Source organism: Daphnia pulex, chromosome 12, assembly GCF_021134715.1.
Source record: "Daphnia pulex isolate KAP4 chromosome 12, ASM2113471v1".
Taxonomy (NCBI): domain Eukaryota; kingdom Metazoa; phylum Arthropoda; class Branchiopoda; order Diplostraca; family Daphniidae; genus Daphnia; species Daphnia pulex.
The window spans coordinates 489,828-735,863 of NC_060028.1; the positions used below are offsets into that span (position 1 = coordinate 489,828).

Here is a 246,036-nt window from a genome sequence, read left to right on the forward strand (position 1 = left end):
CTCGACACATTCCTTACGTGATCCCTGTCAACGACTGTATAAAACACTTTTCCCTAAGAGAGTGATGACGTTAACAACAACATGTGCAACAGTTCATTCGTGACTAATATCGTAGAAATAGGGATCTAAAATCCTGAAAAATAACAAACCTATTTCATTTCTTATTTGAACTTTGGATGTCAAAAATTGCCAGCAAAAGCTTTCCCCCTCTAGCGCGCAAACTCGTAATAAAGGGAGAAGGTGTACACTGGGAACGCAACAAAGCGAGATCCGCAGCAAAGTTTCCACTTCAACAGACACGGGATCACATCCTTTGAGATGACAGCCCAACACCTACAGTCGCAATCAGCACATACCAATTCTCATATCTCATTGGAAACCTGTCAAACAAAAAGGTAAAACTGCTATTTATTGTAATTGGACGGCTAAATGCCTCAACTCCAACGTGTTGAAATGTTTTAGGATCATTTAACTGACAGCAATTAGACCGTGGGGAATTATGAACAGCAGCCATCAAGGGGAAGTTGTCCTCGCTGCAAACGGAGAAACACAACACCCCATCAACGTGGACACCGTCTCAGTAATACTCAAGTGCCTCTGCTGTTCCATCGGAATCCCCCTCAACTCGTTTATCGCTGTCACAATCACTCGATTTGGCCGTCTTCGCTGCCGACCGCGAAACTTATTTCTTATGGCCATCATCTTTTCCTACTTGTCGTTCTTCATCCCGCCCGCAATCGAATTGATCTACTGGGCCCTGTACCCGGAAGAATCGGTTTGTCGCGCATACGTCGCCGCTGTAGTTGCACCGCAAGGACTCTTACTAACCAACATGCTGTTGGCTCTGATTGACAGATATTTAGCCATTAATCACCCACTACTGCATCGAGCAAAAATGACGACCCAATCAGCCGCTTTCTTAATTATCACCTGTTCAACGTTGACGGTATTTCTCATAAAATTTGTCTACATCGTTCAACTGGGCACCATACGCTGCGAAGTTTGGCTAGCTCACGTCAAAATGATCGTGTCTGTTATAATTTCTCTATTTGCCTCATGTGTCGTGCTCAATATCATCATCTATCGACAAACAAAGACTCTGCTACGTGAGTCCCGAACCCTTAAGGCGACTGGGGACGAAAGGGAACCTTCAATTGCAAATGCCAATGCTAACAATCAGTCCACTGCCGTCAGCCCGATGCGCATTCACGCCGACAGAGATAAACTAAGTCAAATGGAAATGGAAGCCACCCGTACACTGGTGATTGCTATGGCGTCCCTATGCGTTATGCCTTGCCTGGCCCTCATTTTTAACGCATCTTACTTTGGTTGTCGACTCATTTCCGGCTCATTTGCATGCAGCAGCTTGGTTAAAATAGTGCCCCTTGTCAAAGAATTGAGTCTGACTCCAGCGATTTACGGCCCTATCATATTTATCGTAAGAAACAAAGAGCTAAGAGCATCATCATGAACACGCAAAAATTGATTGATATAATGTTGAATAATTCGTCGTTTAGTTTCCCTGCCCAAAGTGCTGTTCACCGTTTCATTCTCGCATATAAAATATTTGGCGAGTCACAATATTCGCGCTAATTTGCCTTGCCCACTGCCTGCCTGTTTGTTCACCGTCATTCTAGCCTACCACCAACAGTACTTAACTATCGACGTAAAAATGATTTACCTTTCATGAGCTGAGGTGTCGCAGTGTCGCTGCTGCTGTAATTTCCACGTAGAAATTCTACTATTTAAATGTGCCAGTTGTTCCATTTCAAATCGGACAGTATACTGGTATCTGGGCAGCCCGCCCACAGTTTTGAGCCTTCCTTAGACACCTGTCAATATGCAATGAAAACACGTGTCTTTTATTACATAATCAGAAATGTAGCACGTAATATTGGGAGTAGCATATAACGTTGTTTCCACATGAATTTGGTTTTTTCTTGGGACGGTGAAGGTCTTAGTTACACAATGTTTAACGCTCGTTATTATTCAGTGCAACCCGTTGGGCGAGAGCAAAGCTCAAACTTGTCCATCAAGCAGATCAGTCGATGTCTCAACCCAGCACTTTGAATTGAAATGACAGACAAAATAACACATGCAATTATGGGAGATTCGTCAAAAGCCTCCCAGCAATGGCCAAAGTTTTGATTATCGCAAGTGAAGAGCAAAAAGAACTAACAAGCAGTAGAGCACCGTAGACCAATTCAACTCCAGTAAAACTTTAATACAAACATTAGGGAGGAGAGAATTTTTCTCGTTTTGAAAAACGATACAGACACAAAAGATGTCATGAAAAACAGAACGCCAAATGAAAGGGGTTGCGCAACAGGTTGCCGCTGCAGTGTTTAGTTTCACGCAAATGATTTCACAACCAAGAAATTCTCAATCAATTTTTGCCTCTACGGAAAAGAGAAACACTCGGAGAAATAATGTTTTAAATGGTAATGAATTCCTCTATTAGTTTCCCTATTCCAATTAGTATGTTATCTATTTAAACCGTTTCCCCATCCACAATAAAGAACAAATATTTAGGAAGTCTTTATTTGCCACTGGCCTTAAACAACAACTAAACGACGCTATCGTGAAAGCTGTTTGTCTTTACAGTCACATTCAAATAACCACCAACGTCCTTTTCTATCCAACGTCATACTAAGAAAACAAAAACATTTACCTTGTTTTGAGCTGATGTATCGCTGTACAAGCACAAACGGGCCTAGATTTGATTTCTCCATTTGGAATCCGACACTGCTGCAGGTACCTGGACAACAAGCGAGGATTCACACGGCAACAGGTGAGCCATCTCGAGGTCACACCTGCCAATATACAAACCAAACATGAAAACATTAGTCTTTTTATTACATAACAAGAAAAATGTTGCCAGCGAAACATCGTGAATGACCTTATCCTTACTGTCTACTCTACATCCCAACTACAACTTTTCCCAAGAAAAATAGAGCACTTAGCCATACACTCTTCTACAATTCGTAGGTTTGTTCCTTATTCGTTAGAACCCATTGAGTGCTCAAATTTTCCATAAAGAAAACTTGCAAGTGGTATCTCTGCTAGGCGCTCGGAATTGAAATTAAAGAAAGAAATAACGTTCAACTGATAAATAATGGAGACGAGACTCTACTAGACAAGCAAATGCAAATGCGAGATTGGTCAAAAACCTCCCAGCAAAAGTTTTGATTGCCGAGCGCAGAGCAATAAATACTTAACAGCATCAGATATCCCATGATGCTATACAATCAAAAATCAAAGTCAAAATTTTGAATACCTAGAACGACAATTTTTCGCATTCGACACGTACACAAGGACCCCACACAAATCGTACGCCCCAATGAGACGGATTGCGTAACGTCTGCTGCTGCAGTCACCTTGTAATTCTAATCAGGAACAAAGATTTGAGAACTGCACTACTAGGCTAACACAAATTTATCTTTTAAAATTAAACTGTTCAAAAATATGATCTATATACCCACAACTGGCTGCCATTTACATTTACTTTAATATGTTGTCGTTTTCCTCTGATGTATCGCACAATGTTTAAGGTTCGAATTTGAAATAAAAACTTTTAAATCCAAATCCCAAAAGTGGCCAAATATTATAATAGTAAATAATAAGGCGAAAAAAGGAAGGTACCATTCCAAAGCTGCTTGTGGTTATTGCTGCTACCTACGCAATATGGAACATATTGCCCTACTTTCGACTGGGGTGCAGATGAAATGCATCGCACATTTCTAACTAACCTACCTCAACAATACTTAGACTTATTGATCACCACCAAAGTGACGTCATAGGAAAAACCTACCGCAAGGAAACGTTTCCTGGTAAGGGGACTTTCAATAAGTTATGTGGTTATTTTTACGATGAGGCTTATTCACCATTCATGCAACGGGATTAGATAGCGGGACGGGGAAGCGAAATCGGCTTTACTAAACGCTTGATATGAAATGGAGATATGATCGATTAAATCCCATTGTAAAGACCCCAACGTTACTGGTCAAACGGCTGGGAAAAGTCTTAAAAGACCCGGAATCCAATACTTTTGTTATCCCCTAAATTGCGCATAGATTTGTCCTGAAGGTATTGATTTAGCTGCAAGTGGAAACGGTATGCAATTAAACATTGAGAATAATTTCCAAAGAAAATTTCAAGTGAAAAGACACTCAAGGTTTAGATTGTCTTAGACAGAACTTTCCCATTTCGATCGATTGATTAGCCTATTTCTTTTTCGGGGTACTGTCGACTAGAAGTTGGCGCTTTACGGGGAATGCATTTTAGCACCCGGAAAATTAATCTCACTTCTGAGTTCCGCACAAACAAATGAGATTAAACACAGCCAGCACTCAAAACTCCCTTTTCAATAAAATTCCCAGAATAAGGAGATAATGACACGGTATTATTGAGTGGGGGTTTCGTTAAAGAACTGGAAACTGGCTCGCAACTTGGTAAACTTAAAAACTTCGGTTGAAATAACTGAACTGTTTCGGTGATGACTGATGACAATTGGTTTAGAATTTAAAGCAACGGAAGGCGACGGAAGGCTTTTATCTTACGGAAGTCGGCAAACGAAATAGAAAATACTCGGCACATCTTGGCTGCACTCCATTTGTCATTTGGATGTCTCTATGCTAGCTCAAAAAGTCTTAACGTTCTTAACGAACCAAGTTGCTTTCAAAATATCACGTGGGATTTCTAGCTCTGTTAATTCCACACCTATAAATGCGGGTACTTATTTACTTATTTATAGAGTTTCCGAGAGTTTCAACCGGCAAAAGGGAGTGCGCATAATCAAATATCGGAGGTTATAAAATGGAGGAAAGCAACACTCACCGACACATCATTCCGCGAGACGATTCGGGAGGAGGTCGTTCAGTTCAGCAGTAAAATCCTGAAAAATATCAACATCGAAAATCATTAGAAAGGTAATAAATTGTTTGCGTAATTTTATCGACACATTTTCATAACAAATTTGGACTTAGGATAAAACTTGAAAATGAACAATAGCAGTATCAACAATCAAAATATGCCTCTCATACTCAACAGGAAACTATACAACCCAATAGCTGTTGACGACATTTTCCTTGTCATTCCAAAATACGTTTGCAGTTGTATCGGAATACCTGTCAACGTGTCGCTAGCATTGACTCTCATTTGCCATTGTTATCTCTACAGAAAACCGCGCAATGTGTTTCTATTTGCGATAGTTTCCTCCAATTTGACGTGTTTCATCCCATCCGTTATGGAACTGATTTACTGGGGATGGTTGCCAGTCGAATCAGTTTGTCACGCATACGTCGCTGTTGTGCCAATACCACACGCCCTCCTACTGTTAAACATGTTCCTAGCACTTGTCGACCGATATTTAGCCCTCGCCCATCCTATAATTTATCAAGAAAAGATGACGGTTCGTCTAGCGTCTGCCATTGTTATCTTCAGCTCAATTTTACTCGTGTTCTTTCTAAAATTTGTCTACATTTTTGGGCTTTCTCCGCTTCGCTGTGAGGTTTACCTCGTCCAAGTTAAAATCAGTGTCATAATTCTAATCGTACTCTTGGTATGCTGCACTGTGTTCAATTACGTCGTTTATCGACAGACAAAAATTAATTCATTACGTTCCCAAAGGCTGAGTAGTTTAACTAATAGTGGTGGCTATCAAATTTCCACCATTGATGGTCATATCGATTGGATTGAACTAGAAGTTTTCGAAAATCTAAACAGCATCTCCTTAAATGGTCGCTGCGATATCGGCACGTCCATGTCTGTTACGGTGGATAACAAAATCCTCGGTGAAATAGAAATGGAATCAACCCGTACTTTACTCATCGGAGTCACCTCCCTCCTCATCGTTGCTTACATTGATATTATCTACCTCTCAACTTTGTTTGGGTGTCAATTTATTTTTAAAGGTACTAAACAATGTGGCGATTCGAAATGGATGGAGCACTTTATAAAAGAACTGGGTTTGATTCCAGCGTTCGACGGCTCGATAATCTTTCACATGCTATTCAATAAACTGAGCAGGGCACTTGCATGCTAAAAAATTGCTTCTAGTTTTTGCACTACTACAGATTTTAATTTGCCAATTTAAAATGTGTTTTCTGTATAACTGAAATCGTTTTGTACGTTAAATTATCTATCAATGTTTAATTCCTCGCAACTGACAATTATTTTCTCGCGTATTTGCTCATATAATGGACTTGGAAAATTGATTTGTATTTACTGTCTTTGCTGGTTAAAAACGCAATTTAACTGATTCTAGTGCTGCTCCTCTTTTAAATTATGTAAACATCTTTAATCGATTTTCAAACGGATAAAATGTACGTTTGAAAGCTGTTTACCTCCCCCCATTTTCACACGTCATTCATCCTTCTTTAATACGTCTACTTTGTACAAATAAAAAAAATGCTTACCTTATGAGAGTTCAAGGTTTTCCTACGAATTTGAAAACAGCTGTCGTTCGACCTTCAATTGAATTTCTTTGTTTTTATGACAACTTCATTGTCATAGTCATAATCATAGTGGTTCACCTATAATTGATATAATAATGGTTAAACTAGATTGGTGATGAATAAATAATAAATTGTACTTCACCTGACCACTGGGCCACAAGAATAGAGATTTATCGATCCAGTGTTGAACATCAAGTGTTGTTATTGTTAACCTGTTAAATAAAAATAGACACAAGTTTTTTTATTACTTATTGTAAGTGAATATGAACTAAAGTAGCCTAAATAACTAGGACAAAGTGTAACAGAACACAGAAATTTTCCCCTTTTTTCGACTAACAATGAAACAGCATTATGATGTCTAGCACGTCTAGTCTCAATAATGCAAGCCAAAGTAAGATGACTCTTCTTCACAATGAAATAAAATGTTCACACATCATCATCTTTGGTACATACCTGATAGATAATTCAAAGTTGAGCCATGGTTGAGCTCTTCACTTCCCCTAGCAAGTTCAAGACGCCCGATACATGTTCAGGTCGAAAAGTACAAAAACGTCGATACAATCAGTTTTTGCACGGTTTTTACATGGCAACCAACACCAACAGCCACGAGGCATCAGCGAAAATTGGTCTCACTCTCAGAATCTCAGCACGTTTGTCAGTCAGCATGATAGCTGGTAGCAGTAATTAACGAATATTGTTTTGAAAGCAGTTGAAAAGAGAATTGTGCACAATATTTCGTTCAACAATGAATACATTTCACTCTCCTTTTGAATTCAATAATCAAACATACGAGGACTGGAAGCCTATAGAAATCACAACCTCGCGCCACAACGAGAATATTCAAATGAGTTTGATAGAGGCTCTTAACTTCGTCTGCTAGACAGCCTAAACAGAATCCAGGGATTTTATTAGTTGTGCTTGTGCTTGTGCAGTTTTGGCAGCACCAATTAGCCTATGAATCTTTATTCTTTAATTATTAAAATATATGAATTTAATAAATTCACAAATCACAAATAACTCCAAATAACTTAAAGAATAAAACGTAAAGAAATATAAAACGACGAGTTGGTCCTTCAGATAATGTATTTTTCCAAAATGAAAGAGAAAATCAAATTAAACTCACACGAATTATGTACTTGACAAACAACGTTTCTAGTAGAGTGAGAATGAGAATAAAAATACATCTGGATAGTTTCACCCCATAATTTGTATAAATCTCGTAAGAAAACGCAAAGAATAATAGATTATTTGTATGGCATTAAAATAAAACACCCTTTTCCTCAAAACATTAATAAACAATAAATTGTTACGATTTGTTGTAAAATTCGATTAATTTTTTAGCTGGAAACAGTATAACACTTAATGTTCTTTTGTTATTTTAAAAGCCGCATGATCCTATAGTGACACTAAATCAGAATCTTCCCATCATGCTCTTGCTGTTGCTGCTCTGCATAATTATCCGACCAGTTGCTGCCCCAAAATTGGCCCAAAATTAAATCCTCTTGTACACCAAATCTTTTGCTTCCAACAGAGAGGCCACCCTATTCAGCCCATCCGTCATCCTTTACCACCAGCCAGTGGGGGTTGGCAAGGCCTGCAACCTCCACCTCAAGGTTTGATTGATGAAATAATAGAAGAAAAATGATGCATGACTTGAACTTATCCGCAACTTAATAATATCCGTCGGATATTTATTAATCAGAAATGGGAAATTGGGATCATCGTTCCAGCACATTTCGAACCACAACAGCAAAACGCCAAAACCAGATCGCTTTCCTCTGCGACCACCTCATAGCCAGGGTCCATTGGTCCAATGAATATATAGACTCTACTTTCAGCCATCGCACCATTAGGACCGATTTAATCAATCAAAGTGGACCTCCACTTCCACCTCCAGGACATTTCTACTAATATGTTGATTATAGGCCTATACAGTACAGCATGTCTGACTTTTAATTTATTAGTATTAAAAAGTTCTTTTTATTTTCAGTAGTGAAACAAACCTCAAGTGAGACAACAGAAACCCTTATCGATATAGTGGTACCAGCATTATACATAAAGATTTTTGCATTGCTCGACAAATTTTCTTATATTAAAGATTTAAATCACAGAATCGACTTCTAGAGATTTCATTATATAATTATAGCCTAATTGCAAGGTGGCGTGATGCACCCAAGGCCCAAGCTGCTCTTGCTTCTATGATGTAATATAACTAAATAGTTTAAAAAAGAGAGAGAGAGGAAATTTGTAATTTTGTTAACGGAAAGTTCAACTGTGTCAAGAACGATAGTAGGGCCTATTTTGGAAGGCGGCGTGGGGGTAGAGTACACCTAAGCCGCCCTTGCTACTGATATATAACTAACTATAGTTTAAAATAGAGAGGAAAATTGATTTTCATTAACAGAAAGTGACAACTGTCAAGAAAGATAGGCATGGGGTAGCGGGGGCGCAGCCCCCTTTGCACCTTGGCCGCTCTTGCTACTGATGTAACTAACTAGTTTGAAATAGAGAGGGGAAATATTAAAATTTAAAATACCTATAAATAAGTATGAGTATAAATTTATTTCAAAAAATGATGTAAAAAGAAATTCAAAAGAGGTCGGACCGGGTCGGACCTAGAGGGAAACTCGCGAGCGAAGCGAGGTGCGGATTGCTAATACAGCGGGGCCCTAAAGCTTCTTCCTTTCGTTTGACAAATGTAGAGAAAAAGTGTTGATTTCAAAGTTTACTATATCCTCACGATTCTACGGTGGACGGTGGACCCTCTGCTACAAAAAACTCGCCAGCACCAGCAAGTTATAGGCGCCAGCTAAATTTTCCGACTCCTTTTCCGACTAATAAAGCTGCTAGCGATATAACCAAAAGGTGTCAGGCACGGCCGTCTGCTGCCGACATCAAAAGATGATCAAGTCCGGAATGAATCTCGTTGTCTTGGAAATCTGACATTCCCCACTGATGGGTATTTGGAAATGAAGAAAACAAACGTGAGTAAGCACTACGCACTTTACGCACGCAATTTCACAGCCATTCGGGCCGCTACCAGCGTAAAAATAAAAAATTAAATTAAACTAAAACTCTTTCATTGTCATATATAGTTGAATTGAATTGAATTGAAAGTTCTTTTTTCAACCTATATGCAACTTCTCGCGCACACCAGACAGCGCATGCCCATAACAGGACAACGAATATAGCTTCACAGACCCTGTACCGGAGATGCGGTGCATTTACTAGCTGCATGCAGCAACAGTGGGCAATCGTGAAAAGCGGAACGATTGCGGAGAACCGGCATCAGTAACACCCTCGTGTCCAACCCTAGGAGATCGCGTGCTGAATAGCTCTGCATCGCCTGAAACACAATAGAAAAAAAACATCGTCAAAGGTTAGCATTACAGAATAACTTATAACCGACAAAGACAATTCTATTACCCTTTTCGTTTGTTTTTTAAATCGTTAAGTTTGCGTTAATTTGTACGACAATAATATTTTTCTTTTATACGCATATTTTGCAAAGAAAATTGTAATTAAAAAGACTCTTCTATATTGTAAGTTAAGAATACTCTCTATCGCATGCGTGATCTAATATAACTGGATTTCGAATGCAATGCAAAGTGATTTTTTTACACGCAAGTAATTGTGTGAATAAGCTTTCAATGTGAAGGTGCGTATATAGGCTATAAATTTATAAAAAATGCGTCACACTTAAAATATAAACAGATTTCTTATATATCGCTTATAATATCGCTTATAATATAAGCTTATTTATAAGCTTGACATTCAAAGTTGACGTTATATATCTAACAAGGAAACGATTTCACGCTATACCGGTGCAAATTTCACTAGATAGAGCTAGTCATTAAATCTAAAATGTAAATCAGACACAACTTCCGCTTCCTCTAATATAATGCAAAGAATAAAGAAGAGCGCCGGCCTCGATCAAAACGGAGCGTACGCAATTCCGCACAGCCGCGGACCGGCACGCGAGAAAAGACATAAATGTGTTGGCATCGCCCACGTTTCCCCGCTTCAGTAAATATTACACAATCCAATCGACTTTTCGAGGAGGAAGCAATTCAAAGCTACAATTACTATAGACGGCTAAAGCTGATGATGCAAATAATTTAGCGCAGGTCTAAATCTATTAGAATACGCATTATTCTTATTCTTGTATAAGGAAGGAAACGCCTTTTTACTTGTTTCGCAGCAGACGAACATCGGCCGGATGAATTTCAGCAACGACGACCTAATTCATGGTGCTGACGACGACGATATTGCGATGGAGATCGATTGTAACGATTCACTGGTGCTTTCGACTGTTAATGAGGATCCGTTCTGGACCAAAGAACAGCTGCTGCTCTTGAAGCATTTCCCTCCAAACGCTTTCCTAATTATGGGATTGATTGTCTCCACTATTGTCATCTTTGGACTAGCTGCTAATGGAACAGTCCTCTTCATTTTCTCCAGGTATAACAGATTCCTGTTATATACTTGAAATGACAGCAGTTAATTCTCATCAAACACACACAATATGGATTTGCTTTTACCCACAGATTCAAACGACTCCGATCATCACCGGCCAATACGTTCATCATCAACTTGGCGTTGAGCGACTTGTTGGCGTCGATCCTTCACTCCATGGCCGCCTATTCCAATTTCAACGGCCGCTGGGCATTCGGTCGTCTGGGCTGCAAACTCTACGCCATGGGAATCACTTGTTTCGGACTCGTCTCCATTTTTACGTTCAGCGCCATCGCCTGCGAACGATGTCTCGTCATCGGACTGGTGGATAGCCGCTGGAAAGTCAGTCGAATTCAGGCCAAAAAAGCTTGCGGCTTCATTTGGTTGCACTGCGCCATTCTGGTGAGTTTGCCACTGTTCGGATGGTCGTCCTACGTGCCGGAAGGACTGCTGACGACCTGTTCATTGGATTACAAGACAAGGACAATGTCTAACAGGGCGTATTACGTTCTCCTCCTTTGCGCTGGCTTCTTCCTTCCCGTCTTACTCATCTTCGTCAGCTACGGTCGAATTTTGTTCTCGCTCGTGTCTCAAACTCGTCAGTCGATCTGCGCCGACTCAGAGAAAAGCGTCTTGCTCAAATTACGGCGACAGACGGAGATCAGGACGGCCAAAATTGTTGTGTCGCTCATCTTCGTTTATTTGGCGGCTTGGACTCCTTACGCCATCGTGACGCTCATCGGACAATTTGGACCGGAAGATTTCGAGATGTCACCGGTGGCTACTGCTATTCTGGCCTATTTCACCAAAACGGCCGTCGTCATCGATCCGCTGGTCTTTGTATTTTCTCATCGGCATTTCCGTAACTCGCTCAAAAATTACATGTTGCATTTGTGCACCTTTGGCAACGTAGAAATCGGCCCCAACATCCAGTCGAATAACTACAGTGCTGGCGGCATGTCGAAATGCAGCAGCAACAGTTGGCCGGGCGGATTGCCATCCAGTTACCAGTCGCGCGGAATGACCAGCATCTATCCGACAAACGCTTGTTGCGCTTTGCGCATCTGCGAGCCTCGCACATGCACTCGATTTGCTTCTTCGCAGAGCATCACTCCTTCTAATGTCGGCCACACCATCGGCAAACGCCGCAATGGCCGGATGCTGAGGACCTTCCGCGAGATGTCTCTCAACGACGTGTTGAATGAAACGAGTTTCTCGACGTATTACATGGCAGCAGTAGTAGGCAGATCTATTGTTGACACGGCTGGATCGAGTCGGGGGTCTCGGCGACGAGCGCATTCCTATTCCATTTTCTTGTACCAAATTCGTAACGCCGAGTTCTACAGCGAATTCATCGTCCCCACCATTTCAGCAGAGACCGTCGACGAAGCTCAGCAACACGTCTGAAAGTCATAAATGTTGGAAAGAAACAAATTGAATCGTTACACATCAATTTAATAACGATATTTTTCCTTGTCTATATTATATTAGCCTACTACTTCATTATTTTAAACATTTTTAAATCATATAGACTATCCGTTTTTACAAGTTTACGTAATCTTATTTATTGATGTTTGGAACTAAGGGTGTAATTTTGACGAATGGTTTAAAAATACACGATGTAGTCGTCAGCAACTAGAGTCAGCATCAGTCTTAAGAACAAGCCAATTAGAAGAGTTAATTATATTTCATTTCAAAACACCTTGCTCCACCCAGCATTCATTATATTTTTAACCTCTTAGAAATGTGAAGATATGGCGAGGTGCTCAACTTTACCACTCGACAACCCCTCGCTCATGGCATAATGAAGCCGACAATTAAATCCTTCAGAGACGAAAAATCACAAAGAATAGACACAACAAATTTAACCAAAAAAAGGATTCAATAAAAAATTTTGGGGAAAAGGCAGAAAGCTTCTAACTATATAGAATAGATCTTTTTTTTATGATTTGGATTTCAAATGTTCACTAAACGAAACATTTGACAGTTCTACTTTCCCTTACTTATATAGTGCATCCTTCCTGTTGAGTTTCCAGAAATGATTAAACTTGGAATTAACTATAGCCAGCAACAGGGTCACCAACGATCAACCCATTCTTTTGAAGTTTAGTTGCATCATTAGGCCTACTTTAAATTCATCAGCTAATTACTCATTAAAACGGATTCGTGTTCTTCTCCAGCATTGGCAGGGTGATATTTTAAAGCTTGCGCAACAGCGGTAATGGAACGTACGAAAATGAAAATGATACCTACCGTAAAAAATGTCCCATATTTTCGTTACACAAATTTTCGTTCCATCATTAGAGAAACGTATTGCTTAAGAAAGTATGAAAAACAAATTATTAATCATGAAAGATCAAAATTTACGTAGGAAAAAAGCGTAAACTGTTACACAGCACTGTTTACTGTTTACACAAATTAATTAGATAAATATTAAAATGGTATTGGATGGTCCACATACTTTTGGGTGGCTGAGCTTCACTTAGTGGACATTCGGAACAGGGAATTGGCCAGATGACCTCACCTTGTATCATCTCAATCTTCAGTCCTCCCTGCATCAAGTAAATAAGGAATGAAACAAAAATTGCACACCGTGACACCAATACCTGCTACGCTATCAACTTTAACACACAATTTCCAACCAAATATAAAAGAAAAATTTATATTGAATAAATGATTAGAGTTAGTGTATGTTGAACATCAAAGATTGAAAAGAGGCGAGCTTCCACGAAAATAGAAAAGCCTGGATAATAAAAAAAAAATTGATAAGCCCGAAACAGAAATTGATATCTTATTATGGTGCATTAATGCAAGATGTATTAGGATTTCACATTTTAGAGCAGATTTGATATCGCCTCTAGTTCTAATCGAATAAAAAAGAATGCAGAAATATATTCATTCCCTACACGATCTGTCATCGGCTGCCGTGCACTCCTTTTCTCAGATTTATGATTTAAAATAGCACGCACAGTTCTATAGTGACTAGGCCTATACCATCCTAGAAAACGAGATCAAATTACGCGCAAGTAGAGACCCAAGTTCACTTTCACCTATTTCCAATGCAGAATCCTCAAAAAAGTAGATAATAACTCAAAACGGAATATTTTTTTTTCGTCTCATCTAGTGCGCAAACTCCTGTAGGAACCAGGTGCCTGAGCTCTCAGAAAGAAATAAAGCAGGAATCGGGAAGTTGTCGCTTCACTCACAACGAAGCACATCCTTAGAGACGACTGCCCGATAGACATCTTCACATCCACAGAACATTTCCGAAAAAGTCTAGAAATTCAGACATCAAAAAGGTCAACCTAAACAAACGAAAAGGTATAGATACTATGTCACATTTAGTGGTGTTAGGCTAGTCTCATTAACTTTTAACTGCAACGTTTTTAAATTAATTAGGACCAACCGTATAACTGCGAACGAGCAGCAATTAGACGAATAAATAGCAGCCAACCAAAAGGAAGTTGTCCTCGCTTCAAACGGAGAAACACACCACCCTATCAACGTGGACATCGTCTCAGCGATTATTAAGAGTCTCTGCTGTTCCATCGGAATCCCTCTCAACTTGTTTGTCGCCTTCACCATTTTTCGCATTCACCAGTTTGTCACGAATATATGTGGCCGTTGTAACTGTACCGCAAGATCTCTTGTTGACCAACGTACTGTCGGCTCTGACTGACAGATATTTAGCCATTAATCACCCAATGTTACATCGAGCGAAAATGACGACCCGATTATCGAGTTGTTATTTAATTATTACCTATTCAACGTTTGCGGTTTTTCTAATGAAATTTCTCTACATCGTCCAACTGGGCACCATACGCTGCGAATGGCTAGTTGACATCAAAATAATCACGATTATTATAATATCTCTATTTGCGTCATGTATCTTGTTGAATATCATCATCTGTCGACAAACAAAGACTCTCCTACGTCAATCACGGATCCTTCAGGCGGCACAGGACGAAAGAGATCTAACAAATAGAAGCACAAATGTCCAGCACAATGACGTCACTGTAGTCACCCCGATTCGCCCCGATGTGCATTCACCCGTACACTAGTAATTGGGGTGACATTCCTCTGCGTTACGCCCTGTCTGACCATGATTTTTAACGGATCTTTCTTAGCTAGTCGACTAATTTGCGGCCAATCTTCATGCAATACCTTTCTTAGTAAATATAGCGCCATTTGTCAAAGAATTGAGTCTGACTCCCGCGATTTACGGTCCTATCATTTTTCTTGTAAGAAACAATAAAGAGCTAAGAGTAGGAGGTGCGTGCAAATCAGTTTGATAATTTGACAATTGAATCGTTTTACTCCCTGTCTAAGCTGTGCAACCAGACAACCATTCACGCAAAACAAATATTTGGAAATATAATTGTTAGGCCTACTCGCTTGAACGATGCCCGTGAAAGTTGTTTAGTATTTAATATCATAATATCACCAATTTTCTATCTCGCACAAATAGACGTGTTGCAAAATAAAATGTACGTACCTTGTTCTGATTTTTGATGTCGCTGATGTGATTCCCGCAAGATGAATTGCCAGTCAGTCATTCCGTTTTGAATCCGCCACTAGTACGGCACTTTTGCCAATAATGGGTCAGCAACCACGAATTCAAACTGCAACAGGTGAGCCATCACTAGGTCGCATCACCTGCCAATATACAATCAAAACATGAAAACATGGTCCTTTTTATTGCATAACAAGAAATGTCGCACACGAAACATTGAAAAAGACTTGAGGCAGCAATTTTTGTACGTAATTCTTTGGCACACCACTGGGTTGAAAACTTGAAATCTAATACACCACAATTTAAAAACATTTTTTTTTTCTCGGAAAGATAAGTAGGCCTAGTAAGCGCTCGTTATTATTCGGCTCGTTATTATTCGGTGCAACCAACTGCGAGCGTTCTCAAACTTGCTTGTATAAGATTACGCGATGTCTCAACCCGGCACTTGGAATTCTCATTCAACTGATGAATGGGACATTTGTCAAGAGCCTTTCAGTAAAGGCACAGCCGCACAGTTTTTGATTGCCAAGTACCGAACAATAAAGCCCGAACAGCAGCGGAGCACCATATTATAAAATTATTGAATTAGAGGAAAATGCGAATATTTGGGAGACAGTTTCTCGAATTGAAAACGATCAATGAAATTGCAGCATAGACATGGCAGGTTGATGCTGCAACGAAAGAGTTTTCGCAAAAGGCTAGGAGATAAAGTTTCGTAAAATATTTTAGAAAATTACTTGGCACTCAATTTCCGCCCGTCCAATCCACAGACGGAAAATAATGCAAGGAAGGCCAACAATTGATAACGATAATCAAATAAATGAAATATAAGTCTCATGTAGTCAGAGCTATACAATAGAAATTCTCAGCGCAATTTTAGTTCTATCGAGTTGACGTGACTATCAGAATCGGACAAATGATCTTCACTGAAAACCAAATCGAATTTGATAACGTCATAGATCCATTGGAGTGAGATAAATATTAAAATGCTGGTATTGGATGGTCAACATACTTATGGGTGGCTGGATGCGGCTGCACTTAGTTGAATCCTTCGGAAGTGAAAGTTAAGTCAGTTGACTTGGCCTTCTACATTCTTTTCATCTTCCCGGTCCTACCTGCATCAAGTAAATAAAAAATGAAACAATATTTTTTTTGTTTTTACACTGATGGGAAAATGTCGTCCTGCAGCATAAAAGAAAGTTCAACCCAATATATATGAACAGGAAATTTGAAATGAATAAATGAAGAGAGCCCGAGAGAGCCAGTGCAGCATCGAAGATATTGAATGGAGGCGAGTCAATACCGTAAAGAGAAATGGTTGGAGAATCAAAGAAGCTCCATTCTAACATATGATAATGCATTAATACAAATATGTTTCTCATTTTCTGTGTTGGGTATTAGATATTATGTTTCCTCTTCTCTTCCTAAACATTGCAAAGAATAGTAGACGTGTTGAGAAATGACGTGGGCGTCTGGACGTATTCCGCAAAGAACCTGACAACGTTCGCCCTATTATAAAGCACTCTCCTCATCATCAGAGATGGTGTTCACAAAATGTTCATTCGTGACTAATTTCCTAGAAATCGGAATAAAATTTCCTGCATAGATATACGTATATTCATGCAGAGATACTAATAATAGATCTCACGATGGAAAATAACTCATTTCTCTTTTCACTCAATAACTCAAAAATAACTCTTTTTCTTGCTTTTGGTTTCTACCGCGCAAACTCTCATAGGAACTTTTAGGAATGAAATACAGCGGGATCCAGACAGTTATTACTCCGCCACCCATCGTAACACACCCACTGCATGAATTGACAGTTTGATAGACATCATCATCCACATATAACAAATAAAAAGGAGGTTTCAGACATCGAACAGGTCATCCTATTAAACAAAAAGGTAGCGCTGCTAATTACTGAAACTGTACGGATAATTGTCTTAATTGTAACGTGTGAAAACGATTTAGAATCACCTAAATTGATTGACAGACCGCAAGGAATGATGAACAGCAGCCAACCAAAAGGAAGTTGTCCTCACTGAAAACGGAGAAATACACCACCCTATCAACGTCGACACCGTCTCAGTAATTATCAAGTGCCTCTGCTGTTCTATTGGAATTCCTCTCAACGCGTCCATCGCCATCACAATCACTCGGTATCGCCGTCTTCGCTGCCGACCGCGCAACTTTTTCCTTCTGGCCATCATTTTGTCCTACTTATGTTTTCACTGTGCCCGTTATCGAATTGATCTACTGGGCACTGTATTCAGACGATTCTGTCTGTCGCGCATATATAGCAGTGATGATTGTACCGCAAGGTCTCTTGCTGACCAACATGTTGTTGGCTCTGGTTGACAGATATTTAGCCACCAATCACCCACTGTTACATCGAGCGAAAATGACGAAACGATTAGCGGGTTGCTTAATCATCACCTGTTCAACGTTAACGGTTTTTCTAATGAAATTTGTCTACATCGCACGACTGGGCACCCTACGCTGCGAAGTATGGCTAGTTCACGTCAAAGTGCATGTGGTTGTTATAATTATTTTATTTACATCATGTCTCGTGCTGAATGTCATCATCCACCGGCAAACAAAGACTCTCCTACGTCTATCACGAACCCTTCAGGCGACTCAGGATGAAAGAGATCTAACAAATAGAAGCACAAATGGTAACAATCAGTCCATTGTCGTCACCCCAATGTCCATTCACGCCGACAAGAAAAAACTTGGCGAGCTGGAAATGGAAGCCACCCGCACACTGGTGATTGGGGTGGCATCTCTCTGCGTTATGCCCTGTGTAGCCCTCATTTTTATCTCATCTTACTTTGGTTGTCGACTTGTTTTCGGCCAATTTGAATGCAGTCACTTTGTTAGAATGGTGCCCATTATCAAAGAATCCGCAAAGAGTTGAGTTTGACGCCTGCGGTTTATGGTCCTATTATATTTCTAGTAAGAAACAAAGAGCTAAGAGGAGCACGAACACGCGAAATTATTAGATAATACGATCTATTTCCCTGTCCAACCTAATACGTAATCTGTTAACAGTTTCCCCCGGTGCAGCACGCAAAGCAAATATATAGTAGACAATATTCGCTACTTTCCCACTGAATGAAAGAAGACATTGTGAAAACTGTTTTTAGATTACCGTCACATAAAGATAACCACTAAAGTACTGTACTTTTCTATAGCTACGCAAATACGGTACTTAAAAAGCAAATATAAAAAAATATGTTTTACCTTGTTTGAGCTGAGGTGTCACTGATGTAATTCCTACGGAAATATAATAGGCGTAGATTTGTTCACCTTCCCACCAAAGTGCGCCACTCGTTTCATTTCAAATCTGGCACGAATGCTATTTGGTCAGCGGATTCAAATAGGAACAAGACAACAAGTGACCGTGAGTCTATAGCTCTATGTCGCACCTGCCAATAAAGTTTTTTTTTTAAACGAAAACATTTGTCTATCATTATATAACCAAAAATGTAGCATGATATATTGGAAAAGACTTGGGGCCACTATTTACATAATCCTGAAGCATTACGTTGTTTTCTTGGAAAGCTTAAGTATTACTTAGTTATATACAATGTTAACGCTCGTTGTTATTATTCGGTACGACCCATTACAAGGGCAAACTCAAACTTGCCCATTTAAAGAAGATAAGGCGACGTCTCAATCTGGCACTTGGGAATTGAAATTAGAAGCGAAAATTGTCTTTCAATAGAACAATAATTGAAGCAAAACAAACAACATGCAAAATGGAAATTAGTCAAATTCCGTCAAGCAAAGGCCAAAGTTTTGATTGCCAAGTGCAGAGCAAAAAGGACTAAATAGCAGCAGAGCACCACATCATAGAGCCATTCAATTCCAGGAAACTACGAATAGTACTTAGAGAATTTCTTGTTTGGAAAAAGACGTGGACACAACGACCCCACGAAAACCGTGCGCCCAATGAAACGGGTTTCACAACATCAGGTTATTGCTACAGTGAAAAGATTTCAAAAAATTTAAGGGCAATAAGGTTACATGCGGGACTGCGGGTTGCATGAAACCTTTTATAAAATTACCGGATTTAATTTTATGAATTGCTTCATTTGCTGAATAAATGACGCCTACGGAAAACGGCCCGAGGTACGATAACGAGTACAATAAAAAAAACAATGCAATCTCTCGTGTAGCCATGTTTATAAAAGAAATTCTCAGCGCAATTCTAGTCAGTTGCAGTCAAAGAGGACCGACGAAATGGTCAAATGCAACATCTATCTGGCCCTAAAAGAACAAGGCCACTTAATTTGGAAACCCTTAACAATAAGCGTTACGACACTTGCTACATATTTGCTTTCAAGTAGCTGAATTAAAAAAAAAAAAAAAAATCGAGTTGCCGCGACCATCACAATCCGGATGATTGATCGTCACTTAAATGGTCGAATAGAGCAGCTTCGAATTACAACAAACGTTAGCCCTATCATCTCTCATTGCCATCAAACTGATGAAAGTTAGTATAGCTATAGGATTCCCAACGGCAGCAAATAAAACTTATCGAAAAAACCAAAACACTTATCTTTGTTCCGTTTTCTCCCTTGACAATCCCAACCCAATTATTCATCGACCTTTTTTACGTCATAGATCCATTAGTATTAGATCAATAATAAAAATAATATTGGAGGGTCCACATACTTTTGTCTGGCCACTGGCTGGATGCAGCTTCACTCAATGGAATCATTCGGAACCAGACATTCGCCAGGTGACCTCGCCTTTCTATCGTCTCCATCTTCAATCCTCCCTGCATCAAGTAAATAAGGAATGAAACAAAAATTGCACATCATGACACCAATACCTGCTACGCTATCAACTTTAACACACAATTTGAAATGAATAACTGATTAGAGCTAGTGCATATTGAACATTAAAGATTTAAGAGAGGCGAGCTTCTACTAAAAATAGAAAAGCCTAGAGAACCCAATTAGCCGCTTTCTTAATTCTCACCTGTTCAACGTTAACGGTTTTTCTCCTAAAAATTGCCTACATCCTCCAACTGAGCACCATACGCTGCGTATGGCTAGTTGACATCAAAATAATCACGATTATTATAATATCTCTATTTTCGTCATGTATCGTGTTAAATCGTTTAAAAAAGACGACACATGACGAAAGAGATCCCTCAAATGGAAGTACGGTATTGTGAACTTTGATACTTGGAAGCACCGAAGTTCACAATGACGCCATCAGTGCCGTCACCTCGATGTGCATTCACCCGTACACTATAGTAATTGGGGCATTCCTCTGCGTAATGTCCTGCCTGGCCCTGATTTTTAATGCATCCCACTTTTGCTTGTCGACTTATTTTTGGCCAATCTTCATGCAGCAACTTTCTTAGAATAGTGCCCCTTGTCAAAGAATTGAGTCTGACTCCCGCGATTTATACAGCCCTATCATATTTCTTGTCAGAAACAATAAAGAGCTAAGAGTAGCATGTGCGTGCAAAAATATTTGATAATATGACAATTGAATCGTTTTACTCCCCGTCTAGGCTGTGTGACCAGACAACCATTTCCCCATTCACGCAAAACCGCGCAAAACAAATATTTGGAAATAAAATTGTTGCTCGCTTGAACGATGCACGTGAAAGTTGTTTAGTGTTTACTATCATAATATAATATCACTCATTTTCTATCGCACGCAAATAATGTTTCAAAATAAAATGTACCTTTTGTTCTGAGTAGTGATGTCACTGTGATTCCTTTATTGAAGAAGAATTGCGTCAGTCATTCCGTTTTGAATCCGCCACGACTGCCAATGAGTCAGCAAACGAGGATTCAAACTGCAACAGGTGACCCATCTCTACGTCGCACCTGCCAATAAAATCAAAACATGAAAACATTTTCTTTTTATTGCATATATGCAATGTTATAACAAGAAATGTCGGCACAAGAAACATTGAAAAAGACTTGAGGCAACTATTTTTTGACGTAATTCTTTGGCACACCACTGTGTTGAAATTTACACCACAATTTTTATGCATATGCTATATCTCTTATCGCCATCAAATGATAGAAAGTAGAATTTCACAACAGCAGGTAAAACTAATCGAAAAACAATAACAATTTTCATTCTTTGTTGGGCCGTTTTGTCCCTTGACAATCGTGCCTACGTTATTTCATCGAATTTGTTAACGTCATAGATCCATTAGTATTAGATCAATAATAAAAATGGTATTGAATGGCCACCGTACTTTTGGGTGGCTGGACGCAGCTTCACTTATAGTTGTCGGAACAGGGGAATTGGATAGATGACCTCGCCTTTCTATTGTCTCCATCTTATCGCGGTCCTCCCTAAATCAAGTAAATAAAGAATGAAACAAAAAATAGTATTGGGAGAAAATGTACCGTTAACTCACACAAAATTCAACCCAATATGAAAGCGAAATTGAAAAGGAAAAAATGGTCAGAGCCAGCGCAACATCAAAGATTGAACAGAGGCGAACCGATACGGGAAACAGAAATGACTGGAGAAATAAAACTCAGTACGGTATGAGATAATAATACCTACAAACATGTTCCCACATTTTTTTTTGTTGCGTATCATTTTTCATTTTGCCTCTTCTCTTCATCCAATCGCAAAGGATAGTAAACGTGTTGGGAAATGACGTACGTATGTCTTGACGTACGTATGTCTTGACGTACTACTCCGCAAAGAACCTGACAACGTTCGCCCTATTACAAGTATTACAAAGCACTCCCCTCATCAGAGAGACGGTGTTCACAAAATGTGCAGTTCATTCATGACTAATTTCCTAGAAATCAGATTATCGGAATATATTTCCGCGAATGAATCATGTCGAGTTCAAATGAAAAGTAGATCTCACAATTGAAAATGAAAGCTTTTTTTCGAACCTACCGCGCGCAAACTCTTAAAGGAACAAGGCGTGCGATCTATTAGGATTCTGACAGTTATTACTCCCCCACATATCGCAACATAGTCACTGAGGTAACACTGTTACAGTATACGATAGCCATCGGGGTCAATATTTACTGTTCGTCGTTCCCATTGGAGAAGCTTTGCAATCAGATAACAATTTCCCCAGTCACGTAAAACAAATATTTGGAAATCACATAAGAGTTGCAACTCGATTATCCCACTGAATGAACGACGAACGTGATGTTCGTGTAACCTTTAAAGTGTTTCCCACTTTCACCCAAATAATGTTGCAAAATAAAATTTACGTACCTTGTTCTGAGTTGTGATGTCGCTGTGATTCCCAAGAAGAATTGCGCCAGTCATATTCCGTTTTTAATTCGCCACTAAGCCGCACTACTGCTAGATTGGTCAGCAAACGAGGATTCAAACTGCAACTGTTGAGTTTTCTCTAGGATGCACCTGCCAATATACAATCAAAACATGAAAACATGGCATGCAACACTGCAAAACATAGTCTTTCATTAACAAAAAAAAAAAGTAGAACATGATACAATATGGGAAAACCCCCCGTGGCTATTTTGTTTGTTTTACCTAACCCTTCAGCACCTTATTATATCTCCATCCCAACAATACAATTTTCACATGAAAGACATACGGTAGCACCTAGCAATACAATGTTCTACATGTCGTACTGTTGTAGGTTAGTTCCATTCGTTGGTGGGTATCCAATGGATACTACTATAGAACTGAGTGCTCAAATTTTCCCATAGAGGAAGACAAGAAGACCGACAAAACAAAGCCATGCAAACGAGAGAACCGACGAAACGGCTAAATGGAACATGTGTCTAGTGCAAAAAATATTTTCCATTTTCCACGCAAAAGGATGGTTGAAAAAAGGGTGATTTTTTTATCTCTTCTTTGTAGGATAGTGGCGTTAACAAAATGTGCAAGTTCATTCGTGACTAATATCCTTCAAATCGGGATCAAATTCTCTGCCAAGAGAATGACATGTTCTAGCCACCCTTTCACGTCTCAATTGTGTCTATCAATGCCCCCCCCCCCCCACCTCTCTCAAGCGCGCAAACTCGTAAAGAGTAACAGGTGTATAGCCGACGTCAAAGAGTGCAACATATATGGTGAACATCAAAGTTTCCACTTCACTACACATCGGGACACATCATTTGAGACGACAGCTCAATAGAGATCATCACATTCACAGGGCAATGCAGACGAAGACTATAGACATTCAGACTTCTAATAGGTTAACCTATTAAACAAAAAGGTAGGACTGCTATTACTTTTTGTACGGTACTATTACAATGTGTTCAAACTTTTTAGGATAACTTGATCTGATTGACGGTGCTCAATTAAATCGTAGAGAATTATGAACATCAGCAGCCATCAAGGGGAAGTTGTTCTCAATGGAAACGGAGAAATACACAACCCAATCAACGTGGACACCGTCTCAGCAATTATCAAGTGCATCTGTTGTTCCATCGGAATTCCTCTCAACTTGTTTATCGCTTTTACCATTATTAAATTTCGCCGTATACGCAGAAAATCGCGCAACATTTTCCTGTTAGGAATTACTTTGTCCTACTTGTCGTTTTTCATCCCGACTGCAATCGAATTAATCTACTGGGGTCTGTACCCCATCGAATCGGTTTGTCATGCATACATCGCCGTTGTAGCTGTACCGCAAGGACTCTTGTTAGCCAACATGCTCTTGGCCCTGACTGAAAGATATTTAGCTATTAATTACCCTATATTACATCGAGCAAAAATGACGAACCGATTAGCAGGTTGTTTAATCATGACGATTTCAATAGTTACGATATTTCTCATAAAATTTGTCTACATCGCCCGACTGGGCACCCTACGCTGCGAAGTGTGGCTAGTTCACGTCAAAGTGCATGCGAGTCTTTTAATTATTTTATTTACATCATGTCTCGTGCTGAATGTCATCATCTACCGGCAAACAAAAACGCTCCTACGTGATTCCCGGACCCTTCAGACGCCACAAGGCGAAAGAGATCTTTCAAGTGCAAGTGCCATTGTTAACAATCAATCCACTGCCGCCACCCCAATGTGTATTCACGCCGACAGAGATAAACTAAACGAAATGGAAATGGAAGCCAGCCGTACACTGGTGATTGGGGTGGCATCCCTTTGCGTTATGCCCTGCCTTGCTTTGATTTTTATCGCATCTTTCTTTGCTTGTCGACTTGTTTGTGGCCAATTGGAATGCAGTTATTTTGTTAGAATAATGCCCATTATAAAAGAATTGAGTTTGAGTCCCGCTGTGTACGGCCCTATCATATTTATCGTAAGAAACAAAGAGCTCAGGGCAACATGGACATGTCCAATTGATTGATCGCATTAATTTTTCCTGTCAACCTGTTAACCGTTTCCCCGTTCTGATAACACAAATATTGAGGAATCGATTATTAATGTTACTTGTTTTTCCCACTGATTGCACGATAATATCGTGACAGCTGTTTAAATGACTATGGTGTTTACTGCCGTACTACTGTTTTTACATATATATAATTAAATACAAAAAATACACATAGTCTACCTTGTTCTCATCTGAGGTGTCGCTGTAAATTTCCACGCAGAAATGGTCGAGTTCAATTCCACAAAGTGTGCCAGTCGTTTCCATTTCCACACTACTGCTATCTGCTCAGAAATAAAGAAAAAAAAGCAAATAAATAAAAATATGAAAACACTCGTCTCTTTAACATAACAAAGTAGAACTCGAAATTTAAAAAAAAAAAAAAAAACTTTGGCAACTATGGTTTTAACGAAATCCTTTAACACACCACCCACGTCTGAATTCACACCACTCGGAAAAGTATGTTCTTGGTTATACAAAGTTTAACGCTCGTTATTATTCGGGGCAACCCACTGTGAGAATGCTCAAACGTCCCCATATATAAAGAAGATAAGGCGATGTAGATGACATGATACAAAGAAACGGTATTCAGCGCATTGAAAGTACAAACATCAATTAATAATTAAAATTAACTATCGATAACAACACGTATTCCAATCAAATATAAAAGAATTAAAATTTTCCCAACGTCTTAGGAGACTAGCTGAAAAACAAATTTTCTTTTCCACTTTGTCCCTTGAACCTTGACAAACGCCACCAAACTCTTTATCAATTTTTTAAGACATAAAACTCACACGAGAAGAATATTCAGATATTGAATGGTCAACATACTTCTGACGGAGATGGAATGAAGCTGCATCTATTCCAAGTTATCGCGGTCCTCCCTGTATCAAGCAAATAAAAATAAAACAAACATTGTAGATTCCATCGGAATTTATGTACTGTGACATTATCAACTGTCACACAAAAATCCATCCAAATATATGAGTATGCATTTGTAGATGAATGAAAAACTAGAGCTAGTACATGCTCGCCATTACAGATTGAAGAGAAGAAAGCCTCTGGGGGGAAAGAGAAAAGCTTGAAGGCAGGAAGATCAATAGATGTCCTATGATTATGCATTATGCAAATAAGATACCGCATTTTCTATTGTTACGTATCAGATCCACCTATTTGAAAATAAGAAAAATCGGGATACAAATTGCCAAAGGCTTTTCCGCGCAAACTCGTATACAGGGAGAAGGTATGAAAACCTGCTGGGAATAAAATAAAGCGGGATCCTTCAACACACATCGCAACGTACCCCTTGAGTTGAAAAAACGATACATATCATCATACTCACGTCATAGTAATTCCCACATCAAATTATTGGACAACCAATTAAACAAAAAGGTAGGACTGCTATATACTGTAATTCCGTGGCTAATTGCCTTAATTGCAACGTGCTAAAATGATTTAGGATCACCTAAATTTCATTGAGAGCAAACACAGGGAATTATGAACAGCAGCCATCACAGCGGGAAGTTGTCATAGCTGAAAACGGAGAAATACACAACCCTATCAATGTCAGCTTCGACCCAAAACAAATGAAAATCAAATCAAATCAAATGAACTGGGTTGTCTCGGGTTGTCTTAGTTATTCTGTTCACATCATGTGTCGTCTTGAATGTCATCATCTTCCGGTAAACAAAAACGCTCCTACGTGATTCCCCAACTCTTCAGACGAAATAGATCTAACAAGTGGACTTGTCAATGCTAACAATCAGTCCACTGCCGTCATCCCGATGCGCATTCACGCCGATAGAGAAAAACTAAGCGAATGGAAATGGAAGCCAGCCGTACACTGGTGATTGGGGTGGCATCCCTTTGCGTTATGCCCTTTGATTTTTATCGCATTTTTTTTGCTTTTCGACTTGTTTGCAGCCAACTGGAATTGCAGTAACTTTGTTGGAATAATGCTCCTTATAAAAGAATAAAAGAATTGAGTTTGACTCCCGCTGTTTACGGCCCTATCATTTTTCTGGTAAGAAACAAAGAGCTAAGAGCAGCATAAACACGCAAAATTGTTGAATGATGTGATCATTCATCTAGTTTCCCTGTCCTAGTTTGTTATATACACACCGTTTCCCCGTTCTGCTAAAACAAATATTTAGGGGGTCGATATTTGCTATTTGTCTTTGCCACTGAATGAACGACACTATCACGAAAGCTGTTTAGTGTTTACTGTCATATTCAAACAACCAACAACTGCCTATAACATAATATTTAAAAAAAAATTACCTTGTTCTGAGCTGAGGTATCGTTGTAATCGCCACGCAAAAATGAGCACAGATTTGTTCTCCGTCCGACCTAAATGCGCCAGTTTTGCCATTTAGAATCCGACACTACGTCTACCTGGGCAGCTAACGAGGATTCAAACTGCTACAGGTGACCCATCTCTACGTCGCACCTGCCAATAAAGTAAAAACATGAAAACATTAGTCTTTTATTATACGAAACAAAATATGTAGAAAGCAAGACATTGTGAAAGACTTAAGCCGCTATTTACGTTATCTTTCAGCACCTTATTGTCTTATTTACATCCTTCCCAATGAAAGATAAAGCACTTTGCCATACAATGTTCGACATGTCGTAGGTTAGTTCCATTCGTTAGATCCCATTGCGAGAGTACCCAAACTTCCCGAAAAGAAAACTACAAATCAATATCTCGGCCAGACACTCAACATTAAAATTAAACAACCAATCAGCGAAGAATTAGCGTTCAACTGACAAATAATGCAGACGGGAAACGACAAGACAAACAAATTCAAATGAGAGATTTGTCCAAAGCCTTTTAGCAAATGCTAAAGTTTTGATTGCCAAGTGCAAAGCAATAAGGACTAATACAGCACCCATAATAATGCTACACAATCAAAGATCAAAGAGGAAACTTTAAATACATAGGGGGGACAATTTTCCGTATAGAAAAGGACCTGGTAACAACAACCTCAAAAAGTCGTACGCTCAATAAAATGGGTTGCACAACAGGTTGCAGCAACCTGGAGAGCAATCATTTTTCTAAAAGTTTAAATCCCAGAGACACATGTGACAGCCCTGAGGACGTGAACGTATTGGAATAAAAACAAATAAACAAATCTACTCGCCCGCCATGAAGATATCATTGGCCTATTAGAGAAATCACAGAGTCGCATTTCTTTTCAAAAGAAGAAATGATCAAAGAAATTGTAGACAAGAACCACAGAATAAAAAAAAACCTGTCAACAACTTCCGACGAAAACGACATTACCAAAATGGAAATTTTCACGCAAGTTGGAGGCCACGTAACATAATGAAAATCACACTTGTTAGTGCCACACAGGTGCGTAACGACGTCTCTGTTGCTGCAGTCACCAGCGACTGCCAGTTGCAACCAGTTACTACCCGAAAGTAAACTATGGGGCGTTGTTCACGTGCCGCAATTGTCATTTGGGGTTGGGCGATTAAACGGCGTAGCAGCTTTTGAGGTTTGGGAAGGAAAGAGACTGAAACCAAAAAGTCGAAAGGTAGTCCACTCCCTTGAATAGTATATAATCTTTACCCTCTAACCTTCACATCAAAATCAATTTGTTTCCATTGGCATTAAGTCAGGCGTATTTGAGTCTACGAGAATCATACGAACGACCTGGCCACCTCATATCGCGCAAACTCGTAAATCTAGAGTGAAGATGGCTGCATCTTAATAGAATATCTATAGAGGCCTTCAAAATTGAACTGATGGCCCATTCTCATCAGACGACTCGTCCCAAGAAGAAGATTCTTTGCCCAGACGTCTAAACGCAAAACAAACGGGCGATCCTTTCATTTTTCAATCCCTAAAGGTAATAGGCACTCTCGCCATTCATTCATTTATCCGCATACAAAATTAACATAGATTTGCACTATAAGGGCTTTTAATCAAAAGAATTGGCAACATTTCCAGGGAATTTTAAACGTTTTTGCACTCTGCACCAGAGTCCAGCTGTCAACAAAATGAACGGGAGCTGCAATCAAGGAGAAACTGTCCTGACTCAGACCGGGGACGTTTTCAATCCAGTCAATCTGGATGACACTAAATATGCGATCGCACAATTCGCATGCTGCCTCATTGGAATCCCGCTCAACATTTCAATCGCAATTACCCTGATTCGCCATCGCCGCCTTCGCAAAAAACCGCGCAACATTTTCCTACTGGGAATCATCTTGTCCAATTTGTCCTTTTTCATTCCTGTCATCATCAAACTCATTTACTGGGGATTCTACCCCGTCGAATCCCTTTGCCAGGTCTACGTTGCCTTGGTCGGTGTACCGCAAGGATTACTTTCGCTCAACATGTTGTTAGCCGTGGCCGACAGATATTTAGCCATCAATCACCCCTTGTTGCATCGTGAAAAGATGACGGTCCGTTTCGCTTCTATCGTCATTCTCCTCAGCTCAATATCCACCGTGTTCTGTCTAAAATTTGTCTACATCGTCGGTTTGGCTCCACTCCGTTGCGAGGTGTGGCTCGTTCACGCCAAAATCATTTTGATGATCCTGACTATTCTGTTCCTATCATGCGCAACATTACATCTCGTCGTTTACCGGCAAACCAAAATCCTACTCGGGACGATTTTCCCTTCGACCAACGACGCTGCTGGCCAAAGGAATGGCAATCAAATGGAATGCATTGAACTCGCCGTTATCGGGAATGAATCTGTGAACGAAAGGATGTCGACTACCATCACGAACGACGACTGTTCCAGCATCAGAACCAGCATGTCCATTCACGTCAACAAGAGGAAACTCAGTCAAATAGATTTGGAGACGACTCGCACTTTGATCAGCGGGATGACGTCACTCGTCGTCACGACTTTACCACCCTTGATATTTGTGTCTAGTTTTCTAGCGTGTCGACTCATTAGCCAATCTGAATGCAGTCATTTCAACTGGTTAGCCCCATACATGATCGAACTCGGTCTGATTAACGTCGTTTGTAGCCCACTGATAATTCTAATCAGGAACAAAGATTTGAGAACTGCGCTACTAGGCTAACACAAATTTATCTTTTAAAATTAAACTGTTCAAAAATATGATCAATACCCACAACTGGCTGCCATCTACATTTACTTTAATATGTTGTCGTTTTCCTCTGATGTATCGCACAATGTTTAAGGTTCGATTAATTTGAAATAAAAACTTTTAAATCCAAGTCCCAAAAGTGGCCAAATATTATAATGCTAAACAATAAGGCGAAAAAAGGGAGGTACCATTCCAAAGCTGCTTGTGGTTATTGTTGCTACCTACGCAATATGGAACATATTGCCCTACTTTCGACTGGGGTGCAGATGAAATGCATCGCACATTTCTAACTAACCTACCTCAACAATACTTAGACTTATTGATCACCACCAAAGTAACGTCATAGGAAAAACCTACCGCAAGGAAACGTTTCCTGGTAAGGGGGGACTTTCAATAAGTTCTGTGGTTCTTTTTACGATGAGGCTTATTCACCATTCATGCAACGGGATTAGATAGCGGGACGGGGAAGCGAAATCGGCTTTACTAAACGCTTGATATGAAATGGAGATATGATCGATTAAATCCCATTGTAAAGACCCCAACGTTACTGGTCAAACGGCTGGGAAAAGTCTTAAAAGACCCGGAATCCAATACTTTTGTTATCCCCTAAATTGCGCAAAGATTTGTCCTGAAGGTATTGATTTAGCTGAGTGGAAACGATATTCAATTAAACATGATTTCCAAAGAAAATTTCAAGTGAAAAGACACTCAAGGTTTAGATTGTCTTAGACAGAACTTTCCCATTTCGATCGATTGATTAGCCTATTTCTTTTTCGGGGTACTGTCGACTAGAAGTTGGCGCTTTACGGGGAATGCATTTTAGCACCCGGAAAATTAATCTCACTTCTGAGTTCCGCACAAACAAATGAGATTAAACACAGCCAGCACTCAACACTCCCTTTTCAATAAAATTCCCAGAATAAGGAGATAATGACACGGTATTATTGAGTGGGGGCGAGTGGGGGTTTCGTTAAAGAACTGGAAACTGGCTCGCAACTTGGTAAACTTAAAAACTTCGGTTGAAATAACTGAACTGCTTCGGTGATGACAATTGGTTTAGAATTTAAAGCGACGGAAGGCTTCAAAACTAAAAAAGCTGGCTGGCTAACAAAATAGAAAATACTCGGCACATCTTGGCTGCACTCTATTTGTCATTTGGATGTCTCTATGCTCGCTTAAAAAGTCTTAACGTTCATTAACGAACCAAGTTGCTTTCAAAATATCACGTGGGATTTCTAGCTCTGTTAATTCCACACCTATAAATGCGGGTGGGCTTTTTACTCATTTATAGAGTTTCCGAGAGTTTCAACAGGCGAAAGGGAGTGCGCATAATCAAATATCGGAGGTTATAAAATGGAGAAAAGCAACACTTACCGACACATCATTCCGCGAGACGATTCGGGAGGAGGTCGTTCAGTTCAGCAGTAAAATCCTGAAAAATATCAACATCGAAAATCATTAGAAAGGTAATAAACTGTTTGCGTAATTTTATCGACACATTTTCATAACAAATTTGGACTTAGGATAAAACTTTAAAATGAAAAATAGCAGTATCAACAATCGTTATATGCCTCTCACAGTCAACGGGAAACTGTACAACCCAATAGCTGTTGACGGCATTTTCCTTGTCATTCCAAAATATGTTTGCAGTTGTATCGGAATACCTGTCAACGTGTCGCTAGCATTGACTCTCATTTGCCATTGTTATCTCTACAGAAAACCGCGCAATGTGTTTCTATTTGCGATAGTTCTCTCCAATTTGACGTGTTTCATCCCATCCGTTATGGAACTGATTTACTGGGGATGGTTGCCAGTCGAATCAGTTTGTCACGCATACGTCGCTGTTGTGCCAATACCACACGCCCTCCTACTGTTAAACATGTTCCTAGCACTTGTCGACCGATACTTAGCCCTCGCCCACCCTATAATTTATCAAGAAAAGATGACGGTTCGTCTAGCATTTGTCATTGTTATCTTCAGCTCAATTTTACTCGTGTTCCTTCTCAAATTTGTCTACATTTTTGGGCTTTCTCCGCTTCGCTGTGAGGTATACCTCGTCCAAGTTAAAATCAGTGTGATAATTCTAGTCGTACTCTTGTTATGTTGCACTGTGTTCAATTACGTCGTTTATCGACAGACAAAAATTAATTTATCAAGTTCCCCAAGGCTCAGCAGTTTAACTAATAGTAGTGGCTATCAGATTTCCACCATTGATGGTCATATCGATTGGATTGAACTAGAAGTTTTCGAAAATCTAAACAGCATCTCCTCAAATGGTCGCTGCGATATCGGCACGTCCATGTCTGTTACGGTGGATAACAAAATCCTCGGTGAAATAGAAATGGAATCAACCCGTACTTTACTCATCGGAGTCACCTCCCTCCTCATCGTTGCTTACATTGATATTATCTACCTCTCAACTTTCTTTGGGTGTCAATTTATTTTTAAAGGTACTCAACAATGTGGCGATTCGAAATGGATGGAGCACTTTATAAAAGAACTGGGTTTGATTCCAGCGTTCGACGGCTCGATAATCTTTCACATGCTATTCAATAAACTGAGCAGGGCACTTGCATGCTAAAAAATTGCTTCTAGTTTTCGCACTACTACAGATTTTAATTTGCCAATTTAAAATGTGTTTTCTGTATAACTGAAATCGTTTTGTACGTTAAATTTTCTATCAATATTTTACTCATCGCAACTGACAATTATTTTCTCGCGTACGTATTGACATAATGAACCTAGATAACGGTTTGTCTTTAATCTCTGTGTAACGCTGGTTAAAAATATAATTTAACTTATTCTAGTACTGCTTCTCTTTTGAAATTATTTACACATCTTTAGTCAAATTTCCAAACGGATGAAATGTACGTTTAAAAGCTGTTTACACCCTATTTTGACACGCCATTCATCCTTCTTTAATACGTCTCCTTTGTACAAATAAAAAGATGCTTACCATATGAGAGTTCTAGGTTTTCCTACGTATTTGAAAGCTCCAGTTGTCATTCGACTTGCAGAGTTGGATTTCACTGTACAACAACTTCATTGTCATAGTCATAATGGTAGTGGTTCACCTATAATAGATTTTTTAATGGTCAGTCTAGAATGGTGATGAATAAATAATGAATTCTACTTCACCTCACAGAAAAAGTTATTTCACAGCGGATCATGGTGGGCCACAAGAAGAGATTTATCGATCCAGTGTTGAACACATTACATCAAGTGTTGTTATTGTTAACCTGTTAAATAAAAATAAATACAACTTTTTATATTACTTATAGTAAGTGAATATGAACTAAAGCAGTAACTAAATAACTATGACAAAGTATAACAGAACACAAGAAATTTTCTCCATTTCTTCGACTTACAATGAAAGAGCATCATGATGTCTAGCATGTCTAGTCTCAATAAGGCCAGCCAAAGTTCTGCACATCGAAATAAAATGTTCACACATCATCATTAGTTATACCTCATGGATAATTCAAAGTTGAGCTCTCTGCACTTTTCCCAGCAAGTTCAAGACGTCCGATATATATGTTTAGGTTGAAAAGTACAAAACCGTCGATACAATCAGTTTTTAACACGGTTTTTAGGTGGCAACCAACACCAACAGCCACGAGGCATCAGCGAAAATTGGTCTCACTAGCTTGGTCTCACTCTCAGAGTCTCAGCACGTTTGTCAATCAGCATGATAGCTGGTAGCAGGTAACGAATCTTGTTTTGAAAGCAGTTGAAAAGAGAATTGTGCACAATATTTCGTTCAACAATGAATACATTTCACCCTCCTTTTGAATTCAATAATCAAACATACGAGGGCTGGACAAGGCTGGAACTGGCTGGAAAAACACAACCGCGCGCTACTGCGAGAATATTCAAATGAGTTCGATAGAGGCTCTTAACTTCGTCTGCTAGGCAGCCTAAACAGGATCCACGCCACGTGATTGATTCTATTGGTTATGTCACTTTGGCGCCAAATTATGAATTTAAATAGAGGGATTCAACAATCACTTTACACTATAGAACGAATTTGGCCTTTAGATACTGTATTATGCCAACACGAATGAGAGAATTATTCAAAATTCAATAGCACTGATTGCGAAAATGACAAACTGATAGTAAAGTAGCTAAAATTGAAATTTTTAAAAATAAACCATGATTATTGCACCCACGTCAATTTCGTAAGAAAACGTAAAGAATTAAAGATTATATGTCATTTAAAAACGTAAAAAACTTCTATAAAAATGTGAGAATCTTCGTCTTCCGGTACAACAAAGAGAGAGCACAAATTGTACTCAAATCTTTTGTTATAACTCCTTAATTTTTAACAATGGGTTTTCGAGGTTCAACGCTTTGGGTGCTGCGGCCAGGGATGAATCCACAGACTTCATTGCGAGAAAAGCTTTCAGTCCACCCATTCGTATTCCTTTTTAGAGAACAGGTAGTTCGACTGGCGGTGAAATGAGTACAACCCCAGTTGTCCAGGCAAATTTTTCCACACTGGTCGTTGGCTGCAAAAATTTGCAGGTAGTCGCTGCCAAGGAAATTACAATTTGTCGACCACCGAACCTGGTTATTGTCGGAATATTCCCACAAGCGAGCGGACACAGTTGTCATGGAAATGGCACCGATCAGAGAAATGAGAAACAATTTCATCCTAAAAAACATTAAAAAACTAAAATTGTTATAATTTGCTATGATGTTATTAAGAAACTATAAATACTTAAGTACATTTTTAATTCTCGGGTTGACGGTACTGGAACACGACTTGATAGTTCAGTTGAAATGGAAGAACTGCTGTGAATCGAAATCGAGGATCTCCTTTTCATAGTCCCCGACGAGATTCCGCAATGATGGTGAAACTTAAACTTCAGCAAATTGGAAGTCATCCAACAGGTGAGAGCTGAGATGACCGGTACTAATAAACAGGTCATTTGGCGTACAACCGAGGTTGGTAAAGAAAAAGAAATGGTTATCAGTAATAACGTGTAAATTTTTCGCCCTCGTTTCTTCTGTTGTGAAATCCGAAAGTCGTATGGTTTCTATTCAAACCCGTATTGATCGAGTATCGCTTTAATACCGTTACTTTAGTCATAGCCATTAGTTTGGGCAGCTAAACAGACGAATTGGTTGTTGTGAAAAATTACAGCCCAGCTCTAATAATTCTCTATCAACAATCATCCCAATCAACCTGATTTTGGGTTTGAATAAGAAGGCAACATCCCCCTTCTTCCAGTGATTTTACAATCCTCAATTCCTAAACTTGATCGAAAATAATTTAATCAAAAGTCATGTTGTAAATCTATTGGTACTCTTCATGATGTCACCAGCACACAGTTTTTCCCTTCATCTTCGAGTCACAGATCACAACATCTACACGAACAAGGCAAAATAGGAAAAGTTATTCTGTTTTAGCACAACAAATTATTGATCATCATTGCCTTATGAATAATTCAAGGCAGTTTTCACGCCCAATATTGGGCACTACAAAAAGTCAAGTGGTGTTCAGTTTGCAAGCACCTACGAGGGGAGTTTAATCGACCATTACCAACCTGTTAGCAGTGAATAAACTTTATGAGAAAGAACAAGTAGGAGTTTTTGAACAATTTCAATTTAAAACTACCTACTACACCACTCTCTACTTTTCAAGAATGAAATGAACTTGAGGTCTGCTGGATCATTATTTTGGAACACAGTTATGTCACGGTTCACGGAGGTGGTTATGTTTTTATTAAAATTAACTTCGTCTGCTAAAAATCACGTGATTGATATTATTGGCTGTCCCATTTGGCGCTAATTATGTATTATTAAAAACGAACAGATTCGCAACGAAAATATCTAAATTGAATTGCACATTTGACATTTGCACCTTCAGATTTATTGATTTTTATAATTTCAAAATGAAAGAGTAAATAGAAATTCACGAATAATTTTGAAACCTCACAAAGACAACAAAGATAAAAAATAACAAAAATAAACAATAATGATTTCTCCCCATAATTTGAATAAAACTCGTAAGTAAATATTTTAAAAATCAAAAATTAGTACATGATATTAAAAAAAAACTTAATGAAGCGCACCTTCAACAACAAAGAGAGAGCACAAATTGTGCTCTAGTTTCCCTTTATTAATCCCTAATTTTTAACTAGAGTTTTTTGAGGTTCAGTGCTCTGGTTGCTGCGGCCAGAGAGGAATCCGCAGATTTCGTTACGAGAAAAGACTTCAGTCATCCCGGTCAAATTTCTCTTTAGAACGCATACAGTTCGACTGGCAGTGAAGTGAGTGCAAGCCCAGTTGTCGATGCACTCTCTTCCACACTGGTTGTTTGGTACAAAAACTGTCTGGATGTCACTGCCATTGAAGTTACAATTGGCCGACCACCGAACTTGGCCAGCTTCGGAATAGTCCCACACGCGAGCAAACACAGTCGTCACGAAAATGGCCGAGGCGATCAGAGAAATGAGAGACGAAAACTTCATCCTAGAAAATATTCATCAACAATCAATTTTACAATTTGTTAATAATGTTAAGAAAATGCTAATATTTACTTATTCATTTTGAATGGTTTTAGGCTGCCGGCACTGCAATAAGAGAGTTGATAGTTCAGCTGAAGTGGAGGAACTGCTGTGAATTCAAAATATCGAGGATCCCATGTTTTATAGTACCTGAAGAGATTCCGCTATGTTATGGCGAAACTTTAGCAACTGGAAGTCATCCAAAACAGGTGAGAGCTGAGATGGCCGGTAAACAGGTCACTGGGCGTATGGATGATTTTGTTAAAGTACAAATAGGAAATGGTGGGATCTGCAACGACTAACGAGTACATTGTTCGTCCTTGTTTCTTAATTGTGTTATGAAATCCAAACGTCGTTTGGTGTCTAAAAACCCGTACTGTTGAACAATTGCTTTGCCGTTACTTAGCCTTGGACCCTTGGCCATTAGTCTGGACACAGCTATTACCGGCGGATCGCATTAATTCGTTGTGAAAATTTACCTTGTAGCTCAATCTCTGATAATACTCTTCCAAGTCCCAACAATGACCACAAGCAATCTTCAGGTTACGTTTGAAGGGGGAAACAAATAGCATACCCAAGGGTCACATTATAAATCTGTCGGTCTACTTTTCATCAGCTTGCAGTTTGTTTCTTCATCTTCAAGACACAGCAGATAACATCTCAATCTATTATAGTGTACAAGCGAGACAAAATAAGAAAAACTCTCAGCTTTTGCACAACAAAATGTTTGCCGTAGGCTATGTCATCAATTCCTGTACTGTCTGTCCCAGTCCAAGACTGTTTTTGTTTGAATATGCTTAGAGATAGGTGGGGCTTTAGTGATGATCAACTCTAGCGGTTAATTATGTCAAATCGAACAATGTTCCGTCATCTGGGCGCTAGATGACAGCCACATTCAAAACACAAGTTATGGAAGCAAAATAAACAATGGCGCAAGAATTTAACATTACATTTAGGCCCGCTAGCTTTTCACGACACGATGATTAGTAAATATGAAGTCAACTGCCCAAGTTAAAACTTCAAATGAAATATAAAAACCGGCGTAATTTCTTCTTTTGAAAATTTCGCGAGTATATTACAACTGTTTCTACGTGGCTTGTGGCTTCAAAATGGTACGAAGAGAACATCAATTTTCAGAAAACGTTTCAAATGGAACCCTCAATAATCAAATTCCCTTTTATCCCCCACCCTTTACGCTGCTCATAAGTTAGGAAAAAATCTCGTGTGCAACCTTTACTATTATATACAGTGAGGCTATAAAAATTATGAAATACGTATCCTATATAATAGACCGGCATGACAGACGACAAACCCAAACTAAACAATCGCGTGAATAAAGAATACCATTACAGCTCATTTCGCTGTACAACTACCGACGAAATGTACTTGACGAATAAATCCTCATATTGCGTTGGGGGTTATTACCATAATTTACTTACCGTCGATTTCAGACTTAACTATCGATGATTCACGAATGCCTTGACTGACATCACCACCAACGTAACGGACAATATTCAAACGTGTTGAGAACGACCCGCATAATTCCCTGCACACGGAGCTAGATGTGGCTTGGATAACACCACATGGCAACTGTAGTATATAATAAACGGTTAACCAAAACCAGTAGTTATAGTAAACAATGCAATCCTCCATTGCAATCATCGAGTGGCAACGTAAACCCGAAATTGTTGGTGATTTGTCCTTTCGCAAATCGCAACCGAGTGCGCCTCTTGACCACAAACGCTTCAGCATTATTTTGATACCATGGCGTAAACTTGCAAAAATGAACGCGACGCGTTGACAGGCTAACTAAACACATTAAACGCAATGCAAATCTGCTGCTGAGGCTAATGTTGAGAAACAAATAATATCAAGAGATTCTGCAATGTCTTGTTGAAGCTCTCCTTCTCCGATAATATGTGGTTGTCCTTGGGGTCTCGTTGTTCACTCAACTCTCCGTTGCAAGCTCAACTGGAATCCAAAATAAAAATTTTTTAAAATAATTATTTATAAGAGAATCTTACGTTGGATTAGGTCCCGTGCTCTATTTACAAAAGCATGAAATAGTCTGGAAAAACGCTATATCCTTGACGATCCATTACGTGCCATTTTCGATTCGAATAGCTCCCAACAAGCATCAAGCATAATCTTGAATAGAAACAATAGAAACCAGTTAATAACATCCACTTTACGCCACAGAAACATTCAATGTTGAAATAGAAAAGTTGTTTTGCCTTCCAAAAGAAGCCAGCAGAAAATCAAAAATTTGTTTGAAAATATATGTGATGAATTTCCTATTGTTCTTTTGCATATAAGAAAGAATTTATATTATTATTATTTTTAAGAATAGGCAATTTATACCAAGCCAACAACCACTTCTTCGCAGGTACAAGTTAATACTCACACATTAGACAATAGCGCTGAGTTGTGGCTCCCTTTCTCCAAGGAGAAGTTAAGATTCACTAGACTCCAAATTAGGTACACATTAGATGGCACGGAGAAGTATTAAATTATATTGGAATAGATAAAAAAAAAACAGTTACACATTAAAATGTCAGTTTCCTCTTACGGAACAAAATTAATGTTTCTTGGATGATTAAAAATCAAGAATTAAATCATAGATTAAAAGAGAATGTTAAAAAGATAAATATTCAAAATTTTAATTTTGTTTTGATTTAGAAATATTTAAAAAAAAATACTAATAGTGAAAATCATCGGGTTAAATTTTTTCGCCAACTTTCAAATTTTCGGAAAACCCAGTCTTGTAATGATTTCTGAGGAATAATAAAAAAGCTCCGGACAGCCCCTTGCTTTTATTTTATTTCTTTTAATTACATCTATTTTGGTTCACATTAATATATTTTAAAAAGGAGAGAGAATTACAGTTTATAAGTTATTCCCAAATTCTTTATCCCCTTTTCTTCAAACAAATTGTTAGTTTACAACCAACCTGTTAAGCATACTGAATGTCTCCTAGCACCCAGGAGCTTGGCAGACAGCCCAGTCACACACGGCAGGAGTCCAGGGCGGGGGGACCTTAACAGATCCCCACCCACGGTCATCACACTGCCTCAAGAGCCATACGCCACCGTTTATAGGTGTGGGCCCTTGATGTGCAACTGTGCAGGAGGGCTGATTGCTGAGCCCGCTCCGTAACAACGGTCTACCGGCCCACAATCAGCTCCTCTCCTCTACAGCCAACGCCACCGTTTATAGGTGTGAGCTTGAGGAACTGTAAGTCCAACTGCTAGTATGACTAAAGACAGCAAACAGGATATTGAAAACCAACAACAAATTTGGAGAAAGAGAGATAAATATTGAACAATAGCTTTAAACTGTAATTCCCACCCCATTGAAAAATAAATTAATGCTTAATAAAAAAGGTGTAAATATTAAAAAAAAATAAGACCAAGTGAGTGTCTGGATGCTAGTTCAAATGAATAGGAATCATTAAAAATTTTAACATTTAAAAGTTGGCGGAAAAAAATTGATGTTGACCCCTGATGTTCCCATTTTAGAAAAACAAAGTTACATGATTAAATCAGATTGGACTACTAACATAACATTTTCTTTTAACCTACATGTTTAATTTAAAAATTTGTATGAGCAACACCGTGGTAATGACAGAATAAAGTAGAGTACTGCCGTGAAAACTAGAAAAGGAATGAAGACAAATAATCAACAGTAATAAAAGTTAGGATGCGAGCAGGAATCTAGACTATGGCAAACCTATGCTGATTTTGATGATAAAAATTTAAAAAAGTAACACATTACATTGATTAGATCCTTTCTAGAGAGAAAATGAATGACTCTTAACTTAATTATTAATAAGGTTTACTCTTACTGGTCTATCATTGGGACATTGGCAAACACTCGTGCAGTATTCTTCCTGGCCTGTTTGGATTACTTTCTACAAAAAAGTAAATACACGACAAAACAAGAAAACTCTGCCAAAAAAGGGCTATTGTCGTTGGAACCTATTAAACCTGATTAAACCATGCTAGAAACTATCATACACTCGATTCAAGTATCACTTGCTACCTCATTTGACAAATATCGTGTTTGTTTTAACACTTCCACTTTTTTGGACCTTATGTGAAATTACTAAGATTATATACTTAACTTCTATACAACTCGTAGGCTACTTTCCTGGAAATTAATGCAGCAGATTTTTCTTTTTATGGCTACCCCAGACTCCGAAAGAAATACTTTTAGCTCTCGGGTAGTCGGATAGTCGTGGTTGAAGGCGGCGGCAGCCATTCTTGTTTGTTGTTTGGATGGTGCAGTGTTGCCAAAGTTCAAAGCTCCAAAAGTTACCCGCGCAATTCGAAATTTGGAATTGGATGAAGCATTGAAACCCATAAAACAGACTCCGAAGAGCCCTACTATTGCATTTTTAGGCTTATTTATTTTTATAATTCCAAAATGAAAGCGGAATTCAAAATTCACGTAGAACATGGACTCCAAACCAATAGCTACATCTTCGTTAGTAAAGAAAATAGATTAGCAAAAATAAAACATGATTATTTCAGCCACATGTTGTATGATTTTCGCAAGTAAACATACAGAATTAAAGATAAGGAAACATGAAAAAACTTAAAATTCTTCTGGGAAAAATGTGTAGTGATGTCCACTTCATCTTCCAATAAAACATAGAGGGAACGTAAAAATTGTTAATAAGTCCCATAACTTTCAATAGTAGTTTTTTGAGGATCAGTGCTTTGGTTGCTGCGGCCAGGGATGAATCCGCAGTCTTCGTAACGGGAAAATTGTTCAGTCCATCCGGCCGTATTCCTCTTTAGAAAACAGGTATTACAAGTGTTGCTGAAGTGAGTACAGGCCCAGTGGTCGAGACAAGCTCTTCCGCACTTGTCGTTTGACACGTGAACTTGCTGGAAGTCGTAGCCACTGAAATTGCAATTTCCCGACCAACGAACATGGTTACCCTCGGCGTAATTCCAGACACGAGCAGATACGGTCCCCGTGAACATGACGATTAGAAAAATGGATGGCAAAAGCTTCCTCCTAAAAACATTGATTAACCACAAATTATTACATGCTGTAAGAAAATGTAAATAGGAATACCTAGACTATACATTTTTTCATTTACAGGTTGCCGGCACTGCAATACAGGTTGATACTTCAGTTGAAATGGAGAAACTGCTGTGAATTTTAAATCGAGGGTACGTCACGTTTTATGGTTCCAGAAGAGATTCCGTTATGGTGGCGAAACTTCCATAGTTGGAAGTCATCCAACAGTTGAGAGCTGAGATGACCAGTAAACAGGTCACTTGGCGTATAATCGATGCTGTTAATATAGAAATGGTGCATCAGTAAAGAGTAAATTGTTCGCCCTTATTTCTTGGGTTATGAAATCCCGAAATCCATGAAATTGGTGTCAATTGATTGTTCAACTATTGCTTATGCCGTTACTTAGCCTTGGCCATTAGATAGGACAGTTATCACATAAATTTGTTGTGAAAATTAGAGTCCAATCTCTTAAATCCTCTCTAAACAATGACCACAAGCAACATTAGCTTTAGTTTGAATTGATAAACGAATAACATACCCTAGGGTCACATTTATAAACCTATTGGTACTTTTTATCACCTTGCAGTTTGTTTGTTTCTTCATCTTCAAGTCACAGGGACAGGGACACCATCACAGTCCATCACGATCTAGAAATACAGTCTCAAACAAAAAAGACAAAATCAGAAAAACTCTCTGCTTCTGCACAACAAAATAACAGCTGAATAACATCATATTCTCTCAATTAAACCAATGACTATGTCGACACATCTATAAATTTGAGTCAAACAGCAGTACAAAAACGTTGTGCAATCAGTTATCAGTTAGCCTACCCCCGACTGTACGAGGGGAGTTCGATCGATAGTAATAGCAAGTTGTTAACAGTGCACAAACCTTGTTTGGGAAAAGATGAACAGGTAGTTTTTGATAGATTCTAATTTAAAACTACACTATCCTCCTCTACTTTGAAGAATAAATGGAAATGATCAAGAGCTTGAACGCTTGAACTACTGGCTAGAAAAGAACACATATTTCAAATGAACAAACTTCGTCTGCTAGACAAGAAACCACGTGATTGCTACTATTGGCCGCATTACTTGGCGCCATATTTTGAATTTTCTTCGTGTTTGAAATGATTGTCAGATTCGCCACCTTTGATATGTAAAATGAATTGCGTTTTTAGACTTATTAATGAATTTAATTCCAAAATGAAGTAAGAAATAAAATTTCACGCGGAACATTGCATAAAAAAATAAGAATTTACAGCGTTGTCAGTAAAGAAAAGAATAAGAAATTTTTTTTTCATCACCCCATAAATTGTATAAATCTCGCAAGTAAACATAAAGAACTAAATACTACATGGTATTAAAAAAGATAAAATCTTAAGCTATAAAAATGTGTGCAGCGCACCTTCATCTTCCCATACAACAAAGTGGGAGCGCTAATTGTTCGAGATTGTTATTAATAACTCTTTTTAAATTAGCAGCAATAGTGTCTCGAGGTTCAGTGGATTGCTTGGTTCGGGCAGGGATGAATCCGCAGTCTTCGTAACGGGAAAATTGTTCTCTCCACCCGTCCAAATTTCTCTTTAGATAACAGGTAGTACGAGTGTTGGTGAAGTGAGTGCAGAAACTGTTGTCGAGACACGCCCTTCCACACCTATCGTTTGGTACAAAAACTCTCTGGAAGTCGTAGCCCCTGAAATTACAATTTCCCGACCAGCGAACTTGGTTACCCTCGGCGTAATTCCACACGCGAGCAGACGCGGTCGCCAGCATGAACACGACAATCAGAAAAATGGATGGCAGAGCATTGAACCTAAAACATTCAGAAATAATATATTAAAATTTGCAAAAGAAACTGTTAATACTTTAGACTGTACATTTTGTTGAATTCTCAGGTTTCCGGCGCTGCAATACGAGTTGATAGTTCAACTGAAATGGATAAACTGCTGTGAATTCAAAAATCGAGTAACCATCGTTTTATAGTACCTGAAGAGATTTCGCCATGATTGGCGAAGTTGGGAGACGTCCAGCAGGGTGAGAACTCAGATAGCAATTAAAAATTTAAAACAGGTTAATTGGCTTAAATCGATGGGTAATTTTAAATACAAAAAGGAAATGATGGAGAGTATAAGGAACAAGTTGTTCTCCTAGTTTCTTTGTGTTATGAAATTTTAGTCTCATTTGTCTATACTTAAATGCAATATTTCAACATTGCTCAATTAACGCTGATGTGCTGCGACTTAAACTTAGCCATTAGTTTTGATATATCAGATTAATTTGTCGTTGTGAAATAACAGCTCAACAAAGACCACGGGCAACCTCGTCAGGTTTTTACTTGATAGACACAACATTCTACCTGGGTTTCCTAATAAAAAGAAAAAAACAAAACTAGGGGTTCTGATAATTTTCCAAAGTCAAGGCAGAAAGTTGGAGACATGTGTCAATAGCCCCGGAACACGCCGTTGTTTAGGCAATCAATAATAAGAAACTTGTTGCTGGGAGAAGAAATGAAACCGAATTGAATGGTGACCTATAAAAATATAAAATGAGAAACTGGCAGACGGTATGAAATAGAGAACTAAATAATACAAAGTGGTTAATTCGGATGAAATGCTGGCTCTTGTGCTATTTTCGATCATGTTGAGGTAACCACATTTACAGCACGTAGCTGGACATTTTGCAATGAAAAAAAAAATGAATTTTCATTTTGTCATTTTCTGGTGAAGCGAGCTGCATTGCTGTGACGACAACTGCGACATCAACGGACAGAGAAATTTTCCAAAGGCAAAGCGCTCAGAATTGCGGAAGCGAGTCTTTTATGTGAGCAGTTTGTTATTTTTAGCTAAGGGCATATCAGGGGAAATATTTCGTTACAAAGGGTTTGTTTCAGCTACTTTACTATTTTTTTAAATATTTAAATACATATTACTTTAAGGTGGTTTAATTTCAAATTGAAATACATTTTCCGTCTACTATATTTTCTATAATTTTCTCCGTTATCAATGTTGCGCAAAGAAGCCGACAAAGTCCACTCATATTTTTGCTGCCGTCTATCGGAGACCGCTTTGAAGAGGCGCGCGAGTAAATAAATGGACGTGAAAACATCTGGTTTTCGTAATTAACACAAATAACTGTCAAAAACGTAATGTCAGCACTTGAGAATAAAATAAAAGTAATTAGAAACTTCCGACGTGGATGAGATTCGAACTCATGCGTGCAGAGCACAACAGATTAGCAGTCTGTCGCCTTAACCACTCGGCCACCACGTCTGTTTTCTATGCAGTGGGCTATCACAACAGTATCGATTGGCTTGCCTGAGGGGCATTGAATTTACATTTCTTAAAAATGTTTTTAGAATAATTTCACAGATCCTCATTAAACTACTAAATAACAAAAGAAAGGAAAAATTTGATACGACAAATCTAAACAGCAAATGAGCATTGATTGCCACGGCCGGGGATGATAATGACGCTATCGTGAGATCGCCCGTCTCGTAAGATAAGATAACAGGTAGTGTTGGTAATGAAGTATATGCTCTTTCATGCGAGTGATGCAATCGAATTTGCTCGATGTCGCAGGCAGTTTTGTGCTGGACCGTCAGTTGTCGAAGCAACCATCGACAAATCTGAAAGGAAACAGATTTCCCGCCACCGTCAATGTGTTACTCGTGTTCATTTCGTATTCGTTAGAGGCTGCTAAAGTGAAACCGGGCATCAGCGTGACGAGTGTGTCCTGGGATTTTATTTCCACGGCCTTGCTGCTATAAACAGCTCACCATTCGGCAACTTCACGTTTTACAACTGTCGCTGCTGCCCCACCCACTTGTAGAGGCCTTTCCTCCATCTCACGCTCTGGACTGTACAAGAAAAGTTAAAGTGATAATTAAAACGAATTAAAACGGAAATTTTCCCCCAAATCGCCTATAGTTTGTCACCGACATTTCTGCTATTCCGTTAACAGTTTTTCCAGATAAGGTAAGGCAAAGTCAAGATGTGATTTATGTAGATTTAGGTGGGATTACACGTCGAGTGGCACCATTTATTTATTATTATTATTATTTATTTTTTTTATTTAGGGTCTAAAAAATGTCCATCACGGATGCCAGTACCAAAATTTTGGAAATTCCTGCACTTGAAAGGGACTTCCGCGAGGGAGCTCTCTACGATGCCAGAAGTGAACGGATGGTTTTAGGTATGTACCATTGAATTTAGAAAAAAAAGTAGATGGATTATACAATGCCTGAACTTATTTTGTCTTAGCATATTATATATTAGTTACGTAATTGCGTTGAAACATATTGTTTTTCCCCAGGCTACAGCTTGTGGAACGCAGATGATTTAAAGAAAATCGAGATCCGCCGTAATGACGGCACAAATTACTTGATAAATGCATCGGATACATTGAGCGTTAAATTCATGGGACTTGACATGAGCGCTTCGGTTAAGTTCGGCATCATGTCAGGATTGATTGAACTCGGAGGATCAGTTTCCTACCTGACGAAGCAGAAAAATACTCGAGGTGAATGCAGCGTTCAAGTCCGATGTTTCTTCAAAACGGGATACAAAGAAATGGGCATGGACCAGTTGACAAATATTCGCTATCCCGATGTTGCCAGGACTGGACACAACAACACGGCCACTCACTTTGTCATGAAAATTCAATACGGCGCCGGTGCCATTTTCACTTTCACCAAACAATTTCAAAGTAGCAAAAAAGAGGAGCAAGTCAACGCTAAGGCGGAGCTTAATATTTGTGGCCAAAAAATCCTAAGTGTGCTGGATGGTAGTGTCGAAGGAAACTATCGAAATTACTCAAGTAATAGTCAGATCAAATGCGAATTTAAAAGTTTCGGTCTGTCCCTGAGAGAAGCATTACCGACCACGTACGACGAGGCTGTCAGGTTTGCTGGCAATTTTGGACGAATGGCCCACCAATCGATGGCCAGACATAGAGGCGAGGCACTCGGTATACCTTGTATCGTTTGGCTAAAGCCACTCGTGGCAATGCCAGGCTGCGCTAACGCACCGAAACTTCATTGCGACTTTACTCCTGATCAGGCGTGTAAATTGATCAAGTTTTTTGAAGATTGCGACAAACTTAAAAGAGATCTCGAAATGAAACTTGTGTCCATTCCAATAGAGGCTAGACGGTTTGGTATAGAGCGGGAAGAGGCACCTATTTTTAGTTTTTTAGTACCAAGTTTTAGTTTTCCTTTCCGATTGGTCGATTTAACTGATCACGCTGAAATCGAAGCTCAAGTTAATAAATGTAAACGAGAAATAGAGTCCGTTACTGGATTCCGCTCCAAAAGCAAACAAAAATTAAGAGAAGTGTTGGTCAAAATTCGCAGCGGCACTATAGCCTCTCCTCTTATTTATCTTGAACAAGTGACCCAATCCTTGGCAAATCATCTTGACGCCAAAATCCAACAAATGAATCCAACAAATGTCAAGAAATAACCGAGTTGGTTATTCCACTCCGCTCCGACGGTCTAACAAAATTAAGAGAAATGATTGTCAAAAATCCGCAGCGGCCTTATCACTTTTGATCATTTCAACCAAATGACAAGTTCAATCACTAAACGTCTCGACTCTGTCAGTGGGTGGATCGCGGACGAAGTCGAATTTTTCCGTTTCATAATGCATTTGCGCTATTTGGGTGCATAACACTATCTAATCCCAACATCGATTACATTTATTTGATGAGCACCGACAAGCCGCACAACCACTTTCCCGCACAATATTAATTAATTACATCAAACTTAACTCCAGTTCGCTTAAATCCCTGTCTTACTGTGTACGTCAGTGCCTAATCGTCTTTGATTCATAATACAATCGTGTGACATGACATGTAATTTTAAATCAAGTTATAGTCCACGAGTGCCCTACTAATTCTAGAATGCAAATCTTCCTCAAGGGGTTGACACTTAGCAGTTCTTTGGCTTATCAATAAAATTGTTTATAAAATTAAAGTATTTTACCGTGTCCAAAAAATCAGTGGAAGATCGCCCGAAAGAAGTTTAGGAGAAATTCGGGCACGAGTCCAGCGTTCAAGTCCGATATTTTTACAAGGTATACGATGATTCGATGAACCGCTGGGCTGGAAATAACGACACGGCAACTCTGGTTTCCAATTTAAAAACAAAAATACAAGATGAGATCAAGCTAAATAAAATCAATTTAAGAAAAATACGAGATGTTGCTGCAGACAAGGACAATTTTGTCAGTATTTAAAAACTTGATTTACCTAATACATGAACGACGGAACACTCCGGTGACAGAACCCATTCCCCGGACTGGTTAACCTCGTGAGGCGATCAGCCACCGTCAATGAAACTGAAATCAGATGAGAAATATCAGTCTTAAACTCACTATCAAACCCCAGACATCCGCACTTACTCAACCCGCACCGACAAAACACATCATCGCTAACCACTTCCCGCGGTGCACATGTAAACCTATGGTTAAAATATTATATAAAGGTCTTTTTGTTATTTCAAACTCAGCCAGTGTAAAATCAGTGCATTCACTATAGTTTTTAGCAGTCAGGTGACGTTAAGTCTACTGTTATTTAGAGTTGATTTGCTCTACAAGTATCTCCGGTCGATTCTGAGTTGGAAATGTTCCTCAAGGGATTGACTTTTGTCTTGCTGCTGGTCGTCCATTCGGATGCGGAGTCGCTACAGATGATTCCGGCTGGGACGGAACAGGTGGTCAAATCAAATTCCAATCTAACACTGATTTGCACCTACGAATACAACACAACAATTGAAAATACATCTGTTAATATTACGTGGAAACTACCGGAATTTTTAACCACTTACCCTGAAGTAAAATAATTACAACATTTCATTCCAAATTCGTTCAGTACCTGCAACATTTGAATTTAATTACAGGAAACCTATGTTGACAAACGCTTTCGCGTCTCGGTGGATAGGAACGACACGCACCTGAGATCGACGATGAATTTACTCAAGGCCATTCCGTCGGACTCGGGCGCTTTTAGTTGCGCCACTCAACAAGGAACTAAAATCGAACAATACGTCTACGTTTACAGTTTGTTACATTACATGTCGTCCTATTAATTAAAACATTATATAAAATATTCTATTTACCTGTGTGGTCAGATGTTAGAAAACTCGTAATCATCCAGACGGAAATCGAAACGGAATTTGTTTCGGTGCAAGGAATTCCGCTGGATATTCCGTGCAAGGCCACCCATCCCAACGTCACCGTGTCTCTCCTCCGCGGAGAGCCCAACGCAAACGGACAATTCGATTGGAGTTTTAAGGTATAAATGAACAAATAATCAACTAGTTAAACAACATTATAGATATATTACTTACAAGGTTTTGTCGTCGGATCCAAACAATTCCACCGATTGGTTGTTCATACCCAAACTCGGACTGAGGTTATTAAATCCAAAGGTCAGTGACATTGGCCAATACATGTGCCTTGGCTCCATAGACACAGAAACTGCCATCCGGCACACTAGTGAAGAATTCACTGTCTACGTTAGAGGTCTAATAAAATTTAAAAAGGAATTTTATGTCGACATTTGTCATATCCCGATGAGTACACAGGAATGGAGCTCGTTAGAGATGGCGAAGAAGATCCGGTAGAAGGGACCAATGTCACTTTGATTTGTCGTACAGTCATCCAAAACAAAATTAAAAAGGCCATTTGGCAACCGGAATGGGCGTATTATACGACCAATGACACCGACCGAATGCAAATGATAAACCAGACTAATCCACCGACAGGTAACTTACGAAAGAACCATAAATAACCGCACCCGTTTGATCGTTAAATTGCCTTGCACAGGTATTCAAATTATAAAGGAAGTGATAGGGAAAACCTTGGGAGATTACTGGTACGACATTCACGAAAGTCGACTGATTTTGCTCAGCGTGACTGTCAATACTTACACCCATTTCCAATGCAAAGCAAACATCAATGGCGAAAAAGTGTCTCAAACAATTTCATTTAACGTTAAAGGTGTAAACTAAATATATGCCAAACTCAGAACTTTTACTTATTTTAAGAAATTTTACATTTTCAGAAATAAATAACGATCCAGCGGATGTCAAACTGGGCAGAGGAATCGGCCAGAATTTAACTTGTAACAGACCCTCTGATCAAGTCCGCATTCAATGGCTCAAGGTGAGCAATAAAATGACTTTATCGCTTCTCTAAATTATACCTTAACGTTTTAGGACGACATGGAATATTCCGGATTGATTTACTACACGGACAACCAGTCAATTTTGCCACTACGAGGCTCTGCTAGTGAAATAGGAACTTACGTTTGTTCGTGGAACAACAGCCGAGGTGAGGCTAGACGCAGGATTTTCACCTTTGCAGAGGAAACCAAAACAGCCAACATTACCATCGCCATTTGTACATTTGTGCTGTTTGTCCTTACACTTGGACTGGGCATCAGTTGGTATCTGGACAAGGTGAGCCAAATTTTTAAAAGATTCGTGCCATCTGTGATCCTAGAAATAATTTGGTTTAAAAACAGAAAAATCGGAAAGAAGAACTTGAAAGAATACTACTCAACAGCAATCCTGATGGAATCGATCCAAACTTGCCAATCGACTACCAAACGGAATTTCTACCCTACGACAAACGATGCGAATTCCCAAGAAATCGTCTGAAACTCGTTGGCAAACTGGGGGAAGGATGTTTTGGCGAAGTTTTCAAAGCGGAAGCTGTGGAGATCATCAAAGGTGAAAGTGTCACGACAGTAGCCGTCAAAACTGTCCGATCGCAGTCGAAATTTCAAACTAAAAAACCAAACGAAACGGCCGCAATGGATGCTCTGATAAGTGAACTGAAAATTCTGAATTACCTGGGATCTCACCTTAACGTCGTCAACTTACTGGGCGCCTGCACAAAGGACTTAATCAAAGGTACATTTTAAAAATTGTTATTCAACTATTATTAGTTTACTTACTATTTATCTGTTGAGTTATTTGCAGGCGAACTTTTGGTTATTATCGATTACTGTCGCTACGGTAATTTGAGATGTTATTTAATTAAACATCGACTCAAGTTTGTCAACCTGTTGGATAACTGGGGCAACATGACATGCGGTAACGAGTTGCAAGACATCTACAAGTCTGCCAGGTACGACCAGGCTTTCCATTTTAATTAATGTAAAAATTAATTTCAATTTCAATCTAGCAAAGCCTCGATCGATGAAGAAAATGAACCTTCCCACTCACATCCAGCGGATGCAATCTCAGATTTCCCACGTAAGTTCTAAACGAATCGACATCCCAATCAAATTTTTAATTGAAATTTGCAATCAGAGAAAGCGATAGACTTTCAAGAGCCGGAAACCATCTGGAAATACGGAGAAGATGCGGATGTGGAGGACAATAAATCCGTTTCAACGTGGGATTTGATCCGCTGGATTCTACAAATAGCTAGAGGGATGGAATACTTGACTAGTAAAAAGGTACGTCCAATCAAATTAGTTACTCCCGCAATTATAACTGAGAGCTGCCCAGGTCCTTCATGGCGATTTGGCCGCCCGCAATGTCCTTTTGGCCGATTACGGAATCGTCAAAATCGCAGATTTTGGAATGTCCAGAAAACTGTACGATTACAATTGCGAGATAAAAGGACAGGTAAAAATAAACGTAAATTAATTCAACGTAATTAGAAATCACTACGTTTGATTCGCAGGAATTGTTGCCGATTAAATGGATGGCCGTAGAATCGCTTACCGACCACATTTTTTCGAGTCAATCGGACGTTTGGTCTTACGGAATTCTCCTCTGGGAACTCTTTTCCCTCGGCAGAATTCCATATCCAGGTAAGAGAAAAATGACTGGCCAATCTACTTCCTAATTCTAGCTGATGGTGGATTTGGGAATTTTAGGAAGGAATGGCCCGATACTTGTGAAAGATATTCAAAATGGGCACCGAATGGAGAAGCCGGAATTTTCACCCAACTTCTTCGGGGAGGTAATGAAAAACTGCTGGGAAGCTGATCCTAAGGAGAGGCCAACCTTCTGCGACCTGGAGGAGAAAATAACAGACTACATTAAGCTGCTAGTTGGCCACGATTATTTAGATACGAATTTAATGGAAGTTGATCCAAGCAAAAATGTAGTCAACCATTCGTCAACGAGCTCTCTGGTGCCACCTGTAACCAAAACTGTCCTGAACAAATCGCCAGGAGGCAAACGACGCCTCCAATTCCGAAACGATTCTCAAGAGATGAACTTGATCGAAATGATTTAGCACTTGATGAAGATTACTAGCTTACGAGAGAAACAGATGAGAATCGGACTTGAATCTAAGGAATAAGAATAAAATGATTAAAAGTTAAAAATATTTGCTGAAAAATCTTGTTACCCCTTACTATTTGTTTTCGAGTTTTATTAGACTCTAGTGACATTAAACATCTGTAAACGGTTACTGACTCGGATACAAGACAAGTTTACTTCATTTTGCATATTTAAAAAAACTTAACGACTCAGACCATCTACAAAAGCGATGGCCAAAATCTACTGCAATGTATAATTTATCACAGTTTCAATTTCGTTGAATGAAACACCACATCAGTCACAATAATCTGAAATGTTGGTTTCAGTGGGTCATTAATACAATAAGGTTAAAGTTCCGTGCGATACTTTTTACTTGAACGTTTAGTGTATCGTTCGTCGGCTATATACAGACTCACTTTTTGGGCCACTCTTTTACAGCCCGTCGTCGAGTAGATTTCTTTACCTTCGGGGTAGTAATGAAGTCCGTCCACAATTTTCCTGGTAAACATCAACATGGTATCTATTAATCTGATTAAAGACAACATAAATGGCAGGATACTCACTGTAAAGCTGCTTCTTTATTTTTAGGAACATAATTTTGTTTTTTAAACTCGTTTTCCGCGCAGAGGCGGACGTGTGATTTTTCCATGGGTAAGAATGGAACATAGACGTCAATCAGACTCTTTTGAATCAGGTGGCTTTGATGAAATCCGCCTACAAAATAGAAATGTATGTTTGGATTAATTATACAATACTGAAAGGGAATCAAATTACCTTGTTCATTGAAAGCTCCCATCTCTACGAGTCTCTCAAAGTCTTTGACTGTCAATTCTTCCCGTTTCACATTTCCAGTCAACCAGACGTCGTGGACTCTTTTGGTGATTTCTTTACCTCCAGTATTGCTCAGGAAAATGAAAATGGATTTCCTAAAATGAAAATACATAACTATGATTCCAAAAGAAGACTAAACACACAATCTGTGTACCTGTAGTCAACACCATCTACAATATCAATATAATCCAAATAAGCTCTGATGCCATCCAGCACTCCTGAAGGCATCTTGTCAACTTCATCAAAAACGAAAAGCGAATGAGGGCAATGACTAACATTTCCCTTCACCCATGATCTGATTTGATCCTGATATAATTGTGCATGTTCCTGTAAATAATAAATGGTAATGATTTTGTTTTCAAATATCATCGGCAGTATTACCTGATGAGGAAAGTGTACTGTGGCCATGAAATGGTGATAGAACTGGCTCTTAGTTCCCTTCTTGTAACGGCTATTTGCTATCAAATAAGCAATGTGATTCTTGCCATTCCCTGTCCATCCATGGAAGCTCATCACTAGAGGCTTTGAAGGATTGGGGTTTTCCAAGTGAGCACTGATCTGTCTTGCTACAATCTCTGTAGCAATATGCTGGCCAAAGACTTCATTTGTTATCATTAATTGTAGTTCTGTGGTCAATACAAGGTCAATCAGTAAAAATAAGTCCTAAAAAATGATTATTTGAACGCATACTTGTGATGTTGTTGGGTATCCAGTGATCATTGCAGCAATCAGTTAAAGGACATCTCAACATTTCATAACTGGAGGAAAGAAAATCTGCAAGAACAGAGAGCACAGAAGAGCCTGCACTTAATTGACACGAGTGCAATAAAAAGGACAATAATATCATTGAACATAATTTCATTTTGGAAAAACTATGACACACGATCTAAAATTGCATTCAAGAAATATCTGAAATTGATAACAGTTTATACTTTTAAAAGTTCGTCTGCCTGCGTTGCCAAACCTCAAATAAAATTCAACCGATATTTCGTACGACTTGGCAACTTGGCATCTTTGTTCTTGAAGACGCTCAGGCTCAGTCGCTCACAGACTTCCCTTACCTCCATCAAAGTTAACATCAATGAGAAGCTGCGGTTTTTATGTATTTGTCAAGAATCCATCATCGCGAATATTTTGCCATCTCCGAACTTCCAATGGAAAGGTAAACAAAAAGTTTAAAGAAAATTGCACATTTTGAGGTTTCTGGGTTGATACAATTGGTGAATGTACCCAACGGTAAAAGTACGAGTTCCACACGTGGGAATGTCGTGAAAGGCTCACCATTCTTCTTGCGTACCCTAGAAAACTGTTTTAATTACCCATCCAAATCATTTCTAATTAAGCGACTATTGTGTTACTAAATGTTCTCTTGATGCAATTTGCAGGCATTGATAAACATGGATTTCATTGTTCAAATATTCCCAGCCATTGTGAGATTTTCCTGACTGGACATCATTAAAAGGACTTGAGGGAAAATGTCTACTGCTGTGTCACCTCTCAAACGGATCTTTCAACATGGTAAGAAAATTTCTATTTCTTTGTCATTTTGTGATCAATGATTTCAAATACTGTTCACATTCAGAGTGTTTGTGCTGACAAAATTACCTAACTATGAGATGTTTCTTTTTTGAATTTGTTAAATATTTTAAAACATTGGTTCTTATAAAGATTTTTATTTTTACAGGATTTCCCACCTGTCTAGTGTCCTGAAAGAAGATGGGTGAGTACAATTTTAAAAGTTTTAATAGTCTAGCTTGTATTTATTTGAATTTAAAATACAAAATTTAAATTGTTTCTGGAAATTTTTGTCAATTCTTTTTAATCAATCGTTAATTTATCAGAACGTAAGAATTTGCTTGTTAGTAAAGTGCTGACGTGCGCCGATGTAAATTACACGCGCCTCTTCTCGGAATTCCCCATTTTATGTCAATTTTGTCAAGTTAGGGTTCTTGGAAACGAGTATAAGAAAAAGCTAGTACCGTGTCATCAGAATTTTTATTACCAGTACGTCTCCTGGTTAACATATTATTATTTAAAGAAGAAAATAACACGACGGGTCAAAACATACAAAAAGAAACGCAGGCAAATTTGGTAAAAGTTATTCGAAACGAGCCATCAAAAGTACACAGGGGGAAAGAAATATGCATAGGGAAGATGCACACTGTGATGCAGCATTTCGCCAAAGGAAATGCGCCATAAAGAAAACACGAGGAACTCATTTGTACTCGCATGCATACACACACTGTGTGTGTAGTATATCTGGCTGAAAGCCGGAATGGTAATTGGGAAGATGGGCTAAAAGGCAACGGTCGTAACATGAGCCCAACCACTGCGTTATGGGCTGTTGCACTCGGCCCCTACATTCCCGTTGAAACGGTCGTAGATCTCAGCAGGGGAGTTTGGTAGTACTGCATCTTCTTTGATCGAGTCTCGCTGCTGTTCTTATCTCATCTGCTGCTGCTGCTGCTGCCGTTCCTGCTTGATCGAATGTTTGACATTCCAAAAATGATTAACATAAAAGTAGTTTCCCGGCTGCTGCTGCTAGATTTGCCACACACAACAGAGTTTATGTATGTGGGGCTTTTTGATAATATTTTAAAAGGGATTTTTGACTACGTACCGAAATGGAATTCGCCTTTAACAGCGAAGTAGCCTTTTTCGTCCTTGGGATCTGTCATCGACAGCAACTGAACGCTCTCAACCACCTGCCACCAAAATAAAATGTTTAACCTTGGGAATATCAGCTGATTTGGCACTGCGTGAATATTTTGTTGTTACCTGTCGACCGAAGACGCAATCAACGTGTTTTTCGTACAAATGGGAGGCCACAGCCTTGATCCCCTGAGAAAAAACCGAAAAAAGAAGAAAAACAAAATTTAATTAATGACAATTTCCCATAATTTGTAAATTGTTCGAGCGAGCTTTAGCTCGCGATGAGCAATTTGGATTGTTGGGGGAATGGAGTGAAGACATTGACTGTGTGCGACCTCTATATTTCAGCTGCTTCTCAGCAAACAAAAGAACAACAAAAACGGGGGATAGGTGAGAGATGGCGCTCAGGTGGGCGGACCTTTCCCTTAGACACATCAGAATTGGAAGCAAAAACAAACTGTGGATCTGGCTTAACGGAAAATGTGTAAGGTGATCCATGGTTCAAATGGCCTATTTGTTGTTGTTGTTCTGATCGCCTTTATTGGCGGGATTGGGTGAGCCACGGTCGAAATTGGATCTGCGGCTATCATTGTTGTATCTAGCAAAAAGATAGAAGGAAAGAGGAATTAGTGGGCCGTCAATAATCAGATGCTGCACCTAATTCAAGTTAAATAATATAATGATAACGGGAATGAAGTGGGCGGGATGGGTGGTTAGAAGACAGTCAATGTCTTCACTCCATTCCCCCAACAATCCAAATTGCTCATCGCGAGCTAAAGCTCGCTCGAACAATTTACAAATTGTCGGTAAATTCGTTCGACATTGACTGTGTCTTTAAAGCAAGATATAATCAGATATAATAAGATATAAGATAAGACCCCCTGATGGTCGACAGTTACCAACGCCTGATTGAAAATTGGAGCTCGTGGGAGCCCTGCTGGACTGTGTAACATGGATGCGCCACCAAATCGGCATTTCGTCTAAAAAGGCGTCAATACTCTTTCATACGAATAGTTGTCGGAGGGTTCCTTCCCACCGTGCTGCAGCTCTTGCTGGAATGAAAATTAACAAGGAAAAGCTAATACCTCCTTGACGCCAGACAACAGAGAGTTGTGGTTCCGTTGCTTACACCAACTGCTCCAAGCGACCTCAGCGGACTGGTATGCAGGGTGCGTATTCGATCGAATTGCTCCCAGTATGAGCTCGATAATTTCCTTCGGAAAGGTTCGTTCTTCCAGACAACTCCGGAGAACCACCGAGCGATAAAACAGATGGATTCGTTCCTGTCAATGGATGACCCTCCCCCAACGGGGAGATCAGCCTACTTGGATGGGAAGAGAAGGAGCGGAATTTCCGTTGCTAGCTCTATCAGGGACGGGAGGTCAGTGGTGTTGCTAGGGCAATCTCGGCTAGTTTCCTAGTCCTTATTCGTTTCATACTGCCCCCCTCCCTTCTTTAAAAAGGATGCATCCGACGCCCTGGACAAATCCGTCGTCGGGAAAACTGAGCGGACGGCCAGATGTAAAATCTGCCTTTGAAACCACCCAAGAAGGATTTCTAAGAGCCTCTTGTAAACGTGCCGAAAGCGTAAATTGCTCTCTTGACCTGATCAGATGATCATCCGGTTTGGAATCTAAGGGGATCCGAAGAGCACGGAAGTGTGCTGGGGCAATTCTATACCCGTGCGCCGAGATTAAAATCTCATCCCAATAAAGTTCGAGGCGAAGGTCGTTCTTCCGCAGGAAGGTTACCACTCCCCTTGCTAGTCTGGTGAACGCCCATCACATTGAGTTTAAAACGAAGGAGGGGGGGGGCACGAATTCGAAGAAAACGCCCCCATTTAAACTGAAGGAATTTCAAAAGGCCTTCAAAAATAGGAAAAAAAATTGAGACCGACAAGTATGAGTCAATCAAGTTCAACTTGGTGAGCCAACCCGCTCCCGAATAATTGGACGGGATCACAAATAGAATTTAGTTGTAGATATGGGGCCACCGTTGATAAATTCCACCGATCGAAAGCCGGTCTTGACAATTTAACATAAAAACGCGCTATGCGTCCAAGAGAAAAAACCCATAAAAGGAAAGGAGAATAGATTGGACATACCGAGATCCTTTAAAATTGGAATAGCGACCGCCTGAAGATGAAGGGGGGTGGCTGAAATCGCGACTCGATTGGCGTTGATCATGACCACCTTTAGATCCGGGCGCGCGAGGGGCTCCCGCGTTTTCGAGAGCGTTCAGAGTTTTCACTTGCTCGACCAGGGCCTGGGTGAACTTCGGACCGAAGAGGTGTTCTCCACCCGTTGGCAGGACAGCTTTGTCGTCTAGCAGTCCAATATTCTGCGGGTAGATTTGGGCCAGAATGTTGCGGCGTCGCGCGTTCGTGATGTCGTGGTACACCACCGCCCAGAGCTTCAGAGCTGTTTTGACCGCCTTGGCGTCGGCTCGGGATTTCTTCTTTTTCTTGAGCCGACTTGCTAGAAACATGATGGGCTTGACTAAGTCAAGGATCTTGAAGGTTTGATTTCTGTAGATTTTCTCGATTGGGTCGATGTTGACCTTGGCTGCCGAAGATGACTTAACTGCCTTCAGCCGGATGTAGAATGCATCATCTAGATTGGGGTTGATCAGCAGGTCGGCGTTCTTCTTTAGCTTGGGTCTAAAGGCCTCTCTAGCACTTTTCGCTCGAGTGTCATCTAAACCCGATACGACCCAGTCGGCCAAACTAGCTGACTTTTCACTTGAGAGACGAAATTTCTTTACGCCTCCTCTTCTTGATGAGTCGGAGCCTGAACTACTAGAATTTGAGCTAGAATCGCTTGACTGTTCGGGATCCGACATGATGTTTGCACAACGAGAGCGAAAAGAGATCTGATGTGTCTAAGGGAAAGGTCCGCCCACCTGAGCGCCATCTCTCACCTATCCCCCGTTTTTGTTGTTCTTTTGTTTGCTGAGAAGCAGCTGAAATATAGAGGTCGCACACAGTCAATGTCGAACGAATTTACCGACAATTCACGTATACCGCCAAAGGCGATTTTGTTTTTTTTACTTTTCGATTAAGGCTGGGATCTTTGGACAATTTGAGGAGAGTTACGTGCGGCGTGAATCTGTCCCCGTCTATTAGCGTGAGGCCGGCCGTTTGGCAACGTTCACGTAACGATTTGGAAAGATGAATCAGGTGCTCTGTGCCTTCACTTTCTTCTTTCACACTGGCGTAGATGACTTTGTTGTTAAAGTGGCCAACCTGTGCCAAGTGGAGGTCCAGCTGTTGAGTTTGTGGCCTGGAAGTCGAGAAGACTCTCACCGTTTCCTCCAGAACCTGATTGGCCCTTGTCAAAGACAAATGGACAGTTGTTGATTGCTCCCCCCTGCTGTGTAACACACACGTAAATCACCTGACCAAATCCTCTGGGCTCGACAGGTGTGCAACTGCCAGCGTGATGTGGAGAGTTGATGGAGACACCAGGGCGCTGCTCAACTCGGGTTCCTGCTCCAATATGGTCCTGTGAACGTTGTGGACTGCTTCCACGATCTGCCAAGAATTGAAATGTTACCTCCACAGACAAACTGGACATATGCTTTTGAATTTTGATTGATACCTGACAATCTGAAATTTGGACAGCAAAGAAGTGATTGGCCCTGGGCGTTTTATTTTTAGACTCGTGCCCTTTCTTCCATTTGGAATTCCGTAGTACCGGGCCGCCGCTCATCTTCCTGATGAAGTGTAATATTTTAAGGTGGAAAAAAGTCGTTAAAAAGTGCATATGCAACAGCAGGTGGCGCGTATAGTCGAGACAAAGCCAAACCCCACAGCAGCAATTGTCGCATTACGTACGGTTTTTATCTTTTTCTTTCTCTTCTCTCTGGTAAAAAAGCGTATCGGCAACGTTTTCACCTGACAACCAGCAAAGAGAAAGTGATCAGTTGTTGATGGGTATTTATTTATAAATGTTGTTGTTGTTGCTGTCAATTCGGAAAATTACAGACGAAGAAGAAAAAAGAAAGCGTTGTCGCCAGATTGCTGGGTAATTGAACTCGTCGATGACTGACAATGACTCATGCACTCATGTGTGTTGTGTTTGAATAAATGTAGGTCAAACAAGAAGTCGGAAGAAAAGACGGTCACGTCAGTCACACAAAGAATTTTCGATTGTATTCACGCTGGACGCTCATTCTTCACCAACAATGGCCGTCAAGAGAGAACGAAAACATTCGTGAGAAAATCTCTCCAGTCGGAATCGTCAACACACAAAATCGGAAGGAAATAATAAAGAGACTGGTGATATATTCACAAACCGAAAAAATAAAAATTCAAGCCCGTTATTATGACCGGGGGTAATATCGGTAAGAAAGCTAGAAAAACCGTTGTTAAAAAAAAGTTTCTTAACTAATAAAATCACGAAAGTTTAACTATTTCTCACACAAGAAATTAAACTTTTTGCAGTTGGTGGGAATGATTAAAAATAAATGCCAAGGTTCTGTAATAATAAAGAACAACGGAATTTCTTGTCGCCAAAATGGCGCACGTTTTATAATAAGTATATATTGTGTGTTGTTTCAGCTTAGCTTGTGCCTTATTGAGTCTCTGCGCCTTAAATGGAGTGAAAGTCTATGATGTAAAAATCACACAGGGGTCCCATTTAGAAATACTTGGATGCTGGGCAGCATAGAATATTATTATAGTGAATGCGCCCTGACTCTGCAACATATTAAAAACCATCAAAATGATACTGCCAATGTATAGCTTAGAACTCTCTCTACTTATACTATCAAGGCCTCAGGGTACCCACCCAAAAATTAAACTCAAAATTGTTCAAAAAAAGATGCAAACAATGACGAGGTGTAATAATAACACGACCACTAGAGTAAATGAGACAAACTAGTTCCAGGGGATTTGCGTATTAGCCTTGTTATAATTCAATTGGTGATGATGGTGAAGAACAAGCACGAGCTCCCCCGAGAATATAAGGAGAGAGTTAGACACTCTGTGACATGGCGCTAGCTCGGGGTTCAGTTCAAAGAGGTTAGAAGAAGAAGAACAACTCCTTTCTATTTTATATGGGTGTGTGTAACAATAGAGAACTCTCTCTCTCTCCTGGAACATCTAGTAGCTGCTAGAGTCTAACTAATTACGACGTCTTCTCCTAATAAGGAGCCGCTGTATATACCCACCTTCATTGTGTACTAGTGTCTGATTTTTACATGTCTTTTCTCACTGGTTAGATTGTGTAATATTTGACCTTGTTTTCTCTATACTAGCTGTATGCTAATGAGACAAAAAAAATTTAATTTTTCAATCAACTTTTTTTTTTAAATTTTTCAATCAGAGACGGGGAAATTATTATTCCAATTTTATTATGTATGCGGGTCAATTTTTTCGATCGAAACAAAATGAGCGAAATTTTGATGTTGTGAACTTTCACACACAATGGCCACCACCACCACCAGTTCAGCCGAATATGATGAATATCAAAAGGAGTCATTCGTCATTTTGAAACCTTCCGGCTCTCTGGCTGGATATAGTTTATTTATAACGAGGTTTCACCGCTCCCAGCCCGACTTTATGCATATATTATTAATGGTGTAACGTATAGCTTTTACACGTGCCCATTTATACCCACAGTATACTACGACGACTACTATAGACTATAGTATCTACTATGTGTGTTATTATTCTCCATACAAGTGTCCAATATCATCACCTTTTCTTTTTGGTAAAATTTTCCAGTCCCGCCCAATTGATGGATTGTTATATGCGGTGCTGTGTGTGTGTATTATTTTTACAAAAAATAAAATAAAATAGAACAAACTTTTTATTTTAAATAAGGACAAAATGTTGGCGATCAAATAAAACGATCTAAATACCTTAGCAAAGCGAATTCTTATTTTATTATGTAAATAAATAAACTGACACACTTATTGCGGAATAAACCGAATACAGTTATATAAATAAATGGAATTGTCTAATTCTCGTTTTTCCTGGGTGAAATTGTAGAAACACGATGGAAAACTATTCCAGGTATTTATTATTTCTTTTCAGTTGGCAAAATATGCATAAATTTATTACATAGCAGCAGCTAGAGGCCCCGCTATTACATGAACGTGAAAAATTCTTTTGGCGCAGCAGCGGTGAAAGGGATAGAGGGTCATTGATTTTTCCTTTTTTTCTTTTTTTATTCTCTAATAATTTAAGCGCAAATTTGTAATATTTATTTCGATGCGACGCGGCTGCTGCCGTGAGTTTCACCACGTCAATTTATTTTTTTCTGGCCGCCCATTATAACCGATAATATACAAAGTATATGCAAATCTTTTCTCGGCGGGTCTTCTATTCTATTTGTTCACAGAAAACCCCCTCAAAAGTCTGAAATATAAATTTCATTGCCGAGAGAAGAAGAAGCTAAGTTTGTGTGGCAATTAAAATGTATACACTATACCATAGTCTCTCCTCCGCATATATTTTTTCCGTTTGGGAATTTATTTATTTTATTCATCGGCCCGGAGAATAACAAGTATTTGCCCCAGGGGCAGGAATAATTTCATATAGAAGAAAGACATGTGAAATAACTTTACCGCGATGATCTTATGACATCAATTTGCATACGAGCATATACACAGGGGGTGGGTGGGTCATCGTAAATAAGTTAAGAAAAAAGACAATAAAAAATCCAAATTATTTGTTTTCTCTAAATTTCAATTTATATGAAATTATTTATAATTCCGACACGATGAATAATTAAAATTAAAAAAAATCGCTGGCGGGTCAATAATAATTTTTAAATTTGTTCGACTATTCCTTTCACTTTTTATATACTAAAACGACACTTTGAGTCGAGCTGTGTGTGACTTTTATATCTTTAAAATATTCATGGGACGACATCACATCATAATAGAACCGTCCGCACACATGACGTAATTCGAGTCCATAAATGTGTAAACGTCTTGAATTTCCCCCCTTCCATCCCCATCAGTATATAGTGGGGTAAAAGTCCGTTCTGTTTTTCTTTCTTTCTTTCGTGTGAGAAATTTTTCGGTTTTCTTACATGTCCATAAATTATTGCGGGACCGTAAAAAAAGACCCTCGACTTCCGGCGAGTGTGTGTCTGCGCTAGCTCCTCCGGATTTGAACCCACCAGTCGAAATACGACACTATATGGTTGTATAAGGTAACAAACGAACAAAACAACAACCCAGTCAGTGAGTTGTTTTTGTGGGGCATGGATAAAATGCCGGAGGCTATTGGCCGCAGGCGATGTATAAAAGATCGATCGACGATGATGATTGAAACCGTGATTTCGTTTCTTCATCATCGTATTATAGGCTAGTACTCTTATTGTTGCGTGAAATATTATTCATTTTGTGATGTGTGCGGGGTGTGTTTGATGAATGGCATTTCACATTTATTCAGACGCTGTAGAACGATTGAGACCGTATAGTCGTATACTCGGCCTATATTTACAGACGATATTATAGCGGAGAAAATAATAATTGAATGCCAGCAGAGACGGGTTTTCTTCTTATTTTACCTTTAATAGAAATATAGAAATGGATACAGCGGATGGAAGAGAAAAACGGGCTGATGGATCGACGTTCTGATGCACATTGTGCCATTGTTTGCCTGGCCAATCGTCTCTACTGCAGTCATATTGAATGGCACGCATGTTTATTATTATTATAAGAAGAAGAAGAAAAAATCTTCTTCACAATAAACAAACAAGTCGTGACGCAATGATGGAATAATAGCTCGGGAAAAAAGAATAAGAAAAATGTTTTGTGTGTTATTTTCTCCGGCGATTCCTATCGCGACTGTGCTGCGCGCAGCGATTAGGGTTACATGTAGCACACACACCTGTGTGTCACGAAACGTATCTATTCAAGCTCATAGATAAGGGGGGAAGCCAAAATCAAAGATTTTACAATATTTTCCCATCAAGAATAGAGAAAAAATGAACATGGAAAATGGCCATTTTGGCTGATTGAATATTATATACGACGAGGCCTATACACCTCCCAAATAGGTTAAACGTGATGTCCAGCAACTTGTTCCACTCACACCGAAAATGTGTACATGTGGGAAAAGGAACAAAACAGGACGAGGCGTGACTGGCAGCACACAAGGTGCAAGCTTATAGTATAAGTAGCATCTTTTTAGATATAGTACTACAGGGGCGGCTATATCACTGTGGGAAATGTATATCACAGCAAATCCGGGCGGTAAAAACTATGGACACAGAAGCGGACACGAGATCAAAAGATGCCCCTGAGAATTTAGATTTTCTTTCGGGGAATTTTTCTAGTCGAGAGAGAAAGTGATGGCGGCTTTAGATGTTGCAAAAGGATATTACAAATAAATTTTAACAAATGTCCAAATATGTATTCCGTGTGTAGATACTACTCCCGGCAGCATCCGAAAGATTATGACATCATAGGCAAACATTTTTATTTTTTTATTTTATACGAGCGCCAATGAAAAACGTTTTAAAATTCCTTATAAAGAACATTTGTGAATATGACGTCTTATTTCTGGGCTGAACAAAAATTACGTCGCAACATTTTTCTTCCATATAGTATAATTACATATGCAAATTATCCCTTTTTTCCTTGTTACCTATATTCCTATATCCATCGATATGTAACAACCGCGCACAACAATTGATAATTAGATTCAATAGCCTATTATAGCTTCCGGGGCTATTCGATCTATTTTGTTATTAACGAGGTGAGCTGAAGAAAATGGATATCTCTCTCTATTCAGATTACATAGGTTGATACCATATCATTCCCGAATATAATTTTTGTTTTTTTCTCACGTCATCGATTCCCGAACGAACGTGCCATAATTCACCTGGAAGGCATCACATTCACTGGCGATATATAATACAACAACCGCATCTGATATGGAGAGAGAGTGCTGTGCTGTGGACTGGTTTTCTATATCCACATATGATGCGGATTGATACGTGAGCTGTGTCGATTCGTCGACACCTTTTTCCTTTTCCCGACAAAATGCATGCGTTTATACCATACGTGTGTGTGTGTAGGCTATATATGCTTTCCTTTTTTCGTGTCTATTATTTTAGCTGCGGGGAGGATATAACTCTTTCTTGTTATCTCTTTTTCTCTCTATAAAAAGAAATATGTTATTTTAGGCTACTACTTATTATTATTATTATTTTGTCCCGCCCGAATTGCGTCAAGTCACTATGGCCGCCATTTTGAAATTTTTGACAGTCGTTCGCGTGTCCTCAATCCCCCCATCGCTGTGCATGGATGATTCTATAATACGATGATGGAGCTCATTTTCAATTGTGTGGATGAAGAATATAAAAGGATTGAGGACATCCCTAGAAAATGTCGACGACAATTATACCCAGAGTCACATGTCGTCAAAGTTACAAAAACTGATGGATGATCGTGGAATCAATGGGGAGGAAACAAAAATGGCCGACCGGAACAGAAGCTATACAGAAAAACAAGATTTTGATGGATGGAAACTTTTGTAAAACGATTCCTATCGGTTGAAATTGATCACGTGCTGGTTTGATACAAAAGGAGCCACTGGTTTTTCCAGATTTATCGACGATCGAATATCTGAAAAATATAATCCGAGTAGAGTGAAAGTTTCGATACCAAACTCTTGTCATTTAGTACACGTCAACTTAAACACGTTTGATGGCGAATACGTGATCAAAATGATATTGCACAGCTCATGTTTAATTGGTATAAAACAATGCAGATGTATTCGATTTTGATTAGTAGCTAATCAGCAACGCAACCTGGTACATCTCTGAAAAGGTAACCTCTGTACAAGAGAAAATGGCATCATTTCATTTAATTACGTTAATTATCGTTGTAATGGCTTATTCGTCGTCTGCATTGATCGACATCAATCAATGTATTTCGTATCGTTATTTGCCCTGTATCAACGGTAAGAATCAAGATCCTACCCTCATATCCAAGGATGAAACTATCATCAAATACAACGAGTCCACGTGCATTGTCTACCAATACGTCCCGTGCCGGGACGGTTTGAAGAGTTTGTCCCTGATGTACAACAATGCCAGCAAAGGTGTTGACCAGTCGACCAGCTGCCAAAGCAAAACGGCCCTGGCCACCGCCTTGCTGACCAAAAGTTACTGCGAATCGAATTTAACCAGCTGCCTGGGTCAGAAAGATGACATCACCATCGAATTGAAGAACAAAGCAAACGATTGGGAGATTCGATACCACAAGTCCGTCAACGAGAAGAAATTCCTGTCCGATTACATGGTGTCCGTTTGGGACACTAGGATCATCGATGAAGAAGCGGAAAAAGCCAAGCCCATCAAGGATCGAATGCGGGACTACATTCGTTATTCGGTACACAATTATTATAATTATTATTTTATTAATTAATTAATTATTATTATTATTATTTAAGGTGGCCCGTTTGGGTCTACGCGAATTGGTCAACGTGCCACCACTCATACCAGATTTCGGCGTCGTTTACAACGACATTTTATCGATCAAGTATCCCATCAACGTCCCTGGGTGTTACAAAAACGGGGCGGCAACGTCCCTTTATCCCAGTTTGTTTGTGGCCGTCTCGGGAGTGGCATCAACCGACATCAACAACCAGAAAAGACGCGACGAAATTCGAACCATTTTCAACAAGGAAATCCCAGACCTGAAGAAAAATCTCTTCAGTTCAATCAATTTCGCATTCTTCCTGGGCCAACCGGTAGATGTTGCCAACCAAAATCTCGTCGACCAGGAGAGCGCCAAGAACAAAGATGTCATCCAGGTGGACATGATCGACAATGGCAAGAACGACTCGATGAAAATGGCCGCCATCTTTAATTGGGTTCGGCAATTTTGCGGTGATGTCGACGTCGTTTTCAAGATCGACGAGAATTTCCAAATATCCACGTTGAGGAAACTCGGTTCGGCGTTGACGGATAAACTTATTCCCGACACTTTTGTCTACGGCGTCAAGGGAGACATGCGCCCACAACGAGAAGGTAATATTTAAATTTCAACTTTATTTTAACAAGAATTTTATTTGACCTGATGATTTTATTAATAGTTGGAAAACGGATGATTACAATGGAGGAATTTCCCTGGAAAACTTTACCTGCGTATTTCAACGGATTGGCTTATTTCATCACCGGCAATATGATCGAACCTTTAATGGCGGCCTTCCAGACTGTTCCCATGCTTCCATTGGAAGACGTTTATTTGGGCATTTGCATCATCAAATCCGACATGAAGCTATATACTTATTGCGGAAGGGACATTGGCACCAGTAAATGTTTTTAAAAGTTGCAAATTTTCGCAAATTTTACATCCTTCCCCTGACGACACTGGCATTTCTAATGGATTGTGATTGATTATTTAAGCTAAAAAATGTTGTAAAATAATTAAAATCCATTGGAAATGTCAGTTTCGTCAGGTTGGATAATGTTGGATATCATATATTTCTTAATCTACTGATGGACTAAAACTACATGTAGTTTTAAACTAAAATTTTATGTAACTAAAATTTAACTAAAACTACATGGAGTCTAGTCCATCAGTAGATTTACAAAATATGATATATCCGACATTACTTTCTTTTTCTATTCTTTTATTTCTTATTACATTCCTTTTTATTGTAGTCTATTAGTAGATTTAGAAATACATTTAGATTGAGTGCATGCATACCAATGTGATATTCATTTCTCTGATGCATGATCTTCCGTCTGCTATGGCTGATGCTTACGTGTAAACGTTAAATAACAAATCCAAACATTTTCTATCTGAAATATCTTGTGTGTGAGTGGCTCCACCCTTTCAAACGGAAATCCTCCACATTTGTGTCGTCAGGCTCCGTCGAGTTCATTTTTTCAAAATCTCATATCTTCTTATTTTCGTCTTAAAAGATGAAAATGTCTCCAGTGTGGAACAATTTTTCCGAGATCTTGAGCTCAGCAAGCTCCGCCCACCATTTTCTAACCGCTCCCCCTACCACCACCTTGTCAGCTGTGCTGTGCGGGTACCAGCAGCTTTTCAGTGTCCGCCTGTCGGTTGCCCCAGAAGGACGTGTCTGCGCGTGTCGGTTTTTGGAAAAAAACTTTGTTACTATTTTTTAATTCAGTGAACATTTACCAACAACCAAATTTTTAAATCATGAAACGTCCCACGGATTACACGAGAAATTTTTTGTGAATTTTTTATTCAACATTTTCCGAGAAATAAAAAATTTTTAACTTTTACAAAGAAAATTCGATTTTTCTGGAGAAAATGGTGGTCGTGAAATTAATTGTGATTGTTTTAGTGTTGTTGTTGCGGTTGTCTGTCGTCGATTCGGATGCTTCTTCTTCGACAGTGATTCAGCGATTAATTGTCCGGCTAGAAGATCCGTCATCTCATCCGTCATCCGACAATTGCACACTCTTTTTAAAATTGGAAAACGTTTGAAATTTACCTGAAAGAGAAGTTCCAGACGGTCGTTTGCAAAGTATAGGGCATGAGTGTCAGTTAAAGTCCCGCTTAGCAAAAGGTAAGAGCGACAAGTCGACTTGTTTGGCTGAGGCGCTTGGACGATCAAAATATGGTTGGGCTGATTGTATGTCAACAAGAGGTTACGTTAATCTTCGCAACGCAGGAAAGGTTTATACAAAGTCCTAAACTACTAGAAACTCGTCAACTCGGTTTGCACTTCATCCAGAAGTTTGCCGTCTTCTCCAGTTTTGGTTTCGGGGACAATTTCTTTTAAAGTGAGATGTTAGTGATAAAGTCCAAAAGAAATCCACGTCCGTCCGTGCAGCGAAATTTTTCAAACAGTGCACATAACATTTTTGTTGCCGTTTTTTGGGGTGTTTAAAACTAGAATGCCAAAACATCATTTTAAAATTTTTAGCTAATTTTCCCGTAATTCTTACAAGGTTGCTCGGTGACTTAGCCGAAGGCCAACGCTTGCAACGCGAGGTCTAGTACTTTTAAAAAGTTCGTCTGCCTGCGTTGCCAAATCTCAAATAAATTGAACCGATATTTCTTCTGACTTGGCAACTTTGTATCTTTGAGTTCGAAGGACGGAACGGAAGGACGAAGTCGAATGATCGGAATGAAGCTTACAAACTTCCCTTACATTCATCAAAGTTAACATCAATGGAATGGAAGCTGCAATTTCAAATATCAGTTTTCGAGAATCCATCATCGCAAATTTATGGTCATCTCTAAATTTCCAAAGGAAAGGTAAGCAAAATGAGAAAAGAAATTTGCACAATTTGAGGTTTCTGGGTTGATACAATTGGTGAATGTAGCCAACGGTAAAAGTACGAGTTCCACACGTGGGAATGTCGTGAAATGCCCACCATTCTTCTTGCGTACCCTAGAAAACTGTTTTTATTACCCATCCAAATCATTTCTAATTAAGCGACTATTGTGTTACTAAATGTTTCTCTTGATGCAATTTGCAGGCATTGATAAACATGGATTTCATTGTTCAAATATTCCCAGCCATTGTGAGATTTTTTTGACTGGACATGACTAAAAGGACTTGAGGGAAAATGTCTGCTGCTGTGTCACCTCTCAAACGGATCTTTCAACATGGTAAGAACATTTCTATTTCTTTGTCATTTTGTGATCAATGATTTCAAATACTGTTCACATTCAGAGTGTTTGTGCTGACAAAATTACCCAATTATGAGATGTTTCTTTTTTGAAATTGTTAAATACTTTAAAAACAATGTTTCTTATAAAGATTTTTATTCTTACAGGACTCTACTGGATGTGTCCTGAAAGAAGATGGGTGAGTACAATTTTAAAAGTTTTAATAATCTAGTATGTATTTGTTTTTTTAAATACAAAATTTAAATTGTATATGGTTTTTTTGTTGTCAATTCTCTTTAATCAGTCGTTAATTTATCGGAATGTAAGAATTTGCTTGTTAGTAAAGTGCTGACGTGCGCCAATGTAAATTACACGCGCCTCTTCTCGGAATTCCCCATTTTATGTCAATTTTGTCAAGTTAGGGTTCTTGGAAACGAGTATAAGAAAAAGCTAGTACCGTGTCATCAGAATTTTTATTACCAGTACGTCTCCTGGTTAACATATTATTATTTAAAGAAGAAAATAACACGACGGGTCAAAACATACAAAAAGAAACGCAGGCAAATTTGGTAAAAGTTATTCGAAACGAGCCATCAAAAGTACACAGGGGGAAAGAAATATGCATAGGGAAGATGCACACTGTGATGCAGCATTTCGCCAAAGGAAATGCGCCATAAAGAAAACACGAGGAACTCATTTGTACTCGCATGCATACACACACTGTGTGTGTAGTATATCTGGCTGAAAGCCGGAATGGTAATTGGGAAGATGGGCTAAAAGGCAACGGTCGTAACATGAGCCCAACCACTGCGTTATGGGCTGTTGCACTCGGCCCCTACATTCCCGTTGAAACGGTCGTAGCTCTCAGCAGGGGAGTTTGGTAGTACTGCATCTTCTTTGATCGAGTCTCGCTGCTGTTCTTATCTCATCTGCTGCTGCTGCCGTTCCTGCTTGATCGAATGTTTGACATTCCAAAAATGATTAACATAAAAGTAGTTTCCCGGCTGCTGCTGCTAGATTTGCCACACACAACAGAGTTTATGTATGTGGGGCTTTTTGATAATATTTTAAAAGGGATTTTTGACTATGTACCGAAATGGAATTCGCCTTTAAGAGCGTAGTAGCCTTTTTCGTCCTTGGGATCTGTCATCGACAGCAACTGAACGCTCTCAACCACCTGCCACCAAAATAAAATGTTTAACCTTGGGAATATCAGCTGATTTGGCACTGCGTGAATATTTTGTTGTTACCTGTCGACCGAAGACGCAATCAACGTGTTTTTCGTACAAATGGGAGGCCACAGCCTTGATCCCCTGAGAAAAACCGAAAAAAGAAGAAAAACAAAATTTAATTAATGACAATTCCCCATAATTCACGTATACCGCCAAAGGCGATTTTGTTTTTTTTACTTTTCGATTAAGGCTGGGATCTTTGGACAATTTGAGGAGAGTTACGTGCGGCGTGAATCTGTCCCCGTCTATTAGCGTGAGGCCGGCCGTTTGGCAACGTTCACGTAACGATTTGGAAAGATGAATCAGGTGCTCTGTGCCTTCACTTTCTTCTTTCACATTGGCGTAGATGACTTTGTTGTCAAAGTGGCCAACCTGTGCCAAGTGGAGGTCCAGCTGTTGAGTTTGTAGCCTGGAAGTCGAGAAGACTCTCACCGTTTCCTCCAGAACCTGATTGGCCCTTGTCAAAGACAAATGGACAGTTGCTGATTGCTACCCCCTGCTGTGCAACACACTCGTTAATCACCTGACCAAATCCTCTGGGCTGGACAGGTGTGCAACTGCCAGCGTGATGTGGAGAGTTGATGGAGACACCAGGGCGCTGCTCAACTCGGGTTCCTGCTCCAATATGGTCCTGTGAACGTTGTGGACTGCTTCCACGATCTGCCAAGAATTGAAATGTTACCTCCACAGACAAACTGGACATATGCTTTTGAATTTTGATTAATACCTGACAATCTGAAATTTGGACAGCAAAGAAGTGATTGGCCCTGGGCGTTTTATTTTTAGACTCGTGCCCTTTCTTCCATTTGGAATTCCGTAGTACCGGGCCGCCGCTCATCTTCCTGATGAAGTGTAATATTTTAAGGTGGAAAAAAGTCGTTAAAAAGTGCATATGCAACAGCAGGTGGCGCGTATAGTCGAGACAAAGCCAAACCCCACAGCAGCAATTGTCGCATTACGTACGGTTTTTATCTTTTTCTTTCTCTTCTCTCTGGTAAAAAAGCGTATCGGCAACGTTTTCACCTGACAACCAGCAAAGAGAAAGTGATCAGTTGTTGATGGGTATTTATTTATAAATGTTGTTGTTGTTGCTGTCAATTCGGAAAATTACAGACGAAGAAGAAAAAAGAAAGCGTTGTCGCCAGATTGCTGGGTAATTGAACTCGTCGATGACTGACAATGACTCATGCACTCATGTGTGTTGTGTTTGAATAAATGTAGGTCAAACAAGAAGTCGGAAGAAAAGACGGTCACGTCAGTCACACAAAGAATTTTCGATTGTATTCACGCTGGACGCTCATTCTTCACCAACAATGGCCGTCAAGAGAGAACGAAAACATTCGTGAGAAAATCTCTCCAGTCGGAATCGTCAACACACAAAATCGGAAGGAAATAATAAAGAGACTGGTGATATATTCACAAACCGAAAAAATAAAAATTCAAGCCCGTTATTATGACCGGGGGTAATATCGGTAAGAAAGCTAGAAAAACCGTTGTTAAAAAAAAGTTTCTTAACTAATAAAATCACGAAAGTTTAACTATTTCTCACACAAGAAATTAAACTTTTTGCAGTTGGTGGGAATGATTAAAAATAAATGCCAAGGTTCTGTAATAATAAAGAACAACGGAATTTCTTGTCGCCAAAATGGCGCACGTTTTATAATAAGTATATATTGTGTGTTGTTTCAGCTTAGCTTGTGCCTTATTGAGTCTCTGCGCCTTAAATGGAGTGAAAGTCTATGATGTAAAAATCACACAGGGGTCCCATTTAGAAATACTTGGATGCTGGGCAGCATAGAATATTATTATAGTGAATGCGCCCTGACTCTGCAACATATTAAAAACCATCAAAATGATACTGCCAATGTATAGCTTAGAACTCTCTCTACTTATACGATCAAGGCCTCAGGGTACCCACCCAAAAATTAAACTCAAAATTGTTCCAAAAAATATGCACAAAGATGCAAACAATGACGAGGTGTAATAATAACACGACCACTAGAGTAAATGAGACAAACTAGTTCCAGGGGATTTGCGTAGGCCTATTAGCCTTGTTATAATTCAATTGGTGATGATGATGAAGAACAAGCACGAGCTCCCCCGAGAATATAAGGAGAGAGTTAGACACTCTGTGACATGGCGCTAGCTCGGGGTTCAGTTCAAAGAGGTTAGAAGAAGAAGAAGAACTCCTTTCTATTTTATATGGGTGTGTGTAACAATAGAGAACTCTCTCTCTCTCCTGGAACATCTAGTAGCTGCTAGAGTCTAACTAATTACGACGTCTTCTCCTAATAAGGAGCCGCTGTATATACCCACCTTCATTGTGTACTAGTGTCTGATTTTTACATGTCTTTTCTCACTGGTTAGATTGTGTAATATTTGACCTTGTTTTCTCTATACTAGCTGTATGCTAATGAGACAAAAAAAATTTAATTTTTCAATCAACTTTTTTTTTTAAATTTTTCAATCAGAGACGGGGAAATTATTATTCCAATTTTATTATGTATGCGGGTCAATTTTTTCGATCGAAACAAAATGAGCGAAATTTTGATGTTGTGAACTTTCACACACAATGGCCACCACCACCACCAGTTCAGCCGAATATGATGAATATCAAAAGGAGTCATTCGTCATTTTGAAACCTTCCGGCTCTCTGGCTGGATATAGTTTGTTTATAACGAGGTTTCACCGCTCCCAGCCCGACTTTGTGCATATATTATTAATGGTGTAACGTATAACTTTTACACGTGCCCATTTATACCCACAGTATACTACGACGACTACTATAGACTATAGTATCTACTATGTGTGTTATTATTCTCCATACAAGTGTCCAATATCATCACCTTTTCTTTTTGGTAAAATTTTCCAGTCCCGCCCAATTGATGGATTGTTATATGCGGTGCTGTGTGTGTGTATTATTTTTACAAAAAATTTAAAAAATAGAACAGACTTTTTATTTTAAATAAGGACAAAATGTTGACGATCAAATAAAACGATCTAAATACCTTAGCAAAGCAAATTCTTATTTTATTATGTAAATAAATAAACTGACACACTTATTGCGGAATAAACTGAATGCAGTTATATAAATAAATGGAATTGTCTAATTCTCGTTTTTCCTGGGTGAAATTGTAGAAACACGATGGAAAACTATTCCAGGTATTTATTATTTCTTTTCAGTTGGCAAAATATGCATAAATTTATTACAGCAGCAGCTAGAGGCCCCGCTATTACATGAACGTGAAAAATTCTTTTGGCACAGCAACGGTGAAAGGGATAGAGGGTCATTGATTTTTCTTTTTTTCTTTTTTTATTCCGTAATAATTTAAGCGCAAATTTGTAATATTTATTTCGATGCGACGCGGCTGCTGCCGTGAGTTTCACCACGTCAATTTATTTTTTTCTGCCGCCCATTATAACCGATAATATACAAAGTATATGCAAATCTTTTCTATCGGCGGGTCTTCTATTCTATTTGTTCACATAGAATAAAACCCCCAAAAAAGTCTGAAATATAAATTTCATTGCCGAGAGAAGAAGCTAAGCTTGTGTGGCAATTAAAATGTATATATTACCATCATCTCTCCTGCGCATATTTTTTCCGTTTGAGAATTTATTTATTTTATTCATCGGCCTGGAGAATAACAAGTATTTGGCCCCAGGGGCCGGAATAATTTCATCTAGAAGAAAGACATGTGGAATAACTTTACCGCGATGATCTTATGACATCAATTTGCATACGAGCATATATACATACACAGGGGGGTGGGTGGGTCATCGTAAATAAGTTAAGAAAAAAGTCAATTAAAAATTCAAATTAATTTTTTCTTAAATTTCAATTTATATGAAATTATTTATAATTCCGACACGATGAATAATTACATTTTTAAAATCGCTAGTGGGCCAATTATGATTTTAAATATTAAAATTTGTTCGACTATTCCTTTCACTTTTTATATACTAAAACGACACTTTGAGTCGAGCTGTGTGTGACTTTTATACCTTTTAAAATATTCGTGGGACGGCATCACATAGAATAATAGAACCGTCCGCACACATGACGTAATTCGAGTCCATAAATGTGTAAACGTCTTGAATTTCCCCCCTTCCATCCCCAGTCTATATAGTGGGGTAAAAGTCCGTTCTGTTTTTCTTTCTTTCTTTCGTGTGAGAAATTTTTCGGTTTTCTTGTCCATAAATGATTGCGGGACCGTAAAAAAAGACCCCCGACTTCCGGCGAGTGTGTGTCTGCGCTAGCTCCTCCGGATTTGAACCCACCAGTCGAAATACGACACTATATGGTTGTATATAAGGTAACAAACGAACAACAACCCAGCAGTGAGTTTTTTGGGGGCATAAAATGCCGGAGGCTATAAGCCGCAGGCGATGTATAAAAGATCGATCGACGATGATGATTGAAACCGTGATTTCGTTTCTTCATCATCGTATTATAGGCTAGTACTCTTATTGTTGCGTGAAATATTATTCATTTTGTGATGTGTGCGGGGTGTGTTTGATGAATGGCATTTCACATTTATTCAGACGCTGTAAATAACGATTGAGACCGTAGTAGTATATAGTCGGCCTATATTTACAGACGATATTATAGCGGAGAAAATAATAATTGAATGCCAGCAGAGACGGGTTTTCTTTTATAGAAATGGATACAGCGGATGGAAGAGAAAAACGGGCTGATGGATCGACGTGCTGCACATTGTGCCATTGTTTGCCTGGCCAATCGTCTCTACTGCAGTCATATTGAATGGCACGCATGTTTATTATTATTATAAGAAAAAGAAGAAAAAATCTTCTTCACAATAAACAAACAAGTCGTGACGCAATGATGGAATAATAGCTCGGGAAAAAAGAATAAGAAAAAATGTTTTGTGTGTGTTATTTTCTCCGGCGATTCCTATCGCGACTGTGCTGCGCGCAGCGATTAGGGTTACATGTAGCACACACACCTGTGTGTCACGAAACGTATCTATTCAAGCTCTTAGATAGGGGGGAGAAGCCAAAATCAAAATTTTTACAATATTTTTCCCATAGAGAAAAAAGAGAAAAAATGAACATGGAAAATGGCCATTTTGGCTGATTGAATATTATATACGACGAGACCTATACACCTCCCAAATAGGTTAAACGTGATGTCCAGCAACTTGTTCCACTCACACCGAAAATGTGTACATGTGGGAAAAGGAACAAAACAGGACGAGGCGTGACTGGCACACAAGGTGCAAGCTTATAGTAAGTAGCATCTTTTTAGATATAGTACTATAGGGGCGGCTATATCACTGTGGGAAATGTATATCACAAATCCGGGCGGTAAAAACTATGGACACAGAAGCGGACACGAGATCAAAAGATGCCCCTGAGAATTTAGATTTTCTTTCGGGGAATTTTCTATTTAGTCGAGAGAGAGAGAAAGTGATGGCGGCTTTAGATGTTGCAAAAGGATATTACATATATAAATTTTAACAAATGTCCAAATATGTATTTCGTGTGTAGATACTACTCCCGGCAGCATCCGAAAGATTATGACATCATAGGCAAACATTTTTATTTTTTTATTTTATACGAGCGCCAATGAAAAACGTTTTAAAATTCCTTATAAAGAACATTTGTGAATATGACGTCTTATTTCTGGGCTGAACAAAAATTACGTCGCAACATTTTTCTTCCATATAGTATAATTACATATGCAAATTATCCCTTTTTTCCTTGTTACCTATATTCCTATATCCATCGATATGTAACAACCGCGCACAACAATTGATAATTAGATTCAATAGCCTATTATAGCTTCCGGGGCTATTCGATCTATTTTGTTATTAACGAGGTGAGCTGAAGAAAATGGATATCTCTCTCTATTCAGATTACATAGGTTGATACCATATCATTCCCGAATATAATTTTTGTTTTTTTCTCACGTCATCGATTCCCGAACGAACGTGCCATAATTCACCTGGAAGGCATCACATTCACTGGCGATATATAATACAACAACCGCATCTGATATGGAGAGAGAGTGCTGTGCTGTGGACTGGTTTTCTATATCCACATATGATGCGGATTGATACGTGAGCTGTGTCGATTCGTCGACACCTTTTTTCTCTCTCTCCCGAAAAAATGCATGTGTGTGTGTAGGCTATATATGCTTTCCTTTTTTCGTGTCTATTATTTTAGCTGCGGGGAGGATATAACTCTTTCTTGTTATCTCTTTTTCTCTCTATAAAAAGAAATATGTTATTTTAGGCTACTACTTATTATTATTATTATTTTGTCCCGCCCGAATTGCGTCAAGTCACTATGGCCGCCATTTTGAAATTTTTGACAGTCGTTCGCGTGTCCTCAATCCCCCCATCGCTGTGCATGGATGATTCTATAATACGATGATGGAGCTCATTTTCAATTGTGTGGATGAAGAATATAAAAGGATTGAGGACATCCCTAGAAAATGTCGACGACAATTATACCCAGAGTCACATGTCGTCAAAGTTACAAAAATTGATGGATGATCGTGGAATCAATGGGGAGGAAACAAAAATGGCCGACCGGAACAGAAGCTATACAGAAAAACAAGATTTTGATGGATGGAAACTTTTGTAAAACGATTCCTATCGGTTGAAATTGATCACGTGCTGGTTTGATACAAAAGGAGCCACTGGTTTTTCCAGATTTATCGACGATCGAATATCTGAAAAATATAATCCGAGTAGAGTGAAAGTTTCGATACCAAACTCTTGTCATTTAGTACACGTCAACTTAAACACGTTTGATGGCGAATACGTGATCAAAATGATATTGCACAGCTCATGTTTAATTGGTATAAAACAATGCAGATGTATTCGATTTTGATTAGTAGCTAATCAGCAACGCAACCTGGTACATCTCTGAAAAGGTAACCTCTGTACAAGAGAAAATGGCATCATTTCATTTAATTACGTTAATTATCGTTGTAATGGCTTATTCGTCGTCTGCATTGATCGACATCAATCAATGTATTTCGTATCGTTATTTGCCCTGTATCAACGGTAAGAATCAAGATCCTACCCTCATATCCAAGGATGAAACTATCATCAAATACAACGAGTCCACGTGCATTGTCTACCAATACGTCCCGTGCCGGGACGGTTTGAAGAGTTTGTCCCTGATGTACAACAATGCCAGCAAAGGTGTTGACCAGTCGACCAGCTGCCAAAGCAAAACGGCCCTGGCCACCGCCTTGCTGACCAAAAGTTACTGCGAATCGAATTTAACCAGCTGCCTGGGTCAGAAAGATGACATCACCATCGAATTGAAGAACACAGCAAACGATTGGGAGATTCGATACCACAAGTCCGTCAACGAGAAGAAATTCCTGTCCGATTACATGGTGTCCGTTTGGGACACTAGGATCATCGATGAAGAAGCGGAAAAAGCCAAGCCCATCAAGGATCGAATGCGGGACTACATTCGTTATTCGGTACAAAATTATTAGGCCTATAATTATTATTTTATTAATTAATTAATTATTATTATTATTATTTAAGGTGGCCCGTTTGGGTCTACGCGAATTGGTCAACGTGCAACCACTCATACCAGATTTCGGCGTCGTTTACAACGACATTCTATCGTTCAAGTATCCCATCAACGTCCCTGGGTGTTACAAAAACGGGGCGGCAACGTCCCTTTATCCCAGTTTGTTTGTGGCCGTCTCGGGAGTGGCATCAACCGACATCAACAACCAGAAAAGACGCGACGAAATTCGAACCATTTTCAACAAGGAAATCCCAGACCTGAAGAAAAATCTCTTCAGTTCAATCAATTTCGCATTCTTCCTGGGCCAACCGGTAGATGTTGCCAACCAAAATCTCGTCGACCAGGAGAGCGCCAAGAACAAAGATGTCATCCAGGTGGACATGATCGACAATGGCAAGAACGACTCGATGAAAATGGCCGCCATCTTTAATTGGGTTCGGCAATTTTGCGGTGATGTCGACGTCGTTTTCAAGATCGACGAGAATTTCCAAATATCCACGTTGAGGAAACTCGGTTCGGCGTTGACGGATAAACTTATTCCCGACACTTTTGTCTACGGCGTCAAGGGAGACATGCGCCCACAACGAGAAGGTAATATTTAAATTTCAACTTTATTTTAACAAGAATTTTATTTGACCTGATGATTTTATTAATAGTTGGAAAACGGATGATTACAATGGAGGAATTTCCCTGGAAAACTTTACCTGCGTATTTCAACGGATTGGCTTATTTCATCACCGGCAATATGATCGAACCTTTAATGGCGGCCTTCCAGACTGTTCCCATGCTTCCATTGGAAGACGTTTATTTGGGCATTTGCATCATCAAATCCGACATGAAGCTATATACTTATTGCGGAAGGGACATTGGCACCAGTAAATGTTTTTAAAAGTTGCAAATTTTCGCAAATTTTACATCCTTCCCCTGACGACACTGGCATTTCTAATGGATTGTGATTGATTATTTAAGCTAAAAAATGTTGTAAAATAATTAAAATCCATTGGAAATGCCAGTTTCGTCAGGTTGGATAATGTTGGATATCATATATTTCTTAATCTACTGATGGACTAAAACTACATGTAGTTTTAAACTAAAATTTTATGTAACTAAAATTTAACTAAAACTACATGTAGTTTAGTCCATCAGTAGATTTATAAAATAGGATATATCCGACATTAATTTCTTTTTCTATTCTTTTATTTCTTATTACATTCCTTTTTATTGTAGTCTATTAGTAGATTTGAAATACATTTAGATTGAGTGCATGCATACCAATGTGATATTCATTTCTCTGATGCATGATCTTCCGTCTGCTATGGCTGATGCTTACGTGTAAACGTTAAATAACAAATCCAAACATTTTCTATCTGAAATATCTTGTGTGTGAGTGGCTCCACCCTTGCAAACGGAAATCCTCCACATTTGTGTCGTCAGGCTCCGTCGAGTTCATTTTTAAAAAATCTCCTATCTTCTTATTTTCGTCTTAAAAGATGAAAATGTCTCCAGTGTGGAACAATTTTTCCGAGATCTTGAGCTCAGCAAGCTCCGCCCACCATTTTCTAACCGCTCCCCCTACCACCACCTTGTCAGCTGTGCTGTGCGGGTACCAGCAGCTTTTCAGTGTCTGCCTGTCGGTTGCCCCAGAAGGACGTGTCTGTGCGTGTCGGTTTTTTTGAAAAAAACTTTGTTACTATTTTTTAATTCAGTGAACATTTACCAACAACCAAATTTTTAAATCATGAAACGTCCCACGGATTAGACGAGAAAATTTTTTTGAATTTTTTTTTCAAAATTTTCCGAGAAATAAAAAATTTTAACTTTGAAAAAGAAAATTCGATTTTTCTGGAGAAAATGGTGGTCGTGAAATTAATTGTGATTGTTTTAATGTTGTTGTTCCGGTTGTCTGTCGTCGATTCGGATGCTTCTTCTTCGTCAGTGATTCAGCGATTAATTGTCCGGCTAGAAGATCCGTCATCTCATGCGTCATCCGACAATTGCACACTCTTTTTAAAATTGGAAAACGTTTGAAATTTACCTGAAAGAGAAGTTCCAGACGGTCGTTTGCAAAGTATAGGGCATGAGTGTCAGTTAAAGTCCCGCTTAGCGACAGGTAAGAGCGACAAGTCGACTTGTTTGGCTGAGGCGCTTGGACGATCAAAATATGGTTGGGCTGGTTGTATGTCAAGAAGAGGTTACGTTAATCTTCGCAAAAACGCAGGAAAGCGTAGGGTTTATACAAAGTCCTAAACTACTAGAAACTCGTCAACTCGGTTTGCACTTCATCCAGAAGTTTGCCGTCTTCTCCAGTTTTGGTTTCGGGGACAATTTCTTTTAAAGTGAGATGTTAGTGATAAAGTCCAAAAGAAATCCACGTCCGTCCGTGCAGCGAAATTTTTCAAACAGTGCACATAACATTTTTGTTGCCGTTTTTTGGGGTGTTTAAAAACTAGAATGTCAAAACATCATTTTAAAATTTTTAGCTAATTTTCCCGTAATTCTTACAAGGTTGCTCGGTGACTTAGCCGAAGGCCAACGCTTGCAACGCGAGGTCGAGAGCCCTAGTACTTTTAAAAAGTTCGTCTGCCTGCGTTGCCAAATCTCAAATAAATTGAACTGATATTTCTTCTGACTTGGCAACTTTGTATTTTTGTTCTTAAACTTCCCTTACCTTCATCAAAGTTAACATCAATGAGAAGCTGCGAATTTTATGTATCAGTTGTCAAGAATCCATCATCGCGAATATTTGGCCATCTCCAAACTTCCAATGGAACGGTAAGCAAAATGTTTAAAGAAAATTGCACATTTTGAGGTTTCTGGGTTGATACAATTTGTGAATGTAGCCAACGGTAAAAGTACGAGTTCCACACGTGGGAATGTCGTGAAATGCCCACCATTCTTCTTGCGTACCCGAGAAAACTATTACCTATCCAAATCATTTCTAATTAAGCGACTATTGTGTTACTAAATGTTCCTCTTGATGCAATTTGCAGGCATTGATAAACATGGATTTCATTGTTCAAATATTCCCAGCCATTGTGAGATTTTCTTGACTGGACATCATTAAAAGGACTTGAGGGAAAATGTCTACTGCTACGTCACCTCTCAAACGGATCTTTCAACATGGTAAGACAATTTCTATTTCTTTGTCATTTTGTGATCAATGATTTCAAATACTGTTCACATTCAGAGTGTTTGTGCTGACAATATTACCTAACTATGAGATGTTTCTTTTGTGAAATTGTTAAATATTTTAAAACATTGGTTCTTAAAAAGATTTTTATTTTTACAGGATTTCCCACCTGTCTTAAAGTGTCCTGAACGAAGATGGGTGAGTACAATTTTAAAAGTTTTAATAGTCAAGCTTGTATTTATTGATTTTAAAATACAAAATTTAAATTGCATACGGCATTTTTTTTTGTCAATTCTCTTTAATCAATCGTTAATTTATCGAAATGTAAGAATTTGCTTGTTAGTAAAGTGCTGACGTGCGCCAATGTAAATTACACGCGCCTCTTCTCGGAATTCCCCATTTTATGTCAATTTTGTCAAGTTAGGGTTCTTGGAAACGAGTATAAGAAAAAGCTAGTACCGTGTCATCAGAATTTTTATTACCAGTACGTCTCCTGGTTAACATATTGTTATTTAAAGAAGAAAATAACACGACGGGTCAAAACATACAAAAAGAAACGCAGGCAAATTTGGTAAAAGTTATTCGAAACGAGCCATCAAAAGTACACAGGGGGAAAGAAATATGCATAGGGAAGATGCACACTGTGATGCAGCATTTCGCCAAAGGAAATGCGCCATAAAGAAAACACGTGGAACTCATTTGTACTCGCATGCATACACACACTGTAGTATATCTGGCTGAAAGCCGGAATGGTAATTGGGAAGATGGGCAAAAAGGCAACGGTCGTAACATGAGCCCAACCACTGCGTTATGGGCTGTTGCACTCGGCCCCTACATTCCCGTTGAAACGGTCGTAGATCTCAGCAGGGGAGTTTGGTAGTACTGCATCTTCTTTGATCGAGTCTCGCTGCTGTTCTTATCTCATCTGCTGCTGCTGCCGTTCCTGCTTGATCGAATGTTTGACATTCCAAAAATGATTAACATAAAAGTAGTTTCCCGGCTGCTGCTGCTAGATTTGCCACACACAACAGAGTTTATGTATGTGGGGCTTTTTGATAATATTTTAAAAGGGATTTTTGACTATGTACCGAAATGGAATTCGCCTTTAAGAGCGTAGTAGCCTTTTTCGTCCTTGGGATCTGTCATCGACAGCAACTGAACGCTCTCAACCACCTGCCACCACCAAAATACAATTTTTAACCTTGGGAATATCAGCTGATTTGGCACTGCGTGAATATTTTGTTGTTACCTGTCGACCGAAGACGCAATCAACGTGTTTTTCGTACAAATGGGAGGCCACAGCCTTGATCCCCTGAGAAAAACCGAAAAAAGAAGAAAAACAAAATTTAATTAATGACAATTCCCCATAATTCACGTATACCGCCAAAGGCGATTTTGTTTTTTTTTACTTTTCGATTAAGGCTGGGATCTTTGGACAATTTGAGGAGAGTTACGTGCGGCGTGAATCTGTCCCCGTCTATTAGCGTGAGGCCGGCCGTTTGGCAACGTTCACGTAACGATTTGGAAAGATGATTCAGGTGCTCTGTGCCTTCACTTTCTTCTTTCACACTGGCGTAGATGACTTTGTTGTCAAAGTGGCCAACCTGTTCCAAGTGGAGGTCCAGCTGTTGAGTTTGTAGTCTGGAAGTCGAGAAGACTCTCACCGTTTCCTCCAGAACCTGATTGGCCCTTGTCAAAGACAAATGGACAGTTGCTGATTGCCGGCCTCTCCCCCTGCTGTGCAACACACACGTTAATCACCTGACCAAATCCTCTGGGCTGGACAGGTGTGCAACTGCCAGTGTGATGTGGAGAGTTGATGGAGACACCAGGGCGCTGCTCAACTCGGGTTCCTGCTCCAATATGGTCCTGTGAACGTTGTGGACTGCTTCCACGATCTGCCCAAAATTGAAATGTTACCACCACAGACAAACTGGACACATGCTTTTGAATTTTGATTGATACCTGACAATCCGAAATTTGGACAGCAAAGAAGTGATTGGCCCTGGGCGTTTTATTTTTAGACTCGTGCCCTTTCTTCCATTTGGAATTCCGTAGTACCGGGCCGCCGCTCATCTTCCTGATGAAGTGTAATATTTTAAGGTGGAAAAAAGTCGTTAAAAAGTGCATATGCAACAGCAGGTGGGGCGTATAGTCGAGACAAAGCCAAACCCCACAGCAGCAATTGTCGCGTTACGTACGGTTTTTATCTTTTTCTTTCTCTTCTCTCTGGTAAAAAAGCGTATCGGCAACGTTTTCACCTGTGTTATATAATGACAACCAGCAAAGAGAAAGTGATCAGTTGATGATGGGTATTTATTTATAAATGTTGTTGTTGTTGTTGCTGTCAATTTCTTTCGGAAAATTACAGACGAAGAAGAAAAAAGAAAGCGTTGTCGCCAGATTGCTGGGTAATTGAACTCGTCGATGACTGGCAATGACTCATGTGTGTTGTTGATGTTTGAATAAATGTAGGTCAAACAAGAAGTCGGAAGAAAAGACGGTCACGTCAGTCACACAAAGAATTTTTCGATTGTATTCACGCTGGACGCTCATTCTTCACCAACAATGGCCGTCAAGAGAGAACGAAAACATTCGTGAGAAAATCTCTCCAGTCGGAATCGTCAACACACACAAAATCGGAAGGAAATAATAAAGAGACCGGTGATATATTCACAAACCGAAAGAAAAAGAAAAATTCAAGCCCGTTATTATGACCGGGGGTAATACCTATCGGTAAGAAAGCTATAGAAGAAAAACCGTTGTTTAAAAAAAAAGGTTTCTTAACTAATAAAATCACGAAAGTTTAACTATTTCTCACACAAGAAATTAAACTTTTTGCAGTTGGTGGGAATGATTAAAAATAAATTCCAAGGTTTTGTAGTCTAATAAAGAACAACGGAATTTCTTGTCGCCAAAATGGCGCACGTTTTATAATAAGTATATATTGTGTGTTGTTTCAGCTTTTAGCTTGTGCCTTATTGAGTCTCTGCCTTAAATGGAGTGAAAGTCTATGATGTAAAAATCACACAGGGGTCCCATTTAGAAATACTTGGATGCTGGGCAGCATAGAATATTATTATAGTGAATGCGCCCTGACTCTGCAACATATTAAAAACCATCAAAATGATACTGCCAATGTATAGCTTAGAACTCTCTCTACTTATACTATCAAGGCCTCAGGGTACCCACCCAAAAATTAAACTCAAAATTGTTCCAAAAAAAAGATGCAAACAATGACGAGGTGTAATAATAACACGACCACTAGAGTAAATGAGACAAACTAGTTCCAGGGGATTTGCGTATTAGCCTTGTTATAATTCAATTGGTGATGATGATGAAGAACAAGCACGAGCTCTCCCGAGAATATAAGGAGAGAGTTAGACACTCTGTGACATGGCGCTAGCTCGGGGTTCAGTTCAAAGAGGTTAGAAGAAGAAGAAGAACTCCTTTCTTTTTTATATGGGTGTGTGTAACAATAGAGAACTCTCTCTCTCTCCTGGAACATCTAGTAGCTGCTAGAGTCTAACTAATTACGACGTCTTCTCCTAATAAGGAGCCGCTGTATACCCACCTTCATTGTGTACTAGTGTCTGATTTTTACATGTCTTTTCTCACTGGTTAGATTGTGTAATATTTGACCTTGTTTTCTCTATACTAGCTATATGCTAATGAGACAAAAAAAAATTAATTTTTCAATCAACTTTTTTTTTTAATTTTTCAATCAGACGGGGAAATTATTATTCCAATTTTATTATGTATGCGGGTCGATTTTTTCGATCGAAACAAAATGAGCGAAATTTTGATGTTGTGAACTTTCACACACAATGGCCACCAGCCACCACCACCAGTTCAGCCGAATATGATGAATATCAAAAGGAGTCATTCGTCATTTTGAAACCTTCCGGCTCTCTGGCTGGATATAGTAGTTTATTTATAACGAGGTTTCACCGCTCCCAGCCCGACTTTGTGCATATATTATTAATGGTGTAACGTGTAACTTTTACACGTGCCCATTTATACCCACAGTATACTACGACGACTACTATAGACTATAGTATCTACTATGTGTGTTATTATTCTCCATACAAGTGTCCAATATCATCACCTTTTTCTTTTTGGTAAAATTTTCCAGTCCCGCCCAATTGATGGATTGTTATATGCGGTGCTGCTGTGTGTGTATTATTTTTACAAAAAAATAAATAAAATAGAACAAACTTTTTATTTTAAATAAGGACAAAATGTTGGCGATCAAATAAAACGATCTAAATACCTTAGCAAAGCAAATTCTTATTTTATTATGTAAATAAATAAACTGACACACTTATTGCGGGATAAACTGAATACAGTTATATAAATAAATGGAATTGTCTAATTCTCGTTTTTCCTGGGTGAAATTGTAGAAACAGTACGGTGGAAAACTATTCCAGGTATTTATTATTTCTTTTCAGTTGGCAAAATATGCATAAATTTATTACAGCAGCAGCTAGAGGCCCCGCTATTACATGAACGTGAAAAATTCTTTTGGCGCAGCAGCGGTGAAAGGGATAGAGGGTCATTGATTTTTCTTTTTTTTCTTTTTTTATTCTATAATAATTTAAGCGCAAATTTGTAATATTTATTTCGATGCGACGTGGCTGCTGCCGTGAGTTTCACCACGTCAATTTATTTTTTTCTGGCCGCCCATTATATAACCGATAATATACAAAGTATATGCAAATCTTTTCTATCGGCGGGTCTTCTTCTATTTGTTCACAGAAAACCCCCTCAAAAGTCAGAAATATAAATTTCATTGCCGAGAGAAGAAGAAGCTGAGCTTGTGTGGCAATTAAAATGTATATACTACCATCATCTCTCCTGCGCATATATTTTTTTCCGTTTGGGAATTTATTTATTTTATTCAGCGGCCTGGAGAATAACAAGTATTTGGCCGCGGGGGCCGGAATAATTCATATAGAAGAAAGACATGTGGAATAACTCTACCGCGATGATCTTATGACATCAATTTGCATACGAGCATATATACATACACAGGGGGTGGGTGGGTCGTCGTAAATAAGTTAAGAAAAAAGTCAATTAAAAATCCAAATTAATTTTTTTAATTTCAATTTATACGAAATTATTTATAATTCCAACACGACGAAAATTTAAAAAAATCGCTGGCGGTTCAATAATAATTTTTAAATTGTTCGACTATTCCTTTCACTTTTTATATACTAAAACGACACTTTAGAGTCGAGCTGTGTGTGACTTTTATATCTTCTAAAATATTCGTGGGACGACATCACATCATAATAGAACCGTCCGCACACATGACGTAATTCGAGTCCATAAATGTGTAAACGTCTTGAATTTCCCCCCTTCCATCCCCAGTCTATATAGTGGGGTAAAAGTCCGTTCTGTCTTTCTTTCTTTTCTTTCGTGTGAGAAATTTTTCGGTTTTCTTACATGTCCATAAATGATTGCGGGACCGTAAAAAAAGACCCACGACTTCCGGCGAGTGTGTGTCTGCGCTAGCTCCTCCGGATTTGAACCCACCAGTCGAAATACGACACTATATGGTTGTATATAAGGTAACAAACGAACAACAACCCAGCAGTGAGTTTTTTGGGGGCATAAAATGCCGGAGGCTATAGGCCGCAGGCGATGTATAAAAGATCGATCGACGATGATGATTGAAACCGTGATTTCGTTTCTTCATCATCGTATTATAGGCTAGTACTCTTATTGTAGCGTGAAATATTATTCATTTTTTGTGATGTGTTTGATGAATGGCATTTCACATTTATTCAGACGCTGTAGGTAACGATTGAGACCGTATAGTATATAGTCGGCCTATATTTACAGACGATATTATAGCGGAGAAAATAATAATTGAATGCCAGCAGAGACGGGTTTTCTTTTATAGAAATGGATACAGCGGATGGAAGAGAAAAAATGGGCTGATGGATCGACGTTCTGATGCACATTGTGCCATTGTTTGCCTGGCCAATCGTCTCTACTGCAGTCATATTGAATGGCACGCATGTTTATTATTATTATAAGAAGAAGAAAAAATCTTCTTCACAATAAACAAACAAGTCGTGACGCAATGATGGAATAATAGCTCGGGAAAAAAGAATAAGAAAAAAATGTTTTGTGTGTGTTATTTTCTCCGGCGATTCCTATCGCGACTGTGCTGTGCGCAGCGATTAGGGTTACATGTAGCACACACACCTGTGTGTCACGAAACGTATCTATTCAAGCTCATAGATAAGGGGGGAAGCCAAAATCAAAATTTTTACAATATTTTTCCCATCAAGAATAGAGAAAAAATGAACATGGAAAATGGCCATTTTGGCTGATTGAATATTATATACGACGGCCTATACCTCCCAAATAGGTTAAACGTGATGTCCAGCAACTTGTTCCACTCACACCAAAAATGTGTACATGTGGGAAAAGGAACAAAACAGGACGAGGCGTGACTGGCACACAAGGTGCAAGCTTAGTAGCGGGCTTAGTAGTATAGCATCTTTTAAAAGATATAGGGGGCTACATCACTGTGGGAAATGTAGGCTATATCACAAATCCGGGCGGTATAAAACTGGACACAGAAGCGGACACAAGATCAAAAGATGCCCCTGAGAATTTAGATTTTCTTTCGGGGAATTTTCTATTTAGTCGAGAGAGAGAGAAAGTGATGGCGGCTTTAGATGCCCTTACGGAAAAATCTCATTAAAACTCATAAAGAAATACATGAGAATAACCTTAATTCTCATTCATTTTGTCGTGATATTTTGGTGAGATTAACAGCAAAATATCATTTATTTAATGACTTTTGATGAGAATTTGGGACATTTTCAAGTTTAAAATCAGCCGTTTATCATTAATTTCATGTGAACAAAGTGAGAATTATGTTATTTCTCATCTAAATATAAATGATTAGTCGCGTAAATATAATGATTTCTGACTGATGTTTAACTGTAATCTCGCTTAATTTCTCTTTTCACCACTGAAATGTTAATGATTTTCTCACTAAAATTAGTATGAGAATTTGAGCGCTTTTAAATGAGATTTTAATTATATAAATTGAAAAAAGAATTGCCCTGACCAGGAATCGAACCTCGACTTCCAGGGTGGCTTGCCAACCTGCTAACCACTACACCACCAATTGATATTAAACTTAAAGCTTTTTAACGTAGAAATGAATAAATTCGTTAGTTTAGTTAGATAACAACAGGGTTGTGGGACTTAGAATAATTTACACAAAAAACACATACCAGAGTCAAATAGAAATTTCACTCAAATTTACTTAGCGCGTGAAAAAAACTTAGTAAAAATTTCTATGATGCGTTTTGACATACCATATAATCAATTGGTTTGTTTAGTTAGATAAAAGCCAGATTTCGGGACTTAGAATAATTCACACACAAAAAAACACACCAGAGTAAAATAGAACTTTCACTCAAATTTACTTAGCGCGTTAAAAAAAATAGTTATCCCAGCCTATCTTGTGATTATAAAAACATCGTGTAATTTTTGTGAGAATTAGATAGCTACCATATATTTACGAAAGGTAAAAAATAAAAAATGTAAAAGTCCAAAAAGAATTTAAAGTCAGAATATTTCATTCCAGGTAGGCCTATATACTTATTTGCTGATTTTAACTGATATTTTTAGGATTGTATTAAAAGAATACAAGAAAATATTTTGATGTCATATATGTAGAAATAACTTTCCCTTGATTTTTCACACAAACATCATTACAAAACATAAGAAAATATTGACGATTAAATAGTTATAATTTCACATCTGATCTGTTGAATTGTAGCTGATTATTACTGACTTTTTGTTATGAATTTGAAGATTTTAAAGCCCAAAATTGGGTAAAAATAATACCAAAAAATCTTTTGATTCCTTAGTGGGAACTGATTTTCACATGATTTTAATGAAAAATCTCACTATAAAGCATTAGAGAAATGATTGATAAAAAGCTCTTAATAAATGATAATATGCAAAATTATTATAATTAAATATCATGATCTCACACCTAAATCTACCTGATTTCTGATAGACATTTAATAATAAATTTCGTGATTTTTAAGCCAAAAAACTGTATAAAAGAAAACCAAAAAAAATCTTATAATGTCATAGGTAAAATTGATTTTCACATGATTTTATACAAGTATCTCAACACAAAACATCAATAGAAATTAATGATTGATAACTCAGAATATATGATAAAATATTTATTTATTATAAGAATATATCATGATATTCCCGCTTAATAATCACTGTTTTTTTGCAGATTTTTCATGCGAAAAAACTGCGGAAAAATCATGAGATTTTATTGATTTTCACATGAATTTATACAAGAATCTCTTGACAAAACATCAATAGAAATTAATGATTAAAAACTCAGAATTTATGACAAATTACTTATTGATTATAAGAATATATCATGATATTCCCGCTTAATAATCACTGATTTTTTGCAGATTTTTCATGCGAAAAAACTGCAGGAAAATCATGACATTTTATTGATTTCCACATGATTTTATACAAGTATCTCATTACAAAATACCAATAGAAATTAATGATTAAAAACTGAGAATACATGATATATTACCGATTTATTTTAAGAAAATGTCATGATATTTATGGTTAATTATCACCAGTTTCTTGCATATTTCTCATGCGAAATGTCTGTGGTAAAATCATGAAATTTATATGATTTCTTTCTGATTTCTTACTACGGATTGGGTTATATCTCATATAAAATGAGACAAAAATATTTTAAACACTTTTAATGATAAATATGAGGGTGAAAATTCTCATCAATTTAATGAGAAATATATGAGATCATCAAAAATTATTAAAAAATCATTGATGTCATTAATAAACATATGATTTCTCATATAGTTTGATGAGATTTTTCCGTAAGGGTGTTGCAAAAGGATATTACATATATAAATTTGAACAAATGTCCAAATATTTATTCCGAGTGTAGATACTACTCCCGGCAGCATCCGAAAGATTATGACATCATAGGCAAACATTTTTATTTTTTATTTTACGAGCGCCAATGAAAAACGTTTTAAAATTCCTTATAAAGAACATTTGTGAATATGACGTCTTATTTCTGGGCTAAACAAAAATTACGTCGCAACATTTTTCTTCCATAATAATTACATATGCAAATTATGGTTTTTTTTCTTGTTATATTATATCCATCGATATGTAACAACCGCGCACAACAATTGATAATTAGATTCAATATTATATAGCTTCCGGGGCTGTTCGATCTATTTTGTTTTTAACGAGGTGAAGGAAAGAAAATGGATATCTCTCTCTATTCAGATTACATAGGTTTGCCATATCATTCCCGAATTGTTTTTTCTCACGTCATCGATTCCCGAACGAACGTGCCATAATTCACCTGGAAGGCATCACATTCACTGGCGATATATAATACAACAACCGCATCTGATATGGAGAGAGAGTGCTGTGCTGTGGACTGGTTTTCTATATCCACATATGATGCGGATTGATACGTGAGCTGTGTCGATTCGTCGACACCTTTTTCCTTTTCCCGAAAAAATGCATGTTTATACCATACGTGTGTGTTTGTGTAGGCTATATGCTTTCCTTTTTTCGTGTCTATTATTTTAGCTGCGGGGAGGATATAACTCTCTCTTGTTATCTCTTTTTCTCTCTATAAAAAGAAATATATGTTATTTTAGGCTACTACTTATTATTATTATTATTTTGTCCCGCCCGAATAGCGTCAAGTCACTATGGCCGCCATTTTGAAATGTTTGACAGTCGTTCGTGTGTCCTCAATCCCCCCATCGCTGTGCATGGATGATTCTATAATACGATGATGGAGCTCATTTTCAATTGTGTGGATGAAGAATATAAAAGGATTGAGGACATCCCTGGAAAAATGTCGACGACAATTATACCCAGAGTCACATGTCGTCAAAGTTACAAAAGTTGATGGATGATCGTGGAAATATCAATGGGGAGGAAACAAAAATGGCCGACCGGAACAGAAGCTATATACAGAAAAACAAGATTTTGATGGATGGAAAGTTTTGTAAAACGATTCCTATCGGTTGAAATCGATCACGTGCTGGTTTGATACAATAGGAGCCACTGGTTTTTCCAGATTTATCGACGATCGAATATCTGAAAAATAGAATCCGAGAGTGAAAGTTTCGATACCAAACTCTTGTCGTTTAGTACACGTCAAGTTAGACACGTTTGATGGCGAATACGTGATCAAAATGATATTGCACAGCTCATGTTTAATTGGTATAAAACAATGCAGATGTATTCGATTTTGATTAGTAGCTAATCAGCAACGCAACCTGGTTCATCTCTGAAAAAGGTAACCTCTGTACAAGAGAAAATGGCATCATTTCATTTAATTACGTTAATTATCGTTGTAATGGCTTATTCGTCGTCTGCATTGATCGACATCAATAAATGTATTTCGTATCGTTACTTGCCCTGTATCGACGGTAAGAGTCAAGATCCTACCCCCATATCCAAGGATGAAACTATCATCAAATACAACAAGACCACGTGCATTGTCTACCAATTCCTCCCGTGTCAAAACGGTTCGGAGAGTTTGTCCCTGATGTACAACAACGGCAGCAGCAAAGACCCATCGACCAGTTGCCAGGACCAAACGGCCCTGGCCAGCACCGTTTGCCAGACCAAAAGTTTCTGCGAACTCGAATTGAAGAAAATGTCCGATTACATGGTGTCCGTTTTGAACAACAGGACCATCGATGAAGAAGCGGAAAAATCCAAGCCCTTATTCAAGGATCGAATGCAAGACTACATTCGTTATTCGGTACAAAATTACTATTATTATTATTTAATTAATTAATTAATTATTATTATTATTATTTAAGGTGGTCCGTTTGGGTCTACGCGAATTGGTCAACGTGCAACCACTCATACCAGATTTCGGCGCCGTTTACAACGACATTCTATCGTTCACGTATCCCATCATCAATGTCCGGGCGTGTAAAAAAAACGGGGCGGCAACGTCCAATCTGCCCAGTTTATTCGTGGCCGTGACCGGAGTGGCGACCGACGACAACCAGAAAAGACGCGACGAAATTCGAACCATTTTCAACAAGGAAATCCCAGACCTGAAGAAAAATCTCTTCAGTTCAATCAATTTCGCATTCTTCCTGGGCCAACCGGTAGATGTTGCCAACCAAAATCTCGTCGACCAGGAGAGCGCCAAGAACAAAGATGTCATCCAGGTGGACATGATCGACAATGGCAAGAACGACTCGATGAAAATGGCCGCCATCTTTAATTGGGTTCGGCAATTTTGCGGTAATGTCAGTGTCGTTTTCAAGATGGACGAGAATTTCCAAATATCCACGTTGAAGAAACTCGGTTCGGCGTTGACGGATAAACTTATTCCCGACATTTTTGTCTACGGCGTCAAGGGAGACATTCGCCCACAACGAGAAGGTAATATTTAAATTTCAACTTTATTTTAACAAAAATTTTATTTGACCTGACGATTTTATTAATAGTGGGAAAAAGGATGATTACAATGGAGGAATTTCCCTGGACAACTTTCCCTGCGTATTTCAACGGATCGGCTTATTTCATCACCGGCAATATGATCGAACCTTTAATGGCGGCCTTCCAGACTGTCCCCATGCTTCCATTGGAAGACGTTTATTTGGGCATTTGCATCATCAAATCCGGCATGAAGAGATCCACTATTTGCGGAAAGGACTTTGACTCCAGTTCATGTTTTTAAAAGTTGCAAATTTTCACAAATTTTACATCCTTCCCCTGACGACACTGGCATTTCTAATGGATTGTGATTGATTATTTAAGCTAAAAAATGTTGTAAAATAATTAAAATCCATTGGAAATGCCAGTTTCGTCAGGTTGGATAATGTTGGATATCATATATTTCTTAATCTACTGATGGACTAAAACTACATGTAGTTTTAAACTAAAATTTTATGTAACTAAAAAGTAAAATTTAACTAAAACTACATGTAGTTTAGTCCATCAGTAGATTTATAAAATATGATATATCCGACATTAATTTCTTTTTCTATTCTTTTATTTCTTATTACATTCCTTTTTATTGTAGTCTATTAGTAGATTTAGAAATACATTTAGATTTAGTGCATGCATACCAATGTGATATTCATTTCTCTCGATTCAATTATTGTGACTCGAATATCAAATCGGCCATTTTGAAAAATGTGAAGGACATTGGGTTGGGAGGAAGGGTCAGCAAAAAAGGGGGCGTGTTATTATCAGGTTGACGAACTAGAATGGCCTTGGATTTTTGTCGTCTGCTCTTACGGAAGGAATGAATAATCAATTCGCAAGGTCAGTCCAATTTGCATTAAATTAATTGTATTTCTTACTGAATGATTTGTATTAACTTGATACGACATTAATTGGACGTGGCAATTCCATACAAATACCATAAAATGGCCGTCAGCGATCGATCACGTTTCCAAACAAGAGCCACTGGTTTGTCACTTTCTCAATTGGAAACGACAATTATTCGACATGTCATCGCAGTTTCTTTTTTTTTTAAATAATAGCACCTTAAAAGTTGATTGATTGAATAAAAAACGGTATATAGGAAAAATACGACCGGAAATATAATGCCATATGCCCCAAAGGAACCAAATAAAAAGATTTGACGGATGGCCAAGTTTTGTACTACAGCGATGCCAATCTGCTGCTGCCGAGGTTGAAATCGATCACACTCCCAACACAAAAGGAAACAAAAGAGTTTGCCACTGGTTTTTCCGTGTTGTCACTCGTGGACACAAATGCCACACTGGTCAACCCAATCCCCCCCAACCAGACGTCCCGCTGTGTTTGGTTCATCCGCGAGCTGGATATACAAATAAAACGCCTCGGGTGAACCACAGCAATCAGTTGGCAGACATCTAAATACCCGACCAAACAAACAACTATATCCATTCCATATCCAATTCATTCCGCAGATATCAACACCATCCGGACAAACAAATTCCGCGTGATCTTGCGATAAATTCGGATGCTGAGCAGAGATGGAAATCATCCGCTCATCCAGCAAACAAATAAAAATTCTACACCAAAACCGCATCCGATCAAAACAAATAAAATCCGGTGAACTGTATAAAGGTCCTGTCGTGTTGTTGTTGTTGTTGTCTCAGGCCGCCAAAAAAGAACTTTCTCATCCAGCACAACTTCCGGTGCGGATGTTGTCACGTGCTCTATGTCTCTCTTTATTTTACCTTTAAGGTAAGAAACAATGAAAATGCATCTCCTACTTGGCACTCCCTTTTCTTTTCGGTCGGGAGATTTTTTGGCGGCGTCCATTTTGGTTTTTCCTTCACGATGTGAGAGAGACCCGCGTTCGTGATTCCAGCAGAGGAGAGGAGGGGGTATACCTGGTGATGATGACGGACGATGATGATGGCCATCACGATATGCAACGGACCCACATTTATTATTATATAGCCGACGCGCAGACCGACACCCACACACACGCCGAACGGTCCCGACACTTTTCCTTATCTTTAACCCAAATAAATGGCGCCCAACTTGATGAGATTATTTCAATCAGAAAACAACCAAACGAATTAATTTCCCATAAAGTTTGAGCGCCAAAAAAATAACATTTTACCGTTACACTCACTTGATGATTAAAGATGGGCAACACGCAAAGAACATTAACCAAAGTTTTAAAAATGGCTGATATGATTATTATTATTTTCTGTCGGGTGTTTTATGTAGCGCATCGGTTGGTAGAAGAAGAAGAGAAAAACCATTTGACATTTTCGCGTGTGAGAGAATGAGGAAAAGGCATCACAGTCGGCTGATCATCCAGGCCAATCTCTGTTATTATTCGTCTGCTATAGCTGATGCTTTACGTGTAAACGTTAAATAACAATTCCAAACATTTTCTATCTGAAATATCTTGTGTGTGAGTGGCTCCACCCTTGCAAACGGAAATCCTCCACATTTGTGTCGTCAGGCTCCGTCGAGTTCATTTTTTTAAAATCTCCTATCTTCTTATTTTCGTCTTAAAAGATGAAAATGTCTCCAGTGTGGAACAATTTTTCCGAGATCTTGAGCTCAGCAAGCTCCGCCCACCATTTTCTAACCGCTCCCCCTACCACCACCTTGTCAGCTGTGCCTGTGCGGGTACCAGCAGCTTTTCAGTGTCTGCCTGTCGGTTGCCCCAGAAGGACGTGTCTGTGCGTGTCCGTTTTTTTAAAAAAAACTTTGTTACTATTTTTTAATTCAGTGAACATTTACCAACAACCAAATGTTTAAATCATGAAACGTCCCACGGATTACACGAGAAAATTTTTGTGAATTTTTTATTCAACATTTTCCGAGAAATAAAAAATTTTAACTTTTACAAAGAAAATTCGATTTTTCTGGAGAAAATGGTGGTCGTGAAATTATTTGTGATTGTTTTAGTGTTGTTGTTCCGGTTGTCTGTCGTCGATTCGGATGCTTCTTCTTCGTCAGTGATTCAGCGATTAATTGTCCGGCTAGAAGATCCGTCATCTCATCCGTCATCCGACAATTGCACATTATTCAAACAAATTGAGGTCAGATTTTTTAAAAATTTTGATGAGATATTCGCCGGAATTTCCGGTGTGTTTTGGTTCAAACAATAAGAGAAAAAGAAAAAAAAAATGTTTCGGGTTATTTTATTTTTTTTAAAAAGCCAAGCGCTTTATATGGGCGAGCGCGCTAATGAGGCGATTTGCATATTCATGTTCTCTCTAACAGCCATATCCCCCATCCCACATCTCTAAATACTTCTTTCTCTGGCCCATCCACGAGCGCACAAATCGTTTAACTCTGGAGAAAAGAAGAGATAAATTGTCTTTCCTTCTTACCAGTCCCGGTGCAAGTTATTCCTCCTCCCGACTTGGTTAAGTCTATTCCTTCCCGTCTTATCTAATATTCACTGAGACAATGGGCCTTGTGTTGAATCAGAAAAATGCTAATTTCTATTCGTTAAGATTCGACGATATTCTCATATCGTAGACGGGAAATGCGGGAATTTTGAAAAAAAAAAACTTATTTTTATTCCCTACCGGTTGGATGGGATGTGTGTAATCATCGGGGATGTTGTTCCATCACCAGTTGCAAGAGGAGGGGGAAATATATTTTGATATCGAAAGATGATGGATGGATAGGAGAACGCTATGCTCGTATTTAGCTCGAGGGAATTGACTAGATGACGACGTTATAAAGGTTAAATCGATTTTTTCGTTTATTTTTATCTCGCGGTCCCGCCGAAACATTTTTAAAAAATTTTTTGATTTGTCACGACACGCGGCAGAGGACACGCGCCATTTTGTTTTGTTTTTCCCGCACGCACAATTCTCCTTCCATCATCTGAGATGAATATGAAAATGTTGAATTTCATATTTTTATTCCGGCTTAGATTTTTGTGTCTTTGGGGGCCATTTTTTAAATATTATGCTAATGAGGAAATGGGCATCCAAACACGCGGATGAATCATCCGTCATATCCGGATGATATTCATCTCGGGAATCGAACCCTACCTCTTTTCTGTCGAATTTTCCGGGGAGGGAGAAGAAGAAATAATCAAAATTTTCAAAAAATTAAATGGCGGTAAAATTTAAAAATAACCAAAATTCAAATAAATATTTTCACACAAAAGAAAGAAGCCCCAGAAAAGAAAAACAAAAGAACAATAAGAACTCGGTAATTTAAAAAAAGGTAAATGGGAGGAGACTAACGGAAGGAGGAAAGTCAAAGATATACAACATCTCTCTCTCTCACCGAGGTTGTTGTTGTTGCATTTAATCATCGGTAATTTCAGGGGGGGCATATACAGCAGCTGGGCCAACTTTAGCCATCCATGTATGTGTGTAAACAGCCAAAATCATAGAGCACAAACAGAACCAACGGTAAATATTTTTTCGGGATAAAAATTTTACAAACATTTCGGGATTTTTGTTTTGTTCCCATCCGGCAACTAAATATATAAAAGTTGGATAAGATTCTCATCACAACAATAAAGTGTGTGTGGGGGGGGGAAGTTCACCACCTTCAATTTTCTTGACGCCGGGGGGTTTTGATAAAAAAGATTTTTGTGTCAGAAAACTATTGAATTAAATTTGTTGTACAACTTTTTTGATCACATATTATATTCAGCCGGAAGGGAATTTTCTATCCCCAAAAAAGAAGAAGAAGAATCTTTCTTATTAGACGTTTGTATATTCATTGGATATTTTCTTTCTTATACCTAAAAGTAAAAGAAGAAAAAGTCTGTTGTTGTTCAATTGCGGAATGTTGTTGAAGGGAGAGGAGAGAGAAAAATGGAAATAACTCGACGTCATAAACGGATGGATGGATGGAAACATCCAGGCTCGAAAAAAATTTCCATTTTTCCTATTTTCTTCTTCTTTTTTAGACATTTTGATTTTTTAGTTTTTTATTCTGTACGGGGTGTAACCACACACAAGTGACGATATCTTTTTATTTGATTTCAAATTCAATTAAATTTATTTTTTCTTCTTTTTTTTAAATATTTTTTTCTTGTGAATTTACGACGCGAAGAGTTTCGCCCCCGCTGGAGACTCCTCCTCTTTTTATCTTTTTTCTTTCCACCCACGCCGGTCCATAGGATAAAATAAAAATATCTAAAAAATATAAATCTTTTCAGCATGTCTTTTGTTCAACTTGTTGGCGAAGAAGCCGGGCGATATCCATCACCAAGGGAAATATTATTCAACGCTCAACAGAGGAGAGTTTTGTTATTGTGTGAGCTAGCCCCCCCCCTTTAGGGGTTCTTCTGCCATGACCTAAAGGGGATCACAAATAAATTCCCATCCAAAAAATAAGAAAAGAAAAAAAAAGTTATTGCAGACGAAAAGGAAAAAGAGAAAATCTCCGGCGCCTTTTCAGACGGACTATGCAAATCAGTTCCCCCCTCCCCATTTCCCGCGTGAAATAAAAAAAAAAAAAGAGAAAATTCGGTAATATCGACCTTTCACTTTACAACCAAAATAAGAAAAAACGAAATAAAATAAAATAAAATTTGAACTAAAATTTTTTTCCAATAATTGATGTTATTAAAAAATATAAGGTGTCGTCACTTGTCGGGTCTAAAAAATGTGTACAGTTTCTTTTGTTTGCCTTTTGGCGTGTGTGTGTCTCTCACGGTCGGTTGACTGCTGTTATTGTCATCTTTTGAAAAAATCATTTTATCACGAAAGATAATTATCGTGCGTGTTTTGTTTTTTCTCCTGAACTCTTTTTATTGCATTTCGCGACTACAGAGACAAGAAAAAATAATATTCAAATTTTTTACAATTTCCGGTTTGAAGTCGAAAAATTCCTCACGCCCGTGGCGCCACCGCCATATAGTTCTCCTCCTCCTCCTCTTTGACATTTACACACTGAGAAAAATAAAGATGAGGGCAAAGTGTTTATCTCTTTTTTCTTTCTTTCTTTTCTTACATTTACAAAGTTGAAGAAGAAAAAAAGATGATGATGATGGGGGTAAACACTAAACAACAAGTCAGCAAACCCATCCTTTTCTCTTGTGTGTCTAAATCACGATCCGCTCAGTCCCTTGTTTCTTCGTGCGGCCGTGAACCGTACGGAACTCTGTACGACCTTCCATCTCTCGCGTGAAAAATATCGAAAGAAAGTTTTTTCTAGTCGAGTCGAAAAAATTTGAAAATTTGAAAATTTGAAAATTTCGGCGTGATATCAGTTGAATAGACGCTGGCGAGGGGAAATGGTCGGGAAGGAAAAAAAAGTCCCGTTGATTGAACAATCAAGGGCCGTTTTGTGTAGATGCCGTTTGACGTTGGAGCGTTGATGCTGGCCAGCACAGATGGGAGATGTGCGGCCCAAAGTCCAAACAGTAAAAACGTAACAAGTCAAAAGAGTTAAGAAGAGGCCGCGCGCTCGGGATCGTCGGCCGTGTAAACATGTCATCACGGCGGCCCAACAACAGACCTGTTCCCCATCTGTCGTCTATACACACAAAATCTTGTCTAGTATTTTTTCAATTCAATTCCATTTGAGTGAAATGAGAAAATAATAAAAGAGATTGAATTTCGTGATTCGCTCTGATGATTCCGGACGTGGTCGACGTTCAAATTCAACATCAAAAGAAAACATACACACGAGATATGTTCTATTCTATAGAAATGGTGTGGGTTTTTATTCTAAAGATGTTTAGGTTTCATCTTTCGCTATAGTCTAACCGGTTTTTCCTACTTTTTTCACCTGAGATATTAGCGTGAATTTACATATAACCAAATGTGGGAGATTAGAGTTAGGTCCATTTTCGGTTTTGGGGAGTTTCGTGACTTTGGGAAATATCCGACCGACGTTTTTAGCGATAGTCATCAAGAAATAGAAAGAATGAATCGGTTAATTAGAGCCGCAAATGATTTTTCGAGTCTCTCGTTACGGGCCGTCCGTCTTATATAACAATAATCGATCGCAGCGAATCCGGCCGTAAAATAAAATCAGAGAAGAAAATATAACCTTCCATCGTGAATAAGAAACGAACGGGGGGGAATTTGTTGTTATGGATACGGCACGAGATATCGTGTGGAACGGCCGCAGCAAACGTTAAACAAACACGAGAGAGAGTTAACTTTCTTTATATATTGTTAGAAAGACCCCGCGTGTATGTGTGTGCACAGCTCCAATTTCTACAACATTGTTGCCCAGCTCTCTCTCTCCCTGCGTGAGTTCTTTTCATATAGTTTATATTCCCGATCTATAAATCCACCGAGTTTGGGGGGAATATTATTATTATTAGATGGCGTCAGTCAATCTCGGCAGATAGACACACACACCCAACCCACCACCACCACCGCACCGGTGGGTGGTCCCGCCGTCAGATTTCAAAATAAACCGCAAAAGAACACGACACATTTTTTTTATTAACTTTATATCTCTGGAAATCGAAAAGATTTTTGTTTCATTTGATTCTATTACGTAAAAAGAATTGAATTGACTTCGTGTCGATGGGAGGGGCGTGAAAAAAATTTAAAAAAAAACCAACACGAAAATGATTTTAAAATAAAAAGTTTCCAATAATAATAATAATAGAAAAACGTGAATGAATGTGTAATGCAACACCCGGTAGCACCGAAACAAAAATCACGCTAGAGAGAAAATGACGTGTCATTTTCTTTTGTGTCAACTCCTTGGGAAAAATTTTGTACAACAATTTTTCTTCACTCCCGCGTTCGACGTTGAGAAAAGACAACAACTTAACACACTACTCCACACCTTCGACATGTAGATTTTGTCACGCCCATTTCCGTCCGTTTTATTCTTTTCATGAAGAAATACTCCGCCCAAGGCAATCGTTAATGACGCGCCAATTGTGATCCGATTTGAAATTTTTTGGCGGCAACTTCAAATGACGAAATTCCGTCCAAATAAAAAGTTGTGTGTGTGGCCATTGTCGGGCTCTTCGGCGTGACAATTTCGTGACTGTGGATTTTTATTATAATAGAAAAGAAAAAAAATGTTTGTTGTTGAGATTGTTGTCGAATAGAAAAAGAGGAGAACGATCTGTTGCCATTGATAAAATAATACAAGAACGTGACAACAACAAACTCATCTTTTAAAAAAATAAGAAGAATAGTAAATCCTCTCTTTTGTTCGTCTGCTTTTATTTTCACTCCCAAAACCGTGAGAGACCCTGTGTGATGCTGGCGCTCGATAAACATTCCAAACTGTCAAAAGTTATTGGACTCTGCCCGTGTTTTTCTTTCTTTCTCTATAGACCATATGTGTCCGTCTGTTTTTTGAAAAACAGATGGCCGTCTACCACCGGGAGGGTATTACCCTCCTCAAAACTCTTTTATTTTTCCCAGGTGGACTATTATTACGTCGGGAAAATAAAAACTTGAAAAATGTTCAAATCGATTATTCTTCCCAACTTTGTTTTGCGTGTTAATTCGATCTGATTATTTTTACCGAGTTAAATGACTGAATCGTGTCGAATGGCCATCAACTTTTGTACAAAAGAAATTTCTGACTCTTTTAAACTCTTCTTCTTTTCAAAGTTGCTCATCCTGCCGGAGAGTGTATAGCTCTATTATCCGGTCATTATATAATATCTTATATGTGCCAGGAGCACAGCAGCAGCAGCAGGTCAGCCTATATAGTAGGTAAAGGGCGATGTGTATATCATCGACCATATAATGATAATTACACACATCTTTTTCTTTTCTTTTATCTTCCTGAGGCCGGCAGCAACAGCAGCAGGGCTCCCCCCCCCCCCCCCGGCCCCTTCTGGTCTTTACAGCTGGTCTGCCATCTTCAATTAAATTCAAACTTTTTCTTTTTTAAAAAAATAAACATTATATTCACTTGTTGACGCCGAAGTAAAACATTTTCTATTCGTCATATTTTTCTACCAACTGAATTCGACACAAAAGAATAAAAGGAAACTTTTATATGCTGTTATGTGTATAACGGTTTTTAGACTTTTTACCGTCTTTTGTCGATATCGTCTAAGAATTATACCTGCGGTCAATCCGTTTTTCTTCTATTGAATTTCGGTGTTTCTTTTTATCGGCTGGCCAAAAGAGGAGGCGGCCCGGAAGTGTACAGCTCTTCTTTTGTGTAACTTGTTCATATAATCTGAGCCATTTTTATTTATTGATGTTGAATAACAGAACGTGCTGACGGCGACGTCTGAGCAGCTGCACAATGTGACGAGGGGCCGGTTGCAGTGGGACAAGGTGACGATTTTGGTGTCCAAGTCGCTGGCCCAGGATTGCTTCCGGCTCACCAGGCACCAGCAGAGGCTGCAGGTCATCAAGAATAAAAGGATGAACGCCCAGATGGACGCCGCTCAAACGGCCGACGTTCTCATCCACTCGAAATCTCATCCGCTCATCGCCGATCTGCCCCATGCCAAACAATTTGGCGGATGCGGACAGCAAGGGCTCGGCGTCCACCTCAGCCGCCAATTCATCCGCACCTTTAACCCAGAAAATTCTTTCATTTCCGGTAAAATTTAAAAAATTTAATAATAAAAAAATTCAAAATTTAATTCAAAATTTTAATTTAAAATTTAAAATGAATGATTTTATGTAAAGATCATTTTAATTAATTTTTTCGGTAAAAATTTAAATTAAAAAAAAAAAATAATTTCTCAAAATACAAATTTGAAATTTAAAATTTAAAATTTAAATTTAAAAAATGTTAATAACAGGCCGCCAAGTGTTGCGAGAGTGGGTGAAACATCGTTACGGCGTGTTTGACGAAACCGGTTTCGAATCGGACCGCCAGTATCCGCTGTGGACATCGGAATACGGTTCGCATCCGCCCAACTTTTCTTCTTCTTCCACCACTTCGTCGGCATCGGCATCTTCGTCTCAGTTACAGGAGAATTCTTGCACGACGTTTGGCAACAACAATAGCAGCACCACCACCACCAGGTATATAATACTATTATTTTATGACCTTTCTTTAGCTATATACGTGTCTCGAACCCGCTCAAGAAGATTTATAGACACCTTTAGACCGCGCCGAGTACCTTTAGCCAGGAGTACCTGGTGATGGCGCGCTAAAGGGAAATAGAAGACCGAAGACCCCCATTACTTAAAGACATTAGAATTTCCCCCCTCCTCCTCCAACCCAATCCAGGGGGAAACACTATGTGTGTGTGTGTGTGTCTTGACTTGGTCGTAAAAAATTAAAGAACCCCCTCCAGGGTGTAGGAATGTACCGGATTTTCTTTTTTACTTTTGACTTGAAAACAACCTTATGGGACCGTGTGTGTAATTCTCTCAGGGCTGTTTTTCTCACGCGCGCCCAGGCGGAGAAGTTTCAAAACCGATAGAGAACCCCGCCGAACGCCAGGTGGTCACACACACACAAAGTCACATGGAAGGAAAAAATTACCATCGTCGGCGAAAAAAAAAAAAATTTTTATATAAACGAAGAAATAATATCGGGACCGACCCCCCCTCGGGGCGAAATATAAATTAAATAAAAGGTCAAAGTGTAGACAGGAAGAAAACGATACGTTTTTATTTTTAGTTTTTTTCCCGACTGTTTAGTAACACTTTTTTCCAATATGGCGTCTGATAATTTTCCCATGGATTTTTTGGACTAAACAAAAACCGGTAGCTAAGAAAAAAGAATTTTTAAAAATGTTTATTAAAATGAAAATTTCTTTTTAAAAAATCTTCCTCTCCCAATAAAAAAACAAATCGAAAATTTAAAAGGAATTTGGTAAAAGTGTTTTCTAGTGATTTGTCTCGCCCCTCGAAAATGCCTTTTTGATACCCAAGTCGCCGTCTAGTCGCCTCTCCTCCTCCACGTTTGATGTTGTGTGACAGTTGACATCGGCCCAAGAGATTCTAAACCCCCCACTGGCCATTTTTATACCTGAAATTCGTTCCAGTCTTTTCTAACCTTTTCTTGTGTGTGTCTATACTCCCAGACCGTGACAATTTTCTCTTCTCATGGGCAACACACACTCTACGATTCTTCTGGGCCTATTATATTATTCACATGTTTTCATCTTTTATATCATCTACGATTCTTCTTTTATTCCATTCTCATGTTTTTCTTTTATTCGCTCACAGTTCATCCAACGAAACAGGAGAGTCTGTTTGGCCAACACTGGGAATAGAAGAAGAAGGAGAAGATGGACAATCACAGCGGAACGGGACTGGCCTTTTAGACACGGCGTCGTCCAATTCGACTCGACAGTCGATCGAATCGAAGATGGTGAAAGCGTCGCCGACAACTTCGATCATGGCGTCTCTCGACGTAAGTTGTTGTTGCTGTTGTTGCTGAGATGACTTGGTCATTTTCACACGAATGAGACTGGCGTGTCGATGGCGTCGCCTAAAACATTCGTGACGCACTTTCTAAAAAAAGATAACTTGTGTCTGCTGCTGCAATATGAAGATGTTTCATGTTGGTCGGCCATTTTTCTCTGAAAATCACGAGCTTTCGTTTAAGTTGCCAGTTCAATTGTTCAATTTTTGTTCAAGAAAGAAAAAGGTGAAAGTTGTGGAACGTCAATCTCTGATCAGAGACGGGCATTCCGGGCCGACTCTCTCTCGGTTGGTGGTTGGGTTGAGGTGTCGCGCCCATGAAACAACAATTTTTTTCCACAAATCTTGTCCATAAAATCTCTTACTTACTAACTCCCTGACTATGTTTTTCTTCTTTATCTTTTAGGCGGATGATTGGTGCGATGGATCGAACCATATCCGCTGGATGCCCACCAAGCAGAACGTGCTGTGCGAGGAGCAAAGTCTCTGGCAGGTTATGGAGACCCACCCAGACTTCAGACGGGTACCTCTTCCGGCGACCACTACGACGGAATCTTCATCGACGGATGTGCTGGAAGAAGAAGAGAAATCTTCTCCTGTCAACTGGATGCCTTCCACTAAAGCGACGCCTTTTTTCCCGCCGGAATTTGAATACGTTTTGCCGTCAAACGGCCACCGTTACGTCTTGGTTCTCGATCGAACTCTCTCGGTAAGTTGTTGCCGGGGCGGAACTGATGAATAGCCGGATGTTTGATGGATGGATCTCTTTTTGTCTATTCTGACAGGGTCGACGATGGAGTTTGATCCGTCGTGCGCTGTACCGTTGGATTCACGCCCTGCCATCGACCGACGACCGTGAAACTCACCTGAGCGTCATCGCTTCATCTCCATCCGTCGGCGGAAGCGTCGATTCATCCGCCAGCAACAAGAAGAATCTGGTCGTCCTTGGATGGACCAAGGTGACGGCGGATAATCGTGACGGCCTGGTCGGCCGCATCCCGCGACGATCTCATCTCTCATCATCATCTCAACAACAACAACAGCAACAACAGCAACAACATCATCTCGTGTCGGCCATCCAGCTGGCTCATCAGGTACACAAACTTTTTTTGACGACGACGACGCCCGTTGGTGTGTGACATAATCTCCAACGTGTCGCCCAGCTGAGCTGAGAACTTCATCTCTTCACGTCCCATTAAAAATTGTTAAATTATTACCATCATCATCTCGGCCTTTTTCTTTTGGTTGTTGCTGCAAGAGCCCGAGGGCATTTCTACCTGGGCTTATTTCTCTTAGATTTCGGTGCGTTACGTGGACGGATGAGGTTTTGTTTGGAAGGAGGTGGGAGGGAGGATGGGAATCATCATTTTCTTGAGCAGCTTCTCCGCCTCATCATCATCATCTTCTTTTCTTCTTGCCTTTTTGATGGATCGACTGATGTGTGCAGCGTCTGTCTGTCTGATGACCTGGGCGCACTGAACACAACCAAAATCTTGTGCGCCCATATTTTTTCCGATAAGCCACGCGGATGGATGGACCAACTCTCGGCGAGTGGAAGAGAAGAAAACAAGTCTGGAACAACAACCAAAAGAATTTATGAATAAATCAACCAGGCTTGAACAATTTTTACAAGGAAAAAGGTTTTTTTTTATTCTTTTTGTTGTTGACCCAACAGAGCCGAAGAATCGTGAGTGGATTCTTTAGTAGAAAAACCCATCACGATAGGTTCTTCTTCTTCCGTTGTGTGTTGGGATAGTGAAAGTATCGAACGGTATAGACTCCCCCCGTCGGTCGTGAGAGAAGTTTGCTTTTGTGACATTCAAACCGCCATTTTGTTATTTTTTCTTCGTGACTTTCACTGGGAATTTTATTTTGAAATTTTTTTATTTTTCCGCAGATGTTGGCGGATGAAAAGGAAGCGACTTGTTGCGGGGGCCAGCTGATCCTCTTGACTGGCACTCGAGTCGAAATGGACCTGATGATGGACGAGGACCGATCGCAGGACGTGACGGTCCACACGATCGCCTTCCCCAGCCGGCGGACGACGTTGATCGATTTGGGCAGCCGAGTCGTTAACGGACTCCAATTAGCCGTCGATGATGATGACGACGAAGAAGAAATCGATCAAGATGAACCCAAAGGACATGGGGGTCTCTCCCAATCGCTGACACAGGCCCGTCTGGCCGCCGCTTTCCTACAAATTCTTCGCTACGACCAGGCAGATACGCCGACCCAGGTATGTAAAAAAACCCACCAATTTGTTGTTTGATTCCGATTTATAGACACGAAAAACACATTTGACAATGGACTTGAGCGACCGCCAGTGCCATTAAGATTGAGTCTACCGACAGACATGACAACTATCCGATGATTGGATAAGAGATAAGAGACACTTTTTTTTAAAAAGCCCGGATGCACTTTTTTGAGTGATGAATCGATAAGGTCGTATACCTTCAAAGTGCTGCACTTAAAAAAGGTTTTTTCAAATCGATCGGCTTTTGTTTTCAGAGTCAATCACGTTCTACATAGACAGAGAGAGTGGTGGGGGATTTATCCAAGGACGACCAGAGTGTAAAATCATTAGCTACATATATACAGCCTGGGCCACCACTAGATTCCCAGCTATATACCCTTGAGTCTCTATAAGATTTTCTATCCCCCCACCATTTTGGGAAAAAATAAAAGATGGGGCCTTGGCTTGGATGGGGGCGCGCTAGAACTTTACCAGTCACCAGCCACCACATATTGGGGTTTTTTTTTATTTTTTTCCCATCATTATGTATCACGAGGCATAAGGGATGGAGAAAAAAAAAGGGCGGGTGGCTCCCGCACTTGTTCCCACGCTGTCCCGCGGTTTAGCGCAAACACCCAAAAGATTTTTTTTGTAACTTTTTGGTTGGTTAAAATTTACGAAGAAGAAGACCTTCCCAGGGTCCCTGATGACGAATGTCGAAATATAAAATAAAACACACGTGTACGTGTGTAATGTATGGCGCAATTTGGTGTTTTTTGACTGGGTGATTCAATTGTGTGTGAAAATCTTCAAGGTTGGAATTTTAAACAAAACTTTTAAAATTTCTGATTTTAATTATTTTAACTTTTTTTTTAAAGGTTTACGAAGAAACGGTGACGTCGAGTAGCCAAGTCCAGGCTGTCCAGGGAACTTTCACGCTGGACGCTCCCCTGGGCTCCAACGTCCGCGTGGTGGCCCACTGCGCCGACGAGGCCGACCTGGACACGGTCGAAGTTGTCAGCCCCAACGGACGCGTCTACGATCTCCCGCTCGTCTCTGACGGGATGCTCCACATCCGCATTCCGCAAACCGACGAGGTACGTTCATTCGATCAAAAACGATTAGCCCAGGCAGGAAGGTTCATCGGCCGCCGTTGAACCTGAAATGAAAAATGTTCCTTTTTGATTTGTTGCCAAAATGATGAATAATCGATCAGGATTTATTCTACTATAGGGGATACTGTGACCTTAATTGGCGATAAATCTATGCCGAGGTTGAATGTAATCGCTTATCTACATAGTGGGTCGTCGTATAATATCTTGGTCGACTAAACAGCCAGGAAATTTGTTTCTTTTTTCTTTTTTCTTTTCTTACCTGTAAAATCCAATTAGCCCATCCCAAATTTGGAATCTATATGCGCAGAAAGAGTCGAGTCTAGCTATTCTTTCACGGCAATCGAATGATTATGAAGTTCTCTCTCTCCCCCTTTTTTTTTAAGGAGGGCCCTACCCATTAGTCATGCGCATTTTCACCATTTTGGCCGGGGTTCACCAAAATGATCATCAATCGAGCATTAGTGCTGAGCTCTTATCCCTTTTTTTCTTTTTCTTTTTTTTGGGTTGATGTACACATACATATAAAACGCGCTAATCATCCGTCATTTGAGCCCGGGCAACCTTTTAAGCTCTTTTAATGATATACCAGTCCACAAGTTAATTGCCCAGGGCCCTGCCCAGGTTTATTTCTTTTTTTGGGGGTTTATTACATAATAATCGACGTCTTATGTCTTTTTTGTTTTCCTGTGTGTGTGTGTGTGAATCAATTTGATTTATTTATTTATTTTGGCGCTTGGAATTTATTCAAAAGTTTGGCGAGTGGAGTTACCGGTTGAAATTTGCCCAGCCGGTGACGTCATCATCCAAGCCCCACCAAGTGGCGGCTACTGTTGAAGTGACGGCCCAGCCGGCGACGACGACGCCGACGCAAATTCACGATGAGGCCATCACGGTCCAGGCCTGGACCAACGTTGGCCGCCAACCCGTCAACGCCTCGCAGACGCCCATTTTGCTGTACGCCGAAGTCAAGCGAGGACTCAGTCCCGTCCTAGACGCCAAAGTCACGGCCCTCGTCTACCCGCCCAGGGGCCAGGACAACAATGGAACCACCACCAGCCATCATCCACCAGCTGGACCCTTTGTTGTCCAGCTCTTTGACAAGGGAACTGGAGGTAGTAACAACCCCACGCCATCTAGCGCTCGAAGCGGGAAATTAAAAATTTCTTTTATCTTTTTAAAAAATTTCTAGATCCGGATATTACCAGGGCGGATGGAATTTACTCGGCCTACTTTACACGGGCCGTCGGTGAACCTGGACACTACGCCGTGACCATTCAAGTGACGGACAACTCGAGAAGGGCTTCCATTCCCGTTAGGAAACTTAATCCGCTCCAGGAAACGACGTCTTCCGCCGGAGTAGCAGCTTGTTGCGGAAGTTCCATGCCCTACGAGCAAACCATTCCGGTACAACCCTTCCGGCGGATCATCAGCGGCCCCAGCTTCGTCACGGTCGACGGCCCCAGTGAGGATGACGATGTTTATCCGCCCGGAAGGATTTCGGATTTGCGAGTGGAGCGCATCGTCAACGCCACCAACGAAGTCGAACTCGGATGGACGGCCCCCGGAACGGATTACGATTCCGGATCGGCCGCTTTCTACCAGATCCGCTGCTACACGGATCGCTCGGCCCTCAACGATTCCAGTTCGGCCATTTTGGTCCACTCTTCTTTGACTCCGCAACCGCTTCCAGCCGGAACGTGGCAAAAGGCCATGGTGGCCGTTCCGTGGCCCAATCAAATCTTTTACTACGCCATCGTAGCCGTGGATTTCGCCGGATTGAGAGGCAAAGTGTCCAACATTGTTCCGGTTTACATCGAGGAACCTCCTCCGCCGCCGACGACCACCACGACCAATCCGACGCCGATCCTTACGGCTGGCGAGCACGACAGCAACAACATGACCCGCCCGGAAGCGGCTTCTCAGGCTCTGACGGAGCAGCAACTCTACGCCATCGCCGGCGGAGTGGCTGGATTCATTCTGCTCCTGGTCATTTTGTCCATCGCCGCTTGCCTATCCAGGCGGAAGCGGAGCGACGATCGCCGCCAGGAGAAGCCCAGCAAACCTTCGTCTTCCACGTTGAAGATCCAGGTGGAGCCGCTCAAGATCAGCCCGACGGATGCCCAGACTCTGCACAGTCACCACAAGGAGCAGGAAGCTGCGGCTGCCGCCATGAAATCCAGCGAGGAATCCCGCCCAGTCTACAAGATTTACGTCAACAACGCCTACATCCAGGAGGAGGACGGCGAGCTGAAAATCGTCACTCCGGACGGCCGGATCATCCAGCGGGGCTCCCCTTGGTTCTCCTCGGCCAACACTCTGCCCCGCGGGCGGAGTTTGACCAACCTGGAAGGGCTGGAAGCCGGAACAAGCGCCACGGATCTGAACCACTGGTCGCTGCCGCGGGCCAAAACGTCTCCGCACCGGCACAAGGTCCTGACCAACGGATCCATCATGCCCAACAGCGGCAGCCAGAGCGTCATCAACATCAACAATCCATCGTCGTCGGCCAATTCCGGCGTGGGCGGTGGCGGCGGCGGCGGATGCGGCGGAGGGGTGGCCATCGCCGACGGGACTTCCATCTCGTCGAAACCTTCCGTCTCGTCGGACGACACGGGCATCGAAGTCTCTGACCACCAAACGGATTCCAGGGACAGCGCCGACTTGCAGATGATCCTGCCTCCGCCCGGATTCGGTCCCATCCAGAACCACAACGGATACCTTCCCATGTACTCGAACCAACATCTTCTTCCGCCGCTGCCTCCGTCGCCCGGCATGTCGTCCCAGCATCCGGACGGCCGGGTCATGAGAGTTCCGAGCTTCCTGGACAACAACAATTCCGGCGATCACCACCACCACCATCACGACATGAGCGGCGGATCGTTGGGCTGGCTGGGCGAATTCCACGATTCCAATTTCTGCAGCCAACCGTCTAGCCGCCGGCCTTTGATGATCGGAGGATCTTCTTACGGCGGCGCCGGAAGTGGAAGCGAAGACCGGACGCCTCAAATCAGTCCGCCTCCGCCATCGACTCCGACGTCTCAATCTTCCGTCGTCCACCAGCCCAGGAGGAAGACGAGACACATTTCGTTCGTTTAAGTTGTCAAAAAATCAAATCATTTTAAAATTAAATAAGTTTTTTATTTTAAAAATTTTTTTCGCGTGACTGGATGATGAAAGGATGTAGGAAATGTGTACATAGGATGCATCAATTGTGATATACGTATATGACATAATCTGTGACTTTTGATAAAATAAATTTCTACCTTTGAACAAATGATTTCAACTTGAATTTCTTTTCCTTTTTTTAATTGGGGGGTAAAAGTTAATTATGGTAGTCGATGGTCAATTGAACCCTGAAAGAGGTCAATGTCCTAGGTGGTCGAGTATTCCGGCGAAACGTACGGAATTATTTCTAAGCATTGATTTTGTGAGAACGTGTTTCATACGTCTGGAATCGGTCGAGTATAAAAGAGGTGACAATTGAATACATTTGCATTGCAGCATCCATCTCTTTGCTGGATACACTTCCACCTGCTTCCGCACTCTACAAGAAATGTGAGTAGTTGAATTATTCTTGGTGTTTCGGTTGCAAATTTAATTGAATTGACTGGTATTTGGAATTTTGATCAGGATCATGTCAACTCGTCCGTCCGTTTTATTCCTCCTGTTGGTTGTCATGTCATCGGCCGTGACTGCTCGCGTGTGGAATTCGGCCGGATTCGTTCGCTGGGCGCCGAAATGCAATTTCGTCGGCTACGACATTGGGCGAGTGCAAGTGCCGGCGATCGAATGCGGGAAAGAATGTCTCAACAATCGGCTGTGCACTCACTTCACCAACACGTTGCACACTTGCTACCTGAAGAGAAACGTCAACGGATGGACGGAATGGAGCTCGTCCAACACGGATTGCGGATTCGTTCTCGGCCGCAGCCTCCAATCCACCAGCATCGTCAGGGAAATGATTGGTGAAAGGGTCGCAGCTGTTTAATCATGTGAAAACTTGATTATCCTCTCACCTTTATGTAATAGGATATAGCACATGTTTATTTAATTTGACAAATAATAAAAATCTATTTCTGATGAACAGAGACTACGTTTGAAATATCAAAATGTCAATCACTCCGCACCTTATTATTTATTTGCGGATTTACCTTTTATTTTTTTTATTTTTTTTTTAAATATTGATGTGCCTTTAATCATGGTCCATTTCTTTAATTAATTCGTGATTTTTTAAAAACATAAAAGAAAAAAGAATAGACCTCTTGCACAAAGCGGATAGCAGGATTCTTGTAGTCCGACAATGCTGCAATCCGCCATATTGAGAAAACCACACCCTTTTTTAACATTGTCTCTTATGGAAGTATTTTTCAAAGTGTTTTTTCTCTTAACTGGATAACAACTTCGACCAAAGAAAAATATTAAAAAATACTACATCATTCAGGTAATCCGTAGCGTGTAAGTTTTCCACTATTGAAGTAGTGGAAGTCGTATTAATTAAATGTTTTGTACTGGGCATATGGGCATTGTTTACATATGTAGGACCCAAAGATGTACAGTTTACTTATAATTTTTAACATTTTCAAACTGAAACACTTGGTAATTCATTTTTCCAAACTATTTAGATTGTCATGAGTGACGAGGTATTGGTGGAAAATGCTGTAATCCAATTATTCGACCTCTCCAACTGCCAACCGAGGCAAAAGAACGCTATCTTTCGAAGTTGGTAATTTAAAACGTAATTTATACTTTGTGTAAAATTTTCCCCTATCTTATGTGATGTATTTTTATGTTTTACAGACAAGCATCTTATGCCAGAATGATCAATCAAATTTCCCAATGTGAATTTGCTGCCACAAAATCCTTGAGGTACTGTGAAATGAACACTGCAGAGCGTTAACACCATGATGACCTTTACAACCACATTGAAGAAGGAATTTTGTCAGCTCAAAAAGACATTGAAGCAATCAAGAAGGAGTTGCATGAAGCAAGACAGATTCGTAGGAATAAAATGGAATATGATGCTTTGGCTGCCATTATTCAAACACAGCCTGATCGAAAGAGCAACCAAGAGAAATTATCTCTATTGTGACAGGTACTGGAAGCCTCAGAATGTAAATGTCAGAAATTGGAAGCTAAATTAAAACAAAGATGCAAACAATTTCACTTACTCATTTCAACGGGCAACTATCCAAGGATTACAGCAACTCCTCAACGATGATGAAGCATCATAATTGTTTATTTTGTATGCATCCATATTCTCTATTTTTGAATAACAATGCTAACAAATACAAATCATTTTAAACAAAAAAAAATCTATGTATGAATAAACTATCCAAACGATACGTATACGACAATGAAGAATGCTTTAAAAAACACAAAACACAGTTCTTCTTGAGGGGTCGAATAATTAGATTACAGCATTTTCCACCAATACCTCGTCACACATGACAATCTAAATAGTTTGGAAAAATGAATTACCAAGTGTTTCAGTTTGAAAATGTTAAAAATTATAAGTAAACTGTACATCTTTGGGTCCTACATATGTAAACAATGCCCATATGCCCAGTACAAAACATTTAATTAATACGACTTCCACTACTTCAATAGTGGAAAACTTACACGCTACGGATTACCTGAATGATGTAGTATTTTTTAATATTTTTCTTTGGTCGAAGTTGTTATCCAGTTAAGAGAAAAAACACTTTGAAAAATACTTCCATAAGAGACAATGTTAAAAAAGGGTGTGGTTTTCTCAATATGGCGGATTGCAGCATTGTCGGACTACAAGAATCCTGCTATCCGCTTTGTGCAAGAGGTCTATTGCTGATTTTTTGTTTTTTTAAACTGCGTATTTGGTATGACTACTAGATGGCAACCATGTAGTGTATTCATGTATAGCTACTAGATGGCGCTGTCCCTAGCAAAGCAGACGACGATTCGGAAGGAAAAGTAAAAATTATAATGGTGAAGAACACAACAGAATTGGTCAAGTAGTGCTGTAATCCTTTTAACTGTAAAATGTAAGTATGAAAAAAGGTGAATCTGTAATCTATCGTTGTGAACGTTTTTTGATAATTTCTGATGTTGAATTGACTGGCAATTGCTTACTTCTAGTGACTAAAAGCAACACGAGAAGAGGAATGGAATCGGTTTGAAACAACGTGAGTGTCTACGCCATCGATCCAATGGAATTAGGAGGAGTCTGCTCTACCCACGTTTTAATGGCGGAGGAAGGAGGGGACTTACTACATCACCAAGTAAATCGACGACGCTGTTCGGCTGTAGTTTCTGCTTTCCTGTAAGGTAAGTCGCATTTATTTTTGGTTTCTTTTAGTCTGAATGGGGCCACAATGGCAACATTTCCTTTTTGGAAATAACAGACGGGGTTATTCAAAATCCTTTTTGCGTAACATGCTGAGTTCTCTGTCAATACTCAGCAGATTAATTTCAAATTATTTTGTTTTAAATGCATCAAATATCGAGGAACAACAAAACGAGTCTGAGCTGTTTCTTCGTAAATTCTCCTATTTGGTCGTAGGACAGGAATTCCGTTTTAATCAGAATATTCGGGTCGATTTCACCCGGATTCAGGATTTTTTCAACTTGGTTTTCCGCTTTTGTCTTTAAAATATTGTGGTGGTCAATTGCACAATTTTCTAGTTTAAATTGATTGATTTCTTACTTTGTCAAAGTAAAGTTTGATTCCAACTCCCACTCCGACTGCAAGTAATCCGATGAAAGTTACCGACAGAATCATGGCATTTGTTTCTTCTTCAACGAAAGTGACAGTGACGTTGAAGTTTCTGTTTCTGGCCTCTCCTCTGCCGTTTTTCCATTGGCATTTGTAGATTCCAGCTTCCTTTGATTTTCCTTTTAGTGGCAGAGTTGACCAGGTTTCTGTCTCGTCAACTGTGCCAGAGAATTGGTTGCCGTCCTAGATGTTAGACCACTTGAATTAATAATTTGAAGATGCCAAAGCCAATTTTTAAAAAATCACCTTGAGCCAATGAATAGGAACATGTTGCGATAATCGGTTGCAGGACAAAATTTGGGTGATTCCTTTTTCTAGTGTGATTGAATTAGACACTGGGTCGTTGTCGATTTCTATGAAATGAAAACAGTATTGTTTAATGCCAGGCAGTTGTAAAGAAACTCGTGTTGAATACCTTTAATGGCGAAGGAGATTTCTTTTATGGTCGAATTTTCAGTATCGTACCCGCATTTCAATGTTGTGTAGGGGCTTTTTAGGGTGACGTTAGTAAGGTACAGTTGGCTCTTGTAGAAAATTAAATCTTTCCATTCTCTTTCCGTTTTTATTTGAACATCTGCATCGATTGATTCAATTTGTATGCTAAGTAGAATGCAACGTAAAGTCCAACTTGTGTCAAAATAATTTCAAACCTGTTTTAATTGTCACTTGGTGATGATGGCCGTTGTCGTAATAGAACCACGAAGGTGGAACATTGTGAAAATACGCGGAAGTTGTGCAAATCAATGTGACGTTTGATCCTTCCACTGGATCGTCAGGTGCTCCCTCTACTTCCATTCCTAATTTTGTAAACGTTAATTATTAGAAAAAGTTCTTGAGGGATAACATCACAATTGTATTGCCTTCTACAATCAAAGAAAATTGCATTACTGAAGAATAATTGAGTTCATCCGGTGGGATGATCCAGCTCAGAAATTCGTCTGTAGTTTTTTCGTGTTTAATGTCGACTCGTTTACCGTTAACGAAGCGCAAGTAACTAACGACATAATAAATGGACGAGTCAGAAACGGTTGCATTCTTTATCGTCAGTCCATTTCTGGGATGGAATGACCATCTCGAATTTTCAGTTGGAGATGAGGAATCAAATATCTTTGAAGGAAAACAATTGTGCAATTGTTTTTTTTTTTTTTTTTTTTTAATATTTTTATAATCCAAATCCAGTCTTTTCTCTTATGTAACTTTTGTTAAATACCTTGCGGAATGCCTTTTGTGGTTCGACGCCTATTTCTCTCGTTTGCTGGTGGAGATGGTGATGGTGACGTTGGGATGGGTTGTAATGAAATGGATAAAAATCGAATTTCTTGTTGTGGCGGTTAAATTGAAACGCGGGAAAATGTAATTTTGGTTTCTCATCAATGAAAGATTTTCGGTACCTTAATGCGAATCGAAAGTGTTAACGTTATGTCTGAATGTTAATAGTTTCTTTGAAAATATTATCCGACTAGAAACGTAAACGTATCGATCTTGTTCCCAGTTTCCGCTGCAATTGTAAAAGCCCGTGTCGTCGTTAGTGGTGTTGGTCAAAGTCATTGTCGAGATGAGGTGCGTTTCATTCCTAAAAGTAATTTTTTCGAGTCGTCCGTGTCGAAATATCTTAAAAAGTTATAGGTGGAAAAACATTAAGTTATCTTCGTTGCAAATTATTGGATTATTGTCTTGTTAATTTTACCGCAGGAAGAGAGGTTTGGAATTTGGGAAGGGTCCATCTCAGCTCGATTAAATTATCCGACAATTCTTTGATGCAAGTGAGTGATAGGGTTGAGCCTTGTTCAATCACTTGTTCGTCTTTTTCTACTTTGGGGAATATTTCGAGTTTATCAGTTTGAATTATCTGATTTGTCAAAATGGAAAACAGCAGTCCCAGTAACGCCATTCTCTTTGAAACATTTTCACAAGTTGGAGTTTTGCGCACAAATCATTTGAACATTTGGCTCATTTGTATGGTATCACTCGTCTGATTACCAGCTGTGCACTAGAAATTTCTTCTCGCTTTTGCTACGTCTCTTGCCATTTCTTCACTTCCTGTTGTTTCAACTTTAAATAAATTCTCGCAGCGTTTCTTGATTAAGTTGGTTTATCATCAAATTGTATCCATGGCGACTAGCAGAGAACGGATGGCTGTGGTTTGATATCCCGCTTAAAGATTCGGTATCAGTAGAGAAATACATTTTTCTTTGGTTTGACATTGTAGAAAAGAAAAGCCAAAATGTTCCGTGCAATCAAGCAGTTTTACGGTAGCAAAGCAGGTTGTATGTTGTATTTCATTGGGATTAGGGATTGCACAGGTTAATTCGCATTATTTTATTTGTTTACACGTGAAAAGTCGAATACACCAACATTGGTATTAATCGACTCTGTCAAAAATTAGAATCACCAACGATGCAAAGGTTGTCTATTTGTCTAACACTCTCCACCCCCCGCTCTTGATTGTGAATACCTTGACTCAACAACTTAACGTTGGTTCAACCATTTTCCCCACATGGACCCGTTGAATTGCAATAATCGAGACTGGAATTTAATTTCATATTTTTCTCGATCTCCTCGGTCAGTTGAAGGAATGTCGGCCTCTGTTTCGGATCTTTTTGCCAATAGGTTTTCAATCGTCCATTTTATTTCAAAGGATTTCGTGGATACCTTTTCGATGCAACTGAGTTTTAGGGTTGAGCCTTGTTTAATCATTCATTCGTCGTTCTCTGCTTTGGGTAATATTTGAAAAATGTGATGATTATCAGTCGAAATCACAAACCGTTTTATTTCTATTTCTTACTTAGCGTTTTTTTTCGATTTCCGTCGTTTCTTTCTCAGACCGTGTTAAAATACCAAAAGCGTCCAAATGATTCATGAATTTACCTCGATGTTTTATCAAATGTGATTTTATATTGCCAAATCGACAAAATACAACACACTACACTACACAAAATACACTACACTACACGGTGGCTGGTGTAGAAGCATACCCTATACAGGTAGTTACACATACGCTCACTAGGTGGCGCCACGGTATTTCAAAGTTGCCAGGGGTCGGGTTTGTAAGCGCCCAACATACCATTTACATCGTTGATCAAATTGAAAACAGTTGCGTTTGTGTCTGTAACAAAAAATTTGTATAAAATACGTGAAACATTCGCCCTTTCACTTAAGTACCGGATTTTGTTAAATAATCTAATTCTTTTTATTTAGCCACATTTTTTAAAAGGTTACCGTTTAGCTGCTTTTCCGATTTTTGGATACGTTCCAAAGCGTCTGATAAACGATTTTGTGTTTCTGTGGAAAATTGAAACCGTTTTTAATCAATTATGGCAATTAATCGAATCTTACACAGAAATATTCATAGAAATACCTTTTAATTCGTCTTTCAACTCTTGCCATTCATCCGTGGCTGTCAGCTCAGAGTTTTCTATGAAATGGATGGGAGTTGACAGGACGGCGGTCAAGTAGCGGACGCTCACTTTGCGATCCTGGAAGGATTGCGTGTCCCGCAGTTTTGCTAAATTGACTCTGCTGAGGGCCAGCGGTTTGGGAACAAATTTTTCCCCGTCCCATTCGCCGTGATTTTTACTTTCCTGGAAAAGTTTGTTGATGTCTTCCTTTGTTGTCGAACCGTGGCGGGAAAGTTCATTTTTGAATTTTGTTTCGAACGAGCCAATGCCCACGACACTAGCCTCTGCGCCAAAATCAAATGTGTTGGTATTTTGAAACGTGTCAATCAACTTTTTCTGGTCTTCCTTGTCCAATTTCTTGTAAATGTCGTTCATCGTCTTGGTGGTCTTGTCCGGTCGGTAGTTGTCGTCGTTCCAAAAAACCGAGTCCCACATTTTGTCGCTTTGCTCTTTGATGGTCGTCCTGGACGAGACGAGAAAATTCTTCAACATGTTGTAGATTTGCGACTCTGAATTTTGGGAAACGACGTCCGAGTCGTCAAACGTGTCGACCAACACGTTGGTCATCGATTCCGTTAGCAGTTTCTTCTCATCACTGGCCGTTAGCAGAGCTTCTTTGGTGTTTTCGTTGAATTTCTGCAACATTTGCGCCATCATTTGTCCGGAGACGATGTTGTCGATGCGGATGACCGTCTGTTTGGTTTGCGACGTCTGCGAAGACAAACTGAAAAGGAGTTTAAAGTCGTTGAATTGCTCAGGTTTGGTCCGCATGGCGGCTGCCAGTTGGTTGCAATCTCGTTGGTGGAAACAGGAAAGTGTCAACTGGAGCGACTTGTCCAGTTGATACGGGAGCCAATTTGATTTCAGTGAGAAGCTGGTGGACGGTGACGTGCTGGCCAGGATCACTTTATCGAATGGGATGACTTGAACCTGATTGGATTTGATCGGCTGACTGAGAAATTCGGTCAAGTATTTGACGACTTCGCTCTCGACTTTTGGGTTCCACATTTCAACGCGGAAATGGACCTCGGGCTGTTTTGTGACGTTGTTGTAGTAATTTGTGGCGCTTTGGTGGTCCAGCAGGGCGATGGGCGCATAAAAATATTTTTTGGCACTTGATTTTGTCGTTGTTGCCTTGTTATTGTTTGCGTGTTCGTAAATGTTGACTCTGAAACTTCCGTGGGGCATAGAACAGAGTTCGCTGGGTGAAATTTGGAGTTTGGCCCATGAAGATGTCGACTCGTCTGATTGGCAGAAAACTCCAACACAAAGTAGAAGTAACGCAATGAGGGATTTTATCATCCATTTCGGCGACAAAGAATGTTTCATTTTTTGATACGTGAATCTCCTGCTCTGAAAATATATTCCCATAGAGAAAGAAATGTATCAAATTAATTGTTATAATCTGATTAAATCCTTTCGTTCAAAGATAAATGTATACTGGAAAATGACTTAGGCTACTTGGCAATTTTTTCGTCAGGATTTAAGTAGCGAAGGTTCTTGGTCGGGTTCTACAGTTAACCAACTAATGCAGCTAGCGTCAAGTAGCTATCAGCCTTTAAATACTTCTGTAAACGGAAACAACCTGGATGGCAACAGAGACAAGTGCTGATAATAATAGCCGAGTTGAAATGGTCAAAGTCTCGTTGCCGGATCAAAATACTGCGCTACTGTTTACTTAATAGAATGATTTTATTCGATGTCATGAGTTTTATCACACGCAAAATGTACTGTACACCTTAGTTGAGTGATCAACAATTTTCTCGACTGAAAGGTTAATCTCCTTTTGACGCTTTTCTGACAGGCCGATAACTTAGTCCCTTCATGTTTTAAGACTTTGATAATCGTGTAAAGGTTCTCGAAAAGAACCCTACACTCAATAATAACGAACGTAAAAATGCTGGAGGCGATTTCCCCAAAAATGTAAATGGTGCATTGGTGTTAAAAAAGGAGTGAGTACATACCAAATATAGGAAGAGAAAAGTGAAGAACACTGGATTGATATTGGCTATTCTCAACTGACAGTTCTAACTAACTCAGGTCTGGTCTCGGAATAGCAATGCCAATACTAACTTCAAAACATCAGCTTTTATGCCCAAACATTTCTATTGCCACGTAGTTGACGTCTAACTACGCAGTTCTAGAAATGATTAGGTTACATTTAATGACACGTGTACGGAAATGCAATTATAATAAAGTCACGCACTATGAACTCATGGATCCTCCATACGAGTCCCACAAGACGCCAAACGTTCAATCAGCACGTTTGGAACACCTGCAGAGCTCAGATATACGAACAACATGACATCATTAATCAATATAAATAATCTGGTGCAACATGATCCGTTACAATAGAATGGCACTTTCGCCCAGTTTCAACGCACAGGCCGGGGCAATTTTAAGTTTCATCCAATATTCCATTTTTAGATCTTTATTGCATTTCTAATCTTGTCCGTTTCTATTTACTACTTGATTAGCGTCGGTTTCGAGCCGTGTCCATGGCAATGCAGTCGAGTGATTCTGTACGTCGCAATCCCGCCTATGGTGTAGGCAACCGGAAGCGCCATTCTTGCGGCCAACAATCAACGGGATGGTCAACAACATCATTTTTAGTTGTTCTGCCTGTCACAAAACGGGCACGGAGTTTCTAATTGATAGTCGTCTTTCACTCGTGACGGTATTTATTCGCAGACATACAGTACGATTTCTGTGATGTTTTCCCATACTTATTTTCATGCCATAACGCAGTAGGCCTAGTCGCTTCCCCTTAGTTTTTAATGAGCTACTTTTTGCCAATCATTTCATTAACTCTATTAATTGGCCCATTGCTTACTTTTTAGTGACATTTTGATTGAAAGCGCCAATCCAACGTGACGTTCTGACGTATACAACGCGACCGAGAGAATTGCCACCTAGTTGACTGGCTTCCGTTTGTTCTTGAATGGGTTCAACCGCGGTCCACCATCCAAACCTTCACGTGGGCTGGCGGCCACTTGATGTCGGTAAGTTCGTCCCCTCTCCTGCATTGTCCGAGAAGTTCCAGGTAAATTGCAGCATGAGCTTATTTCGGTGGCAAAACAAATTCGTTGTTGGAGGGAATAGCTCCCACGTGACTCACGCTGGAGAACATTGGGACACAAGTGGGACTAAACATACTCTTGAATTTTGTTTGTGGTTATGGCGGCTTCCGATTGGGATTGTGATCACAGGATAAACAAACGATGTAGATCAACATTTAGAAGCCGCTTGAGTCTACTGTGTATTTTTAAAAATTGGCGGTAGTCGCGGCAGAATTCCTTTGAAATCTTGCTTCCCGAATGTGGAGACAGATAGCACAGAAGCCATTTATCTGGAAAAATTTAAAAATTTTACATTGCAGTATTATTATTTTAAAAATAAAATGACAACATTTCAAACCAACTTTTTGAAACTTAAAATTTCATCAAGTTTTGTTCCTGCCGCTAGAGGCCCTCACTTCAATCAAAATACGATGGATTTTCGGGTTTTGTTGAAACTAGGTGGAAACCGTCTTTAGACGTACTGTTTGAGTGCGCTCATGCTTTGTTAAATAATTATTTTTGTAATGTTACAGAATGAAACAATCCAGCTGTCTCGGATAGAGCACAAGGGATGTTCAATTCTCCCAACTCTTCGCTTATATGAGGCCGGATCGACAGTTGTAGGCCTAAACGTGAGTTTTACCAACACCCAGGTGAGAAACAAATTAAATCATGTAAAGCATTTGGTTATTAAAACGGTAAATTGATCTCAAGGTTGTTGATTTAGATTCTTTTTTTCTGCAATGAGTTGCACTTCTCACTGGTTAACTGTTTTGTCAATTACTGTGATTACTTCCTAGGTGTGTTGTTTTGAGTTCAAAGGCGAGATATGCAGAGATCTTTAATCCAGATGCTATATCAGTAATGATGACCTTCACATTAAAGTCATGGAAAATGAACCGTCAATGCTTTACAGCAGGTAAACATTTAAATGGATTTATTCTGTGGTATGCTGTTATGTTGATGTTAACATAACGTGGGAGGAATAGTCTTGGTGCTGTTGTGGCTGCTGTTCCGGGTGAGATCCATCTGCAGTAGTAGAGTAATTGCAGTTGAACTGAGGAGGACTAAGAATCTCCTTTTGAAAATTGGCAGCGACCCATTCGGATTGAGGGGGCGATTCTGTTGGTGATTGTGGAGATGTAGACTCAGACGTCGAGTAGTTGATTGACTCCAGGCATGGGACGACTGTAGGATCGAAAAAGAATCCAGTAGGAATCGGAAGCACTTGAGGTGAGACGGAAGAATCTGAAAATTGGTAAAAGTCACATTAGTAAATCAATCTCATAATTATTTTTAATCCAATAGAAACTTATACCTTGTCGACGTTGACGAAAAACGTAAGGCGATGATCGACGATGTTGGCGATTTGTTTCACGAGTTGATGTCGCGGCTCGTGATGATCCAAGTTGACGGTCACGTCGACGGCGATTCTGAAACCACCACTGATGAAAATAAGAAGATGAATTAATTTCATGTAATTAGTCATAATATTTCATGCTTCATTAGTTAATGTTCATGCTTTACCATAATTGATTTCTCAGAGACGCCAATCAACTGGGCGATGCGGCGACGACCTTCTCGATTGGGAAACGAATCCCTGGCGAACTCTGCGTCCAGTAATTCCAACTGGACCTCGTCGTAAAAGTGACGCTGACGACCTGATCGGGAAGATTTTGCAGCGGAATCAACTGGATAACAATCTGAAGGTAAAAAATTCACATTGAAAACTTTTAAAAAAGGATAATGAATAGTCGAGGGGAAATTACCGTAACTAGCCATAGTTAAAAGTCCCAGGAAACACTCAAGTACGTAGAAAACGTTAATTAGAAAACTAGCAAACAGACACAAACAACAGAAATCTGACCTGTGAGGAAGTAGTGAGATGTGAAGTAGACAGAATCCAATGGCGGAATGCGGAATTCCAACTTTTTGGGTTTATATTTACGAAGAAAATATTTTTCGACGATGTGACTTTCTTTTCCATTGGCCGAAAAAATAGAAAATCCTGGCAAACACTTCCTGCCGCCCCATCCGCGCGTGCCAGGATTATCTTTCTCTTTTAAACTGCGGCGGCGGAGGATTAGGGAATTATGACTAGGCTTAGATTATGTAATGGTTGAGCATAGAGCGGGAGAGTGTTTGACCAGATGATCCTTTTCCCAATCTCAATAATCCACGATGGATTATCTCGTCGGAATCCCTCCGTCATACAGCTCCCTTGTAAATGGATTTCACTTCCATTGGCATCATTTTGATGTTTTATTTTTTTTTTCTTACCCTGTCAAGTCAGTTACTTCCGATTACATCATGGAATTTTAATTTGGAGATCTTTACCCCTTTTTCAGTCATCTACAAATATTATAAATATTTGTTGTTTGGCTGGTTTCATGTCATGTGTGAAGTTGCATAACTTTATTCCGCATTTCTTTCGCACTCCACTGACGATGAAATTTTTCCGTTGTCCAACGTGTTACGATACGCATGTTTCAATTGAATCAAAAAATTTACCGTTACAGTTAAACGAATTCGCCCTAAAGTAATTTCTGTAATATAGACCTCACCATTGCCTTTGAATTTCCAGGAACAACAGGATTGTAAAAAATAACTTGAAATTATAAAAGAAGAAATAACAGTTTTATTTCTCGTTTGTTTTAAAGTAATTTTGTCGTTGACTCAAGCCCAACTCGTGTCAAAGTTCTTGGTATGTGAGCGTTATGTACATCCGGTTGAAATTTAATAATGTGCATTTATTTACAGGACTCCGGCGGCTTTGAGGTCTGCGAGCATCTTGACGACGTGCTCAGGCATGGGTGGAGGAGTGGGGAGGTGGTCGCCGGTGGCCTGGAATCCGTTTTCATCGGCCACCCAATTGACGGTGAGGACGACGCCGTCGGGAGTCGTGAACGAGTAGGAGCCCTTGGACACGGTCCCGATATCCTCCGGTTTGGGTCCAACTTGTTTCTGGCTGCCACTTTCAGACACTTTGGTCCCATCGGCAGACTCGAAACTGTTTGAAATTAACGGAAAATTAAAAATAGGAAATATGACAACAGGATGAAAGTGAAGTTACTCGAATGAGTAGCTGCCGTCTGCGTTCATTTCGCTGTTGGATGACACAATTTCGATGGGCTTCTTATCTCCTTGAGGTGCGGCGAGGGCCACGGCCAAGAAAGCGACAGCGACGATCTGGCAGTGCATTAAGTCAAATTAAAAGGTTAACTTGATATTTAATCAAATAAGAGTTAACTTACTTACCAATTTCATTTTGGCTGGTTTAGGTTGTTTAGCTGCTCTTCTGAAGACAGTTGAAGGAATTGTGTGAAGATTTCCATGTTGGCCAACTTTTATACCTCGTAGTTGCGGCTGAGTGAAAGTGATAGGCCAAGACCTTCCGCAGGAAACATTCCCTTCTTCTTCGGGGATAGACGTCGGGTAAATATGTAAATGAGCGAAAGGGATGATGCAACAGACAACATTTGCTGGAATATTTTTAAAATCAAAACGCGAATTTTTCAAGACCGGAAAATAAAATTATTAAATGAATTAAATTTTGAATTAAAAAACTAAATGAACGCGCACTCACCTTAGGAAAGCAGTATTTATTTTGAAAAATGCCCGTTTTGATTTAAAAAAGTACTATTCAGTAAATTGGCAACACCACAAAAAGCCAAAACAAAATGGCTACCACTCTGTCTACCTGGCAGTATCTTCGGTGCCGTGAGCCCTTGAAGTCGTCAAGGTTTCTCTTACATGAAAATCTTGATTTGCAAACTTATGTTAAAGAATGCAGTTTAATAAAAGCTACCAGCAACCAAATTCAGACAAGGATTTCAAGACGCCTTACCTAAAGAAAGTGTGTCGCTTCTTCTGGTTAGTGAGTTCACTCCATTTTTCTTTTAATTATGCAGACAAATGATGTAACATTTCAAGTGTGAATAACCTTTGTCTTTTTTTTCATTTAGGGTTTTTTCAATAAGGATGGAGTCGGTATAATTGGCTAATTAAGGACTAATTTGGGTGATTTGATTTATTTCAGAAAATTTATAGTGATTTTATACCAGTTTTTTTTTTTTTTCCTTTTTAAGAAATGGTGTTTTGGGGCAATGCTGTTCCTTTTTGACATAGCACAGAATTGACAAACTTCATCCAGTTTTGACATCTTCGATGCAGATGCCCTGATGGCCACCTTAAATGATGGAATTTCCAAATCTCTGACATTGTTTGAAAACTTCATAGGCTGATTGCTTCACGGTAATTACCATTGGCTCCTTCATAAAATGTTCATGTTTACTTCATTGACAACTTTTTTTTTTGCCTGCCCCTGTACCTAAACTGACTTTGCAGAGATTTGGATGGATGTGATTTGTGGTGTTAAATCTTTGCCTGAGCCTGAAGATACGACACCATACTGCATGCTGATTGTATTTGATGCTGTGCAAGCCCTAATGGTTGAAGGAAGGCAACCTCATTGATGTATGTATTTGTAGGTTGTTGATTTTTGTTCTATCGATGTGCAAAGTAACTGTCCAATCCTTTTTTGTTGAAATTTTTCTTCTCTTTATTTTATTGAAGGGTTTGGCAACTGCTTAATCTGAAAGGGGCTCTTGTATTTCTTCAAGTCAGAGAATTTATTGTAAGCCGGTAAGTTGAATGTTCATCTTGAAATGGTTGAAGAGATCGAGTGGAGTCTACTCTTAAACAACAAGGGGATTCAACATCATCGAGTTACAGATTGAAGTTTTACAGCAGTAACTCGAGTTGAACAACAGTAATATATAATTTGTGCTATGATATACATTCTGTATGAGTGAGAAATGAAATATACAAATTATAAGTGATATGAGAATTGTGTATATTGTCCCACCTCCACCCACAATTCCTCCACAGTTTTGCAAAACAACATACATGGATACATACACTGATACACATATACAAACATACATACACTTAAGTTAACCCGTTGGCTGCCACGCCATACAACCCGTAGGTTGTTCTCTACTCACTACGAGCCATGTCTGAAGGATCCATGACCAATGGGGGGAGGGGGACTTGCCATTGCTGACAAGTCCGGGCTGACACGGTGATAGGAGAACATGGAATGCATGCCTCTAGAATAGATCACCGTATCGACAAGGGGGAACAAAGGCGTGGCAGCCAACGGGTAAACTAACAAACAAACACATATTACCAACAACAAATGATGATCCGCGATGACATTTTGGAGATACCGGCGATGTTTTGGTGTCCGTCTTCTCAACGTCTGTATTTCCTGGATGAAGACAAAATAATTCTCATTAAGTTACAGGACACATAAAGGTACATTTATCTGTTTTTTTTGCTCAAAACTTAAAAAGCGCAATTTTAATTGCTTAAAATTTAACTAGCAATACTGAGAACGGTACACAGAACAAAGCTCACTAGCTAGTTTTTTGAAAATTTTCCGGAAGTAAACCGGAAGTAAGCGATAGCTCCTCAACTGTTGAGCTGTCGTCAAAATAAACCAGATATTCGTGATCCCCATGAAATTTGGGGTCGATCTGATATGATTTAAACGAAATCCAAAATTTGGCCAAAATCGAGAATTTTCCTGAACTATAGTTCAGGAAAATTTTCGAAACCGGAAGTACGAAATCGTACAAAAAAATACATGAACTTTACCACAAATTTTACGAGGATCACGAATATGTGGTTCTTTTGTACGTAGAATGAATATTTACTAAACTACTGACTGAAATGAGAAAACCGGAAGTAGAAAAAAAAGGCAATTTTCGAAAATCTAACAAGTGAGCTTTGTTGGGGGAATAGTTATCGTGAGTTATCACTAAAAAATTACCAAAAAATACTACCGATAAATGTTTAAGGAGATGTGCAAAGTAACTGAAACTGACTTGCTTTGACAGCTGAAAATTATCGAAAAGCCATCTAGCGGTAGAAAAGGAAACATTTAAAAAAGACTCCGTTTGCTACTCAAGTGAAGAAGAGCCCGACCCGACTACTCAAGTGAAGAAGAGCCCGATTTAGGAATTATTACATAGACTGAGTTTACATTAAGTAGATAATACTTAATTGAAATTTAAAGAAAATAAGTCAATTGTCGGGTACCTGGGCATAATCCAGTGGTGAATGACTACAGGTGTGTCATAGTGGACGGAAGAGATCACTGAAGTGGTCCAGTAACTCGTCAGTGAAGTAAGGATAAATTGTGTAGCAGCATAAGGACGTAAGCCAGATGAGCGTGTGTCTCGAAGATAAGGATAGAGTAGAACGTTGGTGGTGGAAGTCACTCTTCTCATAGATGGGGATCTTGCGAGCTCTGTAAAAAAAAATGTATCACATTAATGAAAATATAAAAATGAATAAAACATATCAATCTTTACCTTTTCTAAGAAGCACACTGAAATGTTCGTGATGAAAAAACAGTAAAAATGGCATTCACAGCAACCAACAGCATTACTCCTCGTGTTGAGATAAATTTCTGATGGTAAAGAAAGTGTCATGAACATTTTTTGCAGCAGTATGGTGGCAGGTGATATGGATGCTTTACCAATATCATTTGAGTGATGAATATAGTAAGACATAATTTGATTTTCATCCAGCAGATCTGGTATGTTTACAAACACATGGCAGGTATGTTATTCTTTCCACACTCTTCATGTCACTGAAACTCTAAGAAGCAATGTGAAAAAGAACTCTATGTTACTTACAAATTTACACGGATTTACCTATGAAAATTAAAACTCTACCTATTCCTCGGCTGAGTTGCCTTCTAAACAGAAGTAGAAACAGCCATAAAAAAAGACAAGCTGCTGCAGGTTAAACCACCAAAATTGCAAGATTCCAAAAGGATCCTGTGGTTCATGAGCGAGAGTACCTACGTTACATGAAAATTTGAATTATGATGGTCTTAAATGCTTCACTGTTCTGGTATGGTAGCAGTAAAGATAAAATTACCTATCTTGGAACATTTGTATTCCACTATGTGTGGGCTTCAAACATGGGTTTTAGGCTTTTGATATCCTGAGGATCATGCTGAACAGTGACTGAGCGCTAAACCAACTTGTTGGAATGACAGCATACATCTAGACTTGCAGAAATAAATTGGTATAATATACAAAATAAGGAAACTAGGGCAAACTAAACCTACATAAGATGCGAAGTCCAGCTTGATATTTGAAATCACAGAAAAATAAGTATAAAATAGCAACACTTTGTTTCGACCATCCATTTCACGGTGCAGAAACAACAAGGGCGACAGTGACGCCATCTGGTAATGAATTTTGAATCTGATGTTGGTTGCACAGACAGTCAGACAGAGATATGACATTACACGTTTCACGTCCAACAAGTCGTAACTTTCATAGGTTTCTTCGAAGCAAATTAAAAAGTTAAACAACGCAGATCGAATGAGTCAACTGTTTGTAAGTAATAGATAACACAACCTTTAGCTAATGATTTTTACAGCATCCTTGACTAAATGTTTTTAGATAATGTCAGCTGAAGTTGTTGTGTGACCTGGCCAACTGGGGCCAATAAATAAAGCAGCCAATAATGCAAGCCATGTCTTCTGAAGCTAAATAATTTCTGTTGCAAGGTAGTTACCTTTACCAACATGGTTTTAAATTACTGTGATATTTAAGGTTTCTAACATTTCAGGTTAACTTTTCCCTGTCAAGTTGTAAATCTTCAAGATATTGGTGCCTTCGCCAGATCCAATTCTTTACTGCAATCTATTTTAAGGACACCAGCAAGAAAATGCTGCTACTCAAGATTTAACGGTGACCACCACTTAGTTCTAATTTAAGACAATGTAAGATTGATAGATTTGAGGTATTTCTTTCTGTCACTACAATATGGTTTTAAAATTATTAATTATACTCTCCTTTCAGGTTAATCCCTCACCGCCGTTATAGTTGTTTGGAGACTGACGAGAGATTGCTGGAACTGAAGATTGATAATTTGTGTAGACTTAGATAAATTACAAGTGTATATCTGGGCTCCCTTCTTTTCTGTGGCCCCGTTTCCCTAACTAACCACTAACCAACGCCCGCCGGTGGTCACTCACCCGCTGTGATAACCAGGAGGATGAGGAGGGCTCTGGTCGAACGGGGACTTGGAAGGCGCATGATCCGAAGGGACTTTTGAGGGTCATGAGTCTTAACTAAGAAGTCTACTAAGACTAATCGCTCTCTAGTAAAACTGGCCTCGCACTCTTCTCTCTTCTTCACTGGCCAGGTAATCTCCCTGGTCGCAGTCAATTAAGTCGGTGTCTCCCCGTCTTCATTGACTGCAATTACAAGTCAGCAAAACATAGCAATTTACAATTTGGTACACACGGTGATCACCGTGTTTGACACTTGGAACTGTTCACTTCAACTCCTGCATTAAAAATTATGCAATTCATGAGTTTCGGTGCCGGTGATATACTATGTGGTGATAGTATGTTATATGGATATTAGTTTTTAGTATTTTAAAAAATATCAGTGATGTAATTATTCTAATCTTTCATAATTTTACTGCAAAATTTATATGATTAATTTAAATCGACATTTTTGATGTATAAGATATACATGGGTTTTGGTCTGTGATTTATGCAAAATTTAAGATTAGTTTCTCAAATTGATTTAAAGCTTATCGATAAATTTCCTCACAATGTTCTACAACTTTCTACGTACTCAAAAATGCTTCATATGAGCTTATTTGAAGTCAGCACGTGACAACCTTTTCCGATTCCAAGCAACACTTAGAAAATATTGCGAAAAAATTGCAAAATGACAGATCACACAAATTGAGAAAATAAACAAAAATAGAAAACAATCATCGACGCTTGTTTGTTTGTTCCAGTACTCCTTAAACCAGGTGACTTGTAGGAAACACCATCAGCACATTGGACTGCAACACCATAAGTCCATAAGCAATTTTATGCATAGCTCAGGCATCAACCAACAGTTGAAAACCTCTGAAAATTAGATATTAAGCAATAACAAGTTGTAGTAAATGTGCAAGAAGGACAGTAGTTATTCACAACTTACCCAGTTAGCAAGACAAAATGTTCGTCTGCATTAGCAGCAACAGCAAACAACTTCAACTTAGCCTGGCTGAGTAACCCTATAAAAAAATTAAATACATTGTCAGGCATACGAGTTTGTCAAAGAAAACCAGCAGGGGAAATTCAGTTACTGTTGGCAAGATTGAGTAAAACTAATGTGAAATTATAATTTGATTAAATCATGATCAGTTAAGTGATTTAATATCAGAAACAAAAAATTAAATAAGTTTTAGAGACTAAAAAAATAAAAAAAGTATCCAAACTTAAACTTACTGAAAAAAAAATGTTATTAAAGAATTAAAGTTTGCGAGGATTTATGGTAGCAAGTGCCTTCAATTACTAGATAAATGTGACCATGTGCTGATGGCTGAACTTGATTTCTTGAAACAGTTTCGCCAATTGAACTCTTTTGTTCAAGAAATCCTTAAACCAGGTAACAGGCAGGAAACAGCATCAGCACATTGGATTGCAACACCATAAGCAAATGATGTCATATCCAAAAGATGGAAAATCTATGAAAAAAATGAGAAAGACAAAGAACCTGTTGAAATGTGCTAGAAAGATAGCAGTTGTTGCCTACTTGTGCAGTTAGCTGGTAGCAAGGTGGCACGTCAAAATGTTCTGCATTGAACGGGAACAGCAAACAGCTTCAACTTAACCTGGCTGACAGTGACATAACCTATGAAAGAAATTAAGAAAAATGAAAATCATTTCAACACAATTAGTCGTAGTGTACGGATATACGTAGACTGTATCTCACGTAGACTGTATCTCACTAGTTTGCTCAAGTTCAACGTCACGTCACGTACAACTGTGGGCTGATCAGCTGATGGCGGCTTCATCACGCTCGACGTTCGGCCTACGACGCCTGGCGGCTCCTTTATTTATCGCCATCTGGTGACAAGAGGTTTTTTAAGACCCGACATTTACATGTAAGCATTAAGCAACATGTAGATTGTAGACTCCACATTGTTGTCTTCAATTTTCTTTCTGCAACATTTGTGGCAGCTTTTATTTCTGCAATTAAAAAAAAAAAAAAAAAAAAAAACAAAAAAAAAAACAAAAAAAAAAAACATATTGATTCGGTCCCAACTTTTCTTTAGCTATTTGGAAATTTAAACGTACCCATACGTTAAGCGCTACTGTGTGAATTGAGCGAGCGGGAAATAATATCTGCATGGAGTGCGTGTCACGGAAATTTACGATAACATTGTCACAGATTTTTTGGTTGAAGAATAAGTTTCTTATTCAGTGGTTTCGCTCATTTGGTTTAAAGAGGATGCAGTTGATGGCAAAAGAGGAAAAAATAGCTCTAGGTCACTTTTGTTATTGTTGATTGGGATGTTTAAATACCTCCACCTCTGAAGCATTTGAATAGTCACTTGCTGCCTGGGCATCTCATTACTGAACCTGCAAATTAGCAACCAGAAGAAGAAGAAGAATTAGGACAACACGTAATTAATTGCACGTTCTTTTTCGGTGGATAGACACGCCGTACTTGCCAGATTAAATGTCGTTCAATTCGCCATGGATGAGACGACTCACCTGGAAGAGAAATTGACTTAATGGTTTAATATTTCATTGAAATGTATATGCAATCATTTATTATGTATACTATTATGGTGGATATATTTAGCCAGGTATTTGAAATTCATAATCGGCAAACCGGAGTCCCGTTGATGGTCTCTGTCGAATCTCGCAAAATGACCGCATCTGGGCCATAGTCTCCAGATTTGCTGTTCCTAAATTGACGCCGGAAAACTAGAGATGAGAAAACAATGTCAACACCATGTGAAGACAGCCTTGTCGTGTAACACGAGAAAACAACGAATCAATTCGATAATTAAATTGTCGTTTTAAAAAAGATGTAAATTCCAGTCGCTGCTGTCTATTGCATCACCCCTTTCGCTCATTTACATATTTACCAAATGTCCATCCCCAAAGAAGAAGAGAATGTTGTTACCTGTGGAAGGTCTTTGCCGATCACTTTCACTCAGCCGCAACTGCCAGGTATAAAAGGTGGCCAACATCGCAATCTTCTTCACACAATTCCTTCAACTGTCTTCAGAAGAGCAGCTAAACAACCTAAACCAGCAAAAATGAAATTGGTAAGTTAGTCAACTCTTAATTGATTAAATATCAAGTTAACCTTTTTCCTTCGCATCAAGTTTTTCTCTTGTCATATACCAAATATTTTCATGCATGTTGCTAAACCACATACATCCGTTTTCCGCTAGTCGCCAGGAATACATTTTGATGATAAACAAGTCCGCCAAGGTGTGGCGGACTTGTGGGCTGGAAATCACGTGGGTAGATTCAAATTGTCCCCTGCTTCTAATGGAACACTAAACTTCAAATCATTCACGTGTTCCATCTAACCTCCCCTTCTTGTGTGCTGCTAGCTAAAGTTATTTTCAGATCACATTTTCAAATCAATTAAACCGAGATGCATCACAAGGCATTCAAGAGTCAAAAACAAGTTAACACCAAGCCAAAGCCAAAGCAAATTACGTATTCAACGTAATTAGTTGAACAAATAGAAAAATTTAAGACCTCAGTCCTCAGCAGACAGCACACGATCACGATGGGAAAAGAGCAGTAGAAACTAGAAGGTATTACTAAACAGTCGCCCCGCCGCCGTTGCTATGGGCGCTCGTTGTTGCTTTTAGGCGGGAAAACCAAATTTTTAGTAAACAGCAACCCATTCTGTGAACGATTTTCAAGAAAAACAAATCTTTTGAGAAAAATTTTAAGATTGAAACTTTGAAAGAGGGAAATTACAATTGAGCGGTGACCTTGGCACTTATAAATTAATCCAGTTTTCAGTATGGAATGTGTGTTTATTCTTATTTGTTCTGATTAATTCGTATTTCTTTTTTATTTTAAATGGGAAATGGGAATGCCATTCCCATATCCGATGGTCATCGCTTAACAGCAGAAGTTTTTGTATTGGTTCTGGCAATGCCAAAAGGAAATAGTTTTATGAACTATTCCTGGCAGAACCACATAGAAATTACAAATATTTTTAAAGGAAAGTACTTTATTAATTTAATCAAATTTTGTCATGGTACAGCTCTAGATAATTTAATAAGTATTGTAAGTGTTGTAGCTGCCTGCTCCAGTGCGGCGGTAAGGGAGGGCAGGGGCAACTGGGAGTTCGTATTCGTGAACGGGAGCAACTGGGAGCTCGTAGACATGGACGGGAGCGACGGGCAAGTGGTCGCCCTTTGGCCGGAATCCGTTTTCATCGGCGGTCCAGGTCAGAGTGAATTTCTCGCCTTCGGGGGAGACCCAGTAAGAGGATCCAGCGTTGGTGTTGCCATAAACGTCGTCGTAAGTGGCTTTGCCATAAGAATCGTAGGCGACGCCTTGCATCTTCTTCTGCACCTGCGATTCTTCACGGGTCGTGTAGTCGGATCCAGAGTAGCTGCAAAATTAACAAAAAAACAATTTTATTATTATTTTTCTTAATGTAAATTCAAAGAGAAAAAGGACTTACCCCCATTTGCTGCTTCCGTCGAGATTGCGGACGTCGTGTTGGCTGGTGATGGCAATTCCGCCATATTTGCTGTCTTTGTTGTAGCCGGAGGAAGCGTAGCTGGGAGACGTCATGTAACTGGAATCTCTTTCATAGCCGGAAGGAGCGGCAACAGCAACGGCCAGGAGAGCAGCGACGATAAACTGAATAAAAATGAAGTTTAACTTTTATTTAAAAAATAATTCAACTTTGGTGGATTAGTTACCAGCTTCATGTTGCTTCGATTGTTTGTTCCTAAGAATGGTGCTTTGGATGGACAATCGCTGGACTTTTTATACTCGCCGGTACACCCATGAAATAGTCAACTATCTAATAATCGCTCAGGCAGTGAAAGTCCGTCACTTTAAGATTTGACCCGATTTTTGTTTTGGTCTTTTTGGTCACACCCGTCACACCTTGTGGTCTGCTGCTGTTGGGTAACACCGTAACAGCAAAGGCTGGCCGCGCCCTTTTGCGAATCCAATGCTATATATTCTAATTGCAAAATTTAAAAGTTAATTTCTTTATACTGTGACAGCTTGTAATGAGGTACAGAAGGTAAAGGAAGTGCAAATACGGAATGTCAATAGTAAACCCCTGATAACTTAGCAATTTTCGGAAAGAATTGTATAATTTAAATTTCATTAGGAATGGCCCATTAAAGCTATGCTGCCCTTGAATAGCACTTTGGCATTACTGTAATCTAAGAATAATTAACAATGATAAATGAAAGAGAAATTCTAATTGACACCAAGCAATCAAAATACGTACAAAATTCAAATAGAAACAAATTGCTAAGCTTCATGCTCAACCATGAAGCGAAATTCCATACATGATACAACACAACAGATTGGTTAAATTTTAATAATTTGCATATCAACAACCGGTATTTTGCGTTCAACGCGAATACAAATGTGCACGCACTTTCAAAATCGAAGCCACGGTTTTTTTTTTTTTGTTAAGTGCTTGCTGCGTAATGTTCATAAACTAAGACTGGGTAAAAAAAGATTGATAAAGGGGTTCAATCGGGTTAAATTAAATAAATGAATATTTTTTGTTGTACTAAGGCCATTTGATGTCATTCAGCGCAGGACGTACTTAAAACCAGCAGCAGGGAATTCCCCGGAACTGAAAGTTTGGTACTGATTCGAATTGTCAAAAGAATAAACAGGTTAAACATTCCCAATCAAGCTGCTTAACACAAATGTGGAACTGCTACACAACTTGTTACGCTGGCCATTTATGTCTTCATTCGTCATTAACGCTTTACCGAGATACCTTCGCTACAAGAAATCTTTTGTAATAATTAGAAATGAAGAATATAGAGAATATTTTTCTTCTGAGGATAATCGTTTGCAGTCGATTTTCTCTTTAACATTCCTTTATGAGGGACTCTTCTCTTTTACCTAATTGAATCAATCGATTTATGATAATAGATCGCTACTACAATCGACACCATGTTGCAATTAACTTTTGCTGCTTGATCAACACAAGCTCAGTTTTAATTGCGGCACTGAAGCACTGATTTCAAAATAATCCTTATCAATTGACGCGCAGCATATGTGTGTCAATCGAATTGGTCACGTGAAGGGGAATTTTTAATTTCTTTTCGTATCTCATCAATTGAGAAAAAAAAGTACCGGAGGCCAGTTAAGATACCAATTATGGCGTAAAGTTATCTCCCGAAACAAGACAAACTTTCATTCACCTATATTGCCCTATAAATAGGAAATCACTGCCAATGCCAAAACACCACACATTTGGTAATTAATCACGACAATGGCCAAGTCATCACTGCACGTCAAGACACTCGTCTTCTTCAGCGCTTTCCTATTGAGCGTGACAACAGGCCAACATCCAGACCACTTGCTGTCTACGAAAGGCGACACCAATCTCCGTTTAGACTACGTAAACAAAAACTTTTTCTTTTGGTTGTTGTCTAATTATTTCATTGTTGTCTGGCCTGATAGGAAACTTTAAAAACTGAATTCAATGACCAGTTTAACCGCCTGAGAGAGGAAGTCCTGCAGCTAAAAACCAAACTCCACCAAAAGGAAATGCAGGAAATGTTACCGGTATTAAAGTCGGGCTCGAAAGGTGTAATGCCGAGATCTTGTCACGAGGTCCGTATGGCCGACCCTTCATTGCCCACTGACGTTTACTGGATCGATCCCGACGGACAAGATGTTGGAGACGATCCCATCCAGGTGAACTGCGACATGTCCACAGGTATAATAACTCTATTTAAAAAAGATTTGAATAAATAAAAGTTTGGATTAATACAATTGTATCCTATTGTTATCCGACAGGAATGACAATAATTGGACACGACGCAGAAGCAGCGATTAACGTTAGCCATTGCACGGAACCCGGATGCTATACCAGACCAATCGTGTACGAAGCATCACTCAGACAAATTGCAGCTCTGGCACAAATTTCTGTAGATTGCCGGCAGTCAATTAAGGTTCATTAAATCAAAATAAAATTTTCCCCCGATTCTACATGATTGAATTTACCCGCAATTAAATTTTCAGTACGAGTGTTACTCGGCCCCACTCCAGTACGATGGAATCCAATATTCCTGGTGGAACGACCGCAACGGTGTAGAGCAATATTTCTGGCACGGTAACGATAACTCCACTCACACGTGCCTGTGCGGAATCGGCAAAACGTGTGTCGATCCTAGTAAAAACTGCAACTGTGACGCCAACGTACCCGTCAATCTAGTCGACGAAGGTATGTTGACAAACCCAACATTTTATCGAACATCTTTTAGAAGAATATTTTTTAAAAATTACAACTAATCAGGTGAAATAACTGCGAAGGGAAGTTTGCCCATCACACGTTTGAATTTCGGACGAACGACCCCTGCAGCGTCAAGCGGTATTCACACTTTGGGGAAATTGAAATGCAAAGGCCAAAAGTTGGTCGAAGGAATGCCAACGTCTTGCGTCGAACTGTGGCAGATCGGACATGTCCTCAGCGGCTTATACTTGATCAAGGGCGTGTCTCAAGTGGAAACGGTTTATTGCGACTTTAGCAAAATGTCAACGGAAGCAGGTTTGCTCACACTTTGAGTTGATTGAAGTAAATTAGTAAAATGATCGCAATTTTTTTACGCAGGATACGAAACTTGGATTGGCTACGCTGATGTCAAATCATCTCCTGTTTATTTCTATGTACAGAAAAACGCGAATTACGCAACTGCCAACACCGCCATTCCATTCGAGTTGACCAGAACTAATGTGGGAAATGCCATGAACGCTTCAACAGGAGTTTTTACCACACCAAGACCGGGAAAATATTTTTTCACTTTTTCAGGAATTAATTATGGAAGTTATGCAGCTGTTGAGCTTCAGTTGAATGGTGTTCAGATAGGAGCTGGATACAGCAATGAGATGCATAATACTTTTTCACACCATGTTACTTTGCAACTTTCCAAAGGCGACCAGATTAGATTGGTCTTGATAAGTGGAACAGTTTACGACGACATTAGATCTTATACTAGCTTTGTAGGTTTGTTAGTAGAGGAAGATGTCTTCGAATAATAATGGCCGAGTTTTGACATTTTTGCGTAGTAATTTTTTAGATGATTAATATGACCTAAAATTTTCATTTCAATTATACAGTTCATGCAATTGACGAATAATAAAATGAATTACAACATTTCCCCGTGTTTTCTGTTAATTACTTTACTTCCATATAGTCTTAAAACTTTTTTGCACGGCCATTTCTGATCAACAGAATGTCAGAATGTTAAAAAATGTAAAGAAAAAACAAAAAAACAAAACAAAAAGGACTTCAACGCTTAAAAAACAACATTTTCTTGCTGTTGTAGGCGTAATTCACTTCTTGGTAGACGCAATATTTCATTTCAAAAAAATCCTTCTACGGAGCGAAATACGAGTTGTCATGTGAGGATAAAAAACGTCAACCGAGAAATAAAAGAAGGAAATCGCACGCAACGCAAATCTCATCCCTGTCTGTCTGTCTGTAGTCTGTTACAAATTTAGTAGATACTGATAGCTTTTTACTCTAGCTTACCCTCAAGATGATGGACTGTTGTGACAGCAATAAAATTGGTCACATAACCAATTGAATATAAACATTGCTTTGACTTGGAATCATTTAACCAAATTGTCGCTTATCTTTTTTAGCCGAAACGAATTTCCGCCTTCTGATATTGTATCAAATCTGTTGTGTGGGATGTCAAACCACACAGACATCCTTTTCTCGCATAGGGACGCGATGCATTAAAATGAACGACGTGGAAAAGATTGATCTCAGTCAAGTCTGAGTCTTGTTGGTCTGAAATCCATTGAACGGACGACATTTTCGGATGCCGTTCGTTTTCGGACGTTGCAATGTTTTTAACGAAACGGGAATTTGCAGCTGCATTGCTGGGACTTTTATTTGCCTTGTTGGCAAATCAAATCGTTCAAACTGATCAAATCCAAATAATTCCGGAAGGGGAAAAGGACCAACACGGGATTGGGCAACACATCATTGAAGCCGGCTCAACCCTACTACTCACTTGCGTCGAAGAGTTGCACCTTTCAAAAAATAAAATAAGATGGATCATTCCCCGAATCACCCAAAGAAAAGAAGTAACAACAAAATTGTAGTTATTCATTTCATGTCATATCGACACGTGTGTCGATTGGGAACCGCTTCATTATTTCACGTGCGTTGTGCACTATACCTTGTAGAAATCGGCCAAACGAGTGAAAATAACAACTTTTAGGAATGAAACGGACCTGATTTCGACGATGACGTTGACAAATGCCACACCCATCGACACGGGATTCTACAACTGTGAAAGGAAAGGGGCGGCAAATCGCTACGTTTACGTTTTCAGTTGGTTATTATTATTTTTGTCTTCACTCTTCTCGAAAATATGATTGATTGCATCATTTGTGTTTGTAACTTAAGGTCACGAAAAACTCGTTTTTATGGACATACAACATAATAACTTGACCGTCCCCAAAGAAAGGGAATCGATCCGGATTCCTTTGAAAACGACACATCCTAACGTCAGCATTTCAGTTTTTCGACAAACCAATGAATTAGGAGTCGAATTCCAACAGGAATTTGTCAAGGTATTTCACAAAATATTTTTAAAAAGAAAAAAATTTGAAGGTGTCGGATGAAAGTTGATGGAAGAAAAGTTCCGAGGTTAAAAATCAACTAACGCAAAAGAATAATCATTTGAATATCGTCTTTTGTTTTTAAAAGATATTCGATTCGTCGTCACTTGAAAATTCCAGATTTTCATTCGACTCTAAATGGGGACTGGAGTTAAGGAGTCCACAGGTTTTCGACTCGGCATATTATTATTTTGTCGGCCATTTGCCCAGCTTGAATGGGAAAAAACGCGTCAATATTAAGCATGACGATGACACTGAAGAATTTCGGAGCTGGTTGTTTCTACTGGATGCAATCAACGAAACCGACATAACGCGCTTGCCTGTAATTGTACAAGGCAATATACAACTATAATGTTTTCTCTGATGCACTAGGAATAATTTACGATTGTAAAACTATTTTAGGAATAGAATTGGAACGAACGGGAGCACCTGCCGACCCAGTGGAAGGATCCGACGTTACATTAATTTGCAGCACTGCCTACGATGACATGTCTAATCGCCCGAAGTGGTTCTATCATGTCAATGTTAATTATTCCCTATTCCACTACCCAGAGGAAAGTAACAGCACGAATAACTTGATGAACTTTTCAGAGAAAGAAGAATCGGAAACTTTGTTCCAGCAACGGAAAAATGGTAGGACACAATAATAGTTTCATCATAGAAAAAAAGGAAAATTATCTTTTGTTTGACATTCTACGTGTGACATCGCATCAACTGATGTGCAGATATTCAAATAAAGACGGAAAGCAAATTTCATTTCTTCTCCAAAAGTCAATTGCATCTGCATAACGTAACCCTAAATACTCCCTACACGAAATTCAAATGCAAAATCAGCAATGAAGGATTATCTTTAGATCAAGAAATTTCTTTTGCTGTTAAAGGTAAGGCTGTAAAAGTGTCTGCTCAATAATATACTTCGCTGGGAATATATTTCAATCACGAATCCATTCGCATTTCATAGAAATAAACAACGCCCCAGAGAATAATATTATTACCCTAGAAAAAGAAGTCGCACAGAATTTGACTTGCAACCGATTGTCGCAACATGTTCCTATTCAATGGCTCAAGGTGACACTTTCCTGATTACTAAAAATTTCCAATTTAATTGATAATCCCTAATTGACATCAAGGATGGCAAACATTACAAGGACAACATTTTCGAAAACAAATCTACATCTGTTTTGTCTCTGCAAGGAAACGGTAACGAAAGAGGAACTTACGTGTGTCGATGGAATAACAGCAGAGGAGAGGCCAGACACAGAAACTTCATCGTCCAATCTTCTCTCGAAAGAGGAAATACATTAATCGTAGTAGTTGCATTTTTAATTGGATTATTTGCAATCGGAATGGGAATCGGCATTAAATTTTACTTTGACAAGGTAACAAATCGATTGACAGAGAAGATAGATCTTATTCATTTCACTATAAATTGCGCAACTCAAATAATTTCAAAGAAAAAACTGGAAGATGTGCTGGAGAAAAAAATGAATGGAGATCTAGACAAAATCGATCCAGATGTTCCAATGGATTATCAATCGGAATTCCTGCCCTACGATAAGAAATGGGAATTTCCAAAGAAGCGGCTCAGACTCGGTTTGTTGTTCACATTTGATGATTCAATTTTAGGGATGAACAAAATTTAATCAGCAATTCAATTAAAAGGTGAAGAACTCGGATCCGGTTGTTTCGGTAGAGTTATCAAAGCCGAGGCCGTGGGTATCAAAGACTCGGATGAAACTGTGACAACAGTGGCTGTCAAAATGATCAAACCTAATGCGAAATCTCATGACACACTTGACGCACTTATCAGAGAATTAAAAATTCTGATTTATTTGGGGCCTCACTTAAATGTCGTTAATTTAATGGGGGCCTACACCAAAACAATCGCCAATGGTAAAATCGGATGGAAAGAAAAAAATATTAATCGAATATTGACCCATTTTGTTCTTTCAATTGTAGCCGAAGTTCTGGTAATAATCGAGTTCTGTCGATTTGGCAATATAAAATCACATTTGATAAAACATCGAGGTAAATTCATCAATCAGCTGGACGCTTTTGGTATATTGATACCTGAGAAAGAAACGACGGAAATCGAAAAAAACGCTAAGTAATAAATAGAAATAAAACGGTTAATGATTTCGACTAATAATCATCACATTTTTCAAAATTAACCAGTCAACAAGTAACTTATGATATTACAGTAAATCCCATTTGTAATGCAAAGGCATTGGTCAATGAAAACTCTGAATTTAAACGTCAGTTTAACACCCCAGAAATAAATTCGGACGCAAATTTGAATCAAATAGTTAAAACAAGCGACTTGATATCCTGGTCATTGCAAGTTGCACGAGGGATGGAATTTCTAGCAAGCAAAAAGGTGAAATGCTTTAAACTAAAATTGCTAAAACACAATGTTACTATTTTTCAGTTCCCTCACAGGTATTGCACGGCGATTTGGCCGCCCGCAACGTCCTATTGGCCGATCAAGGAGTAGTCAAAGTGGCCGATTTCGGAATGGCCAGACAAATGAAAAATTACGACTACCAGAAAAATGGAGAAGTAAGGAAGACGAAAATAAAACATTCTTGCGATAAATAGGCTACTTTTTGTCTGGCTTGATAATATAGGAGTTATTACCAGTCAAGTGGATGGCCATCGAATCCCTGATGGATAAAATCTTTTCCAGCCAATCAGATGTCTGGTCCTACGGAATTCTCTTGTGGGAAATCTTTTCCCTCGGCCAAGACCCATATCCAGGTGGGAAAATGAATAAACTGATGATGCCTTTGTCCAATTCAACTGATTCTATTTCTGACTCTATTTTCCAGGAATGGAGAATGGCTGGGCACTCGTAAAAGAAATTCTAAATGGATACCGAATGAAAAAACCGGAATATTCGCCCGTTTTTTTCGATCAAATAATGAAAAACTGTTGGCAAAAAAAGCCAAAAGAAAGACCAACTTTCCTCCAACTGGTTGATATGATAGAAACGTACATCAAATTTAATTTCAGTTTAGATTATTTAGACTGAGAATTCCCAGAATACAGAGAAAAAGAACGTTTAACCAAGATATCATTTGGAAAAAATGAACTTGTGTCTATTTCATCCAATCGTTTTTCCCAATGCATCGTTAAATTAATGTAACGTTATTGGCCAAAACAAATTAGAAGGAAACGGGAGGAAATGTGGTTTCTTTTAATTTCCTAATAATAGCCTATAGGCTATATAAGGGAAATTTGAAGAGGTTCAAATTATAAGACTCTATTTCACGCTAAATAATAAGATTTCAATAAAGCTCAATCCAACATTCCAACCTAAACAAGCAATAAGATTTCAATCCAAAAATTTAAAAAATAAAGTGGGACTTAATTTAGATGTGAAAAAGACTAAGTTATGATTCCCATGAAATTGTTTTCAAATTTTCGGTTATCCTAATCAAATATCCCTTTTCTGATAATAAATCCTTTGCAAGGTTGCCAACCACAAACATCCGCACTCAGCTATTGTCACCAGAAATAAAAAGGAAGCAGCGAGATTGTTTATCAGTTAAAAGTCAAAACCGCCGGCAAAAAATAGCGAAATGAAAAAAAAAAATAAAGAGCGAGTATAATTTGTGTAAAGCAGAAAATGTTAGTGCGTAGCAGACAAGCGCGTATACAACAAGTTGGGCAAATTATTCTTTGCGCATTGAAAATTCGAATTAAAAAAATATATTTAGTCGAGTGTCGAACTTTTTCATTTTACGTTTGTGTAGCATGGATGCATTTTCAAGCTGAAAATGTTTTCAAAAAAACAGAAAATCGCGCTGCTGGGGCTTTTATTTTACGTATTGGCCACTCAAGTTATTCAAACCGATCAAGTTCAAATGTTCCCAAAAATACAAAAGGAAGATGAGGTGATTGAAGCCGGCTCAACCCTAACACTTGCATGCGTCGAAAAGTTAAATCGATCAGACGATCAAATAAAATGGACAGTTCCCAGACACGTCACATTCAAGGAGGTATAACAAAACAAAATATGTATAGTAAATCTATAACATAACATCGCCGTAACTACACTAAAATTGCTGTTCACATTTGAAATGTGTTTGATTACTAATACTTTTTATAGCGATGGATAAAACGCTTTAACGAAACAAATTTCACGAATGAAACGCACCTGATCTCGACGATGACTTTAAAAAACGCCACAGTCTATGACACGGGTTTCTACAAATGTGAAGGGAAATGGATAGAAAATCGATACGTTTACGTTTCCAGTTCGTTATAATTTTCCTTGATTCAACAACCGCTTTGAACGTCATATATCTTTACCAAAAGATTCAATTGATCGTTCGCACTCAGGTCACGAAAAACTAGTTTATAGGGAGGACGATAACGATCACTTTTTGGGCGGGAAACCAGGAGAGCCCATTATTTTCCCTTGTAAAGTGACTCATCCCAACGTCAGCCTCTCACTTTTTCGGCAAACGAGAGAAACAACAGTCCAATTTCAAAATGAATACTTGAAGGTATTTCGCACTGATTCGACACCAGAAAATGCCTTTGGCAGATGTCAGATGAGGGTAAAAACATTTGTCTTATTAACTTTTAAAAGGTTTGGGATTCCTCGTCGTCGTTTGAAAATACGAGATGGTCCTTCGACCCTAAAAAAGGATTGACATTGAAGGACCCCACAATTTTCGACTCGACCTATTATTATTGTGTTGGACATTTGCCTCTTGTCAACGGAAAACGAGTCAGCATCAAACATTTTAGTCGAAAATCTGGCGAATTTCGGAGATGGTTCTTCTCGACGAATCAAACAGACGCCACCGATGTCTTACGCGCTGCATTAGTTGTAGAAGGCAACAGATTAATTATTCGATTTTCCTCTCAACTCGAAATAATTGACGATTGCAAAACCAGGAATGGAACTGGAACGAATAGGAGCCCCTGACGACCCAGTGGAAGGATCTAACGTTACATTGATTTGCAGTACTTCTAACAAAGATGGACAGGAAAAAAACAGGCCGAAATGGTTCTATCACGACAATAACAATTTTTATCGTCCAGTCATATTACTCCCCAAGAAAAAGAGGATAGACAAATTTAATGCTAGATTCCCAGCAGCAAAACCTGTAAAGAATTTACAGCCAACTAATAATCAAGGTCCATTTACCAAGTATCGTAGGGAAATGGTCGAGATATTCTTTAATTTGCTCATACAATTTTTTCAATCGATGCAGATTTTCAATTAAGCGAGGAAGCCAAATTTGTGTTTTTCTACAAGAGTGAACTCTACCTGCCATACTTGACTCTACATAACTCCCACACAAAATTCAAATGTGAAATAACCAACAAAAGATTCTTCAAAATGAAAGAGATATCTTTCACCATTAAAGGTATCCAATAGCGAAACAACACGTCCATCAATTGAAATATTAAATCAATTGACACATCATAGAAATATACAACGACCCAGTGCCTAGTACTGTTGCGCTAGAAAAACACATCGCTTCAAATTTGACCTGCAATCGGCTATCGACACACGTTTCTATTCATTGGCTCAAGGTGAAATTTGACGTTTCCTCTGTTTTTTTGTCTCTTATTCTAATTTCTGTTAATTCAAATTGACTGATGACAAGGACGGCGAACGATACTTTGACTCGGTCTACGAAAACGAAACCTCGTCAACTTTGACCCTGCAGGGAAACGAAAACGAAAGAGGAACCTACGAATGCCGATGGAATAACAGCAGAGGAGAGGCCAGACAGCGAAACTTCTTTGTCAGTTTCAAATTGGTCGAAGAACAAAGTACCGTCATCATTTTTACAACATTAATCGGATTATTTGCAGTCGGGATGGGGATCGGCATCAAATTTTACCTCGACAAAGTAAGAAAAAAATTTAGGCTGAGACAAATAGTGTGAGATTCATTACCAAAGTAAATCAAACAATTTTTCAAAAGAAAACCCTTGAAAGAATTTTGGGTGGAGATCCAGGCAGAATCGACCCGAATGTGCCGATTGAATATCAAACGGAATTCCTGCCCTACGATAAGAAATGGGAGTTTCCCAGGAAAAGGCTTAGACTCGGTTTGTTGTTTTCCCGATATTTTACAAATGATTTGGAAAAGAACATAAAATATAACAAATGAAACTAAAAGGTCAAGAACTCGGAACTGGATGTTTCGGCCGAGTTGTCAAAGCCGAAGCCGTGGGCATCAAAAACTCGGATGAAACTGTGACAACAGTGGCCGTTAAAATGATCAAACAAACGGCCAAGACCAAAGACGCACTGGACGCTCTCATAAGGGAATTAAAAATTCGTATTTATTTAGGGGCTCATTTTAATGTAGTCAATTTGATGGGAGCCTGCACCCAAACAATGGTCAAAGGTAAAATCAGGTAGCACGAAAAAGACGAAACCAAAACGTTGATTCCATTCTCTCATTTATAGAAGAAGTTTTGGTCATAATAGAGTATTGCAGATTTGGCAATTTAAAATCGCATCTGATAAAATACCGAGACCGATTCGTCAATCAGTTGGACGCATTGGGCAACATGTTACCCGAGAAAATAACGGCGGAAATGAACTTACTACCCTCAAAGTAATCATTACAATTTAAACGATGAACAAGTATCGATGGAAAATTATTATTATTTTATCACTACAGTCAACCAGTCGGAAATGATTCTACAGACCATCACCCTATCTCTGATGTGAATGAAGTCTTAAAGTTCCAACGTAAGTATACGCATAAATCAAATTTCAAAAATACTGAATACTCACATATTTTTTAAATCAAATTTTACAACCCTGACATTGACACATTTTCAAATGATTTAACAAAAATTAAAGAGCCAGGACATAAAGTTAATAATGTTCTCGAACCGGCCCTGCCCTTCAAGTACGAGAAAGAAGATTCGAGCACGGACTTAAATCAAATTAAAACAAGCGACTTGATATCCTGGTCATTGCAAATTGCTAGAGGGATGGAATTCCTAGCAAGCAAAAGGGTGACGACATTTACTAATACTATATCAACAATTAAATAAAAAAAGAAATTTGCTCGTAAAGGTTCTGCACGGTGATTTGGCCGCCCGCAATGTTCTTTTGGCCGATCACGGAGTTGTCAAAGTGACCGATTTCGGCATGGCAAGGCAAATGAAGGATTACGAATACGAGAAAAAGGGAGAGGTAATCAAGTACATAATAGTAATGATGTAGCAATGAAAAGTAATGGCCTGATTTAATGATAGGTATTATTGCCAGTCAAATGGATGGCCATTGAATCCCTGACTGATAAAATCTTTTCAAACCAATCGGATGTCTGGTCTTACGGGATTGTTCTGTGGGAGATTTTTTCCCTCGGTCAAGACCCCTATCCAGGTGGGAAATGAATTAACGGAACGGAACATTATGTTTGACTGATGCAAGTCATTTTAACTTTCAGGAATGGGTAATGGCTGGGCACTTAAGAGAGAAATTCTAAATGGTCATCGAATGACACCACCAGAATATTCACCCAATTTGTTCGGGAAAATAATGAAAAACTGTTGGAATTCGGAACGGAAAGAGAGGCCAACCTTCTCCAAATTGGCCGAGATGATGGAAAATTACATCAAGTCAAATAACAGCTTCGATTATTTAAACTGAACGGGAAAAGAAACTGAAATAGTCAAATATTAAAGGTATTCAATCCCGTTTGAAATGTTTAAGAATTGTTACGTTATTGAACGACGAATAAAGTCACAAACTGCGTAGAAAATCTATTTCCAGCAACGAGATAAAAATATTTTGAAAATTCGTTTCTTCCTTATACTTTTGACTCGTTACTAAAGTAATATCCAAGTAAACCTTTGAAATCCACCCTCCCACACCCTCCGAATTTCCCTTATCGCTTAAGCTTCATTTTAATCACAAAAACTGTCGAAAAATTGGAATAAAATATTAGCCTGATACATGGAAGTATACTATGCTTGCAATTTTAAATCGTGTGCTGACGAAGCGATCGTTTCTCGGTCAAGAATTGCTCGAAGGATTTCCTCGTTCTACACGGAATCGTTCCCACAAAAAAACGAAGGGGATGGATCGCCACAAAAATAGTCAATACGCCTGCCATTCGACTCCCAACTATCGCCGAAGATTCAAACAGGCAGGTATCAAAATACAAGATTAAAACAGAGTATTTTTTAAACCTGGACATTGAATAGTGATCAGAAATCTAACTTTATATAATAATCAAAGAGGCTTGAGATTTCACTCTGTAGACCACACACCCAACCCCAATATTTACACATTAATAAGTTGAATCCTATCTCAGTAACCAGACGACTTCAAACTATCACATGTCTCATTCCATCGCAATACTTGAAATATTTTAACTTTTTTCCTACCTGTTGTGCTCCAACGTGTTGGCATCTGTTGTCAGAAGGGGGGGGGGGGGGGGGAAATCGGTTTGGGATTTCATCCGTCCCAGTCACCAAGATCTGGTGAACTGAACTGGTGAATCCTGTTAACAAAAAGTAGAAAGCAAGGCTCCATCAATAGTTATCTTTATTACATTTTTAGTTAGGTTACAAAATATCAATATGAAACTTATTAAATACTTTCCGTTTCATTGATCGCAGAGATAAGTTTGCCTATATTTTATGGCACTGAAATTGAAAGATCACAAACGTACAATAAGTAATCCTTACAACAGATAAAACTTGGATGTACTTTATTTTACCGGTTGGACAGTTGAGAAGACGTACGATGTACTCCTCCCTGCTTTGCTCTTCAACTGGTTTCAAATAATCTAGTCCATTTCAACAGGAAAGCAGGTGATTACCGTCTACCGACAAGAGAGTCAACACGAAATAAATCAAAGTAATTGAAACACTAAAATTATACTCACGGAAGATGACAGGAATATAAAGTCCGACACAATTCAATCAGCAGAACTCGACCACACTCCATCTCCATGGCGACTGACAAACATTTGTTAAGAAAGGGAGGACTGGTAAGCAAATGGTCAGCCATCATGGATTTTTTTGCGCCCATTCCCTTCTTTGTTCTTTTAGAAAAATTTCGTATTAACAAAATTGCTAAGTGATTGGCGAATGGGGTTTTCGGCTTGCAAAAACGAGAAAAAAAGATGAGAAAAATGTCTTAAATATTTAAAATTACTGATAAATATTAATTAATCGTGGATCGTCTAAGATTTTCGTGGATAAACTTTTACCGTTTTGCGGTGCAATGTAATCGACTGTCGTGTTGCTTCCATTGGATACGGCGACAATTGGGTGACAGGGCCCTCTTGTGGTTAAAATCGTCGCTGGCGAAATGGGAGTTGTTCATATGAGGGTAAAAAACAGTCATCCAAGAAATAAAATGTAGAAAATCGCATACAACGCAAATCTCAAATTAGGTCAATGAAATCGTACCAGTCACGAGCATATGAGACTAATCCGTGACGTACAATTTAGCGTCCACCTAGTATAATCCATGTAAAGCTGCAATAACATAATCAAGGTTTTATTTGAACGAATATTCTAGCTGGACAAACACAGGCTCACGCTCATGTTCAAACTAACTGTGTGTAACTATTTTCGAACTCGTGTACCACCCAGCTGTTGCAGCGCTTCATTGTCAAATGCGCAGTCCGACCAGAAACTAAACAAAGCATATTTGATCACGCTTTCGAACATGGGAACACACAATTTCCCAGTTTACATTCGTCACCCCCAATTAAGTGCGTGTAGAATACGTTATAGCTGTAGAACGGTGATTAATCATCAACGAGTTGTGTTTTTTCAAGTGCGAAGCACCTGCCAAAAGAACTCACAACCAACCTCTAACACAACTGTTTAATCGACACTGCTTATAGTTATAACGAGCCCTATTTAAATGGGTGTGTAGTTCGATACAACTACCACTCGTTTGACATCGGCACGATAAGAATGATTCGTATGTCCATTCGCCTAAGTTTCGTCTTAGTTTTGATCAGTTGGTCAACTGACCAAGTGGCCGCTGAACAAAATTTAGAGGAGCAACTGGAACAACTCAGGAACAACTACGTGAGTAATAGAAGAAAAAATTAATTTTATCAAAAATACAACTACATAAATTGACAAAATTAATATCTACGTAAAGAATTATTTTGATTCGCAATCTCACTCATTCCCAGCTTGATTTAAATTTGCAGATAAATAAACAACAAGATTTGGAAAAACAAGTTCATCAATTGAAAGCTCAAAGTCTCAGACAAGTTGGATCCACCCTACCGAGATCCTGTTGGGATCTCAAGACTATGGGCCAAAGTGTCAACGGGATTTATTTAGTCCAAGGGGCGAAATCAATTGAAACTGTTTTCTGCGATTTCAAAAAACACCCCAGCGACGCAGGTTTTAAAAATTACTTTCTTATCGTCCAAAATCGTCAACAAATATAATTATAACAATTCAATAGATAATTTTTTTTTTTTTAATTTCAGATTACCAAAACTGGATTGGCTTTGTTGATGTCAAAACTTTCCCCGTCTACTTCTACGCCCAAAGAACTTCCACCTACGCCAATGTCGAAACAATCGTTCCTTTCGAGCAGATGAGGCTCAACGTGGGAAATGCCATGAATCCTACGACGGGGATATTCACGGCTCCTAGAACGGGGAAATATTTTTTCGCTTATTTGGGGCTTTCCGAAGGTTCTCCTGTTCGAATCGATTTTCTGTTCAGGAACGGGAGATCGTCCGACTGGGGCAAAATCGGACAGGCCTACGGTGCAAACAACTACGTGACTTTTGCGCTCGAATCCACTCTTGAGTTGAGCAAAGGCGACCAAATATGTTTGTATTTAAAACTAGGAAAAATCCACGAATGGATCGGTCCAGGTTTTGGTCCCTATTCCAGTTTCGTTGGCATGTTAATGGAAGAAGATATTTTTGCTTAGTGGGGGGATACACACCTAACAGCATTGGCCACCAATTCCTGCTTTTAATTCATAATTATTTTTAGCGGCAAGTATATTCATTGCGAATACACATTGTTGGAAACGGAACTGGTTCTTTGATAAATAATAAATGCGTTCATGTTTCAATAGTAATAGAATAATAAAAATGAAAAATATTTTACGTCACTTTAAAACTAAACTCAGCTTTTTGCCAAGGTGTCATTACTGAAAACCCCTCACTACATTTAGCAATCATAGCAAGTCCTGTTAACACTGCGCCATGTGTCCACGGACACAACAGTCGACGTCGACCCACTGGATTGAAATCATCATGTGCCCAAATTTCCTTAATTCCTTTACAACGAATCATTATACAGCTGTTGGCCCTCAACTGTCAAGAAATATTGAAAATTCTAAAAATGAAATAAAATCACACTTACTCGCTTCTTGTCTCCGTTTAAAATCTTGACGATTGGCTCGAACGGCGGACCGTCCATCCGCACTGGGAAAGTTCGGAAGATGACTTGCCACCGGCCCTCATTTCACTGGATCACAGATAAGGCAGGAGGGGAATCTTCCCTTGGCTTCCATTGGACTGTCATCCAACTATAAAATTATTAAAACAAAAACAAATTTAGTTCTTACTTGCCAATTATTAAAAATATTTCACAACGCTGAAACTGACATCTCAATCAATGAAAAAGGAACACCTTCTACTTTTAGAAAATTCAACTGAAATATAACTAATGCCATCATTCGATAGGCCACTAATGACTAATGAAGTCATTAATCACAATTCACAGTAAACAAAACTCGACCACAATCCATCTTCATTGCTACTGAAGGAACCGTTAGAAGTTGATCAACATCATGGCCCTGATCAACATAATCCCTTTTATTGTTCTGAAGTTTTTCTGCATTTGAGGAAACGTACAGCCGGCACATGCAGCGAGATACGACATTTTGGGAAAATTTACAGCAGTTTCAGGCCACATGATCCGACGGAATTGACTGGTATAATTTGTTACCTGAAAATTCACTACGAAAACATATACATTTATTGGCCTATTACATTTACTGACCATTTTTAAGACGAAAAATGTCAGGTACTGTAAAAGAGTACGTACCTGAATACCTCGCACTTTGCAGTTGCAACTTGCAAGCAGAGTGCAGACGAAGTTAAGTTAACTGCCATAACAAGCGGTGTTGCCCTATTATCAAAGACTGTAGAGTTTATTTAGACAATTAGACTAGTTCTGGTTTACATGAACGTGTGAATAAACACACAAATTTGTTTCCACTTTCTTAAATTGAACACAAAAATGTAAAAACCATCTTGAAACTGTTTTCCTTTCAACAATTTTAAAAGTTTAAACGCCAAAGTATTACAGAATGATATTGCGAACTAACATTGAGATTGCATTTTTTACGCCACATTATAGCTATATTCGTACATCAAACTTGAGGTCCGCTCCAGGTACTCCTTTTCAATCAGTGTCGCAATGCACGTTTTTATCAAGCTAATAGAAGGAGCGAATCGGGTTTAGATCTGGCTCAACACCTCCTGAATTAAGTCGATGTGGCGAAGAATCTTCCTAGATTTAATTAATTAAAATTTAAAAAAAATGTAAAAACGCTGGCAAGTAGTTCTGAAGACTTACAAGGTTGTTTAATAATTAGGGTTCATAATTAGGGCGATGGGTGGCGACTGCAGCACAGGCCTCATCTAGAGCACTGCTAAATAGCTGATCATTACTGAAAACAGTATCGGTGATCTCTTTGCACTCGGAGTGGAACCTAAGCATGCCCGCCTCTACAAACTGGGCAGACATGTTGTCTCCTGACAGGTTAGCCACTGTTCGCAATCCTTCTTGTTTGATGTGTTCCTTGAAGTGCGAGACTAGAACAGTCAAACTTCCCGGAATCGACTAAACAAATTTTCGAAAAAATTAAAATGTATGCTACAAGGCATTAAGATTAGCTCTCACCTTCAATAGCTATCGCTTATCGAGCAATTTCGAAATGCATTTGATTTGATTTGATACGGTAGGTGCTAGTGGCCATGGCGTTTCGAAATACAAAATTCCAGTTTTCACAATGTCGTAATAGTTGCACAGTTCACCCCCAAGCGGCCATATTACACACTATAACGATCGGCGCGAATTGACTAGAGACTAGACGAATGTTGAATCGAAATGATAATCAAATAAAATGGTATAACTTTGCCTTGAATAAAACAACTGATTAACATTCGAATAATTCAAACGCAATCATTACAAAAAAAATCAAGTTAATTGGTTGACACAATTTCGAGATACAGTTGGAATTGTAGGAGAATGTCGACTTGCAAACAAAGATTTGCCCTTCTTTTCACATAAAAGGGATCGCCACTGCATATGATGCCATCGTACACCACCTGTATGCTTCTACGCCTTCTAGATAAAATTACTGAGATTCAAATCTGCAAGAAAAATGGAATCTCGTGCGAATGATGATATGGTGCCGAGAATGATGACTTATGCGGACTGCGAGGCATTTTTTGGATCGGTAACCAGAGGCTCCAGGGAGGATTTGATTCGAACTCTCAACATCCACGGAAAGGCAGTGACTACCGAATTGTCAAAATCGTACAACGAACACGGGCAGACCCCTCTACTGGTGGCCATCCAGCAAGGAAATTTGGACATGGTCAAATTCTTGGTCGACAAACTGGACGTTCCCATCGGGAAAATTGGACGATTCGTGTGCAGTGGCGTCGAACACCTGGACGTTCCAGCGCTGTACGCGGCTATCGTTTGCGGAGAATTAGACATTTCCACCTATCTTCTTTCCATTGAAGTGCGAGCCGGTCAGCAAACCACCCAAATGATCATCGAGTCCATCGTCTCCAGTCCCAACGGCCGACAGGAGAAGATCAACATTCTGGAACTGATGGGCGCAGTCAATTTTTACTTTTACGAAACGCATCCAGCCCCGCAAAACGGCCTCATGTACTGGAGGGCAGCCCTGCATCTTCGCCAATCGACGGTCCATGGTGAAGCGGACGTAATGCCAAACGAGTTTGCAGTCACGTTAGAACAACTGGAGCAGCTGTCTAGACTCGAGCTCTTCACCCAAGCAGTTTTGGTCAGCCAGCGAGTCCTGGACAAGGTCCATCCTGGTCCTCATATCTTCAATCTCGCCTTCTTGTGCCATTGGGCATCTATTTGTTCCTTCCGCCAAGGCCAGAGCGGCCGCGCCATACACATGTTGATGTACGTCCTACAGCAATCACAAGCACTTGAACACTGGAAGGGATTCAAGACGAGTCAAATCATCAACTGGGCCCTCGACATTATTGAGACGAGCATCATCAATCTACAAGAAAGGCCGGGACAAGAGGAGTTTTCGTTTGCCAGTTTCATGGCAATGTTCAATTTCACTAGTCACTACATGTCCTATCTGCAAGGGAATCGCCAACTACGCAATATTGACCGGAGCACTCTGCTCGGTCTGGCAAGTGTCTTAGTGCAATTGATTTTTTGGTCCAGTGAGCTGATGCCGCAATGGAGTGATGAGGATCGCACAAAGTTCAAGCGAAGTTTTCATGAATTCTTACTGAAAGATCAGAGATGGGGAAACGCCAATCACAATTTTTTACAAACACTTTGCCATCTGAAGAGTATTGATCATACGTTCGCTGCAATTCACCAACAAATGGACAGCGAGAGCGACGAATGTCTGTCACGCGGCGATAAAGAAATCGGAGATGACATGTCTGAGGACGAAACTGACGTAGTGAAGTTTGAACTAATCAGAGATTATCGTGAAGAAGACAATGAGGTTAGTGAACCGGACGAACAATGGACGCTGTCCATCATCCAGATGATCCTTAGACTCGGAGCCGATCCTAACGCAGCTGACCTCAACGGAGCGACTCCCCTCCACTTACTGGCCATGAATCGTGGCAATCTCGCTCAGTCTAATCTGCTGATAGAATACGGCGCCGAAATATACCAATCGGACGTGAGCGGCTCGACACCCTTGATGCTGTTTCAGGAATGGCAAAACCAACTTGCCAGTCAGGGCAATCCTGATCCAAACCTCCAATTCCTCATCGGCTGCGCTTTACCACCGCCTCTGAGCTGCTTGGCTACTCGAGACCTACAGCACTAAAGTGGCATTCCATTCGACGATGATGCAGACGACGGTTCCGCCCACTCTACAAGCCATTCTTCATCAACATTAATCAGAACATTCCATATGGAAATTAAAATTTCAGTGTTTAGTTTTACTTTTGATTGATTTGACACTGTTCTGTCAGTTGCTTTCAATAAATTTCATTTAAAAAAAATACATTGTTTCGCTTATTCATTAGTTTGATTGTTTACCAAGTACCTCACCTAAACGGTGAAAGTCAGAAAAATTTGAGAAATTTACAGCTAATATAGATACCCATTGCCGATTTGGAGTTCTATTTATTTAAATGTCTTTTGATTAGATGCGCACTGCTGGAAGTGACAGAAAAATGAACCGGCTGCAGCGGGAGATTTGTTCACTTGATTGCTGTTTGTTCGACGAATTAGTCTAAAACAGTAGGCCTATACCATCCTATTTTTCGAGCGCTATAACAAATCAGTTTTTTGTTTTGAACTGGCTTCCATCCATCGATATAAAATAAAACATTTTGGCGGAGGCATTCGTTTATCAAAACAATGTGCTACTCAGTATAAATGTTCTGGGTTTGATGTTTTTTGACATCGGTTTGACGGATTGTGGAAAAACACTTAATGATCTTGGAGCCGGCCTATTCCTTCCAACGGCGATCTTCCGGCCCTGTCTGGTGGACTAGCTACGACTGAAGGTAGGCTATGACGGTGAAGATGTATAACGTCGGCTGGGTCTTTCTAAATGGCGGAAGCGGAAAAATGGAGGAATTTAAAACTGGCGGAAATTTTTTTTGGGTTTCGCATTTTTCGGTAGCCCCGGTAGGTTATTTCGCTGGATCGTGTTTCCAGTTTCCACGTCATCCGGCGGAAGAAAAAAAAAACTGTTCGAGCAAAGGGAATTAACACCCGAAATGCGAAATCGACATAACATCAACACTTTGCTTTACTTTAAATAAATTTAAACACAAAAGCGCAAAATAATTTTTTAAAGACCGGTAATTTTAAAATTTAAATTTTTTTAAAACAAGATAGCAAAATTAAGTGAAAATCAAACCAAATCATGTTACCGTTCATGCTATATAATTGCCAATTTGCCATCAGCCATAATGCAATCTGCTGCTGATATCTGCTAGTCCGCATAATTGCAACATTTGTTTCACGCACATTATAACAGTCATCGGCAATTTATTTTTAAATCAATGTTTCAAATTTATTTGAGAATTCAATTCCGTTACGATTTAATTCTTAGTGCCTTAAAAAATATTCTCATTGTCAATTTAAGTAATAGTTTTTCAATTAAAACGTAGAAAAATGAATATCATAATTGATAACGGTGGTTTGATGGTCAGCAACACAGGCTGCCATACCAGGGGACTAAGGTTCGAATCTCGGACCAGGCACACATCGAATTTGTTAGCCATAAGCTACCGTAACCTAGTAACACAAGTGATTGATTCTATTGTTGAGCGCAATAGAGGGCATGCCTAACGGTGAGGCCATGGGACGATACCTGCTAGTACTGCTAGCACTCCGATGTTCCATGGCTGAAGCATATTATTTCAATATTATATATTAGTAGTACGCTAAAGATTTAGTTGGTTGATCAGCAAAGCTCCTTGGGTCGATCTTTGGGCTCGTCTAGGTTTCTAAGACCGCGTCCATCGGGCCAACGGATCTAATCGTTAGGACTTCACGTTCTTCGTGGTTGAAGTTTTTTTTTTTTTTAATATAATGTTACAAATAATTATAAAACAATTAACAATCATTGATCATCAATGATACAACCGTAAAACGTAGTTCAACTCGGTTGAACTACTCAGCAAAGCGCTTCAACGCGCAAATCGCTTTTTATTTAGACTAATTCCGTCGACTATAGGCAATCACGGTTGTGCATTGGGTAAGAATAGAAACGCTTCGACAAATAAAACCTAACCAACGTTGAAATCTATGCAGTCGTCAGTTAAAATTTGTGTTTTACAAAATGGGTGATAATAAATCGCTATACTCGGAATCTTTGCGGGTAAGCCTTAATCTACGCTATGGCGACGCAAACGAGCAAAACCTTATACGCAGAGTAAAACCTTCAGTTTGCCGCAAGAAATTATTCATCGCCTGAATAAAATGGACTACGGAGTAATAATAAAAGAATAAAATTTACTGAAATTATAACCAAGTCTGAATTGCATATTGCCAACTGGAAAAGTCTCGTTTGGGACCTACGCGATTACTACCTTACGGGTAATGCCAGCAGTTGGCTTCAACCCCTTTCAGCTTTATTAATCGCCCCAGTAATGAAAAACACCAAACTAAAATTTTTTCTACGTCCCTTTTGCTGACTTTAAACCCAGAAAAGGGCAGCGACGACCTTTTTTAAATCGATGTCACTCTGCCCTCTCTTACATCACTAAAGAAGGGGTGGAGAGATTTAAAAAACCAGTAAAAAGAACCCATAACATTCCAAGGACGAATCTAAATGAAAATCAATTAAGTATTAGCAGGTGTGAAAATCAAATTAAGAGGGAATGGCTGATACTGGCATTTGTGGTTTTAGTTTTAGTTTACCAAGTTTATTCCTTACATATTTTCTGGTAGAAGATGCCGATCATTTCCATGTTCTATATTGGTATAAATTCACTTTGGGTACCAATCAAAACCAGTAAACGGACGATAAATTCACCTGAAAGTAAATGAAAAGCAGAAAAAGAAATTTGTGAATGATGAAATTTTCAAAACCACACCCACAAGAAATAAAAAAAATTTCAAAACCCCATCCGCGTTCACGATTAATTGTTTGATTTAATTAAATGAATGGAAATATGGAATACTATTAAAAGTTTTAAACCCTGTGGGCGAATGTTGGCAACGTCTTATCTTTTGAAGATGGCACGATACGTGACTCAATCGGACGGTAATATTCCATATTTAATATAGTGGAAATTTGGCAGACTGTCTTTGGACTTTGTTCACTCCACATCTTTCTTAAAGGTCAGTTTTCTGTTTGTGTCTGTTCCTAGTTCTGAGTATTTAATTTTGAAGTGCTAAAGTAGCTAACGTTTTACTTAACTATGTATATACTTATGGTAATTTTATAATTTCTAGCTATTCATAATCTTTAGATGTAAGTACATGTTTAAATCTTGTTGTTTTACTTGCAGATTATTATCCAGTTGTTTCCACTTTGAAATCTTCTTCTGGATCAGGACGTCAGCGCCACTTTTACGACGAGGTCCAACTGGAGCTACTGGAAGCAGAGTTCGCCAGGGATCCATTTCCCAATCGAGAAGGTCGTCGCCGCATTGCCCAGTTGATTGGCGTCTCTGAGAAATCGATTATGGTATGTCATTTTCATCTAATTCAATTACCTGAAATTAATTTGTTTTCTTGATTGTATTAGTGGTGGTTTCAGAATCGCCGTCGACGAGCCCGCAAACTTGGATCTTCAAGAACCGCAACTTCAACTCGCGAAACAAACCGCCAACATCGTCGATCACCGCCTTACGTTTCTCGTCAACGTCGACAAGGTATAAGTTTATATTGGATTGAAAAGAATTATGGGATTGATTTAACTTTCGTCTTTTGTTTTTAATTTGCAGATACTTACGACTCCGCTCAAGTCCTTCCAACTCCTGGATTCTATTCTCATCCACCGGTAGTTCCAGCCCCCGTGGAACCAATCAACTACTCTACGTCCGGATCATCATCGTCGTCGCCACTTCAATCCGAATGGCTTGCTACCAGCTGTCCACAAGACGTCGTTAGTCCCCAGTCCAACTACAATAACTCGGATGGAACGCATCAGCAACCACAGCAGCAAGACTATTCCTCCTACTACTGGAACAACTGGGATTATTCTCCTCCTTTCTATCCAACTACAATGACAAATTCGACTTTTTACTCCAACACTGTTCCTGATCCGTATTCTTCGTCTTACAGTTACTATTCACCTGAAACAACAAATCAGTCGTGTACGTAAATTTGTTAATTGACACCGATTGACACATGATTGACAATAGAATAAATCACGATAAATATCTTAAAAAGCTTTTACCTTTTTTTTAAAAAAAGTTGGTGAATCAGACGCTACCTATTTACATATTCGACGGCTAATAGATAGTGCCGTGCACAGAGCACGAATGAATGCCAAGGAGTTATCGGTTTTTCTATGTTTTTCATCAAATTTACTTAACAGATAAGGTATACTGTACCTTCCCGATCGATCAAAATACGCGAGCAATTTTTGTTACTATTTATTCCAAGAAAAGATTCGTTGCAATATTTAATCGAAAAGTTCATTTTTCAAGTGACCTCGGCAAAATAAAAAAAAAGTCTACCGTCTCGAGAATGGACCGACATCAAAATTAATACTAAGCGATGCAAATTTCCCGTTTTAAAAAATTTCAATTAAAATTAAGCCCTCCCCACTCGCCCCCCGTGATAAACTAAAATTATTTAAACCGTTGAGAACACTTTGCCAACATCTTAATTTGGTATGCCATGTATTTCTAATACTGCACTTTAAACGACGTTCGAAATGTGCAAGGAAAATATGTAAGTGAACACAGCAGGAAAAAAACGAAGGACAAATGTCAAATGGAATCAGAAATCCATGTACAATACGAGAAATACCCAAAAGGCCCAACATTCCTAAGTCCTTACCATCTCGACGCTGTTTTCTTTTCAACAATTTCAAAGGTTTAACGCCAAAGTATTACAGCATGACATTGCGAACTAACATTGCGATTGCGTTTTTTACGCCACATAGCTATATTCAGCCGTTGAATTTTCGGTCCGCTTCAGGTACTCCTTTTCAATTAGTGTCTCGATGTTTTTTTTTATCAAGATAATGTCAGGATCGAAACGGGTTTTGGCCAGACTCGACACCTCCCGAATTAAGTCTTTGTGGAGAAGAATCTTCCTATCTTTCATGATTCGAACAATTGTAGCCTGGGGAAACACAATAAAAAGAAAAGTCAGATCTCTAATGCATTACGCTAAAATATTCATAAGTTTCTTACCTGAAGGTATAGATTCCTGTCTAAGTTTACGGAAGAATGCGTCGTCTCGGTTTCTTGGACAGTCTGCTCCTTCTTGGCAGTGTTGCTGATACGAAACTTGGTTCGTTTGTTGCTATAATCCAAATTGAGGGAAATGACAGTAGAAGCTTGGAAAACTTTGACAGTGTCACCAGTTACTGCCAAAAGTTTAGCGTTAACCAATGACTGAACGGTCTTTTGGAAATGATCCGGGTTAAGCTTCGTGGCTTCCATGAGTTCTCCACAAGTCAAGGAATCGGTCTTTTGAAACTCAAGAAACATTGCCATTTCGAAGGTCCCCATGGTGATGAAGTAATACTTTTCTTTCAATTTCAGTTTCAGCTCTCCGCAACTCAAGTGATAAAGCCATGTAAGCTTCCGGCCGTCAAACTGTAGACGATAGAAATTTTCAAATTCCTGGACCGATTTTTCCAACTCTTGGGGTACGGCGAAATCGGTAGGGCAGACTTGTCTAGGCCACGCACCGGTTTTCAAGACGTTGATTGAGAAATTGAGACCTAATTCAATCCGATCTTTGTTCAGCAGATTAAACTTGTTGTTCAGGTCTGATGAAACGGACATGTCCGTTAACATCTGATGAAGTTTGTTGGTAAACTCAAATCCGCATGCCAGTTTCAATCGGCTGATCATTTCCTGTTCAGCGTCCATACTTTGACTCTGTTGTTGAATTAGTCGAGTTCCCAACAGCAGTGAGTAAAATTTTTGAAACACGTCCTTGTCGTCGATGTACTTGAATACAGTAATGCACTGTGTTAACTTATCGTCAACTTCGGTGTCACAAAAGCCTTTTGTTGACTTTTTCAAGAGTGTGTCAGAGTATCTGGCTAGTTTTTCTGGATGAGACTTGGAATGTTGTCCAGTAATGATGAGGTTATGTTTGACGACTGCAGTACAGGCATTATCTAGAGCGCTGCTAAATAGCTGATCATTACTGAAAACAGTGTTGGTGATCTCTTTGTACTTGGAGTGGAATCTATGCATGCCCTCTACGAACTGGTGAAATTTGTTGTCTCCTGACAGGTTAGCCACTGTTCGCAATCCTTCTTGTGTGATGTGTTCCTGGAAGTGCGAGACTAGAACAGTCAAACCTCCCGGAATCGACTAAACAAATTTTCGAAAACATTAAAATTTATGCTACAAGGCATTAAGATTAGCTCTCACCTTCAATAGCTCGTACGCATTTCCAAGATTTTTATATTGTTGTTGTTCCTGCATCTTCGGGCACTCGTTGTGGATAGCCGCCAAGTTATCTGCTATCATCTTTTTTTCGAATTCACTTCGAACTTTACTGTAGGAACTTGGTTGCAAGAATTTCTGACTGCGTAAATCTTCTTCGTCCCGACGTTGCAAAGCTTTTTCCATGTACAAGGAAATTTTGCATTCCTGTAACAAGCGACTAGCTTCTTGCCTAAATTTGACAAACAACTATAATATGCAACTTTTTACCTTTAATCAATTTTTTTTTACCCGTAATATTCTCCAGTGGCTTCCAGAAATGGCCTTTCAAAAACGGTTTCATAAAGTACCATCTTGTTGTGTTCCTTGTTCTCTGTAACTGTAACCAATGACTGAATCACACCCTTAATTGTTGATGACTTTTCATTGTACAAAGATTGTCCAGTTCGGTCACAATGTATGCCTCCCAAAAGTAATCTCAGCAAGTTGGATTTCAATGGCTCAATCATACACTTCTTCCACAAATCCAAACCTAGTAAGCAAGTTTTGATATAACGATTCAATACACCAAAATATTACAGATAGTGATTTATACCTAATGCACCAATTTCTTTCATTAGTTTAGGTAATTTAAAATCACCCCCCTCTGAATGAAGCCTTAGGAGGTCTTCATCAGTTACTCTTGGTTGTTTTTTTATGTGTTCTGTGTTCAAGTGTCTGTATTTGAATAAAAAATGTATTTAGTACTTGTTTCATTTGAGAACAGAAATTAATAACTTACGTGAACAGATAGTCCAAATTGTACATTCCTCGTCTATATTGCTTCCAAAGTTTGTAATACACAGTCAGAAGGTGTTCTTCACTGGTGCCGTTCACTTGGATGAGAAGAGAATTAACATGAGCTTCTAAAAACATTTTAATTTCTTGGTATAATCTCGAAGCAAAAGTTGGTTTGGCCTTGCACAGGGAAACCACATCACTGATTCCACTATTCCATGCAGTACGAGGAACAGTTCCCAGAGTAATAAGACCTTCAACTGTTTTTTTTAAAACATCCCAAGTTTCGCCAAAGTCTACACGTTTTTGTTGAAGAGACATTTTGTGCAGTAAGTCCTAAACTACAGATAATATTGATATTGTCAAATATCAATGAAAAGACCTTATTTACTTTTAGTAGGCACAGACTAAGATTATAAAGACGACTATCTCCTATACAGCCAGTGAGGATCATGCTCGTGGCTCCCGCTGCGGCGCTGCGATCGACTTGGAGGAGACTTTTCTGTGAATCTTTATCCCTACTGATTGGAGTCTTCACACACCTTAATTTTAAAAATTGACTTTTTGTGCTACATTTTTACTTTTTACTTTGTTATTTTGTTCGTGATTTCTTGATCCCGTAATGAAAATGTAAAAAAGATTGGTTTATGTATTTGTGCCGTAATAAATTGGTTTTATAGACACCCTTTCTCGCTTATTTTGTGACGAATTATAATGAATCGTGAAACGCTGGATTCTTGTGTCGTTTGGAATTCAAGATAATTTAGGCGCGATGTGTGAATTATGATATTTATGTTGTACGAATCAAGTAACAAAACCCAGAAATATTATGTTATTCATTAAATTAATCAATATGTTACAAATTTTATCATTAAATTGACTTTATTTATTTTGACTTTTTTTACATATCGCATATGTGATCAACTTTTATCACAACATTGTATCGTAAAAATGAAATAATTTTAACGCGGAACAAATTTGGCAAGTCTCATAAAATGAGATACTGATAACGGATGCACTCAATATTACTTTTAGTTGCTAAGTTGATCTATCTACCTTAAATTGAATTGTTTACATTCACCATTCAATAAAAAAAATATCAAAGACAAATATAAGAAAACAAAAGCAAAATTGTGAATTTTACTTTTCTGTGTGTTGTGGCCACAGCGAAGTGCCGATTGCGGTTGTTTTATAGGTTGATATCCAACCGCAGAAATATCCAATAAAATTCAGAAAGGTTTCCTTGATGCAAAAAAAAAGTTGCGTGAATGCAGTGCAGCACCTGCTAATACTTAATTGATTTTCATTTAGATTCGTCCTTGGAATGTTATGGGTTCTTTTTACTGGTTTTTTAAATCTCTCCACCCCTTCTTTAGTGATGTAAGAGAGGGCAGAGTGACATCGATTTAAAAAAGGTCGTCGCTGCCCTTTTCTGGGTTTAAAGTCAGCAAAAGGGACGTAGAAAAAATTTTAGTTTGGTGTTTTTCATTACTGGGGCGATTAATAAAGCTGAAAGGGGTTGAAGCCAACTGCTGGCATTACCCGTAAGGTAGTAATCGCGTAGGTCCCAAACGAGACTTTTCCAGTTGGCAATATGCAATTCAGACTTGGTTATAATTTCAGTAAATTTTATTCTTTTATTATTACTCCGTAGTCCATTTTATTCAGGCGATGAATAATTTCTTGCGGCAAACTGAAGGTTTTACTCTGCGTATAAGGTTTTGCTCGTTTGCGTCGCCATAGCGTAGATTAAGGCTTACCCGCAAAGATTCCGAGTATAGCGATTTATTATCACCCATTTTGTAAAACACAAATTTTAACTGACGACTGCATAGATTTCAACGTTGGTTAGGTTTTATTTGTCGAAGCGTTTCTATTCTTACCCAATGCACAACCGTGATTGCCTATAGTCGACGGAATTAGTCTAAATAAAAAGCGATTTGCGCGTTGAAGCGCTTTGCTGAGTAGTTCAACCGAGTTGAACTACGTTTTACGGTTGTATCATTGATGATCAATGATTGTTAATTGTTTTATAATTATTTGTAACATTATATTAAAAAAAAAAAAAACTTCAACCACGAAGAACGTGAAGTCCTAACGATTAGATCCGTTGGCCCGATGGACGCGGTCTTAGAAACCTAGACGAGCCCAAAGATCGACCCAAGGAGCTTTGCTGATCAACCAACTAAATCTTTAGCGTACTACTAATATATAATATTGAAATAATATGCTTCAGCCATGGAACATCGGAGTGCTAGCAGTACTAGCAGGTATCGTCCCATGGCCTCACCGTTAGGCATGCCCTCTATTGCGCTCAACAATAGAATCAATCACTTGTGTTACTAGGTTACGGTAGCTTATGGCTAACAAATTCGATGTGTGCCTGGTCCGAGATTCGAACCTTAGTCCCCTGGTATGGCAGCCTGTGTTGCTGACCATCAAACCACCGTTATCAATTATGATATTCATTTTTCTACGTTTTAATTGAAAAACTATTACTTAAATTGACAATGAGAATATTTTTTAAGGCACTAAGAATTAAATCGTAACGGAATTGAATTCTCAAATAAATTTGAAACATTGATTTAAAAATAAATTGCCGATGACTGTTATAATGTGCGTGAAACAAATGTTGCAATTATGCGGACTAGCAGATATCAGCAGCAGATTGCATTATGGCTGATGGCAAATTGGCAATTATATAGCATGAACGGTAACATGATTTGGTTTGATTTTCACTTAATTTTGCTATCTTGTTTTAAAAAAATTTAAATTTTAAAATTACCGGTCTTTAAAAAATTATTTTGCGCTTTTGTGTTTAAATTTATTTAAAGTAAAGCAAAGTGTTGATGTTATGTCGATTTCGCATTTCGGGTGTTAATTCCCTTTGCTCGAACAGTTTTTTTTTTCTTCCGCCGGATGACGTGGAAACTGGAAACACGATCCAGCGAAATAACCTACCGGGGCTACCGAAAAATGCGAAACCCAAAAAAAATTTCCGCCAGTTTTAAATTCCTCCATTTTTCCGCTTCCGCCATTTAGAAAGACCCAGCCGACGTTATACATCTTCACCGTCATAGCCTACCTTCAGTCGTAGCTAGTCCACCAGACAGGGCCGGAAGATCGCCGTTGGAAGGAATAGGCCGGCTCCAAGATCATTAAGTGTTTTTCCACAATCCGTCAAACCGATGTCAAAAAACATCAAACCCAGAACATTTATACTGAGTAGCACATTGTTTTGATAAACGAATGCCTCCGCCAAAATGTTTTATTTTATATCGATGGATGGAAGCCAGTTCAAAACAAAAAACTGATTTGTTATAGCGCTCGAAAAATAGGATGGTATAGGCCTACTGTTTTAGACTAATTCGTCGAACAAACAGCAATCAAGTGAACAAATCTCCCGCTGCAGCCGGTTCATTTTTCTGTCACTTCCAGCAGTGCGCATCTAATCAAAAGACATTTAAATAAATAGAACTCCAAATCGGCAATGGGTATCTATATTAGCTGTAAATTTCTCAAATTTTTCTGACTTTCACCGTTTAGGTGAGGTACTTGGTAAACAATCAAACTAATGAATAAGCGAAACAATGTATTTTTTTTAAATGAAATTTATTGAAAGCAACTGACAGAACAGTGTCAAATCAATCAAAAGTAAAACTAAACACTGAAATTTTAATTTCCATATGGAATGTTCTGATTAATGTTGATGAAGAATGGCTTGTAGAGTGGGCGGAACCGTCGTCTGCATCATCGTCGAATGGAATGCCACTTTAGTGCTGTAGGTCTCGAGTAGCCAAGCAGCTCAGAGGCGGTGGTAAAGCGCAGCCGATGAGGAATTGGAGGTTTGGATCAGGATTGCCCTGACTGGCAAGTTGGTTTTGCCATTCCTGAAACAGCATCAAGGGTGTCGAGCCGCTCACGTCCGATTGGTATATTTCGGCGCCGTATTCTATCAGCAGATTAGACTGAGCGAGATTGCCACGATTCATGGCCAGTAAGTGGAGGGGAGTCGCTCCGTTGAGGTCAGCTGCGTTAGGATCGGCTCCGAGTCTAAGGATCATCTGGATGATGGACAGCGTCCATTGTTCGTCCGGTTCACTAACCTCATTGTCTTCTTCACGATAATCTCTGATTAGTTCAAACTTCACTACGTCAGTTTCGTCCTCAGACATGTCATCTCCGATTTCTTTATCGCCGCGTGACAGACATTCGTCGCTCTCGCTGTCCATTTGTTGGTGAATTGCAGCGAACGTATGATCAATACTCTTCAGATGGCAAAGTGTTTGTAAAAAATTGTGATTGGCGTTTCCCCATCTCTGATCTTTCAGTAAGAATTCATGAAAACTTCGCTTGAACTTTGTGCGATCCTCATCACTCCATTGCGGCATCAGCTCACTGGACCAAAAAATCAATTGCACTAAGACACTTGCCAGACCGAGCAGAGTGCTCCGGTCAATATTGCGTAGTTGGCGATTCCCTTGCAGATAGGACATGTAGTGACTAGTGAAATTGAACATTGCCATGAAACTGGCAAACGAAAACTCCTCTTGTCCCGGCCTTTCTTGTAGATTGATGATGCTCGTCTCAATAATGTCGAGGGCCCAGTTGATGATTTGACTCGTCTTGAATCCCTTCCAGTGTTCAAGTGCTTGTGATTGCTGTAGGACGTACATCAACATGTGTATGGCGCGGCCGCTCTGGCCTTGGCGGAAGGAACAAATAGATGCCCAATGGCACAAGAAGGCGAGATTGAAGATATGAGGACCAGGATGGACCTTGTCCAGGACTCGCTGGCTGACCAAAACTGCTTGGGTGAAGAGCTCGAGTCTAGACAGCTGCTCCAGTTGTTCTAACGTGACTGCAAACTCGTTTGGCATTACGTCCGCTTCACCATGGACCGTCGATTGGCGAAGATGCAGGGCTGCCCTCCAGTACATGAGGCCGTTTTGCGGGGCTGGATGCGTTTCGTAAAAGTAAAAATTGACTGCGCCCATCAGTTCCAGAATGTTGATCTTCTCCTGTCGGCCGTTGGGACTGGAGACGATGGACTCGATGATCATTTGGGTGGTTTGCTGACCGGCTCGCACTTCAATGGAAAGAAGATAGGTGGAAATGTCTAATTCTCCGCAAACGATAGCCGCGTACAGCGCTGGAACGTCCAGGTGTTCGACGCCACTGCACACGAATCGTCCAATTTTCCCGATGGGAACGTCCAGTTTGTCGACCAAGAATTTGACCATGTCCAAATTTCCTTGCTGGATGGCCACCAGTAGAGGGGTCTGCCCGTGTTCGTTGTACGATTTTGACAATTCGGTAGTCACTGCCTTTCCGTGGATGTTGAGAGTTCGAATCAAATCCTCCCTGGAGCCTCTGGTTACCGATCCAAAAAATGCCTCGCAGTCCGCATAAGTCATCATTCTCGGCACCATATCATCATTCGCACGAGATTCCATTTTTCTTGCAGATTTGAATCTCAGTAATTTTATCTAGAAGGCGTAGAAGCATACAGGTGGTGTACGATGGCATCATATGCAGTGGCGATCCCTTTTATGTGAAAAGAAGGGCAAATCTTTGTTTGCAAGTCGACATTCTCCTACAATTCCAACTGTATCTCGAAATTGTGTCAACCAATTAACTTGATTTTTTTTGTAATGATTGCGTTTGAATTATTCGAATGTTAATCAGTTGTTTTATTCAAGGCAAAGTTATACCATTTTATTTGATTATCATTTCGATTCAACATTCGTCTAGTCTCTAGTCAATTCGCGCCGATCGTTATAGTGTGTAATATGGCCGCTTGGGGGTGAACTGTGCAACTATTACGACATTGTGAAAACTGGAATTTTGTATTTCGAAACGCCATGGCCACTAGCACCTACCGTATCAAATCAAATCAAATGCATTTCGAAATTGCTCGATAAGCGATAGCTATTGAAGGTGAGAGCTAATCTTAATGCCTTGTAGCATACATTTTAATTTTTTCGAAAATTTGTTTAGTCGATTCCGGGAAGTTTGACTGTTCTAGTCTCGCACTTCAAGGAACACATCAAACAAGAAGGATTGCGAACAGTGGCTAACCTGTCAGGAGACAACATGTCTGCCCAGTTTGTAGAGGCGGGCATGCTTAGGTTCCACTCCGAGTGCAAAGAGATCACCGATACTGTTTTCAGTAATGATCAGCTATTTAGCAGTGCTCTAGATGAGGCCTGTGCTGCAGTCGCCACCCATCGCCCTAATTATGAACCCTAATTATTAAACAACCTTGTAAGTCTTCAGAACTACTTGCCAGCGTTTTTACATTTTTTTTAAATTTTAATTAATTAAATCTAGGAAGATTCTTCGCCACATCGACTTAATTCAGGAGGTGTTGAGCCAGATCTAAACCCGATTCGCTCCTTCTATTAGCTTGATAAAAACGTGCATTGCGACACTGATTGAAAAGGAGTACCTGGAGCGGACCTCAAGTTTGATGTACGAATATAGCTATAATGTGGCGTAAAAAATGCAATCTCAATGTTAGTTCGCAATATCATTCTGTAATACTTTGGCGTTTAAACTTTTAAAATTGTTGAAAGGAAAACAGTTTCAAGATGGTTTTTACATTTTTGTGTTCAATTTAAGAAAGTGGAAACAAATTTGTGTGTTTATTCACACGTTCATGTAAACCAGAACTAGTCTAATTGTCTAAATAAACTCTACAGTCTTTGATAATAGGGCAACACCGCTTGTTATGGCAGTTAACTTAACTTCGTCTGCACTCTGCTTGCAAGTTGCAACTGCAAAGTGCGAGGTATTCAGGTACGTACTCTTTTACAGTACCTGACATTTTTCGTCTTAAAAATGGTCAGTAAATGTAATAGGCCAATAAATGTATATGTTTTCGTAGTGAATTTTCAGGTAACAAATTATACCAGTCAATTCCGTCGGATCATGTGGCCTGAAACTGCTGTAAATTTTCCCAAAATGTCGTATCTCGCTGCATGTGCCGGCTGTACGTTTCCTCAAATGCAGAAAAACTTCAGAACAATAAAAGGGATTATGTTGATCAGGGCCATGATGTTGATCAACTTCTAACGGTTCCTTCAGTAGCAATGAAGATGGATTGTGGTCGAGTTTTGTTTACTGTGAATTGTGATTAATGACTTCATTAGTCATTAGTGGCCTATCGAATGATGGCATTAGTTATATTTCAGTTGAATTTTCTAAAAGTAGAAGGTGTTCCTTTTTCATTGATTGAGATGTCAGTTTCAGCGTTGTGAAATATTTTTAATAATTGGCAAGTAAGAACTAAATTTGTTTTTGTTTTAATAATTTTATAGTTGGATGACAGTCCAATGGAAGCCAAGGGAAGATTCCCCTCCTGCCTTATCTGTGATCCAGTGAAATGAGGGCCGGTGGCAAGTCATCTTCCGAACTTTCCCAGTGCGGATGGACGGTCCGCCGTTCGAGCCAATCGTCAAGATTTTAAACGGAGACAAGAAGCGAGTAAGTGTGATTTTATTTCATTTTTAGAATTTTCAATATTTCTTGACAGTTGAGGGCCAACAGCTGTATAATGATTCGTTGTAAAGGAATTAAGGAAATTTGGGCACATGATGATTTCAATCCAGTGGGTCGACGTCGACTGTTGTGTCCGTGGACACATGGCGCAGTGTTAACAGGACTTGCTATGATTGCTAAATGTAGTGAGGGGTTTTCAGTAATGACACCTTGGCAAAAAGCTGAGTTTAGTTTTAAAGTGACGTAAAATATTTTTCATTTTTATTATTCTATTACTATTGAAACATGAACGCATTTATTATTTATCAAAGAACCAGTTCCGTTTCCAACAATGTGTATTCGCAATGAATATACTTGCCGCTAAAAATAATTATGAATTAAAAGCAGGAATTGGTGGCCAATGCTGTTAGGTGTGTATCCCCCCACTAAGCAAAAATATCTTCTTCCATTAACATGCCAACGAAACTGGAATAGGGACCAAAACCTGGACCGATCCATTCGTGGATTTTTCCTAGTTTTAAATACAAACATATTTGGTCGCCTTTGCTCAACTCAAGAGTGGATTCGAGCGCAAAAGTCACGTAGTTGTTTGCACCGTAGGCCTGTCCGATTTTGCCCCAGTCGGACGATCTCCCGTTCCTGAACAGAAAATCGATTCGAACAGGAGAACCTTCGGAAAGCCCCAAATAAGCGAAAAAATATTTCCCCGTTCTAGGAGCCGTGAATATCCCCGTCGTAGGATTCATGGCATTTCCCACGTTGAGCCTCATCTGCTCGAAAGGAACGATTGTTTCGACATTGGCGTAGGTGGAAGTTCTTTGGGCGTAGAAGTAGACGGGGAAAGTTTTGACATCAACAAAGCCAATCCAGTTTTGGTAATCTGAAATTAAAAAAAAAAAAATTATCTATTGAATTGTTATAATTATATTTGTTGACGATTTTGGACGATAAGAAAGTAATTTTTAAAACCTGCGTCGCTGGGGTGTTTTTTAAAATCGCAGAAAACAGTTTCAATTGATTTCGCCCCTTGGACTAAATAAATCCCGTTGACACTTTGGCCCATAGTCTTGAGATCCCAACAGGATCTCGGTAGGGTGGATCCAACTTGTCTGAGACTTTGAGCTTTCAATTGATGAACTAGTTTTTCCAAATCTTGTTGTTTAATTATCTGAAAATTTATATCAAGCCAGGAATGAGTGAGATTGCGAAGAAAAATAATTCTTTACGTAGATATTAATTTTTTCAATTTATGTAGTTGTATTTTTGATCAAATTAATTTTTTCTTCTATTACTCACGTAGTTGTTCCTGAGTTGTTCCAGTTGCTCCTCTAAATTTTGTTCAGCGGCCACTTGGTAAGTTGACCAACTGATCAAAACTAAGACGAAACTTAGGCGAATGGACATGCGAATCATTCTGATCGTGCCGATGTCAAACGAGTGATAGTCGTATCGAACTACCCACCCATTTAAATAGGGCTTTTTATAACTATAAGCAAGTTAACGGTTGGTTGCGAGATGCCGTTGAGTTCTTTTGGCAGGTGCTTCGCACTTGAAAAAACACAACTCGTTGATGATTAATCACCGTTCCACCGCTATAACGTATTCTTCACGCACTTTATTGGGGGTGACGTATTTGAACTGGGAAATTGTGTGTTCCCATATTGGAACGCGTGATCAAATAGGCCTTGTTTAGTTTCTGGTCGGACTGCGCATTCGACCATGAAGCGCTGCAACAGCTGGGTTGTACACGAGTTCGAAAATAGTTGCACGGTTAGTTTGCACATGAGTGTGAGCCTGTGTTTGTCCAGCTAGAATATTCGTTCAAATGAAACCTTGATTATGTTATTGCAGCTTTACATGGATTATACTAGGAGACGCTAAATTGTACGTCAAGGATTAGTCTCATATGTTCGTGACTGGTACGATTTCATTGATCTAATTTGAGATTTGCGTTGTATGCGATTTTCTACATTTTATTTCTTAGATGACTGTTTTTTACCCTCATTTGAACAACTCGCATTTCGCCAGCGACAATTTTAACCACAAGATGGCCCTGTCACCCAATTGTCGCCGTATCCAATGGAAGCAACACGACAGTCGATTACATTGCACCGAAAAAACGGTAAAAGTTTATCCACGAAAATCTTAGACGATCCACGATTAATTAATATTTATCAGTAATTTTTAATATGTAAGACATTTTTCTCATCTTTTTTTCTCGTGTTTGCAAGCCGAAAGACCTAATCGCCAATCGCTTGGCAATTTTGTTAATACGAAATTTTTCTAAAAGAACAAAGAAGGGAATGGGCGCAAAAAAATCCATGATGGCCGACCATTTGCTTACCAGTCCTCCTTTTCTTAACAAATGTTTGTCAGTCGCCATGGAGATGGAGTGTGGTCGAGTTCTGCTGATTGAATTGTGTCGGACTTTATATTCCTGTCATTTTCCATGAGTATAATTTTAGTGTTTCAATTACTTTGATTTATTTCGTGTTGACTCTCTTTTGTCGGTAGACGGTAATCACCTGCTTTCCTGTTGAAATTGACTAGATTATTAGAAGCCAGTTGAAGAGCAAAGCAGGGAAGAGTACATGCTCGTACGTCTTCTCAACTGTCCAACCGGTAAAATAAAGTACATTCAAGTTTTATCTGTTGTAAGGTTTACTTATTGTACGTTTGTGATCTTTCAATTTCAGTGTCATAAAATATTGGCAAACTTATCTCTGCGATCAATGAAACGGAAAGTATTTGATAAGTTTCATATTGATATTTTTGTACCCTAACTAAAAATTTAATAATGATAACTATTGTAATGGAGCCTTGCTTTCTACTTTTTGTTAACAGGTCTCACCAGTTCAGTTCACCAGATCTTGGTGACTGGGACGCATGAAATCCCTAACCAATTCCCCCCCCTCTTCTGACAACAGATGCCAACACGTTGGAGCACAACAGGTAGGAAAAAAGTTCAAATATTTCAAGTATTGCGATGGAATGAGACATGTGATAGTTTGAAGTCGTCTGGTTACTGAGATAGGATTCAACTTATTAAAGTGTAAATATGGGGGTTGGGTGTGTGGTCTATAGAGTGAAATCTCAAGCCTCTTTGATTATAATATAAAGTTAGATTTCTGATCACTATTCAATGTCCAGGTTTAAAAAATACTCTGTTTTAATCTTGTATTTTGATACCTGCCTGTTTGAATCTTCGGCGATAGGTGGGAGTCAAATGGCAGGCGTATTGACTATTTTGGTGGCGATCCATCCCCTTCGTTTTTTTGTGGGAACGATTCCGTGTAGAACGAGGAAATCCTTCGAGCAATTCTTGACCGAGAAACGATCGCTTCGTCAGCACACGATTTAAAATTGCAAGCATAGTATACTTCCATGTATCAGGCTAATATTTTATTCCAATTTTTCGACAGTTTTTGTGATTAAAGTTAAAGCATAAGCGATAAGGGAAATTCGGAGGGTGTGGGAGGGTGGATTTCAAAGGTTTACTTGGATTTAACTTTAGTAACGAGTCAAAAGTATAAGGACGAACCGAGTATTCCAAATATTTCAATCTCGTTGCTGGAAATAGATTTGCTACGACTTTGTTCGTCGTTCAATAACGTAACAATTCTTAAAAATTTCAGACGGGAGTGGAATACCTCTAATATTTGACTATTTCAGTTTCTTTTCCCGTTCAGTTCAAATAATCCAAGCTGTTATTTGACTTGATGTAATTTTCCATCATCTCGGCCAATTTGGAGAAGGTTGGCCTCTCTTTCCGTTCCGAATTCCAACAGTTTTCCATTATTTTCCCGAAAAAATTGGGTGAATATTCTGGTGGTGTCATTCGATAACCATTTAGAATTTCTCTCTTAAGTGCCCAGCCATTACCCATCCCTGAAAGTTAAAATGAATTACATCAGTCAAACATGATGTTCCGTTCCGTTAATTGACTTAATTCATTTCCCACCTGGATAGGGGTCTTGACCGAGGGAAAAAATCTCCCACAGAACAATCCCGTAGGACCAGACATCCGATTGGTTTGAAAAGATTTTATCAGTCAGGGATTCAATGGCCATCCATTTGACTGGCAACAATACCTATCATTAAATCAGGCCATTACTTTTCATTGCTACAACATAACTATTATGAACTTGATTACCTCTCCCTTTTTCTCGTATTCGTAATCCTTCATTTGCCTTGCCATGCCGAAATCGGTCACTTTGACAACTCCGTGATCGGCCAAAAGAACATTGCGGGCGGCCAAATCACCGTGTAGAACCTTTACGGGCAAATTTCTTTTTTTAATTGTTGATATAGTATTAGTAAATGTCGTCACCTTTTTGCTTGCTAGGAATTCCATCCCTCTAGCGATTTGCAATGACCAGGAGATTAAGTCGCTTGTTTTGATTTGATTTAAATCTGTGCCTTAATTATAGGTAAATTATTCGTTTTTTTTAAACGGAGTTTTGTGTCGGTTCAACTTTTTTTAAATAGTAATATGCTAGTTACAATTCGATATTTATGTTCCCGTTATATTTTTTAATAGTTGGCTGTGGTGTCGTGCTGCTGTGGAGTGTTGTATCGTTGATGACTGAGTCGGCCACTGGTGTACCGACATCTCCTGAGGATGCTGGATGCGAAATCGCAGCGCCGTCGCCTAATCACAAGACAACATGGGTGACAACCAGTTAGGCAGTTACTACACCAAGGCATTGGACGACTATTCGACTACTCTACAACCTACGCTGCTCCAACTTACTACCTCGAGGCTACCTAACGTTACTCCTCTCCAGTTACTACACCGAGGCTCCAGTTTATTACATCACCGAGGCACACTAGTACACAGAGGATCCCAAGCACTACACAAACAAACCACCGGAGTACTACACAACTACGTATGCTGCCCAAGCTTACTACACCAAGGCTTCCAAGTATTCTCTGCTACCAGCTACTACACCGATGCCCCAAAATACTACCCTTCCCCTAGCTACATACTCGCAACTGATCCGGTCAAGTACTACCCATCACCTACTTACTGCGCAGCGGCTGCTCCATCTTACTACGTTGATCCTAACTACTACACCATGATCTACGCTGCTCCAGGCTACTACACTGAAGCTCTGTTAATTACACGGCACTCGACTATGAAACCACTGCTTCCGCTTCTCCGACCTACTACACCGAAGCATTACTCTTCCCCGAATTACTGCAATATTAAGGCACTTGCATATTACACCACAACCTACGCTTCCTGCCTACTACGAGGAGGCCTTTAATGTGAGATTTAAAATGTCGTTTCATGTTCAGAAATTGTGACATCTTAATAATTATTGTCAATTGTAATCGATTGTTAATTTTAAATGAGCCAACCGGAAAAATAAAATTTTTAATGCGAGAATTTTTAATCATCTCTTACAACTTCTTAACACCTTCTTTCCAAGGAGTCCGGGCATCAAGTAATTATTTTCACAAGCACTTGGGGTATTAAGTAAATAAGATCAATAATTATGGGTGTAAGTAATTTTTCTCTTAAGTAATTACGGAATTAAATAATAAAATTCATGAGTAATTATTTTCTGTCAGCTAAGTAATTATGGTAGTAAGTAATACTGGCAACAAGTAATTTAGCTAACCAACACAAGTAATTCCCTTTTGCAAGTAAATAAATTCACAAGTAATTAAAGCCATAAGTAATTCAAGTCCCAAGTAATTATGTTCTTAAGCATTTTAATTAAAAAGTTAGTCATATTTAATTGTTTATATTCCGTACTAGAATGAATAATTAATTATGATATTTATTATTTTGTATTTAGAGAATTATAGTGATGCTGCACAAAAAGGAAAAACCACATTTATTAATTGCGTACAAACTTTGTTGCATTTGCAGGTTTAAGAACGCACCTGGAAATTTCATCAACAGTTTCGCGTTGTCTGCTTGTCAGTTTGTTTTTTCCAAAAGTCAGAGAAGAGTTAATTGCTGGTGAATTGTGTTTTGTAAATGTAATCAACTTACTTTGTTGTTATTGATTATAAAGGGAAGTATGTTGTTGGCTGCACCAACTTAATGACTGGTGGACCCAGCAAGGAAGATGGTTGCTTTCTTCGAGTATACTATCCTAGTCAAATAAAAGATGTATATGTAAGCGACCTTTTCTCAAATTGCTGCTGAACTTTTGTGGTTAATCTATTTACCTCTTTCCTCCAAAGGAACATTCTTCCCGTTGGGCAAGCTGGCTCCTCCACCCAAAATACGTAGAAGATTACACCATAGTACTAGGAATGATTCCTTTCTTTGGCAAGAAGCTGATATCCTGGGCCTTTGGTGTGTAGAGAAATGAAGTACCTGTTTTTAACAGAAGGTTAAAGTCAACTAATTGTGATGTATGTGAGCCAGGAAATTCATACATTCCTATAGCGTTAGATGCTGAGCTATGCAATGAACAAAGATTTCCTGTAATTGTATTTTCTCATGGTCTTACTGCGTGCCGTACTGCCTACTCAACTTTCTGCTCAGACATATCATCCCATGGGTTTATAGTGGCAGCTATTGAACACAGGTACTTACTTTAAACAAATTTGTTTTAAATAATGACATTCTCCACTAAATCTTAAATTTTATAGGGATGGCTCCGCTTGCATGACTTATAGTCTCGAAACGGAACAAAATAGTAAAGGAGGTTTAGTCGAAAGCTGGATCCCTGGAAATGACTTGTGAATGCAATGACTTTTTACCGCTTTTTACTTCTAATTCCCCTACAACTTTTATTTACTTGCTTGTAACACTCTTTCTCAACACCTCTCTTAATTATACCCCCTTCTCCCAAAAAAACGAACATTTGAATAATGGAAATATTGATTGCGGATCGGATTAATAAAATCATTGGTGATTCATACATACTAGTTATTCGTCTACTCATTGTTTTTCTTCTATTCCACGGGAAAGTATTTCCTGTGATCATATTTAAAAACAAATAAAGTTGTACATGACATTTTCTGATATCATAACGAAATAACTCAAATATTATACCTGATCAATGGTTTCAATTTCAAAGAAAGCCTCTTCGGAAGATTGCAGAGTCTGATCAACGAATGGCGCCACTGGAGCAGCGTGAGAGACAGATACGTTGATTTGGCTTCCGGTTTTATCAGTGGCTGGCAACATATCAGCCGAAGGTTCAATAACCGATCTTTCGTTAACTTCTTTGCCGCTTGTATTCTCTTGATTAATATTAAGTGCCTGGAGTGTCTCCTTCAAGCTATCAAACATTTTTTTAGATAGCGAGGTGATGGATGGGAGACGGAGGTTTCTGAACGCCCAATGAGCCTTGCGTAGCAACTTGGCCGCTTGGGTCACTGTTGCAATCGCAAGGTGGAAAATGGAAGTTTTGGGTCCTTGTTTACTCTTGCTGTCTTTAGTCCGCTGTTCCAAATTCTTTTCTCTTCGGATTTCTCGTTCCAGTAACTGTGTGTAACAGTGGATTGGATTATAGGACTTAATATAGACTTAAATTTTCTTCCAGCTATAACTTATCATACCGAGGTGAGCGCTACTTTATCGTTTTTGGTTACTGTCGACAAATTGTCGCTTATTTGAATGACGGACAACCGTCCGTCTTTGCTGCCAACTGCCATGATTTTTCCGTGTTCCTGGGTGCTCAAACTTAAAAGCGGAGATTCGCTGACCTGGTTAATACATTTAAAATTTATGATTGTCAACATTTTAATCAAATTTTTTCTATTATGACCTGGGAGCATAACGTAGGAGTGATCCGCTGGGCGAGAATATCCCACAGGTAAAGAGCACCGTCTGTTGCAGCAGTGAATATGATGGACGACCGTGTGTGACTCCACGCTCCGTCCAGTAACTGGACATTTTGATTCCTACAACGCAGCAGAGTATGAAACAAGTTATTATTTGAATCTGCTTGTCAATAGACATAAGCGAACACACTTTAAAGTTAAAATGGGCGAATCGCGAATGTCCTCGGTCCTAACATTCGTGGTCCAATCCAAAACGGTCAAAAAGATTTTGGGCAGATGTAGGTGTCGATGTAGACCGTGAACTGGGCCCAAGTGTGCCTCGTATTGGCACATTATCCATTTATCCTCTCCGCTGTTGTTCGGGCTCTTCTGTTGCAATTCATCACAATACCTGCAAATTGGCAATTCATTTTTTATTTTTCGGTGAAATGAATTGAGAAATGAGCACCTTGACGTGTGCCAACTAGGAATTTGTTTGGCACGGTTTGGCATAGAAGGATCGTACTCGAGACAAGTAGCAGATAAAGCGCTTTCCGATCGAGGGATTGAACTAGGTTCCAGTAAAAGTGCGTCTATTGGCGCATTTAATTTTCGCATGTCCCACCAAAGAACCTATTATTGTTAATCATATAATCAAGATGAAATAATCAAAATGATTTGTTATCGTGTTTTTACTTGGCCGTCGCCAGAGGCTGAGAAGAATTCTCAGGACTCCAGCCTTTGAATTGCTCCAAATAAGCGAAGTGGCACTTTCCGAATGACCGACACCAATGGGGACGCATTCAACTGGACCTTGACTCTTACGAACGTCCCAAATTCCCACAGCGCCATAAATCGATCCACCAGCTAAAATGTGTTGGTCACGCGGATTGAACGAGACGGAACGTAGTTGACTCATGCTGCGTAAAATTATTTCTGGTTGCACAGCTCTTTCTATTCATGAAAGGAATTATTACTTGCAAAGTTATACTGCTGAATAAAGAGACATATCATTCTCATATCGGCAAATGTCAATACCAATATTTCAGATGCAAGAATCATTTTCTTTGTGGTCAAACAGATTTTTCCAAAAAGGATCTGAATAAGCAGCGGCCAATTTGGTTCCCACATCGGGACTCCAACTAAGACCAGTGACTGCGCGTTTTATCGGTGACGGATCCTTTAGCAGATGAAGGGTTCGCAGAGGATTTGGATCTGGCGTTTGCCTGTTGGAAATATAAAAATTCAGCAATCCAGAAATATAAAAACAAAAGTATTAAATTAATTGATGATCCTACATATCGGGAGAATCAGTGAAATAATCCTCATAGATGTTAAATACATTATTTTGCTTGATGTAATGTTCCATTTGCTACAAGGGGGTAAACAAAATCTGTTTGCACTTATTAGTATAAACATTATTCACATTTATATCAATTCAACATGTCCAAGTTGTAGAACAGTACGGGAATAAATAAGCTTCATCCTTCTCGATCTTTTTGCGGTAGCGAGCCGTTTGATCGGCTTCTTGCGGGTTGACATCGCGAGGCCATCCACCTTCCTTGTGGAAAACTCCGTGGGCCTCGGTCGTAGCGCAATCCGTATTGATCTAAATTTTCCAATACGTTTTGTATTAGCTAATGCTATTGACAAATTTAAATTCAATACTGACTTACATTAAGTGCTGAAACATCACAAGCTTGGCATTGGACTCCGATTTCTTTACTCCTTAAACCTTAAACAAAGATGTCAATTGCGGATCCGGGAAAATGTCGACAAATTGTGGCGGGTTGAAAACAGCGTCGGAGAAGTTATATTTTCTCCTGCTCAGTACTTTAACATGTCGACGTACAACACAGGTAAGATCCATCTTTGGAGGAACCGTCATATTGATCGATCTTCGTCGATCGGTAGTTCGGGACTGACAATGTAACTGGCTCCACCTTTGCAATATGAACAATTCCTGCGGACAAACAAGTACATGTCCTTGTTAGTCGCACAGCGCAATTTCGCGTTATTCGAAAAATACAAAAAGGAAATACACTTTCTTGAGCGATTCGCGAAAAGTGCCATTTTCGTCTGCCACATGCAAGAAAAGTTTGAGGGAATGACGAATTAATCAGCACAACGCCCTTGTTGTCTATACTCAATGTCTACTACACTTTTATTGACCAACTTAGTTCTTTTTCTGAATTTAATATCGATTGAAGAAACGAAATAGATTTTCGCCTAAGGTGACAACCGTGACATCAGAGTTGAATCGATCAATCGGTCTAGACTTTGGCTTTGTCACAAAATCTTGGCTGATACCTGATATGTTCCAATTTGAAAATGTTGGATTTCTAAAACGGTTGGGAACTATAAATATTTGGTGTGTGCAGATTGTGAAATCGGTCCAATAGGGTGGCACTGTATAGACAGCCAAGAAAGCTATGTGGCTGATCAACGTGTAGAACACATGGAATAATGAATACAAAACCAGTTTATTTAATTACATTCTTCACATTCATAAAATTTGAAATATAGGAATGCTCTCTTGAAATATAGAGAATCTAGCTTTCTCTCTTTTTTTTAGGGGTGGGGGGGGGGGAGAGGTGTTTCAAATACCTCATCAAATAATTGTACAAATCACGATTTTCATTTTTGACTAGTGCATACACTAAGTTAAGAATTTCCATTGTAGATAGGCTCCATATCTGGTCCCATAAACAGTTGGAAATGTGATTGGGAAAGTCTGCATAACACACTGTAACTTTTCTCTTCTCCTAATTCAAGCAACAGTGTGATGGCAATATCGTGAAAACCCTGTGCATGGAAGCATAATAATTATATGAGGATCATCTTCGTAATTTAATTTTGCTATAACCTGATAGTAATGGAGACCTTCATTTGCTATCAGAACTCTTATTATCAGCTCTGTGACTTTTACTTGGAGGTCTGCTTGAATATTTTCATTAATACCTAGGCGGATAACAACATTTTAAGAATAGAAAATATACATAAAAGAAATATTATAGCTACCTGGAGGGAAGCATTTTAAAATTTGTTTGACATCCAAAACCACCTGGTTGTAGTACTGATGATGCTGAATCTCTTCTGATGAAACTCCTGTTTCCTTTAACTGGTGTAACAATTTGGGTCTACCAACAATTTGATTCTTAACAAATAGACAGAATAAACAAACATTTTGTTATCAACATAAATGTTATCTTACGTCTACTTATAAAGAAAGAGAATATGTTACCCAAGACAAAATATTTTTCACAAACAACGCCTATTTTCACTTTTGAGACTCAATTAACCAGCAATTAACTCTTGTCTGACTTTTGGAAAAAAACAAACTGACAAGTTACAAGCAGACAACTCGAAACTGTTGATGTAATTTCCAGGCGCGTTCTTAAACCTGCAAACGCGTAAAAGTTTGTACGCAACCTGAACCTACGCAATAACGCAATCAATAAATGACGTTTCACTTTAATTCTCTAAATACAAAATAATAAAAGTGTTTACACCGTGTAAATACATAAGATAATAATTACTTAAGAAAATAGTTACTTGTGAGAATAATTACTTAAGAAAATAATTTCTTAAGAGAACAATTACTTAAGAATATAATTACTTAAGTCATTGCTAGTGACTTACGAACAATTGTACTAATAGAACCTATTATTTGTGAACATAATTTTAATAACTGGTGACCATAATTACTAGCGAGTATTTGACTAAATACACGTTGCATGAATTACTTAAAGCCCGAATTATTAAAAATTTTAAATACAACAGTCCATAATTACTTAAGAACAAAAATACTTGTGTCCTTAATTTCAATAAAACAAAATTTTGAAAGAGCTTGATACCATATTTACTAGTGAAAATAATTACTTGTATCCGGATCCCCTTTCCAAGTACCCGTAAAACATTGCGACGTTTTCTGAATTTGTTTTGAATCTCGTCTTTTTTACTTGTTGATTCAATCGATCTACTTAAGGATTTTTTAAAGCACAAACTTCATTTTGAACTCATCTTAGAACTATATTGAAAACTAATTTCTAACATGTCAAATATTCCTGTTGGATAATTTAAGACACAATGTACAAACACATTAACAGAAATTGTTGTCCCACCTCACCACATTTTAAAGTCACATACCCATACATACACTTAGTTAACCCGCTGGCTGCCACACCATACAATCCGTAGGTTGTACTCTCTACTCACAACGCGCCACGTCTGAAGGATCTATGATCAAGGTGGGACTTGCCATTGCTGACAAGTTCGCATTTCGGGTGTTAATTCCCTTTGCTCAAACAGTTTTTTTTTCTTCCGCCGGATGACGTGGAAACTGGAAACACGATCCAGCGAAATAACTTCCAGGGGCTACCGGGAAATGCGAAACCCAAAAAAGTTTTCCGGTTTTTAAATTCCTCCATTTGTCCGCTTCCGCCATTTAAAAAGACCCAGCCGACGTTATACATCTTCACCGTCACCTTCAGTCGTAGCTAGTCCATCCGAGAGGGCCGGAAGATCGTCGGAAGGAAGGAATAGGCTGGTCCAAGATCATTTTAAAGTGTTTTTTTTTCCACAATCCGTCAAACCGATATGTCAAAAAACATCAAACCCAGAACATTTTTACAATCAAGTCGTCACCAACCGAGCCCTTATTGATGTCCGGTAAATCATTCCCAGTGTCGCTGCTGCTCCTGTCAAATTCGCTATAATCCAAGTCGCTGATGCTGTCCAGCAACTCGTGAATCCCAGCAAACGTATGATCAATACTAGACAGATATCTTTGTCAGTCTCTGACAAAGTTGTTAATTACTAAACAGCATCCTAATCTGAATGATGGGGTAAAATACTAATATCTATAATAAATTAATAATTATTATTATTATAAACTTATCTCTTTTTATTCACTAAATAAGTATAAACTTATCTCTTTTTATTCACTAAATAAGCATAAATAATGTTTCTATTTTCTTAATTGATTTCAGCGTTGCATCGAGCTTGCAATATGGCAACGCTGTACTTGGAAGAGAAAACTCAAATCAGAAAACGAATAACGAACGTAAAAAGTGCTGCTCATTAAAAGTTGTTATTTGAAAGTTGTTAACCCTCATATTTATAACATAACAATAACACTTAAATTTCCGTGTGATTATCTAATACATTAAAAGGTAGTTGTATTCAAGGATTTCTGGATTGCTTTTAAAACAGAAGGAAAGGCTAGTTAAAATTTTGGTTCAGGTATGGTGTTGGGGAAAGCACAGACTAAGAGGGGATCTTAGGTAATCTTAGTCTGTGGGGAAAGTGATCAATCACTTATGTGTTAATTGATAGTTTCTTGAACTAACTTGCTCTTAACTTAAGAGAAATCTAAGATTAATTTGATCCCTATAATTTGAAGACATACTAGTTAAACTAATCAATGGTTTTTCATTAGATGGCTGATGATACTCCCGTAATGGATGTTGAAGAGAAAGAAGAAGAAAAGCCTTCATCGTCCAATGTGAAGGGTGAGGAGAAACGTATTGAAGTTAGGAAGGTAACATCTTTATCTGTGATGTTATTGATAACTTGACTGATAAATTGTTTGATAAACTTTTTAGTGGAGTGGAGTTGCCACGTGGAGTTGGGGTAAATTAAAATACTGTCACAAACTTGTTATGATTGCTGATTTCTACAGTCTCTCTATTCTTAGATATTAAAGTCGAAAACTGTGCAATCTGTCGTAATCACATTATGGAACTCTGCATTGAATGTCAAGCCAATCAGGCTTCAGCTACTGGTGAACAATGCATAGTTGCCTGGGGTGCCTGCAATGTAAGCGAATATTGATTTTTATTCCTTTCAGTTCTATAAGGATAAAAAGTATATTCAAAAAATTCTTTTGATTTACAAATATTTCAGCATGCCTACCACTACCATTGTATTTCTCGCTGGCTGACGACTCGTCATGTATGCCCACTGGATAATACCGAATGGGAATTAACAAAATATGGACATTAAGTGCCCCGTCCTTTTGTTTTTTGTGGAATTCTATTTTATCAGCGCATTTCATATTTAAAAACTTCAGTCGTTGTTTTTAACTCTTTCGGAATCTTAAAACTCGAAATTTGCTGAATTTTCGTGACTCAAAATTTCAAAAATAAATGTGCCCTGCCCTTCAACTATTTTGAAACTAGAAATTAATCGACGTAATATTGTAATTATCGTGAAACTAGGTTGAATATTTTTCGAAAAGAGTGGTGCAGAAATGTTTTCGAACTTTGTTGTCTTAGATTTCGCATGAATGATGTTTTTCTAGTTAAAGTCGGTGCGCGAGTTCATTTCTTATTCTTAATCTGTTTCTTCCCTTTCGCTTTCGGCTGTTGAAGAGGTTAAATCTCGTTTGTTGCCCCACCGCCCAAGAAATAGAGTAAATAGAGAAATTGTTGATAGAGAAATAGAGTAAAAAATAAGCCTTAACAATCATAATAACTCAATTTGCTATTAATTAATTAAGTAATGTTGGAATTGCATCTATTGTCCCACCTCCAGCCACAACTCCTCCACTTTTTTACAAATTTACATACACCTATTCTAAAAATTAACTTCGATTTGAAATGTGAATCGACTTGAATGAATACTAATTAATTACTAATTACCATTACTAAAACCATTTCTAAAATGATTTTAGTAATGGTAACTGTGGAAACCCGATTGTGCGCATCGGCCTGTGCACAAGGTTAACTAGCGGGAGCGAAATAATAGCCCAACGAGCAACAATTTCATTCGCTGTCCGGACACGACCCATTCGGTATTAGATTTCAACTTTGTGGTGAAAGTATACAAGTAAGAACGTGTTGTGGTTATCCTAATTAATTCTGTTTCCATTCTAGATTTCTAGTTCCCCAAAGAAAAACACCAAATGCGAATAGTTCCGCAGGTAGAAATCGTCAAAGAAATAACAACGAATCGGCGGATAATAATGGAGATAAGAATCTGAAAGTCAACGATGGGCTACTTTGCTTGTTTTCCGTCTTTTCCGACACACTTTTGTGGCCGGAATCGTCACCAGATATCCATCAGGTAAATTCTATTGAAACTATTTGTGACTTCCATTCGTTCAATTGTGTTCAGTTTTACAGGAGACCAAATCTTCATCAGAGTAGTTATAGTTCACCCCCCCAGTCAATGCGATTGGACAAATTGACCTGCAACCGGGAACTTTTCGAAACTATTTCACGAAAATTGGTTGGTGCAAATGCTACTTATCGCATTTCCGACGTCCAGCGACAGACAATCTGCGTGTTGGCCCAGCTGAACGAAGCCGGTGAAGCCATCGTCATTGGTGCAAGTAACGGTGGTTCTATCCCCTACTAGATAAAGTTTGATTGACTGAGGTAATTCACGTGATTTTACCCCCTCGCCAAGTCGCCAACCTTTTCGTCATAATTATTAAAACTATTTTTTTTTATAGATAAGAAACCAAAGTGTTTGGGTGTTATTTATGGTTCGCCGTACAACGACGTGCAAGATTGCCCCACGTCTTACGATAGGTAATCGATCAGGCTTCCCCGGAACTGGTTATTTCAAGTTTATTTGTTTGTTTTTATTGTACAGCGCAGTTGTGGTAGCAGATGGTTGAGTATGAGTAAGAGTTACATTTTTTGACTTAAGTACATGTTTTGACTTAGTGCATGCATGATTACTTTGTACATACAGAGATGGGGAAAATATGGGATAGTGTGAGGATGAATAAACACGGGAACTTTCATGCACTAGGCGCCGTAAAACATTACAACGGGGTCGCACATCCAGTTTTAACTGTCTCCGGAAGTCGATCATAGCACTAAAAGGGTTGTAGGTATTTAAGAATGTTTTTATGCTATTCATTTTGTCATGGTAGTATGCTGCTAGTAACTTACAACGTCAAGCTCCTAATGTCAAGCAGGTCGCAAGCAGGTTCGAACCCCACTAAGATTTGTTTGGGAAATTTGGTCGGTGTGTAATAGGAGGATGGAAGAATGCTTGAAATCTACCCTTTCTAGTGTCCTACTAGTTTCCTTGCATTATTAGAGTTCAAAATATAATTAGGCTAAACAAGAAAGGGGAAACGTTTAGATAGGAACTCGCACAACTTTTCTCTTCATTCTCATTAATAGTGACGTAATAACTGGAATTAATTCTAATTTATTTTCGCTCCACTAACAATGCATTGAACTTTTGGGGGACAAATCTACGTTTAAAGTATAGTAATCTTATGAATGGGACACCTAAGTGAATAACATTATTCTTTTTTCAGGCAAGCAGGCAGAAGTTGTGATGGTGTGTTTTCTCGACTCATATACTGATGTGAAAAGGTAAACAAGTTTAACTATTAATTGCTCTTTCTTTGCTTGTCTAATTTTATTGATTTATCTTTGACGTGTCGATGTGCCCACTTGTTGTCATAACATTTTATCCGCTTAAGTATAAGCTATCATTTGTAACTTTATTTTCAATTGATTAGGAAAATTTCAGCAAATTGAGAAAAATCGTGAGCAACGCTCCCTGTGCTAAAGGAGCGTGATGCCATTCGCCCAACTTTTGACCATTCTTAAGAAGCAGATGTTTTTGTGTTGACGGTTTGATTTGCCCGACATTGAGAAAATGCGAACACAATTAATTTGTAAGTTTTTGTTATTTTTTAATATTTTAGCCATGATATCCGTGATTTATTTTGATGATTTTTGAATTTGAATTTCTGTTTTATCTAACTGAAGCTGTTGCTGCGCCGACTAATAGATACATTGACGGCGAATGATAGCAAACTGTCTGATCCTTTGCCGATTGGATTTGCACCAGCCCTTGGAAACATGGAGATGGATGTCTCTATCCAGTTCTGCATTGCACTTCAAAACAGGTGAGAGGCGGGAGATAAGAGTCGGATCCGGGTTCTGTGGGGCAGAGCCAAGACGAGTCTAGACGGTTCATGGGTAATCCGGACGGTATTAGGAACCAAGGAACACCGTCGCATTCGTGGACAGCTTTGGTTAATTGTTTAGCACCTTTACTGTCTGTTTTTCTATTTTAAACGGTAATGAATTGTTGTTAGGTTTAGTTTAGTTTTTTAGTTTTTGGTTATTTAATCAGTGGTTCAGGCTTTTCCTTGTTCCTTTGGCATTCGGAAAAGATGTTTTGAAGTATTCTTTCACTTGACGATTTATTAATAAATTAATGTAGTACCTTTTTTCATTTCTTAGACAAGATGATCTTCTACCAGACACATTTCGTTGCCAACGTCGCCTATCAGTTTAAAAAAAGCGACGGAACTATTGTACGAGGAGGTACGTGTATAAAGCGAATTCATTTGTTACCGTACCACGCATTTTGTGAAATAATTGAATTGAATTTGTTTATGCTTTTAGGTCTATTTTTGGAACTTTACGACTCTGAACGACTTGAACAGACTTACATTGGAGAGACGAGCAACTGAATTGCCAGCACTCTGCCTGACGGCATCAATCAAGTTAAGTGGTCTCATTCATTTCTCGTAAAAATTTCACATGATGACGGATGCATAACAAATGCAACAAAGAAGATTTTTCTCGTTGCGAAATAGTGGCAGATAACAATGTTACGATGACTGGTTTTTCCATATTTTAATTCTTACACTGGTTTTCCCCCCGGTTATTTTCTCTGAATCGTTAAAAAAATGTCGAGGTTAATTTTGTTAGTCACGTGATATTTAGAAATTCTTTCAAAGAAAATAGGGCATGAAAAAAAATTGTTAAAGTGGGTAATACTTTCTTAATTCCCCTAGTCCCCTGCAATTACGGTAGAGTATATGGACAAAGCCATCATCATTACGTAATGAAGAAACAAGAAATGTGCTGTTCTCACTACTCGGGTTTCCCACTCCTTATTTTTTTTAGCGAGTGGTGGTAAACTATTTCAGTTGGTAATAAACTAGAAGCAAGCAGTAGCATTTTACTCGTTCAGTTTTAGAATTTTAAATTGTTATAAATGTAAACTATCCTGAAATAGGACCATACGTTAGACATTAAGCATAGCTTGCAGGCGTATAAGGCATATTATTAACGCGCTGAAACCAGCACTCGTCTATGTATAGGCGCAAACATGAGGATCTCACGATAGTCATCCCTCTGCTACCGACACGAACAGTTGAGCCGATTGCATAACGTGGTTTATTCAATTTCAGGTTTAACGGAAAGCAACAGAATCTTACGTGATGAATATTAAGTGCAATCACAGGATTTTGATTTGTATTGTCTTGTTAATTCGTGTCGCAATCCTAATTCTTAAACCGTTTTTCCCCCTCGGGTTTATCCCGGTCAATATTTTCTCTTAATCGATATTTTATCTTAACCAAATCAAACACCCGCAAATAATTCGCCGTTTCCAGTGATCGGATTAATTATACTATTATCTAATATTACTATTAGATATAAAACGTAGTATTATTTCCTATTTCATATGAATTTGGTTCAAGGTCACAAGGAACATGTAAAAGTGTAGAGGTTGGGTGAGAAAAAAGTTTTACATCATTATCAAGTTGGTAGAATTCATTCGGTTCAAGGTTACAAGGAACATTTCGTAAAAGTGTAGAGGTTGGGTGAGAATCGTGCCGGGGATGTAGAGGTTGGGTAAGAAAGAAACGTGTGGCATCATTATCAAGTAGGTAGACTTTCCGCAAGGCTTGAGAAAGGGTGAGAAAAAGTCGTATAAAAGGAGAGAGGAAAGGCCTCAGACATCAGTCGAGTGAGCATCTCCGACACGCTAACAACTGCTATTGTTTGTCATCAACAACATTCTTCGTCGTTATACCAGCTCGCAACCATGGGTAAATATAAATAATCTGTTTGTTTCTACTTACAGTCGTGAATCATTCTACATTTTGCCTATTTGTTAATATGCTAGTTAGTTTCGAATATTAATGTACAAATTTGTTTTCCTTATATTTAATTATGGCATCGTGCTGTTGCCGTGTGTTGTATCGGAAGGAAGGGCCAGGATTCAGTCGATGGCCGGCCGACGACAGCGCCTTCCGACCCGAATCTCTTCCAGCTGCTGCCAGCCCACCGGTGAATATTTCGATGTCGTTGGCGCTGGCCAGGAGTACGACGTTGGTGGATGAGACGCCTCGCAACGATCGCTAATGTCCCAAAGGTAACATGTTGAATGTTAATTTTGCCATTTAATGTTAATTTGTCAGTCTGAATGTTACGTGAAACTGTAAAAAAGAGTGGCTAAGATGTTGGGTCTGAATTGTGCAGTGGTGTAGAGGTTGATGGGTGAGAAAGAAATGTCATTATCAAGTCGGTAGAATTGCCGTAAGGCTTGAGTTGGAAGTTATGTTAGGGTGAGAAAGTCGTATAAAAGCAGAGTAAAAGCGATAGAAATCAGTCGAGTGACTGTCTCCGACCCGTCAGAAGCTGGAACGCAATGTGTCATTAACTGAATTCTTCTTATACGCAATATCGGGTACATATTTGTTTGTTGAGCTTAGAATCAGTTTAACTTTCTTGCTATGATGTGTCACTTGTTACTGTAATTTAATGTTCACACTATTTATTGTCTAGTTAGCTATGGCGTCGTGCTGCTTTTGGATGTTGTATCGTTGGTGATTAGGGTGATTAGGTCGAACATTGGTGTACCAATGTCCCCTGGGTATGGCGGATGCCAAGTCGCAATGCCCCCGTTTTACTACATAACATCAGCAACAAAATACGCAACGACCATTTGGTGTAACGACGTCCCCAAGTACTACAGCGAAAGGCCGAGTCGCGTTTGCTGCCCCAGTTTACTACACCGAGGAACCCAAGTATTAATCTGCTCCAAACTACTACCAAACAGAGGCTCCTGTTTACTACACCACCAACGCTCCCGAGTATTACTGAGTAATTACGCTCCCCCTGACTACTGCACTGAAGCTCCAAAGTACTACACCATCAGTGCACATTGCACAACCATTTCGTGTCCATAGGTAAATATGCTTTTTACGTAGAGTTTGAATCATTATATATTTTTATAGTTGTCAATTAATCATTCATAACTGAAATGTTTATTTTTGTTGATCTTAGTTAATGTTTGCGTCGTGTTGCTGTTGGGGTTCTATCGTTGGTAGCGGGTCGACTATTGTATTCTTCCAATCCTCAATCACAGGTAAATATTTGGTTGTTTCGATTCACATTTCTTATATAGTAATTTTCTACTTATAATTCAATATTAATGTTTTCGTTATTTATTGTTTAGTAAGCTATGGTGTCGTGCTGCTGTTGGTTGTTGTATCGTTGATGGGTGAACCGAACACTGGTGTACCGATATCTCCAGAGGATGGTGGATGCGAAATCGCAACGCCGTCGCCTAACCAAGACAACATAGTCAACAACCAGTTACTTCACCAAAGCATCGGAGGACTTCACCAAAACCTGTGCTGCTCCGCGTGTTGCTCCAGCTTGCTGTCTTGAGACAACGTTACTCCGCTTCCAGCTACTACACCTAGGCTCCAGCTTGCTTCACCACCGAGGCATCGGATTGTTACACACCTACCCACGCTGCTCCAGTCTCCTACATAGAGGATCCCAACACTACACATCCAGGGCACCGGAGTACTACACGACTACGTATGCTGCCCAAGCTGACTACACCAAGGCTCCCAAGTGATCTCTGCTAGCAGCTACTACACCGAGTCACTAAAATTCTACTCTGCCCCCAGCTACACACTCGCAACTGAGCCGGCCAACTATTACGCAGGCAGTACCTACAAACCACTGTTTACGCTTCTCCGACCTAACACACCGACCGAAGTATTACTCTGCCCCGAATTACTACATCAGTAAGGCACTTGAAAGTAAAACCACAACCTACAATGTGAGATCTAAAATTTGTGTTCGATGTTGATGTGATCAAATCTTAAAAGTTATTGTCAATTGAAACTGATTGTTGATTTTAAATGCAATAAATTGGTAATGCGGAAAATTGGAGCAAATAAAATTGGTAATGCGAGTAATCATCTTGTACAACATCTCAACACCTCCAACCATTTAAACATTGGGACGTTTTCTGTATATGCTTTTGGATATTACCTATTTTACTTGATTGGAATGATTAGTTACAATCTTGGAGTTCTTTATCATTGGAAAAATTTCATTTTTTAGGTAATTTACGCAAAGCTTTTAATATTTCAGTACACAATAAACAAACAAATTGAAAGAAATTTTTTATTGTCCCACCTCCACCCACAATTCCACCACGTTTTTAAATCACATACATAAATATATAGAGCATAAACTTATACACATACATACAAATACAGAAATACACCTAAGTTAACCCGTTGGCTGTCACGCCATACACCCCGTAGGTTGTTTTCTACTACTCTACGCGCCATGTCTGAAGGATCCATGACCAAGGTTGGACTTGCCATTGCTGACAAGTCCGTGCTGAAAAGGGGGAACTACTGGTGCATTGCCTAATAGGCGCCTTGCGGCAAATTTTGGGCTGGTGCGACTTTCCGACCCCGCGGCATGAAAACCACGAGGCCGAACAGCACACGCAGCCCGTGCTAAGGAGCTAGGGGAGAACAAAGGCGTGGCAGACAACGGGTTAACTAACACAAACACAAACATATTACCAACAACGATGATCCGCGCTGACATCTTGGAGATACCGGCGACGTTTTGGTGTCCATCTTCTCGACGTTTCCTCTGCATTACCTGAATAAAGAGAAAACAATTGTTATTTAGACAAGCCAATAAAAGTTACATAATAAAGAGAGAAACAGTAATCAGGTTTTTTAGCTCAAAGATTTAAAAATGCAATTTTTTAACTTAAAATCAAGCTTACAATATTGAGAACTATACACAGAACAAAGCTCACTTGCTAGTTTGTCGAAAATTTTCCGGAAGTATACCGGAAGTAGCAATAGCTCCTCAACGGTTGAACTTTCGTCAAAATAAACCAGATATTCGTGATCCCCATGAAATTTGGGGTCGATCTGATATGTTTTAAACGAAATCCAGAATTTGGCCAAAATCGAGAATTTTCCTGAGACATAGAGCTGTATTTCACGACGGCGTGACAAAGACATATCATTATAAAAGATTAGTAGATGTACGATGAGGAATTTCAATTGACTAGGCGAAGTTAGACGAGAGATGGAAACGAAAATAAGAAACGAAATCCAGAATTTGGCCAAAATCGAGAATTTTCCTGAACTATAGTTCAGGAAAATTTTCGAAACCGGAAGTACGAAATCGTACAAAAAAATACATGAACTTTACCACAAATTTCACGAGGATCACGAATATGTGGTTCTTTTGTACGTAGAATGAATATTTACTAAACTACTGACTGAAATGAGTAAAACCGGAAGTAGAAAAAATAAGCAAATATCGAAAATTTAACAAGTGAGCTTTGTTGGGGGAATAGTTGTCGTCAGTTATCACTAAAAGATTACCACAAAAAACTACCGATAAATGTTTAAGGAGATGTGCAAAGTATCTGAAACTGACTGTTTTGACAGCTAAAAATTATCGAAAAGCCATCTAGCGTTAGAAAAAAGAAACGCCCAAGTAAAACTTCGTTTGCGCGCAAGAAGGGCTTGATTTTGGAATTATTACACAGACAGAGTTCAACGCAAATAACTAGTAGATAATCTACAAAAATAATTCGATTGTCGGGTACCTGGGTATATTCCAGTGGTGAATGACTACAGGTGTGTCATAGCGGACGGAAGCGATCACTGAAGTGGTCCAGTAACTCGTCAGTGAAGTAAGGACAAATTGTGTAGCAGCATAAGGACGGAAGCCAGATGAGCGTGTGTCTCGAAGACAAGGATGGAGTAGAACGTTGGTGGAAGTCACTCTTCTCATAGATGGGGATCTTGCGAGCTCTGTACAAAAAAATGTATCACATTAATGAAAATATAAAAATGAATAAAACATATCAATCTTTACCTTTTCTAAGAAGCACACTGACATGTTCATAATGAAAAAAACAGTAAAAATGGCATTCACAGCAACCAACAGCATTACTCCTCGTGTTGAGATAAATTTCTGATGGTAAAGAAAGTGTCATGAACATTTTTTGCAGCAGTATAGTAGTAGGCTTTACCTATATCATTTGAGTGATGAATATAGTAAGGCATAATTTGATTCTCATCCAGCAGATCTGGTATGTTTACAAACACATGGAAAGTATGTTATTCATTCCAGACTCTTCATGTCACTGAAATTCTAAGAAGCAATGGGAAAAAGAACTCTATGTTACTTACAAATTTACATGGATTTACCTATGACAAAAAAAACTCTACCTATCCCTTGACTGAGTTTCCTTCTAAACAGAAGTAGAAACAGCCATAACAAAAGACAAGCTGCTGCAGGTTAAACCACCAAAATTGCAAGATTCCGAAAAGATCCTGTGGTTCATGAGCAAGAGTACCTATGTTATATGAAAATCTGAATTATGATGGTCTTAATGCTTCACTGTTCTGGTATGGTAGCAGTAAAGAGAAAATTACCTATCTCGGAACATTTGTATTCCACTATGTGTGGGCTTCAAAGGTCGTCGCTATTGCAACGTCAGGCTGACGTTGCTATAGTGTATTTTGGCTATTGCAACGTCAGGCCGCTAGGTGCGCTGCAGTCTGACGTTGCGCTATGCTGGAGGCTTGGAGCAACGTCAGGCCGCTAGGTGCGCTGCAGTCTGACGTTGCGCTATGCCAGCGCATAGCTATGCTGGAGGCTTGGAGCAACGTTAATGAACCATTTAATTTTAATGCTACAAAATATGTAGAGAATATAAATTTCAAATAATGCTAATAATATGTAATAGCTGCATAATATGTCAGAGAGAATCAATCTGACGTTCTCTATCCGTCTTTACCGTCTCTATCCTACTTGACTTCGTCGCTGCAGTCTGACGTTGCTCTATCCCAGCGCAACCGAGTCGCTTTCTTAATCTTAAGCTTGGAGCAACGTCAATAACTACTTAATGCTACAATTCATGTATAATGTTTTATACTGCCATAATATGTTAAAACTCCTATGAATTTATAGAGAATCAATCTGACGTTGCGCTATATATTCCTACATTATACATATATTGCTGGAGCGTTTGCGTTGCTTACCCGAATCTCTGATCCTAATCTAATCCTACCGCCAAGCCTACCGCTGAGCCTCTCTTTATGACCATGCTGAACTTACGTCAGGCCGCTAGGCGCTGTAGTCTGACGTTGCGCTATCATATTGCATCCCATTCCATTCTTACAGCTTTATAATACTATAACAGGATCCCGCTTAAATACTGTATGAATGTTTTGCCAAATCCCGCCAGGAAGAAATTCCATCAGATGATATTCTCATTATTGTTCCGTTAGCTCACCGATTTGCACAACTTTTACTGGTTCTCTTTATTTTTCTTTTTGGACACTTTTAAAAATTAAAGCATTAGTTTCATATGTCCAATGATTTTGATCCAGCGCCTATGACGGGGGTAATAGCCTAGCAGTAGAGGGTAGCAAACGTCAGAATTAAAGGGCCTGACGTTGCTCCGGGAAATACTTTACTACACTAAGAGGCCCATTACGATAGCGCAACGTCAGACAACAGCGCACCTGACCGTAGCATTAAAATATGAGTTGGCTGACGAAGTGAAGAATGATAGCGCAAATTCAGATTGATTCTCTATGAATTTATAGGAGTTTATACATACTGTGCAGGTCGGGATGCAGGTATACAACATTATACACGAATTTTAGAATTAAGTAGTTGGTTGACGTTGCTCCAAGCTTAAGAAAGGGACTCGGGTACGCTAAGATAGCGCAACGTCAGCCTGCAGCGACAAAGGGAAGTAAGAATAGAGCAACGTCAGATTGATTCTCTCTGTCATTTTATGCAGCTATTACATATGATTTTTAGCATTAAGTGGTTGGTTGACATTGCTTCAAGCCTCCAACATTATTTTAGCTATAGAAAGGGACTCAGTGCGCTGGGATAGCGCAACGTCAGACTGCAGCGCACCTAGCGGCCTGACGTTGCTCCAAGCCTCCAGCATAGCTATGCGCTGGCATAGCGCAACGTCAGACTGCAGCGCACCTAGCGGCCTGACGTTGCAATAGCCAAAATACACTATAGCAACGTCAGCCTGACGTTGCAATAGCTTTTTCGGGCTTCAAACATGGGTTTTCGGCTTTTGTTATCCTGAAGATCATGATGAACAATGAGTCAGTGACTGAGCGCTAAGCCAACTTGTTGGAATGACAGCATACATCTAGACTTGCAGAAATAAATTGGTATAATATACAAAATAAGGAAACTAGGGCAAACTAAACTAAGATGCGAAGTTCAGCTTGATATTTGAAATCACAGAAAACTAAGTATAAATTACTAAATTAGCAACACTTTGTTTCGCGCAATTCATGTTAAATTGTTAATTACGTTAATTACGGTTGCAGTCTTCTGAGTAGGCCTACTCGGCAGCAGCCATTTTGTTAATTTTTAGTTTGTCTGCAAGATTGAAATTACTAGTCACTACAGCGTATTGAATCTATTTCCCTTTATCACTTTCAACTGATTTCACTGATTTGTGTAAGCTGCTTAGAACGAATTTATAAAACAAAGCAAAAGAAAATTGAACACAACACAAACAGCAGCATCAGCTATGCCAGCAGCCAGCAGGAAACAAGACGCGTCGCGTCACGGCCTCTTTAAGGCGGGAAAACCAAATTTGAATTAGTAAACAGCAAGTCAGCAACCCAATCGAAAATATTTTCGAAAAAACTTTGAAGATTGAAAGTGAGCATTGAGCAATATAATAATACAATTAAACGATGAACATAGCAGAAAGGCAGTTATAAATTCATCCAGTTATCAGTTTGAAATGTTTTTTTATGTTTTTTTTTTTCTTAAATGAATTTTTCTATTTGCGGAATTGAAGGAGCTATTTGGGCCGAAACCTCCAATGGTCATCGCTGAATAAGCAAATTTTTATTGCTTCTGGCAATCCAATAAGGGAATCATTTTATTAGCTATTTCTGGCGGAACCACAAAGAAAATTTAATAACAAGAATTGAATATTTAGAAAGTACTTAATTAATTTAATCAAACTTCGTCATGGTACAGTCTGGGTACAGCTCTAGATAACACACCGGACGTCATTTATAATTTAATAAGTATTGTAGGTATTGTAGCTGCCTGCACCGGTGCGGTGGTAAGGGAGGGCAGGGGCAACTGGGAGTTCATATTCGTGAACGGGAGCAACTGGGAGCTCGTAGACGTGGACGGGAGCGACGGGCAAGTGGTCGCCCTTTGGCCGGAATCCGTTTTCATCGGCGGTCCAGGTCAGAGTGAATTTCTCGCCTTCGGGGGAGACCCAGTAAGAGGATCCAGCGTTGGTGTTGCCATAAACGTCGTCGTAAGTGGCTTTGCCATAAGAATCGTAGGCGACGCCTTGCATCTTCTTCTGCACCTGCGATTCCTCGCGGGTCGTGTAGTCCGATCCAGAGTAGCTGCAAATGAACAAAATTCATTTTTATTAGTACTTTCCTAATTAATTTAAAGAGAATAAGGACTTACCCCCATTTGCTGCTTCCGTCGAGATTGCGGACGTCGTGTTGGCTGGTGATGGCAATTCCGCCATATCTGCTGTCCTTGTTGTAGCCGGAAGAACCATAGCTGGGAGACGTCATGTAACTGGAGTCCTTGTAGTTGGATGGGTAGCCGGAAGGAGCGGCGACAGCAACGGCCAAGAGAGCAGCGACGATAAACTGAATAAAAATGAAGTTTAACTTTTCTGTAAAAATAATTCAATTTATTGGGTGGATTAGTTACCAGCTTCATGTTGCTTCGATTGTTTGTTCCTAAGAATGGTGCTGTGGAGGGACAATCGCTGGACTTTTTATACTGGCCGGTGCTCCCGTGTAATAGTCGAACTATCTAAATCGCTTAGTAAAAGGCCGTTAGTCTACGTCTGTCCCGGCTTTTCTTTTTTTAGTCATTACTATCACACAGAATGGCAAGGACGGCCGCGCCCATTGCAAATTCAATCCCATTTAAATTTCGAAATTTTAGAGTAGATTTCTCAACTGTGATAGTACGCAAACCGGTGCAACTATTAATGCATGCAAAGTTTCGATTTTAAAGCTCAGATTATTGGCGTTGGCGATATTTTTTGGAGAGAATATTTTACTTAAATAGTAAGATCGATCCTTGAATCGTCCTTGTCGTCGAAATTCCTTGAATAGCACATTCGAGGCTTTATTGTAATCGAGCGGTTATATCATACACTGTTGCAAGAATAAAGCGTAATTATTCACACAGCGTTATCTATCGTAGAACGTTCAAACAGAAGCAAAGGGTTGAACTGCATGTTTGATCTATCTCTATCTCCCATGTTCCTGCATGGGAAATGAGGAAGGATAGGGGATGTCTACAAGTATAGTTTTACTTCGATTTATCAAAATTTGCATTACGGGAATAGACTTTCAAACTTGTACAAGTAAAGGCATAACTTGTTATTAAAAATCTTTGTGTACGAAAAGCTTAGACTGAACGAAACAGTTTAGAAAAAGGCAATCGTAAAAATATTGAATAATAAAAATTCAATATAACTAATGCGATTTCATTCAGCGGCGCACGCACATTCTAATCTTGACCCACACTCCAGTAAATCTCAGCACAACCAGAATAGTCAACTCACGTGATTTATTCGGTTTCATTCTGTCTGTTTTCCTCAGCTAATCGTAATTAGGTGTAAAGACTCTTATTTTCATTATGGGAATCTAATCGATTAGTGTTTCTTTGTCTTCTAAATGACTGGAATTCAAAAGTAATTTAGCTCTGCTTCATGAAGCAGAGCTAAAATGAAACTATCTGGCAACAAATTCTAACGAAATATATAATAAATAAAATATCTAATACTGGCTATGTGTTTCAGCAATGTGCAACAATATAATCCAATCAATATGGATAATTAATGAAGCAACTTTTCGGAGTTCTTCGACACAAAAAGTTTAATTTAACGGAATTCAAGTTTTACGGAACTTTCAAGCCGACGACGTTCAACTTTCAAAACAAAAAGAAGCTTCCAAGTTATAAGAGAAAAAAAAAATCGGAAATAAAAGTGAACAGTCCGTAAAACCCATTAAAAAAGAAAGAAATATTGACCAGTTTGAGTTATCCAATCAATGATAAGGTGACTGCTTCATCCTCTGGAAACTGGGCTCTTTTCTCCGCATTCGGCACGTACCTACGGCCGTCGAATCTCTCAAAATGAACCCAAATTTTATCATGTTCGATGGGAACAGCCGCAGGAAGGAGCTCCAAGGTTTCTTTAAGATAACAAAACAAAAAAAGATATTTAGATGGTTATTTGATATTAAATCTTATTAGTGGTCCAGAAACGCATAATTGGTTACCTTCAGGAACGTTTAATTGAAATTGGGGGTTAGATTCATCACTATCAAACATCAAGATATGATAGTGCGGCTGATCTTGGCTGGGAATGACTTTCTTTGTTCGGGAACAAGCTTCATCTTCATCAACTTCCTCATGGTCCGAATCATCATCGCTTGTCACCTTGGATTTCCATTCATTCGATTTTTGGAACTTCACATTCCAAGACACAATAACGCAAGGCTTCCTAAAGTTGAATCCTCCCCATTTTTTGTAATTGCAAATCACAACGAGACCAACTGAAAATTTTAACGAGGACGGCCGATGATGAACAGTTTTCTGAAAAAGACAAAACAATAATGAAAGGGAAAACTTTGCACATTAAACATGTAACCTCACCGCTGCAGCGATTTCAGCTTTTTGTTCGTTGAGCTTACTGATACATTTCCCTAGCATGTTCGATGGACTCAGAGAATAAAAGTAACCAATAAAAGGTTTATATTCTGGAGACTGAAAATAATTCTACAATTAAACAACAAGAATTAATCGTATGAATTTGTTTATACAGTACGGTGGATATCATACTTGAAGTAGTTGGATTGCATCGTCTAATTGGATGCCCAAACGGATACAGTGTTCTGCGTAGCACATGATTATGTTTGGGTTTTGGGGTGACATGGAACACTCCAATCGTACATAGAATGACAAAATGTCTCTCATCCTTTCCAGCCCATATATTCGATCATATAGGTGCCGCCTAAAATACGTTATAACTTCTAGCATTTCAAACAAAACAGAGTCGACTGACGCTGCTGGTTGTTCTCTGAGGGATGGATACAAACTTGACTGGTTTAAATACCCTCCACGAAAGACGTCAATATAAATGCTATCGTCGTCCTCTGATCTAAAGAAGGGAAACCAAAGAATCTTACAATGTTAAACTGTATAGCAATAGTTTATGCTGTTACCCGGCTGAATCCTTCCATCTAAGAAGAAGAAGAGGACGGTTCATAATCATGAAATCCGGGAGATTATTTTCGTATTCTCTATTATTCTGTTTACAATAAACCGCCTCACAAAGAATGCCCATTTTCCAAGCCACTTCCTGATAGATGGCACACAAAACTGCTGGACAACCTTCCTTTCTTTCAAACGCCTTCAAAGTATGGAGAACGAACGAAAAATATAAATAAATAACATTAGACCTTGATCAGCATTGCATTTTAGCCAAATTGATAAAGTTGCAAGGCATACCTGTTGAAAATTACTATAGAGTCTGCGATCAGTATAAAAATTTGGAAATTTTTTAAAACCCAATTCATTGAACATAACTTGGTTTATGGAATCCAAAATTTTAAGATTTTTCTTCTTTGGATCATCAGTGCTAGCACATGATACTTTTCCCACTTCCAATTCCAGCAGTTGTTTCACTCTATCAGTTATTTTTTCAATGGAGCTTTCCAGGTTTTTCAAACAAGTTTGTCCTTTTCCATGTCCCAATGTTGACCACTGTGATATAAGTGATACTCCCTCAAACAGAGACTTTCGAGATTCTGGTTGGGCCATAAAATCTCTCCACTTTTTGTCCAGTATAGAGATCCTCACTTTGACTAATGCATCTCTGGCATAGTGAAGTGTGGTTTTATTTTCTCTTCTAAAGAAAATCAAATGTTGGTTATGTTTAAATTTCTACATGAATTAATTGATAGTCACATTTTCTTGTCATCGATGATTTCTTCAAGTTCATTCTGCACATATTCAGGAATGGGATATGACTCCGCAATCAACTCATTGATCACAATGAGGGGAGATTGACCCAATGGATAAGCTACAGAGGACATGTTTTGAACAGCTTTTTGGACTTCTTTTGCTTTCTTCAATCTCATAGTTGTCCACTCAAACCAAACATTTTCATAGCTATTGGGAGTCTGCGAAAGAAAATTGCCCCACCTGTGCAACAGTTTTTAATTGTAAAAAGAAAGCAAAAACATTATTAGTTTAATCACCTTTGAATGAACTTGAGCCTCCATAGCTCATCTGATTCTCGAATAATATTGTATAAAGGCCGACAGGAAACCATAAGACTTTGCAAGTCAGATATGGAAATAGTATCCAGTGAAAAGATGTAACATATTAAAACTTCGTTAGGCAAAGAAAGAAGACTCATTTTTTTAAAATCTGAATCTATTTTTCGACCTGAAATACACAATGCCTGTTTAATGTGTACGTTCAAATTTCAAAGTACGAAACGGACGAACATTCGATCGGTTTAGAAATTTAACTACTGAGTGATAACTGATTTCAGTGATTTGGGTTTAGAAAAATCATCGCCAGGGGTGCCAAATCTTCAAAAAAAATACTAGATCAAAAAATGAATAAACAAATAAAAAAACCGCAAAAACAGGCAAAAACTAAAAAATTTTTCGCGAAATGGGGTGAAATAAAAAATATATTTAAAAAATAACCTATTTCATGATTGGGAATTTTGAAGTTTGGACTTTGGAACTAGGAAGGAAATGGAAGTTTGGAACAATTTGGTGGAAAGTTGGAGTAGGGCTAGAATAAATTGGAATCAATTTGAATTATTCAATTCAATTTTAATTGAGGTGACGACGTCGTCACCCTATCTGTACAGATATAGGATAGGACTCCATAAATAAGACATTACAACATTGGTTTACTAGGGTTCTTATGAAGTTTTCAATGAGCATCAAAACAATGCTAGACGGCAGAATTTTATCACGTCCCCATTTGATGTGTTTCACTTAATTTCACTTATTGTCAGCATGTGGCACATCTTACGTGGCATCACAAAACTGTAAATTGATCATTGAATTTCGTCGCGTTTAGCTATTTGCCTGTAGGCAACTATCTATACGCCTTGACTGGACTAGCCAACAGACCAGAGTTTACATATCGATTGTGAATGTATTGGATAAAAAGGTGAATTACTGAAATTCTTTGATCAATAAAATAATCTCATTCCATAATTTTCTATTCCAAAACGATGGCGACTTACATCTTAGGATAAAAAAAGACATTTTCGAACTAATAATATAGGTTAAAATATTAACCAGTTACACAGTTACTACACCGTGGAAACTGATGGTTCCGGAGCAGCGGGTGGTTTCGTCCTGAAGAAACGAGATGAAACCAACAGCTCCAATAGAAAGGCTAGGAGAGAAAAGCCGCCACCTAGGCCGAGGACAATGAAAGAACTGGTCATGTCGTAAAGAGTCAATTGGCTTTTCTTCGGTCGGTAGGCCTCCCTCGTTAAACACTTGTCGATCGGCTTCAAATACCGCTGGGTAATTTGAGAATAGAGTCCCGTTTCACGCATCGTTTGGAGCCTGTTAAAGTGTCGGATCGGTGAGAAATTTGTCTTAATTCCTTCAAAATGACGTAATGTACCCTCTATTAATTGTGGATAAATGAGGAAAGTGTTTAGCTACGCCGAAACTCCAAACTTGTGAATAATCCAATTCTTTTCCAAATGTCAATTTGCATTCGCCGCGATGTTCCGCCATGCTCTTGTACACCAGCAACTCCCCAAGTCTCTTGACCTGATGAAAGCCAATCAAAAAGATGTGAAACCCATTCTGTCAATTTCTTTTTGGTTTTTTCCCGTGACATAATAATAAAAGACGTAATGTTACAGAAATATCTTATTACAGCAGTTGGAGAGTTTTTTTGGTATTTCGACGGAGTCAGTTTCACACAAGTCTCTACCTGATGCAGTAGCTTTTCCAGACTAATCACGACACTTACGGTGCAACTTGGATGGCGACTTCCGCGGCCGTGAATAATTCAGCGCATTATTTCTGGTAGTGGTTCAATAATCCTTGTCCTCCATAAGACCCAACAGTAGGAAATAACAGTGTCATTCCGCTTCAGCACTCGGCTGAAAACCACCAAACTTCTAGCTGTATACTGCGTAGGCGCTTTCGTACAAAATTAAGAACAAAACAAAATTAGATTTCGAGTGAAAAACATAACAGATGAAAACTGGTTTGTTGTTTTGTTTGATTCCTATCGCCATTTACAGCAGTTGTTAGTTCTATGACTCAGCAACCTCGTGACGTGGCGACATGTCAGTTTCATGTCATCCCTCATCAACACTTTGACTTAGGCCTACTAATGAGTGCGTGAAGTTAAAGGACAATCAGTTCGCGAATCAAACCGAACATCACGAAACGCGATGGCGACCAGCGTGCCAAAAAAACAAATAACCCATCCATCCACCTTATACTTGGTAAACCTGTCAGATGTACGTATGTGTCTTTTTTTAATATTTATGCTATCGCGAACATCAGACATCCGCGCCGAAACAGAAATGTCAGACATATCCTGGTGAATAAAGGGACTTATCTTATTTGCGTGATTTTTAAATTCAACTTGTTGAATAATAGTTGAAGTTCCATTTCTTTTGAATCAACAGAATTTACTGATGAACTTCATAAATACGGCGAATACTACGAGTTCGGTATTTGTGACAGACTGACGAGGTAATTAAACATTAGGCTAATGTTCTGATTCTCGTATTATATTGCTGTCGATTGTCGAAATTTTATTTATAATCTTGCTTTTAGAAATCTTCATCGTTACTTACATTTTTATCGTGATTTTGTGTCTTGTGTATTTTTGTTTACCCCACGTTAATTTGATACGAAATGTCTCTGGTTATGTTATCTGTATATGTGCAGCAGTCAACGCTTTAGATGCGCTGTCGAAACGCTATCGTTTCACGCAATCTTTCGTTTAGTTGCATTTTTTTTTAAATTCAGAACAACAACACATTATGTAACAAAGGCTTTGATTTTTTTAAATATAAAATAAAAGGTTTGAAACATTCCTTTGCCTCAAAATGCTCCTCGCAAATACAGTTATAATAATTACTTGTCGTTTAACAAACCAATTTCAATGTTGGGCCATTTGATAAGTTCAACATCGAAATGCCTAGATATTTTGGATTAACTGATACCGGCAAAGAAAAGAAAAAACTGCGTAAGGTCAAATACCTGAATCCTTTAATAAGCTGTTGATCCTGGACAGCAATAACGATTGAGTACTTCCGCCGGATCAGCTTCAGCGGATTAATAATGAATTTAAATCTCTCTACAAGAAGGAGATTCCGCTAGAGTAAGAAAGCAACTGGGAGAGAAATACAAATGTTCAAACAAGGCGGTGATTGACCAATATTCTTCATCGGAAATTCTTATTTCAATAAAAGGCAACTCGAGTATACTCTTACAGATCCAATAAAAAGCCGAAGACTGATATTAACGGCAATGCCTCAAATAATTGATCATTTTTGCAGATGGCTTTTAATACATGCGAAAAATAAAATTTAAGTAAATAAAACCCTCGACTAATGTGTTATTAGGTTAGTGATACAGTGATAAAGTAGGAATGGGATATTGTTTAAAAAGAATTTGGAAAATTTTCGACCCAAAGTTAAATAGATTTAAAAAACTGGGCCAAATCGGTCATGAAATATTGCAATAAGTGTCGGAAAAGAAGAACTATTGCGCAAATTATCCATAAAATATAAACATGATCGACGATCGAACATTATATACTTCAAAAAATAATTTAGATGACATCCATTAAAAACACAAGGGAAGAGGAGCCGTTTGGCGATCGCAGCTCACATGGACAAGGTTTTGGCAGCAAATGTATGGGGGATTCCGACAAGATAATCCACGATGGATTATCCCGATCAAGAAATCGATAATCTCGTCAAACATATCGCCACTCCGCACCATTACATAACCCAAGTCATAATCCCCTAATCCTCCGCCGCCACAGTTTGAAAGAAAAGGATAATCCTGCCACGCGCGGATGTGGCGGCAGGAAGTGTTTGCCAGGATTTTCTACTCGATCGACCAATAGAGAAGGAGGTCAAACTGTCTAAAAAAATGTTTCCTCAATAAAAAAGAAATCGAAAAGGTGGAAATTTCGCATTCTGACTTTGGACTTTGTTCACTCCACATCTTTCTCAAAGGTCAGTTTTCTGTTCGTGCCTGTTCCTAGTTCTGAGTTACGATTTAATTTTGAAGTGCTTAAGTAGTTACCATTAACTTAACTATGTATACTTATGGTAATTATACTTTTTCGAATCTTATTCTTGATACGTAATGACATGATTTAACTTAACTTTGTTTTACTTGCAGATTGTTATCCAGTTGTTTCCACTTCGAAATCTTCTTCCGGATCAGGACGTCAGCGCCACTTTTACGACGAGGTCCAGCTGGAGCTACTGGAAGCAGAGTTCACCACAGATCCATTTCCCAATCGAGAAAGTCGTCGCCGCATTGCCCAGTTGATTGGCGTCTCTGAGAAATCGATTATGGTATGGCATTTTCATTTTTACTTTTTAATTCAATTACCTGAAATTAATTTCTTTTCTTGATTGTATTAGTGGTGGTTTCAGAATCGCCGTCGACGAGCCCGCCAACTTGGATCATCACGAGCCGCAACTTCAACTCGAGAAACAAATCGCCAACATCGTCGATCACCGCCTTACGTTTCTCGTCAACGTCAACAAGGTATAAGTTTCTATTGGATTAAAAAGAATTATGGGATTGATTTAACTTTCGTCTTTTGTTTTAAATTTGCAGATACTTACGACTCCGCTCAAGTCCTTCCAACTCCTGGATTCTATTCTCATCAGCCGGCAGTTCCAGCCACCATGGAACCAATCAACTACTCGACGTCCGCATCATCGACGTCGTCTCCACTTCAATCCGAATGGCTTGCTACCAGCTGTCCACAACACGTCGTTAGTCCCCAGTCCAACTACAATAACTCGGATGGAACGCATCAGCAACCACAGCAGCAAGACTATTCCTCCTACTACTGGAACAACTGGGATTACTCTCCTCCTTTCTATCCAACTTCTTTGACAAATTCGACTTTTTACTCCAACACTGTTCCTGATCCGTATTCTTCGTCTTACAGTTATTATTCACCTGAAACAACAAATCCGTATTATTATCAGTACTGCATGTAAATTTGATATTTGACGCATGATTGACAGACAGTCGAATAAATCACGATAAATATCTTAAAATCATTTTACCTTGTTTTAAAATGTTGGTGAATCACACGCTACCTATTAAACGGCTAACAAATAGTAGCGTACACAGGACACAAATGAATGCCAAGGGGTGGTCGGTTTTGCCTTTGTTTTTCATCAAATTTACTAGACAGATAATATATACTATACATTCCCGATCGAATTGATTTTTTTTTTCTATTTATTACCAGAAAAGACTCATTGCCATATTTAATCGAATAGTTCATTTTTCAAGTGGCCTCGGCAAAATAAACAAAAAGTCTACCGTCTCGAGAATGAACCGACATCAAAATAAATAGTAAGTGATTCAAATTTCCCGTTTTAAAAATATTCTATTAAAATTAAGCCCTCCCCCACTCACTCCCCCCGGAAGAAACTAAAATTATTTAAACTGTTGAGAACACCGCCAGAAATCCTGGGAATGTGACTTCATCGTCCGATGTAAATCTGACGAGTAATTCATTCGACGAGGAGGTGATGGTGAAAGGCATCGATTCATATCCGGATTTCTCGAGAAGCAGCCGTGAATTCACTGTAGACCCGTCGTACACCTACACAAATAATATGACGAGACAATCTTAAATTTTTCAAGTTTAAAATTTTTAGAAAGAAACGTAGCTCACGCACCAGGACAAAGTCGAACATTTCTTGAGTTTTAAAAAAGGCAAATAGAAGTTGAATTTTTGTTCCCGGTGAAGTGACGATATTCCAGCGGTAATCGTACGAATTTGGATAAGCCGCTGGATAGTTTGGACTTTCAATTTTCCCTGTTGTCCCCATAACTACCTCCTTGCCCATTGATATCTAAAATTTATCAGTGATTGACAAGGTATGAATAGAATATTTAACGATAAATAGATTTTGAGATGTGTGATGTTTTCTTACGGAGGCAACATCCCAGTGGGCTGTATTCCCTGAAGTGTATGATGTCGGCCGCGTAAATTTGATCATCACTTTGTGGCTAATCGAATACAAGATTTCACTAGTCGGCTGGCTAGATGAAACTTTTCCGTCGTACAACACCTGCCCTGTCGAGTTCCAACCGCCGTATACCTTTTCGCGCAAAATTAAGAGATGATTAGTATAATGTAGTCTTCAAATTGATGAACACATTCAGAAAAGGATACTCACTGTCATGATGAGTTGTTCTTGTCCATCACTAGTTGTGATATTCGTGCTGCGATTTCTTTTCAAAAAGATTCCTTTATCGCTTTGTTCGGCTTCCACAAACCAGATACATTCGGTTAAGTTGTTGATGTCAGAAAGACTAGTTGGCGATGAAACGACACCTATGTCATAGACGTAGCCTCCACATCCTACCATTGACAAAGTTAACACAATGATGGAATAACGAAAGAGTAAAAATTGAAACTTAAACAACTGTACCTGGAACGAACGGGTCCAGTTTCATGGACATCATGTCCATCTGAAAAACGAAGATATTTGATGAAATTGGACGATTATAAATTTGTTACAACGCTTACACTTGTATAATCTATGTCAATCATGAAGTTTCTATGGCAATGCGTAGCCGTGAACTCTATGTACAACTTGTTGGAAGATGATCGCATAGACAGAGGTTTTGTAGTTCCGTTATGAGACAAAAGAAGAGGACTCGTCAAGTAAGGTCCATCATAAATCTGTAAAAATATACATTCTTAAGGATTGATTTCAAACGAAGGTATTTTAGTTGAACCATTTATCCCAAAAAGACATACCTTTAACGACTGGTTCCTAAGATTAACGTATCTTTTAAAACTGAGCCAAATTGTGTGGTTTTTCTTCACCGATATCGATACAACTTTTTTGAAGACGAGATGGACATTATCCCTATGGCACATAATCATTTGCGAATTTAAATGCCCGGAAGAGGTTGTCATTTGGCTACATCTCTCATGCTGATGACTGCGATAATCTACAATTTCAGAAAACTATTTTATTATCAGGATAAAATTAAAGTTTAGATTTAAAAAATAATACGAGTGTGTACGTATATTACCGCAAGAGTCATCCTCATCCGAACGGTCAATGCAATCGTACTCTCCGTCGCACACTAAGGCATAGGGGATGCACTGCCGACCACATCGGAATCCATTTCGACACTATCATTCATTCATTAAATTGAAATTGATTAAGTGGTAGTGTACAACATCATTAACTTTATAGATCGATATCAGATGTCAAAAAGATACCGACTTACCTCCGTATTACAATACAGTTCATCATCTCCAACATATTCGCAATGTTGGATTCCATCGCAAATCCAACGAGACGGCTGGCATTCGTCATCACAGTAAAAATGATCACTTGGGCAATCATGTTGATTATTTTCAACAGCCGGATTGATTTGCGTGAATTCTATAAAAAACGCAAAATATAGTAGTGTTTAAAGTTGATTTAAATTACTATATTAAATTGTGATTTCGATAACCTCGGTCCACTGTGAAAATCTCCCATACAGTTGGTGATTTTGTCCAGGTGTCGTAGTACTCTGATGTAATTTGAATTTGGTAACTTCGGCATGGGTCCAACGGCACAAATCGACGAGGATACATATCAATCTTAGAAAAAAACAGTGAGAATATGTTGGTTTCCTCTGCCTCCCCGTGATAAAAACTGCGGATCTGACGGAACACGCTGGTATTTTCAGCGCTCTCCTCGCCTTCCTATTTTTAAATAAAAAAACTTTGTAAAATTACGTACATAAGCAAATGTTAAGATCAAATTCTACTGGAAATATCTCTAGATGAAGCGCAGTCAGTTCTGGTGCACATTCAGAATTGTCCTTCCATTTTAAAGTCAAGGAAGTGGAATCTGCTTCAAAACTTAATAACGATTCCATGCTTATTGTTGAGTTATCGTTCTACGAGAAAAAAAAGAAATTGAAATGTTATTTTAAACGTTGAAAATTCTCAATTATCTTTTATACTCAACTGCAGGTGGGACAACGATTTCGGCAAATAATGGTTTGCCTTTGAACGATTGATAATTTGGCACAACTTCGATTGTGTACATGTGACATTGAATGGGAACTTCTTTCAGTTCGAAGTGGCAAGTTTTCCCGCTGAATTTCGACGCAGGCGAGGAAAGGACGATGGAGAATGTGGCGTTGAATCTTTTCAAACATTTCTGGGGAATGGCCAAGTAATTTTCACCCGTAGACGGCTGCTTCGGGCTAGAATCGTAAACTCGAATCCAAAATCCAGAACTGAATTTGATACAATCAACTGAAAGTGGGGTCCACTCGATTTGGAGTGAGTTGTTCTCGCCTAACGTAGCTTCAATTTTCCCAGAAGGATTTATGTAATTATTTTCTAAATTTAAAAAAAAAAAAAACAACAATACTAATCACGATCTCTTTCATCATGTAAAATAAAACTACAAGAAAAATACCTGCATGATTGATGTCCAACAAGGTGGCCAAAGAACATTTGACTGCTCCCCTCAAATAGAGTATTGCATTTTGGTTTTGTTTCAGATCAGCTTCAACTTTCGTAATTAAAATCAAAGAGCCAAGTGTTACTACATGAATATACTAATTAAATAGAAAAATTAAGCTCGTTTACCGGATCGGACAGTCGAGTTCTTGGAAGAATCAAGCGAAGCAGACAGCGCCAGAATTTCAGTCAATTCTTCTTCTGTTTTCTTATTTGCGACGATAGAAATTAAACCTCGTACGACCGTCTCTAATTTTTCGAGGCGCTCCCGCAGATGCCGGCACTCCGCTGGGTTGCATTCCGAATTCGCCCATACATTACTGGTGCAGCTGATCACAAGGATCCCTAAAATTATCTCAAAATACCATCCCATGATTAATCACTTCCAACACTTTACTTGAGGAGGTATTTCAACACGTCAGTACGCCACCAGGAAAGCACTGCAACTTTTCAACCGATGACAAACTGTAGCGCACATTTTATATGCAACTGATTTTATTACACGCGCAGCTACAGACAGCAGCAAAACTGTCATAGCTAATTCTTATCAGAAATGCGTAGGAATTGAATTACAGCCTGCAGCCTAGCTATTTTTCATAATAAGCGGTTCAAGCTTAAATGATATCCCTCCCGTTTCATAGCTAAAATCTGCATTTGTTTATTTGTCTCGTCTGTCGATTGACTTGGTCAGGAACACGATATTTACATTGGCTCATATTTCTAATAATAAACACGTACGAGATATTTTAACGCCTAGAAAAAATCAGAAAAAGAATTCGAAATCAAATTGAGTGTGCTCATGTGTTTGCTATGAGAAAAAACAAAAACGTGAGCTTATTTTTACTATGGGTGATTCTGCTGGGACATGCAAGTCCTGGATAAACAGTAAAAACGACAAAAATAAAACTTTAATATATCATAATAAGGGGATGGTCTCTATCTAGAAATAAAACACGAGGTAGTGAAACAAACTAAATGAAACAAAAGTGGGTACCTCAGTTGATCATCTGTCTTCTAATGTTGGTCCTTGGCTGAGAAGACCGATAAAGACACAAGCTTGCTGCTGTGGCAGTTTTGCACTGCTGGTACCCGATGAGAAGGTTAACTTCAAACTACTTCAATCAGCAACAATCTGTGCTTCAGATTTTAACCAGTTTGTTGCTTCCAACTATTCTGTTACTTAAAATTTCTTGAATGTTCAGTGAATTTTACGAGGAAATGGTCGTAGAGCACGTGACCTAACGCTAAAATTCTTACAGCAAGTGACTAATTACATGTTATTAACCTTGAAATATCTAAAATGTGTATGCCCGTCGAACGTTATTCTTATTCTTGTCGTAGGCAGCTGTTAAGTTTCTATTTCTACTCCTAAAATCCTAATAGCAAACTAGTTTACTGGCACCAAATCTAGCACTAGCTGTTCTCCAAAATTCCATTTGCATCTAGTTCTGCTGTCGTCTGCTTTGCAAACTCCTTCACTGAAAGCAACGATAATGGCGCCCAAAAGTTCTATCGATTATTCGCTCGAATCGAATCGGTTGCATTTTAATTTTTAAGTCAATAAAATATTTTTTAAAAATGAAATTACAATCTGTAAGAAAGAAAAAAACATTTGGAATAATTAATCATCACACGGAATTTAATTCTTTCAAGCGGGGAAATAATGCAAAAAACTCTCAGGTACGAACCGATATCAAGATGAATATCAAGCGCTAAAAATAACATATAAATGACCCCATTAACATTGAGCCTCCAACCCCCATATTAAAAAATAAAAACAAACCATTTAAACCGATTTAAACGGTCGAGAACAAAGCCAGAAACCCCGGAAAAGTTGTGTCATCGTCGTCCGATGTAAATCTGACGAGTAATTCATTCGATGAGGAGATGATGGTGAAAGGTGTTTTGGCCAATCCGGATTTCTCCAGAAGCAGCTGGGAATTTACTGCAGACCCGTCGTACACCTAATTAAACGGTGACATCCTCCTAATTGTTAAATTTGTTTCATTATAGAAAATACAGGATAGCTCACGCACTGTGACAAAGTCGAATTTCTCTTGGGTTTTAAAGAAGGCAAATAAAAGTCGAATTTTCGTGCCCGGTGAAGTGACGATATTCCAGCGGTAATCGTACGAATTCGGATAAGCCGCTGGATAGTTGGGACTTTCAATTGTTCCTGACGATCCCACAATTATCTCCTTGCGCACCTTCATCTATATTTATATGACGTCAATGAAGTACAATTAAAATTAGTCTCAAATTGAAGTATTACATTTTTTATCAGATTTGTGCTGTTGTGCACATCTTTCTAGTCATTCTTACAGTAGCAACACTCCAGCGGGCTGTGCTGTTGGACACTTCCGTCGGCTGTGGAAACCTGATTATCATTTTACGACTGATGGAATACAGGATTTCACTTGTCTGTGGGTTAGATGAAACGTCGTACAGCACTTGCCCTGTCGAGTTCCAACCGTCGTATACCTTTTATTAGCGTATGGTTTGTGCAAAAATGAGAGATGTGAAAATATAGCTTTTATAATTGATAAACAAAATTAGAAAAGAATGCTCACCGTCATGATGGGTTGATCTTGATCATCGTTACCAGCAGTGACGTTTGCAATGCGATTTCTTTTTAAAATAATTCCCGTTTCACCTTGTTCAGCTTCCACAAACCAGATACATTCGGTTATGCTGTCGTTAACCGAAAGATTATTTGGCGAGAAAACGACACCTTTCTCGTAGACGTAGCCTCCGCATCCTACCATTGAATAAGTCTGCATATATAAGTAAAAACAAAGAAAGTAATGAAAAGGAAACCCGCTTAAACCTGGAAAGAACGGCTCCAGCTTCATGGGCACCATATCCATCTAAACAGGGCAACAAAAGTTTGAAACATTGAGATGATATACATTTACTATCGCCATACTTACGCTCGTATAATCGATATCAATCACAAACATTGCTGGGCAATACATTTCTGGAAACTCTATGTACAAATTATTAGAAGATGACCGCATAGACAAAGGTTTTGTTGATTCGTTATGAGACAATAGTAGAGGACTCGCCCAGTAAGGTCCGTCATAGATCTGTGCAAAAACTTTTCTTAATGATAGGCTTCCGACGTCGGTAAATGATAAATCTTTAGTTGTACATGTACAATCTATGTATGTATGTATGTAATGTACAGTCTAAAAATATCGTACCTTTAAAGTCTGGTTTCTTTCGTTTCTATAGCTATTAAAACTGAGCCAAATTGTGTGATTGGTTGGCACAGATACCAACACCACTTTTTTCGAGACAAGCTGGACATTACGATTGCACATTATCATTTCCGAATTTAAATGTCCTGTATAGTTGGTCAGCTGGTTACAACTTTCTTGCTGATTTCTGAGATAATCTACAGTTTCTCAAAACAGTTGTCTTAGAAAAAATTGCGGAGAATGGTACCTGTTGAAGTTTTTTAAAAATGATTATTATATAAAATAAAATATGTACCACAGTCATTTTCGTCGGAACCGTCAACACAATCGATAAATCTATCGCATACATAGGAAGAAGGGATGCACTGCCGGCCACATCGGAATTCACAATTCTGCATCATTATCAAAGTGAACAGTGATTAGTAGAACAACAATATTTTATAAATCAAATTCTAAATGTGTTTTTTAAATAACAATCGGCTTACTTCATCACTGTGACAATTCAATTCATCATCCACCGAATTACAGTCACGAGTTCCATCGCAAATCCAACCGAATGATCGGCATGAGCCGTCGCATTTAAATGCATCAATTTGGCAATCATATGGATTGTGTGTCGGATTCATTTGGGTGAATACTTGAGTATATCGAAATATTTTAAAGAATGAGTTTAATGTGTATAAAGATCTACTAATATCGTCTGTACCAGGCTCTTCCGTGAAAGTCTCCCATACAGACGGTGCTCTGGTCCAGGTGTTGGAATACTCTGATTTTATTTCAATTTTGTATCTTCGACATGGGTCCAACGGCACCCATTCAACAGGACAATAAGTTTGATTTTCTGGAAGTGACAGCGAGAATACGTTGGTTTCCTCTGTCGGTTGTTTGAGACAATTTCGTGGAATCTGTAGCGACATGGTCGCATTACCAGCGTTTTCCATACCGTCCTAATATAAGAACCAAAGTAATAACATGTAGAAAAAGAAGAGAAGATTTTAATTCAAGGTTACTGGAAATATCTTTAAATAGAGCGAAGTCAGCTGAGGTGTACACCCAGAATTATCTTTCCATTTTAGAGTAAATAAACTGGAATTGGATCCAACACTTATTAACGATTCCAAGCTTTTTGACGAGTTATCGTTCTGCAAGAAAAACAAACAAACAATTTAATTACTAATTTAGTTGCTGAAATATTAAAATCATCTTGTTTACTTAACTGCAGGTGGGATAACGATTTCGGTAAATAATGCTTTGCCTTTGAGCGATTGATAATTTGGCACAACTTCGATTGTGTAAACCCGACACTGAATGAGAACATCATTCAGTTCGAAATGGCAAGTTTTCCCGCTGAATTTCGACGCAGACGAGGAAAGGACGATGGAGAATGTGGCGTTTGCCCGTTTTTTCAAACATTTCTGGGGAATGGCCAAGTAATTTTCGCCGGTGGACGGCTGCTTCTGGCTCGAATCGTATACCCGAATCCAAACGCCAGAACTGAATTTGATGCAATCAACTGAAAGTGGAGTCCACGCGATTTGGAGCAAGTTGTTCTCGCCTAAAGTAGCTTCGATTTTCCCAGACGGATTTATTCCATCATTTTCTATAAAAAAAAAACAAACAAAAACAATTAGACGAACGCGATCTGTTGTGATATACAATAAAATGAGAACACTAGGAGGAAATACCCGATCGATTGATGTCTAGTTGGTTGGCCAAAGAACATCTGACTGCTCCTCTCAAATGGAGTATGGCATTTTGGTTTTGTTTCTGATCGACTTCAACTATTATTATAGTAAAATTCAAAGCGCAAAGGGTTACTATATGAACACTTACTAAATAGGAAAATTAAGTACGTTTACCGAGTCGGACAGTCGAGTTCTTGAAAGAATCAAGCGAAGCAGACAGCGCTAGAATTTCAGTCAATTCTTCCTCTGTTTTCTTGTTTGCGACGATGGAAATTAAACCTCGTACGACCGTCTCTAATTTTTCGAGGCGCTCCCGCAAATGCCGGCACTCCGCTGGGTTGCATTCCGAATTCGCCCAAACATTACTGGTGCAGCTGATCACAAGGATCCCTAAAATCATCTCAAAATACCGTCCCATGATTAATCACTTCAACAATTTGTCAAGTAACAATAAACTAAAGTAGGTACTATTCCATCTCGCCAGAAAGCAAATTAGAATGTTACACTGTCCTTGTCAAACTGACGACAATCTGTAGCCCACACTTTTGCATTGAAAGCTGATTTCCTAGTACTCGTGCAGCTACAGATAGCAGCATCTATCTACCAAGCTAATTCTTATCAGAAACGAGTAGGAATTGAATTACAGGAATTTGAGCTTGCCAAAAGGGTAAATGTAGCGATTCAAACGTAAATAATATCCCCGTCGCTATAGTAGCTTCCATTTCATGGCAAGCGTCTGCATTTTATTTACTTTTCTAATCTTTCGATCGACTTGGATGGAACAAGTTATCTTGGCTCATATTTCTTACTAGTGAAAACGCACGAGATATTTTATCGCCCAGCAAAAACCAAAAAGAATTTGTGAACAAAATGTGTTTGATATGAAAAATAACAAAAAATGAAACCCAATCATGCAATCAAAAACAAAAGCGCAATTCCGGTCAACAAACGCATGCGGATGTCTAGGGTTTGACAACGTACCCGTCACAAATAACTTCAAAACAAGGAGCTATTACTCGAATGGATCAGAAATCTAATAATTTTTTCGTTTTTCAGACGTGGTGGCCGAGTGGTTAAGGCGACAGACTGCTAATCTGTTGTGCTCTGCACGCATGAGTTCGAATCTCATCCACGTCGATAATACAACATCATATTTTATCTTTTTGTATTTCTATCTTAATGCAATTGACCCCTCTCACTATTGTATAAAAAGGAAAAAATAGCGTAAGTATTGCACGTTACTTTATGTCAAAAGACCCGACCAAAACGACCGTGCCCCCCTTCGTCGACTGTGCCGAGCTATTGCTGAGTAGTAATAATCTGGTGGATGTCAAATGTATCGAAAAAAAGAAAAGGATATGACAGTCTATGTTACGCCAAATCAAACATAGCAAACTCGACGAGATAATTAGTCTGCCCTGCCAGAAAACGTAACAAAACATTTTTAACGATCACGATCAGATCTTAATTTCAGGTTGCCATAAAAGAAGTGAACGTTTTTAGACATTTTCAAAATGTTTACGATTCAGCATATGCAAAATTTTAAGTATGATATGAGCAATTTCACATTTAACCTAATACTTAATTCTACAACAATCAAAATGGTCTTACCTTGAAGCTCTAATAGTGCTGGTTAAGTTTGGTGCCGGAAATAGTTTTCCATGGTGGGGATGAAGAGTGGTATTTTTCCCCAGCTACACATTTGCAAAAAAGATCTGGTGGATCTGTTTATTTCTGCTGGATCTACCTAGCAGGGAGGAGAGCCTATGTCATTTTTCACAAGACTTGCAAGATTACTGAGCTGAAAAATAAATACCAAAAATAGGTAACTGTATCACTATACATCATTTAGAACAGTAAGGGGGGGGGAGAATAGTTGAACAAATGAAATTAAGCAAAAGTGTGTACCTCATTTGATCATGTCTTCTAAAGTTGTTGGTTGAGAAGAATAACGATAAAGACACAAGCTTTCTTCTGTGGCAGTCTTGCACTGCTAGTACCATATGAGGCAGTTAACTTCAAACTTCATGATCCATCAACCATCAACAAACTGTGCAACAGATTTCACACATTTTAACCAATTTGTTGCTTCTAACTATTCTTGAATGTTCGGTAAATTTTATGAAAGGCAGTGACCGCACGTGACCTGCTAAAATCTAAAATTCTCATCTAGCAAAAAAAAAAGAGGTGACTAATATTATGTTAATACCTTAAAATAATAACTAAAATATGTATCCACGTACGTTATTCTTATTCTTTTGACTTTTGGTAGGCAATCCTAAACTACGAATATAAGTATTTTTACTGTATCTCATTTCAGTCAAGTTACGTCTGCTTTGTTATTGTTACCGTAACAGACGATGATGGCGCCAAAAAGTCCAATCGATAGTTTGCTCAAATCGATTACATAATTTTGCATTACAAAACTGACACAATAAAAATTCTGATAAATTTCTATTTTTATTTTTTCTCGAAATAAAATGACAGGTATGGCTAAAAAGTAACGAGTAAATTTGCCACTGATCAAAAGTGTTCCCATCAAACAACAAACTCCCCGGCTGCGGCTGCTAGGCTGCAAAAATGATTTAAGAAAACCTCAACTGATGATGCGGAAAAAATAGCATTAATAATGCGATCCGGGCGGCAGGAACGGGTTAGTACTCAAAATTTACAAAAGAAAGCAGTTTGTATTGCCCAACATAAACAAATTAACCAACCATTAAGGGTTATTCGATTCGAACTGCCAATTCTTTTCGATACCCATCGCTATCCAGCTGTTCAAATCTTTCTTCGCAATCTTTGTGCAGATTAACAAAACGATTTTCTGAAGAGGATTGTTCTCTTGCATCAACACATCGATTCCCTTTTTAGTGACATAGCAACACCCAATCATTTTCAAGCGCTAAAGATTACGAAAAGAGTGTAGGTCATTGGCCTTTTGCAGAATCGCATCAGTAAGAGTATAACAGGCCTCTAAATGAACAATAGCAAGCAACGGGGACCTTACTACTGACCTTACTAACTGCAAGCGGGGAAAATTAACGGCGACTTTATGTTTTTGGCTGTACTAATCATCGCGTTTCACTGGAATAAAGGGGATGAAAATATGGTAGTAAATCGCTTACCTTTCAATGGTCTTCAAGACTGAATCGTAGAAAATGCCGGACTTCTTTGAATCATTTATCTAATGATAAATGTTTAGCAACAAGCTTGGAGAAAATGGTGTCCAGCATACCAACTATTAGTTTGTGAGGCAGTGCAAGTCTGGGGTCAGCTTCTAGTAAATGTAGTTCGAACGGTAAATGTAGTTCGAACGCCATGTTGATAGATGTCTTCCTTTTTTTAGTGCGAATCACTGGCGAGTGGGAAAACCAAATGAAGGAATTTCTCGATTTCAGGATAGGCGAGGTCAGCGAAGAATAATGGCTGGACTAAGTTTTGAATGTTTCTTTACCAGTTGATCCAAACCCGGCTTTGAACATCGGATTCATCTTGACTTACATTGGCCAAATCTTGTGTGTTTGTTCGGTGTTTCTGAATTCTGAAGTAGACACATTATTCAATGTTTAAATAATACAAGAACAAATTAAGGAGATTACTAACCCCGTACTTTTTTGTGGTCAAAAAGATCAAACTGTGCCAGTGATCGAGGATTGATGAAATTAATCCGCAAAACGGTGACTGCGTGACTGAGATATTCCATTTGGGCAGAGGGATCGCTCGGACGATGAACAGCTTCCCAAGGTGTAAGCTTATACACAGATAAAAACTTAATTCTCTCTTCTTAACTTAAGAGTGGCCATCTGCCAGCAAGCTGTAAATCCCACATTCAGACTTCAGATGTTGTATGTTTTACCTATTGTTGTCACCCCAGAATAAAATTCTGAATATTGAGTTTAGGCTTTCCAAATCCAGAAACACCTTCGCTGATGAATGTGATGGATCCAAATAAGGCAGTGTTAATAACAATGACTCACTCCACATCCTATGAGTTATTAAAAGTAATGAATTTCTTCTGTGAATTGAAATTTTTATACCGTTACCAATATCTTTGTGACTGTAGGATGATGGGTACAGCAGTAGGCCTACAGGGGATATTTTGCGGGTGGAGTCTCACAGAAAGATTTGTTGGCACAAGCGATAGGCTGTAAAAATTAAAACAATTACTTCAATCTTACTAATACCTTAACCAGCAGCAACAATCTAATGAAATTGGTTTGTTTCAATTAACAAAACCAATTTCAGGGTCTCAACCAGTTCTTTAACATCTGTTACAAATTTATCAAGGGTCGACTTAAGCATGACTTTAGCCACACAGCATTGTACCATAAATCCTACAAATAATTCGTGTCTTTATCTTCATTAACATTGAAGTCCCTACGTCCCTACCAGAAATTGCTTTCACAAAAAGCACATTGTGGGCCAATGCGAGTGGACAAGAATGATTTAAATGGACAGGCAAGTTACCAAAGCAATTGATCTTAACGGATCTTTGATGGGACTGTAGTCAATATATTCATGATATCTTGATAAGAATAGCATAATCATTAATAGTAAAGAAAACTCCAGCTTCCGCTGAAAACAAATTTACCTTGGCCATTAAGCGCCTTTAATCTTTTGAAACATGTTTCGACTTAGCAGCAGAGCCCAAACAATGGCGGAGGCGGAGGGTGGTGGCACTGGTGGCTGGTTGGTTGAGCAGAGTCTGGAGACATCAATCCATCATAGTTCAAATGTTTGCTGCTAGATGTCAGTTTTTTCCCTTCTGGCGCATTATTTGAATTAATGAAAATGAAAAACTGATTTTTTCACGAAAGGAAATAACAGGTTATTTGAGTGGCCCCTGAATAAATCTTTTACATTGAATCTTATGAACACTCGAAAGGAAAAAAAGGCAAGACCGACCCAACAAAATGCGATCAGGACGTGTTACGAATTGTGTCCCATTCATTCCCGGGAAATTATTTAAAACAAAATTTGGTCTAGATTACAGACTTGACCATTGTTTGTATTTGTAAAATGTAACGAGAATTAGATACTGATTGAAATGCTCCCATGAAACAAAGCTAATTTATTTAAGAATACCTCACAACATTCCTCAACTGATGATGCGGAAAAGTGAGCATTTCGATCCGGGCGAAAGGAATGGGTTAGGAGACGAAATGTACAAAGTAAAGGAAGGCTTTTTATTCCCAACATAAACAAATAATCCAACTAAGGGTCAGCACTTAATCTGAACTCCCAATTCATTTCGGTCGCCATCGCTTTCCAGTTGTTCACATCTTCGTCCGTAATATTTCCGCAGCGGGAGAAACCGATTACCTCGAGGGGATTATTCTCTTGCATGAAGACATCGATTCCCTGTTTTGTGACGGAGGTACAGCGATCAATACTCAAGAACTCAAGATTACGAAAAGAGTGTAGGTCGTTAGCCTTTTGCAGAATCGCATCAGTAAGAGTATTACAGTAACCTAAGCTAACAGAAGAGAGTGACGGGGACGACAACAACTTCAACAAATTTTCAGGAGAAACGAGCGAATGTTGGTCATTACTACCGCCGTCTAAACGTAACTTCCTGAGATGCATTAATACGGGGATTTTCGTGTTTACCTGTGCCCGTTCTAGATTTGCAACCCGGGGCAACTCACGGCTTCTACTAAGACTCAAAGTGTGCAGATTGGGACAAAATCGGATAATTGCCGAAATATCAATGTCCAGGACGCGTCCTTCTATTTGGAGTAACGTCAACGATTTACCAAAGGATTTCAGAAGTGGAAGAATGCCTCGGTCAAACGTGACGCTTTCATCGAATCTATTCGAAAACCCATTGTCAAGATGGATACTTAAGACATAGAGCGTTTTGAGTGAAAGGATGCTTAAAAGATCAGCATTCTTAATTCCTCCAGGCAGTATTAGATGTAAATCCGTAATATAAGGACACAAGAGCAACGACTGCCCAAGAGTGCCACTTCTATAGAATCTCTGCATGAAACATTCGTAAGAGAGCAACGACAACGAGTATTGTTTGGGGGTGTTGGGTATCTTTTGATCTAACGCAGTTTCTGCTATAGAAGCCAAACCTTCAACAAGAGACTCGTGGTACAGGATCTTTAATAAAGGTAAATTGTCAAGGGCCATTCGAATTCCTCGGTTTGTTATGGGGTTACGATCCACATTCACTACGCGAAGTCGTTTGCAGTTTCCCACCACACATAGCCCGTGAATTCCAGCATCTGACACCTGGTTGTTTGGAGCAGAAAGATCCCTTAAAAACAATAATGAAATAATAAGGGAATTAAAATGAATAGTTTGTTACAGGTTAAGTATTTATTGGTTTTTTAGTTATTACCTTAAATCTTTGCAATGTGTTCCGAGAAAATGAAATAAATCATCTCCTGACAACGTTGATGTTTATCACACTGTCGATGTCTAGTACTTGCAGGTTTGAAAAATTCGGAATGAAATCCAAAAAATCAGAGTTACAAAAACTGCGATGACCCACCCACAATTTTTTCAGGTGCTGCAAATCAACGAAGATTGAAATATTAAACAAATTTTAAACTGGTTTACAGAAAACTTATCACCTTGCATCTGACTGAAGCGAGTGCAAAAATGTAATGGAAATCACTTCCCAATGAGTATAAGGATAAATCCAGAGTAGAGAGGCGCGGTGTTATGATTTGATGAAGAAACTTTTCGGCTTGTGTAACATCTAGAGGTTTTTTACTTTGGGTGATAATTTCGGTAAGTGCGTCCAACAAAACTGAGGCTAAATTTTTAGAAATGAATTACAGTGACGAATAATTCTGGAAATAAAATGTGTGAACTTTAAATAAATCACCACTTACGCAATTGGTGAATGGGATTTGTTGTGTTTTCTCCGACACCGATGGCATCCGCGTCGTCCACCTGTTCACTAATTTCCGTTCCGTTACAAAATTTATCCATATTTCGCGAAATATAAGCTAGGCAGATAGCTTTCAGCGAACCAGCACTCTTCTTTTGGGGCATTTTGGCAGAATAGTTTCGAACTAGATGAAGATCTAAGTGGAAAGAAAATGAAAATCCCTTTTAGTATCCAAAACCCTTTAAAAATGCAATGGAACACACTAAAGGTTCTCAAGGGCCGTTTTGTCGATGGGGAGAACGGTAAATGTTGCACGGTGAAGCACGAGAAAATATTCAAGGATCCCTGAGTGGCCCTTGAGCGTATCCTGTCATGAATTAAATAAGACGACATTCGTCTACATTTTAGTCTTACAATTCTTACACGATTAAGTTTGTAAATATGGCTCGCTTCTCCTGGTTCCGTAATAGAAGGTCTCCGATCAAAATTTTATTGTTAGAGGCACCAAAAAATCAAATCATAAAGAAGGGGTTTTAAGTGAAAAATAAAATTAGCATTGAAAAGGTTTCGACCAAGTTACAAATGTTAACTTTGCTAGATCAATCCCTATAATGGCCATGCATTTACTTTAACCAATGAAAAGAAACTACAAGCAAACTAAGCACTACTAATAACACTGTTTCAGATTTTACTATATCACCATATGTAGGCCAGACCTTCGTCCCAAGGTAGCTAACTAGTTGGAGTGAGCCTAATCCCTTTTTCTAGATCTCCTGCGAAGTAATGAAAAAGTTGTTGTAACATTAGTTGGTGGTTTTACCATTTAATATAGTTTTTAATTTTAACAAAAACAAATCCATTACCTGGGCTATTTATTTTCAATGGCCGTAAAACATCAGGGTGGCAAACAGTGAAACAGAGGACACAATATATGGGATTAATTTGTTAGAACTTGTGATGAATTGCCGAATTTCCTAACAAGTAAAATGCTCTGTGAAGACGAATATTGTTTGTGCACGTGCATCAGAACACGACGAGTAACAATTGCTAATTATTACAGATTTGCAGTTTTTCTACATGTATCTAAACAAATTTTCAAACTTTAGCAACGTGCTTCGATTTCTAGAACTTTTTCGTCGACTGCTGCCGTAAGCCTGTAACCATAGTAACGCCATTGTCCAATTCCGCATGTGTTTAGTAAACACTCGTTACCTTGTACAACCATGCTTGTAAAAACATGTTTGACTAATTTATTATAGCTGTTTAAACTAGTTTATTGTTTTACCTAAACACACAGGTTGTAACAACTGACACAGTGACACCTCATTTTCTTTAAAAATTGAGAATTTTTCTTTCTGAATCAAGAATGACAAAACCTGATTGCCTATCGTCTGATGTAGTAGCAGTAAAAAGGAAACCCCCCAAAACTAAAAAAATAAAGTATTTTTTTTTCACTTAAACTTGCAGGTTGTACCAACTGACACCTCATTTCATCTTCAAGGATTCTGGAACTTTTCTTTCTGAATGAAGAATGGAACTATGCAAGAATGACCAACCTGATGACCAATCGTCTGATGTAGTATAGAAAGTAAACCCCCCAAAACTAACATAGAAAAAAAACCTGTTGCTTCAAACAGGTTTTAGGCTACTTGCTAATTCTATTCCAAACTGGCAAACTCCTCGAAGGAAAAAAAAGAGTTCAAATGTTGATTTTTGCCCCGCCCACTTTTGCACGACGCACCTCCCAGTGTTACTCTCTGCCCGACTTTCAGACTGACTGCGTTCGAACAGTGCAACCAAATATCGTTAGGTGACCGGTCATCATGAAATCGGCGGTATATTTATTTCCAGAAACCCAAAATGGATTAAATTTTTGATTGATTAATTTTGTTTAAATCAATTTTGGCAGGTGTCTTTGTGTTGTCTGTTGGCCGTTTCCGTAGTCATCACGTGGGCCTACCCGACGACCGAAGTAGAAAACCGGAATTACCGGATGGATGTTAACTCCACCGTTGAGGAAGACTACGGATGGTACGCTCCCGTCGCCATGTTATTCACACCGTTATCAAAAGAATCAGCCAAAGGCAGGTGGAATGCCATCCGGCCAAGGGTACCCTTCAGCTGGCGGAACGCCAATCCGTGGCATGGCCTTTCAGAAAGAAATCGTCCGTCCGACTCCAACGACAGCCAACTGTCTCGAATAATCGATTCGATTATGGAAACCGGAGCCGTTTACCTGCCCAAGAAATCCGTCAGCAGTCTTGACACCAACAGCCAGTTTATGTCGACAGGTATTTCTAAAATTTAACAAATGATTTAACTCTCCAAAATGATGATAATGTTTACACTAATTGTGCAGGCGGAATTGCTGAACCTAGAAATCCGCAATTCGGCATTAATATGGGTGCATTCAACAATAAAAAGAAACAGGCCTTCCCTTGGTCGAATGTAGCTGGAACTCCGGGAATACCAGGTATAATTAATTATTTCTTTTAAAATAATAATTAGCCAGAAAAATAAGCAATAAGAGATTTTTTTTAATTATCAGGTACTGATGGGGTAAATGGAGTTGATGGGAAAAACGGAAAGGATGGCAAAGATGGAGCAGTAGGGCCTGTTGGGCCGTCAGGAACAAAAGGAGAAACGGGTAAATTCAATTGAATTCAAAAGACGAATTGATTTAGGTGGATTTGAATTGTAATTTTTTGTGTTGGAAGGTTCGACTGGAAAAGACGGTCGTGATGGACTTTCCGGGCCGCCTGGAATGATAGGACCTATCGGACCACCGGGATTGCAAGGCATTCAAGGATTAACTGGGCTGCTAGGATCTGCAGGAGTACCCGGTTTGCACAAATTAATTCGAATAATCAATTAAACATTAATTCATTTAAACAATGTATTTTAGGAGAAATGGGGGAAGCGGGCAAAGACGGACGAGATGGATCGGATGGAATCAACGGCAAAGATGGGACTAACGGAGTACCTGGTCCTGCAGGTAGGAATCCTTGTCTTTCCTTATATCTTTGGTTAATTATTTAACTCATTTTTCTTTAATGTTTTAAGGACCTATTGGATCTAGCGGGAAAGATGCCAAGGACGGTAAAAACGGCCAAGCGGGCAAAGGAGGTCCTCCAGGTTGTTAACCTTTTTTTAAATCTTTTCTAAGAAACTCGATTAATTCCCGTTATTGTTCAAATCAAAGGTCTGATTGGTGTTGACGGGAAAGACGACCTTGTACTTGTACAGTTGCGGCCGCGGCCGCAATTGACCGCCAATGCCGGGTTTTTTTTTTTTTTTTTTTTTTTTTTTTTTTTTTTTTTTTTTTTTTTTTTTTTTTTTTTTTTTGGTAATTTTATTTTTTATTTTTTATTTTTTATTTTTTATAAATGAACTCGATAGCCTTGAAGTTATTCATGCGAGTAGTGTATGAATGCCGGTAGCGATAGCCCTAGATCGGTAGATGGGAGGCTGTGTTAGTTAGAGTGCAACTTTAGCCAACTTGCAGCTGTGTCATGCCCTTGGTCCACATTTTTATTTGTAGTTGTGTTTGATTTCGGAAAACGGATATTTCATCAAAGGACTGCTGAACGTGGGAAAGAAAAATTTCATCAGAATAATTAAAATCCCATATTTTCAGGATCCACTCGTACGGCAGTTTGTTTGAAAGTTTAGCAACGTTCTCATTACGAATGACATTTACTGATTTCACCATCACAATATATGAAGCATTAGGGCCGCGGCCAAATGGGTGGCGTCAGGGCCGCAGCTTAGCTCTCTCTGCAAGGTGCTCACGTAATCATCTGGCGCGATTAGTGAGTCGTGTACACATTCCATAATTCGCAACCAATGCTCACAATTTAATAACCAACATTGCAAATTAAATAGAGTAATTGGAAGAGTTTTCAATCGGGCGCACCTGGTTCACAGTAATTTTTTTTTTTTTTTTTTTTTTTTTGGGTTGGTGGAAAGGGTGGCAGTCGTGGCTGTCCAATCCCCTTCACTTCAACATGCAATGGTTGGCGCCGCCAAAAGTGGTTGAATACTTTTCGTGTTTTTTTTTTTTTTTTTTTTTTTTTTTTTTTTTTTTTTTTTTTTTTTTCGAAAAATGAACTAGACAGCCTGGAAGTTGTGCTAGCGTGTAGCGTCGAAATTCGGCAGCACGAGTGTTATAAAAGAACGATGGAAAGCGGCAGTCATGAAGGGTAGAACATCAGCCCACTTTCGGCTGTCCGACGCTACTAATAGCCGAGTATTGATATTTGTTAGATGCAATTGTCGACAACCGATATCTCATCCACTGATTCCCTGCCTAGGCCACTGACGAATTGAAATGTATATCCATTCTTGCGATAAAGATATCAATCCAATCGGGGAAGTTGACCCTTGCGTAGGAATCAAGTAGGACTGTTTATCAGAGTTTTCAACGTCAAATAAAACTGATTTCATCATCGGAATATTAACCAGCAGTCTTAAACTATATGGGTGGCAACAGAGTCACAGCTTAAGGCTGCGTGTAAAGATAGTCAAGGTGTCGACTATCGGAGAAATTAAGACTTCTCATACTTTATTGATTTGCAAGTAATGCTCACAGGGTAACAGCTTACAACGACAGTTCACTACATATCGGTAAACAGAATTTTAAATTGGACCAACCAGGAGGAATATATATATATAAATTTTTTGTTCTTTTTTTTTTTTTTTTGGGTGAGTGGTTGAGACGTGTATGGAAAAAAAAAGGGTGGTGGGTGATAGTCCTGGCTGCGTCATCCTATTCATTGCAATACCCAAACTGTTGTCGCCGCAAATCACGGTGGCCGGCGACAGTTCGTTTTATTGTGAAAAACAAACTAGATTGCCCTAAAGTTATGCCATCGCGTAGCGTCAAAATAGTCAAGCGCTAGCGATGCATTACATTGATTGCATGTGGTATTAATTCCAGTTCATCATTTGCCAACTTTCTGCTGTGCCATTACATTAATGACGGGGTTTTCCATTTGATTGAGGTAAAATTCGAAAAGTGATATTTGATCAGAGGATTCATTGACTGAAAGAGCAAAATACTTTGACTTGTACAATTCGAAGCGTTTTAGATTTGGTTTCGAATTGCTCTTGAATGACAGCTCATCATATGACTCGAACCGGTTCACAATTACTAGTGTCACCATCAGAAGGTATAAATTGTTAGCGGTCGGGAAATGTAATGGTGGCGGTGGTGCAGTCGCTACACTCCTTTTGGCAGTTTCACTAGCGAGTAACATCTCCATGGGGTAGTGATAGTGCAATGATAGAGTGATGGGATGCGGTTTCAATGAGTGTAGTTCGTTAGTCCACTTTCTGCTGTGCACCGCCATTAATCCCCATTTAAAATTTTTTGTTAAGATAGATTATGAAAACTGATATCTGATCAACAGACTAGTTGACATGGCTTGCTAATTTCTTGAAAATCGTCGTCGTCCAAGTGTATTTGCAGCCATGTTCAACCAAATTTTTTGTTGAAATTTCATCATTATTTTCATGATAATGCTTCACCGCATCATCACCATTGAAAACACTGATTTCAGCATCAGCATATCAACTGTGGGGAATTGGGCCAATTGGTTGGCGTCAGTGCCGTCGCCAAAAAGTTACGTTTACACATAGTCGAGTTTTACCTGTCGGCAAAATTGTGTTGTATACAAAGTGTGTTGATTCGCCAGTAATGCTCACGAGCTAATAATAGCTTAAAATGCAATTTCACTAGCACGGTAAGGAGATTTTTTTTTTTTTTTTTTTTGAAATCAGACGAACACGTAGGCGAACATGTTTTACTTTGTGTGAGAGGGCGGGGCGGGGGGGGGGTTGTGGTGGGGGGGGTTTGTGGGTTGGGGGACCCAAAGAAACCGAGTAATGGTTAACTGCAGGCAACGTGCCGACAGCGGCAACTTATTCCGGTAATCGTATTGATTTCAATCGGCAATTGCTTCGGTCGCCGGAACTGCGCAACCACTCAGTTTTCTTTGTTTGTTTTTTTTCGAAAAATGAACGAGGTGTCCCGAAAGTGAGTCTAGCGAGTAGAGTCGACATTCGTCAGCAATAGTGCTATAGTAGTGTGATGGGATGCGGTGATAATAAGAATGCAGCATCAGGTCCCTTTTTGATGTGCGTTGCTACATACAACCGCGATTTCATTTTAACGCAGTAGGCTGATGTTACTGATATCTTATCGATCGATAGAACTGATGAAACAAGCAAGAAACACCGTCGAATGATACAAGTCCACTTGTATTTTGAGCATTCATCATTCGGTATAATGGAACGTTTATCAGTGATTCGTAGCCGAGTGGCATGTTCTGATATCGCCATCAGCATAACAACTATTGGGGTTTGGGCAAATTGGTTGGCGTCAGTGCCGTCGCCAAACAGGTGACGTGCAAAGACAGTCAAATTATTATCCATCGTGAGAATTAAGAATATGCGTTATTTGTTGATTCGCCAGTAACGCTCACTAGTTGATAGCTTACAATACTACGTCATCAGCACGGTAAAGAGTTTGTTTACCTGGACGAATTTGAAAGAAGAGTTCATTGCTGAAAAGGACAAAAATATGTTGAAAACCAATAGATTCGACTACAACGCAGCGCATAGCTACAACAAGGAAAACCAACATTGCCATAAAAGAAAACACATTGCAATAATAAACGGCAAATGAAATTTGGCCAATTTTACAAATTTAAGAGAAAGTTAAAAAAAATTGTACGTGCAATCAAAAAAAAATTGATTCAAATCCACCTTCCGCCACAATCATTCATCGATAACATTGACGGGTTTTATTGTGTTGCTATCATTTTTACACGTTAAAAAAAATTAAAAATAAAATATACATTGACAAAAAATTTAACCCAGTTCTTTTGTTGGACAAGAGACGGACAAGTAAAAAAAAATTTTGGGATTAGACATCAACATTGACTTTGACTAGGACGTGTCGCGAGCATTGATTTAAATCATCCTTGACGCCAAATTTATCCAGTTTTTTTTTTCTTGTTTTTTTAACGTTTCACCACTTTAGTTTGGACCAGTGTAAAAATTAAAAAAAAAATTCCTCGGTGTAGCAAACAAATAAGACTCACTCTAGGTTGTGTATTTGAAACATGATCTTTGTAGGAAGCAATGCCATCTTCCAAGTTTCGTGTAACATGTAATTTGAAAAACAAACAAAATGAATAAGAAAAAAACCAAAGTTGTGGCACTAGACAACATTTTTTCGGGGCAAAAATCTTTGTTAAAAAAAAAGTACCAGCGGCGTGGCATGGCTTTGATCCAACATTCTTCAATATACAACATTACTTGAAAGCAATCAAAACACACAAATCCAGAAAAGTATATCTCCAACTGGCCAAGTAAATTACCTAGACTGTCACAGGCTAATCAACGAGACCACAAACCGTATTTGGCCAGCAGCAGCATTGTCGTCGTCGTCGTAGCAGTTGAACCGTTTCGTTTACTCAAATTGACTTGAACTAAAACAACTAGGCGGCTCGTCGTCAGAACTAACGTCAACCACAACATCTTTTGGTTTGCAAGTTTCCCTCATTACAGGGCCACCAGCATTTTTTGAGCAGAGTTGCAACGCAGCCCCGAAAGTTTGTTGGATCTGCACAGCAGTTGCTCTCTTTCTCTTACGCATCGGTTTAAACGCGGCAACGTGTGGATGAATGGAAAGCTCTTTTCCACCACCACCACCACCGCCGCCGCCACCACCGCCAGCACCAGCACCCAAACTTCCATTTAGACTGCTACAGTTGTAACTTGTTGCTCTTCCAGCCCGTCGCTCAATAGATACCTTCGTGAAAGAGTGACTAAGGCAAAAAAAATAAAAAAATAAAAAAAAAAGGGTTAGCTCAATACTTCCTTACATGTACCAAAAGGGAAAACGGCCAACAAAGATTGGAAAACTAGGGGGAAAAAAATCAACCTTTTTCGTGAAAAAAAAAAAAAAAAAAACCCCCAGTTAGAGTCAACTTACTTCGAAGGAATGTTTGGCAATGTATAGGTTCTATAGTTGGGTGACTCTACGTCTGCGGCGGCGGCCTCAGCAGCAGCAGTAGCGGGAGCAGTCGAAGTGAGCAGCGCTACGCTATCCGCCCACACACTCGGTCGAGGAAAGCAGTTGGCGCCCCGGCTCTCTCCAACACCAGCCGCATCACTCTACATATACACACAGAGAAAGAAAAACAACGTCACCAAAAACAAAAGTTAATTTACAGGTACAAATTAGACCCAGAAACAAGGCACTCACTGCAAGTCCAGGGATTTCGGCAAACATTTGTTTTCCGAGCGCATCACTCGGGGAAACCAAGAACTCCATATTGGACTCTACCACCGGCAAAGAGTCGGGCGACACCACTGCTTCGGCGGTGACAGTAGCAGCAACAGCGGAAATAGTCGGCGTGAGCAGCGCTACTCTGTCCACCCCCACACTTTCTTGAGAAAAGTAGTTGGCGCTCCGAGTTTCGCCAACGTTATCCACATCAGTCTACATAAACACACAGAGAACGGACATCAACGTCACCAAAGCAAATTTAATTTATGGCTAAAAAAAACATGCGTAAACGCAATACTCACCAAAAGTACGCGAATTTCTTCGTAGAACCGGTTTTTGAGCGCCTCGAGTGAGCGAGTCAACCGTTCCACATTATTAGACTCTACTGTCGGCAAAGAGTCGGGTGACACTACCGCTTCGGCGGTGACGGGAGCAGTAGCAGAAGCGGAACCGGTAGCAGTTGTCGGGAAAGGCGCCACACCATCCGGCAAAACACTCCCTTCTCCAGTAACGTAGTTGGCGCTCAGCAGCCTCCCTCCGGCGTAAACAGTTGAACGCTACGGCAAGGCGAAAGCGAAACAAAAAAAAACTTTACATCACTCAACACCTACCACTAGAGCCGAAAATATCTAAAACATAGCATTTACCTTTGGTACATCGCAAAGTTCTTCATTTAGGCGTCTTTTAAGCGCCGCACATTCCTTCTTCAATAGTTTAGTTTTAAAATCCCACACCTCTTCATACGAAACGCCCAAAAGCGCAGCCGCCAAACGATACGCATTAATTCGTGTTCCGTCACTTTCCATCATCAACGAGAAATCTAAAAAATAAAAAAAAAATTAAATACAAAAAAAATTGTAACAAAAAAAACCCCTTAAAATAAAAATAATCCCGGATTACATTTCATGCTACTCATTCTTTTCCCCCTTCTTCCCTTTTTTTTTCTCCGGACTCATTCAAAGGTTGCTTCAACAATAAAAAAAAAAAAAAAGGCCAAAATGGAGAAAACAAAACACTCACCATTTAACGCAGTGGACAAATTGGAAGATGACGATGCCGTTGCGGCCGGATTGTTCACCCGGGCTTTCCCACCCAGCAGATTGCGAGTTGGATACATCTTACTGTTTGAAAAAAATTCACAAAATCAAATTTTAAATAACATCGACAGCAAGGCAAGGAAAAGTGAACCGAGACGAAAAAAGCAAACAAAACATAAAAAACAAAACAAATATGAAACAAAAACTAAATTAACGTAACATAAACTATAAAAAAAAACCCATTTAATAAAGGTTCAAAAGCCTACACGTTACAAATTCAAAATTTGTGATTCAGCAGTGAGGTTGGTAGGCAAACACGTGGCCAATAACCAAAACTGGTGGCCATGTTTCAGCTCTAAGTGGGGAGGGGGGTGATAAAGGAAAGGGTGGTGGATGAGAGAAGAATTGCAGCAGAGGAAAACCAGCACCCTCTCCTTCGAACGTACGTTAACCCAAAAAAAAATTGCAGCACACACACATACATAAGCAATTTCACTAGCCCAGTCGCAGACAAACATGGTTGACACGAAGAGAACACGAAATACAAAAATACAAGAAAGAAGCAATCAAGTAGAGTCGAATGATTTACCTTGCAACACAAAAAAAAACGAGTCGTTGGGTCGAGTTCGAGAGAACAAGACGGCAAAACCAGCAGGATAGGGTTGCTCGTGAATTCACAGCCAGAAATAAAAAAAAAAATTTTGGGGACGAGAGCTACGGAGCGTCTACACTCGCTCAAGGACAAAGTCGAAATGACAAATGAGCCGGTCTCCATTCTCGAACCTTCGAGACTAGAACCAACGTTGCCGGAAAAAAAAAACCACAATTATTTTGGTTGTCCCCTCCACAGTCGAGTGGCTAGCAACGGCGACTACCTTACAAAGCAACGGCAACAAGTTGAAAAGATTTCAGCCAATGACAACTACTTTTTCTACATTTACAACAAAGTTACAAAATCATTGTCTACTCATTGTCCTACTCGTGCAGAAAGTGGTAAAACAATAACGTAATGAGATATGTTTTTTTTTTTTTATTTTTTTTTCCTTTTTCCTTAAACTTCCTGGCTTGACAAAATTCAGAGTAAAAGAGCAATAAAAGAAGAAAAAAAAAATCAAGTAATTCCAAAACATATAAAAAAAAACCGAGACAAGAAAATGAAAAAAAAAAAAAAAAAATTCCACGTATACAAAGAATGAACAAAAAATTCGTTTCTAAAAATTAGAAAATAAAAAAAAATAACCGCAACCACCAGTAACGTTGGCGATGCTATGATTAAAAAAATAAAGGTTGTTTTTTAAACAACAAAATAAAACCACACGTTCCGTAAACGAAATGAGCATCACTCTACGAGAAACCCCACCGAAGCGAGTTTTCAAGTTTTTTTTTCTTCTTCAACCAAGTGTGTTGCGTGGTAAAAGCCCACTACATATACATATACCTACATTGATCTATATATATAAATAAATATATATAGTTACATTTGTATAAAGGAAATAGTTAATTTTGGATAAAAATTAAAAAGAAAAATTTGGGCACAGCGATCTACTGCTCTACAAAGAAAAGGAGATATGCCTCGGCAGCGTATTCATCCCATAGCTTGCTGGTGACGCGATCATCGTTGAAACTTCGTATGACTCCATCGCTGCCTCTACACTGGCAGACATAGTGACCTTTGAATCAGTAACAACACATTAAAAAATTTTAAAAAAAAATTAACATTAGACATCTCTACAACAACTAGTCACATTTTTTGTTAAAATTGCCAATGACTAGAAAAAACAAAAGATTTCAGAAAAAAAAAACAATTTCCCATTTTCCAATTCACCCAACCACAATCACGGTTTTTTTTTTTTTTTTTTTTTTTGTTTTTTAAAAAAAAAGGAGGAAAACCAGAAATAAAAATTCATACCACATTCAATCGTTTGGCCGAGATGAGTCACAACAGCTTGCAAAATGTATTCGCGGTCGGGCTCAACGTCCTTTTCGCGGGGTTGCCAAATTTCCGAAAAACAAATGGGCGCTTCATCTTTCGCCCCGTTGGAAAAGCGTTGAAGACAAATCACAAAGACACTAAGATTTTTAGAAAAACAAATAACACAATTAATTTTTTTTTTTTTACTTTTCCCTGTTTAGAATCAAAATAAAACTCGCCTCACAATGAATAATAATAATAATAATAATAATAATAATAATAATAATAATAATAATAATAATAATAATAATAATAATAATAATAATAATAAAAAAGAGAGAGTAAACGAACCGGGGCCACGACACGACAGTCCTCTTCATGACGGCTTCGCGATTACCACAACGAAAGCACTCCCTGTCGCTCATGTCCGCGTCCGCCAAGTAATTTGTCAAGCAGTCATCGAGAGTGTATCCTCTTCGAGTCATTGGTAGCGGCCAAATCACCATACGTTGCATAGTCTCCGACTCGTGTAGGCAACTGCAACACAACACACAAATCAGCGTTGATAAAAAAGAAACCAAAAAAAAAAATTAAAAAAAAAAATAAAATAAATTTACACCATCAAACCATTCCAGTTATAAAAACCAAAAAAAAAACCAAAAAAAAAAAACAAAACAAACTAGTCAAAGCAAATAATAAACCTCACATTACATATTGCAAAACAAATGAAACAAATGGAAAACTAGAAACAATCGCAAACCAAAAAACTAACTGAAAAATCAAACACAACAACTATATCTATGTGTAAAAACAAACCTCAAAAACGTGAGGAAAGAAAACCCACTTCAACACTTACCCAACTAGGAAGAAAAAAAGTAATATTGCAAATAGATTAATTAGAAAAAAAGAAAAATAAAACACTTACATATTGCAAACGACATTTTGACGAATGACGCCCTCAAAATATTGCGACAAACGGGTCGTGCTTTCGCTCGGCAGAGCCTCGGCGAAAAAATTGTACAGTTCGAGGAAAAAATCACTGGCGTCCTGCTGCTCCCCGCGAACAAATCGCGCATTCACAAGATACAGTGCATCTATAAAATGACTGCCCCAAAAAAGCGGAAACAAAGCAAAACAAATTCCTTTTCCATCGTCAACAAATAGAGGGGAAACAGAGTTGTTTTTCAGTCACAGTCTCTTTTTTTAACTCGTCCTCAAGTAGAAAAAGTGTCTTTCATCTCTCTGTCTTCACTCGAAATTACCTTCGTCAAAACAGCAAATTTTAACAATTTAGCGCATTCCTTTTCCATCGTCAACAAATAGAGTCAAGACAGTTGTTTTTCAGTCACAGGATCTTTTTTTACCTTGTACTAAAGTAGAAAAAGTATCTTTCATCTCAAATTCATTTCATTCTTTCATTTCAAGCTAAACAAAGGCATTACCACTTGCCAATTGGTTTTTTATTTTAATCGATACAAATTGATTTGAAAAATTCAAATTTAAAAGCTTAGGTAGTGCTAGACAATTTCCCGTAGGGATTCTGTACAGGTTTTTTTTGTATACGGGAGGAATTTTGAACACACGGAGGGTTAGTTCGAAATTTCAACAATAGATGGCGTTCTGAGCGCATAAGCAATATAAAACGGTTTGAACTGCGCGCGTAGAAACTGACATCTAGGCTCTAGCGACCAAAAGTTAAAGTAAACTAGCATCATCTAAGCTCTAGCGGCCCAGCGCCTTGTTCTAACTGGTTTATAGATTTATCTGTAATTAGAAATAACTAATTATTTCTTATTTCACATTGCTAATGCTAACACAAATTTTACTGTAACCCAAGCTAAAAAGAAAGTGCGCCGTGCGGTGGTGTGGCGAAGCCTCCGCCACACCTAAGTCGCAGCCCCTCAAGAATGACACATAACTTTTGTATGTCTCTATATTTCTATATGTATTAATTTAATATGTGTTAGTATACTATTTCAAGTAAAAAATCTGAATAACTTAAACGAAGAACGAGGCGTAAGAGGGGATGGGGGTTGGTGTGAGGTGGGTTTGGTTTGTTCCAGCTGTTTATACATTTATCTGTAACTATAAGCGATCTATATATCGATATCTATAACTTAAGCGAATAACTAATAGCGCGAAGGTGGAGAGAGACCTGATTCACCATGCCGAATCAGATTCATGTAATTTATTTTGAATTTTATGTTTACTATACTTTTGCTTTTTTAAAGTTTTAAGTGATATTTCCTACGGGAACCTCGCAAACCGGAACAGGATGCCAGCATTCTGGCCACTTTGGCGGCTATGTCATTTTTAGCGTGTTTATTCAGATTGGCAAATCGTTTGTCTGCATAAGCGCCGTATAGTTGAAAAAATTCTAGACAGCCACCAGCACTACCTATGGGCAGGTATCAAAACTAAACAAAACTAGTCTGTTTTTTTAAAAAATGAATTCGACTGCGATGATGACGAAGACAAACGCATGTAACGTTGCCAAATTTTAAGTAGAACCACTATTATAATCCAGTTCCGGATTGCGAGGTTCACGTTAGAAATCCCGCTCACCTCCCATTTCTTTGCGCTTGGTTTATGGCTAACATTACCGTTATACTATTATTTAAAAAAAAACCGCGAGAGTAAACATGTCAACCAAACGTTTACACAATCGTAAAACATTCAAAAGTAACTGTCAATCATATGGGGTAAATTTTTTTTTTGGCTAAAGTTGCAGCAAAACAACAACAAAAAAAATTATAGCAATGTGAAATTGAAAGAAGAGGCACTCACTCGCGGTCGGGTGTACCCGAAAACAAGGGAAACATTCGACAGTTGAATCAGGGCTGCAGATTCTATGTATTGACAGAAAACAAAACAAAACACAAAACAAAATAACAATTAAAATGAAGTCGACATACCTTGCCGAACGGTCTGTGTGGTTAGAAAACACAGGAAATGAATCAAACGGACATGTTAAAAGCATATTCAACAACCCATGCGGTAAATGTAGATTGCAGGCCCGTCACCTTCGTCGCAAACTGTGTAACAAATTTAAAAAAAAAATCCATGAAAAAATTACATACACTATACTCGTTACGATTTAAACCGTATTGAAATACTTCACCTGCGGTGGAACGGTGACGCGAGATAAACTCTTGCAGACGAAGCGGAAGCCGTCCACCGTCAAACTGAATACAGTGCTCCCGAATAACTCGAGCGCACAAGCAAGACAGTGGTGAAACTTTCTTCAATAACGATGCATAATAGGGCGGAGCGCCCTAACCCAAGTAACTGTTGGTTTTAAAGGGCTGCAACGCTTGTCGGACAATGCCCAGAACAGTGTCGCCGTCAAAGTTGGCCATGTCGAGATGACCTCCAGCGTCGACCAAAGCCTGATACACAGGCAGAACATCAGGCAAACACTCATTCATCGCGGCTAAACGGTGAAGCGAAGCTAAACCACACTCGTCAACGACGTTCGGGTCGGCTCCAATTTTGGTAGATAGTCTTACGAGCTTGAGCACTGCATCAGGGTTGGCTATGATTGGGTTATGGCTGCCGACGAATTCCAGATAGCCGTTCTCGCGCAATGTGCTGGGCGGTTACGTATTTTAATGCTGAAACACTTTTTGAGAGCTAACCACTAGACGGCACAGCGGTTAGGTTTGGTTTTGTGTGTTGCACGTATATACCAACGTTTTCTTCCGTCATTTTCGTATAATATTGCATTTTTGAGCGTGTGTTAGCCTCACGCGCGCACGCGAGTTGACCACTGCCATCAAAATTTTGCAGGCATTTGGTTTCATTTCTGGTTTTTCTAATGTAAGTTTCATGTTCTGCTGTTGTCGTCTATGTCTCCACCAGTCAATAGCTGTTTGACGAACTAAATTTACAGTGTTATTTTCCATTTTTGACTAATTGAGGGAGATGGTTGCCAATACAACTTGGGTCCGCTACCAGGTATCGAACTATTATAACTAATTCCTACTCCACTTTCGCAATCACCATATGTTCTCTGAACTATTTTGCTCCTTTTTTGGCCGAGTTGACGCCGTTCAACACTTACGGAGCATTGGTATGTCATTGCTAAAGTCGTGAATGATTTTTACCTATCTTTTCCCGAGTGCACTCGAAATGTAATTGGAATCTCGGCACCTTTGAAAAGTTCAAACGAACAAAGCGACTGATTGACAACGAACCCAATTTAATACAGAAGTAACGTAAAGTAGAGGAAGCGCAAAAAAAGTGTAGCCATAACTTCAAGACAAGCGACTAGTTGCACTTCGTTAGCATCCACATTATATTTCACTAAACAACTAAAATGAGAATAACTGAGGAAACCGTGTCTTTGTTTAGGAATGTTAATGTGAAGCTAGCTTGTGTGGAGATTGATTCTCTAGAGATAAACCTACTCCAGATCACCATCGGGTGTGGTTTTCTCAATAAAGCGGATTGCAGCGTTGTCGGACTACAAGAATCCTGCTATCCGCAATGTGCAAGAGGTCTATATAAAGAAGAAAAAAATTAAATGTTTTTTTTAGAAAAAACCATAACATATAAAAAAAAATCTTATTTCATACCACACAATCGTTTTTTTCTCTCAACCACTTTTCTAATAAACCGCGTGATTAAACCACTTTACCACGCAAAAACAGTGCACTATATGTCAATTTGACTTATCTGGCAACCTCTTGAGTTGTTGACGCGCCTGACAACCTTGTCTCTTTCTCTTACCTGTGCTGGCAGTACCCGCTGACGGGCAGAGCCAACGAGTCTCCTACAGTCCTTCATCAAAATCGTAAGTTGTAGTCTTCATATCTTTATTGCAATTGTTACCTGAACAATTTGTTGAATTTCACGCCACAAAAACTCATTATCGCTTTATTTATTCAACAGAGATTCAATTGAATCTCTGGCTATAGGTCGAACTCCCCCCCCCCCCGTGATCGTTTTACTGCACCTGTCTGTTGTACGCCCTTTTTTTTCTGGTTATTCGTCACGAGAAGCCGCGGACAATCTAACGGCGCAACGCCATTTTGCAGTCGCATCTGGCAGTCTATCAATTTTTAAAATCAAAAGAGCAATGTTGTTCTTGCCATGAGTCTCAAAGTAATCTTGGGCCTTCATTTCAGTATCTTCAACCCCCAGAGTTTTGTCTTCGAGGTTGACTGAAAGCTGGTGGAATTCGTTTATGCTGCAATTCATGTCTTTTGCCTTGGCAGCATCATAACTTTTTTCTTCTATTTTCAAGAATTGCGAGTGAACACTGGTTGCGTAGTCTGGTGCAATTTCCATTTGAACATCCAATTTTCCACGATGCGCATCAAAGGAGTGGACAGGAGTGGTGACTTCGCGGTGGTTTCTTGGATGTTGGTATTCAACAATGTCCGCTGAAAGGGTTAGTTATCGTATGTATTATCTCGAAAGAAACAAATGTCGTCTGCAAATCTTTCCCAAGAACGAGCTTCGTCGATGAACAACAACAAACGTTACGATGTCAGCCATGTTTTCAATCGTTATTCTACCTTCCAACGATTTTATCAGTTTGCAATGGTGGCGACTTATCCGCTAGAAGAGGGCGTCTTCGAACAGATTGTGCGAGACGGTCACGGTGCAATAGTGATCTCGTCCAATGGTGGCCACGTTCCCGATCGACCTGGTGAAAGAGATGGGGAAAAGCACGAGGCGCGATTAAAAGTCAAACATTTGATGTGATCGCCGAAGAGACTCTTACCTAAAGGTCGTCCGTTGCGAAACGTTCCACACCAGTCACCCCCAACGCGTGCTGCTATAGCCGTAGGACAACGCGGCCGACTCGGAATTGCTCATCCTCGACGTTGTTTGACACGGCCGAGCTCCAAAAGTAAGAAAAGTAACGAAGTGAATAGCAGCCAACGAGATTAGCGTTAGGTAACAGTGAATGTGAAAGTTGAAAACATTTGTGGTTTGTATGCCCTATTGTAGATTTCTGCTATTAAGATTTATTGTGAAGTAAGGCAAACTAGAACATCGGCTGTCCTCACAATGCTGGAATTGGTCCACACCAGGTCAAACACGAGCGTCATCTTCCAGCCTCTCGTAACGGGATTCATGATACGCTCGCAGCAGTTGGGAAAAGGAAAATCAGAAGAAAAACTAATCGCAATCCCGGTGATCTCAGAAACTTGATTGACTTCCGTTACCTTCCACACGGAAGTTTCCACCGTCATGGCCGCCATTCACAGGGAACTGAAGGATCGCCGTACCAAATATCCCAAACTCTTTTCCGTGAAAGAAAGGTGAGAGTGTATTGACCGAACACCTTAAACAGCAGCAGCTTATCAAGCTTTGCTCTGACATTCATGCTTGTATAGTGACAAGTAATCCTAACATCGTGATGAGTACAGAACTTGTGTCTATGTTCTCTAGTGTTGCTGAAAAGATTTTATCTCAACATATTTACTAGTCCCCACCGTTACGATCGCCATCACCGCGTCTATTTCTTCTTGGTCGAAAAATGTGCCTCCACTTCAATACCGAGTAGACAATTGTTTCATCTGTGTTTCAAAAGTTACCAGTGGGATGAGTCAAGTGCAGTGCATTTCGTCTAACACGTGATCGATTCTCGCAGTATTTCTGTTCTTGACGACAGTGAAGTGTAGTTGCTATGCGAGCAGCTTCAACTCAGCAGACACTCGACTTCCCGGAAAATGATTATGTCTTTGGTCGGGGATTGCAAACCAAAAACCAGTCAAACACCCAACACTCTTCTGTCTTCACACACTCAGTTTCATTGTAAACAAATTCCGAATGGTAATGCTTTGCCGAAAATTGCTTGCATGCAATTTTCACTCTTTCTTTTCTCTTGTTATCTGATTCGCAATAACAATAATAATATCCTGTTGGTTTCATTTGACGTTAGGAGAACATTGCCGGTTGATTCACATGTCAACCCAGGTGATTATCAGCCAGTAGTTCACAAGTGGGTGGTGAATCAACTGGAACCATCGAAAACGACGTTGTCGGTATGTTATCCGTTATTTATTAATCTTTCTGCCTGACGAAAACTAACCACAACATTATTGGCAGATTACTTTTCTTTTCAGACGTACTTCAGATCGAGGAAACTGCGTCCCGAAGATTGTCACGTGCCGTCTGTGCTCCAATAGCCTACTTCTGTTCTTTTGTTGAACGCTCGATATAAGCTTTGCGCCGACCTGCCTTTCTACTTTAACCCCTTTTTGCCCTTACAGGTTGTGTCCACTTGTAGCGTCGGTCGGTCGCCTGTATTGCGTCGTCTGTGTATACTCATGTTACCCGTGTGATGCTTGTGTGTCGGCGAATGAGTGTCCGTGCGTTTGAGTTAGCTGTAGACCCATTAGGGGCACCATCGGCGTAGATTTGGTCTAGTGTAGTGTAGGGCCGATGGTGAAGGCCACCCTCATGTTCTGTGCCGTGTAGTTGGCCAGCATTACGGTGACTTTTCCAAATGGTTTCTAAACAACGAGTGTACCAATTCGATGGCCAGTGCCAGGATAAGAAAATTGTAGTACATTGACATGTCTATGTCACCCAAAGTGACGTTTTATCAAGAGCTTGTCAATGACATTGTTTGTAACCATACTTTATTCAACATGCAAAATAAACTTTACCTCATTTAGAATGCCTTTGTGATTTATCAAAGTCACTAAGACCGACTTCTTGTAAAGCAATGAAATTGAGATGAAAAGTGTTATGTAAAGAGATATCATCATTTTGGTTCTTTGTAATTGTTGGATACCCCAAGCCAAAGCCTTAGCAGATAACGTTTTAATTCATTTTGAAACAAAGCAATGGTGAAAATTACGTGATCAATACACCTTTTCCCATGTTTCCCTGCAACGCATAACACGACATCAAACGTAATCAGATCTAGTCTTCTCTTATTTGGTGCCCTTTACAAATGCATAATAAAACCGACTATTGTGTTACATTACAATCCATTTACTACGATGCAAAATATCACAATACATTGATTACTATTGTTAAACAAAACACCATAAAAAAAATTAAGAAAAAAAACCCATCGATGCCCCGAAAATCAGCTGGCAGTTTACAGTGTCGTTATTGCACACACCGGAGAGCAGAGGAAAGCAGGATCCAGAAGTATGCTTTATTTGAATTGGTTTCACCACCCAACACTAATCTGCTTACAACTTAGTCACCCCTTTACCACGATCCATATTAGTTTATGTTCTGACGGTGAAATCAGTATTTCCCTTCCTCCTCGAGAATTATGATAAGCTGTTCCATTTGATTGATTTTGAAGGCAGTCGGAACGATTGGTAAGTGGTAACTTACGCTTCCAAAGCGTTGCTGACTGAAACAACCAACGATCATAAATCATTTGTCAGATATCTATGTTAACCAATAACCAATGGAAAAAACAAGTTATCAATAACAGCGCACTGCCGAAAGTGGACTGTTGTTGCACTTTATTTCATATCGCACCCCATCGTTCTGCTGCAGCACTTTTGCTGCCGAATTGCGGCACTATTCGCCGGGAATACTTTTCGTTCGCCTACTTCTTTTTCCAGGGGAAAAAAATAAAAAAAAAGTATTAGGTCACTTCCAGCGGAATCGGCAGCAACTGCGCACTACAATAAAGATATTAACAAAGCCAGGACTTTCACCCGTAACACCTACCCCCGTCCCCCCCAAAATAAAGTATTATCGTAGATTCGACAGGTTTAAAAACTCACCCTTTCAGTGCTAATGAAATCGCATTGTAATCTAATATGTAACTTGTGAGCACTAATAGCGAGTTTACGCTTGTGAAAATATCACAAATTACCAGACAGTCGCAATCTCGAATATCTTTACAGTGAGCTTTTGGCGACAGCATCAACGACAACCGTTTAGCCCGACCCTAACAGTTGACATTCTGATGGTGAAGTCAGTGAAATGCAAGTTGTTAAAACATGATAAATTATCCGACTGATTGGCATCCAATATCAGTAATAGCAAAGGCTGTTCTGTAAAATTACCGAGCGATGCAGATTCAGCGAAAAATCAGCGGGTGAGATATCATCAATTAATCGTAAACCATAGTTTAACAAAATGTCTAAACTTGTAATTAATAGCACCGCACAGGTGATAGTGAGATGATGATCAACTCTAATGACTCCCGCCTCCCATCACTCCACTACAGCAGTAGTGCTGCCAATTTCGACTCTACTCGCTAGACTCACTTTTAGGTTACCTTGTTCATTTCTCGAAAAAAAAAAAATATGAGTTGTTGGGCACTTCCGGCGAGCGGAACAATTTCGGATGGGAATTAATACGAATACCCGAATACATTGCCGCTGCCAACACTTTGCCTACAGCCATCCATTACTCAGTATTCCCCCCCCCCCCAAACCCTTCCGATCTCTCACAAAAAAGTTTTTCCTTCAGGTTTGTTTGGTTTAAGAAAACTCTCCTTACCGTGCTAATTAAATTGCGTTTTAAGCTATTAACTCATATGCATTACTGGCAAATCAACACATTTTAGAAATAACACAGTTTTCTCAAAAGTCGCAATCTAGACTATCTTTACGTAAAACCTTAGACGATAACACTGACGCCACCCAATTAGACCGATCCTTAGGGGTTGATATATTCAGAGAGTGAAACCAGTATTTGCCACTATATTGGAACACGATGATGTAGGTACCAAACGGACTTTTTGATCAGCGCAACAGAGATCCTCGACATTGAATTAGTCAAAAGCACTTCAAGTCATATTTATAAGTTCTTTCAATGGATAGCAATTGTATAATCCTTACTTTAATCAATGAACACAATCCGGATATATGTAGCAACGCGCAGCAGAAAATGGGCTGATGATGTACTCCAATGACTACCGCATTCCATCACTCTATTAAAGCACCACCGCTACAAAATGGAGATGCTACTGGCTAGTATTACTTCCAAGCTATCTAGTTCATTATTAAAAAAAAAACTTGACATTGACAGTCACTTCCGGCGAAAGTGACAACGGCTGCCTATTCAAAGAAGAAGGATTACCTAAACAGGACTACCATCCTTCCCCCCCCCCCCCCCCAAAACCACTCGCTAAAATCACTTTTGCCCCACTTTTGTCCAGTTCAAAAGTCTTTTTTCCGTGACATTAAAATTTTTGCGGTAAGTCATGCCCAAATGAGCATTGGTTGGCAGTTAACGGATTTTCAGATGTCTACATTTCCTTGACAGTCGCAAACTTAAAGGTATATGTAACGTAGACGTCAACGGCGGCACTCACGCCACCCATTTCCCCCCTACCCAAACAGTTGATATTCTGATGTTGTGATCAGTTCAAAATCAGTTGAATAGTTTCGAATCACTGAAAAACATCCAATTAAACAGTCAATCTGATCCATCAATTAACCTTGGATGCCTATAATTCCAAGAGATTTGATGGTTCAGTTAATCAGTCCTTTGATGAGGTATCAGAATTCGAAATCTATCTTTATCGAAAATTAAAACCGGGTTTTTTTTAAAAGCACAGCACATCACAAAGTGGGCTGATGTAGCACTCTAGTTAAAACCGCCTCCCTTCACTCTACTGTAGCCATATCCCTACGTGATTTAAACGCTAGATGCCAGGATAGCTTCCAGGCGTCCTGGTTCACTTTGCGGAAAACGAGAAGTTGTCGTCCACTGCCGACGGCGTCGACAGCAGTTGCGAATTGTTACAAGGAGGTGTACACAGCCAGGACCGACACCCTTTCCCCAATCCCGACCTCTCATAATAAATCACTTTTGCTCTAGGTTCTTCCAGTTTAAAAAATTGATTGGCTGTGATGTTAGAAATTGCATTGTGAGTTATGCCCAAATGAGCATAGGATGCGAGTTAATGTTTTCAAACATTTTTTCATTTTCCCGACAGTCAACATCTTGATTACCTTAACACACAGCCTTTAGCAACCCCCACCAACGCCACCCACTTAGCCCGAACATAGTAGTTTAGCCGAACGACTCATCTAGGACTACCACTCTTTTCGCCGCCAACCCCATTACCCATTCTGATGGTGAACTTGGTAATTCCTACGTGCAATGAGTCATGTGGTGGACTGAGTGAAATAGATAACTTATTCATGGCAACAATTTAACGTTTTGAATTTTAACAATTCAAAAAATTCAAAAAAATTTTGTAATTCAGTCAATCACTTTTGTGATCAGGTATCACTACTGTAATTCTATTTTTGACCAAAGGTAAAATCCGGGAATTAATTGAATCGCACCAAAACTAATGGACTGATGTTGCACTCTAATTGAGACCACTTTCCTTCAACCTACGTGGCACCGCCGCCGCAAAATGGCGACGCTACTCGCTAGTTTAATATACAGGCTATCTAGTTCATTATTTAGAATGAAACGCAACACCCGGGCATTGACACCCACTTCCGGGGAAGGCAACAATAGTTGCGTATTAGATTAAAGAGATTCACGCAGCCACGACTACCACCCTTTCCTCTTCCCCCCCACCCCCGGACCCCTTACAAACCAAAAAAAAAATAAAAAAAAAAATATTCATCCAGAATCGTCTGGTTACTAAAAAGTCGTCTTACTATGCTATTTATATTGCATTATAAGCATTTAACTTGTGAGCATTGATTGCTAGTTGACGATCACGACAATACCCCAATTTACGTGACAGTCGTAATTTCGACTACCTATACTCACAAACTTTAGAGATTGCACCGAAGCACACCTTCTATCCGAACCGTAATAATTTATATTCTGATGGTGAAATCAGTATTTGCCACTCGCTTTGAAAAGTCAGATAAATTATCCAGTTAACTTTAGAATCAAAGTAATGACAGTAATTGGTATTTTACAATGCCAATTTACGGTCCACCTTATTCAATTAGTCAATGGATGAGATATCAGCTTTTCACAAAATGGAATATAAATATAAATAATTATTAAAACCGGGCATAAATAACTGCGCACTGCCGAATGTGAGATGACGTTTCACTCTATTTCATATCGCATCCCATCGTACCATTGCAGCCCTATCCCTACGAATTGCTGACGCTAAACGCTAATGTAACTTCCACCCCATCTAGCTCACTTTTCGGAAAAAAAATACAAACTAGAAGTCATCGTCCAGCTACGACCCCGACGACAGGAAATGTGTATTAGATAAAAGAGATTCACGCAGCCACGACTACCACCCTTTCACCCCAACTCCCCTAGATCCCACGTAAAGAAAAAAAACAACTATTCCTCCAGGTTTGCCCTGTTAAAAACTCGCCTCACCGTGCTAATGCCATTACCGTATAAGCTATTATCTCGTGAGCATTACTGGCGAATCAACAAATTTTGAATATCCTTAATTTTCCCAACAGATGATAACTCGAGTTTCATTTCACGTAGCATTAGGCTGAGGCACTAACGCTAACCCTATAGCCCTGTACCCTGTAGTTGATATCCCCTTTCTTTCACTTGTAATTGCTACGTTCAACGCAAACATCAGGGAAACATTTCAATTTGAATGCTTCAGCCGAGATCGGAATTATTCGGAAATAATCCCTAATCCAAATCGTAACCGACTTGGTGAAACGTTCAGCGAAGGAAGTTTCGTTGATTCGTTTTCGACATTAATAGATTGGAAATATGAAACGAGAGTTGTAGCATCCCACAACCGAAAATTCGCTGACGACGTAATGAAATGACTGCCGCATCCCTCCACCCTCTAAGACAACAATCGCTACCCAATTGCGACACTGGCATCTAGAACAAGTTCCAAGCTGTCAACTTCTTTTTTTTACGTCGTGAACGTGAACCTGTCGGCCACTGTGAGCGGTAAAAGTTGCGGAAAAAGTCAATAACACGACACCCATAACAGTGACAATTGCGATTAGTGATGAAAACTAAAAGTTACTGTCTGCTTTGGGTGCTACATCTGTTCTCGTGGTTTTTTTTTAAAAAATGTATTACAACAATGATTATGGTACTGTGGTCTTGGTTAAATCAACACTAACGCTGATGGTAATTGTTTTTTTTTCCGTCATGGAGACAAACACAAATTTTATTTCTTTGATTTTCATCGGGACTTTCACCATTTTTGAGGCTATATTTGACCAAAACATTTCATGTACAACGAGATGTTGCATCTCTCGAAGCTAAATTTTTTTGATTCAATCTCTTGTCGAAGGATTTTAATTCCCCTTGACTGCAACTTTTGCCCGTTGCAGTAGTCGCAGTCTTGTCGCAACCTTTTTTTTAGCAGGGCGGCGGTTAATTTAGCAGCTTGGGGGTTTGTCTTTTACATGGCCTCAAGCAGTAAATTTGTTGAATAGAAGCAGTGTCCTATTGCCGTCGGTGGAAAGTTATTTAAAAAAAAAAAAAATTATTTTCACCTAGTGCATTTGACGGTAAAATTTGAATGTTGACATTTCTATGTCTTGGCCACCGTCTTTGGCTTTCTTTTTGATTTTCTGATTTTTTTTTGCGAATGATCCCAGTTAAGTAATGAAAATGAAGAAATGAAAGAAAAAATTCTTTTATTCCGCGAAATTTACGACATGTCTGACTAATGACTGGCAAAGAAATCGGTCAAACCATGATTTTTTAATCCAAGAAACAGATAGACCCGAATCAAGTTAATCAGGAATCGCGAATGAGATTTGAATCTTCACCGTCGACATTATCAACGGTTATTAGGCAGCGATGGAACCACTTTACCATTTGCTGTTTCACTGTATCTTATATATATTTTCATTATTGTTTTTTTAAACAAAAGATTGTTATTATTAAACGTTTGTGTCAACGTTTTTTTTTCTACCGCGAAAAAGTGTTACATTACGCTGCTGATTGTGGTTACGCTACTGATTTTTGGCGACACGTGCCCATTCCCTTTTTTGTCCCCACGCCGAAACACGCAATAAGCAATGTTGGTGGTGCTGGGAGGTGATGGGCTTATAAACTACCCGGCGTTTGCCTCACGTAGCCAAAGTCGTAGCCACCACACCCAAAAACTCTGCCACGACAAAGCCACAAGTAACTTTATGCCCGTCTACGGCCAGTCGTTACCGTGCTAATGAAATGTCATTTTAAGTTATTAACTCGTGAGCATTGCCGTCGAATCGACACATTTTGAAATGAATTCAATTTTCCCGACACATTAAACTTGACTGCCTTCACACGTAACCTTGGGCGAAGACACTGACGCCACCCATTTAACCCAATTCCTAATAGTTCATATTCTAACGGTGAAATCAATACAATCAATGATGATGCGGTGAAGCATTATCACGAAAACAATGATGAAATTTCAAAAGAAGATGGTTGAACATGGCAGCAAACACACTTGGAAAACGCCATTTTAACAAGAAACAGCAGTCACAGTTTCACAGTTCGACCAGTCTTTTGATCAGATATCAGTTTTCGTGATCTATCATAACAAAAGATGAAATGAGTATTAATAGCAACGCAGAGCCAAAAGTGGGCCGACGTCGTACTCTTATTGCTACCGCGCCCCACCACTCTATCATAGCAGTATTGATGTCGAATTGCGACGCTGCCCGCTAGTATAATTGCCAGACTATTTAGTTCCTTATTTAAAAAAAAAAATCAGCTTGGCATTGTCGACCACCTCCAGCGCAGGTGGATACGGTTGCGTATGCAAAGAAATTGGGTTTCCACAGACAGGAGTACCGTTCGTCCTACCTCCCTCCCGCCAAACAATACACAAAAATCACTGTTGCCCCAATTTTGTCCGGTTCAGCAGTCTTTTTTCCGTGACGTTGTCATTGTTACTACAAGTCATGTCCAAATAAACATTGCTTGCCAGATGACTCTTTTACTGATGGCTACATTTTCGTAGCAGTCGTAATCTGGAATTTCTATATAAAATAGACTTTGCCAACTAAACCGACACAACACACTTGGGCCGCTTTCTAAAAAATTTATATTCTGATGGTGAAATCAGTTGGTGCCACTCAGATCCGAATTGCTGATAATTAGCCGAATAAACTCTCGTTCTGATGCAACAAGCCCTCTTTGCCTGATCAAATATCAAGAGTTGGCCTGCTCAGTATATGGGTAAATTCAGTAAGATATCACACATTAAAAGAAAAAAGGAAATTAAAAGGATGATTGCAGGCAAGCTGTAGCCAGCGGTCATGTATGAGGGGATTACTTTTAATTTAATCCGCAATTGTCGCCGCCGGAAGTTGTCGTTATGTCGAACAGTGAACTGGACAGCTCGAGAGGTATTCCAGCGAGTAGCATTTAAATTGGGTGGCGATGGTGCTGAAATAGAGTGACGGGAAGTTAGTTTAATTAGAGTCTTCCATCATACCATAGCGAAAACCAACCGCAAATATTTCCACTGTCACATTCACTGTTACCTAACGCTAATCTCGTTGGCTGCTACGCACTTTGCTACTTGTCTTGCTTTTGTAGCTCGGCCGTGACAAACAACGTCGACGATGAGCAATTCCGCGTCAGCAGCACGCCTTGTCGGTTGTTGAAGTGGAACGTTTCGCAACGGACGACCTTTAGGTAAGAGTCTCGTTGGCGAGCACATCACATGTTTGACTCGTGCTCACGCCCCGGGCTTTTCCCTATCCCTTCACCAGGTCGACCGAGAAACTTGGCCACCATTGGACGAGACCACTGTTGCACCGTGTCCGTCTCGCACAATCTGCTGGAACGTTTGCTCTTCCAGCGGATAAGCCGCCACCATTGCACACTGATGACGTCGTTGGAAGATGGGAAATTTACGCATGTAAACAACTCACGAAATGGGACGTTTGTCAACGGAGAGCGAGTTAATTAACTGCGCACACCGTCACATTGCCAGCGGAGCGCCTCCCCCCGCCCCCCCCCCCCCTTTAAAGCACAGTGAGTTTCTCACGTCGAGGACACTCATTTCGCCTTTATTTTTTGTTTCATTACCCAGGGTCTAGTTGCCAAACTAAGAATTTAAATACGTATTTTATTTTTTCCAATTCTTTTTAGATGATTGGTAGAGTGGCAAAGAACAAGCCAACACTAGACCGACCAAAAAAAAACGGTGTTGCAGTGGCGGGTTTTTATTTATTTATTTTTTTTTGTTGTGTCTTCCATCCCCCTTTTTCAACAGTTGTTCAGCTCAGACTGATGGCTTCCCTCCCCCCGCAAAAGGGAAAAATGAACCATAAAAGTGAGACAAAAAAAAAAAAATTAAAATCAAAAGGTTTACATATCCGCGTTCTGGAGTAGCCTCACGGTCGCCTACTGCTATCAATCAACTCCAGCTCACCGTCTTAAACATGAAGGCGTAGCGGACGCCGAGAACAACACAACACATCTTCAAATGATGGGATAAGGAGGGTGGAGAAAAAAAGAACCGAGCCTCATTGGGAAACACAATGAAAGAAAACAGATCGCGCTACCTCGCCCGACGTAATCAAACAGAACGGACGACAAGAACAGTAATTAAATGCGGGGCCGCATATGTTTATATTTGAAGTGCACTTTGGAGCTGTACTGTGTCTTTACTCGGCTGTTACGGGAATCCCGAAGTTGAATACTTGACGTCTAGTGGTTATTCTCGTGTGGCATAACCGCTCCGTTGCAATTGAAACGCACGACATAGCGTTTGGGTCAGAGTAGCACGTCCACTGATGCATTCCACCAAAAAAAAAAAATTAACTATCACTACTGGTAGCGTTATTTGTTTTCCTGGTTGATTAAAGAGCTGTGTAATTCAAGTCGTTGTCTGTCGGGCTATAGTTTACAGGTGGACCTGGGTCCCATCGGAAATGGAAATTTTTAGCTTGCAAATAACTTATTTCAGCCACTGTTATCAGAACTTGTGCTAGTCTTTATATTCCGGATCCAACTCCAGTTACATTGCCGTCGTGAATGTGCGTTTTTCCAATCCCATGTTCTTAAGAGACTACAACTGAAGAATCAGTGTGTTCCTTTGACCAAATGTGTTTAGCAAGCATTTTCTTGGTTGTCATCATCATGTGAACATTGGGCTGGAATTTAACCACATCACTTTAACTTAAATCAAAAATCAAAAATGTATTAAATACGATAAAGAATAACCAAGTAGCTGACGTCAAGTTCACTGTTTTAAGGTACAGTAATAATACAATTAGACTGGTAAGAAGCACACCGCTGCTGTCTTTTGAGAAACGTTTTCATCTGTAACAGAGCTCACGTAGTGATAGTTCGTTAAACC

At 39.1% G+C, this 246,036-nt stretch overlaps 39 protein-coding genes, 16 long non-coding RNA genes and 2 other non-coding genes across 99 annotated transcripts; 24 read left to right on the forward strand and 33 right to left on the reverse strand.

Moving 5' to 3' along the window:
* Positions 1-21,138: 21,138 nt before the first annotated feature.
* Positions 21,139-22,803, reverse strand: LOC124208839. Its single transcript, XR_006880636.1, has 3 exons — positions 22,654-22,803; positions 21,659-21,758; positions 21,139-21,278 (listed from the first exon to the last, which is right to left on the reverse strand). It is a non-coding gene; the product is annotated as an uncharacterized LOC124208839 (long non-coding RNA).
* Positions 22,804-32,782: 9,979 nt separating this feature from the next.
* LOC124208876 lies at positions 32,783-33,676 on the reverse strand. Of its 2 annotated transcripts, none has more exons than XR_006880679.1 (3): positions 33,285-33,676; positions 32,959-33,054; positions 32,783-32,889 (listed from the first exon to the last, which is right to left on the reverse strand). It is a non-coding gene; the product is annotated as an uncharacterized LOC124208876 (long non-coding RNA). The 2 variants fall into 2 exon arrangements; XR_006880678.1 differs by having other exon boundaries at positions 32,954-33,054.
* A 165-nt stretch (positions 33,677-33,841) lies between these two features.
* Positions 33,842-35,181, reverse strand: LOC124208466. Of its 2 annotated transcripts, XR_006880446.1 has the most exons (3): positions 35,004-35,181; positions 34,544-34,925; positions 33,842-34,469 (listed from the first exon to the last, which is right to left on the reverse strand). XR_006880446.1 is itself a non-coding variant. In XM_046606203.1 (2 exons), the coding sequence occupies exons 1-2, from the start codon at positions 34,744-34,746 to the stop codon at positions 34,130-34,132; spliced, it is 543 nt and encodes a 180-aa protein (XP_046462159.1). In that variant the 5' UTR covers positions 34,747-35,168; the 3' UTR covers positions 33,842-34,129. The 2 variants fall into 2 exon arrangements, 1 of the variants encoding a protein (XP_046462159.1); XM_046606203.1 differs by having other exon boundaries at positions 34,544-35,168.
* Positions 35,182-35,674: 493 nt separating this feature from the next.
* Positions 35,675-37,063, reverse strand: LOC124208860. The gene is made up of 2 exons (XM_046606719.1): positions 36,361-37,063; positions 35,675-36,292 (listed from the first exon to the last, which is right to left on the reverse strand). The coding sequence occupies exons 1-2, from the start codon at positions 36,366-36,368 to the stop codon at positions 35,947-35,949; spliced, it is 354 nt and encodes a 117-aa protein (XP_046462675.1). The 5' UTR covers positions 36,369-37,063; the 3' UTR covers positions 35,675-35,946.
* A 3,652-nt stretch (positions 37,064-40,715) lies between these two features.
* On the reverse strand, positions 40,716-42,381 carry LOC124208939. Of its 2 annotated transcripts, none has more exons than XR_006880717.1 (3): positions 41,897-42,380; positions 41,424-41,635; positions 40,716-41,352 (listed from the first exon to the last, which is right to left on the reverse strand). It is a non-coding gene; the product is annotated as an uncharacterized LOC124208939 (long non-coding RNA). The 2 variants fall into 2 exon arrangements; XR_006880718.1 differs by having other exon boundaries at positions 40,840-41,352; positions 41,413-41,635; positions 41,897-42,381.
* A 249-nt stretch (positions 42,382-42,630) lies between these two features.
* LOC124208938 lies at positions 42,631-43,847 on the reverse strand. Its single transcript, XR_006880716.1, has 3 exons — positions 43,347-43,847; positions 43,238-43,289; positions 42,631-43,173 (listed from the first exon to the last, which is right to left on the reverse strand). It is a non-coding gene; the product is annotated as an uncharacterized LOC124208938 (long non-coding RNA).
* A 700-nt stretch (positions 43,848-44,547) lies between these two features.
* On the reverse strand, positions 44,548-44,629 carry Trnas-gcu. Its single transcript has one exon. It is a non-coding gene; the product is annotated as a tRNA-Ser (tRNA).
* A 271-nt stretch (positions 44,630-44,900) lies between these two features.
* Positions 44,901-47,331, forward strand: LOC124208708 (neoverrucotoxin subunit beta-like). 2 transcript variants are annotated; one of them, XM_046606585.1, is made up of 3 exons: positions 44,901-45,334; positions 45,436-45,551; positions 45,672-47,331. In XM_046606585.1, the coding sequence occupies exons 2-3, from the start codon at positions 45,446-45,448 to the stop codon at positions 46,817-46,819; spliced, it is 1,254 nt and encodes a 417-aa protein (XP_046462541.1). In that variant the 5' UTR covers positions 44,901-45,334; positions 45,436-45,445; the 3' UTR covers positions 46,820-47,331. The 2 variants fall into 2 exon arrangements, with proteins under 2 accessions (XP_046462541.1, XP_046462542.1); XM_046606586.1 differs by having other exon boundaries at positions 44,901-45,329.
* Positions 47,332-47,363: 32 nt separating this feature from the next.
* Positions 47,364-48,598, reverse strand: LOC124208733. The gene is made up of 6 exons (XR_006880566.1): positions 48,475-48,598; positions 48,310-48,404; positions 48,184-48,230; positions 47,759-48,107; positions 47,607-47,695; positions 47,364-47,482 (listed from the first exon to the last, which is right to left on the reverse strand). It is a non-coding gene; the product is annotated as an uncharacterized LOC124208733 (long non-coding RNA).
* On the forward strand, positions 47,980-51,823 carry LOC124208697 (vascular endothelial growth factor receptor 1-like). Its single transcript, XM_046606568.1, has 15 exons — positions 47,980-48,189; positions 48,256-48,415; positions 48,487-48,650; positions 48,709-48,880; positions 48,943-49,122; positions 49,184-49,357; positions 49,422-49,522; positions 49,576-49,818; positions 49,884-50,274; positions 50,344-50,491; positions 50,549-50,619; positions 50,677-50,825; positions 50,878-50,997; positions 51,056-51,185; positions 51,252-51,823. Exons 1-15 carry the CDS (start codon positions 47,980-47,982, stop codon positions 51,614-51,616), a joined length of 2,778 nt encoding a protein of 925 aa, XP_046462524.1. The 3' UTR covers positions 51,617-51,823.
* LOC124208709 (torsin-1A-like) lies at positions 51,795-53,404 on the reverse strand. Of its 2 annotated transcripts, XM_046606587.1 has the most exons (6): positions 53,164-53,403; positions 52,855-53,099; positions 52,628-52,800; positions 52,417-52,568; positions 52,206-52,356; positions 51,795-52,140 (listed from the first exon to the last, which is right to left on the reverse strand). In XM_046606587.1, the coding sequence occupies exons 1-6, from the start codon at positions 53,333-53,335 to the stop codon at positions 51,990-51,992; spliced, it is 1,044 nt and encodes a 347-aa protein (XP_046462543.1). In that variant the 5' UTR covers positions 53,336-53,403; the 3' UTR covers positions 51,795-51,989. The 2 variants fall into 2 exon arrangements, with proteins under 2 accessions (XP_046462543.1, XP_046462544.1); XM_046606588.1 differs by having other exon boundaries at positions 52,628-53,099; positions 53,164-53,404.
* Positions 53,405-53,524: 120 nt separating this feature from the next.
* Positions 53,525-54,262, forward strand: LOC124208729. Its single transcript, XR_006880558.1, has 3 exons — positions 53,525-53,635; positions 53,859-53,991; positions 54,158-54,262. It is a non-coding gene; the product is annotated as an uncharacterized LOC124208729 (long non-coding RNA).
* Positions 54,263-54,449: 187 nt separating this feature from the next.
* Positions 54,450-59,124, reverse strand: LOC124208713 (A-kinase anchor protein 7-like). 2 transcript variants are annotated; one of them, XM_046606593.1, is made up of 7 exons: positions 58,961-59,124; positions 58,725-58,839; positions 58,521-58,657; positions 58,175-58,454; positions 55,252-55,314; positions 55,094-55,178; positions 54,450-54,948 (listed from the first exon to the last, which is right to left on the reverse strand). In XM_046606593.1, exons 2-7 carry the CDS (start codon positions 58,833-58,835, stop codon positions 54,860-54,862), a joined length of 765 nt encoding a protein of 254 aa, XP_046462549.1. In that variant the 5' UTR covers positions 58,836-58,839; positions 58,961-59,124; the 3' UTR covers positions 54,450-54,859. The 2 variants fall into 2 exon arrangements, with proteins under 2 accessions (XP_046462549.1, XP_046462548.1); XM_046606592.1 differs by having other exon boundaries at positions 58,725-59,124.
* Positions 55,450-58,000, reverse strand: LOC124208712. The gene is made up of 2 exons (XM_046606591.1): positions 57,230-58,000; positions 55,450-55,723 (listed from the first exon to the last, which is right to left on the reverse strand). The coding sequence occupies exons 1-2, from the start codon at positions 57,964-57,966 to the stop codon at positions 55,636-55,638; spliced, it is 825 nt and encodes a 274-aa protein (XP_046462547.1). The 5' UTR covers positions 57,967-58,000; the 3' UTR covers positions 55,450-55,635.
* Positions 59,125-64,874: 5,750 nt separating the features above from the next.
* Positions 64,875-66,896, forward strand: LOC124208705. Its single transcript, XM_046606581.1, has 3 exons — positions 64,875-65,484; positions 65,546-66,125; positions 66,191-66,896. The coding sequence occupies exons 1-3, from the start codon at positions 64,942-64,944 to the stop codon at positions 66,421-66,423; spliced, it is 1,356 nt and encodes a 451-aa protein (XP_046462537.1). The 5' UTR covers positions 64,875-64,941; the 3' UTR covers positions 66,424-66,896.
* Positions 66,897-67,154: 258 nt separating this feature from the next.
* On the forward strand, positions 67,155-68,967 carry LOC124208730. The gene is made up of 3 exons (XR_006880559.1): positions 67,155-68,340; positions 68,565-68,697; positions 68,865-68,967. It is a non-coding gene; the product is annotated as an uncharacterized LOC124208730 (long non-coding RNA).
* Positions 68,968-69,151: 184 nt separating this feature from the next.
* On the reverse strand, positions 69,152-71,061 carry LOC124208716 (A-kinase anchor protein 7-like). 4 transcript variants are annotated; one of them, XM_046606601.1, is made up of 7 exons: positions 70,893-71,061; positions 70,657-70,771; positions 70,453-70,589; positions 70,107-70,386; positions 69,948-70,010; positions 69,790-69,874; positions 69,152-69,644 (listed from the first exon to the last, which is right to left on the reverse strand). In XM_046606601.1, exons 2-7 carry the CDS (start codon positions 70,765-70,767, stop codon positions 69,562-69,564), a joined length of 759 nt encoding a protein of 252 aa, XP_046462557.1. In that variant the 5' UTR covers positions 70,768-70,771; positions 70,893-71,061; the 3' UTR covers positions 69,152-69,561. The 4 variants fall into 4 exon arrangements, with proteins under 4 accessions (XP_046462557.1, XP_046462555.1, XP_046462556.1 ...); XM_046606599.1 differs by having other exon boundaries at positions 70,657-71,058; XM_046606600.1 differs by having other exon boundaries at positions 69,568-69,710; positions 70,657-71,058.
* Positions 71,062-76,765: 5,704 nt separating this feature from the next.
* LOC124208706 lies at positions 76,766-80,854 on the forward strand. The gene is made up of 5 exons (XM_046606583.1): positions 76,766-77,397; positions 77,465-78,044; positions 78,110-80,225; positions 80,444-80,576; positions 80,743-80,854. The coding sequence occupies exons 1-3, from the start codon at positions 76,855-76,857 to the stop codon at positions 78,340-78,342; spliced, it is 1,356 nt and encodes a 451-aa protein (XP_046462539.1). The 5' UTR covers positions 76,766-76,854; the 3' UTR covers positions 78,343-80,225; positions 80,444-80,576; positions 80,743-80,854.
* Positions 80,855-81,039: 185 nt separating this feature from the next.
* LOC124208714 (A-kinase anchor protein 7-like) lies at positions 81,040-82,997 on the reverse strand. Of its 5 annotated transcripts, XM_046606597.1 has the most exons (7): positions 82,785-82,981; positions 82,549-82,663; positions 82,345-82,481; positions 81,993-82,272; positions 81,833-81,895; positions 81,672-81,756; positions 81,040-81,526 (listed from the first exon to the last, which is right to left on the reverse strand). In XM_046606597.1, the coding sequence occupies exons 2-7, from the start codon at positions 82,657-82,659 to the stop codon at positions 81,444-81,446; spliced, it is 759 nt and encodes a 252-aa protein (XP_046462553.1). In that variant the 5' UTR covers positions 82,660-82,663; positions 82,785-82,981; the 3' UTR covers positions 81,040-81,443. The 5 variants fall into 5 exon arrangements, with proteins under 5 accessions (XP_046462553.1, XP_046462550.1, XP_046462552.1 ...); XM_046606594.1 differs by having other exon boundaries at positions 81,993-82,262; positions 82,345-82,663; positions 82,785-82,997; XM_046606596.1 differs by having other exon boundaries at positions 82,549-82,981.
* A 7,722-nt stretch (positions 82,998-90,719) lies between these two features.
* On the forward strand, positions 90,720-92,765 carry LOC124208707 (beta-1,3-galactosyltransferase 9-like). Its single transcript, XM_046606584.1, has 3 exons — positions 90,720-91,429; positions 91,491-92,067; positions 92,133-92,765. The coding sequence occupies exons 1-3, from the start codon at positions 90,980-90,982 to the stop codon at positions 92,363-92,365; spliced, it is 1,260 nt and encodes a 419-aa protein (XP_046462540.1). The 5' UTR covers positions 90,720-90,979; the 3' UTR covers positions 92,366-92,765.
* A 2,024-nt stretch (positions 92,766-94,789) lies between these two features.
* On the forward strand, positions 94,790-110,028 carry LOC124208696 (calcium-activated chloride channel regulator 1-like). Of its 6 annotated transcripts, none has more exons than XM_046606562.1 (10): positions 94,790-95,189; positions 101,283-101,619; positions 101,825-102,050; positions 103,206-103,392; positions 103,810-104,112; positions 104,189-104,497; positions 105,301-105,639; positions 106,515-106,733; positions 107,503-107,863; positions 107,941-110,028. In XM_046606562.1, the coding sequence occupies exons 1-10, from the start codon at positions 95,022-95,024 to the stop codon at positions 109,845-109,847; spliced, it is 4,356 nt and encodes a 1,451-aa protein (XP_046462518.1). In that variant the 5' UTR covers positions 94,790-95,021; the 3' UTR covers positions 109,848-110,028. The 6 variants fall into 6 exon arrangements, with proteins under 6 accessions (XP_046462518.1, XP_046462519.1, XP_046462522.1 ...); XM_046606563.1 differs by having other exon boundaries at positions 94,805-95,189; positions 101,825-102,044; positions 103,203-103,392; XM_046606566.1 differs by lacking the exons at positions 94,790-95,189; positions 101,283-101,619; positions 101,825-102,050 and adding exons at positions 102,601-102,740; positions 102,843-102,849.
* A 221-nt stretch (positions 110,029-110,249) lies between these two features.
* LOC124208723 lies at positions 110,250-111,002 on the forward strand. The gene is made up of 2 exons (XM_046606613.1): positions 110,250-110,306; positions 110,382-111,002. Coding segments are annotated over exons 1-2 (360 nt in total). The 5' UTR covers positions 110,250-110,304; the 3' UTR covers positions 110,740-111,002.
* A 15-nt stretch (positions 111,003-111,017) lies between these two features.
* LOC124208736 lies at positions 111,018-111,810 on the forward strand. The gene is made up of 3 exons (XR_006880569.1): positions 111,018-111,192; positions 111,374-111,474; positions 111,549-111,810. It is a non-coding gene; the product is annotated as an uncharacterized LOC124208736 (long non-coding RNA).
* Positions 111,811-112,645: 835 nt separating this feature from the next.
* Positions 112,646-119,701, forward strand: LOC124208735. Its single transcript, XR_006880568.1, has 3 exons — positions 112,646-112,771; positions 112,866-113,054; positions 119,378-119,701. It is a non-coding gene; the product is annotated as an uncharacterized LOC124208735 (long non-coding RNA).
* LOC124208710 lies at positions 113,195-115,391 on the reverse strand. 2 transcript variants are annotated; one of them, XM_046606589.1, is made up of 9 exons: positions 115,190-115,391; positions 114,894-115,113; positions 114,713-114,820; positions 114,363-114,609; positions 114,153-114,299; positions 113,918-114,076; positions 113,749-113,855; positions 113,434-113,685; positions 113,195-113,372 (listed from the first exon to the last, which is right to left on the reverse strand). In XM_046606589.1, exons 4-9 carry the CDS (start codon positions 114,385-114,387, stop codon positions 113,223-113,225), a joined length of 840 nt encoding a protein of 279 aa, XP_046462545.1. In that variant the 5' UTR covers positions 114,388-114,609; positions 114,713-114,820; positions 114,894-115,113; positions 115,190-115,391; the 3' UTR covers positions 113,195-113,222. The 2 variants fall into 2 exon arrangements, with proteins under 2 accessions (XP_046462545.1, XP_046462546.1); XM_046606590.1 differs by having other exon boundaries at positions 114,391-114,609; positions 114,713-114,893; positions 114,963-115,113; positions 115,190-115,390.
* LOC124208702 lies at positions 116,322-118,973 on the reverse strand. Of its 4 annotated transcripts, none has more exons than XM_046606578.1 (5): positions 118,865-118,970; positions 118,362-118,468; positions 116,861-118,248; positions 116,722-116,784; positions 116,322-116,608 (listed from the first exon to the last, which is right to left on the reverse strand). In XM_046606578.1, the coding sequence occupies exons 3-5, from the start codon at positions 118,227-118,229 to the stop codon at positions 116,526-116,528; spliced, it is 1,515 nt and encodes a 504-aa protein (XP_046462534.1). In that variant the 5' UTR covers positions 118,230-118,248; positions 118,362-118,468; positions 118,865-118,970; the 3' UTR covers positions 116,322-116,525. The 4 variants fall into 4 exon arrangements, with proteins under 4 accessions (XP_046462534.1, XP_046462535.1, XP_046462532.1 ...); XM_046606579.1 differs by having other exon boundaries at positions 118,362-118,485; positions 118,865-118,968; XM_046606576.1 differs by lacking the exon at positions 118,362-118,468 and having other exon boundaries at positions 116,861-118,253; positions 118,865-118,973.
* A 1,213-nt stretch (positions 119,702-120,914) lies between the features above and the next one.
* LOC124208998 (homeobox protein ceh-62-like) lies at positions 120,915-121,741 on the reverse strand. Its single transcript, XM_046606868.1, has 4 exons — positions 121,729-121,741; positions 121,487-121,662; positions 121,278-121,404; positions 120,915-121,207 (listed from the first exon to the last, which is right to left on the reverse strand). The coding sequence occupies exons 1-4, from the start codon at positions 121,739-121,741 to the stop codon at positions 120,915-120,917; spliced, it is 609 nt and encodes a 202-aa protein (XP_046462824.1).
* An 836-nt stretch (positions 121,742-122,577) lies between these two features.
* LOC124208722 (endocuticle structural glycoprotein SgAbd-3-like) lies at positions 122,578-123,287 on the reverse strand. Its single transcript, XM_046606611.1, has 3 exons — positions 123,218-123,287; positions 123,033-123,148; positions 122,578-122,969 (listed from the first exon to the last, which is right to left on the reverse strand). The coding sequence occupies exons 1-3, from the start codon at positions 123,224-123,226 to the stop codon at positions 122,714-122,716; spliced, it is 381 nt and encodes a 126-aa protein (XP_046462567.1). The 5' UTR covers positions 123,227-123,287; the 3' UTR covers positions 122,578-122,713.
* Positions 123,288-127,260: 3,973 nt separating this feature from the next.
* LOC124208727 lies at positions 127,261-128,778 on the forward strand. Of its 3 annotated transcripts, none has more exons than XR_006880555.1 (4): positions 127,261-127,380; positions 127,447-127,553; positions 127,616-127,769; positions 127,849-128,778. It is a non-coding gene; the product is annotated as an uncharacterized LOC124208727 (long non-coding RNA). The 3 variants fall into 3 exon arrangements; XR_006880556.1 differs by having other exon boundaries at positions 127,616-127,789; positions 127,849-128,441; XR_006880557.1 differs by having other exon boundaries at positions 127,270-127,384; positions 127,849-128,440.
* Positions 128,566-131,598, reverse strand: LOC124208731. Of its 4 annotated transcripts, XR_006880562.1 has the most exons (10): positions 131,158-131,598; positions 130,972-131,093; positions 130,624-130,769; positions 130,507-130,553; positions 130,134-130,418; positions 129,769-130,025; positions 129,589-129,687; positions 129,282-129,520; positions 128,992-129,067; positions 128,566-128,916 (listed from the first exon to the last, which is right to left on the reverse strand). It is a non-coding gene; the product is annotated as an uncharacterized LOC124208731 (long non-coding RNA). The 4 variants fall into 4 exon arrangements; XR_006880560.1 differs by lacking the exon at positions 131,158-131,598 and having other exon boundaries at positions 130,972-131,135; XR_006880563.1 differs by lacking the exon at positions 131,158-131,598 and having other exon boundaries at positions 129,785-130,025; positions 130,972-131,134.
* A 437-nt stretch (positions 131,599-132,035) lies between these two features.
* Positions 132,036-132,980, reverse strand: LOC124208721 (cuticle protein CP14.6-like). Of its 2 annotated transcripts, XM_046606610.1 has the most exons (4): positions 132,752-132,907; positions 132,648-132,689; positions 132,508-132,596; positions 132,036-132,435 (listed from the first exon to the last, which is right to left on the reverse strand). In XM_046606610.1, exons 1-4 carry the CDS (start codon positions 132,758-132,760, stop codon positions 132,093-132,095), a joined length of 483 nt encoding a protein of 160 aa, XP_046462566.1. In that variant the 5' UTR covers positions 132,761-132,907; the 3' UTR covers positions 132,036-132,092. The 2 variants fall into 2 exon arrangements, with proteins under 2 accessions (XP_046462566.1, XP_046462565.1); XM_046606609.1 differs by having other exon boundaries at positions 132,508-132,689; positions 132,752-132,980.
* A 1,283-nt stretch (positions 132,981-134,263) lies between these two features.
* LOC124208704 lies at positions 134,264-136,193 on the forward strand. The gene is made up of 6 exons (XM_046606580.1): positions 134,264-134,433; positions 134,496-134,754; positions 134,835-134,989; positions 135,060-135,261; positions 135,334-135,585; positions 135,649-136,193. The coding sequence occupies exons 1-6, from the start codon at positions 134,305-134,307 to the stop codon at positions 136,071-136,073; spliced, it is 1,422 nt and encodes a 473-aa protein (XP_046462536.1). The 5' UTR covers positions 134,264-134,304; the 3' UTR covers positions 136,074-136,193.
* A 614-nt stretch (positions 136,194-136,807) lies between these two features.
* LOC124208699 (vascular endothelial growth factor receptor 1-like) lies at positions 136,808-140,741 on the forward strand. Of its 2 annotated transcripts, none has more exons than XM_046606572.1 (15): positions 136,808-137,132; positions 137,235-137,382; positions 137,458-137,624; positions 137,761-138,007; positions 138,075-138,305; positions 138,398-138,553; positions 138,634-138,740; positions 138,803-139,051; positions 139,127-139,265; positions 139,335-139,565; positions 139,632-139,779; positions 139,848-140,049; positions 140,112-140,231; positions 140,300-140,429; positions 140,501-140,741. In XM_046606572.1, the coding sequence occupies exons 1-15, from the start codon at positions 136,890-136,892 to the stop codon at positions 140,701-140,703; spliced, it is 2,721 nt and encodes a 906-aa protein (XP_046462528.1). In that variant the 5' UTR covers positions 136,808-136,889; the 3' UTR covers positions 140,704-140,741. The 2 variants fall into 2 exon arrangements, with proteins under 2 accessions (XP_046462528.1, XP_046462529.1); XM_046606573.1 differs by having other exon boundaries at positions 136,995-137,132; positions 137,235-137,386.
* A 560-nt stretch (positions 140,742-141,301) lies between these two features.
* Positions 141,302-145,981, forward strand: LOC124208698 (vascular endothelial growth factor receptor 1-like). Of its 2 annotated transcripts, none has more exons than XM_046606571.1 (16): positions 141,302-141,673; positions 141,784-141,931; positions 142,017-142,183; positions 142,270-142,519; positions 142,581-142,823; positions 142,901-143,056; positions 143,119-143,225; positions 143,300-143,548; positions 143,623-143,749; positions 143,821-144,051; positions 144,117-144,264; positions 144,331-144,401; positions 144,516-144,673; positions 144,735-144,854; positions 144,917-145,046; positions 145,111-145,981. In XM_046606571.1, the coding sequence occupies exons 1-16, from the start codon at positions 141,452-141,454 to the stop codon at positions 145,311-145,313; spliced, it is 2,730 nt and encodes a 909-aa protein (XP_046462527.1). In that variant the 5' UTR covers positions 141,302-141,451; the 3' UTR covers positions 145,314-145,981. The 2 variants fall into 2 exon arrangements, with proteins under 2 accessions (XP_046462527.1, XP_046462526.1); XM_046606570.1 differs by having other exon boundaries at positions 144,114-144,264; positions 145,111-145,980.
* A 1,554-nt stretch (positions 145,982-147,535) lies between these two features.
* Positions 147,536-148,697, forward strand: LOC124208717 (complement C1q-like protein 3). The gene is made up of 3 exons (XM_046606604.1): positions 147,536-147,718; positions 147,847-148,045; positions 148,135-148,697. Exons 1-3 carry the CDS (start codon positions 147,602-147,604, stop codon positions 148,587-148,589), a joined length of 771 nt encoding a protein of 256 aa, XP_046462560.1. The 5' UTR covers positions 147,536-147,601; the 3' UTR covers positions 148,590-148,697.
* A 2,364-nt stretch (positions 148,698-151,061) lies between these two features.
* Positions 151,062-152,744, forward strand: LOC124208999 (protein fem-1 homolog C-like). The gene has a single exon (XM_046606870.1). It carries the CDS (start codon positions 151,062-151,064, stop codon positions 152,742-152,744), a length of 1,683 nt encoding a protein of 560 aa, XP_046462826.1.
* A 4,475-nt stretch (positions 152,745-157,219) lies between these two features.
* Positions 157,220-160,224, reverse strand: LOC124208700 (cullin-2-like). Its single transcript, XM_046606574.1, has 6 exons — positions 159,749-160,224; positions 159,563-159,684; positions 159,259-159,499; positions 158,953-159,199; positions 157,753-158,892; positions 157,220-157,681 (listed from the first exon to the last, which is right to left on the reverse strand). The coding sequence occupies exons 1-6, from the start codon at positions 160,063-160,065 to the stop codon at positions 157,487-157,489; spliced, it is 2,262 nt and encodes a 753-aa protein (XP_046462530.1). The 5' UTR covers positions 160,066-160,224; the 3' UTR covers positions 157,220-157,486.
* Positions 160,225-163,517: 3,293 nt separating this feature from the next.
* LOC124209001 (protein fem-1 homolog C-like) lies at positions 163,518-165,200 on the reverse strand. Its single transcript, XM_046606871.1, has one exon. The coding sequence runs from the start codon at positions 165,198-165,200 to the stop codon at positions 163,518-163,520; it is 1,683 nt and encodes a 560-aa protein (XP_046462827.1).
* Positions 165,201-165,662: 462 nt separating this feature from the next.
* LOC124208737 lies at positions 165,663-166,440 on the forward strand. The gene is made up of 3 exons (XR_006880570.1): positions 165,663-165,684; positions 165,745-166,011; positions 166,078-166,440. It is a non-coding gene; the product is annotated as an uncharacterized LOC124208737 (long non-coding RNA).
* A 1,124-nt stretch (positions 166,441-167,564) lies between these two features.
* On the reverse strand, positions 167,565-168,705 carry LOC124208718 (complement C1q-like protein 3). The gene is made up of 3 exons (XM_046606605.1): positions 168,544-168,705; positions 168,217-168,415; positions 167,565-168,127 (listed from the first exon to the last, which is right to left on the reverse strand). Exons 1-3 carry the CDS (start codon positions 168,658-168,660, stop codon positions 167,673-167,675), a joined length of 771 nt encoding a protein of 256 aa, XP_046462561.1. The 5' UTR covers positions 168,661-168,705; the 3' UTR covers positions 167,565-167,672.
* Positions 168,706-168,735: 30 nt separating this feature from the next.
* LOC124208734 lies at positions 168,736-170,085 on the forward strand. The gene is made up of 4 exons (XR_006880567.1): positions 168,736-169,369; positions 169,479-169,700; positions 169,762-169,869; positions 169,944-170,085. It is a non-coding gene; the product is annotated as an uncharacterized LOC124208734 (long non-coding RNA).
* A 232-nt stretch (positions 170,086-170,317) lies between these two features.
* Positions 170,318-171,601, reverse strand: LOC124209002 (platelet-derived growth factor receptor alpha-like). Its single transcript, XM_046606872.1, has 4 exons — positions 171,578-171,601; positions 171,401-171,520; positions 171,209-171,338; positions 170,318-171,135 (listed from the first exon to the last, which is right to left on the reverse strand). The coding sequence occupies exons 1-4, from the start codon at positions 171,599-171,601 to the stop codon at positions 170,933-170,935; spliced, it is 477 nt and encodes a 158-aa protein (XP_046462828.1). The 3' UTR covers positions 170,318-170,932.
* A 1,450-nt stretch (positions 171,602-173,051) lies between these two features.
* LOC124208719 (platelet-activating factor acetylhydrolase-like) lies at positions 173,052-174,134 on the forward strand. Of its 2 annotated transcripts, none has more exons than XM_046606606.1 (5): positions 173,052-173,199; positions 173,277-173,380; positions 173,449-173,563; positions 173,636-173,798; positions 173,863-174,134. In XM_046606606.1, exons 1-5 carry the CDS (start codon positions 173,067-173,069, stop codon positions 173,954-173,956), a joined length of 609 nt encoding a protein of 202 aa, XP_046462562.1. In that variant the 5' UTR covers positions 173,052-173,066; the 3' UTR covers positions 173,957-174,134. The 2 variants fall into 2 exon arrangements, with proteins under 2 accessions (XP_046462562.1, XP_046462563.1); XM_046606607.1 differs by having other exon boundaries at positions 173,052-173,178.
* A 637-nt stretch (positions 174,135-174,771) lies between these two features.
* Positions 174,772-175,599, reverse strand: LOC124209003 (dynein intermediate chain 3, ciliary-like). Its single transcript, XM_046606873.1, has 4 exons — positions 175,451-175,599; positions 175,193-175,393; positions 174,987-175,122; positions 174,772-174,924 (listed from the first exon to the last, which is right to left on the reverse strand). The coding sequence occupies exons 1-4, from the start codon at positions 175,597-175,599 to the stop codon at positions 174,772-174,774; spliced, it is 639 nt and encodes a 212-aa protein (XP_046462829.1).
* LOC124209004 (dynein axonemal intermediate chain 2-like) lies at positions 175,185-176,869 on the reverse strand. Its single transcript, XM_046606874.1, has 5 exons — positions 176,717-176,869; positions 176,425-176,590; positions 176,061-176,196; positions 175,451-175,931; positions 175,185-175,393 (listed from the first exon to the last, which is right to left on the reverse strand). The coding sequence occupies exons 1-4, from the start codon at positions 176,867-176,869 to the stop codon at positions 175,628-175,630; spliced, it is 759 nt and encodes a 252-aa protein (XP_046462830.1). The 3' UTR covers positions 175,185-175,393; positions 175,451-175,627.
* Positions 176,870-177,445: 576 nt separating this feature from the next.
* LOC124208726 lies at positions 177,446-178,395 on the reverse strand. Its single transcript, XR_006880554.1, has 4 exons — positions 178,226-178,395; positions 178,003-178,138; positions 177,848-177,942; positions 177,446-177,786 (listed from the first exon to the last, which is right to left on the reverse strand). It is a non-coding gene; the product is annotated as an uncharacterized LOC124208726 (long non-coding RNA).
* A 1,614-nt stretch (positions 178,396-180,009) lies between these two features.
* LOC124208724 (RING-box protein 1A-like) lies at positions 180,010-181,148 on the forward strand. 2 transcript variants are annotated; one of them, XM_046606614.1, is made up of 5 exons: positions 180,010-180,225; positions 180,422-180,523; positions 180,588-180,615; positions 180,680-180,801; positions 180,889-181,148. In XM_046606614.1, the coding sequence occupies exons 2-5, from the start codon at positions 180,422-180,424 to the stop codon at positions 180,985-180,987; spliced, it is 351 nt and encodes a 116-aa protein (XP_046462570.1). In that variant the 5' UTR covers positions 180,010-180,225; the 3' UTR covers positions 180,988-181,148. The 2 variants fall into 2 exon arrangements, with proteins under 2 accessions (XP_046462570.1, XP_046462571.1); XM_046606615.1 differs by having other exon boundaries at positions 180,010-180,155.
* Positions 181,149-185,716: 4,568 nt separating this feature from the next.
* On the forward strand, positions 185,717-188,150 carry LOC124208732. 2 transcript variants are annotated; one of them, XR_006880565.1, is made up of 5 exons: positions 185,717-185,806; positions 185,967-186,132; positions 186,546-186,949; positions 187,047-187,128; positions 187,219-188,150. It is a non-coding gene; the product is annotated as an uncharacterized LOC124208732 (long non-coding RNA). The 2 variants fall into 2 exon arrangements; XR_006880564.1 differs by having other exon boundaries at positions 185,727-185,806; positions 185,971-186,132.
* A 22-nt stretch (positions 188,151-188,172) lies between these two features.
* On the reverse strand, positions 188,173-190,572 carry LOC124208725. The gene is made up of 6 exons (XM_046606616.1): positions 190,487-190,572; positions 190,280-190,407; positions 190,081-190,202; positions 189,924-190,022; positions 189,652-189,859; positions 188,173-188,681 (listed from the first exon to the last, which is right to left on the reverse strand). Exons 3-6 carry the CDS (start codon positions 190,112-190,114, stop codon positions 188,678-188,680), a joined length of 345 nt encoding a protein of 114 aa, XP_046462572.1. The 5' UTR covers positions 190,115-190,202; positions 190,280-190,407; positions 190,487-190,572; the 3' UTR covers positions 188,173-188,677.
* A 2,463-nt stretch (positions 190,573-193,035) lies between these two features.
* On the reverse strand, positions 193,036-193,927 carry LOC124208720 (endocuticle structural glycoprotein ABD-4-like). The gene is made up of 3 exons (XM_046606608.1): positions 193,797-193,927; positions 193,542-193,732; positions 193,036-193,474 (listed from the first exon to the last, which is right to left on the reverse strand). Exons 1-3 carry the CDS (start codon positions 193,803-193,805, stop codon positions 193,132-193,134), a joined length of 543 nt encoding a protein of 180 aa, XP_046462564.1. The 5' UTR covers positions 193,806-193,927; the 3' UTR covers positions 193,036-193,131.
* Positions 193,928-194,959: 1,032 nt separating this feature from the next.
* On the reverse strand, positions 194,960-197,680 carry LOC124208701 (F-box only protein 21-like). The gene is made up of 8 exons (XM_046606575.1): positions 197,366-197,680; positions 197,073-197,309; positions 196,614-197,013; positions 196,328-196,515; positions 195,945-196,263; positions 195,759-195,881; positions 195,383-195,698; positions 194,960-195,295 (listed from the first exon to the last, which is right to left on the reverse strand). The coding sequence occupies exons 1-8, from the start codon at positions 197,524-197,526 to the stop codon at positions 195,141-195,143; spliced, it is 1,899 nt and encodes a 632-aa protein (XP_046462531.1). The 5' UTR covers positions 197,527-197,680; the 3' UTR covers positions 194,960-195,140.
* A 2,387-nt stretch (positions 197,681-200,067) lies between these two features.
* Positions 200,068-201,742, reverse strand: LOC124208484. Its single transcript, XR_006880459.1, has 2 exons — positions 201,527-201,742; positions 200,068-200,510 (listed from the first exon to the last, which is right to left on the reverse strand). It is a non-coding gene; the product is annotated as an uncharacterized LOC124208484 (long non-coding RNA).
* An 801-nt stretch (positions 201,743-202,543) lies between these two features.
* Positions 202,544-215,476, reverse strand: LOC124208481. 10 transcript variants are annotated; one of them, XM_046606236.1, is made up of 22 exons: positions 215,351-215,474; positions 214,803-214,904; positions 214,616-214,744; positions 214,363-214,510; positions 214,214-214,300; positions 213,885-214,114; positions 212,668-212,928; positions 212,371-212,560; positions 210,934-211,159; positions 210,760-210,855; positions 210,292-210,674; positions 210,085-210,216; positions 209,781-210,021; positions 209,560-209,711; positions 209,370-209,466; positions 209,078-209,271; positions 208,805-208,960; positions 208,702-208,741; positions 208,445-208,632; positions 208,197-208,355; positions 207,911-208,087; positions 207,496-207,838 (listed from the first exon to the last, which is right to left on the reverse strand). In XM_046606236.1, exons 9-22 carry the CDS (start codon positions 211,157-211,159, stop codon positions 207,671-207,673), a joined length of 2,409 nt encoding a protein of 802 aa, XP_046462192.1. In that variant the 5' UTR covers positions 212,371-212,560; positions 212,668-212,928; positions 213,885-214,114; positions 214,214-214,300; positions 214,363-214,510; positions 214,616-214,744; positions 214,803-214,904; positions 215,351-215,474; the 3' UTR covers positions 207,496-207,670. The 10 variants fall into 10 exon arrangements, with proteins under 10 accessions (XP_046462187.1, XP_046462188.1, XP_046462189.1 ...); XM_046606231.1 differs by lacking the exons at positions 207,496-207,838; positions 207,911-208,087; positions 208,197-208,355; ... (9 more) ...; positions 210,760-210,855; positions 212,668-212,928 and adding exons at positions 202,544-202,988; positions 203,065-203,241; positions 203,323-203,490; ... (8 more) ...; positions 205,372-205,751; positions 205,831-205,926 and having other exon boundaries at positions 212,371-212,506; positions 213,995-214,300; positions 214,363-214,744; positions 215,351-215,476; XM_046606232.1 differs by lacking the exons at positions 207,496-207,838; positions 207,911-208,087; positions 208,197-208,355; ... (13 more) ...; positions 214,803-214,904; positions 215,351-215,474 and adding exons at positions 202,544-202,988; positions 203,065-203,241; positions 203,323-203,490; ... (8 more) ...; positions 205,372-205,751; positions 205,831-205,926 and having other exon boundaries at positions 213,885-214,014.
* On the forward strand, positions 211,815-211,896 carry Trnas-gcu. The gene has a single exon. It is a non-coding gene; the product is annotated as a tRNA-Ser (tRNA).
* Positions 215,477-215,815: 339 nt separating the features above from the next.
* LOC124208835 lies at positions 215,816-218,914 on the reverse strand. Its single transcript, XM_046606713.1, has 6 exons — positions 218,470-218,914; positions 218,307-218,379; positions 217,608-217,802; positions 217,344-217,528; positions 217,109-217,279; positions 215,816-217,024 (listed from the first exon to the last, which is right to left on the reverse strand). Exon 6 carries the CDS (start codon positions 216,895-216,897, stop codon positions 215,974-215,976), a length of 924 nt encoding a protein of 307 aa, XP_046462669.1. The 5' UTR covers positions 216,898-217,024; positions 217,109-217,279; positions 217,344-217,528; positions 217,608-217,802; positions 218,307-218,379; positions 218,470-218,914; the 3' UTR covers positions 215,816-215,973.
* A 105-nt stretch (positions 218,915-219,019) lies between these two features.
* LOC124209005 (collagen alpha-2(I) chain-like) lies at positions 219,020-221,036 on the forward strand. Its single transcript, XM_046606875.1, has 10 exons — positions 219,020-219,194; positions 219,293-219,441; positions 219,516-219,897; positions 219,966-220,079; positions 220,155-220,253; positions 220,324-220,449; positions 220,512-220,601; positions 220,670-220,741; positions 220,809-220,887; positions 221,006-221,036. Exons 2-10 carry the CDS (start codon positions 219,430-219,432, stop codon positions 221,034-221,036), a joined length of 1,005 nt encoding a protein of 334 aa, XP_046462831.1. The 5' UTR covers positions 219,020-219,194; positions 219,293-219,429.
* Positions 221,037-228,168: 7,132 nt separating this feature from the next.
* On the reverse strand, positions 228,169-229,423 carry LOC124209099 (probable ubiquitin carboxyl-terminal hydrolase 16). The gene is made up of 3 exons (XM_046606965.1): positions 229,206-229,423; positions 228,852-229,012; positions 228,169-228,612 (listed from the first exon to the last, which is right to left on the reverse strand). The coding sequence occupies exons 1-3, from the start codon at positions 229,367-229,369 to the stop codon at positions 228,485-228,487; spliced, it is 453 nt and encodes a 150-aa protein (XP_046462921.1). The 5' UTR covers positions 229,370-229,423; the 3' UTR covers positions 228,169-228,484.
* Positions 229,424-246,036: the final 16,613 nt, after the last annotated feature.

Coding starts and splice junctions, on each gene's coding strand:
- LOC124208720 (XM_046606608.1), bottom strand. Junction 193,475..193,541: donor GACGGAAGCAGCAAATGGGG/GTAAGTCCTTAT, acceptor GTTCATTTGCAG/CTACTCTGGATCGGACTACA.
- LOC124208709 (XM_046606588.1), bottom strand. CDS start 53,335: ATGAAATTATGTTCAATGATATTATTGTCCTTTTTATTGCACTCGTGT. Junction 53,100..53,163: donor GATACCCAACAACATCACAA/GTATGCGTTCAA, acceptor TATTGACCACAG/AACTACAATTAATGATAACA. Junction 52,357..52,416: donor GGGAGCTTTCAATGAACAAG/GTAATTTGATTC, acceptor TCTATTTTGTAG/GCGGATTTCATCAAAGCCAC.
- LOC124208696 (XM_046606562.1), top strand. CDS start 95,022: ATGGTGGTCGTGAAATTATTTGTGATTGTTTTAGTGTTGTTGTTCCGG. Junction 95,190..101,282: donor CATTATTCAAACAAATTGAG/GTCAGATTTTTT, acceptor GTTGAATAACAG/AACGTGCTGACGGCGACGTC. Junction 105,640..106,514: donor AGGCAGATACGCCGACCCAG/GTATGTAAAAAA, acceptor TTTTTTTTAAAG/GTTTACGAAGAAACGGTGAC.
- LOC124208710 (XM_046606589.1), bottom strand. CDS start 114,387: ATGCAATTTTCTTTGATTGTAGAAG. Junction 113,686..113,748: donor TTCCTATTCATTGGCTCAAG/GTGATTTTTTAA, acceptor TCTAACATCTAG/GACGGCAACCAATTCTCTGG. Junction 113,373..113,433: donor TCAAACTTTACTTTGACAAA/GTAAGAAATCAA, acceptor AATATTTTAAAG/ACAAAAGCGGAAAACCAAGT.
- LOC124209004 (XM_046606874.1), bottom strand. CDS start 176,869: ATGACGGTTCCTCCAAAGATGGATCTTACCTGTGTTGTACGTCGACAT. Junction 176,197..176,424: donor CTGTTCTACAACTTGGACAT/GTTGAATTGATA, acceptor GGCAAACGCCAG/ATCCAAATCCTCTGCGAACC. Junction 175,932..176,060: donor GATCCTTTTTGGAAAAATCT/GTTTGACCACAA, acceptor ATGAATAGAAAG/AGCTGTGCAACCAGAAATAA.
- LOC124208698 (XM_046606570.1), top strand. CDS start 141,452: ATGTTTTCAAAAAAACAGAAAATCGCGCTGCTGGGGCTTTTATTTTAC. Junction 143,057..143,118: donor GATATCTTTCACCATTAAAG/GTATCCAATAGC, acceptor GACACATCATAG/AAATATACAACGACCCAGTG. Junction 143,549..143,622: donor TCAAATTTTACCTCGACAAA/GTAAGAAAAAAA, acceptor ATTTTTCAAAAG/AAAACCCTTGAAAGAATTTT.
- LOC124208466 (XM_046606203.1), bottom strand. CDS start 34,746: ATGACCTGTTTATTAGTACCGGTCATCTCAGCTCTCACCTGTTGGATG. Junction 34,470..34,543: donor TCAACCCGAGAATTAAAAAT/GTACTTAAGTAT, acceptor AATGTTTTTTAG/GATGAAATTGTTTCTCATTT.
- LOC124208699 (XM_046606572.1), top strand. CDS start 136,890: ATGTTTTTAACGAAACGGGAATTTGCAGCTGCATTGCTGGGACTTTTA. Junction 137,133..137,234: donor GAATCACCCAAAGAAAAGAA/GTAACAACAAAA, acceptor TATACCTTGTAG/AAATCGGCCAAACGAGTGAA. Junction 137,383..137,457: donor TCGCTACGTTTACGTTTTCA/GTTGGTTATTAT, acceptor TTGTAACTTAAG/GTCACGAAAAACTCGTTTTT.
- LOC124208701 (XM_046606575.1), bottom strand. CDS start 197,526: ATGAGTCTTCTTTCTTTGCCTAACGAAGTTTTAATATGTTACATCTTT. Junction 196,516..196,613: donor TCTATAGTAATTTTCAACAG/GTATGCCTTGCA, acceptor CATACTTTGAAG/GCGTTTGAAAGAAAGGAAGG. Junction 195,296..195,382: donor TCAATTAAACGTTCCTGAAG/GTAACCAATTAT, acceptor GTTATCTTAAAG/AAACCTTGGAGCTCCTTCCT.
- LOC124209005 (XM_046606875.1), top strand. Junction 220,080..220,154: donor TGGAACTCCGGGAATACCAG/GTATAATTAATT, acceptor TTTAATTATCAG/GTACTGATGGGGTAAATGGA. Junction 220,888..221,005: donor CAATTGACCGCCAATGCCGG/GTTTTTTTTTTT, acceptor TGAACTCGATAG/CCTTGAAGTTATTCATGCGA.
- LOC124208706 (XM_046606583.1), top strand. CDS start 76,855: ATGGCATCATTTCATTTAATTACGTTAATTATCGTTGTAATGGCTTAT. Junction 77,398..77,464: donor GGGACTACATTCGTTATTCG/GTACAAAATTAT, acceptor TTATTATTTAAG/GTGGCCCGTTTGGGTCTACG. Junction 78,045..78,109: donor CATGCGCCCACAACGAGAAG/GTAATATTTAAA, acceptor TTTTATTAATAG/TTGGAAAACGGATGATTACA.
- LOC124208725 (XM_046606616.1), bottom strand. CDS start 190,114: ATGCCTTACTATATTCATCACTCAAATGATATAG. Junction 190,023..190,080: donor TCATCACTCAAATGATATAG/GTAAAGCCTACT, acceptor CTTTACCATCAG/AAATTTATCTCAACACGAGG. Junction 189,860..189,923: donor CAGTGTGCTTCTTAGAAAAG/GTAAAGATTGAT, acceptor TTTTTTGTACAG/AGCTCGCAAGATCCCCATCT.
- LOC124208708 (XM_046606585.1), top strand. CDS start 45,446: ATGTCCATCACGGATGCCAGTACCAAAATTTTGGAAATTCCTGCACTT. Junction 45,552..45,671: donor AAGTGAACGGATGGTTTTAG/GTATGTACCATT, acceptor GTTTTTCCCCAG/GCTACAGCTTGTGGAACGCA.
- LOC124208700 (XM_046606574.1), bottom strand. CDS start 160,065: ATGTCTCTTCAACAAAAACGTGTAGACTTTGGCGAAACTTGGGATGTT. Junction 159,500..159,562: donor GAAAGAAATTGGTGCATTAG/GTATAAATCACT, acceptor CTTGCTTACTAG/GTTTGGATTTGTGGAAGAAG. Junction 158,893..158,952: donor ATGCGTACGAGCTATTGAAG/GTGAGAGCTAAT, acceptor AAATTTGTTTAG/TCGATTCCGGGAGGTTTGAC.
- LOC124208702 (XM_046606576.1), bottom strand. CDS start 118,229: ATGAAACATTCTTTGTCGCCGAAATGGATGATAAAATCCCTCATTGCG. Junction 116,785..116,860: donor GTTGAAAGACGAATTAAAAG/GTATTTCTATGA, acceptor AATTTTCCACAG/AAACACAAAATCGTTTATCA. Junction 116,609..116,721: donor ATCGGAAAAGCAGCTAAACG/GTAACCTTTTAA, acceptor TTTTTGTTACAG/ACACAAACGCAACTGTTTTC.
- LOC124208716 (XM_046606599.1), bottom strand. CDS start 70,821: ATGCACTTTTTAACGACTTTTTTCCACCTTAAAATATTACACTTCATC. Junction 70,011..70,106: donor ATCCCAGCCTTAATCGAAAA/GTAAAAAAAACA, acceptor GGTTTTTCTCAG/GGGATCAAGGCTGTGGCCTC. Junction 69,645..69,789: donor TAAAGGCGAATTCCATTTCG/GTACATAGTCAA, acceptor TCGATCAAGCAG/GAACGGCAGCAGCAGCAGAT.
- LOC124208998 (XM_046606868.1), bottom strand. Junction 121,405..121,486: donor TCTCTGAGAAATCAATTATG/GTAAAGCATGAA, acceptor TATTTTCATCAG/TGGTGGTTTCAGAATCGCCG. Junction 121,208..121,277: donor TTTTCGTCAACGTCGACAAG/GTATAAGTTTCT, acceptor ACCAATTTTCAG/ATTCTTCCGTCTCACCTCAA.
- LOC124209001 (XM_046606871.1), bottom strand. CDS start 165,200: ATGGAATCTCGTGCGAATGATGATATGGTGCCGAGAATGATGACTTAT.
- LOC124208481 (XM_046606228.1), bottom strand. CDS start 211,177: ATGGGACGGTATTTTGAGATGATTTTAGGGATCCTTGTGATCAGCTGC. Junction 204,796..204,868: donor GATTTTCACAGTGGACCGAG/GTTATCGAAATC, acceptor CGTTTTTTATAG/AATTCACGCAAATCAATCCG. Junction 204,078..204,155: donor TTAGGAACCAGTCGTTAAAG/GTATGTCTTTTT, acceptor ATATTTTTACAG/ATTTATGATGGACCTTACTT.
- LOC124208718 (XM_046606605.1), bottom strand. CDS start 168,660: ATGATTCGCATGTCCATTCGCCTAAGTTTCGTCTTAGTTTTGATCAGT. Junction 168,416..168,543: donor AACAACTCAGGAACAACTAC/GTGAGTAATAGA, acceptor ATAAATTTTCAG/ATAATTAAACAACAAGATTT. Junction 168,128..168,216: donor AAAACACCCCAGCGACGCAG/GTTTTAAAAATT, acceptor TTTTAATTTCAG/ATTACCAAAACTGGATTGGC.
- LOC124209099 (XM_046606965.1), bottom strand. CDS start 229,369: ATGCAACGTATGGTGATTTGGCCGCTACCAATGACTCGAAGAGGATAC. Junction 229,013..229,205: donor ACTGTCGTGTCGTGGCCCCG/GTTCGTTTACTC, acceptor TAAAAATCTTAG/TGTCTTTGTGATTTGTCTTC. Junction 228,613..228,851: donor CGGCCAAACGATTGAATGTG/GTATGAATTTTT, acceptor ACTGATTCAAAG/GTCACTATGTCTGCCAGTGT.
- LOC124208705 (XM_046606581.1), top strand. CDS start 64,942: ATGGCATCATTTCATTTAATTACGTTAATTATCGTTGTAATGGCTTAT. Junction 65,485..65,545: donor GGGACTACATTCGTTATTCG/GTACACAATTAT, acceptor TTATTATTTAAG/GTGGCCCGTTTGGGTCTACG. Junction 66,126..66,190: donor CATGCGCCCACAACGAGAAG/GTAATATTTAAA, acceptor TTTTATTAATAG/TTGGAAAACGGATGATTACA.
- LOC124208714 (XM_046606594.1), bottom strand. CDS start 82,659: ATGAGCGGCGGCCCGGTACTACGGAATTCCAAATGGAAGAAAGGGCAC. Junction 81,896..81,992: donor ATCCCAGCCTTAATCGAAAA/GTAAAAAAAAAC, acceptor GGTTTTTCTCAG/GGGATCAAGGCTGTGGCCTC. Junction 81,757..81,832: donor ATTGCGTCTTCGGTCGACAG/GTAACAACAAAA, acceptor TGGTGGTGGCAG/GTGGTTGAGAGCGTTCAGTT.
- LOC124209003 (XM_046606873.1), bottom strand. CDS start 175,599: ATGCGAAAATTAAATGCGCCAATAGACGCACTTTTACTGGAACCTAGT. Junction 175,394..175,450: donor CCTAGTTGGCACACGTCAAG/GTGCTCATTTCT, acceptor GCCAATTTGCAG/GTATTGTGATGAATTGCAAC. Junction 174,925..174,986: donor CTCCTACGTTATGCTCCCAG/GTCATAATAGAA, acceptor TGTATTAACCAG/GTCAGCGAATCTCCGCTTTT.
- LOC124208721 (XM_046606609.1), bottom strand. Junction 132,436..132,507: donor GACGGAAGCAGCAAATGGGG/GTAAGTCCTTTT, acceptor TTAATTTTGCAG/CTACTCTGGATCCGACTACA.
- LOC124208719 (XM_046606606.1), top strand. CDS start 173,067: ATGCTGCACAAAAAGGAAAAACCACATTTATTAATTGCGTACAAACTT. Junction 173,200..173,276: donor TCAGTTTGTTTTTTCCAAAA/GTCAGAGAAGAG, acceptor TTGATTATAAAG/GGAAGTATGTTGTTGGCTGC. Junction 173,564..173,635: donor GCTGATATCCTGGGCCTTTG/GTGTGTAGAGAA, acceptor TATGTGAGCCAG/GAAATTCATACATTCCTATA.
- LOC124208697 (XM_046606568.1), top strand. CDS start 47,980: ATGTTCCTCAAGGGATTGACTTTTGTCTTGCTGCTGGTCGTCCATTCG. Junction 48,881..48,942: donor ATTCACTGTCTACGTTAGAG/GTCTAATAAAAT, acceptor ATGAGTACACAG/GAATGGAGCTCGTTAGAGAT. Junction 49,523..49,575: donor TCCGCATTCAATGGCTCAAG/GTGAGCAATAAA, acceptor TTAACGTTTTAG/GACGACATGGAATATTCCGG.
- LOC124209002 (XM_046606872.1), bottom strand. CDS start 171,601: ATGGAATTCCTAGCAAGCAAAAAG. Junction 171,521..171,577: donor AATTCCTAGCAAGCAAAAAG/GTGACGACATTT, acceptor TTGCCCGTAAAG/GTTCTACACGGTGATTTGGC. Junction 171,136..171,208: donor CGGTCAAGACCCCTATCCAG/GTGGGAAATGAA, acceptor TTTAACTTTCAG/GGATGGGTAATGGCTGGGCA.
- LOC124208999 (XM_046606870.1), top strand. CDS start 151,062: ATGGAATCTCGTGCGAATGATGATATGGTGCCGAGAATGATGACTTAT.
- LOC124208713 (XM_046606592.1), bottom strand. CDS start 58,889: ATGCACTTTTTAACGACTTTTTTCCACCTTAAAATATTACACTTCATC. Junction 55,179..55,251: donor ATTGCGTCTTCGGTCGACAG/GTAACAACAAAA, acceptor TTTTGGTGGCAG/GTGGTTGAGAGCGTTCAGTT. Junction 54,949..55,093: donor TAAAGGCGAATTCCATTTCG/GTACGTAGTCAA, acceptor TCGATCAAGCAG/GAACGGCAGCAGCAGCAGCA.
- LOC124208835 (XM_046606713.1), bottom strand. CDS start 216,897: ATGGCCCTTGACAATTTACCTTTATTAAAGATCCTGTACCACGAGTCT.
- LOC124208707 (XM_046606584.1), top strand. CDS start 90,980: ATGGCATCATTTCATTTAATTACGTTAATTATCGTTGTAATGGCTTAT. Junction 91,430..91,490: donor AAGACTACATTCGTTATTCG/GTACAAAATTAC, acceptor TTATTATTTAAG/GTGGTCCGTTTGGGTCTACG. Junction 92,068..92,132: donor CATTCGCCCACAACGAGAAG/GTAATATTTAAA, acceptor TTTTATTAATAG/TGGGAAAAAGGATGATTACA.
- LOC124208712 (XM_046606591.1), bottom strand. CDS start 57,966: ATGTCGGATCCCGAACAGTCAAGCGATTCTAGCTCAAATTCTAGTAGT. Junction 55,724..57,229: donor TCCAATTTTAAAGGATCTCG/GTATGTCCAATC, acceptor TCTTTTTGCTAG/ATACAACAATGATAGCCGCA.
- LOC124208717 (XM_046606604.1), top strand. CDS start 147,602: ATGATTCGTATGTCCATTCGCCTAAGTTTCGTCTTAGTTTTGATCAGT. Junction 147,719..147,846: donor AACAACTCAGGAACAACTAC/GTGAGTAATAGA, acceptor TTAAATTTGCAG/ATAAATAAACAACAAGATTT. Junction 148,046..148,134: donor AAAACACCCCAGCGACGCAG/GTTTTAAAAATT, acceptor TTTTAATTTCAG/ATTACCAAAACTGGATTGGC.
- LOC124208724 (XM_046606614.1), top strand. CDS start 180,422: ATGGCTGATGATACTCCCGTAATGGATGTTGAAGAGAAAGAAGAAGAA. Junction 180,524..180,587: donor AACGTATTGAAGTTAGGAAG/GTAACATCTTTA, acceptor TAAACTTTTTAG/TGGAGTGGAGTTGCCACGTG. Junction 180,616..180,679: donor AGTTGCCACGTGGAGTTGGG/GTAAATTAAAAT, acceptor CTCTATTCTTAG/ATATTAAAGTCGAAAACTGT.
- LOC124208722 (XM_046606611.1), bottom strand. Junction 122,970..123,032: donor GACGGCAGCTACTCATTCGA/GTAACTTCACTT, acceptor AATTTCAAACAG/TTTCGAGTCTGCCGATGGGA.
- LOC124208704 (XM_046606580.1), top strand. CDS start 134,305: ATGGCCAAGTCATCACTGCACGTCAAGACACTCGTCTTCTTCAGCGCT. Junction 134,434..134,495: donor CCAATCTCCGTTTAGACTAC/GTAAACAAAAAC, acceptor CTGGCCTGATAG/GAAACTTTAAAAACTGAATT. Junction 135,586..135,648: donor CAAAATGTCAACGGAAGCAG/GTTTGCTCACAC, acceptor TTTTTTACGCAG/GATACGAAACTTGGATTGGC.